The 269098-nt window shown below is 37.1% G+C and overlaps 8 protein-coding genes and 1 long non-coding RNA gene across 23 annotated transcripts in view; 3 read left to right on the forward strand and 6 right to left on the reverse strand.

The window, feature by feature from the left end:
• lrp1ab (low density lipoprotein receptor-related protein 1Ab) overlaps positions 1-24815 on the forward strand; it is a 129951-nt gene extending 105136 nt beyond the window's left edge. The window contains exons 57-89 of the mRNA XM_048177354.1: positions 609-694; positions 783-902; positions 1050-1237; positions 2337-2542; positions 3230-3418; positions 3511-3659; positions 3893-3986; positions 4080-4196; positions 4294-4413; positions 4530-4652; positions 10618-10743; positions 10891-11007; positions 11882-11988; positions 12290-12422; positions 12534-12656; positions 13080-13202; positions 13303-13434; positions 14388-14525; positions 14636-14755; positions 14878-15155; positions 15235-15413; positions 15515-15621; positions 15712-15831; positions 17094-17270; positions 17381-17521; positions 17829-17993; positions 18092-18253; positions 18399-18567; positions 18798-18899; positions 19997-20067; positions 20188-20281; positions 21670-21814; positions 23003-24815. Of these exons, the coding sequence (XP_048033311.1) occupies positions 609-694; positions 783-902; positions 1050-1237; positions 2337-2542; positions 3230-3418; positions 3511-3659; positions 3893-3986; positions 4080-4196; positions 4294-4413; positions 4530-4652; positions 10618-10743; positions 10891-11007; positions 11882-11988; positions 12290-12422; positions 12534-12656; positions 13080-13202; positions 13303-13434; positions 14388-14525; positions 14636-14755; positions 14878-15155; positions 15235-15413; positions 15515-15621; positions 15712-15831; positions 17094-17270; positions 17381-17521; positions 17829-17993; positions 18092-18253; positions 18399-18567; positions 18798-18899; positions 19997-20067; positions 20188-20281; positions 21670-21814; positions 23003-23140 (4559 nt within the window). The 3' untranslated portion in view covers positions 23141-24815. The remainder of the gene's footprint in view (positions 1-608; positions 695-782; positions 903-1049; positions 1238-2336; positions 2543-3229; positions 3419-3510; positions 3660-3892; positions 3987-4079; positions 4197-4293; positions 4414-4529; positions 4653-10617; positions 10744-10890; positions 11008-11881; positions 11989-12289; positions 12423-12533; positions 12657-13079; positions 13203-13302; positions 13435-14387; positions 14526-14635; positions 14756-14877; positions 15156-15234; positions 15414-15514; positions 15622-15711; positions 15832-17093; positions 17271-17380; positions 17522-17828; positions 17994-18091; positions 18254-18398; positions 18568-18797; positions 18900-19996; positions 20068-20187; positions 20282-21669; positions 21815-23002) is intronic.
• Positions 24816-26155: 1340 nt separating this feature from the next.
• Positions 26156-82127, reverse strand: fmnl3 (formin-like 3). Of its 5 annotated transcripts, none has more exons than XM_048177313.1 (27): positions 81548-82127; positions 58867-58950; positions 57113-57193; positions 54729-54805; positions 49999-50082; positions 49527-49661; positions 47905-48013; positions 47581-47657; positions 46512-46605; positions 45036-45110; positions 44837-44947; positions 44542-44691; positions 41428-41529; positions 39703-40039; positions 39159-39242; positions 38844-38968; positions 38557-38759; positions 38239-38473; positions 37810-37878; positions 37635-37715; positions 37419-37548; positions 35046-35206; positions 34866-34967; positions 34052-34144; positions 33811-33934; positions 31042-31087; positions 26156-27964 (listed from the first exon to the last, which is right to left on the reverse strand). In XM_048177313.1, exons 1-27 carry the CDS (start codon positions 81659-81661, stop codon positions 27934-27936), a joined length of 3114 nt encoding a protein of 1037 aa, XP_048033270.1. In that variant the 5' UTR covers positions 81662-82127; the 3' UTR covers positions 26156-27933. The 5 variants fall into 5 exon arrangements, with proteins under 5 accessions (XP_048033270.1, XP_048033269.1, XP_048033268.1 ...); XM_048177312.1 differs by having other exon boundaries at positions 31042-31090; XM_048177311.1 differs by lacking the exon at positions 31042-31087 and adding an exon at positions 31573-31703.
• A 3285-nt stretch (positions 82128-85412) lies between these two features.
• On the reverse strand, positions 85413-106210 carry esyt1a (extended synaptotagmin-like protein 1a). Its single transcript, XM_048177630.1, has 31 exons — positions 105561-106210; positions 102534-102575; positions 101373-101507; positions 101162-101235; positions 100182-100254; positions 100011-100100; positions 98985-99040; positions 98558-98678; positions 98148-98324; positions 97729-97811; positions 96186-96234; positions 95923-96012; positions 95728-95829; positions 95560-95631; positions 95367-95453; positions 94451-94600; positions 94208-94366; positions 93948-94124; positions 93311-93393; positions 91773-91821; positions 91557-91646; positions 91374-91469; positions 91159-91230; positions 90989-91075; positions 90751-90897; positions 88980-89101; positions 88766-88864; positions 86869-87000; positions 86684-86789; positions 86542-86591; positions 85413-86456 (listed from the first exon to the last, which is right to left on the reverse strand). Exons 1-31 carry the CDS (start codon positions 105900-105902, stop codon positions 86429-86431), a joined length of 3240 nt encoding a protein of 1079 aa, XP_048033587.1. The 5' UTR covers positions 105903-106210; the 3' UTR covers positions 85413-86428.
• A 6536-nt stretch (positions 106211-112746) lies between these two features.
• Positions 112747-124186, reverse strand: pa2g4b (proliferation-associated 2G4, b). The gene is made up of 13 exons (XM_048179369.1): positions 123933-124186; positions 122962-123090; positions 121528-121633; positions 121373-121442; positions 121196-121288; positions 120879-120942; positions 120718-120796; positions 120553-120631; positions 120328-120461; positions 118271-118365; positions 117877-118004; positions 114093-114146; positions 112747-113604 (listed from the first exon to the last, which is right to left on the reverse strand). The coding sequence occupies exons 1-13, from the start codon at positions 124018-124020 to the stop codon at positions 113539-113541; spliced, it is 1185 nt and encodes a 394-aa protein (XP_048035326.1). The 5' UTR covers positions 124021-124186; the 3' UTR covers positions 112747-113538.
• A 1316-nt stretch (positions 124187-125502) lies between these two features.
• On the reverse strand, positions 125503-154192 carry erbb3b (erb-b2 receptor tyrosine kinase 3b). 2 transcript variants are annotated; one of them, XM_048179366.1, is made up of 29 exons: positions 154054-154192; positions 144224-144375; positions 143963-144143; positions 141929-142054; positions 141345-141407; positions 140713-140831; positions 140430-140571; positions 138529-138642; positions 138293-138410; positions 137938-138011; positions 137721-137811; positions 136609-136617; positions 136054-136268; positions 135789-135921; positions 135604-135697; positions 133404-133561; positions 133234-133287; positions 132997-133138; positions 131726-131845; positions 131533-131631; positions 131266-131451; positions 130982-131137; positions 130465-130540; positions 130240-130386; positions 130048-130145; positions 129778-129954; positions 129011-129082; positions 127419-127665; positions 125503-126665 (listed from the first exon to the last, which is right to left on the reverse strand). In XM_048179366.1, exons 1-29 carry the CDS (start codon positions 154130-154132, stop codon positions 125857-125859), a joined length of 4251 nt encoding a protein of 1416 aa, XP_048035323.1. In that variant the 5' UTR covers positions 154133-154192; the 3' UTR covers positions 125503-125856. The 2 variants fall into 2 exon arrangements, with proteins under 2 accessions (XP_048035323.1, XP_048035324.1); XM_048179367.1 differs by lacking the exon at positions 136609-136617.
• Positions 151673-154303, forward strand: LOC125260821. Its single transcript, XR_007183135.1, has 3 exons — positions 151673-153526; positions 153635-153739; positions 154072-154303. It is a non-coding gene; the product is annotated as an uncharacterized LOC125260821 (long non-coding RNA).
• Positions 154304-160486: 6183 nt separating this feature from the next.
• On the reverse strand, positions 160487-217136 carry si:dkey-151g10.3 (serine/threonine-protein kinase WNK3). Of its 10 annotated transcripts, none has more exons than XM_048179357.1 (26): positions 216704-217136; positions 204501-205565; positions 185605-185777; positions 184252-184472; positions 182696-182853; positions 182411-182499; positions 182110-182329; positions 181392-181704; positions 181169-181272; positions 180779-180964; positions 176162-179491; positions 175627-175667; positions 175406-175535; positions 175201-175317; positions 175007-175108; positions 174289-174337; positions 173860-174012; positions 171994-173630; positions 170793-171045; positions 170350-170439; positions 168446-168528; positions 166617-166945; positions 166292-166527; positions 166082-166180; positions 164721-164902; positions 160487-163144 (listed from the first exon to the last, which is right to left on the reverse strand). In XM_048179357.1, the coding sequence occupies exons 2-26, from the start codon at positions 205197-205199 to the stop codon at positions 162644-162646; spliced, it is 9495 nt and encodes a 3164-aa protein (XP_048035314.1). In that variant the 5' UTR covers positions 205200-205565; positions 216704-217136; the 3' UTR covers positions 160487-162643. The 10 variants fall into 10 exon arrangements, with proteins under 10 accessions (XP_048035314.1, XP_048035318.1, XP_048035313.1 ...); XM_048179361.1 differs by having other exon boundaries at positions 170934-171045; positions 172003-173630; positions 180779-181000; XM_048179356.1 differs by having other exon boundaries at positions 172003-173630; positions 180779-181000.
• A 1476-nt stretch (positions 217137-218612) lies between these two features.
• On the reverse strand, positions 218613-223917 carry fam3a (FAM3 metabolism regulating signaling molecule A). The gene is made up of 10 exons (XM_048179370.1): positions 223640-223917; positions 223147-223207; positions 222950-223057; positions 222271-222294; positions 222052-222175; positions 221638-221696; positions 221492-221542; positions 221322-221406; positions 221027-221153; positions 218613-219100 (listed from the first exon to the last, which is right to left on the reverse strand). The coding sequence occupies exons 2-10, from the start codon at positions 223157-223159 to the stop codon at positions 219002-219004; spliced, it is 690 nt and encodes a 229-aa protein (XP_048035327.1). The 5' UTR covers positions 223160-223207; positions 223640-223917; the 3' UTR covers positions 218613-219001.
• Positions 223918-224199: 282 nt separating this feature from the next.
• idh3g (isocitrate dehydrogenase (NAD(+)) 3 non-catalytic subunit gamma) lies at positions 224200-237176 on the forward strand. The gene is made up of 14 exons (XM_048179368.1): positions 224200-224341; positions 224741-224785; positions 225086-225097; positions 225219-225316; positions 225401-225516; positions 225627-225687; positions 225898-226030; positions 227894-228027; positions 228125-228227; positions 228331-228477; positions 230568-230662; positions 230826-230886; positions 235665-235796; positions 236047-237176. The coding sequence occupies exons 1-13, from the start codon at positions 224258-224260 to the stop codon at positions 235764-235766; spliced, it is 1191 nt and encodes a 396-aa protein (XP_048035325.1). The 5' UTR covers positions 224200-224257; the 3' UTR covers positions 235767-235796; positions 236047-237176.
• The last annotated feature ends 31922 nt before the right edge of the window (positions 237177-269098 follow it).

Raw genomic sequence — 269098 nt, forward strand, 5'->3', positions numbered from 1 at the left:
CTTAACAAAAGTTTGTTTACATAATATGTGTATGTATATTATTATATTTATATATATTATATGTTTGTGTATAAATATACACACACAGTATATAGTTACATACACATACATTATGTAAACACAAAAATGTTAGATGCGATTAATCGTAATTAATCGATTTGACAGCTCTTCTGTCTGTACTTCTATCTGTACTTTATTGGAGTATTTTTATTTTGGGAAACTTTTACTTCACTACATTCCAAAGCATAATATTATACTTTTTACTCCACTACTTTTCATAAAAATGTCATTCCTCAAGTACTTTTACTCAAGTACTTGATCTGTGTAATTCATCCACCGCCTGCTATTTAGATCACATTTATGATATACAGTCAGTGTTGCATAATAAATTTACATTGCTAGATGTCACATTTTGGTCACATTTTCAGATATAAAGTTACAATAATGAGAAACCAATTACTTTATTTTATATATTATGAGATTCAAAGTTGCAGTTACAAGAAATTGTCACATTTTTTCCCCCCAAACCAGACAATGCTTCGAATGTTTTTTCAGTAATTTCTGTTTCAAAGTCTGCTTGTACTATAAGAGTGTTGCTTAAATTTCAGAGGAGGAACCATTCCTCATCTTTGCGAACCGTTATTACCTGCGAAAACTCAACTTGGATGGCTCTAACTACACATTGATTAAACAGGTGAGGTGGCTGTCAATCTAAAAGGCCAAAGAGATTACTTGTAGATGTATTGTAACTTTCTAACTGTTACTATTTCATGTGTTAACAGGGGCTCAATAACGCAGTGGCTCTGGACTATCATTACGCAGAGCAGATGATCTACTGGACGGACGTGACCACACAAGGCAGCATGATCCGTCGCATGAACATCAACGGCAGTAACGTGCAGGTCCGTGTAGTTCTAGAGCCTGCGTATTGATGATTCCTGCATGTGTTTTAACTGAATTTAGTCTCTGACAGATTTCTTCAACTATTTCATCTTGTTCTGATTGGCCGATGGGCTTGTTTGTGATTCTTTTGATTGGTTGTTGGATAGGTGCTGCACAGAACCTCTCTGAGCAACCCTGATGGTCTGGCAGTGGACTGGGTTGGGGGAAACCTGTACTGGTGTGATAAGGGCAGAGACACAATTGAGGTATCCAAGCTGAACGGAGCTTACAGAAGTGTGCTGGTCAACACCGGCCTGCGGGAGCCTAGAGCTGTGGCTGTGGATGTGAGGAATGGGTAAGTTCTTACATTATGTATAATATAAAGGCTCCGGTATACTTCAAACGAACTTCTTTTTCGTTCTTTGTTTAGGGGTAAAACGAAGTTCGAAATGCGTGACCAGCGATAGACTGTAAACGAACATCTGACGCTGCCCACGCTGCTGAGATCGACGTTTAGATGAATATTTAAATATGTGCCATGCACTTTCTTTTCAGTAACAAAATAAACACAACAAAAATGAGAAAACAGCAAGCATTTATTATTAAGCATAAGAAAAGAGTCTAATCATAACAGCATGGGTATGTTAGCACGAGCTCTGCAAATTAGCAATCCAGTCACGTCACGTCTTCATATAGCACTTTATTCAATAGATTGCTTAAAATCAAGCAGCTTTACAGTATCAAACATGAAAAACAGTGTTAGTACCTCATTTTTTTACAAGCACAACTTCATTTTGTATTATAACGCGGCTATCCAGTGTGTTCGTGTTTTCACCAGCGGAGCTCTTACCTCAACAAACTCTACAGACGAAATGAGTCAGAGACGTGGTCCACGCGAGTGAAGGTGGAGCCTCAGCGCACACCTCCTGTTACGTTATCGTCACTGACCAATGGTAGTACGAAGGTGTTTTGGTGCTGGAACGAACTTTTCCTGAAAGTTCGCTTTGGCAAGCCGTTTCGAACTTCCAAAAAGAACACAAAATGAACTTCGTTTTGGCCTGGTTTGTTCGAAATGACGTCACATCAGTTCTTTCTTCGATTTCGTTTGAAGTATACCGGGGCCTTAAGACTCTGACTATCCCAGTGATTGCTAGTTTATTTTCTAGGGCTGTAAGTCTATTAAAATTGTGATCAAATTACATGATTTCTTGATTAATTAGTCAAATGAATTTCAATTAATCACATTTCAATATTTGCAGAGAAAAGCCTCCAAATGATTTTTGTAAAAAAAAAAAAAAAAAAAATGAATGTGCAAAATCTAAATTAAGTATATATATTTATAAAAATAATAATATAAAATAGCCCTAGTATATATTTTTTTTATAAATATAATTTCATTTGCACTTGATGTATGTTATGAGCTTGTCTGACTTTGGTGGTTTAATCATTTCCAGGTATCTGTATTGGTCAGACTGGGGTGACGTGCCACATATTGGCCGCATCGGCATGGACGGCACAGATCGTCAAATCATCATTCAGGATAAGATCACATGGCCTAATGGCTTGACGCTAGATTTTATTAATGACCGCATCTACTGGGCAGACGCTCGTGAAGACTACATTGCTTTTGCCAGTCTGGACGGATCCAACAGACACATTGGTGAATACAAAGACACCCACACTTTGCTTATGATGTCATTTTTCTTTATGCAATTAGTTTAGACAAAGAACTGACCCAGCCTTCATGTTAGCCAATAAATGACATCATAGACGCTCCATATTATGTAATATTACAGTTGATCTATTGTTTTTGAGACTGCTTTGTGCAATAATGTGGCAGTGAGGAGGGATTTTGTTTCCATATGAAAAAAAAAAAAAAAAAAAAAATATATATATATATATATATATATATATATATATATATATATATATATATATATATATATATATATATATATATATATATATATATATATGCATGCATCAAAATAAGTTTGATTCCTTGCACAATATTTATTTACTAAAGATTTACATAAACTTTAACCACCAGATAATTCATTTTTAAACCTAAATATTATCTTATTCAATTTTTACAAATTTATTTAATTATTTTTTTTGTACTGTTCAGTACTGACATGGTTTTAAAATCAAAGATAAAAATATTTGGCCATAATTTTTGTCTGTCACTCAGTCTTCATCTCTGTAGTGACTTTACTTTTCTGCTAATGTAACCAAGACCATGAAAATTTAACCAATCATATTATAGACCGCTTTTCATGATCCAATCAAATCTGATTGTCTCACTCTCATCATTCTGTTTGTTGCCTCTACGTTCTCTTCCCCACAGTGCTGAATCATGACATCCCTCACATCTTTGCCATGACTCTGTTTGAGGAGTACATCTACTGGACCGACTGGGAGACCAAGTCCATCAACAGAGCTCACAAAACACTGGGCACCAACAAAACCATGTTGATCAGCACTCTGCACAGACCCATGGACATACACATCTATCATCCCTCCAGACAACCTGAGGGTGAGAAGATAAACACATGCTGTTAATGGGAATGTTCCTGCAGTATTTAATGTGGTTTCTAAGTGTTCTCTTCTCTGATGCTCTGATTGCAGTGTCAGGTCACCCGTGTCAGGAGGATAATGGTGGCTGCAGTAACCTGTGTTTGCTCTCTCCTGGAGGAGGCTACAAGTGTGCCTGTCCCACCAACTTCTATCTGGCTGCTGATGGAAAACAGTGCCTGTCCAACTGTACTGCCAGCCAGGTGTTTTACTTTACTAGTGATTTCCATTATTCTCAGTGGTGCTTCTTATTAGATTCTCTACTTTATGGCAGTGTTTATTGTACAACAGGCAAAACTCTTAAACAAAAAAATTAAGCACGTTTTTCTTTTGATTTTAGAGTGAAATATGAGCTGGAGATGTTCTTGTCAAGAATCACACTGTTCTAACTGTTTATACTTCTCCTTTCTTTCTCCCTCTCCTTCTCTGACCATAGTTTGTCTGCAAGAATGATAAGTGCATTCCTTTCTGGTGGAAGTGCGACACTGAAGATGACTGCGGAGACCGCTCGGATGAGCCTGCTGATTGTCGTAAGTATCAGCTCTTTAACTGACGAGAGATATTCGCCATGGCCACTTTCAGTCGTACATAACATCCTCATGCTCTGTGTTCTTGGGTTTTAGCCGAGTTTAAATGCAGACCAGGCCAGTTCCAGTGCGGCACGGGTCTCTGCACCAACCCAGCTTACATCTGTGATGGAGACAATGACTGCCAGGACAACTCTGATGAAGCCAACTGTGGTATGATGTCCAATCAATTGTGTAGAATTGAATTCAGTCATCTAATTCAAGTGTTTAGGACATTTGCTTAATGAAAACTCATTTTGTCCATGTTCAGACATCCATGTTTGCCTGCCTAGTCAGTTTAAGTGTTCGCATCCAAGTCGCTGTATCCCTGGAATCTTGCGCTGTAACGGTCAGAACAACTGCGGCCAGGGAGAAGATGAGAAGGATTGCCGTAAGTCTGCTCCTATGTCTCTCATTGATTGAATCTGAGTGTTTTGATTTTCACCAGTGTTTAATCTATACTATGTATGAGGCTGTTTTATAAAGAGCTGTCGTGTTCTCTTGTAGCTGAGGTGACCTGTGCTCCAAACCAGTTCCAGTGTGCCATCACCAAACGCTGTATACCACGAGTCTGGGTGTGCGATAGAGACTACGACTGCGTTGATGAATCCGATGAACCGGCCAACTGCAGTAAGGAAATAAAGCTAACAAAAATATAGACTTATAAAGACACTTTTTATCTTAAAGGTATAGCTCACACAAAAATGAAAATTCTGTCATCATTTTGTCACCATCATGTCATTCCAAATCTTATATTCCTCTTCGAAACACAAATGAAGATATTTTAATCAAATCTGAGAGATTTCTGTCTCTTGAAAGTCTGTTTATCCGAAACTGATGCTTTAAAAAGTAATTTTAAATTACATATAATTTTCAAGAATTTCACAAAGAATTTAAATTTTTGGGCGAACTAATCCTTTAATTTGGTGGCAAATTAATCAATATTACGAACATGTATTATTTTTACTATTTTGGTCAATTAATTGAACATCATGTAAATAATTTGACACCCTTTTTTATCAGCTGACAATGTATACTGCTTTTAATACCTTCAGACAGTTTTATTCAGAAAGGTCTCTGAAGGATGTATTTGTCAACAGAAAAAGATTAATTTTTATATCTTTATATATGTAAATTATTTATCCTGTTTGTCTATGCCTGATATCCTTTTAAATATATTTATTAATTAGTTTATTTGCCTATTTTAACTGATTTGATCTTGTTTTGGCATGAAAATAGCCTTATATGCTGATATGGCATAAACAACCAAATAAATAAATTAGGGCTGTGACGGTAGGCATGACAACCGCGCCATCGCGGTCGTTGAGTGTCACCGGCGGTAGTGTGACGTCATATATAATATATATTTATATCTCAGAGATCGCGTTAACTGAAAATTTTCCGTCTTTGATGGAATTTGTTTAGCAGTGACGGAAAAAATCTGCATCCCCTCCGTCATTTTGACAGATTATGTAGTTTGTATGTAAGCTTGTTGTAATTCCCACCCCTGTCCAGTAGGTGGTGAGCGCGCTCCAGTGTGGCAGCAGAGCGCGAGTTCAGTCTCCAGAATAAAATGAAAACGATGCGCTTGATTACACACAGAGGAGCATCCAGTTTAAGTCAATTTTATAATAATAAAGTTACTTATGCATGCTTGCTTACGTTTTTTTTTTTTTTTATTTTTCTTGCTGACTAAGTTTATCAAAATGACGGCGAAACGCAAGTCTAACGCAACCTATCCGGTTGTTAAGTCTGACGTCACGCGGCAGCCCTTCCGGGTCCATACGCTCTATCTCATACTTGAACGGGTGCACTCTTTTAGTTCACTCAGTCAATTACTTCGTTGTAATTGTTTTTTTTTTTTGTTTTTTTCCTTCTTTGCATTGTTCGTTGTTCATGTCATTGTCATTAATATCTTTTAACGCCAGGGGGCTCAGGGATAGTGTCAAACGGAAAGCTCTTTTTTTGTTCGCTAAAAAACACAAGTCAGATTTTTGTTTCCTTCAGGAGTGTCATTCTACTAAAGATGATTACAAATGGTGGAAATCTCAGTGGGGTAATGATATTTGGAGTTCACATGGCACTGAACACTCTGCTGGGGTTAGTATTTTGAGAAATACATTTAATGGGGATATATTAGGATCAGATTCAGATAGTTTGGGCCACTTTCATTTATTAGTGATTTCACTTAACCAACAAACAGTAATTCTGGGAAATATATATGGGTACAATACTTCTTTGGATAATAAAATTTTCTTTGACAAGTTAGATGAGAAATTAGCATATTGGTCGAATAAATTCCCTAATGCATTTTTTATATTAGGAGGAGACTTTAATGTATCAATTAATAATTCTTTGGATAGGTATCCACCAAAGGAGACAGCGTGTTTTAGCCCTGCATTGCTAGGGCTAATGGATAAATTTGAATTGGTGGACATTTGGAGAAAAAGATACCCTAACAATTTAGAATTTACCTGGGCCAACAAAAATGGGTCAAGACAATCTCGAATTGATTATTGGCTCATATCAAAATGTATGTCCAAATTTGATCTACATGTTGGCATTCATTGTACTCCTTTGACTGACCACAAAACTATCTTTATTAATACCCCTTTAACGGCATATTATGCACCAGGCCATAGCAAAGCATCTTTGTGGAAACTTAACAGTTCACTCTTAGAATTACCAGATGTAAAGGATAAAATTAAAGAATTAATTGCTCACTACTGGAAAGTAGCCACAATTCAAAATTCTTTTTGTATCAATTGGGAGCTTCTAAAATTTGAGATTGGAGTTTATTTAAGGAAAGTTGAAGCAGTCTTAGCAAAAAAGAGAAGGGTTCTTGAGGACAGCCTGATCATGAAATTATCTCAAACCTGTAGTTTTAGTTGTATGTCTTCGGAGGAAAAATATGAAGTTGCAGATTTACAAAGTAAATTAGATGATTTATACTTATCGAAGGCTAGGGGTGCTTATATAAGATCCAGGAAAAGATGGCTTGAAGAAGGAGAACTTAATTCTGCATATTTCTTTAAGCTTGAAAAACTTAATTTTACCCCATCAACAATTGAGCAGTTATGCATTGATGGCAAAATAGTAAAAGATCCAAAGGTTATAGCTAATTTTAGTGCTAATTTTTATACAAATCTTTATACTTCAAAATGTTCAGAGCAGAAAACAACTTTGTTTCTGGATTCAGTTAATGTTAAAGTTATCTCTGAAAATGATAGAATGTGTTGTGATGACATTGTTATTCAATAGGAAGTACTAAGCGCAATTAAGAGTTTGAAAAACAATAAATCCCCAGGATGTGATGGGCTTACAGCCGAGCTGTACAAATTATTTGCTGATGAACTTTCACCTTTTTTAACTAATGTTCTTAAAGAAAGTATTGATAAAGAAGCTTTACCTCCTACATTAACGCAGGGTATCATCACGCTAATTCCTAAACCAAAGAAAGATCATACAATTTGGACAATTGGCGACCCATCACACTCCTTAACAACGATTATAAAATTTTTGCCATAGTATTTGCTAAAAGACTAAAAGAATATTTGAATAACATTATAGATGAGACTCAGTCTGGATTTATGAAGGACCGGCATATAATGAATAACATAAGATTAGTTTTAGATTTATTTGATTATAGCAGTTTGGTGGAGCATAATAGTTTTATTCTTTTCCTGGATTTTTATAAAGCCTTTGATTCAGTAGAACATCATTTTATTTTTAAATCATTGCAAAAGTTTGGTTTTGGTGAATATTTTTGTAAGGCAGTAAGAACTCTTTATTACAACTGTAATAGTACAACCAAATTAAAATATGGTACTTCTCCTAGGTTTTACTTGTCACGTGGTATTAGACAAGGGTGTCCAATATCTCCTTATTTGTTTTTATTAGTTTCCCAGATATTTGCATCTTATATTTCTAATAGTAGTCTTCGTGGTATCTCTATTGCTAACAAACAGATACTCATCAGTCAGTTGGCTGATGATACCACACTTTTTTTGCATGATGCTAACCAAGTCCCATTAGCGCTAGAGAATATCCAGCAATTTTCCAAAGCTTCAGGCTTATCCTTGAACCTTTCTAAATGTGAATTGATGTCCATCAAAGAGTGTAGTTTGTCAGAAATTTGTAATATTCAAGTTAAAGATCAGGTATCATATTTAGGTATTATTATAACAAAGAATGAATTAGGAAGATGCTCCATAAATTTTAATCCACTGATTGAGAGTACACAGAAAAAACTTTGTATATGGCTCCAAAGAGATCTGTCGTTAAAGGGCAGAATTTTACTAGCCAAAGCTGAAGGCTTATCGAGATTAACATACGCTGCTCTTTCTTTGAGTGTCGATAGCGCCATTCTCAAAAAAATTGATACAATGCTCCTCAACTTTGTTTGGAAGAATAAAACTTATTTTGTCAGGAAATCTGTACTTATGAACACCATTGAGAAGGGGGATTAAATTTTCTTGATTTTACCACTTTAAACAACACCTTTAAAATAAATTGGATAAAAAACTTTATTAATAAGCCTGCATCTATCTGGAATTTGATCCCTAATGTTATTTTTTCAAAACTAGGTGGTCTAAAATTCCTATTAACCTGTAATTATAACATAATGAAAATCCCTATCAAATTATCCCTGTTTCATAGGCAAATGTTATTAGCTTGGTCCCTCATTTTTAAACACAATTTTACACCTCACTCATATATAATTTGCAATAATAAGGATCTACTGTATAAACATAAATCTCTTTTCTTTGATAATTGGTTTAAAAATGGAATTATTTTTGTATCTCAGCTTTTCAATGAGAATGGTTTAATTTGTAATTATTCTGAGTTCTTAGTAAAGCATGGAATTCCTGTTACTCCAAAAGAATTTGCGATTGTGGCAGATGCAGTGCCACAAGGAGTTCTTATGCTTTTTAAAGGGTTTTCTTTTTCATCCTTTTGTGACTCGGTGGATCTATGTAAAACATTTGTAGGTAAACAGTGCCTTTCTTTATCTAAATCAAAAAACAATAAGAAAATTAGAGTCTTGTTTCAGGAGGAATGTGTTTCTGTGCCATATGTAATTTCTTACTGGAATGGACTTGTGAGCAACATTCCCTGGAAAAAAGTTTGGACATTACCTCACAAGTATCTGATAACTAACAAAATAAGAGAAATAACCTTTAAGTTAATTCATAGGTTTTACCCAGATAAGTGTTCTCTCAGAAGACTTAAGAATGATATTAATACCCTCTGTTCTTTTTGTTTAGAGAAACCTGAAACTACTTTACATTTATTTTGGAATTGCTCTTACACACTAACATTCTGGTGTGACATTTGTGACTTTATTAAATGTTATGTGAATCCAAATTTCAAATTTACCTATAGAAATTTAATTTTTGGCTTTCATGAATGTGAAAAGAAAAATGATATTTATTTTATAAACCTTATTTTTCTGTTAGCCAAGTATCACATTCATAAATGTAAATTCTCAAAGTGCAAACCTCTTTTTTTAAGATTTAAACATGAGATGAAAATGTATTTTGACTCTATTGAATTCTCTAAAAACCTGAAGGCTTTGAGAACAATGTATGTGTTTAAGGACTTGGCACTTAATCTGGACTGAAAGACTGGACTCTGGCGTATTGTTTTATTGTTATATGATGATGACAATTGTTGTTATTGTTTTTTTGTTTGTTTGTTTGTTTGTTTGTTTTTCTTCTGTTAAACATTTAATTAAAAAAACGCTCTATCCCAAAAAAAAAAAAAAAAAACGCTCTATCTCATACCACAAGAAAACAACAAATGGTGCTAATATACACACACGATGTGGTGTAATAGTACAAAAAATATATAATTATAACCTTTATCTCCATACCAAAATCCCAGATGGCCATTCATCTTTTATAAATCGTTAAAATATTAATATCTGTGACGCTGTGAGCACGGAGACTGTTGTGTAGACTGTAAGTATTTAAAATGTTTAACTTTTTAAAATGATTGATGTTTAATATGAATAAATAGCGCTCATAAACGGCCGTCGATGGCATTCTCAAGTGAAATGAGCATAGACGGAAATGAGTCGAGGCTTGGACCTGGAAACGGCGTTCCTTACGTCATGACTTAACAAGCGGATTGACCTTATGTAGCCCATAGACAGTAGCCCCGTCCCTTTTCAGCGCTGCGCTCGTTGTCTTTTGACTTCCGGCTTGTATTTCCACAGCTATCTTATGTATTTATGAATGAACTGCTCATTTTAAAATCTTCCCGGGCTACTGACATTTGTTAAGACATCTGCTTTAAACATAACAATGCTCATGATAACTTTCATTAACTCTACAACACGTAAATCCACTTCACCAGCTAATTATTCTTCAACAGCGATGCCATAGAAATATACAGGGCTACCGCAAAAACGGAAGTTCAAAGACAATATTCTAAAGATGGCGGCGCGCATGTTTCTCTGGAAAATAAGGTATACCGCGGTGGTAAATCACCAAAAATTTGCAGTAAAAATTTGCCACCGTCACAGCCCTAAAATAAATATAATTAATAATGGACTGACAGTCCTAATTAAAGCCGTTTCTGTTTTCTACAGCTCAAATGAAGTGCGGTGTGGACGAGTTCCGCTGTAAGGACTCAGGCCGCTGTATCCCGTCTCGCTGGACGTGTGATGGAGAGGACGACTGTGGCGACGCCTCAGATGAGCCCAAAGAGGAGTGCGGTACGACTGGCCATCGCTTCATTTGCTCTATTTATACCTTTTATTAATTTAAAAATGTTGATTACTCAATGTGTAAAGTGATTCATTTTATTCGCACCTTTTTATTTACAAAAAAGTGATTTTTTTATTTTTTATTTCTTGAGTTAGATGAGAGAACATGTGAGCCGTACCAATTCCGCTGTAAGAACAACCGCTGTGTGCCGGGCCGCTGGCAGTGTGACTATGACAATGACTGTGGCGATAACTCAGACGAGGAAAAGTGCGGTATGTATTTCAACTGACATTGTGACCTTAGCGTTGACACACGCCTGACACTGCTTGTACATGCGCAGCAATTTATAGGACTGAATCTAGTGTTTTATTATTATTTGTGACCATCACACATGTCTGTGAGAGGCATTGTGGGTATTTTGTCATATGTCATGGCTCACTCACGTTGCTCACTGATGCATCTCACTTCATGTTGTCTCTATTCTTCATTTCACACTGACCCATTGGCTTGACTCAGAGGTAGGTCTCTCCTCCCTCCAAACCACCTATTCCAGCCTCTCCTTCCTTCTCCTCTCTCTTCTCATCTCCCCATGATTCCATGTGTGTTTGTGACAGAAGTTCCCAATTGCAGCATCTGCCCCCTAGTGGAGAAATGGTAGTTCTTTTTCCTCCTTCAAACTGAATAGTGAAGCTTTTAGCAGTGAACATTTGTGTTTATAAGCTCACATCTTTTTGAGGTTTGGGTTTGTTTTGTCTTTAATGTGGTTTTGTTGTGAGAGTGTTTATAGTGACTCTGAGCAAGTTAGCAGAGTTCTCATGGTCATAAAAATAACCCTGGAAATAACTTACAATTATACAAGACATGCAAATGAATAAAATCTTAAAGTCATAGAAAATTCTAGAAATTGTTCTTTTGTAGTTGAACAATTCCCCACCCCCCTAAATTGATCATCAAGTGTGGGAACCCTAAATGTGTTTGTGTATTTTCTCACTCTCTAAGCTGACCTGTTGCCCTTCTCTTGAAATGTGTCCCTTTCTTTCCTTCTATGTTTTCCTTATAGTCATTGTAGTGTTTGCACTCTCTGGCACATATGTATTTCTTCAATATATTAAGGTTTTTTTGTATCTTTTTCTCTCTCCCTATCAGTGCCGCGTCAGTGCTCTGAGAGCGAGTTTGCCTGCAGTAATGGCCGTTGTATTGCTGGGAGGTGGAAGTGTGATGGAGATCATGACTGTTCAGATGGATCTGATGAGGTTTGATTTTTAAAAACCTTTATATCTAGGTTTATGCTTAAATGCTTGAAATGTGTCTTATAGATAAATATACAGCATGCACACATAATAATTCCTTTGCAAAGGTATTTTAATTAAAATTTTTGAATGTGCAAGCATGAATTGGGGAATGAAGAAGTGTTTAGCATACTTGTGGCCAATTAGAAGATATATAGACCTATAAGAACTATAATATATTTACATTTGTTTGTGTGGTCACTACATGCGTCCATATGTCCACACAGCACATATATTATTTTATCTTGTATCTTGTGTCTCTCAGCACGGCTGTGATCTGAAGTGCGAGGAGGATCAGTTCCAGTGTAAGAACGGTCACTGTATCCCGCTCCGCTGGCGCTGTGACGCAGATGCTGACTGCATTGATGGCAGTGATGAAGAGAGTTGTGACATTTCTGGTGAGTATGCGCATGTCCGTTTCTTTCTAAAATGGGCTTATTTATGTGTCGTGTCCAGGGAGTTAAGGATTTATCTCACATTTCTCCTTCTTCTGCTATCTTCTCTCTCAGTGGCACGGCACTGCCCCCAGGATGAGTTCCAGTGTAATAACACTCTGTGCAAACCACTGTCCTGGAAGTGTGATGGGGAGGATGACTGTGGCGATAACTCAGATGAGAACCCTGAGGAGTGCAGTAAGAACAAACACATACTGTTGAATTGTAATAAAAAATTATCAGTGTCCCTGACAAATATTTAAAAGTACATTGTAACTTTTTTTGTTCAAAATTAACAAAAAAGTCAATACATCAGTCCTCCTTCCAAAATGTTTTTTTTTTTTTTTGTCTTACCCTATGGTAAGCCTATTATAAGTGTTTATATTCCAGAACCTGGAAGTGCTGAATGATAACCATATTCATCTGCATCTCTTAGAGCCAAAGCACAATCAAAACAATGTTCTTCCTCAAAATGCATGCAGTTTTGTTTAACCGCTAGAGGCCCAACATTTACATAGTGTACCTTTTAAGATTTGCAGTGTTTTTGTTGTCCATAAATGGAGAAAAAAAAACATTCTTGCACAGTAAGCTCAGACTGAAATCTTCCTTTCTGTAATTCAGGAAACTTCCAGTGCCCACCCACTAGAAATTTCCGTTGTCTGAATAATCGTGTCTGTCTCTGGAGTGGCAAGCGCTGTGATGGTGTGGACAACTGTGGGGACAATTCAGATGAGACTGACTGTGGTGAGTCTTCTGCTCCAACATCAGTACATCAATGATTTTATATCAGAGTCACTGAGCGTATGTTTTCATGACCTGTGTGACATGGTTCATGTTCATACAGGAGACCACGCATCCACATGCGATAAAGACCAGTTCAAGTGCAGCAATGGCAAATGCATCAGCGCAAATCTGCGGTGCAACTTCTTCAACGACTGTGAAGATTACGGCTCAGATGAGATCGGCTGCAAGACAGGTGAGGTGATGGTGCTCTACACACATGCATATTGGTGGTGGACTGGGGTCAGCATGGCACCCTGACTGGTCTGCAGCTATGCAGCCCCATACGCAACAAACTGCGATGCACTGTGTATTCTGACACCTTTCTATCAGAACCAGCATTAATTTCTTGAGCAATATGAGCTACAGTAGCTTGTCTGATGGATCGGACCACACGGGCCAGCCTTCACTCCCCACGTGCATCAGTGATCCTTGCCCGTCCATGACCCTGTTGCCGGTTCACTACTGCAGACCGGGAACACCCCACAAGAGCTGCAGTTTTGGAGATGCTCTGACCCAGTTGTCCAGCCATCATAATTTGGCCCTTGTCAAACTCGCTCAAATCCTTAGGCTTGTCATTTTTTCCTGCTTCTAACACATCAACTTTGAGGACAAAATGTTCACTTGCTGCCTAATATATCCCACCCACTAACAGGTGCCGTGATGAAGAGATAATCAGTGTTATTTACTTCACCTGTCAGTGGTCATAATGTTATGCCTGATCGGTGTATATAATATATAGTTACACAAATTAATATATTATTACACAAACACATGTATGTGTATATATATATATATATATATGTGTGTGTGTGTGTGTGTGTGTGTTTCAATTAATATATATAAAATATATTATCAAAAAATCATAAATCACTGATAAAGAGAGAAATGCATTCATCATACAGAATACATTTATATCAAATACACAGTCAGTGAAATTAACTATTTTGAAGTATTTTTTTTTTTTTTAATAACACATTCACCATCTAATAGTTTGTCATTTTGTGTCAATCTTAGTGGTTAAAATCAGCTTTAATTTCTAAGAATTTGACATTAAAAAGGGCTTTTAATTTCAGTGTATTAATTTAGTGCTTTATCTATCATTTTTGACGTCCTCCTTGAATTGACTTCATGTATCTGTTTTGGTAGACACCATGCTTAATGACTGCAAGAGTAACAAATCTTTATGTGGAGATGGTGATGAGGCTCACTGTGTTTCCAATGGCACGGACACGTTCTGCTCCTGCAAACATGGTTTCCAGAGCGTCGGACACAACACCTGTGAAGGTACAGCACACATTTTCTGCCACCTTAAAAAGATCTAAATAGATGAATTTATGTCAGATATTTTTATTACCAACTACAACGTGCATATCAACATTTCATTCTCTTTTCAGATAAGAATGAGTGCAAGCAGTTTGGTATATGTTCTCACATATGTAACAACACCAAGGGCTCCTACAAGTGCAGCTGCCACAAATACTTCACCAGGATTAACCACACATGCAAGGCTGATGGTACGTGCTGATTTTATTCTTTAAATCACCTTTAAGAGCTTGCCTTTTATGTAAAGTTGTTTAACAGTTTCACATATCACTTTACCCTCTATTCTACTAAACTGTTTTATGTCCATCTCCAGGTCTGACAAATAACCAACAGGTGCTCTACATTGCGGATGACAATGAGATCCGCAGTCTAAATCCTGGGATGGTTTACGAGCAGACATTCCAGGGCGACGCAAACGTGCGCATCGATGCCATGGACTTGCACGTCAAGACCAATCGCATTTACTGGACCAACTGGCACACCTCTGGCATTTCCTGCTTCCAGCTGCCTGCTCCATCCTCATCATCAGGTCCTACTTCCAACTCTCACCGCAACACGAGGCAAAGCGAGGGCAGTATCACCAACCTAGATGTGAGTCAAGAACCTTCAGTGTTCAATATTGAACTTCATGCTTTGCGATATCTTTTCTGAATCCTTCCTGTCTCTTTAGATTTCAGGTTTGAAAATGCCACGTGGAATCGCGGTGGACTGGGTGGCTGGTAACCTCTACTGGACCGATTCAGGACGTGATGTGATCGAGGTTGCTCAGCTTACAGGCCAGCACAGAAAAACACTGATTTCTGGCATGATTGACGAGCCTTACGCTATTGTAGTGGATCCTCAGAGAGGGTAAGAGACGTTGTGTTCTTATACTGTATGTTTCATTACTTCTAAGGTACAGTCGCTTCGAATACACTAATGCTGTATTTTATTTTTCTTTCATATCTCAGAACCATGTACTGGACAGACTGGGGTAATCATCCAAAGATTGAGATGGCAGCCATGGATGGCACTCTCAGACAAACCCTGGTCCATGAGAACATCCAGTGGCCCACAGGTCTTACCAGTGCAATGCTGCTGTAACCCTCTGTATTTGTTCACTATATTAAGATGAAATCCATGTGCTAATGTTTCTTCTTTAAAACAGGTCTTGCAGTAGACTACTTCAATGAGCGTCTGTACTGGGCAGATGTCAAGCTTTCCATGATTGGCAGTGTGCGTCTGGATGGCTCTGACCCTGTTGTGGCTGTATCCAACATCAAAAACAGTTCAGTATTGTTATTAGTATGATAGCATAATCCGGTATTAAAGGCTGTGCATGACTGTATCAGCTATAATATAAGATTTTATAATATAATACACATGCCCGGCCAAAAAAAGTCACTGTTTGGATTTTAATAGGCAAATACTTAAGATCTATGAATGGATCATTATTACAGTGATTATTATTTTTCTTGCATGTTATATGTTTGGCAACGGTTCTTTTAACCCTTGAAGATGGAGTGTGTAGCTTTTTTTTTTCTTAAACAACCATGTAGGAAGACACATCATGGCCATATTCCAGGATGACAATGTCAAGATTCAAATTGTGAAAGAATGGTTCAGAGAGCATGAAGAATCATTTTCACACATGAATTGGCACATCTGAGTCCAGACCTTAAAGGAACACTCCACTTTTTTTGAAAATAGGCTCATTTTCCAACTCCCCTAGAGTTAAACAGTTGAGTTTTACTGTTTTCGAATCCATTCAGCTGATCTCCGGGTCTGGCGGTACCACTTTTAGCATAGCTTAGCATAGTTCATTGAATCTGATTAGACCGTTAGCATCTTTTTTCAAAAAAATGACCAAAGAATTTTGATATTTTTCCCATCTAAAACTTGATTCTTCTGTAGTTACATTGTGTACTAAGACCGACTAAAAATGAAAAGTTGCGATTTTCTAGGGCGATATGGCTAGGAACTATACTCTCATTCCGGCGTAATAATCAAGGAACTTTGCTGCCGTACCACGGGTGCAGCAGGCGTAATGATATTACGCAGCGTCTCTCACAAACGTCTCCGTGGTTGCAAGGCACGCTCCCTGTGCAAACAGGAGGTCACAGTCGCTGTGTAATATCATAATATCATCAAAACTCTTTGGTCATTTTTTTGAAAAAAGATGCTAACGGTCTAATCAGATTCAATGAACTATGCTAAGCTATGCTAAAAGTGGTACCGCCAGAACCGGAGATCGGCTGAATGGATTCGGAAACGGTAAAACTCAACTGTTTAACTCTAGGGGAGTTGTGAAATGAGCCTATTTTCAAAAAAAGTGGAGTGTTCCTTTAACTTCATTGGGATGTGCTGGAGTAGACTTTACAGAGTGCTCACCTCTTGCATTATCAATACAAGACTTTGACAAAAAATTGATGCACCTCTTGATGGAAATAACATCACAACATTTATTTCCATAAGTTTTATTTAACACTATAATGACAGCATGCAGTGTCATCTTCAGGAAATTAATCAGCTTCTCTCTATTTCTTACAGATCTCCTCCACCCCTTCAGCATTGATATCTTTGAGGATTACATTTATGGGGTTACCTACACCAATAACGTTGTCTTCCGAGTTAACAAGTTTGGTAAAGGCCAGGCAGAGAATCTGACCACTGGCATCAACCACGCCACTGACATAGCCCTCCATCACCGCTACAAACAGCCTGAGAGTGAGTGTCTGTGTAAAAATGTGTTTTGGATACATTTTTAAAAGGTCTGATTGTGAATATGAAAATCTTTTCTCATGGTCTAATCTGCCTTTTTTTTTTTTTTTTTGCAGTGACTAACCCATGTGATAGGAAGAAGTGTGAATGGTTGTGCCTGCTTAGTCCCAGCGGGCCAGTGTGCACCTGCCCTAACGACCACATACCTGACAATGGCACCTGTATGGAGGTGCCCCCCGCCACCCAGTCCCCCATCAGTAAGACCCTCCAATCATCTACTGCTTTCACACTTTATATTACTCAGCCATTTTATACCACAATCAGAGCAATGCTGAAACCATGTTATGCACGGAAATATGGGATAACCATTAAAAAAAGAAAAAAATTAGTATCAAGACCAAATATTGAACAAAGTTCAATGTAAATATAGGGTTTGTGATATTTAATAAAATGTATATTTTTTTCTGATACTCCATGTGCAAAATGAATTTCTCAGGCATTTCTCAACATGATTAAATTATAAAGCTTCAGATGGTTATTAATAAAAATGTGTTTTTCATTTAGCCCCCACCTGTAACGTTCAGTGTCAGAATGGCGGCAGCTGTTTCCTCACCCCGTGGAACCAGCCCAAATGTCGCTGCCCCACCAGTTACAGTGGAGAACGCTGTGAAATCAACAAGTGCAGGGACTACTGTCAGAACGGAGGAACATGCTCCCCATCACGCACAGGTACACACTCGCAGACGTTGTGCCATTGTGGCCAGGGCTCTGCACATTTATCTCTATTGCTACATCAGCAACACTATCTGTCTGTTTCCTCTCTTCAGGTGCTCCTACCTGTCGCTGTCAGACTGGCTTCACTGGGTCCAGATGTGAACAGCAGACTTGTAATAACTACTGCCAGAATGAGGGCACCTGCACTGTCAGCCAGGGCAACCAGCCAACCTGTCGTTGTCCAAAAGGCTTCCTGGGTGACCAGTGCCAGTACCGTGAGTTTGATTCCTTGTCACTGAAGATTCAGTCTTTTTTTAAAATGTTCATTCTTTTATTAGCTGTTGGTGTCCCCAAAAGCCTTACTAATGAATGAAACATACATTATAAAGTGGAATAACTGCTGGAAATCAATCTGTGCAGGTCAATGTGATGACTTCTGTAAGAATGAAGGTCTTTGTATGGAGATGATGAACGGCACTAAACATTGCCGCTGTAACGAGTCATTCTTTGGTCCTCAATGTGAGATGAACAAGTGTGAATACTGCGACACGGGCAAGTGTGAAGTACTACGCGCTGGAATAACATGCAAGTATGTACCAGCATATTCAGCTTTCATAATCCACCTTCACTAAGCGTTGCTGTTTGAGATGAGCTGTATATATATATATATATATATATATATATATATATATATATATATATATATATATATATATATATATATATATATATATATATATATATATATATATATATATAATTTGAATCAGTTATGTGCTGTTTATGTTGGTGCTATGATAATTCATGTTTTGTGTGTAGATGTGGTGATAACATCCAGCGTCCCACCTGTTTCACCTGTGATAACTTCTGCATTGAGGGCCAGTGCTCTGTAGACCCTCATACTATGCTTCCACAGTGCAGGTAAAGTGGTCAAAGCTTTATAAAGGAAATTGATTTTATGTTCTTGGAAATGTTTTGTTGCTATTAGATAGATATCATCCAAAAAGAATGAAAACTTTAAGTGCAAATAGAAACTAAAAAAACAAAGTGGGCCTAGTACTGAGCCTTGTGGTACACCAGATAAAACATTGTCCTGGGTTCTGTACTTTAAGGGTTAGTTCACCCAAAAATGATAATTCTGTAATTTATTACTTACCCTCATGCCGTTCCACAACCGCAAGACCTTCGTTCAACTTTGGAACACAAATTAAGATATTTTAGTTGAAATCTGATGGCTCCGTGAGGCCTCCATAGGGAGCAATGACACTTCCTCTCTCAAGATCCATAAAGGTACTAAAAACATAGTTAAATCGGTTCATGTGATTACAGTGGTTCAATATTAATATTATAAAGCAATAAGAATATTTTTGGTGCACCAATAAAAACAAAATAACGACTTATTTAGTGATGGCCGATTTCAAAACACTGCTTCAGGAAGCTTCGGATCATAAATTAATCAGTGTATCGAAGCTGCTGTTCGGAGCGCCAAAGTCACGTGATTTCAGCCGTTGGCAGTTTGACACACGATCTGAAGTGATCCGATGCTTCATGAAGCAGTGTTTTGAAATCAGTCATCACTAAATAAGTCGTTATTTAGGTTTTTTTTGGTGCACCAAAAATATTCTCATCGTTTTATAATATTAATATTGAACCACTGTACTCATATGAACCGATTTAAATATGTTTTTAGTACCTTTATGGATCTTGAGAGAGGAAATGTCATTGCTCCCTCAAGGAGCCATCGGATTTCAACTAAAATATCTTAATTTGTGTTCCGAAGATTAATGAAGGTCTTGCGGTTGTGGAACGGCATGAGGGTGAGTAATAAATGACAAAATTTTCATTTTTGGGTGAACTAACCCTTTAAGATAGCTGACAAGCCAACCTACTGCAATATCATAAAAACCTATATTAACCAGATTCTGTATTAGAATTGCTGCAACAATAGATTAACAAAGTTTAAATAAAAAAACTGTAAGTATTGCCAGTGATTTAAAGTGTGTTTGTGTGTTATGTAGGTGTCACACAGGCTGGTCAGGATTTCGCTGTGAGCTCAATGTTGCCCCTGTTCAGAAGTCAGACTCTGGAAGTAAGTGCCAGCATCTCTTTCTGTCGCTTTTAGATTCAATATGTTTGACAAGGTAAAAAAAAAAAAAGCTTTTCATTGGCAAATCTGGGCAGTAATAATGCATATTTCTCCTTTGTGTAGATACTTCATCAGTGGTCATCCCAGTGATGTTACTGCTCTTACTCGCGCTATTAGTAGTTGGTGCCATCGTGTGGTACAAGAAGAGAATGCGTGGGTAAGTAATTACAGCAATTTAATTGTGTACAGAGGAACTTGGAGACACTCCAGGGCTCAATCTTTCTCTAGCCAAACTTATTTTATTGATCTTACTTTTTATTTCCTGTCATCACCCTCTTTTTTCGAATAAGCAGGAGTCTTTAACCTCTTTCAGTCCAAGGCTCTTGGTAAATAGAGACATGTTTTACAAACATGCATTAAAATGATATTTATTAATGTACATTTAAATGCCTGTACATTGTTTTAATTTTACTTACATTTTTATCTAGGAGGGTAAATTAAAGACTTAGCTGAACCTTACCTTAACCTTTTAAGTTGTCAGATTTTTATGTAATAAAAATATTTTACATAATAATTAAATTATTATATATTATACTTCAATTATTAGTATTTTTTACATAAACATTTCATATAATAAATATTATACCTTATTTAAATATTACTTTGAATGAAGACAATGTTTACATAATTGTTTTTGTATATAATTACTATTTCTAATAATTAATAATTGTAATTCTGTGTTGGTTTTTAATTGTTGAATATGCATTTTCATTTTTCACAAAACTTAGTTTGAGCTCAAATAATAATCACCCCCCTGTTGAAGACCCCTGCTTTAGAGCATGAATTTCTCCACATTCCTCTTTATTTTAACACTAAACTCAATTCCAGATCTCTCACTTTCTCTCTCTCTCTCTCTCGGTTGTTAAACTGCATCTTTCTGTGTCTCAGGTCTGTGAGGCGGGGCAAGCCCAGCTCCAGATGTTCGCGGTAACTGACTCTATACCAGCAGGGTCCCATCCTAGTCCATCCTTTCCTCTCTTCCTCCCCAGTCATCATACTCTATCTCTCCTTCTCCTGCTTCTCCTGTGCTGTTACTGTGCTATTCCTGTGGTTTTCACCAGTTTCAACACAGGGATCTATTGACCGAAAGCTAAAATAGATCAACTGGTTGGTGCAAGACGCAGTGCTGGGCTGCGTCCTGTCCCTCTCTCTCCTCCAAGCGCCATCCTGTAGACGTGTCAGTTTCTATCTGTCTGTGAGAGCGGTGTCGCTGTGCTTGAAGTGTTTGGCTCCTCATTGACCGTAGTGGACCATGTCTTGTGGGTATCCAGCTTTCTCTAAGACACTGCAGAGTTACTCACTCTGGCTAGCAGTCTCCACCTGAAAGCACATGGATGGTTCCACAAAGTGTCATTGCTTCTTGCACATGTGTTTATACGGCAGGAGAGACCCTGGTGGATGTAGCTGTGTCTTTGTGTTTGAGTGTTGCTTGATGATAGGCTACTTTGTGTATGCGTGAGTGTAAATTCCTGTGCCTCGGCTCGGCCTGTGTTACGAAGAGGCGTGGACAAAGATGTAACTGCTCACTGGTGTTTGTGCCTGCAGAGCTAAGGGATTCCAGCACCAGAGGATGACCAACGGAGCCATGAATGTTGAGATCGGGAACCCGGCATACAAGATTTATGAAGGGGAGCCCGATGATGATGCGGGGGAACTACTGGACTCCGACTTCACCTTGGATCCAGATAAGGTGACACAGCAATGTTATTTTCTTGTGTCAAGCGCTCGATTTTTGTCATTTTGCTTTTTTTTTCCATTTGCTCTTCATTTGCTTTTTTTTCATTTTTTTTTTTTCATTTTCATTTTTTTCATATATATATATATATATATATATATATATATATATATATATATACACACACACACACACACACACACACACGCGCACACACACACACACACACACAGTTTGTGTGTGTGTGTGTATATATATATATGTAATAGAGAAAATGACAATTTTATAATTATTGTTTAATATTGTCATTTTATCTATTATAATTGTATTTAATTATTAATGTGTCATATCGGTTATGTATTTTGTATGTGCATATATATATATATATATATAGATATATAGATATATATATATATATATATAATAATTATAGTTATAATTGAAAATTAAAACTGAAAATGTTTAGGATTTTATATATATATATATATATATATATATATATATATATAAATAAAACAAATAAATATAAATTTTATTTTATTAATTTATTATAAATATAATATTGTGTGTGTATATATATATATATATATATATATATATAAAATTAAATAAATAATTCTTTATGGGGAAAAAATCTAATCTTTTAATACACCAAAATAAATCTTTTTATACAATTATAATTGAAATATATAATATAATATAATATAAAAAATACAAAAAATTCAATTTTGATTAATTTTCAGTTATAATTGTGTAAAAATTTATTTTGGTGTATTAAAAGATTAGATTAATTTTGTTTTTGTTTGTTTTTTCATAAAGAATTATTTATTTTATTATATTTATATATACAACATTATATTTATAATAAATTTATAAAATTAAATTTATTTTAAATTTATATTTATTTTGTTTTATATATATATATATATATACACAATATTTTTTTACAAAAACTATATTTAATAACATTGTTAAATTTAATATTTAGTGACTCTCAAAATGAATATCCATTTCCTTACGTTATACATTATAATGCATACTACTTACATTATAATGTTGTGATCCCTAAATTCACTATTTTTAGTCTTTGATTTTTAATTTATTTAGTTAAAATTGTATAGAATTGTAATGTGGGCCATAACAAAAATAATCATCAGTTTATCTGCATCAGGCAGAATTTTAACATCAGCGTCTCTCTCGCAGCCCACAAACTTCACCAACCCCGTGTACGCCACCCTCTACATGGGCGCCCACAACAGCCGTAACTCTCTGGCCAGCACAGACGAGAAGAAGGAGCTGCTGTCTGCAGGAGACGACGACATGGGAGACCCACTGGCGTAGAGTCACGGCCGGACGCCCACCCTCATGCAGACCGTTATGCCTTTATATGTCAGAGGAAAAGCAACAAGAGCAGGAACACTGTACAAAATGTAAAGAAAAAAAAAGATACGAAAAAAATGAAGGACACTTTTGTATGTGATTGCAGTATTATATTTTATTCTTTGAGAAATCCTTCTGGTCAACAAAAGAAAGCATTTTCTATACAAATATTTTCTTTTCTTTTCCATTTTTCCTTTCCTTTTTCAGATGTTTGCTTACCCAATTTCTCACCCCTCCCCTCCATTTAGCCACTACCTCTGTGCTCAACAAGATGCCAACAACAATATGGGAAATCTTAGATTTTTTTTGTTTTGGTTTTGAGTTTATTTTTGTATGAATTGTACAGAGATCAATGTTTGTTTCAGGAAAAGCAAAATTGCCAAGTGTTGCTAATGAAATATAAGGGAGGGGGGCATGGCCGACTGAATGATACTGATGCTGACTTCGCCCGTGTGTGATTTCAGATGGCTGAGAATGAATATGCGTGCACGAGTGTTGCGACGAGTCAGCATCGCTTTTATTTCTATACTGATATCTCAGAGAACAACGCTTACGATGATTGTCATACTCCTTGCACAGATTGATTTTATATATATTTACATATATAATTAACAAAGTGTCTTGACAAATATACCCAGGAATACAAGCAGATACCCGTACGAATAGCAGTATATAACTGTCTTTGTTTTAGCTTCGGTTTTTTTTAAATGGATGAAAAGATGCAAATTGTGGCACTACATGGATGGATTGATTGAATGAATGAATGAGTGAGTGAATCCAAACAGTTGGTAAATGTAAGAACATTCCAGAACTGTTTCCAGGGTATCAGTGGCCTTGGTGTGTACATTAGCGGTACGTCCAAAGGATGGGTGAGACTGATTCACAGAGAGCAGGCCTCATCTGACGCCATGTCTTCCAGCACGCCGGAAACAGCCAGGAGATGATTGTCGTCTGCTCTCGGTCGGTGTGGTTTCGACAGAACTGTTCCATACCACTACAGTGGGAGCTCTATGTCACTTTTAGTTCACTAGTTTTGTGTCTTATGGACTTTTAATGCTCAGTGTAAGTGCATTCCTGTGAGGTTTGTGTGGATCCAGTAATAACTCACTGCCTTGCTGCTACTCTTCCATCATTCTCATCTGCCTGACATGTAGAGAGACTCGGCTAGCCCCGCTTGTGGCCGAGCCTCCACTGCTTCTAATGGAGGTAACCCGTGTGCCATAGGCTAATGCATGGATCCAACAGCGCAAAAAGACTAGCGTCGGCTCAACAGATACATGTTAACAGTATTCATCCGAGCATCTGGACTTAACGTAAAGTGTCCGCTCTGTTTACGATCAAATGTAATTTAGCGTGGCCCTTAGTGGCCTTTTACTGTCACAGATTACTAGTTTCACAACCCTGCAACCGTTTCTGTAGTTTTGTTGGTTCATTTGGGTTTTTTTTTTTTTTTTTTGATTGATTGTTTTTATATACAAAATAATTAAACTGCTTTTTATAGTAGAAATGCATGGTGGCTCAGCCCTTCTTTTGGAGAGACTGCGTGATGTTTGCTTCTTTTGTTTCCAGCTGGAGAACTTCATGAATCACAGACAATAACACATATTAAGAAATAAAAATGTGTACAGAACAAAAATAAGTGGTTTCTGGATTGGTGCTCTGCTTGGTAATGGGTACAAGTGGTCAGTTTAGAAACAAAAAGATTTTCTCAAGAGTTCATAGGTCAAAGGTCACAGTCTCAGTGCATGGTTTAGGTTTATTTTCCATTTAGGGAGTCAAGTCTTCACAATTGCATGTTGATTGATCTGTTTTGTAAGGGTCATGTCTCTGATTTAATAAAATCAAGCTAATGTTGGGCTGATAATACAAAATATATATCTTAAAAGCTAATATACATGTCACAAATCAAATTATGAATCTAAGATTGACTGTTGTTCTAGTACTAGATATGATTAGGGTTAATACAAGTAAAATGGGACACTTTCTGATCATTTGTCATTTGTTCCCACATGTTTGAACTCCTCTCAAAAACATTCTAAACTACAATATACAGTGGAAAAATAAATATTAAAAGTGCCCTCGAATGAAAAATTGAATTTATCTTGGCATAGTCAAATAACAAGAGTTCAGTACATGGAAAAGACATACACTGAGTTTCAAACTCCATTGTTTCCTCCTCCTTATATAAATCTAATTTGTTTAAAAGTCCTCCGAAGAACAGGCGAATCTCAACATAACACCGACTGTTACGTAATAGTCGGGGTGTACGCCCCAATATTTGCATATGCCAGCCCATGTTCCCAACATTATGGAAGGCATTAGACAAGGGCAGCCAGTAATGTCTGGATCTGCACAGGTGAATCAACAGACTAGGTAAGCAAGAACAACAGCGAAAAATGGCAGATGGAGCAATAATTTTCATTTTTAAACACTTGCAGTCTGTATAATGCATAAACACAACTTCATTCTTTATAAATCTCTCCAACAGTGTAGCATTAGCCGTTAGCCACGGAGCACAGCCTCAAATTCATTCAAAATCAAATGTAAACAATATAACAGTATACAATACTCACATAATCCGACGCATACATGCCGCATGCATGACGAACACTTTGTAAAGATCCATTTTGAGGGTTATATTAGCAGTGTAAACTTTGTTTAGGCACTGTTTAAGGCAAGCGCGAGCTCCGTGGGCGTGGAGCACGAGAATTAAAGGGCCAGTAGCCCTGAATCGGCTCATTTCTAATTATGCCCCAAAATAGGCAGTTAAAAAAATTAATTAAAAAAAAATCTATGGGGTATTTTGAGCTGAAACTTCACAGACACATTCAGGGGACACCTTAGACTTATATTACATCTTTTTTTTTTTAAAGTTCTAGGGCACCTTTAAATACAAAAACTTGTGCTCTTAACCTGTATTGCTCCTGCTGTAGGCAATATCATGCAAACATTTATTGACAAAATTGTTAGGCAAAGTCGAGTCTCAGATATTTTTATTTGCCACTTCAACAGAATATCCAGTTAATTGCTGCATTCATTGGTCCATATCAACCAAACAACATTAAAACTTTGGTACATTCATTTTGTGCTTCACTTTTCCTCCCAAATGGCTTGATTTAGTTTATGCTGTGGTGCAACAGTATAAAAAGTCCCCACCCTCAATAAAAAATAAAATTAGTGTTGAATTTATTTTTGTTCTCTTCTCTCGAACTTAAGTTAAAATGCAGTGTCACACGGTAATATGTCCCTTTTTTATGAAACGGATAGTTCTGGCCCTGGCTTCTGATTGGTCAGAACAGCGTTCGAAACACCTGTCAGTCAGTCGGGAACATCTTCTAGCACAAAGACGTCACTTGATGTATTTGCTTAATGTTGTAATGCAATTCTGTCCTTAATATCTTTAACTTTTAATGACAGTCTAATAAAAGCAATAGGCACTTGAGGCCATTTTGTCCTGTCTTTGGCGCTGCTCAACAAAGCGACTATTCGCAATAAACAGCGGCCTCGCGTACATTATTGCTTAAATAGAGCTCCCATTTTGGAGTCGCTTAATCAGCATTAGTGCAAAGAGAATAATTATTCTATTAGGGACAAGTGATATGACAAAAAGAAAAAATCCTCTTATAAAACATTATTTTTGCCTTAAACCTAATGAATTCATTCCTACAAATCATGACTGTCATTCATTTACAAACTCTGGCAGCTGGTTTAGAGAGAATAAGTTGCACACTCAAAAGATTATATTGTGTCATGTTTACAATCCTGGAGTGGTTCCCATTTGATATTCTTTAAAAAAAAACAAAGTATAATGCATTTCTGCTAAATCTGGGGGGTAAAAATGGACCAAGTCACTATTCTCTGAGAAGTTTGACGGCATGACAACGTTACGTACACTTTGTTCTGGTACATGAGCATTAAACGGATTTAAAGAGCTAAGTGAAGAGAGAGGCATCATCAATACAAGGCACAAAGTCAGTCAAACAGAGCACACGTCCAGGCTCTTTTGTTAACGCCGCACAGCATTTCTTGGATAAATGTATATTATATTTACATTAAGCATACGAAATGTTACAACATAATGATTAACAATAGTATAAACTTAGATACATCAATATTGGCTATAAGAAATAATACTGACTCAACATAAAGGCACTTGTTTGTAACCATGGTACTGGTCTGGGTTAAAATACTGAAGACAGGCTAGTCTGCTCCAGGTAGTTGAATAGGATTAACAAATAATTTGAGTTCGTGTTTAAAGAACTGTACAAACGGTCTCTGGCCAGGAAGTCGGTGACCTCAGCGCTATCCCACTTGACAGAAAGTCAGCTTACATTGCACAATAAGAGGAAATCCACGTTCATGGGCGTGAGATCCCGTTGGAAGGCTCTTCAAGGTCAGCAGGCTAGTGTTACTGCTGTCTGTGTGTCAACCACAACAACCTTTTTTCCTGTGCCAACACAAGCTTTTACCAACGCTCCTCAGGATTTGCGTGCACGAGCGTTCACGAGGCCAGGGTGGCAGCCCTTAATGTCTGTGCTTTAATGGCTTTATTGAAAGAGCCTCCAGTGCAGAATCCAAAAAGGATATCCATAAATAAATAATTTCCCCACCCCCTTAAAACCAAAGACATTGGTTTGGTCCTGCAATTCACGGTGACTGAAGATGCCATTTCAGAAGAAAGCGGGGGGAGAGTAGCAGAGGGTGAGTGAGTGAGGGGTCTTTAGGGTCGCTTCCACCCATTCCGGATCACCGCGTCAGCTCGCAGGAAGGGCTGGCTTCGGAGATCTGTGAGTGGGGAGGGAGAGAGTTAGAGTTAGATCAGGGAACACTCAGGGTAGCAGGGGTCATTCTTAGCATTTGAGCTGGCTGCAAATAATTATGCTTGCTTTGAAAAGGTTGACGGTATGATTGTTTTTTTGCTCTTACATTCCCAGATCTTAAAGAAACAGTTCACCCAAAAGGCAATGCTGTCATTTAACCATCCTCATGTCATTCAAGCTTTTAACTGTGAAAGGAGATATTCAGCATAATGTTGACACTGTTCTTGTCCTTACAATGAAAGCAGCAGTGAATGGTAGCTGTCAAGTTCCAAAAAGGACAAAACAAAAACATGTGTTCCTTGTACAAAGCTATCGAATATGATTGTTTTGGAGCCTGAAAGCCACTGGTCACCATTTGACTTTGTTGTACACTAGCGTTTGGTCAAAAATTTTGGTCCATAAGATTTTTATTTTTTTATTTTTTGGAAAGAAAATTGCTTTATTCACACATTAAATTGATCAAAAATGACAGTAAAGACATGTATGATGTTAAAAAAGGATTTCTATTTTAAATAAATGCTCTTTTGAACATTTTATTCATAAAAGAATCTTGAAAAAGTGCAGCACATGTTCCACAAAAATATTCACCTGCAATATTAAAGGGTTAGTTCACCCAAAAATTTAAATTCTGTCATTTATTACTCACCCTCATGCCGTTCCACACCTGTAAGACCTTCGTTAATCTTCAGAACACAAATTAAGATATTTTTGTTGAAATCCGATGGCTCCGTGAGGCCTACATAGGGAGCAATGACATTTCCTCTCTCAAGATCCATTAATGTACTAAAAACATATTTAAATCGGTTCATATGAGTACAGTGGTTCAATATTAATATTATAAAGCGACGAGAATATTTTTGGTGCGCCAAAAAAACCAAAATAACGACTTATATAGTGATGGCCGATTTCAAAACACTGCTTCATGAAGCATCGGAGCATAATGAATCAGTGTGTCGAATCATGATTCGGATCGCGTGTCAAACTGCCAACGGCTGAAATCACGTGACTTTGGCGCTCTGAACAGCAGATTCGATACACTGATTCATTTATGCTCCGAAGTTTCCTGAAGCAGTGTTTTGAAATCTGCCATCACTATATAAGTTGTTATTTTGGTTTTTTTTGGCGCTCCAAAAATATTCTCGTCGCTTTATAATATTAATATTGAACCACTGTACTCACATGAACTGATTTAAATATGTTTTTAGTACCTTTATGGATCTTGAGGGAGGAAGTGTCATTGCTCCCTATGGAGGCCTCACGGAGCCATCGGATTTCAACTAAAATATCTTAATTTGTGTTCCGAAGATGAACGAAGGTCTTACGGGTGTGGAACGACATGAGGGTGAGTAATAAATGACATTATTTTAATTTTTGGGTGAACTAACCCTTTAAGCAACTGTTTTTAATATTGATAACAATAAGAATTGTTTCTTGAGCAGAAAATCAGTGTATCAGAATGATTTCTGAAGGATCATGAGACACTGAAAATATGCATTTTAAAATATATTAATATAGAAATTCTATTTACAATATAAATGTATTTTTGATCAAATAGCATAAAAGACTAACCTTCTGAATGCCCAAACTTCTGAATGGTAGTGTATGTAAAACAGCACAAGACATTCTACAAAATTTCTCCTTTTATGTTCCATTAAAGAAAGAAAATCATTTGGGTTTCAAATGACAAAAGGGTGAACTGTTCCTTTAAGGGGTTAGTTCACCCAAAAATGAAAATTCTGTCATTAATTACTCACCCTCATGTCGTTCCAAAACCTATAAGTCTTCGAAACACAAATGAAGATGTTTTTAATGAAATCTGAGAGCTTTCTGTCCCTCCATAGACAGTCTACAGTCACTATTACTTAAAAAAAATAAAAAATTACCACTTTATTTACAAAATATTAATCTCTGACATGTTCACACAACAATGTCTGCTCTCGCGTCAACACGCATGCGTCGTGCTGCTCTTGTGAACATGCGTTGGAGATTAATATTTTGTAAATAAAGTAGTAAATTATGTTTTTTGTGCAAACAAAACACTCGAGTCGCTTCATAAAACGGGGGTTCAACCACTGGAATCCCATGTATTACTTTTATGATGTCTTTACTGGGGTTTGAAAGTGGTATAGGCTGTGAATGGAGGGATAGAAAGCTCTCAGATTTCATTAAAAAGATCTTCATTTGTGTTTCGAAGAAGAACGAAAGTCTTACGGGTTTGGAATGACATGACGGTGAGTAAGTAATGACATAATTTTCATTTTGGGGTGAACTAACCTTTTAAAGTATAAAAATATGCAGTTAATATCAATCTCAATAACTGCTTCTAGTATAAAGCATAGCATACACAGTAAAACACTAACAGAGACACACAACAAAATACAATCACTGCAGTATGACCATTTAACACATTACAGATATGTCTGAACTGATAGATCAGTGTTCAGCAAGGTTTTGAAAGAACATTTCTGTACACAATGAAATACTATACCACTATATGACCATTACATGTACTGTAAATCTTGCTGAACAGAACATAGATTTGCATGCATGTGACGATATACAGCAGAGGACGTACATAAACATGTTAGCAGCACGGTGCAAAGATACAGCGGACAAACAGCTTTACATGCAACAGAGATGACAAGAAAAAGATTTCATTCCTGAATCCTTTCCAAAAGACCTAAGACAATACTGTGGAAAAGCAACAATTCTACTAGCAAAACAATATAAAGTTTGTACCATCAAATGTTTAGTTTGTATTAATAATATTAGATATCTACAAACTATCACCACCATCTTGTGGTACTTTGTTCTGTGCTATAAAAATGGCTAAATAAGGCCACAGGTTTCTTTCACACAGTGACAAATTTTCATAAAATATATAATTAGCAATGCAAAAAAGCAATATTCAGTACAAGCTTAACCACATAAGCTTCAGCACTGTAGCATTGTGCAAATTGTAGCACAGCTAAAGCAATTGAGCTGACGGTAAAAAGGCAGACAGGAGCAAAGCGAGATGAGGCTCCATGATGCCTTTCTTACCCTCCAATTATTTTGTGCTCAAATTTACTCAGATTAATCCCCTGTTCTGCTGGAAAGGTAGAACAAAAAGTTATGGGAGAGAAGATGAGAGTTAGCAGATGACAAACCAAGTGAAACATAATAAGGACTGTTACACAGGCCAAATCTCTCTGGACAATATGACAAATAAAAAGAATAGCCTGAACATATAATAATATTACATCAAATCTGCATATTATTATATTATATTATATATATATTATATTATATTATATTATATTATATTATATATTATATTATATTATATTATATTATATTATATTATATTATATTATATTATATACAAATGCATTTTCAGTTCATTTGTCATAATTCCCTTAAGAAAGATTTGGCTGGTCCATGTTTCAAGTATGTGAACAGCTACAGCTTGTGTTTTCCACTATTCCGATTGTGCTTAGGTTAGTAGAGGATGCTGGGTAACCAAAGTGACAGAGTGGGTCATGCGAGTGGTGGTATGCATGCACTTTGCGACTGGTAAGAGAACGGGACAACCTGCGGCATTAGGGGCAGTTTTTTGGGGGGTTTGGGGGGCTAGCAGATGGACTCATCGAAGAGGTTGGTATCGCAGAAGAAGCGCGAGCCCCGTTTGGCCGTGCGGGCTGTGAAGGGCACACTCTTCAGCACTGAGGGAGGGAGGGAAGGAGGTCAGAGACAGAACGTTATATCTGAGATTAAGAAGGAGCATTTGTTCCTAAAAGAGAAACCATTCGTTTTGATCTTTGCAACTTCCTGTTTTTTTGTGCAAGATGTTCTCAATCCTATTTAAGGGGTTAGTTCACCAAAAAATTAAAGTTCTGTCATTAATTACTCACCCTCATGTCGTTCCAATCCCTTCATTCATCTTCAGAACACAAATTAAGATATTTTTGATGAACTTCGAGAGGTATATGACTCGTCCATAGACAGCAATATAATCAACACTTTCAAGGTCCAGAAAGGTACTAAAGACATCGTTAAAACCATCGACGTGACTGCAGTGGTTCAACCTTAATGTTATGAAGATGTAAAAAATATATGAGAACACAGAAGAGAAGATAATTTTGAATAGTCATTATTTTTGTTTTGTTTTTGCGCACAAAATATATTCTCGTCGCTTCATAACATTAAAGGGATAGTTCACCCAAAAATGAAAATTTGATGTTTATCTGCTTACCCCCAGCGCATCCAAGATGTAGGTGACTTTATTTCTTCAGTAGAACACAAATTATGATTTTTAACTCCAACCGTTGCCATCTGTCAGTCAAATAATGCTAGTGGATGGGAACTTCTACTATAAGAGTAAATAAAACTTGCATAGACAAATCCAAATTAAACCCTGCGGCTCGTGACGACACATTGATGTCCTAAGACACGAAACGATCGGTTTGTGCGAGAAACTGAACAGTATTTATATCATTTTTTACCTCTAATACACCACTATGTCCAACTGCGTTCAGCACTCGCTTAGTGAGGTCTGATCACGCTCTGACAGCGGAAGTGATGTCTCGCTCTCATTGAAGTATAAGCGCGAGACATCACTGCCGCTGTCAGAGCGCGATCAGACCTCACTAAGCGAGTGCTGAACACAGTTGGACATAGTGGTGTATTAGAGGTAAAAAATGATATAAATACTGTTCGGTTTAGGGCATCAATGTGTCGTCACGAGCCGCAGGGTTTAATTTGGACTTGTCTATGCAAGTTTTATTTACTCTTATAGTAGAAGTTCCCATCCACTAGCATTATTTGACTGACAGACGGCAACGGTTGGAGTTAAAAATCATCATTTGTGTTCTACTGAAGAAACAAAGACACCTACATCTTGGATGCGCTGGGGGTAAGCAGATAAACATCACATTTTCATTTTTGGGTGAACTATCCCTTTAAGGTTGAACCACTGCAGTCACGTCGACTGTTTTAACGATGTCTTCAGTACCTTTCTGGATCTTGAAAGTGGTGATTATATTGTTGTCTATGGACGAGTCATATACCTCTTGGATTTCATCAAAAATATCTTAATTTGTGTTCTGAAGATGAACGAAGGTCTTACGGGTGTGGAACGTCATGAGGGTGAGTAATTAATGACAGAATTTTCATTTTTGGCTGAACTAAACTTTTAACAGCCATAGAAAACTAATTTCAATTTACGACAGGCAAAAAATGATGTTTGTCAATTATTATATATTAAATCCAGATGTATTTGTGACTGGGGTGACAGAAGAGGAGAAGGTGACTATTCTTCATTCTGTCAGTAATATCTATGGCTTCATATGGCTGGACCATTGTTTATGAAATGTTAAAATAGCAATTTCAGAATTTTAACTTCATATGAAAAACCTCTGGAGCACATTTAAAAAAATGAATCAGTTTTTTTTTTTTTTTTTTTAGAATCGTAGCATCAAAAAGGAATGAATTGCCAAAAAAGAATTCTGTGGTAATAATTAAACAAATATAAATAGCCTTGTCTGAGAACATTATGTTAATAATAGATTATAATTTTGATTTATTTGACATACTTTAGAAAGAGAAGAGCTTAGTTAATACACCATCTTATTAACTCTGAAGATCCCTGAGAGTTGATTCAAATTCCAAACCATCGGTTTTAACTGATATGCACTTGTAAAGTGTTCTGATTGAGCTGTAAGGGCTGTTGTTTAACATAACAGAGAGTGCATTGCTGATGCGGAGAACTGTGGACCACCACAGTGATTCTGGACCCCTGGATGATGGGTTTTGTGGTCTTGCCTAGCCCACCTGTGATAATGTCTTCAATGGTGCCATCTTTGCCCTCATACACAGGCCGGTGGTCCTTGGCTTGTCTGCGCCGGAGCTCTGCGATCAAATCCTGCTGTTGCTGTCGCTTCTTTTGAGCCTGGACCTGCATTGAGGAAACAAGAAATATATTCAGCACTCATACCACTGTTAACTCATGCTTTGTAACATTTCTAGTATGATAAACACTTTAAACACTTTTTCGCTGGGTCTTAGGTTTCACCTTGGGGTCGTGCTGTTTGGCCTCCTGTGCTAGTAGTTTTTCTCTCATTGCTTCCTCTTGCTTCTTCCTCTGTTCGTTTTCCTCCACAGCCTCCTGCAGAAAACAACAGTTCCGTTAGAGGGGTGAGCGTGATCCGGGCCCTGACACTGCACAAAACACAGGCTACGACCTCACATCTAAACAATCACAGAAACCTCTGAGAAGGGATATGAATATGGACGCACACAAACACACAGAGATCTTGGAGCTTTTTGCGGTTCCTCATGTAGACTCATAAATCCACCATCAGAACAATGCGAGGAAGAGGTGTGTGTATGCGTGTGCGTCCGGGTTAGAGGCTGTGAAGGCAAAGCCCAGTCTAAACACAGCAGCTGCCCTTAAATCTCAGCCCAGCTGCCCCTTCCTGTTATTCACCTTCTGCTAACGTCTGCTCCTCCACCCCAGCGCTCTGACGCTGATGCTGCAACGGGGCAGACACTAAAACTAGGATGGCCAAAGGATATAAACACACATAGTAAGTGAGTGTCCATTCAAGGTTTGAACCTACAACCTTTCGGTTAGCAGGCCAGATCTTTCACCACATCATGTTTACTAAACATGCCAGATAACAGATCACGTGGACGACTCCTTCCTGTGCTCAATGACTTGAAAGCAGGTCGGGTTCACCTTCCCCCCTGAGGCTTAGAAAATAAAAGTCTCTTCCTGACCTGATGTCTATAGAGAGCCACAAATGTGTTTTCTCCTTGTCAAAATATGAAGATTCATGATGCCGTGCCTAGAACCATTGAGTGAACAACTGAATGGATTATAGTACCTTGTAAGCTCTGATGAACCGTACAAACACTGGGAAGAAGACAGAGGGCGGCGTAGTCTTAGGACTCTCACCAAAGTAATGCACCACATTGTTGAAGGCCTCCTGTAAGTGGATACAGATTTAAATAATCTGGTACTGTTTAATTGCCAGAAATGGTTTTGTAAAAGACAGAAAGGACACCTCAGCAGTCTTGGAGTCTTTCTGTAGTTTGTCCAGCTGCGTATCGTTGGTCTGGTGGAAGCTCTTGAGTACGGCGTGGTCGTGCAGACTGCACTCTCTTCTGACCAGATCCATGCCTTTACCGAGCTCCTTAACATCCAACAGCACGTTCTCCAGGGAGACTGTAACCGAAGATTTGAAATGAATGTAGTTTGAGCTAAAATGGAATTAAATCCAAAGAAAGTCATATAACTGCTGTATGGTAGATTTTCCAGTTATTTTTTCAGTATGAATCACTCATTAAGGTAATCATACACACAACTTAAAAGGTATTTCCATAAACATTATATATGTTTGAAATGGTACCAATAGAAATGTAGGTGTCACTTAATAAATGTTCATTTGTTAACATTAGTTAGTGCTTTAGGTGTCATGAACTGAGAATTAAATTTTACAGCATTTTTCGATCTAGGTTACTGGTAACGTCTGCATACGCATTTTTAACATGTCAGCTTGCATAAATTATTCATTAAAAGCAGTTACTGTATTATGAATGAACATGAATTAACAACAAACAATAATATATTTATAAATTAGCATTAATCTAGATTATTAAATTCTATAAAAAATGTTTTTATTACTTTAATGAATTAAACCTTATTGGAAAATGTAACCACAATTTGTATTTAATTTATTAATCCACAACAATTCAAAAGTTTAGGGTTAGTAATATTTTTTAAAAGAAATTAATACATTTATTCAGCAATAAATTGATCAAAATAGAGAGCAATTAAACATTTATAATGTACAAAAGATTGAAATTTTAAATAAATACTGTTCTTTTGAACTTTCTATTCATCAAGGAATCCTGAAAAAAGTTAGATCAACAAAAATATTTCAACAAAAATATTAAGAAGCGGATAAATGTTTCTTGAGCATCAAATCAGCATATTAGAAGGATTTCTGAAGGATCATGTGACACTGAAGACTGGAGTAATGGCTGCTGAAAATCCAGCTTTGCATCACAGGAATAAATTACATTTAAAAATATATTAAAATAGAAAACAGTTATTATAAATTGTAATATTATTTCACAATATTACTGTTTTTACTGTATTTTGATCAAATGAATGATATTATGCTTGGTGAGCATAAGAGACTTCCTTCAAAAACATTAAAGGTGCCCTAGAATTAAAAATTGAATTTATATTGGCATAGTTGAATAACAAGAGTTCAGTACATGGAAATTACATACAGTGAGTTTCAAACTCCATTGTTTCCTCCTTCTTATATAAATCTCATTTGTTTAAAAGACCTCCGAAGAACAGGCGAATCTCAACATAACACCGACTGTTACGCAACAGTCGGGGTGTACGCCCCCAATATTTGCATAATGCCAGCTCATGATTGAGGCATTACACAAGGGCAGTTAGTATTACACAAGGGCAGAACGTCTGGATGTGCACAGCTGAATAATCAGACTAGGTAAGCAAGCAAGGAAAACAGCGAAAAATGGCAGATGGAGCAATAATAACTGACATGATCCATGATAACATGATATTTTTAGTGATATTTGTAAACTGTCTTTCTAAATGTTTCGTTAGCATGTTGCTAATGTACTGTTAAATGTGGTTAAAGTTACCATCGTTTCTTACTGTATTCACAGAGACAAGAGCTGTCTTTATTTTCATTATTAAACACTTGCAGTCTGTATAATGCATAAACACAACTTCATTCTTTATAAATCTCTCCAACAGTGTGTAATGTTAGCCAGTTAGCCACAGAGCATAGCCTCAAACTCATTCAATATCAAATGTAAACACCCAAATAAATACAATACTCACACAATCCGACGCATGCATTCAGTATGCATGACGAACACTTTGTAAAGATCCATTTTGAGGGTTATATTAGCTGTGTAAACTTTGTTTATGCTGTGATAGAGTCGAGAGCTCGGGAGGGGGCGGAGCGCGCGCGATTTAAAGGGGCCGCAACCTGAAATCGGCTCGTTTGTAATGATGCCCCAAAATAGGCAGTTAAAAAAATTAATTTAAAAAATCTAGGGGGTATTTTGAGCTGAAACTTTACAGACACATTCAGGGGACACCTTAGACTTATATTACATATTTTAAAAAAAAGTTCTAGGGCACCTTTACCATTCAAAAGCTTGGGTCAGTTTTTTAATGTATTTAATAAATAATTGATTTGATTTTTTACCCCAAAGTCTTCTAGATGGAGCCAAACAACACAAAGCAATAATGAATTTCCTCTGTTGTGTAACTTTCTTTGAATTGCCAATCTATAAATTCCATTTTTTGTATTTCTAATTTAAATTCCAATTCAGCATCCTATGGGATGTTAATTCAATTCAAATTCCAACCCTGAAGGACATACCTGCTGCAGCTTTATCCACAAAGTGCAGTTCATTGTAGAAGGTAGCCAGATCAGGATATTTCTCTTTGACGACCAGAGCAATGTAGTGGAGAAGTGTCATCTTCCGGTCAGTAGACTTAGTATCTAGCAGCTGATAGTGAACAACAACAGCATGAATGAGAAGAGCACTGATATTTAACTACACCATTATGTAGCCACTTCTACAACCAAGCTCACCAGATCCAGACTCTGAAGTTTGAAACCATACACCGAGCCTCTCTTACTACTGTTCATGTAGTTGCCCAGAGCCAGAATGATCTGTGTGGAGACAAAAAAAACAGTTAAGCATAACGGTTGACAAATTTCAGATGATCTTGAGCCTTTATAATGAACAAGACAAGAAGGCATTTACTTCAAGAATCTTCTTTAACTTTGGAGAGGACTTCACTGAAGCTGATGCCGCGATGATGGCGTTGAGTTGCTGTGGATGTCAAAGAGTTAAAGAGATGGTGATCAAAGGTGATCAAGGACGTGTTTCTAGATAAACATCTTTTGTTGATCCAGGAATAAAATGGTCAAACAAACATACTTAACCCCAAGCCTAACAACTCTAAAATCAGAGGGTAATGATAGGTTGATAAGCCTACGCCTCAGTTTAACCCCAAAATGTGAATACTGAATACGAATGTTGTTCCAGGAACAAGGATGTTGGTCAAGAAAACACATCTTTGCAAAAATACAAAAAAAAAAAAAATCCCCGTAGTTGGTCATTCTTCACTGAAAATCTAAAAACCCACAAAATTTCCCAACTTTCCATTTGTTGACCATCATAGTTGCTCACCGGGGTCAGCATGTTGACATTATCGCTGAAGTTGCCCACAAACGTGATGATGCTCATTCTCTGAGTGAGCCGCTCAATCTTGCTGAAGAGGAGCATGAAGCGGTCTTCCTCAGCAAGCTGGTCCAGAGGTCTCCTCTCCCGCTCGTACTGACGCAGTAGTTTGCTCTCAGCCTCCGTGGGCAGGAACCGCATCAGGCATTCCACAAAGTCCACCGGCAAGGCTTTCAGATCAAACCTGCAACATGGAAATCGCATCTCAGATGAGATTATTGAGAAGATGAAGATGCGATATGAAGAACATCTTGAGTATGTGCATACGTTTGAATGGCTTTGCAGATCTCCTCTGTGGTCTTGTTGGCCTTGCGCAGAGTGATGGCCAAGTTCTTCGAACGATTGGCATCAAGCAGCTGAACTTTATTGATGGCCTTCTGGGAAACCTTGCTCTTTGAGCATGACAGATCTACCACAGGACCCTGGGCTTTTGTCTTGAACAGCTCCTCAAACTTCTCCAGATCCAACTCCTACACGACAGAACAAAAGCACTTGGGATGGGTGGAGAGTTTCATGGAGCACATACTCAAAATCTGATTCACGCTCAATATTACCTCAAGCACACGCTCATCATCGATCTCGTTGAAGACGGTGCCGTTGATCTGGTTGGGTTTCAGTGCAGTCCAGTTGAAGACAGGAAGGCGGAACTTGGTTTTTATGGGTTTCTTGATGCGTATGGCTATGAGAGATGAAGAAACATAAGGGTCAGTACCTTAATACCTTAACTAACTTAGAATATATATATATATATAATTGCATATGACAAGATCCTGAAAGTGATTTGTCACTCACTTTGATCTTTTGTTGTCAACAAATTGGAACCAAGATACTGTAATACACTTTTCTTATTACTATTTTTTAATTATTACCTGATAAGCCGACACTAAGGATGACTGATGGTGATGTTCCAGGTAGAGGTGGAGGAGGTGGAGGAGGAATAGGAACACACTCGACTATAAAACAAAAGAGAGATTTAAAAAATTAGAATGTGTTGATTTTCACTCTTTATTTTACTCTTAAAAACTGTTCCTAAACATTCAAAAGAGCTTAATGGATATTTAGTTAGTTCCAGTCCAGCTGCTTCCTCAGCAGAAACTGCTCCTTAGCAAGAGGAAACACCCTTAGCTTTTCCTTTTCCTGCTAAGCGTAAAACGACTTGTACATTTAAAGGTCTATAGCTTAGAATGAAAAAAATGTGCACAGCTTTGCCTTGTTTTTTCTGTTTATCTTACTCTACAATAACTCTAATAAAGTCTCCATAATCTGGAGTTTCAAGGAAATCCCTTTATATCCCTTTCCATTACCAGTGGGCTTGCGCTGGTGCGTAAATCTTTACCCTGTCATTTATAATATTACAAAAGATTTCCATTTCAATTAAAATTCCTATTGTTTTCCTGGCTATTCTTTGAGTACCTTCTGAAGGGAGTGGTGGGGCAGGTGGAGGTGGTGGTGGCGGTGGGGGAGGAGCAACAGCTTCAATAGGACAGGGTGATGTGGCACCTGGACCTCCACTCCCAATCATGCTTGCAGTAAGTGAGCCCAGGTCTCTCAGAGAAGCTCCAGCTGCTCCACCACCCAGAGCCTCAATGGCAATGTCCCCATCAGGCTGCTTGCGTAAACGGATGGTGCCCTGCTGCTCCAACTCCAGCAACCGCTTCTCGATGTTGTTGTGCCTCTGGAAGGCAGCATCCTTCTCCTGGATCATCCGCCGCAGCGTGTGCACCTGTGAGCTGGCGGACTCATACGTCTCCTGGATAACCATGGGAAGGAAGAAAGAGAGGTAAAGAGTCTGGTCAAGGATGTTGGGGTACATACAACATATGTAAATTCCCCCCAAAAAACTATGGTGGATAGATGGTTGTTTTTAAGTGCTAAAAATGTTCATGCACATTCTGTTTGGTTATGAGTGACAACTGCATTATACAACAAAGTGACTCACAGCCCAATTTTGAGAGCGCTTTTGGATGATACTTTATTTGATATATAAACATGGATCCTTTTAATATTTTCGGGATTCTCAGAGGCGAATGTCGTCTAATGTCGCTAAATCGCCATCACCTGCTTTCAAATGGAGCGGCATTTAATAGACAGAACCGTAGATCACTGACAAGCCACGCAATATCGTGTTCATATCGCAGATGAATCGCCTTCGATAATGAACGCGATATTGCGTAGCTTGTCAGTGAACTACGGCTCTGTCTATTAAATTCCGCTCCATTTGAAAGCAGGTGATGGCGATTTAGCGGTAATCAGGGAACCGGCTTTACTGACGAAATGCGCGTGACAATCGCATGCGATATATCGCCCAGCCCTAATGTCGTCATAGTTGGGTAAACTTCTATAGTGATGAACAAACTACAACAAATATAATTTTTACGTTTGACCCAATAGCAAAAGAAAAAATCCACTATCCATGAAACAGCATTTCTATGACATTCCAAAAGAGGAAAAAAATATCAAGAGATTAAGTTGGTCAGAGAAAAAGAAAAATGTCAAATTTGTCAATGCAATTCCCTTAATACAATACTCCCTCAACCTTTGTATTAGAAACACTCACACAGCAGTATTAACCAGTTTTCCGTAAATGAATGCCAAGATAATATAACACCGTACAGTGTTATAAATGTACATTAAATTAAAAAAAAAAGAATATATCTAAAAAAAACGTCTCGGGTTACTTGTGTAACCATGGTTCCCTGAATAAGGGACGTAGCGTCGGCAGTTCCCATGAAAGGGATTTACCATGTTAATAACTGAAAAGGGTACATTGTACTTATTTGCCATGGTATTTTCTTTGATAGTACTACAAGAAATATCATAGTATATTTCCAAAAAAAAAAAAAAAAACAACAACAAAAAAACATGGAAGTACCATGGTAAATGTCAAAAACAAAAATCATGGTATTTTATTAGACATTTAGACATCTAGTAAACAGACTATGCAAAAGCTACAAAGGATTAATAATCAGTCCTTACTAATGACATCATTAAATAATGACTTCATTAAATTCATCATCATCATCATCATTCACATTACTTATTCATATTACACTTTTATTTATAAATAAATCATTATATGAGCTATTTGCATGTCAAGCTCATGAGTGAAGTGATTGAGAGAGAGTGATCGTGGCCTACCTTTATGGATGACAGTTCCTTGTCTTTGTGTAACAGCTGTTTCTCCAGGTCTGCTACCTTCATCATGGTCTCATTTTCAACATCTAGAAGCTTCTCTGTCACCTAGAACAATAACAAAAGGAGCATGTGAGAAAACAAGAGAGCGTGAGAGGTGGTGAAAGAAAAATGAGAGAAGAGGGAGAGGCAGTTCAGAGCATTCGATCCTATAAACATCTATCCCATACCCTTTTAAGCTTGCTTCTGTGTCTCTCACTCTCTTACGGATCAATAAAGAGATTACTTCCAGCAGTATGACACAGCAGATGAGGCAGCATCACTTTCACTTTTGATGCAGTGGAGATTACACATATAGTGGAATATTTGGGGAATTCTATCCTCCACCCCCAACGAGAGCAAAAGGATTGTTGTGTGATTCTCTAGTCATCTCAAGACCTTTGCCATGAGCATAACTTAGCCCAGCAGAAAGGCCCACTACCGAGTCCAGATCAGAGGAACAATCTGAGGTTTGTTTTCACACTGCCTGCATACTCAGATTGACAAGCCAGTATGTGTAAACTAAGCATTTATAAGGCTAATCAGTCTGCAAGTCAGATTATAAATTGCATTTTAAGATTCCTCTGCACCGAAAGTGAATGATTAAGCTGTGTATGCTGCTTTATGTTGTGGGTGAATGTTAGGGAATAACTCTGCATTCCCTGAACTCTCACTGAACTCTGATAAGGGTGAAGTCATTAAGATATTGGAAGTGACAACATGACCGACTGAACACAAAATTTACTGCTACAGTTTTTTGAGAATCTCAATATATATATATATATATATATATATAATAACAGATTTTTTTACAGATATAACATTAAAAGTAACTATGAAAAAAATTAAGTGTAAGCGATATAACCAAATATTTATATTATGATGGTCATACATTTTTTTTGTCAAAATATATACACTACCATTCAAAATTCCATTTCAAATAAATGCTTTTCTTTTGAACTTTTTATTCATCAAAGAATCCTACAAAAATGTTTCCACAAACATCAACATTGATAATAATAAGAAATGTTTATTGAGCAGCAAATTGTCATATTAGAATGATTTCTGAAGGATCATGTGACACTGAAGACTGGAGTAATGATGTTGAAAATTTGGCTTTCCCATTACAGGAATAAAATACATTTTAAAATATATTAAAACAGAAAACAGCTATTTTAAATTGTAATCATATTGTAATTCTTTAAAAAACATTAAAAAATCTTACCAACCCCAAACCTTTCAATGGTATTGTACATGTTTATGGGAGAGGTTAAAAAAACTACTGAATAAATAGTGCTGATTATGAAAGCAACTGCAGACCTATCACATATCAAATTTGATCAATTTTGATTTTTTTTTAAGTATATCGCAACATTATCAATAAATAAATAATTATTTAAAATACTGTTTTATTTCTTATAATATAATCTGCTGCTTTTCTTATTTTAGTTTATATATTGAGCCTTTTTTCTGGTTCTAAGGATTCTCCATCACATCAAATTTCTACAGGTAAATTTAACCAATATATCGCCCACCCTTGTTGTACAGCAATTACAGTGCCCTCCACAATTATTGGCACCCCTAGAAATTCTTATGAGTAAAATATCTCTGAAGTATATTCCCATTCATATTTACATTTTTTAGCACACCAGGGTGATCATAAACATGAAATTGTCCAGCCATGACTGTTCCACAGGAATATAAACATGAGGAAACACAAAGGCCAAATTCCCTTAATCATTCATCACAATGAGTAAAACCAAAGAATATAGTTCTGATGTGCAGCAAAAGATTGTTGAGCTTCACAAAATAGAAAGTGGCTGTAAGAAAATAGCTAAAACATTGAAAATCCCCATTTCTACTATCAGGGCAATAATTAAGAAGTTCCAATCAACTAAAGATGTTACAAATCTGCCTGGAAGAGGATGTGTGTCTAAATCATCTTAATGCACACTGAGGAGGAAAGTTTGAGTGGACAAAGACTCTCCAAGGATCACAGCTGGAGAATTGCAGAGATTAGTTGAGTCTTGAGTCTCAGAAAGCCTAAAAAAAATAATCAAACAGCACCTACATCCCCCACAAGGTTTCAAGAAAAATCATCTGCTCTCATTCAGAAACAATCTCCAGCACATTCAGCTGTCAGACAAGACTGGAACTTCAAACGGGACCGGCTTCTATGATCAGATGAAACTAAAAAATGAGCTTTTTGGCAGCAAACCCACCAGATGGGTTTGGTGCACACATGGATAAAAAGTACCCCATGCCCACGGTTAAATATACTGCTGGATCTTTAATGTTGTGGGCCTATTTTTCTGCTGGAGGTCCTGGACATCTTGTTCAGATATATGGTATCATGGATTCTATCAAATACCAACAGATATAAAACAAAACCTGACTGCTTCTGCTAGAAATCCAATAATGGGCAGTGGTTGGATCTTCCATCAGGACAATGATCCAAAACAAACATCAAAACCAACACAAAAATATGTCACTGAGCCCAAAATGAAGCTTCTGCCATGGCCATCTCAGTCCCCTGACCTGAACCCTAAAGAAAATGAGTGAAGTGAACTGAAGGGAAGAAGCACTAACATGGAGCTGGGACTCTGAAGGATCTGTAGAGATTCTGCATGAAGGAATAGTCTCTAATCTCTTGTCAGGTGTTCTCCAAACTCATCAGGCATTATAGGTGAAGACCCAGAGCTGTTATCTTGGCAAAAGGAGGTTGCAAAACGTTTTTAATACAAGGGTGCCAATAATTGTGGCCAACCCCCCCCCCCCTTCAATTCTTTTCCTCCAATGAAAGGTTATAATTTCGTGAATTTTTTGAATGAAAGATCAAAAGGATAAACAATGCAGATTTATTTTCACAGCTGCTTTTGCTCATAATTACTAAGGGTGCCAATAATTGTGGAGGGCACTGTATATTTAGCTTCATTTGTGTTCACGGTGCACAAAATGGGGAGTCTTAAAAAAAGAAAAACATAAGACGGGTGCAGCTATTCTATTGCTATTCTACACATTTTTTTTAATAATAATAATAACATTTAGCAATAACGAAAGGGAGTAGTTAATGGTTCTTACATGTGACAAATGCTCTTCCAGCTCCTCCACTTTCTCCAGGGCCACATTCTTAGTTTCAGCGTCCTCCAACAGACCTCCAACATCAAACACATTATCCAGGTAAGCCTGGATCTGCACCGACAACTTATCACTCTCTGTGTGCTTGGATTTCTGCGAGGAAACACAGGGGATTTCATAATGTTTTATCATGTGGTTACTCTAATTTAATAGTATTTCAAATAAAAAAAGATATCTACACAATGAACATTTTACTTCCCTATTTAAACACTGAGTATTTTGAACATTGACTGAATACCTCCAGGAAGTCATCAAGCCCCAGTTTAGTGAACTCGTACTGCAGATGTACACGGAAGTTCATGTCCTCAACCGAATGGACCACAATGTTGATGAACTGCATACAAGCCACCTGAGACACAAACATACACAATCAAACACATTCATGTCCCACACAAACAAACAGGTACAAAAATACAGAAGTGCTTTCATGCACCTACCATGAAGTCAATGTTTCCATCTTCGCTACGGAAATACTCCATCAGCTTCTCAAAGCGGTGCTTCTCCTTACAAACCTGCAGATATTTTTATTTAGTCAATCCCAGAAGCACAGTAACCCCTAAGTCCAGTTAGATATGTCAAGAGATAAATATGATGTTAAAGGATTAGTTAACTTTAAAATGAAATTTACCCCAAGCTTTACTCACCCTCAAGCCATCCTAAGTATATATGACTTTCTTCTTTCTGATGAACACAATCAGAGTTATATTAATAAATATCCTAACGCGTCCAAGCTTTAGAATGGCAATGAATGGGACCAATGAGTATGAAGCTCAAGAAAGTGCATCCATCCACATTCATCCATCATAAACAGCTCTGGGGGGGTAAATAACTTGTTAACCATGGATATTTTTCTTACGCAAATGCATTGCTTCGCTTCAGAAGGCCTTTATTAACCCCCCTGGAGCCGTGTGGAGTACGTTTATGATGGATGGATGCACTTTCTTGAGCTTCATACTCGTTGGTCCCGTTCACTGCCATTATAAAGCTTGGACGCGTCAGGATAATATAACTCCGACTGTGCTCAAGAAGAAAGTCATATACACCTAGGATGGCTTGAGGGTGAGTAAAGCTTGAGGTAATTTTCATTTTAAAGTGAACTAATCCTTACTAAGTGTGATAGCTATAGCTCTTATATCCTCACAAATAAACATCCTACTTTGAATAATTTGAGAAGAACAAACATCTAGTTCTCAAAACAGCAGAGTATGAGGTTATGGGTTTCACAGAAGACGAGATGGAGAATTCAGACTTCATTATAGACTATGGAAAAAGAAGGGGATCAAAAAGGCAAAGGAGCTATGTTTAGGCCTCACATTTTACCATGGAAGAATGGAAAAAGGACAAAATATGCTGCTATTAACAATACTACTTACTATTTAAAGTACTTCAATCAGCTTCTTGTTTGAGTTAATAATGCTCTGCTGAATTAAATGTGGAACGTTTAATTAATTAGTCTAAATTCAAAGTCAGCTCAACCACAGACTCTTTGAAGACTAGTTGAGCCAGTCTGCTGGCAGTATTTTATTTCAGTCTCTCTCACAGCATTGTTGTAACTGCTGTGTTGATTAGCTCTCCTACTTTCTCAGGATAGAGTTGGGACAGTTACGGGGTAATTGGCCCATTTCCGGTATTTAAATGACTAGGCAAACAAAACTGAGAGGTTGAGTGAACGGTTGAGTCTGCAGGCAATTCACTCCCCCCAAAACACAGATCCTTATCAAAGATGTGGGTTTCATGAAACGACTGGCTTAAGATGTGGTGTTTTCCCACAAATGCATTTGGGAAGCAAAAAAATGGCCAGCTAATTGGCCTTATATGTGCACAAACTAAAACAAAACAACTTTGTTTAACATTTAATATAGCATATATGTTTTTTGTAACACACATGCAGGTGTATATATCCCAGGATCTACCTCTTTGAAGTTATCAAACGCAGAGAGGATGATTTCATGACCACCTCGCACCAAACACACAGCAGCCAGCAGCTCCAGGACCAGTGCCTTTGTTCTACGGGCAGAACAAAAGCTTCTGTGAGCATTCAACTGGACTAGAGTGGCAGAGCAGGACTCGCACAATAAGAAGGGTAACATTACCAACTTGACAGATCATTACCCACCCACACCTGCTTAGATCTATCCTTCAGGGAGAACAGCAGCTTTGTGTCCATTGTTATACAATTTTCAAAATCAGAAACATGATAGCGCACTTTCATCTTGAGCCTCTCATAGGGTTCATGTGTGATGCTGAGTATCAGTAATTGTAGGTGGGGTCATTTTTTTCAGAGATGTTTTGAAATGACACAATCCAAGAAACCCTTTACAGCTGTGATTGACTGGTAGATTAGTGCACTGATTCATTGAGCTCAAGGAATGATGCTCTTCAAGATGTAAGAAAGGCTGGGGGGTTTTCTATGTTTCAGTCTGAACTGATCTAAGCTTCGACTACAAATGCACTTAGTCAGACTGACACTAATCCGCTCCAAAGAGTTCATTCTTACCAAACAAATGCACAACTCTAATCCCCAACTTCACAGCGTAATTAAAACTAAAGGCCACTGAAAGTATTGCATTAAACAGGCTCATCAGTTAGTTACCTACACTAAAAAATGATCGCAATTTTAATGGTAATTGTCATTTTACAGTGAAATACTCTTAAATGTACAGATTTGGAAGTGAAAAAGAACAAGTCATCTTAAAAGTTATAGTAAAAGACCGTATACTGGCATATTAAATGGCTGTTTTTTTAAATTTCACTGCTTTTCCATTGTTTTTCTATCTAAACACGGACGTGACTGACTTCTGCGCTCGAATCTCATGTCTTTTGCAGCATCTCATTCATGACACTACTTTCTAAAAAAGTTAAAAGTATTAAAAATATGTGTCTCTAGACCTTCTATTTGTTCCATTTCATTGCCCTGCTTCTCGCTTCTTTAAACACAAAAATATGTCCCTTAAAACTGTTAAACAATGGCTTAATTCTTACCTTGGGTTCTTATTGTTCAAACTCAGGGCGATTTCGTTGACCGCATGTGCATGAGACATGACAAGGTTGAAGCCATACTAGGGTGAGAAAGGAAAAAGCAACGTGGTTTGAGTATAAAACATTTACCACAATGCAATGGTTATTCAATAAAGATGTTGTGCTGTCTTTGTAAACTGGACAGACACTGATATGAAAAACAGTCTGGAGGGTAACAGGTAATTTCTAGTGCTTGATAAGATTTCATACTACTTTAAATAGTACAGTTTCAGAACGAGCAGACATCCCTGAGGTTTTTGTGACCAATCAGGTCTGTGCATCCTGTACCTGATAGTTCATGATTGCTCTGAGGCACATGATGCACACATGCACATCATCCTTTTGACTGACTAATCTGGAGTTTTTGATGGTTTTGCTGTTGGCAGCTGTTCCATAGCTGTAATAAAAGGACAAAGTTAGTAGTTGACAAGAGTTGTGTTTGATTTGACAGAACACTCACCCACAAACAATCACTCATACGTGCCACATAAAGAAATACTTTCATTTACGTGTGTTGTCTACCCGTCAGGAAGTGTGGCTTTGGCTCAGTGGGCAAAATAATGCACGCATGTGACCAAGTTTCGGTGCAAAGCGCTAATGTTCAGAGCGTGAGCACACTTATTATAACCAGTGAAGTGAGACAGGAACGTAACTGTGACAAGTCAGGAACAATCGTTGACACTTTCCCCAAAAAGGGTTGAATTACTCATAACGCAAAAAGACACAAAAAGTTTTTGATGTGAAAACCATTATATTTATTATAGTTATAATAATTATATTTTTATTAAAGTTATTATCGAATATAAAATTAACCTAGGATGAGTAGGTAATTTAACACATGTTAAACTGTTGTATTAAAATGGTTGTATTAAAAAAATTGCATATGTGTATCATATCAGGCCTTTATTGCTCACAGTGATATAGGAGAATATGGAGAAGGAATTCCCAAGGAGGAAAAAACCCACCTCAGCTTTATTTAGAGGCCCAAACTAAACAAAAATATGCCAAATATTGGGGCAGTTGCTGAAATTAATATAACCAAAACATAGGTGAAATTCTGATAGCTTGTAATGTAAATGTAATGAGATCTTTAAAACAGTATAGCAGACTACTTACAAAAAATGCATAAAAATAACAGTTATCACCCGTGACAGCAACATAATGTCGGCCCAGATCCGGCCCACATCTGGTCCGCGTGTAATCCACATGTACCAGATATGGGCCGGATCTGGGCCACACTATGTTGCTGTCTGGGACTCTATATCTCCCAATAATATATCTTAGTAGGAAGATACTTAAATACTTAGTTTGATCAAAGCTATGTACAAAATCATTTTAATATTGGATTTAAAAAAATACCATTTTAAAACGATTTTTCTCAAAAATAATATGGATAGTCAAGTAAACCCAAGTTGCTTCAGCCCAGTAATTCATCTTAAAATATTACCAACAATATAAAAGATTAAAAGATATTCTTATGTTCACTTTATAAAAATCAGTAAGGATTTCACAGCAAAAACACAACTATACCACAACCTGAAAGTGGATGTTTTTTTGTTTTTTTTAAATGATACTAAAAGGCCTTTTACTTTCTAAAACAATATAAACTATCAATCAGATGACACAAGGCATGTAGTAGTTTTGATCATGTTGATAATTTAGGCCTTCGAAATTTGCATTTCCAATGTGATAAGTATGCTTTTTAACTATTAATTTTGCCCTGTTGTTGGAAAGTGACAATTTTTCAAATTTCTTAAAAAAACAAAAAAAATAGTGCATTAACTATTTCTATTTCTAGTTGTGATTGGTCAGCAGCCTAAACCAAACAAATGCAAGTTATCACATAAGCAAACATACAGTCATTTCAAAGCGAGGCAGCGCGTAGCAAGCACAAGCAGGCCAGTACATACCGGAGGACGGATTGCCGCGCAGAGCGCACCAGCGTATTGCAGCCGTTCTGGTGCAGATCCTCGATGGACCTGCTCCAGGACTTAGCCTTGTCCAGCGAAAAGTCCTCGCCATTCTCCAGCCCTTCAAAATCCAACCTGAGCCGCGTACACAGGGAACCGCACATACGGAGAGCAGGGGGTAAGGGTGGGGAGGGTTAGCAACAGAGCTCAGTAACCAGGATTCCAGGGTTTTGCAGAGCCACATAGGACCATCCAAGCACATTATAGCAAGGCATAACAAAGCACAAAACAAAATGCAGCGCACCTACAACGAGGCATCCGGCACCTTCATAATCATTAATCAACAGTGAATTCATCACAGTCCTTATCTACAGCGGAAGCCTGGCTTCTTGTTTGGATCTTTTAAATGGTGCATGGATTGGCGTGTTGTGAAGTTGACTGTGGTTGGTTGTTTTTACGGTGTGTCACTTACATGACGGCACACTGGGCGAAGGAGAGATACTCCACCAGGATGTCCAGGCCTCTGTTCTCATCGTTGAGGAACTCACGAACCCACCTGCCACATTAAACAGAGAGATGATGTTAAAGGATTAGTTCACTTTAAAATGAAAATTACCCCAAGATTTACTCACCTTCAAGCCATCCAAGGTGTATTTGACTTTCTTCTTTCTGATGAACACAATCTGAGTTATATTAATAAATATCCTGATGCGTCCAAGCTTTATAATGGGAGTGAATGGGACCAACGAGTATGAAGCTCAAGAAAGTGCATCCATCCATCATAAACGTATTCCACACGGCTCCAGGGTGTAAATAAAGGCCTTCTGAAGCGAAGCGATGTGTTTGTGTAAGAGAAATATCCATATTTAACAAGTTATAAAGTAAAACATCTAGCTTCTGCCAGACCACCTTCCATATTCAACTTACGAAAAATGTTCTACTTTTTTCATAAGTTGAATATGGAAGTTGTTTCCCGTTCACTGCCATTATAAAGCTTGAAGGTGTCAGGATATTTATTAATATAACTCCGATTGTGTTTATCAGAGAGAAGAAAGTCAAATACACCTAGGATGGCTTGAGGGTTGGAATAATTTTCATTTTAAAGTGAACTAATCCTTTAACATCCTACTGAAATCAAACACTCTATATATACCACCATTCAAAAGTTTGGGGTCTGTAAGTATAAAAAAAAGTATATTACTTTTACTCAGCAAGGATCCAATAAAATCGATCAAAAGGACAGTAAAGACATTTATAATATTACAAAAGATTTCTAATTTAAATAAATGTTGTTCTTTTGAACTTTCTATTTATTAAACAATCCTGAAAAAATGTCTCACTGTTTCCAAAAAAAATATTAAGCAGCATAATTGTTTTCAACTTTGAAAATAATAAAAAATGTTTCTTGTGTACCTTTTTTTTACCAACCCCAAACTTTTGAATGATTTTGTACATCTAACAACAATCAGATCAGATTAACAAAGACTAAAACAATGTGAAAAAGACTTCTGTGAAGAAATAAAACTTCTTTCTCAAGACTGTCAACGTGACATCAAACTTAAACCTCAGACTGACAAAAGAACATGGGCTTATTGTTAAGAATTCACCACTGGACGCTATTGCAACAGAAAACAAGTGTTTGTCTTTGTAAACTTCAAAATAGACACTTAAATTTTAACTATAATGGGTGCCGGCGGTGTTCGGGAGTGAAGTAGTCCTCCACAACTGACAGCAAAGTTTAGTATAGAACACTCATTTTAAATAATCCAATCAATTCCCGATGGATAACATCAAGCCCTTTTTTATTGTTGAATTTCTTATTGCATTAAATACATCATATTATAGAAGAAGCAAATGTTGTTTCATGTTTACTTTAAAATCCAAAGACATTTTCAGCCTCAAGGCTGCTCTGAGTTGTCTGGTTTGGCAAGACTAAGATGGAAAGTCCATCATAGAGGCTAGTTTTAGATTTCCTTCATTTAGCTCCAGATTTCTGGGGGGGAAAGTCAAAGCAAAAGGAATTCCCACCATGCAGAGCAAAGGAACGTGGAGATCATAGCTTGAGAGAGGAGGTTAAATCTCTGACAGTGGGAGTGTTTAGACTGCCTCCCCTGTGCAAACATTCACATATATATATATATATATATAAATGCATTCTTCTTTTTTTTCTGCCAGTCTCTCATTTTCATTCTTATTTTACCTCTCGAACACAAACTATAATGATTAGTTGAAATCTATCACTATTGTTAAATGGCCATGGAGGCATCAGAAAAAAGCTACAAGACTCCCAAAAAAGCACAAGAAAGACAGACAAAAAAAAAGTGGGACTGAGCAAGAAACAGACTTTTCAGATTGAAAGGTGGTGGGGGCTCACTCCATCATCAGCTTCCTGTCTACCACCTCCCCCTCCCCGCTCCCCTTTAGACTCTTTTCCTGTCCGGCCAGATGCTATTTCAGATTGTCTTGGCAAAGCAAGGAGTAGCACATCGGAAAAAGCCCAGGGATCGGACACATGCAATAAACAGTCCTCTGTTCCATTTCATCCAGCCCCAAAAAAGTCAGTGAAAATAGCCTGCCTATTCTTTTCCTTTTGTTCTTAATGAGAAACACATTACCCCTAGCTCTTATTAATGCAGGAGAGGAGTGGATTGGTTATTTATGGCTCACACAGAAAACAAAAGAACTAATTCAGAATCATATTTTACCAGTGTTTTCTGAGATTTTGCTCACATGCTAACTGTGCGTGTGTATGAGTGTTCAGGAAGATACTTTGAAACTGTAGTTTGCCAAGCTAATGTATACAGTAATTCACTAACTATCGATAGTTCACCCAAAAATGAAAATTCTGTCATCATTTACAAAAGAAGATATTCAAAAGAAGATATTCTGAAGAATGTTGGTAATCAAATTGACCTCCATAATATTTGTTTTCATACTATGGAAGTCAATGGGGTCCATCAACTGTTTGTTTGGCCAAATTCTTTAAAATATCTTATAATAAATAAATTCATATAGGTTTGGAACAACTTGAGGGGGAGTACATGACGACAGCATTTTCATTTTTTAGTGAACGATCCCTTTAACATTTAACATCCCTTTTAAATATTTAAAGGTGCCCTAGAATTAAAAATTGAATTTATCTTGGCATAGTTAAATAACAAGAGTTCAGTACATGGAAATGACATATAGTGAGTCTCAAACACCATTGTTTCCTCCTTCTTATATAAATCTCATTTGTTTAAAAGACCTCCGAAAAACAGGCGAATCTCAACATAACACCGACTGTTACGTAACAGTTGGGATCATTAATATGTACGCCCCCAATATTTGCATATGCCAGCAAATCAGACTAGGTAAGCAAGCAAGGACAACAGTGAAAAATGGCAGATGGAGCAATAATAAACTGACATGATCCATGATATCATGATATTTTTAGTGATATTTGTAAATTGTCTTTCTAAATGTTTCGTTAGCATGTTGCTAATGTACTGTTAAATGTGGTTAAAGTTACCATCGTTTCTTACTGTATTCACGGAGACAAGACTGTCGTTATTTTCATTTTTTAAACACTTGCAGTCTGTATAATTCATAAACACAACTTCATTCTTTATAAATCTCTCCAGCAGTGTGTAATGTTAGCTTTAGCCACAGAGCACTATCAAACTCATTCAGAATCAAATGTAAACATCCAAATAAACACTGTACTTACGCGATTAGACATGTTGCATGACGAACACTTTGTAAAGATCCATTTTGAGGGTTATATTAGCTGTGTGAACTTTGTTTATGCTGTTAAAGGCAAGCGCGAGCTCCGTGGGCGGGGAGCAGGAGATTTAAAGGGGCCGCAGCCTAAATCGGCTCATATTTAATGATGCCCCAAAATAGCCACACAGAAAAAATCTATGTGGTATATTGAGCTGAAACTTCACAGACACATTCAGGGGACACCTTAGACTTATATTACATCTTTTAAAAAGACGTTTTATGGCACCTTTAAATATAAGATTATATAATTTATCATTTAAATATAGGATTTAAAATATCAAAATTGATGCTATAAAATGTTAAAATATTATAAAAATAAAATGCTAATTCTTTAAAAATATTTTTATATTTTATACAAAATATTTAATAAATAATGTACATTTAAATAATATTATTTTAGTGTAAATTAGCACCAAACATCAGCATGTAACTGAATATTTTGCTACAAAAAAAAACCTAAAATGAATTGGTACTATGTGGAGACTTGGATCGATGAAGCATTATTTTTGTGTCCTTCATTTGCACGGTCCAAACAAATAAATGAATGTGAACTGTCATTTAGCATACACAATGTGACACTTAAATATAACACTGTAGCATTTTGTAACAGCTGGACTATTAAAAAATGCAGTTAAGTTGCTAATGGCTCTAGGCCACTACTGCTAGTTAGTTACTTCCCATCTCTTGTGTGTATGGGTTCATCCAGTTGGTACGGATGTAACAAAGCATGCGGTTGTGTGTGAAGGGTTTCACAGTTTCACAACACATCGTTTTTTGTATTCATAAGTGTGTGTGTCCTTGAAAACGGAATATAAACAGTGAAAAGATGTTCCCAGTTGTCAATGTTTCATTGTACCTCATTGTGCTGCAGATTTGTGTGTCACTGTTTTGTTTGTGTCCATCAATGTGAGTTATAAACCTTTGTATGTGTGTGTGTGTGTGTGTGTGTGTCCTTTCACACACGACATTGTTGGATGCTCCAGGCTTCCTGGCTCTCCGGCATACACTACTCAGCTTCCTGCTTGCTAAAGCTGCTAAGGGGGTGGCGGGTGAGGGACGAGATGAATAAAAACCATCTGGACGCTGCCGAGGTCTACAGACAGCGCTATAAGCACAGGGAATCTGACAGAACAGCCCAACAGCAGGGATTTGTGCAAGGGCAAACACTACATCTAGCTTTCTACAACAGGAAGAACAAAGAAAGAGTGATTCTTTAGAGGGGAAAGCCAAACAATACCACAGCTTCCCACCCATACAACTAGCAGTGCTATTGTTCCCCCCACTGTATACAGGAGCCTCATAACCTCACTGCATTGGTTGCTGGAGGATCATGGGATGTTACTCCTGGTGATTGCTGGGAGGGGTATTTGTAGAGATCAGCACAAGACGAAGAGATGTAAAAGAAGGATTAAATGAGAGGAGACAGGAATTAGTCACCCTATGTGATTGGTTCTCAGTGATATCTCCAGCTCTCGCAAGACTTTGGTGGATTCCTGGACCCTCCTGCGGAATTTCTGCACACAGAGAGAAACAACTGATGATTATCGGCATGTTTGGAGAAAAACCTCACCACAATAAAGTTTTTTTAAACATTTCAATAAACACTAGCTAGTGCCGGGTAAAACAACACTTCTGGTTAAACTTTTAGTACTCAAAAGATGTCAACACAAATGTCCTGCACAGGGAAACCAACCGCTCGGATTATAGCAACTTAAAGGTGCCCTAGATTCAAAAATTTAATTTACGTCGACATAGTTGAATAACAAGAGTTCAGTACATGGAAATCACATACAGTCTGTATAATTCATAAACACAACTTCATTCTTTATAAATCTCTCCAACAGTGTAGCATTAGCCCGTTAGCCACGGAGCACAGTCTCAAACTCATTCATAAACAAATGTAAACATCCAAATAAATACTATACTCACAGGAATCGATGTATGCATGATGAACACTTTGTAAAGATCCATTTTGAGGGTTATATTAGCTGTGTGAACTTTGTGTTTGCTGTTTAAGAGCTCGCGGGGGCGGGGGAACGGGAGATTTAAAGGGGCCGCACGCTTAATCGGTGCATATGTAATAATGGCTCAAAATAGGCAGTTAAAAAAATTTATTAAAAAAAATCTATGGGGTATTTTGAGCTGAAACTTCACAGGCACGTTCAGGGGACACCTTAGACTTATATTACATCTTTTGAAAAGGCACCTCTAGGGCACCTTTAACTGATACTGAATATTTGTATTTTTTGCAGATACACTGCCATTTAAAAGTCAGTAAGATTATTAAATATTTTTTAGGAGAAGGTTTTTATTCTCAGCCAGACTGCATTTATTTGGTCTAAAATACAGTAAAAAGAGTATTATTGTGAAATATTTTTACAGTTTAAAATAACTGATTTCTATTTTGATATATTTTTTAAAATGTCATTTATTCCTGTGATGGCAAAGCTGAATTTTCAGCATCATTACCCCATCTTCAGTGTCACATGATCCTTCAGAAATCATTCAAATTGCTTTGAATAAGAAACATTTCTTATTATCAATGCTAAAAACAGTTAAAACTGTTGAATCGGTTCAATATTTTTATAGAAACTGTGATACAGTTCAGGACTTTTTGATGAATAGAAAGTTACAAAATAACAGCATTAAAGGTCCCGTTCTTCATGATCCCATGTTTCAAACTTTAGTTAGTGTGTAATGTTGTTGTTAGAGTATAAATAAAATCTGTAAAATTTTAAAGCTCAAAGTTGAATGCCAAGCGAGATATTTTATTTAACAGAAGTCGCCTACATCGAACGGCCAGTTTGGACTACATCCCTCTACTTCCTTCTTTAATGACGTCACTAAAACAGTTTTTTGACTAACCTCCGTCCACAGGAATACACAAGAGTTGCGTTTGTAGACTGTGTTTGTCGCCATGTCGTTGAAACGCTGTTATTTTCATCCCGCAGTCCAATCACCGGGTCTGATTCCGGCTCAAATTGATAGGGTAAAATTAAAGACATGTTTACAATAACACTGAGCGCGTGCATCTCCACGTTATGGTAAAAGGCGTGACCTTTCCGGGCAAGATGCGCTAAACTGCTGTCGAATCACAACACAGGAACCGCTGGCACAATCAGAACTCGTTACGTATTTCTGAAGGAGGGACTTCATAGAACAAGGAAGTCATCAGCCCGTTTTTATGACAGTGGAAACAGCGGTATACAGATAAGTAAATTATGTGAAAAATACTGTGTTTTTTTTACACGCGAAACATGAACACATGTTATATTGCACACTATAAACACAATCAAAGCTTCAAAAAAAACACGAAAAACGGGACCTTTAATGTGCATTTAACATTACGAATGTCTTTACTTTTACTTGTGATCAATTTAATGCATCCTTTCTGAATAAAAAAAAAAAACAGTAGTGTATTTTCTAAACATTTTTAACTTTTTTATTTTATTTTTAACTTTTTTTTTTTTTTTGGTTTGTTTAACATTTCCCTCCCTGTCTCTGGCCTTTAGAATTAAAGGGGCTGTTTTTCTCTGCTGTTGATTTACTTCTATTTAAAGAATTTGTCTGTCTTTAGTAAGATGTGGAAGTTTAGAGCAAGTCATTTTGTCCAGTTCAGTTTCAATAGATAGTCTTTTTGGACAGGGAAGAAAATTTTAAGTTTTAAAACTACAATATATTTTAAAACCACATTCACTACAAACAAAAAAAAGGGCAGTTTGATTTCTCACAATACACCCCTTTTAACTGCTTTAATCATGTTCACATGCAAGCAGCTGAGAAACAGTCACTGGTTATATTTTCTAGAGGAGGATGCTGACCTTGCGTGTGACTCTTGGGTCTAAATATCCACGTAGTTTCTGGATGTATGTATGTGGAGGATTCTTTACTTGGAAACGCTCCTAACAGAAGAGGGGAGAAAGTTATACACAGGTTAAAAACATCAAACATCTCTAATAAAAGATAAGTGTTCTGTTTTATCTAACACATACACATGTTCTTAATCATGTTGTTTGTTTAAAAAACTTGAACATTATTCTTAAACTATGTTGTTGTTGTTGTAACTATGAACTCCCTTTCATAGTTTGTCAAGATGCATGACTAGACGTTTATAAATAGTAGTTTTACAAGACATGTACTTGAAGTCATCATTTACTTCTTCTTTTTTTCTGCGTAATCCTGTATTTAACAAGATGTGCCAGTTTACTTAATGGGACAGTTTCTCTAAAAATGAAACTTCTGCCATCATTTACTCACCATTACTCATTCCAAATCAGCATGACAGTATGAACTCAAAAGGAGAAATTCTAAAGACTGTACAGGCTGCTCTTTTCCATGCAATTACAATGAATGGGGACCTAAAGTACCATAAAATTATCATATATACAGTACAGTCCAAAAGTTTGGAACCACAAAGATTTTTAATGTTTTTAAAAGAAGTTTCGTCTGCTCACCAAGGCTACATTTATTTAATTAAAAATACAGTAAAAAACAGTAATATTGTGAAATATTATTACAATTTAAAATAACTGTGTACTATTTAAATATATTTCACAAAGTAATTTATTCCTGTGATCAAAGCTGAATTTTCAGCATCATTACTCCAGTCTTCAGTGTCACATGATCCTTCAGAAATCATTCTAATATGCTGATCTGCTGCTCAATAAACATTAATTGTGTACAATTGTACAAAATATTTGTGAACAATATTTTTTTTCAGGATTATTTGATGAATAGAAAGTTCAAAAGAACAGAGTTTATCTGAAATCTAATCTTTTGTAACATTATAAATGTCTTTACTGCCACTTTTGATTGATTTAATGCATCCTTGCTGAATAAAAGTATTCATTTCTTTAATTTCTTTTAAAAAAAATAAAAATACAAATTCTTACTGACCCCAAACTTTTAAACGGTAGTGTATAATGCTACAGAAGCTTTGTATTTCAGATAAATGCTGTTCTTTTGAACTTTCTATTCATCAAGGAATCCTGAAAAAAAAAAGTACACAACTGTTTTCAACATTGAAAATAATCATAAATGTTTATTGAGCAGCAGATCAGCATATTAGAATGATTTCCGAAGGATCATGTGACACTGAAGACTGGAGTAACGATGCTGAAAATTCAGCTTTGCATCACAGGAATAAATTACTTTGTCAAATATATTTAAATAGTACATAGTTATTTTAAATTGTAATAATATTTCACAATATTACTGTTTTTACTGTATTTTTAATTAAATAAATGTAGCCTTGGTGAGCAGACGAAACTTCTTTTAAAAACATAAAAAATCTTAGTGGTTCCAAACTTTTGGACTGTACTGTATATAGACTACTGGAAAACTTCAGTCCCCATTCATTCTAACTGCATAGAAAAGAACAACCAGTACGGTCCTCAAAATGTATAAATTTTTGGGTGTTAAATTTTCTAAGTGTCTATAAATGGTAAATAACTTGTGTGATAATAATAATTGTTAATAAGGTCATGTCAACGTTTATTCCTGGATGCATGTTGTTCCAGACTGCATTACAGAAGCAAGGGTGTAGCATTAAAGTGAGTCACTGTGGAAGCTGTACCTGGTCACAGATGAGGTCCCACTTCTTCTCATTATCGTACTGCCGGAGGAGACGTGCTTTATCTGGGGGCAGGTTCATAGAGTTCTGAAAAACAGAGAGCGCTTTTGCATCAGAACACACAGGAAGTCGTGTATTCCGCCATGTACCCATGGCAACGACCTTGCAGAGATGTCTCTGTGCTCGTTTTCTTTGGGTCACAGTGGTTTCTTGCCAGACACGAGAAACCCTGCAACCTATGAGCTCACGTCCTGTGGTGACTTCTTATATCCTGTATAAAATCATATTTATCTTCAGAGCCTGAGTCAGATATCATGAAAATCTTTTTACCAAATTCTCCATCTCAAACTAGATTTTTACACTTTCTGAAGAAAATTATGAACAGTGCTTGCCGTTGCCACAATTGTGAGTGATTGCCAGGGCATTGCTATGCAGTTGCTATAGGGTGTGTTGCTATGTGTTTACTAGGGTGTTGCTAGAAAGTTACACAAAATTACGTGAAGTATCATTAATGTCTATAGCACAAACAGTGCAGGATTAATTATGTGCCAAGGTTTAAGGAATTATGCAATTACGTAAATGCAGAAGCATTGTATCAGAGCACGCAATGTGCAGCAAGAGCTGGTATAATGTTGTCTGGCTATCACCAGACCAAGCTCAATTTAAAATTGAACATTGGTCTGGGGAGTTTGCTATGTATTTCCTACTGCACAAGAGGCGTGATCAACGAGCATTATTCACGCAATTGGATTGTCCTTCAACCAATCAGATCAACAATCCGGGTGACGTACTTTTGCAGAGCGATGCGAAAACTCCAGACAGGTTTAATTTGTATTGGTTTGTAGCATCGATCAGCGGTTTGCAGAAGCAGCAATGGCATCGAGCGTTTTTTGCAGGTTGTGCAAAAAAACATGAAAGTGATCGGTATTTACACACACTCGAGCGATTTGTTTGCTAAACTAAAGACGTCATTTAGCATCGTTGAGAGGTTAAAAGGAATTGGATTGACGGTCGTGCGAGAGACGTCATCGTGTTATACCTGCCCAGAGCCATAGAAAGAGCTCTGTACCCGCCAATAGCGAGCAAGGGGGATAAGCCAGTCTGTGATTGGTTCCCGCAAAAGTGTAACAGATGCAGCAGAAATGAATGTACGGGTTTCCAGACCGAGTTGCCGGGCAAAATCAAATCGCCGGCAGATCAGGCTGGGTTTACCCAGTGTAGGTATATTGAACACCAGTATAAACTGTCTTCTTTTACAGCGGAGCAACAGCTTAAAAAGAACCTTGCTTACAAGTTCGTTAAAGTCAATATGTATAAACTTGTGTGAATAGTAATACACTCGTTTCAATAGCACAGGCATCTGGAAAGTAACTCTGTTGCCCCCTAGACTACTAAAGTGCTTTAAAGGGTTAGTTCACCCAAAAATGAAAACAATGTCATTAATTACTCACCCTTATGTCGTTCTACACCCACAAGACCTTTGTTCATCTTCGGAACAAAAATTAAGATATTTTTGATGAAATCCGATGGCTCAGTGAGACCTCTATTGCCAGCAATGTCAACGAACCTCTCGAGATCCAGAAAGGTACTAAAAACATATTTAAAACAGTTCATATACAGTGATTCTACCTTAATATTATAAAGCGACGAGAATACTTTTTGTGCGCCAAAAAACAAAACGACTTTTCAACAATATCTAGTGATGGCCGATTTCAAAACACTGCTTCGAAGCTTTACGAATCTTTTGTTTCAAATCAGTGGTTTGGAGAGCCAAAGTCGTGTGATTTCAGTGAACGAGGCTTCAGGCTTGTTGGAGATGCATCGGCGTTGCGCAGACCGGTCGGTGTATGATATCAAAGTACCGCAAGAACGCTTGGAGAGCATGAGACTCCTTATGCTTTTGAATCGCTCTCGAGGTACTTTGATGTCATACGCCGAACGGTCTGCAAAGCGCCGATGCATCTCGAACAAGCCTTTCGTTTACGTGATCCGAACCACTGATTCGAAACAAAAGATTTGTAAAGCTTTGAAGCAGTGTTTTGAAATCGGCCATCATTAGATGTTGTTGAAAAGTCAGTATTTTTTTGTTTTTTTAGGCACACAAAAAGTATTCTCGTCACTTTATAATATTAAGGTAGAACCACTGTACTCGCATGAACTGTTTTAAATATAATTTTAGTACCTTTCTGGATCTTGAGAGGTTCAGTCACATTGCTGGCAATAGAGGTCTCACTGAGCCATCGGATTTCATCAAAAATATCTTAATTTGTGTTCCGAAGATGAACGAAGGTCTTACAGGTATGGAACGGCATGAGGGTGAGTAATTAATGACAGAATTTTCATTTTTGGGTGAACTAACCCTTTAACTTCAGATGAATGCAAGCATTCGCGCCTGTGTTAATGTAATCAAATTTTCTTGACAAGGACCAAAAAAAAATTTACTTTATCCTCGTATAGACAGCCGTTCAAATGTTTGGTGTCTGTATGATTTTTTAATGTTTTAGGGAAAAAAGATCACCAAGGCTGCATTTATTTGATCAAAAATACAGTGAAACATTATTAACAAATAATATTTTGAAATATTATTACAATTGAAAATAATGTTTTATATATTTATTTTTTCAGCAGCCATTACTCCAGTCTTCAGTGTCACATGATCCTTCAAAAATCATTCTGATTTGGTTCTCAAGAAACACTGAAAAGAGTTTACCGAGGGTAAAGTAACTGTATGATCTCATAATTCTCATATAAATCAGCATGAATATAATAATAATAATAATGCCATTGTTCTAATGATATATAAATCATTGTACTTCATTGCCCATACTACTCTCTTATTTCAGATCACATTTGCACTACAAACAGATCAGTATGTGATCTGTCTTCTAAATCTCTTTAATGGTAGAACACACACTGAGTCAGGTGTGGGGTGTGATCTGACAACTGTCTCCAACAAACACTGCATCTCCCTTTATTAACCTGAGACCATGTGCTGTGATTACAGATAGCCAACAGCAGATAGGCACTGAGCCAGATTATCACAGCATGTTACAGTCCTCTCAGTGGGTTTCCCTTTGAAGATGGAAAAGGTGTTTGTTCTGAAGATGCCATTCACACCCATATCAACACCCACTCGAGCATCTGTCTATCACCTACGTCCTTGCGCTCCACATTAGCGTGATTCATCCACTCCAAAAGCCAACAGCTTCACAGCCTACTGCCAAGGCAACATATCATCTCACTGAAATTACATGACCACATCATTATAAACAATTCATTCTGACTCCATGATTTGTGGAAAGTGAATATTGTGTGTGTTGAAAGAATTCGTTTTATTTTATTTCCACTGTAAAGTGAATGCACCTTTCCACAACCCCATATGAATCATATTCAGTGACAAGTCTGGGAAAGGCTGTTGGTGAACGCAGCATGTATTATAGTAGCGTTTTATTCAGTGAAAGATTAGTCAGACTAATTCAAACCTATGAGTTTTTTTGTGTGATTCATAAGGGATTCTCTTCTAATCAACTGAACCAATTCTTTCACAAAACGATTCTGTTCCGGATGTCAAGGACACCTGCTGCTTTACGCCGTGTTTGGCTGTTCAATTGCGATGGAGCTGTAGATCTAGAAGTTTCGTTATAAACCCGATGTGTTTCTCAGACAGTTTAGCTTCCAGCATTTAATACAACAGCAGACAGACTCAACCGACCATGTAGTAAATTTGTTTTGTTTGAAACCACATTCAACTGGAAGACATCCCAATTATGATGACTAGGGTTTGTAATGTCTGAAAAGCTAACAAAACTTAGCAGAAATGACAATGTGTAAAGAGAGGCCCTGGAGAATGTTATTTGGCTCTGTCTGTGAAGATCTCAAGCATTACCATTCCCTCCCACAATTCCCCTTCCAATGTTTTTTTTTTTTTCTTCAGTTGTGACCGACATTGTGCATTCCAGAGGTCCACAGTTCCAGACGGAATGTCGTGTTTATAACAGTTAATGAATTTGGCTATAAATTATCCCACTTCATCTTTTATATCACCCTAACATATTGATTGTACATACCGAGCACTCACGAGTTGGTCAACATTTGAAGTTCTACAGCTTAGGGGATAAAAGTTTTATCTCTTTCTCTAAATCGCTCTCTCTCTACTCTCTCCGACTCAAATGTCAGAGATGAAGTGGGCGACTCCTACACTTGTTAACATGCAGCACATAATAAATGACGTAAACGGCAGCTCTTTCTGATGAACTCACTGCTTCCGAACATTTCACACAACAAACCGAATCCATTGTTTTTGAGGAAGAGAGGAGAGAAAAGCCTACAAAAATACCATCATCCATGCTTAGTCAATATGAAAGCATCCAGTCTCTGAGGAAATATCAACAATGCTGCATTTTTATATCAACAGCAAAAGAGGCTGTAGATCAAAACCAGTTTGAAAGAAATATAATCCCACTATCCTCATATTTTTCTCCTACACAGAAATAAGAGAGAATTGGAAAATTTAAAGGGACAGTTCACCCAAAAATGAAAACTCTGTCATCATTTACTCACCCTCAAGTTGTTCCAAACCTGTATGAATTTCTTTGTTCTGCTGAACACAAAGGAAGATATTTGGAAGAATGTCAGTAACCAAACAGAGCTCGCCTCCCATTTACTACCATAATAGGAAAAATAAATACTATTACTACTTGAGGGTAAGTAAATTATGACAGAATTTTCATTTTTGGGTAAACTATCCCTTTAAATTTGTCTAATATATGTCTATTCTGAGAGATATATATGCAATGTATATAAAGGAGAGATCTCATATTTGCTAATATAGTAAAGTCTGGAATCAAGTCAACGATTTCTATATGAATTCAAACATTTCTTATCACCCCCCCCCCCACCCCCCCAAAAAAACAAATACTTTGCTATCCACATTAATTTCAGAGCTCTATCCTTTTACTTTACATCAACAATTGCCTTATTTGTGTACATTTATTTCTCATAAGCAATTTTATAAGAAACATCTGAAACAAAGTTGATACTTAAAGAGCTCCAGCCTCCTGAGCTATGAAAGTGCAACCTGTGAGCAATAAAACTGTCTTCTGGGAAGCTTCAAAATAGGAGTCAGAAGTTGGATCTGGCCATATGTCTGTTGCAAGGCTGTCAGGACTGCCTAGTGACCATTTGTAGGTCTGATGTGTAATTAGGGCACTTAGAACACAGAGATGTTCTAGTCCTCCATTCACGTGATGATCCAGGATCTGGTGCCACATCACTGATAACAGCGGCTGCAAAGAGCTCAGATTAATCTTTATCTGATCTACAGTGGCTCTCTGAGATTTAGGCTGCTTTGTTTTCTGGTCCAGAAACTAATCAAATAAGTTTAAGATTCACTTCTGCAGTATTTACCCTAGGGGTTTTTCTCAGGGCCGGCCCAAGAGCTTCCTGCACAGATATTATTAGCCAAACTTTTGGAGAGCTACACCACCACAAAGAAACTTGCATAAGTACAAAAAAAAAAAAACCCTCATAGAATACAAAAACTTCTTTGAATCAAAAGGGGAAACCATCAATGCTAAAACTCACTGAAGTAAGATCAAAGAAAACACTATGAAGATTTTGATATTTATGGAGCTGAATGAGAAAAAAGTAGCTTGTCCACCACAGGCCACACTGAAAACGACAGTCTGAAATAGCAAAATACTGAATTCGGTTCTAACCACTGAGAAGGCATACAGTCCAATAGAATGAAAGTGCTTTGTCAGTTCCTGGAAAGGAAGAACATGTTATTTTGGCATAAAATGTCACACATCCAGCATGAAACGTCTGCAAACATTATACAATATAAAAAGGTGGTCATGTACAAAAATATGAAGGATAAAACAAAACAAAAAAAAACACCAGATGTTCTACTTTCCCCAAAAGACCTTTCTTGCTACACTGCTAGAGCAAAAGGATCAGCTGGCAATCCCTAATCTAATTTTGCTAATTTCATTTGACTTTTCCTACAAAAGTCCAGTCTTGTTTTCCTGCCATAATGACTTTAAAAAGAGACCCACATCTTACATCTGAGATGAAAATACCTTCGATTTTCAAAGTAGGATCAATGTCTGAAAATAAAACATAAAATCAACTCCCTGAAGCTTTCTACTTCCAAAATAGAGTGACGCTACCCACCACAAGGACAAAAAGAGCTTCTGTTTGATCCCAGTATAGTTTGTGAAAGGGTGACTGTGCGGACACAACAAAGAGCCATTCCCTTTTTCTGGCATGTTGAGTTGTTTGGCAAATGATCATGTTGAACAATAGACTGTGGCCTATCGACTACACTCGCTTTTTAACACTAGAGTAAAAAAATGACTCATGTGCAGTGGATTTTATTTTCTGCGAACATGTGTGAAATGTTCATGTATGACAAACATAGAAAGCCCTTTCTAGTAAGACCAAACAAATTCATAAAAAGAGGAAGAGAAGTGTGGGAAATAAACATTATGAGATTGACCGTGTGAATAACTGAAAATTAAAGTGAGCAAAGACCATGCTACAAATTACAGGGGGAGCTGGGAAAATTACCTATTGAAATTGGGACAGTTGGCTGATGAGGGAGTGGGACAGGCAAACGAGAGAAAGATGTGTCTTAAGAGAACAGTAGCTTGATTTGTTGTGAGGTATCAGATTGCAGAGAATGAAGAGAAGTAAAGAACCCAAGAGACAGAGAAGAGAAGGGGAAACAAACCCCAGTCACGCACAGACCTCCTCACAAAACACCACACATGATGGAGAGCACAGGTCAGACAGGAAGACAACATACAGTCAAAGAAAAGGAACCCAATCTGTGCTTTCTCATCTGGAGGAGTGGCCTCCTGTTTATGACTTGTAACATAGCCAGAAATACCAATGTAAACTCTTTAAAGTCAACATGAAATGTATTCACAACTTTTTTCTTTTAATATGATGGAAATCTGTCCTATTTCTGCATGAAACAAGATTTTTTATAATATAATATAATATAATATAATATAATATAATATAATATAATATAATATAATATAATATAATATAATATAATATAATATAATAGCTCTTAACAATGTCTCATTTTTGCCAATATACCAAAGGAAGAGATTTCAATATTAATTCAAACATTTCTTAGCTTTTTTTTTTCCAAAAACCTAATAATCTACACTGTAAAAAATGACCGTGTTTTAACAGTAAAAGACTGTAAAAATGCTGCGGTGAAAAACTGTCAATTGGTTTACAGAAAGTTTCCGTAATATATACGGTGAATAACTGTAATAGATCTTACGGTACATTTAATGTAATTTTACGGTAAAATACCGTTAAATTCACAGTTTTTGGAAGTGAAAAATAACAATTCATTGTAAAATTTACAGTGAAAAAACGTAAATTGACATTCCCACAATTCCCTGCGTGACACTTCACATGTGATATATTTTCGTTGAAATAACTCTGTTTCTTCTTAGTTTTTCTAATTTTTTTCTAATCAGTTATATACATTAGGGTTTTATTTTACACCTAATGTTGTTAAATTAATGTTTATTGCATTTTTAAAATTTCATGCATGTTACCATGATGGTGTTTAGCGTGTGTGTGAATGACACTGTGCGCACCTTCTATATGTTAGTGTTGTCCTTCTCAGCTTGTGGAAAATCTGCTTGTGATGAACTTTGATTCATCATGTGACTCTTATCACCACTGTGTTTGGTGACTGTCAGTATATTATAAAGGTACAAAACAGATATTAGTACTTCATTAGGTTGGTAAATTAACATTATATCAGTTAATGAAATACGTTATTTTACCGTAAATTTAACAGATTTTTTTTACGTTGCTACTGTATTTTTTACGGTAAAGTTCTGGCAACCATAATAATGTCATTCTCTGTAGGGGATGCTGGAGCCCATCAGCATCTCAGACCAGAGATGGAGAAATTTGTATTATTATCAATTGATATTATTTACAATATTTAAGTTGCTATTTTTAAAAACATATTATTATTATTTTTTCTTTGAAATAATACGTATGCACTGAAAGATCATTCACAATAAGAACAGGAAATTGTATTAATAAAGTAACTGGTGTCAATTTTGATTTCATATTGGCTTTAAAAGACAAAAGACACTACTTATGGGCGAACATCACAAAGCTTCATCAAAATGGCCCTTCTTACCCACACTGATGTGTTCAAATATTAGTCTTCACCAGGGGGACAGCTATGGCATGTTTAAAAGAGGGCCACACACTTTTACAGCCTTATTTGGCCGGTCCTCCATCCGCTCTGAGAGGGTAATGGGAGTTCATGTGAGCAAAAATTCTTAGCTGCATTTATAAACACAAACAATGCAAATATGTTTTGCGCCCCTGCACAGCTCTGAGCGTCTGCTCCCATGCCTGAGCCTAGACTCTGGGAGACATCCAACATAAACTCCTCCAAAGCCCACTTAAACCTACAAGCTTAATGTAATTTAAACCGTAAAGCCAATAAGAGTGGTTTACAAACTCATCTAAACGGCTCTTTGACTACTAAGTCAACAGGTAGAGTCTCCTACCTCGCTCTATTTGATCAGTTTTAACGGTAGCCTACTGTAGTACAGGAAGAATGAGGGGGGAAGTCTGGGATCTCATATCCTTTCAATGGATCTAACATGTGTCAGCATAGTCGACTAGACCGGAGCAGACCGCCAGACACACACCGTCTCCCCATCTAAACCGTCTCCACCGTTCAGCTACTGAGCTCTACATAATAGGTCCCCAGGCACCGAGCTTCAACGCAGGACCTGAGGAATGTACACCAACCCTGCCAGACATAGTGGACTGTGAGTTTGAATGGGAAACAATAGCTCTTACTGAACGTCACACTGAGCTGAAGCTTTTTCCGCCCATTTTTCCAATTTTTTTTGCCGCTTTTGGGGAAAAGTGTGTTGAAGAAACCCTTCTGTACAGTCAATAATAATGCAGTAAAATATAAAAACTTTCCAACCATTCTTTCCTTACTAAAAAAAGCCCTGCTTCACTGCATTAAACACAAGAAATTTGAATCAAGCCTGGTGAAGGCAAAAATACTCATTTTTCATCCTTCTCAAAAGTTTGACGCCAGATATATTTTACACTTTTTCTCAACAATATCTTCTGTACATCCAATATGAAAAACCAAACCCAACTGAGTGTGAACTGTTTCTGCTCCATGTGCCAAAGTCATCTGGATAGGGCTCAAAATAAACCCCTGAAGAACTAGTCCAATAAGTCATGACACTCTTTCTAACCCCAAGGATATGACCTAAACACACTTCCCTCACTGCTGGTCAGTTTAAATGTTTATCTTATGAAATTTCAAGGTAAGGTCTTGTTTTTTTTGAGTATATTATGAGAAAAAAAAACACTAAAACTAAAACATGGATCAATATTTACAGACCCAGGGACACCCATTCAGGTCCTCAAACCACCCAGGGACCCTCAATAAATTTGAGACTTTTGCAGCAACACTTATAAACGTAATTCTGTAAAACTTCAAAGGTCATTATTATAACATAGTATTTAGCTATTATTTTTTAAATAAAAAAAATATATTCTAATATAAGATTACCAATAAAATATAATGTAATAAATAATATATTTGTAATAAAATGTTTCATTTATCTGTCTACAGATTTGTAGACCCCCTACATGAAAAAACTGGAATTTTATTTACATTAACAAAGATTCGTTCACCCAAAAATGAAAATAATGTAATTTATTACTCACCCTCATGCCGTTTCACACCCGTAAGACCTTCATTCATCTTCGGAACACAAATTAAGATATTTTTGTTGAAATCCGATGACTCAGTGAGGTCTGCATAGCCAGCAATGATATTTCCTCTCTCAAGATCCATTAATCTAGTGATGGCCAATTTCAAAACACTGCTTCATGAAGCTTCGGAGCGTTATGAATCCGCGTGTCGAATCATGATTTAGATCGCGTGTCAAACCGCCAAACTGCTGAAATCACGTGACTTTGGCGCTCCGAACCGCTGATTCATAACACTCCGAAGCTTCCTGAAGCAGTGTTTTGAAATCGGCCATCACTATATAATTTGTTATTTTGTTTTTTTGGTGCACCAAAAATATTCTCGTCGCTTTATAATATTAATATTGAACCACTGTACTCACATGAACTGATTTAAATATGTTTTTAGTACATTAATGGAACTTGAGAGAGAAAATGTCATTGCTGGCTATGCAGGCCTCATGGAGCCATCAAATTTCAACAAAAATATCTTAATTTGCGTTCCGAAGATTAACAAAGGTCTTACAGGTGAGGAACACAATGAGGGTGAGTAATAAATGACAGAATTTTCATTTTTGGGTGAACTTACCCTTTAACAAATCATTATTGTACCATAGTTAGATATTAATTTTAATTATAATATAATATTTGGAATAAATGTGTTTTATAATTTTTAAATAAAACCCTATGTTTTGTATATCTGTCTATGGACCCCCTTTCAGGACATTCCTGGAAAAATGACTAACATTCTCACTGAATCTCATTGAAGAAAATGACCTTAAGCAATGACATCACATATCACATGTAAATGACAGTATTGGGTTCTTGGGTGAATTTCCGTGTCTTACAAACCACATCAACACAAAGTCTTGAAGCTACTGTTCCTCTTATTGAAACAGTGTCTAATACAAGAAAGAAGGACAGGCACCTCAACCATGAAGGGTATCACAAGCCCAGGGGGATTTCCAAGTTAAATTTAGTTAAAAAGTAACAGTTTACTCTAATCAAAAGATTGCTGGGAATGAAGATGTACAGGAGGACTGGGAAGTTCTCAAGCAAGTCTCCTGGCACTGAGCAAGACAAAATGGAGTGTGAGAAAATGCTGTTCTCCATTCACTGCAATGACACCTAATCTCCCAATCCTAACCAGTAACCTGAACCAGGCAATCACAACAAAGCAAATCCACAAAACACAAATGTCCCATCCACCACCACACAGAAAGAGAGTGAGGTCAAGGTACTAGTGAACTGCCACACCATCCCCCACCAGTTGTTTACATAAGAAACACAAACAATCCCCATTCCACACCGTTCAAGTTTTAAGGCCAAAGAATACTTTGTTTTTTTACATGTACGCTAGCGTATGCATAAAGTATACTCCATTTGATAGCATGCGCAAACGCAGGCGGCATACTATTCTGTCAACGAAATTTGCGTCACATTCACTGAAATATGTCATGAAATATACTTTGTACTTCGGGCTTTAGGCTAAATATAAGGAATAAAATATAATAAATCAAAATAAAATAAACAAAATATAAATGTGAACAAACGTGAACGACGCTCTGCACAGTTGATGGGTCGGCGCTGCATCATCACGAAAGTTTCAGCCTTCCAATGTAAATATTCAAGCGAAAAGCCACGTCTCTCTTTCATGCCTTCCTGCGCTTCAATGGACAAATTCACTCAAAATTATATCAAAAAATGCCTGTCTCGGTGAGTATCCTAGTAAACGTAGTCGGTTATGTCTTAAGTGAAAGCAAACACAAAACACGATGCGTGTGTCCATTCGGTCTTAAAGTGACAGCATCCTAATAATCCTGCTATGGTCTGCGTTTTTAATGTTAACCAAACAAAAAAGGACAATCTAAAATTTTGGTGTCATAACTGCCTGTTTTTGTCATGGCTGGTAAAAAATATTTTTGGCCAGTAAAAGCTGCAGTCCACGATTTTTCCTCATTGTCGCCATCTCTTGTTTGAAACCTGCAATTGCAGTCATTCGCGGAACAGTTATATGTACGTGTGTTGTGCCTCGGCACAGCTCTTCAGCACGGATGAATCTAATGTTTGCTGTCAGTCACCGCACCAGTGTGGATACTGTACTTCAGAATCACAGATTCTATGTCTTGAAAGTATGACCAATATAAGAATTTTCACTGGAAAATATCATCTGAACAAGTAAGTAACATGTCTGCCAGTTTTGTTCTGACCAACTGAGGAAAAAAGCATCAGGCCTACAATAAATTGCGCTGCCAATGATGATTAAATCTAACGATCGCTTAGCTCGGATCATGCCAAACCATGCAAATTATTATTACTGTTATACTTTGTTCTCAAATCCTTAATGTTAACAACATCAGCATTACTATGACTATGTGTATATTAGCATTACCTGTAGATTTCAATTTCTGTAGCCACTCAACAGTCCAAAGTCTTTTGCTTTTTGACTACGGGTGAATCTCCAGTTGTCACTGATGATTGTCATTTGTACCTTTCTGGATTACAATCCTAGCCTGACTACGTCAGACTTCCTACTTCTGCTCAATTTCATTTAGCTTCTGTACTCAGTCTGATACAGCGTCAGAGCTTTCTGTTTGCCACCGGTCTGGAAACAGCCGGGCCAATCAACGAACAGAGGGCGGGCTGAGAGCCGTGACGTAGATGCTAAGCGCCGAGTTTTACATTGTAGGTTAGAGAAATCGAAAACCGAAACGACCGCGGAAATGGGAAACGAGACACGGGATGCAATTCGCTCTGTTATGGATACCATGTTCACTCCGGTATTTCGCTCGCATCATCATGTGTTTACAACAGGTTTACAGTGGAAGTTCAATCATAGATTTGAGTTCGATGCATGATGTCTGTGCTTCGATGCGGCTGTACAGGCGCATAACATACGTCATAACTAAACGTATCTGATTGGCTTACGGGTAACCAATGATTTTAAACTTCAGACAAGCGCCCCCTAGCGAGAGAGAAAACACTTCTCTATTATGCCATTCCAGACTCTGTCTACGAAGCAAAGTGAAGTAGCAGAGTCTGGTATTACCAGGCTATTACAATCCACCATCAAAATGATAAGTTTAATTATTTCAGCTGCTGTGAGAAAAGGCTATAAATGATCCGCTACCAGCAGCGTCCTCACGGGATAAAACCGATTAGCCTGGACTCCTTCCTTTCTGTTTACGGACGTGACGTAATGACGCACAGACGAACTGCTGCATGCTCAAATTTCCCGCGGAAATCCACCATGTCGCTCTTATTATAAAACATCATTACAAGCTTACCGTTGTGAATCGAGCTAAGATAATGAGATAGTTTTGAACACTGGCTGGTTATGTACTTGCTCAAAAATTGATTTTGGATAATTTTTAATCAAAAAAAGTTATGGACTGCAGCTTTATGTCACTGGCATTTGCCTGGTGTGGCAAAAAATTATTATTATTTTTTTTTTTATATTTGTTTTTTAAATAAAAATATATAATAAAATTAAATGTAGTAATATATTATTATTAATTAAAAAAAAAACATACCAAACAAATAATTCATTAAAATGAATTACACATGAAAACCTTATGTAATGACCATATCACCAGATTTCACTGCAGATTGTGTTGCTTTTGTTTATCTGCCCCAGGACACACCACTATTATCAGCTGTGAAAAGAGAATGAACTTGCTCGTTGAAAGTAAAACTAGCAGTGCAACTTCTGCACTTCAGATCTGTTAGAGAACACTGGAAATGTTTGGCATATGAAACTTCCCACTCAAATTTCTCGACAACACAGCGAGAGTTAACTGGTAAACACAGACGTTGTAATGTTGATGAGGCCATTAACGCCTCGATGGTCTACAGCTGTGGTGTGCCTCCTGCATACTAGTGCACTACGCTCTTCTCCACCATGACATTCCCCGGGGGGCTTAGAGCAACGCAGCATGTCCGCCACAAATCATAAGTGAGGTCAAAGACACAGAAACACATTTCCCTTTAAAATAGAAAAGTTCAGAAGCTTGTAAGGCCAACTGAAACACACTTATATAAACTATCTAAAAACACAAAAATGTTGAGAAAAATGTACAGTTTTCTTAGCCTTATTTAAGAACTGTTCTTTTCAGTGACGTGGTTACTTAAAAATATTTCCAGTGATGAGATGTGATTTCAGGAACTTCTGAAGATTATGATGAGGATTCCAGATATGAAGTTGCACTTCTCTTTCTACTCAACATCTGTGGCACTTTCATGACTCAGATGCTCTTTAATGGTGTCATGATCAAACACATCTCAGTTATTAAATATGAGCAGGATTAATTCTAACCATGTGAATCAGATCTGGAGTTATGAAGTCAAAACTGAGCTTACAGTGATATAAATATAAACATTCTCCAAATATAATTTATAGTGAATCAGAGCCTCTGGCTGACACTTTAAAAAAGGATGTCCTGTTTGCGTCTTCGGTCGGCCACACAGGAGATGGAGAGGAACAGGGTCATAACGGATATACAAAGAGTACAACAGGAATGGGAGCACCGGAGACAGCTTCACTCTGACATCCAAACATGCACAACTGCACACCCTCTTCACACTTTCAATATTTTTACGAGATACTGATTAAAAATATAGCTTCTGTTTTTGCAGTGCATTAATCATCTCAAAGAAAGCAGCAGCTATATACTGTGTCACATTAACTAACATGCAGCAGTACAGGAGATCTATCCATGAACATATCATAGTGGCTCTAAATGCTGCCAGCATGGAAAAGTGGAACTTTCTGTGCAGAATCCTGAAGAAAATGTCTAGCTGAGGAGGCCAACAGACCCATGTCATAATGATGTGTTGAGTAAATTCACCCTGAGATAATAATAACGGTGAGTTCTAGTACAGTGTCACCACCCACTCAGCCCTGCCAACCTTAAAATACATGGAACAACAGAAATACTCTTTTTCTGAATGTGAGTCTGAGACAATGAGCCAAAAAAGAGGATGTTCTGTTTTACATAGGTTTCCTTATCACGAGTGCTGTGATGCTGACAAGAATGAAATATTTATTTACAGACGTGTGCAGAAATCGTATTTATCTACAAGAAAGAACTCTTGCAGCAGTTCCTGCGAGCTCTAGAGTAAAAGAAACGAGCACAAAGGGCTCAGGGGGAGAGGCCCTTTCTCTAAAACAACACGCACTCACAGAGCCTCCATTGTGCTGGAGAGGAAACCACTGCTCTGAGTGGACCCTCAACACAGCTGCAAGAGAGCAGCCTGACCCACACACACATACGGCCAAATATAAACCATGCACAAGTAAAATTTAATATATTGTTCAAATATATTGTACATAATCTTTAAATTGTTTTTTTTGACTTGTTTTCAAACAATCTTTGTTTTTTTTCTTTCTTAAAGGTGCCATCGAACATTTTTTTACAAGATGTAATATAAGTCTAAGGTGTCCCCTGAATGTGTCTGTGAAGTTTCAGCTCAAAATACCCCATAGATTTTTTTTAATTAATTTTTTTAACTGCCTATTTTGGGCCATAATTAGAAATGCGCCGATTCATGTTGCGGCCCCTTTAAATCGCGCGCTCCCCACCCCCTCCCGAGCTCTCGACTCTATCATTGCATAAACAAAGTTCACACAGCTAATATAACCCTCAAAATGGATCTTTACAAAGTGTTCGTCATGCATACTGCATGCATGTGTCGGATTATGTGAGTATTGTATTTATTTGGATGTTTACATTTGATTCTGAATGAGTTTGAGGCTATGCTCCGTGGCTAACAGCTAATGCTACACTGTTGGAGAGATTTATAAAGAATGAAGTTGTGTTTATGCATTATACAGACTGCAAGTGTTTAATAATGAAAATAGTGACGGCTCTTGTCTCCGTGAATACAGTAAGAAACGATGGTAACTTTAACCACATTTAACAGTACATTAGCAACATGCTAATGAAACATTTGGAAAGACAGTTTACAAATATCACTGAAAATATCATCATAGCATGGATCATGTCAGTTATTATTGCTCCATCTGCCATTTTTTGCTGTTGTCCTTGCTTGCTTACCTAGTCTGATGATTCAGCTGTGCACATCCAGACGTTAATACTGGCTGCCCTTGTGTAATGCCTCGATCATGGGCTGGCATATGCAAATATTGGGGGCGTACATATTAATGAGCCAGACTGTTACGTAACAGTCGGTGTTGAGATTCGCCTGTTTTTCGGAGGTCTTTTAAACAAATGAGATTTATATAAGAAGGAGGAAACAATGGAGTTTGAGACTCACTGTATGTCATTTCCATGTACTGAACTCTTGTTATTTAACTATGCCAAGATAAATTAAATTTTTAATTCTAGGGCACCTTTAAAAATTGATCAGCGAACATAAACAGAAGCATACAAGAATGAAACTCGGTACTCGCACGTCAAACGAACATGATTGAATTTCAGTTTACCATAATGTATGAGTTGAGTTGATGAATGTTTATATGTGAATAAAAGTCTAAATTCAATCTGTTCATCGTAATATACAGTGATCGAATCTCTTCAGAAAATTTGGACTAAATCGCTCAATTCATATGAATTCATTTTATGATCTCTTTATGAACTTTTGGAAGCATCAAAGTGGTAGCTACGTAGTAGACCATCAATGAAGGGACAGAAATCTCTCAGAAAAAACATCTTAATTTGTGTTCCGAAGATGAAAGAAAGTCTTATGGGATTGGAACGACATGAGGGGGAGTAATTAATGACAGAAATTTCATTTTTCTGTAAACTTACACTTAAAAGGTGCAGTAGGTGATCTGGGAAATGCTAACGTTAGCCTGCTAGCAAAGAAAGCATAAGATCACACCCTCCCTGCAAATCGCCATCCAAAACCACGCCTCCTCCAAAACACTGTACACACACATGCAGACGGCTGCTCTCAAAGCATCACAAGAGGCGGTGTTAAACTACCTCATGTCTCAAAGCACATAACATTAAGATAATAATGACCGTAAACACCTTAGAGAGCCTGTACCTGACTGCTGCAGATTCATTTCGGTGTTGAAACTGTTGACATGGAAAAGCATAATTCTGAGTCTTCCTGAACAGCTCTGGTTAGAACATCACGGGTTGCCATCCCTTAATTATGGTATTTATGGCGTGAACACAGCATAAGCTCGCTGTTTTGATTTGGTAGGAACTGTAAAATGTGACTGCTGTTTGTTTGCGGTGCTCCGTGACCGCAAACAAACGCAAATGCGCCGATGACATATGATGTCTGCGAAAACAGGGTGCGTAAGGATATGTAAAAACATACATTGACAGGCAGGTATCGTATATATTCATTCGGACCGAATATAATAATTGGATGAACATTTTATTGTCCTACAACTTCCACAGATGATATGTCTTTATAAAAATACATTTAGACCATTTAACAGTGATTGCTATCAGGATATGAGGAGACTTTCAACCAGTATAACAAAAAATGTTTCTGTAGAGAATCACATATTGCACCTTTAACCTTTATAAAAATCCAATGAACAATACAAAAAAAAACTAAGTCTTCACATTAAAGTCCCCTTATCATGCTGTATCCTCATCATGTAGCTGTTTGTGGTCTGCAAAGGTTCGAAGATTAAAGTAAACAATAAATGTTATTGTCTCCCAAATTAAGGAACCGATTCTGAACTGCCTGAAACAAGTCGTCTACGTAGGTTTGTAACAAATTCACATAATGCCAGCCTATATGGTCTTTATTGTCCCACTTGAAGTGTTTAGTTTATGTTTTCAACATGTCAGAAATATGCTGTTTTCTGCGCTGCAAAAGCAAATCCACATTGCATGAACTTCCAAAGGACAAGGATGATCGTAACAGTGTATGCAAGTGCCAAGGAAGCCTCAGGAGGTGAAATTCAGATATAGTAATAGGCGTTGTGTTTTCGACACGTGCTGTAAGTGGTAGACCAATCACAAGCAACTGAGCCTTCTGACCAATCAAAGTTCTCAGAAAGGAGAGGTTTAGAGAGACTGAATCCTTGATTGATCCATTTTTGTCACTGAGAGAAAAGAGGTGATGCTGCAATGTATTGACCTTGGATGCGTGTAAACTTATTGCAGCAGACCTCTGAAACAAAATTAGGAACATTTAAAATAACATAATAGGGGCACTTTAAACTTAGCACAACACAAAAACCTGTCAGAGTCTCTGTTTTCATGTAGGACAAGGATGCCCACAGAGAGGAGCCTCAGACATCCCAGCGCTGACATTGCGACGGGCCATAGGAGAGACAGATGTACACTCCCACAGCATGAGTCTGCAGCATAACAAACAAACAATGGCCAATTCCTCCCCACCTGCAGGCTCTTTAGAAGTGCTCCACTCAGCCCGAAAGCAGGCTGACCAGACACACAGAGCGGATAAACGAAGCACAGGCCAAACTAATGAAAATGATTTAGGTTTAATGTCTCATAAACAGGAGCCACAGCTTGACTCCATTAGTTCCACTTGAGTGACATCTATCAAATACTGTGACATGACGGACAGCACAGTGTCAAGGGTCACACTGACAAGCAATGGGGCTGGAAGGGTCACTGTGTTGCTTCTTCCTGTGTGGCAAAGCTCGCACTTAAACACTCGCACACCTAAAGCTCTTTGCATCGCGAAAAGTAGGAGTTTACTACAATAACCCAAAAGGCAAATCTCTCTGAGTGTACTTCAAAGTAGACAAACAAGAAAATAAACCCAGTAGGGCTTTGAAATAGCCCTACAGTATGGCATTCTGCTAAAAGTGTTGGTAAAGTCATTACAATGGTGCATAGTGGCAGACAGCCAGTTCAAAGGGAATTTTCCCTCTGTAAAGTTCTCCCGTGGCTTTAACCGAGAGCAGACCGCAGGAATCCGCCGCAGTGCAGTCGAGCGGGAGCACTTTGAAAGAGGATATCACACACACATCTACTCCCGCTCCATCCCTGCACCTCAGAAAAAAATTACACCTCCTGTCTCTTTAACAAAACAGAGACCCATATGGAGAAGTTTAGCTAGGGAGCCAGACCCCAACTTCAGTTTCAGACAAAGAGTGAGGTGTAAGAGTGTTCCATTACCATAGAATATTCCACATGGATTTAGGGTTCCACCTACATTGTTAAAGCTGCACTACAGAGGTTAAAATGCACAAAAAGTCATTATTAGTCAGTTAGCCAATAATAATAAATTATATTTTTAGCTGTCAGTTCAGATTTGGTGGAAAATTTCAGGTTTACATTGTTCCCCTTGCATGTTTATGTCATGTAACTTGCAATTTTACTTTTCAGACATAGTTTAGTTAAAAAGGCTGAAGTTCCGTAGAGCATTTTTAATGTAAATATGAAATGCAACCAGTGTTGTTTTTCGTTAACTAAAAATATTTTTTTTAAAAAACATTTTTGGTAATTGAAATAAAATTAAATATAAATATTAGACGAAAAACGTAAAAAAAACTTTAAAATTTTGCCTTAGCAACTAACTGAAATTAATTAGTTTAAGCTGAAGTGCTAAAATTACAAAAACTAAAACTGAAAAATTTAATAAAATTATTAAAATATGGCAAAATTACTAAAACAAACAAACATTAAAATGGAAATTTTCTGAATATTTCTGAATGAAAAAGTATATTTAATAAGAAAAAAATATATTTAATGAGAAAAACATGTTGGTCAAGACTTTATTTCATAGATTGCAAATTGATTGGATTAGGTGGTTGGAGGAGAAGTGGGAATGGTGATATCAGCCAAAAAGGAGGTGGAGCCTACATTTTGATGAAGATTATAAAGACAAACATCTATTGGAATAATGTGTGTGCAGATGAATCATGCCCAATAAGACCAGGATTGGATTAAGAAAGAAAACAGTCTTTATGTTGACTTTAACACACCTACTTTGTAAGCTCGCAAAAAGAATAATTCTTAAAGGAATAATTCATCAAAAAAAGAAAATTCTGTCATCATTTATTCACTCTGGCCTGTAATGGGTAAATGATGACAGAATTTTCATTTTTGGGTGTACTATCCCTTTAAGTCTTACTGAAATCCGATATGTACATTTGTTACTGGTCCTAATCAACCCTCTCAGAGCGGTATTCGAACCTGTGTCTCCAGCATAGGAGGCGGGTGCGCTAAAGACACCAATCTCTGTCGTCAGTTGCCAGTTCGTCTCTTGAGGCCAGGGAAGTGAGGTTTACTCTCACAGCTCTTACTAGCTTGCCTCCATTACACTCACCCCTCTAAACCACCTCACTCCCATCCGGGTCACGGCACCAAATGTAACCGGTCCTACTTGATTAGAACTTGCGTCTCTGGCATTGGAGGTGGGGACGCTAGCAAGGATGGGGAGGGCAAGGGAGTAAGGTTTAATCGCACGGATCTTACTAGTTTGCCTCCGTTCCATATATTCAGTCAAGATGTTGCTAATTTGAATAAAGCCATAATTTGAAGAAAAAAAACATAATCTGAAGCTTGAAGGCTGTGGGAAAAGCAAAGCAAACCAGTCTAGATTGAGAACATCAAGAAAGCCAGTAGCTAACGTACTGAACTCTCCAGGCACCGCTGGAGAAACTGGCCGCAGCCAGCTCCACAATGCAATTTCCTTTCACAAACGAGGGAAAAATGTCAGGCAGCTGTTTCCAGCCGCAAAGAGCAGAGATGAAGCAGAGTCTGAATCGACAGACAAAGGAAAAAGAGCAAAATGTTGTACATGGCACATGCACTCGGTTAGGCCTGAACCAAAGCGTTTTATTAGCGGGGTGCATGAAGTCGTCTGATGTAACCCAGGGGTCTCATCCCCTGATTCATCTCCACACACAGCCCGCCCTCCTGTGCGCTAAGCTCCTGTTAAAGCCATCATTGCACGGATAATTACTGTGCTGGCACAGCCTACACCTATGACATCATTATGCGCTGTCTGTCTGAGAGCGTGCGTCTGAGGGAGGGGAGATGGTACGAGCAGATACAACTTCACACTGAGCTAAATCTGCACAACAAGCAGTTGCACACAGGAAATCAATGGCGGAAGTGAGGGAAGGAGGGTTACGTATGATTGGTGTCAGGAAAGTTATAAATGCACAATAAAAGAGAGGCTGTGGCTGTCAGAATCACATTGTTTTCTATTTGTTACTTTTAAATGCATAATAATGCATATAAACATGCACATGTGACTACATGAATGTGATTTTGTTCAGACTGAATCGATAATTCTTTGATGGAAGAAACACTCTCAACCTGTGTGAGTCTAATCAGTACCATGGCATGAAGCCAAAGGCCTGTTTTCCTGAGTGGACACACACTTTGATGTTCCTTTATCTGTCAAAACGGGACAGACGGTGCCCATGCTGCCATCCGATAACAGCACCGAAACAAATGTTATGCTTTCCCACAAAGTTAAAGCAGTGAGAGGAAATCTGGCCAAAGTTAAAGACTGCAGACAAGGCTCTAAAACTGACCTCAGACCCACCCTGGGATGGTCAGTCTTTCCATCATCAGTCCAGGATGGAGAGAATGAGGTCACTTTGTTGCTAAACTAGAACTCTTTGATCAATTCTAAACAAATGTTAGTCTGTCTATCTATCTGACAGTCTAGGACCTTAGAAATGCCCTTGCAACCATCCAGAATACCATAGCAACTGCCTAGCAACCACCCAAAACACAGTAGTAACGCCCTAGAAGTTGTAGTCACACTCCCAGACAGCAACATAGTGTGGCCCAGATCCGGCCCATATCTGGTACATGTGGATTACACGCGGATCAGATGTGGACCGGATCTGGGCCGACATTATGTTGCTGTCAGGGAGTGTGACTACAACTGCTAGGGCGTTACTACTGTGTTTTGGGTGGTTGCTAGGCAGTTGCTATGGTATTCTGGATGGTTGCAAGGGCATTTCTAAGGTCAGATAGATAGATGGACTAACATTCTCTTAACGAATCTTTGATTTGTTTAGAATTGATCAAAGAGTTGATCAATCAATCAATCTATCTATCTATCTATCTATGATGACTGACTGGGAAGTATCTATTAATCAGTTTTTTAAAACGCAAACAGAGATCAACAGTTGGTTAACAACAAAAACTACAAAGACTCTACATGACAGAGTATGGGAGGGCGATGTTTACAAATGTTATGATGTTGATTCAGTTACTGTACTACATAAACACGCCTGATTGCCTCATAATTTCAGATTCATAATGACAGATTAGTGTGTAAGTGTGTGTTCAACACAAATGTCTGCTCAAAACGAACACCAGGCTCTGGATAGAGAGAGAAGGAGGCGGATCTCTAACCATCTCTCGCTCGTAGGAGTTTTGGGGGAATTCAGAAAATGCTGCGCTCTGAGAAGATGAATTACAATACACCCCTCACAAAATGCTACTCTTTGACCGTATGTCATTTTACCAAACAAAACTTTTGGGATGTAAAGTGAATGTTGTGTCTGTGTCTTTCACCCCTCATGCGAAATATCACATCATTTGTCAGCGCTCGTGAAGCTTCAGAGACAAAAGGTCTGAGGAGAAGCGTGTGAGTAACAAAATGGGGGTGGCAGTGAAACATTTGAGAAAGTCATAAAGCAAACGCGCTTCTGACATAAGGAACATATCAGAGAAATGTCAACTTTAGCTCGTCGAAGCGTTGTGATTATCTGTTGATCATTGTAAAGTTTAAGAGGCCAAGCAATATCAAGAATAATAATATATTTAAATGAAGGAAACGTTATGAAGGAAATACATTACGATTTGATGTAAATACAAGCTGTGTAAATTCTGTTAAGATAAAGTGAAAATAACTTGATATAAAGTAAATATTTTAAATGCATAATAAAATGGTTTTTTTTTTTTTAAAAACATAAGTAAAAATACACCACACTGTATATTTATACACGTAACTGTTGTATACTCACCAAAACTATAGCAAATCTTTCTTCCAGCTCTGTTGGGTCGGGCATGGGAACTTTCAAGGGCATGATATGATGCTTCATCTCAGATTGCCCGTCCACGCTTTCAATATTCCCCATATTTTACTTTTATAAAGTGATGCAGGATTCAGATGCTCTGTGTCTAATTCAGTCTTTTATAAATCCAACATACATCCAATACGTGCGATCACATTCCACTTTTGTTTTGTTAAAAAAGTATAAAAGAAAAAAGAAAAGAAAAAGTGATCCTTTTCAGAACCGATTCTTAATTGACATGAATCTTAAATAATGATGAGATATCTAATATGTTGAAAGTGAATAAAAAGCCAAAAAGTATCACTCTCTTGTCCTCTTGAAAAGTAATGTATTGCAGATGTCTGGACAATCCATGTCAAGCAGTCAGTCCTCTTTAATTCTTCTTTATTCTGTTGTCTCTCTTCTCTTGTCTATGCTGTAGAGTTTTTGTTTATGTTGTATTTTGTGGGATCCCGATTAGTGCTCATCTGTGAACTCACTGCGTCCACAATGAAAGCTTTCGACATGCGAGATGCGAGTGATCCCACCCTCAAACTTCACATCTCGAGCGTAAAGATGAATGGCTGGGGTTTTCCGTTCTGTCGCCACCTGCCGGCGGTATGCTGGAACTACAGCACCACTAATTGGGAACCCCAGTAGCGCCCGCTGTGGCATTTTAATGACTTCTTCATGAGTCAGGACTGTTTGGCGGTAATTTTCTTTATTTCCAGACAGTGATGAAACATCGAATATCATTCACAACGGTATATAATTCTGACTGGTTAACTCATTTTGAATTAGAAATGAAATTATTTAAATGTACTAAATGTACAGTAGGCCTACAGTCCAAAAGTTTGGAACCACTAAGATTTTTAATGTTTTTAAAAGAAGTTTCGTCTGCTCACCAAGGCTACATTTATTTAATTAAAAAATACAGTAAAAAACAGTAATATTGTGAAATATTATTACAATTTAAAATAACTGTGTACTATTTAAATATATTTGACAAAGTAATTTATTCTCGTGTTGGCAAAGCTGAATTTTCAGCATCGTTACTCCAGTCTTCAGTGTCACATGATCCTTCAGAAATCATTCTAATATGCTGATCTGCTGCTCAATAAACATGTATGATTATTTTCAATGTTGAAAACAGTTGTGTACTTTTTTTTTTCAGGATTCTTTGATGAATAGAAAGTTCAAAAGAACAGCATTTATCTGAAATACAAAGCTTCTGTAACATTATACACTACCGTTCAAAAGTTTGGGGTCAGTAAGAATTTTTATTTTTATGAAAAGAAATTAAAGAAATGAATACTTTTATTCAGCAAGGATGCATTAAATCAAGGCAGTAAAGACATTTATAATGTTACAAAACATTAGATTTCAGGATAAACACTGTTCTTTTGAACTTTCTATTCATCAAATAATCCTGAAAAAAAATATTGTACACAAATATTTTGTACAATTGTACACATTAAATGTTTCTTGAGCAGCAGATCAGCATATTAGAATGATTTCTGAAGGATTCGGAAGAGGATTAGGGCCAAGCAATAATAAAAAATAAAACCATCTCGAGATTAAAGTTGTTAAATTACGAGAAAAAACTCATTAAATTTTGAGAAAAAAGTCGAAATAAAATGTTGAGAATAAACTAGTTAAATTTTGAGAAAAAACTCGTTAAATTTTGAGAAAAAAGTTGAGATAAAATGTTGAGAATAAACTCGTTAAATTACGAGAAAAAACTTGTTAAATTTCGAGAAAAAAGTCGAGATAAAATGTTGAGAATAAACTCGTTAAATTACGAGAAAAAAGTCGTTAAATTATGAGAACAAACTCGTTAAATTTCGAGAACAAACTCGTTAAATTTCGAGAAAAAAGTCAAGATAAAATGTTGAGAATAAACTCGTTAAATTACGAGAAAAAAGTCGTTAAATTATGAGAACAAACTCGTTAAATTTCGAGAACTCGTTAAATTTCGAGAAAAAAGTCAAGATAAAATGTTGAGAATAAACTCGTTAAATTACGAGAAAAAACTCGTTAAATTACGAGAAAAAAGTCGTTAAATTATGAGAACAAACTTGTTAAATTTCGAGAACAAACTCGTTAAATTTCGAGAAAAAAGTCAAGATAAAATGTTGAGAATAAACTCGTTAAGTTACGAGAAAAAAGTCGTTAAATTATGAGAACAAACTCGTAAAATTTCGAGAAAAAAGTCATTAAATTACGAGAACAAACTCGTTAAATTTCGAGAACAAACTCGTTAAATTTCGAGAAAGAAGTCATTAAATTACGAGAACAAACTCGTTAAATTACGAGAAAAAGTTGTTAAATTATGAGAACAAACTCGTTAAATTTCGAGAAAAAAGTCATTAAATTACGAGAACAAACTCGTTAAATTTCGAGAACAAACTCGTTAAATTTCGAGAATTCGTTAAATTTAGAGAAAAAAGTCGAAATAAAATGTTGAGAATAAACTAGTTAAATTTTGAGAAAAAACTCGTTAAATTTCGAGAAAAAAGTTGAGATAAAATGTTGAGAATAAACTCGTTAAATTACGAGAAAAAACTCGTTAAATTTCGAGAAAAAAGTCGAGATAAAATGTTGAGAATAAACTCGTTAAATTACGAGAAAAAAGTCGTTAAATTATGAGAACAAACTCGTTAAATTTCGAGAACAAACTCGTTAAATTTCGAGAAAAAAGTCAAGATAAAATGTTGAGAATAAACTCGTTAAATTACGAGAAAAAAGTCGTTAAATTATGAGAACAAACTCGTTAAATTTCGAGAACAAACTCGTTAAATTTCGAGAAAAAAGTCAAGATAAAATGTTGAGAATAAACTCGTTAAATTACGAGAAAAAACTCGTTAAATTACGAGAAAAAAGTCGTTAAATTATGAGAACAAACTCGTTAAATTTCGAGAACAAACTCGTTAAATTTCGAGAAAAAAGTCAAGATAAAATGTTGAGAATAAACTCGTTAAGTTACGAGAAAAAAGTCGTTAAATTATGAGAACAAACTCGTTAAATTTCGAGAAAAAAGTCATTAAATTACGAGAACAAACTCGTTAAATTTCGAGAACAAACTCGTTAAATTTCGAGAAAAAAGTCATTAAATTACGAGAACAAACTCGTTAAATTTCGAGAACAAACTCGTTAAATTTCGAGAACTCGTTAAATTTAGAGAAAAAAGTCATTAAATTACGAGAACAAACTCGTTAAATTTCGAGAACAAACTCGTTAAATTTCGAGAAAAAAGTCAAGATAAAATGTTGAGAATAAACTCGTTAAATTACGAGAAAAAATTCGTTAAATTATAAGAACAAACTCGTTAAATTTCGAGAAAAAAGTCATTAAATTACGAGAACAAACTCGTTAAATTTCGAGAACAAACTCGTTAAATTTCGAGAAAAAAGTCATTAAATTACGAGAACAAACTTGTTAAATTTCGAGAACAAACTCGCTAAATTTCGAGAAAAAAGTCAAGATAAAATGTTGAGAATAAACTCGTTGAATTACGAGAGAAAACTGCAGCAGATCAGCATATTAGAATGATTTCTGAAGGATCATGTGACAATGAAGACTGGAGTAATGATGCTGAAAATTCAGCTTTGCCATCACAGGAATAAATTACTTTGTCAAATATATTTAAATAGTACACAGTTATTTTAAATTGTAATAATATTTCACAATATTACTGTTTTTACTGTATTTTTAATTAAATAAATGTAGCCTTGGTGAGCAGACGAAACGTCTTTTAAAAACATTAAAAATCTTAGTGGTTCCAAACTTTTGGACTGTACTGTATGTTAAAACATAGAACAACAAAACACACGTGTTTAAAGTGCAAATGACATATTTATTAAAACTGCAATACAGGCTCTGAGTAATAGGGTGCAGAAGCACTACATTTCAATGTATAAAATATATATATTTTCTTCCATACGCCTGTTTATTCAAGTGTCTTTCTTATCAGAAACTAATTCTGTACTCCAAGACACAACTCAAGCATTTTTTGTAACATTTTTCGAGCAACTTCTCTCGGAGACTCATTGGCACTTAAAATTTAAATATTCATGCTGCCTTTGGTTCAAACATACATAAGTAAAATATATATTTTTTTAAATCTTTGGGAAAGTACAGACTTTGCACAGTGAGCAAAATGTTTCTGATATGTGTAAAATGAATTGTCTACTCACAAACACGAAACAAAAATATGTGAAACAAAGATATAAAGAAATGCTCAGATAATAACTAAACAAACCCTGATTTCAAAACAATTAAAAAGGTTCCTTTTATCTGCGCTTCTTAGACAAAAAAAAAAAAGAAGAAATACTGAATACTAATATTTTGCAATTTGGTTATTTTGAAATGCATGGTGTAAACTTATCTGAAACCAAGCAATTCCAAAAGTATTTTTTGTTGAAATGTTGGAATGAAATGTAATAAACACTGAAATGTAATAAACACAGCTGAACTGAAGCTCCAACATCCCATTGCTGCATTCTCACTGACCCATAAAGTGCAGGAACGCATAAAAAGTAAAAGCTACAAATTAAATACTTAAAAATGTAATGTAACATTTCTCCAGCATGCTGTCATGTTGACTCAAGGTGGTATCCGCATAGCCTTCTTGTGCGAACATTATTCATTTATGGTGGGAATCAAGCAGGCTATATTTTGGGTCAAAGCTAGTTGCACAGCAAGATACAATCTTAGTCCTGACACCATCAAACTCAGGACAACCTGTTTTAGGAACACTCCGACCCCCTGCTTGTATCGGGACAAGTAAACATCCGTGAAATCGACCTTCGCTTCAAACGACTGTGAATAAAGTCAACATGGGAAGGCCGTTCAGTTGGTCTCATGTGACAAGTCATACCTGAAATTATACAAATAAGCATAGATGTAAGCAAACACTCTGTGATCTCAAAGTAATCTACAGTGAACAACAGTACAGCACCTACCACTGTGAGACTCCTGTCTTGAGATCCAGCTGGCTCAAGTCTATCTGAACCTGAAACAGAATAGTGATTGAAATTTAGTATTTTGAAAAATGGTCTATAATGTCTGCGGTGTTGTTATCTGACTCGTCATGTGATGAATTACCTTTCCAAGAAGCTCTTTTTCACGACTCATGAAGGAAATGCTGTTCTTGACAGACACTTCGAGATGTTTCTGCTTAGCTTCTTCAAGTGACATGACAAAATCGAATCTGTAGGAGAGAGTGAAAGATGGTTACCATTCGGCTCTCCGTGTCATCAGATATTGATTTGATGAATGTTCTAACTAACCTCTCATTGAACTCAGGTTTAAGGCTTTTTTTCTTAACAGTGGTCTTCCTTTTGGTGTTCCGGTTCTTGTCCGGAAGCAGAATGAATGAGATGTAAGTGTCTGGAGGATCCTTAGAGTAGGACGGCAAGTTCCTGTGCATCAATACAAAATTATGAAAATAAACTGAAGACCATAACCAGTAATAAGGCTCTTTTTTCCTTAAATATACAGTAGTCATAAAACAGGCATTTCCTTAAGGAGGCAAGGGAGGCAGTGTCGCCTCAAAAAAAACTGGATGAGAAAATAGTCGATATTACAAAAATAAAAAAATATTACAAAATGTGACATTAAAAAGTACGGATGAGGATTAGGGCCAAGCAATAATAAAAAATAAAACCATCTCGAGATTAAAGTTGTTAAATTACGAGAAAAAACTTGTTACATTTCAAGAAAAAAGTCGAAATAAAATGTTGAGAATAAACTAGTTAAATTATGAGAAAAAACTCGTGAAATTACGAGAAAAAAGTCGAGATAAAATGTTGAGAATAAACTTGTTAAATTACGAGAAAAAAGTCGTTAAATTATGAGAACAAACTCGTTAAATTTTGAGAACAAACTCGTTAAATTTCGAGAAAAAAGTCAAGATAAAATGTTGAGAATAAACTCGTTAAATTACGAGAAAAAAGTTGTTAAATTATGAGAACAAACTCGTTAAATTTCGAGAAAAAAGTCATTAAATTACGAGAACTCGTTAAATTTCGAGAACAAACTCGTTAAATTTCGAGAAATAAGTCATTAAATTACGAGAACAAACTCGTTAAATTTCGAGAACAAACTCGTTAAATTTCGAGAAAAAAAGTCAAGATAAAATGTTGAGAATAAACTCGTTAAATTACGAGAAAAAACTCGTTAAATTTCGAGAAAAAAGTCGAGATAAAATATTGAGAATAAACTCGTTAAATTACGAGAAAAAAGTTGTTAAATTATGAGAACAAACTCGTTAAATTTCGAGAACAAACTCGTTAAATTACGAGAAAAAAGTCGAGATAAAATGTTGAGAATAAAGTCATTAAATTATGAGAAAAAAGTCGTTAAATTACGAGAAAAAAGTCGAGATAAAATGTTGAGAATAAAGTCATTAAATTATGAGAAAAAACTCGTTAAATTTCGAGAAAAAAGTCGAGATAAAATATTGAGAATAAACTCGTTAAATTACGAGAAAAAAGTTGTTAAATTATGAGAACAAACTCGTTAAATTTCGAGAACAAAGTCGTTAAATTTCGAGAAAAAAGTCAAGATAAAATGTTGAGAACAAACTCGTTAAATTACGAGAAAAAACTCGTTAAATTTTGAGAAAAAAGTCGAGATAAAATGTTGAGAATAAAGTCATTAAATTACGAGAATAAAGTCAGTAAATTACAAGAATAAACTCATTAACTTACGAGAATAAACTTATTAAATTACGAGAAAAAAGTCGTTAAATTACGAGAATAAATTCGTTAATTTAATGACTTTATTCTCAACATTTTATCTCGACTTTTTTCTCTAAATTTAACAAACATTTTTCTCATAATTTAACGACTTTTTTCTCGTATTTTAATGAGTTTATTCTCAACATTTTATCTCAACTTTTTTCTCGAAATTTAACGAGTTTTTTCTCGAAATTTAACAACTTTAATCTCGAGATGGTTTTATTTTTTTTATTATTGCTTGGCCCTAATCCTCTTCCGTAAAAAAGTGTATAAATAATTTGTTTTTCTAAAATAACACTTGCTCGCAGGTAAAGTTCCAGAGGGAGTCCGCGTCTCTCTTGCCTCCCCTGAGCCCATTGAGTTTTAACAGACCCCCTAAAGCGTGCACTGGGTTTAGTGGGGGGTAATTGAGAATGAATGGGGGAAAGTCTTGTATGATTCCTACCTGCAGGCATGTACAGTTATAACCAATCGGTTCTCCTCAGATGAATAGGCAACAGAGAGCTTCATCTGGGCTTTCCCGGATGAACTGGCATCCTCACCTCTGTATTTGCATCCATCCACAAACATAAACCAACACATATGTCAATGTCAGTTACTTTTTTGGCTTTGCCTATAAATACTAACCTACTGCTGCAAATGAAATATAGTTCACTCACCCTTGAGCGGGCACACTTCTCTGTCGGAGCTCATGACTGGCTGCAACAGATGCCTCTCCACTGGGGATGACATGACTAGCATCCTCTGCATCACTACATTGGGCCAACTTGCTGTCTAGGAGCTGATAAACAGGTGAGATGTTTTTGTTTTATTTACACATGTCAAGAAGTTTTGGGTAAGTAACATTGATAAAACAAGAAATGATTCTTGAGCACAAAATCAGTAATATTAGAATGATTCCTGAAGGATCATGTGACACTGAAAACTGGAGTAATGATGCTGAAAATTCAGCTTTGCCATCACAGGAATAAATTACATTTTAAAAAATAGCTGTGAGTGACAATTAAAGGGGTTCAAGCGCTCTAAGGTCTTTAAGCACATGTGTAAAAAAGGTATAATGTTTTATTAAGCAAGCCTGTAACCACCAAGATCATGGATGGAAAAGACCATTTACAGTCAAAACAGGCACTTTTCTAAGGAAATATATGTTTTATAGCTTTTTAACAGTTATTGAGGTTGAGCCAAATACCTAGGACTAGTTTGTGAAAGTACATTTTTAAAATAATCTCCAATATTTAACAAACGATTCGATGGATAGCGGCTGTTCTAGAGGCAAAGTTGCTGAGAATAAGGAGTTCTACCTTATGGTATGAATGTCATGGGCGTGTGCGAAAAAAATTCCGTGATATACAATACTCTATGCATGTGAAAAACGCAAAGGTGCCACCGGTGGCCAATTTCTTTGAAATTTCTCACAGGCCTCTAGGGTCATGAATCAAACAGGCCCAGTGTGTTTCATTCCAATTGGCCTCCATTAACTTCGTCTGACACCCGCTTGAACTTCATTGGCTGACGGCGATCGTGTCTTTTGAAATATGGGAATGTCCTTGTAGACAATCACGGCACCTTGGACAAAGACACCGCATGCCAGTTTTCAAGTCAATCGGACTGACTGTTGCATAGCTATAGCTGTTTTTGTGTTTTCTTCATTTTATAGCGCCACCAAGTGGCCAGTCACATGTCCTTTTTTTTTTTTGCACGAGCACAGACCAAGCCCATACATAGGTGTGCCGAGTTTGGTGAAATTATCTCATTTCGTTCAAGAGGGATAGCCATTTTGGCCCACTTTGAACGTTTTGGTGTCCCATCACAGACATGAATAGAAATTTTGACTTTTTTTGATAATTATTGACAATCAGACTCCAGAGCATCTTTCTGCAATGGTTTGGTTCCGACCAAGCAAAAAAAAACAAGTACTCGTTCGCAAAAGTAGGTTTTTCAAAAAATCCAAAATACCCGAAAATTCCGGGTGATGATAGAATCTGAGATTTTGTTCGTCTTGAGCCAATGATTCCAACGATATAAGACGACTTGATCCTGTGATTAACGGTTTAGGAGTTATGAGCATTACAAACTTTTGTAGCGCCACCATCAGGCTGATTGGAGTGAGCCGATGTAGATTGGTGAAGTCTCTATGACTTACGGTTTGATCTGCTTGATCGCTTTAAGGGGAGAATGCTGATCCTTGGAAATTCTAACAATTACAAAAGGGTTTCAGCGCTATGCACTTGAACCCCTAAAAATATAGGGAAAACAGTATTTATAATATAATGTAATGTTTTTGGTTAAATAAATGCAGCATTGGTGAGCATGTGTTTAATTCCATGTTGAACAGAACACACTATATGGCAGAAAGTATGTGGATGTTGGAACTGAATGTAAATGTGTCCTGCTGCTCAGCACATGTTAAAAATATGTGTGATTTCTAACCTTGAGTTCAGCTCTCAACAGAATCTGACTCTCAGGCATGGCTCCATCCAGATTGAACCAGCGGTCCAGCACCAGATCCTTATCATTCAGCAGCTCCCTCACTGGAAGCACAAGTGCACCCAGAGCCAGACCCCAGCTGTGAGAGAGCTACACACAGCAAACAGCAATGTAAACATTGTCCTTCTCACATAAATGCACACCTTAAAATCAATATTTATTGTAAAATGCAGCTTCTCACTTTGACTATAAGTGTGTCTTCTGTTGGATTATGAATCAGGAAATGAAAAGCTTCATCCCATTGTGGAGAAGTCGAGCGATTGAAAACCTAGTAGGGAGATATGATCCTTTGTGAGCCTTTGATACTTTGATAACATCAGTATAGATGTCCCTAAATTTAAGGGGCCTTACTTTGGTCCGGTAGGATACATTTTTGAGTGATACTTCTGCTCCTGCCGTTGGCTCTTTCCCGCTCTTTTTTAACTGTGAACAACATTACATTTTCATTGCTGGGTGCTGCTAACATACAGTTCATTGAAGCAAAGTTGTAGCTAACTACTAGCTATGGCAAATTAAGTAGTGATGAAATAAATGAAATACTCTGATGAAAATAAAATGAAACTTACAGGCAGACCATGTGCTCTCTCGATATACACAAAAAGCAGTGCGACAGAGGGAACCGTTTTATTCAGGTAAGACTGACGATAGTTGTAATGTAGAATCTGGATACAAAAATCACAAAACCAATCAACAAAATGTTAATATTTAATTAATTCAGATGAATAATAAAAGCATATATAAACCGTTACCTGTTCAAGTCTAGTGGGATCTGAAACTTTAGGCACCCATTCCAACACCAGATGAATTCGTCCAGACTTCACATCATTCAGAGTATACCACTGCATGAGGAAGCAGGCATTCATAAACAAAGCATAAATAAACAAGCAAAAATAGAAAGTATAAAAACTAAAAAACGTTATGAATATTACATTTAAAAACAAGCAAACATGCAAGGAGAGACTCACCTGATCAGTAAACTGAGCACTGATGAGATCTCTGAGACTTACTTTAACCCTGCAAGCAGATGTTAATCACTACAGGAACAATACTGATATTCATCAATAGAGGAACTGATACTCTAGCCAAAATATTATAACATACAACACAAACTTACCTATACGGAAGAGGATTAGGGCCAAGCAATAATAAAAAATAAAACCATCTCGAGATTAAAGTTGTTAAATTTCAAGAAAAAACTCGTTACATTTCAAGAAAAAAGTCGAGATAAAATGTTGAGAATAAACTCGTTAAATTACGAGAAAAAAACTCGTTAAATTGAGAAAAAAGTTGAGATAAAATGTTGAGAATAAACTCGTTAAATTACGAGAAAAAAATTCGTTAAATTTCAAGAAAAAGTCGAGATAAAATGTTGAGAATAAACTCGTTAAATTACGAGAAAAAGTCGAGATAAAATGTTGAGAATAAACTCGTTAAATTACGAGAACAAACTCGTTAAATTACGAGAAAAAAGTCGAGATAAAATGTTGAGAATAAAGTCATTAAATTATGAGAAAAAAGTCGTTAAATTACGAGAAAAAAGTCGAGATAAAATGTTGAGAATAAAGTCATTAAATTATGAGAAAAAAGTCGTTAAATTACGAGAAAAAAGTCGAGATAAAATGTTGAGAATAAACTCGTTAAATTACGAGAAAAAAGTCGAGATAAAATGTTGAGAATAAAGTCATTAAATTATGAGAAAAAAGTCGTTAAATTACGAGAACAAATTCGTTAAATTATGAGAAAAAAGTCGTTAAATTACGAGAAAAAAGACGAGATAAAATGTTGAGAATAAACTCGTTAAATTATGAGAAAAAAGTTGTTAAATTACGAGAAAAAAGTCGAGATAAAATGTTGAGAATAAACTCATTAAATTATGAGAAAAAAGTCGTTAAATTACGAGAACAAATTCATTCTCATAATTTAACGACTTTTTTCTCGTAATTTAACAAGTTTATTCTCAACATTTTATTTAGACTTTTTACGATTTTTTTCTCAAAATTTAACAACTTTAATCTTGAGATGGTTTTATTTTTTTATTATTGCTTGGCCCTAATCCTCTTCCGTATACCTGCCATTTTGAAATGAATCAGAGATACTCAATAGCATATTCTTAACACAAATGTACACTTTCATTGGATTTTATCTTTTTATCTCATTCACTACCCTTAAAACCATCTGTCCTCAGACCATAACATGATTTGTCAACTTTGTCATGCAAATTGTAAAAACAATTGTTTTGAATTTTTAAATAAACCACCCTCATTTCAAGTTGTTTCTATTTCTATTTTATAAAAAAAATTCACAACATCACTGTTTTTACTGGATTTTTTAGCAAATAAATACAGACTTGGTCAATAACATTTAAAAAATCTCAAACTTTTGAACAGAATTGAAAGTGATTTTGTAGTCTGTTTTTTTCCACTATTTCTCAAAAAAATCAGTACAATAAAACTAAACTAGAGCATAACATTCTGAAAGTAAAAGAGGAAGGTTGCGGCTTCACCTGCCAAGGAAGTCATCCTGGTCAATGTCTTTATCATAAAGTTCAAACTCCACCTCCTGACCTGGGAGCTGGGTCAAGATCACCTACAGTACAAGCAAGCAGGTATGCATTACTTTTGCATATACGCTTTGCAGTTGAGACATTTGTTTTCCAGAGACGAAAATGAATTGTTTGAACATGCCTGCGGCAGTGGAGGAGTGAAGCAATTCTTAAAGGTAAAGTTCCCCCAAAAATGAAAATTCTGTCTTCATTTACTCACGCTCAGGTTGTTCCAAACTCGTATAAATGAGTTTGTTCTGCTGAAAACAAAGGAAGATATTTGAAAGAATGTCAGAAACAAACCAAACAGATCTCGCACCCCATTGACTACCATAGTAGGGGAAAAAAAACCTATAGAAGTCAATGGGGGATGAGATCTGTTTGGTTACTGACATTCTTCCAAATATCTTTCTTTGTGTTCAGCAGAACAAACCCATTTATACAGGTTTGGAACAACCTGAGGGTGAGTAAATGATGACAGAATTGTCATTTTTGGGTGAACTATCCCTTTAAAACAGAAATCAAGATGGAATCCTTCTGTTTTGAGAAAGAAGCCATACCCCTCCAATATTCACACAAAATAAATCAGCATGCATACCTCATAAAGTTCATTCCAGATGGGGTTGAGGTTCTCTTTGATGACCTGACTCTTAAAGGCCATTCCTCCCACTCGGATCTTCACATATGGATCACTCTTTCCCTTCACCATGCCACCCATTAAATTGTCCTTAGCGATGAGACTCTGGGCTTCTACTAGGTGGATCCGCAGAACACCCTATATTGACAATTACAAATATTGATAACGTCAATCCTGTATTTTCAATCCTGTATAAGTCCTACACTTCTTTACAGGCTTACCTCAGAAGCAAAATTGCTATCTGGGCTAGTGTGCTCGGGACGTTTTAAAATGGGGGTCACCACTTTTGACCCTGGAGAGACTTCTGATTCAACATCTCCATCTCCAGGTAATGGAGACACAGGTGAGGTAAGGATGGCTTCTTCATTTAGCCACAACACCTGAAACAAATACCACAGAACTCCTGTATTATGTGTCCTCAAAGTTTTTGATAGTTTTTAATAATAAACAAAAATCAATCGTACCCTCAGCATAAATGTGATGTAGATACGGCTGGCCGGTCCAGACTTTTCTAGTTGAAACCACTGATCCATGGTGAGCTCAGTGCTGGAGAGCAGACGGGACATGGGGATAGACAGAGCTCCCAGAGTCAAAGCCCTGTCATCATCCTTCACCTGGAACAGGTGGAAGCAAAGATAAACACAATTACAGTGAAGAAATGGTTAACATGTATACATACATTTAAAGTGACCCTATTATGCTGTTTATAAAGGTTCCTGATTTGGGGTTTATATGCATCCAAGTTCAAAAAATACTTTAATTTTCTCATTACACATAGCAGCTTCACCGCTTTTTTCAATGTCTGAAATAGTTTAATAAATGATTCATTCTCCAGAAACACCAACTTTCTGAGAGCCTACTCTGCTCTGATTGGTCAGACAGCCTAGTCTGTCTGACCAATTACCATACGGCCATTACCATATCTGAACTTCAGCTCCAGAGGCTTCCTCAGCACATGTAGACAGTGATACAAACAGCACAACTAACAGCGTCTTCTCGACATGTCGACAACACGAACCAAACTCTTCCAGGCTTCATCTACAACTATAGTGTTTGAGGGCGGGTCAAAGTTGACGTTGTTCACGGGCAGCCAATGAAAACCTTGTGGTGGCATTATGCTAATTTGTTACAAACCCATGTAGGTTCTTTCCTTTGGGAGACAATAACTCCATTTATTGTTCACTTTGATCTTTGAAACTTTGCAGACTTTTTACATTCACAAACAGCTACATGAAAGGTAATAACAGAAAAAAAGCATGATGGGGCACTTTAAATAAGAATTTGAAAGGATATTATTGCAGTTAAATCATTATAAACATGACATCAGTTTTAAACTAATAACAATATATATTTAATATTTTGTTTTCTCAGTGACTATACCTGGATGTCGATGTCTTGTTTGCGTGGGTCCTGAATAAAAAACGTAAAGGCATCCTCCCATACTGGATTATTAGTCCCATACACCGTCTGGATTATTAATTATGAGAGAACATATGTAATAGAGTGACTCCAAAAGGTATAAATATGCCATATATTTTTCATATGACGTATAATAAGAGCGATGACTTCATACCCTGCTCTCTTTGGTGGTATCCTGCACAGAAACCTGCACCATGGGACTGGGGTCCTTATTACCTTTTTTAAACTGAATTGAAATACATCATACTGAATAACATCAATGTTTAAAGCACTTTTAACAAAACAATAGAAGAGCAATAGTGTTGCAGAATTACAAACTTACAGGTAGATCTTGTGCCCGGTCCAGATAAACAGTTAAAATGGCAGCAGAAGGAGGATCTGCTGTCTTGCCAGATACCGTAATGTTTTGATTCCTCTCCAGCACCTATATTTGATAAAACATTAAGTCTAGAGATTAAAAGAGCAGAGCGGCAAATACACTGTTTTTTTTTTTAAAGTCTATCAGGTAAGATCTTACTTCATTAAGGCGCTCTGCAGAGGGCAGCAGAGAGAGCCATTCTAGCTTGAGATGAACTTGACCTGATGTTGCGTCCTGTAAAGTGTACCACTAAAACCACAGTGAAAAAGCATTGCATTACTATTACTAACAATATAGACTGCACTGCTAAGACACAGAAAGGGTGGTGAAATAAATATGATCAAAAGACAGAACAATAATGGAAAGGTTTCTTGGTGTAAGAAAAAATAACATCAAAAAAAGAATCAGTATAAAAGATGTACCTCATCCAAAAGAACTGCTTTCTTTACAATACCTAAATCCAGCTTCATTCTAAAAAAAATAAATAAAAGAAATTCAGAGACAGAGAAAGTCCCTATTTATTTATAATAAATAAATAGGGAAGAATTTCTCATATTAAAAATATTAATAACATTTATATTATTTATATTATATATTAATATTATATATTATATATATTATAAATAATATTAATCATATTTTGATAATCTTTATATATATATTTATAAAAAGGAATCCTTGATTCTAGTGTTTAATATATTTATTGAATTTTAAATTTATACATACAAAAACAAAACAATACCCTCCCACAAAAAGCACAATCCCCTGCGCCCGCTGTCAATCACACACAGACAAAAATACAAATAAACAAAAAGAACAGACCCACAGTAATAAAGTCAGCCAGAATATACTATACAAAACTAAGAGGAATCCTTGATTCTGATTGGTCAATAGCTTTATTCACGATAAGCGAGTTTATTACCTGCATTCAGATTTAGAATTTTCCTTCAGGTCAGTTCTATGTTCTTAATAAATAAATCTATTTAAATGTCCGATGTATTATCTTGTCCTTTTAACAGTTAAGGGGTTTTCCCGTGACTGACAGCGCTAGTCAAAGCATTTGTCAGTTGCGTTTTGTTCCGTGTTCACAACAATTCACTCTTTTTAAAGGTGCCCTAGAACCCTTTTTCACAAGATGTAATGTAAGTCTAAAGTGTCCCCTGAATGTGTCTGTGAAGTTCGATAGTAGCCTATGCTGCGGCTAACAGGGCTAAAGCTAACATTACACACTGTTGGGGAGATTTATAAAGAATGTGTTGTGTTTATGAATTATACAGACTGCAAGTGTTAAAAAATGAAAATAACGACATGGCTTTGGTCTCCGTGAATACAGTAAGAAACGATGGTAACTTTAAACACATTTAACAGTACATTAGCAACATGCTAACGAAACATTTAGAAAGAAAATGTACAAATATCACTAAAAATATCATGGATCATGTCAGTTATTATTGCTCCATCTGCCATTTTTCGCTATTGTCCTTGCTTGCTTACCTGCATAAAGTCTGTGATTCGGCTGTGCTGCTCCAGACGTTAATACTGGCTTGTCTAATGCCTTGAACATGGGCTGGCATGTGCAAATATTGGGGGCGTACATATTAATGATCCCGACTGTTGCATCACAGTCAGTGTTATGTTGAGATTCGCCTGTTCTTCAGAGGTCTTTTGCAAAAATCATATTTACATAAGAAGGAGGAAACAATGGTGTTTGAGACTCACTGTATGTCATTTCCATGTACTGAACTCTAATTATTTAACTATACCGAGGTAAACTCAATTTTTAATTCTAGGGCACCTTTATTGTAAAAGTCTTCGCTACTGATTGACACACTCGTAAAGACAGTCTTTGCCGCCATCTAATGGCATAATAACGTAACTTCTGTTGCTGTTTACGGTCAGGAACTCTTTTTTCCGTCGGAAGGAAGGCTTTATATATATAATTTATAATCTGTAATAAAATAATACCTCCCAAGAAAGTCATCCTGGTCAGGATCTTTATCAAACACTTCCAGCTCCAGCTCTTGACCAGGTACTTCATGAACAATCACCTAACAAACATACAAATACATTCAGTACATATAAAATATGTGATAAACTGAATTGAGCAATAATGCTGCAAAACATCTTTAAGATCTGGAACACATAATCTTGTCGCTATTTCTCTGAGTTTGTGCTTTTGCTCAATGCTCATCTGATCTCAGCACATGATAGTCACATCCTGCACTGTCACATTTTGTTTTTATCTTGCAGTTGCCAGCAGTTACAAGAGCCACAACGCAGTTAACATCTACACAGTGTTAGTGGTTTGAAAAACCACAGCTTCCTTTTACACAGAAATGTGATACTTTTTCAGCAGTCACATGCTACCAATACATATCTCTGACCTCGTACATCTCCCTCCACTGAGGATTAAGGTTGTTGTCCACGTGGTGGGAGGTGAAGGTCTGCGTTCCCACCCGTAGCACTGCGTACGGGTCAGACTTCCCAGATATCACGCCTTTCATGTAGTTATCCTTGGCAGCAAGGTTTTCTGCCTCCAGCAAGTGGATACGCACAATACCCTGTGGGAAAACACAAAACAAATGTAAGCGGAGTGCATGAGGTATGTCTATATTAGCATATGTATTAATGGAAATGAGAAACACGCCCTTGCAATTCAACATTAAGAAGCAGCTACACTAGACAAACATGCATGATGAAACTATGGAGTATTAAGTACATTTGATGGATCTTGAATAGTTAAAATGGAGGTTAATATAGTTAAATACTCCATTAGAGCACAGTGAAGTGTTACCCGTGGCAGAGGGGAACGCAGCTGTGCTACGTGCAGGTTGGCCACCAAAGGCACAGTGAGACGATTGGGGAGAACCAGGAAAGAGGCGATTGCATCCATTATCATAGTGTCCGACATGGCACTGAAAATGAATGCAAGGGGTTCGTACAGAGAAAATGGAACACAAACAAAACACATTTGAACTATTTGACAGCATGGCTTCTGGGTGATTATAATGGGTTAAGCTATGATAAATATGAATGACTGCATGTTTCCCTACTTTATTTGAATAGAGGGAAGCAGACTGAATAATCAGAACAGTGCTCTACTGATTATCAATGAATGAAACATATGAGAAGAGTTACAGTATTAATAGGTCTAGTGGAGTTGTTGTATATCTGAATCATAAACCCAAAAGAGAACGATGATACAAAACAAATGCACTCACTTCAAACCAGGTATGTCTAATAAATTGGTGAGGCCAGTCCAGTTGATGTCAAGTTTCTATGGGGAATTGAAGTAGAAACAAAGAGTAATAAGTAGTAATTATTATGATATAATACAGTAATTAAAATTAGGGATGCACCAATACCATTTTTTAAGGACCGAGTACGACCTACTACTGATACTTTTTTCTAGTACTCGCCGATTTCTCTCTCTCCCCTTTTTTTTTTTTTTTTTTTGGTGATGTTGCAGTTTTCCAAGCACAACACAGTGAGACTAATGGATGTAGGACAGCTTCTTTATTATTACTCTAATGAAAAAAGTAATATTTTTTATGTGCTTGTCACAAACTTAAAGAACAAAAATTTCAGTGTCCAATAACCTTCAAAGGGCATAATTACCAATATATATAATTGTATATAATACAATTAAATAAACTTGTTTTTCAGATACAGTAGGTTTATTTACCATGTATACATTTATTTAACATATTTTGTTGTTTTATTAACATTAATGACAAATATAGGCTACGGTCCCTTTAAGACCGAATCCATGGATACTGACACATATCCTGTTTTCACCCAAATGTTTACATCCACTTGAGCCATAACCTACTGTATTTACGTGAGATACTCCACACAATGGACATTTTGACAACAATGTGTGCATTTGACCATTCAGGCGTGAGGAGAACCGATCGTGCACGCGAGAAACAGAGCGCTTCTGGTCTGTCATTCATCGTGATTCCGCCTATCCCGCCTTCACTAATCGATAACGAATTGTGATTGAAAGCATGCAGTTCCAATGTGTGGGCTGTCATCGTTAATTTTTAAGTATTTCCACACCTCTGAGGCTGACATTGTTTCTGCTGCTGCCGCCTGTGTCTCTGTGCACAGAAAATTATGTCAGTTATGTCACGTGAGGTGTCGGTCTTTGGTATCGGGGGTATTTTTAAGAGTAGCCTACGAGTACAAGTACATGAGCTTAGTATCGGTGCATCCCTAATTAAAATGTAAAACATTTGACTAACCGGTCTGCGAATAAAGAACATGGTGATGGCTCCAACAAGAGGAACATCTCCAATTAGAGGTTCCAAGATCACCCTCAATTTTCCATGGAGCTATAGAAAGAAGGATGCTGGTTTCAGTCAATGAGTCTTTTATCTGTTAACTTTAATGAGTCCCATTGTCCTCTTTCTCACCTGAATGCCTTTCACCCCAGCTTTACAGAAGTACTTCTTCACCTCAACGTTAATCTCCACATCTCCAGCATAACTGCAACAGAGCACAAAAGTTTTAAATATAAAGCCAGAGGTTCACAACATTCCAAGATCCATTTTTTGGCCCAAAAGGTCTTGTGACTTTCCAAGTGACAGAATTAAGACATACACTTTAATATTACATAGCCAGGAAATTATAAAAATATTATAATATAGTTCATGGGAAGCACATGCAGCACAGTTGCGCTTTGAGTGACCCAAGCTCCAATCCCTAGGGTTCGTGCGGATACTGTAAAATGAAATTCCAGGACTTTCAAAGACTTTTCAAGCACTACTTTTTTTAAGGACTACAATCATAGATCTCACTTATCAAACAAGATCTTTATTATCTTTCAAATTCAGTTCTCAAAATGGTACAAATAAAGTGCAGCACATGCCATTGAAAGGATACTATGACAAATATATCGCTTTCGTAATTCAAACTGATTTTTTTTTTTCATATTTTCCCATGAATATATGATTGACCTGAAGAATGAAAGCTGTATCATATACTTGGATATTTATATGAGCAATATCATGCTCATAGCCATGCAAAATGGCTCTATATCAGACAGGGTGCAGCATTAACTTGGTGTGAAATGATTGTTTTATCGATAAAATTAAACACTAATATCATATATATTGTCTTTCAATAATTCAAGCACTTTTCAAGTACCTTTTCATAAATATGGCTGTTTTCAAGGGTTTTCCAGGACTAAAATTTCAAAAAGTCAAATTCAAGTACTTCAAGCACTTTAAGCACCTTGTATGAACCCTGAATCCTGTCCCACTACCATTTTGTTTCCTGTCCACTCGCCATTATACTATCTAATAAAAGCAAAAAAACACCCAATATTTACATTAAAAAAGAAAAAATAGACTGTTGAGAACCTGTTTGCCAAGAAAGAGACCAAGGACACTACCTGATGTAAAGATCCAGTATCACCTGACGCTTATCATACTCAGTGTAGGCCTTCACCCCAACTACCTTCATAGCCTGTGAGAAAAAAAAAGAAGATATATATATATATTTAGACATTTTAAAAAAATATCTCTGGCAAGCAGAAATTGAGAATCAAATGTAAATATGAGAAACATATGCAAATAACTTTTATCAGAAACAGATTTGTATACCCTGTCGCCCAAGTCAACTTTGGTGAAGGTGAGAGTTTGCAGATGAGCGCTGGCGGATCGGATCGAAGGGGCAATAGTCTCCACCAGCAGCTTTTCCAGATATTGTCCAATAAACGGCCAGGCCTGCTGCAATATCTGAGCCAGGATAGTTACAAACAATAAGAACTGGTAGAGACTCACGAAGATGACAGTATCAAGTCAGTGAAGACATTTTTGCGTCCTAGAAAATATATAATATAAGGTTTGGAACAACTTGAGGATGGGTAAATGATGAGAAAATTTAAATTTTTTGGGTGAACTATTCTTCTGAAGTTTGTCAGTCAAACCACAGGCAGAAACCACAAGAACTTGTGGTTGCCATTTGAGGAAGAACACAAGAACCCTATAGAGCAGTTCTTTCTTTATCAGACTGCTGCACTCAATAAACTCTAATGAAATCCTTTTTAGATTGAGTATCATTAAAATATAGATTGATTTTCTACACATTGGAGCAACATCTTAAATGTGTGCTGTTCAGCTTCACAGAAAAGATATGATTAAATAAAATGTCAAAGCCTGCATCTTAACAGATGATGGGTGGAACTTGTTGGGTGTGTTTGCAAAAGTCATCAAATCAAGTAACGTTTAAGAGCAGTGTGTGTTTGTAGTGAACTTTGAAAGCACAACCCACAATCAACCCTCCCCATTCTCACTCTCCAAACTTAAAAGGTTACTTGAGGCAAACCTTTGAAGCTTGAATCCTGACAACAAGCCTGGTGTGCAAGAACAATCTGTGAAATGTCTGTCCTGGTACTCTGAGAAGCTCTTCTATGTGAATAGACTAATGAAATCTCAAAGCCAGTATTAAATCTTTGTGCTATAAAAGGAGAAAGAATGAAGGAATCAGGAAGATCATGTGGTAGTGAGTTTTGCAATAAGGTTTTGCAATGTAGTCTGTGGGTCCTTTATTCTAAAATAAGGCCTATTACGCTGATGACAACAGAGACATCACTAACTTAATAGACATTATGCAAAAACTGGAACGCTGTCAAACTGTTTAACTATTTATCTGCAGGGACTGAATTTGAAAACATACACACAGTGCCCTCAGGAACATGGAGAAATGAGAACAACAGCTGTGGTCACGTGCACATTTGTGTATTTGAGAAGAGAGTTTAATACCTTGTTCATCCATTCAACCTTTTCCACATCAGGGAAGTTCACCTGTGGAAAAACAAGGAGTACATTTTGACTTCCGATGTCAACACATATAACAGATCGCTTTTACATGCTGTATGCAAGGAGACCTCTTATTTTGTACACTGTAAGTAAATACCGTGAAGGTCGAGAGCTGTTGTTAACAAAACAGCAGCCTTTTCCAGGGAAGAGATCAGCTGTGCATACACAGGAATATTACGTTCTGCCAGTTCTTGAAAATACTGTCATTCTTGCACAAAAATACTTGTAAATGTTTAACAAAATGCACATGGCAATGGTTGATCATAATAGTAAGCAGAAAGAATCTAAAGAGAGGGTGAATAAAGTATGGGCAGTGCTAAACAAATATTTAGTAGCAAAGGAAACCTTGATTAAAGGTCATCTCTGATTTCAGATTAAATGTTTAACAGTAAATAAATAAATAATACATTTCAAATAATACAATTAAATTAAAATAATAAAGGTAAAAAGGTAATAATATAAAAATCCTTGATCCCCAACCAGGAACTTTGAGATATACCTTTTTTAATATCTAAATATATATATATATATATATATATATATATATATATACAGTACAGTCCAAAAGTTTGGAACCACTGTTCTTTTGAACTTTCTATTCATCAAATAATCCTGAAAAAAAATATTGTACACAAATATTTTGTACAATTGTACACATTAAATGTTTCTTGAGCAGCAGATCAGCATATTAGAATGATTTCTGAAGGATCATGTGACACTGAAGACTGGAGTAATGATGCTGAAAATTCAGCTTTGCCATCACAGGAATAAATTACTTTGTGAAATATATTCAAATAGAAAACAGTTATTTTAAATTGTAATAATATTTCACAATATTACTGTTTTTTACTGTATTTTTAATTAAATAAATGTAGCCTTGGTGAGCAGACGAAACTTCTTTTAAAAACATTAAAAATCTTAGTGGTTCCAAACTTTTGGACTGTACTGTATATGCATATATAAATACACTGGACAAAGGTAGATTAAAATATATGTAATACATATATAGGCTATGTAAAGACACCGGACAAAGGTAGATTTCTGCAGCAGTGCTCTTTAAATTTAAACACAGAATTTGTAACAGGATGTGGGTAGGTTTATAAAAAAATACAAAATCAGTTAAAGCCACTATGTTCAAGCTACTGAACTATGTGAGGAAAGTGGCACCACTGTTTCTCTGAGCACAAGTCAAACACTTTTCAACTTCTTCATGTTTCCTATCACCCCCTCACCAAATTCTTTCTGCAAATGGCTCATTTTGCCATTTCGCAGCTGGTGACTCAGCCCCATGAGATTGGATACTTCAATGTCCAAATATAGCAAGGGCTGGACAGACTTTGGAATGTTATGAAGTTAACGAGGAACGGAGGATGAAAGGAGGGAGGAGAGAAGAATATAAACATTGACTGCGTCAGAGATTGTGTAGAATGCTTATGAAAGGGACACAACTGTAAAAATGTAATGGGCAAAAGCGGTTCTCACAATGATGACCTTGAAATGCAGGGGCATGATCATGCATTTTGACTGAAGATAATGTTGCAATATTGTTATAAATACAGCACCAAAACTATGAGTTTCTTGTTAACAGAATGAAACAAACATTTTGGACCCAAAAATCAGATGAGTGAACCACACTTATTTCACTATAATGACTAGGCAGAATAGCTACTTTGATGTTCAATTAATAATCTTTATCTAGTATAGAAAAGCGGTTCTCACCATGATGATGTTGAAAAGCGGTTCTCACCATGATGATGTTGAAATGCAGGGGCATGATCATGCATTTTGACTGAAGATAATGTTGCAATATTGTTATAAATACAGCACCAAAACTATGAGTTTCTTGTTAACAGAATGAAACAAACATTTTGGACCCAAAAATCAGATGAGTGAAGCACACTTATCTCACTATAATAACTAGGCAGAATAGCTACTTTGATGTTCAATTAATAATCTTTATCTAGTAAGAATAAAAATGTTACTACTACAAACTGGAATACACATAAATGGTGCCTAATAAACAGGACGCCGTCTCTATTCAATTACTACTGGGAAGCCTTGAATAGATACCAGCAACTATTTTAATACACTTAACTAACTAAAGAATAAGTACTAGCATCCTGTTACTAGTAAAACTGTAATAGGTAGGGCTACTAGCAACTGGAATGCATACCAGGCAGAAGTGGATAGTTAATATCTGAGCTACAGGTCATCATTAAATTTAAGAGGTAAATGTAATTGGTTACCAGTCAGGCCTATGCTTACTAGTTAATGGGATAGTGACTAGTAGCAACCTTGCAGGAATATACACTAGCATGTAATGATAAATATGTTTTAGTGATCTTAATACGTAGTAGAATGCATATGTCAGAAGTGAATAGTTGATATCTGAACTACAGATCTAAAATTCAATGGTAAATGCATTTGGTTAGTAGTTACAAATGGGATATTTATATGGGATAGTGACCAGTAACAGGTATATGTACTAGCATGTAACTAATACGTTTTAGTGACTAATTTAATAGATGCTAGTCACTATTGGAATAAGTAGTATAATGAATTGTTACTAGTCACTACTGAATTAGCTACGTACCAGTAACACCGAAAATAGATGTTAAAGAAATACCTATAATTTGCTTCACAAGTGTGTAATTATGACTAAAAATATTCATAGGTTGAAGAAGAATGAATGGGATTGTTCTAATAGCTAACAATTTGGACTGTAAAAGTAGGTGAACAGTTATTAAAATCATAACAGTAACACGAAATCAGTCTGTCAGTGTCACAAGAGCACCCAAATATACACTTTTTACGCTTATTGTAGACAAAAATAGGCCTAATAGCAAGAAGCGGCATGATAAACCCTGCATGTTTTTCTATCTGCGCAAAGATTTAATACATTTGCTGCAGACTGCGGTGGTGAACTTTTGACAACCAGAATGATACCAATTATGGTATAAAAACGCTTACCCATGCCGGTAAGTCCCGTTTAGTTTTAAACACCCGTGTTGGTATTACATCCTGCTCATTCTCCAAAACATACATCGCGCTTTGCAGTCGCGCTTGTTTTCCATCGCGACTGTGTTTCCATCCCGTATACACCAGAAGACCGAGCAAAACTAAACTGATACTGAATCCGAAATATCCAGCCAGGTAGACAGGCAGTAAGGCACCGACGCACTTTCCAAAGGACCAGAGAACTGACACGGCGTGCTTTCCAGCGGAATCCTGGGGTAGGGCCGAGTCCGCAGCCTCCGGAGAGGCACCCGCTCTCGGCTCTGCATCATCAGATGACATCGGCTCTTTCTGCATCAAATCCTTCTCACTGTGAGCGATTCCGCGCTAGACACTATGAACAAATCAACACAGCTCAAAACGAACGAGTGCTATACACGTATGATTAAATATAAGCAGAAAATGTCTCATAATTTGTCACTCTACAAAAAAAACAGCACCGACGTCAGCTCCTTTGCAGCGGAAAGTTGTGGATTTGTAGTTTGCTTTTGAGAGAGAAGGGCGTGTAGGGGCGTGTTTGAGGCTTCAGCCCTCCTCGATTCTTGTTAAATCCACACCGAGAACCTCAAGTGCCTGGGTGTGAGATAATGCACATTTCGTGGTCTTCCTGAAGACGGCAGCTGTAAACTCGCCCATCGTTTACCAGTCACTGAAGCCCCGGTATATGTATGGTGCGCGCTACAGAAAACGCTAAAAGCGAAATTAGTTAAAAGTTCCAAAGAAAAATATTGTACATTAACGTGGGTGTTTACAAAGTACTGTCATGTGACACCCACTGCGGTGTCCTATCGTGCATGATAAGTGGAAAATGGATTTTACTTAATGAAGTGTAGGCTAACAGAAACCAACATTTGTCAAACAACTGGCAAATCTGCCTGCAATAAAAACCGAGTGCAAACTGTAGTCATCACCGAGGTTATGTTGCTACGCAAAACCGCAAGTGAGATTAAATCTGTAATATTTCTACAGATTAATACACTACTATTAATACAAACGTTTGATTAAGCTTAAATCAATGTGTGGCATTTACTATCATACATACGCTTTATACAATTACCTCTGCCAAGGTAAAGTCAAGACCTAATACCACCCTGCTGTCAGATTGATGAAAGCACTGCTATATAAAATATAACATGCACTAAATATCCGCATTATGTTAAAAGCTGCTGCAGTTCTCAACCTGGCAGCAGGGGGCCTCAAAATGACTTAATTTAAAACAAGCATTAAAATAATATTTGGTTGTTTTTATAACATGTACATTGTGAACTGATATTTTAATGTATTTTTAGGACTATGTGCCTTTTAAATGTTTTTATTGGAATTGTGTGTCCATGAGCTACTGGATCCTTTAATTTCCCTAAAGGGATGAAGTATTATTCAACATTGATTTGACTGCACTGACACTATTGGATAACTGAATGACAGAACTGCTTTATAGATTAAATTTCTTTACAACTGAACCAAATCAACACTGGACTGACTTTATCAGACACCATTGCTATACAACTGAAATGAGCAGTTCACATTGAATTTATGTAATCACTGTAAAGCCGCTTTAAAAGTCTTGTATAAAGCAGTAAATTGCAGCTCGACTATGAGGGTTGTCATGTCAAAAAGGTTGAGCACCACTGCTATACACATTAAACTACATTGCAAACCGATAGCCAGACATTAAACTGCCTGGAAAGGCAGCACTGCCTGATGGGCACCACATGTCATACTATGAAATTCTGTGTAGAAATTACAATTTAAAGGGTCAAATTACAGAAATTAGCCTTAGCAATTTCTTCAAAATGAACTGAGTGTCAAAGGGAAATAAAAGCACAATTAAACCCAATGACAGCAAACAATTTACAATCTTAACCAGTGTTTTACACTATTAGCCCTGCAACATTAGACTTATTGTAAATTAACAAATATAAGTTCACTTCATACAAGACAGTAGGGCAATTTTTTTTAAACCAAAAGGATTTATTGAAGACATTAACAAAAAACACGCTGAGCTGACAGGTCTGAGGAATGTCCAAAAACAGTTCACATGGTCATCAAGACCAGGATGCTTCCGCAGAACCAGGTGATGGAAAACCAGATCCTCATTCAGAAGAAAGCAGGCCTCATTGATGGTGAATGAGTAGAGCTTCAGTTGGGCTTCCAGCAGACTCTTGCTGAGGAGATTGAAGTGGAGGAGCACTCTCAGCTTCAGCGTACGGGGTCCGCTTTACTTGGACCTCTGCCTCATCTTTCTCCTTTTACGCTTCAGCCTAAAACCAAACAAACATGTTCTGTCACTTCATGTTTGTTCCAACGCAGTAGGGACAAAGTGATATATAGCTAATTTGGTAACTCACCTGCGCATACGCTTCTTTCGCCACTAAAAGAAAACACAATCATTAATAAACGGGAATTCATTAGGACTTTCACACGAACATCGCAAGCAATTAAGCGAAAAACTGCACATGCGCATTAGCAACTGGCGGCCTGGATGCATTTTCCCCAAATCGCCATGCCGCATGGCCATTCGGGCAAAATGCAAGAAAACAAAAGAAACGACGACTAGGAATATAACTTAAGGTAAAATAAAATGCCATTTAACTGAAAGTGCAACCAATTAAATCAAGCGGCAGCTGCAAACTCAACGTGGTCACAATACGCCTTGATAAACAGCCGTTTTAGCAGGCTAGTCTAGCAGGCCAGAGTACATAACTGCTAGAGACTATTCCACATGCAAGAAATAAAAGAGGAACTTAAAAAGCAAAACACTTAGACACTAACAAACGGTAACAGCGTAAATACTACGAGTAGTAAATGTTATATTTGCTAATGAATATTAGCATCCCAGTTGCTATCAAGGGTAGCCAAATGACGAGAAACTCCGTTTAACATTATACATGAAAGTTAGACTTACCTTCGCTCTCATGATGAGAAGATGGTTCTGTAAATAAACATATAACGTTAAATATATAGCTGGATGGTACGTAAAAGTCTTGGATTACTATGGATTGTATGAAACGTTAACACAAGATCAGCGGAAAGCACTTCCTCACCTCGTCAAGCGATAGCAACGACTCAAGAGAACGTCATGAGGAGGACGGGCTCTTTTATACGTCTCGATTGCGTCATTTTTCAGCGACTGTGAAAGAAACGCGCGCTACACCTGTCAATAATCTTCATCGCATTTACACATCGGTTAACATTCAGTGCATTTACATTGTACTTTTGATTAATTTTTTTTTATTAAATTAATAATATTATTAATGATATCATATATTTAAGGACCTCAACAGGAAATAAGATAAATTAGGTGCATAATTACAGCAAATACAGTAACATGTAAGAACGTTGTTTTTGTTTGTTTGTTTTTTTATTTTATTTTTTTTCCAAAACAACGCAAATTTTTCGTTTTATATTCAAATTAATTAAAATAGGTGTAGCTAGTGACCACTATAATAGTCATACAGTTGTGGAATACAGAATTATTGGCGGCTGGGCGATATAAATCGCCATCACCTGCTTTCAAATGGAGCGGCATTTAATAGACAGAGCCGTAGATCACTGACAAGCTACGCAATATCGCGTTCATTATCGAAGGCGATTCATCTGCGATAATTAAAATTCATAAAATTAGCAAAAATCTAACCTTTTATTCAAGGAAAAGAATTGAAAGTGGGGGGGAAATCACATTATGAAATAAATGTTTTTCTCCAAAACACGTTGGCCACAATTATTGGCACCCTTTTATTCAATACTTTTTGCAACCTCCTTTTGCCAAAATAACAACTCTGAGTTTTCTCCTATAATGCCTGATGAGTTTGAAGAACATCTGACAAGATACAGATCCTTCAGATTCCCAGCTCCATGTTGGTGCTTCTTCTCTTCAGTTCACTTCACTCATTTTCTATAGGGTTCAGGTCAGGGGACTGGGATGGCCATGGCAGAAGCTTCATTTTGTGCTCAGTGACACATTTTTGTGTTGGTTTTGATGTTTGTTTTGGATCATCGTCCTAATGGAAGATCCAACCACTGCCCATTATTGGATTTCTAGCAGAAGCGGTCAGGTTTTTATTTTTTATCTGTTGGTATTTGATAGAATCCATGATACCATGTATCTGAACAAGATGTCCAGGACCTCTAGCAGAAAAATAGGCCCACAACCGTGGACATAGGGTACTTTTTATCCATGTGTGCACCAAACTCATCTGGTGGGTTTGCTGCCAAAAAGCTCTTTTTTTTAGTTTCATCTGACCATAGAAGATCCTGTTTGAAGTTCCAGTCTCGTCTGACAACTGAATATACTGGAGATTGTTTCTGAATGAGAGCAGATGATTTTTCTTGAAACCCTCCCGAACAACTTGTGGGGATGTAGGTGCTGTTTGACTATTTTTTTAGGCTTTCTGAGACTCAAGACTCAACTAATCTCTGCAATTCTCCAACTGTGATCCTTTCACACTTTCCTCCTCACCGCGCATTAGGAAGACTTAGACACACGTCCTCTTCCAGGCAGATTTGTAACATCTTTAGTTGATTGGATCTTCTTAATTATTGACCTGATAGTAGAAATGGGTATTTCCGATGCTTTAGCTATTTTCTTACAGCAACTTTCTATTTTATGAAGCTCAACAATCTTTTGCTTCACATCAGAACTATATTCTTTGGTTTTACTCATTGTGATGAATGATTAAGGGAATTTGGCCTTTGTGTTTCCTCATGTTTATACTCCTGTGGAACAGGAAGTCATGGCTGGACAATTTCATGTTCATGATCACCCTAGTGTGCTAAAAAAAAAAAAAAGTAAATAATGGGAATATACTTCAGAGATATTTTACTCATAAAAAATTCTAGGGGTGCCAATAATTGTGGCCAATGTGTTTTGGAGAAAAACATTTATTTCATAATGTGATTTCCCCCCCACTTTCAATTATTTTCCTTCAATGAAAGGTTAAAATTTTGCTAATTTTATGAATTAAAGATGAAAAAAAAAAAAGCATTTTATTTTTATAGTCATCTTTGATCATATTTACCAAGGGTGCCAATAATTCTGACCACAACTGTATAGATCAGTGGTAGTGGCTTACCTTAAAACTATATATACTACTGTTCAAAAGTTTGGGATCGGTAAGATTTTTAATGTCTTTAAAAGAAGTTTCGTCTGCTCACCAAGGCTGCATTTATTTAATTAAAAATACAGTAAAATCAGTAATATTGTGAAATATTATTACAATTTAAAATAACTGTTTTCTATTTGAAAATATTTGAAAATGTAATTTATTCTTGTGATGCAAAGCTGAATTTTCAGCATCATTACGCCAGTATTCAGTCACATGATCCTTCAGAAATCATTCTAATATGCTGATCTGCTGCTCAAGAAACATTTGTGTACAGATGTACAAAATATTTGTGTACAATATTTTTTTTTCAGGATTCTTTGATGAATAGAAAGTTCAAAAGAACAGCATTTATTTGAAATATAATCTTTTGTTACATTTTAAATGTCTTTACTGCCACTTTTGATTGATTTAATGAATCCTTGCTGAATAAAAGTATTAATTTCTTTTCAAAAAAATAAAAATAAAAATTCTTACTGACCCCAAACTTTTGAACGGTAGTGTATAATGTTACAAAAGCTTTGTAATTCAGATAAATGCTGTTCTTTTGAACTTTCTATTCATCAAGGAATCCTGAAAAAAAGTATACAACTATTTTTAACATTGATAATAATAATAAATGTTTCTTGAGCAACTAATCATCATATTAGAATGATTTCTGAAGGATCATTTGACACTGAAGACTGGAGAAATGATGCTGAAAATTCAGCTTTTCCAACACAGAAATAAATTACATTTTATATTATATTCCAATAGAAAACAGTTATTTTAAATTGTAATAATATTTCACAATATTACTGTTTTTACTGTATTTTTAATTAAATAAATGCAATCTTGGTGAGCAGACAAAAATTCTTTAAAAAAAATTAAAAATCTTACCGATCCCAAACTTTTGAACGGTAGTGTATGTAGGTTAAATAATTTTCTAATATTTCATAACTTATCATGGGTTTTGACACTGCACTAACAATCTCATTTATTTTATTCAGTTTGACAGGGACAACACTGTATTTTAGAACAGAACCAAATGCCTTCAAAACAAACAATTATGCTATGAAAATAAATTCAACAAATATGGTTCCTAAAATGAAGAGTAACCATGATATTATTAAGAAACGATATGTATATATGTATATATATATATATATATATATATATATATGCATAAACTTTTTCTTCTGTTTTTAAAAAAAAAACTATTTTGTCTATGACCAGCTTTATGATTTTGCTACAGTATTTGACCATCCAACTTAAAATGCTAGACAGATACCAGAGGAGTTTTAGGAGGTGTAGTTGGAGCAAAAACAAATACAGTAAATTAGTAGAAAAATAAAATGTGTTGGCTGGAGAACAATGCATTTTTGACTAATATAATAATAGTAATTTATATAAAACTGTGGACCAACAACCAATTACCTCCAACACATTTAATAAAGGATTTTCCCTGTTAATGTACAATAGGCCTTAGATGTATTTGAGCACTTGAGCCACTCTCAACGTATGAATGTTGCCTTACATTAAAATAATACAACAAATGGCATTCATTTTAAAGAAAAAAATTGCAGAACTATTTAAGCAAATCATTTTACAAAAAGTTATTTAAAATGAAAAATGTGGACACTTATAGTCAAATTTAGTAGTTCATAGTTAGTATGAATTACACTTATGGATACTCTACTGGGACCTGTGTGAACTGGAGAGGAAATGACTTCATACATCCAGTTGAAATACCCTGGGACCATTTGGTTAAGAGATTGCAGGAATGGCTCAGATAAATTATCTATAACTTAAGAAAAGGTACAATGTCATTGGTTTTGCAGATGCCAGCCACTTGGTTTGATATTTTGGATCTACTGACATTCAAACAATTTTTACTTTTGGGGCCACTGTTTATCACATGACTGCATTCTAATGGATTCTTGCATCACAGTCGTCTATAAGTATGTAAGGATATTTTTTACATATATATATATATATATATATATATATATATATATTTGAGTGCTTAAATTGAAACAAATAAGGCTCTGATCCATAAATTGGCTAATTAAATTTATTAGATGTACGCTTATAAAATGGCAGGATAATTTGGTCAGTCAGTTTAGTCAATAAACAATGGTTTCATGAGTCGGACCAATAAGCTAAAGGGAAGATCTACATTGAAACAGACTCTGGAAAAGCATTTTTGTAATTTGTACTAGAAAATGAATGCTTAATGTCATCTAACAGAATTCAAAGCTTACCAAATTGTTTAACAGTGCTTCCATTGTAGTTGTTTTGCTATATTTAAGTTGTAGTGAGGCAGTTACCATTCCAAAGACTCGTTACAGGTCACCAACACAAGCTATGATCATTTCCCAAATGACAAAAAAATAAAAGAAAAGAAAAAAAGAACTTCAACCGTTAACAGATTTCAAACAGGGATCTCATCTGCATGGACATGAATGGCACTTCACAGCAATGCTGCATAAACAGTGCCACCATTACACTTTTATTGTTCATGATGGCTTGTACAATGACAGAGAGGGTCAAAAGAACCCCAGCACTCGCCTCCTGTAAACACGGTTGGACAGTATCTACCTGCTCATCCGTACACTCCTCTATCTAAGAGTTGCAGCTGCTCCGGAGAGCAGCCTCGTTCAAAGACAACCAAATGCATGTAAACTGCACAAACCCTGTAGCAGTCTTATATAACTAATGAGGAGGTATTCAAAAATACAGAAGGCTTGGCTGGTAGGCCTCTCAGTGGGGCAGGTCATAATTAGCTTTAACTGTTCTGTTCTTTGGGCTGTGCAGAGGCTCTGTCAGTCAGCTTGGTTGGCAGTGGGAGTCTATGCAGCAGCTTCGCTCTCAGCCTCCACCGGTTGTCCTGTAGCACTCTCCACATTTTTGGATGCCTGGGGACAAGGAAAATCATGCAAATTTAGTCTCAGTCCCTTTAAGGCAAGTCATTTCACTCAGCGGCCATCTTTGAAACACCTCTTGGGCAGATATTTAAGTCATGCAAGTACAGCTCCAAGCTCTCTGAAAGCTGTTCACCAAGCTTATGATTAAATTTCATATTTGAAATCACCAATGAAATCTGGCAACTGTATCATACATTTTGTTTCTAAACGCACAAAACATGACAAAAAATACATCTCAGAACACTGACCATTTGTATAGCAACCGGAGCTTCTAACGGAAGCTGCAGTGACGCAATGACTTTACCAATTGGTGATAGACTTTTATTTAGAAGGCAGGACTTATTCCGCCACAGTGCCCTTTCTCCCATTCATAGAAACATGAGTGCACAGTTTTTGTATATCTAAAGTCTTTGATATGGTTTCTTATTCACAACAAAGTGCCATTACAAATTGTGTAAGCAGCTGTTGACACAACCAACCTTCTTTTTCTTCTTCTTCTGTGCCTTGCGGCTGGCTGAGCTTTGCAACAATGCCTGTGGGGGAAAAAAAAAACAAAAAAAAAAACACGTGGCTCATTGTGTAGACCAGGTTTTCAAACTTTTTGTTGCCAAGAACACCCAAACATGTGTCCAATGTTCCTTTCAAGGGACCCCTTTACTAAAATACTAAATAGAAAGAGTAAATTAAAAATTGTCCAAACTATTATTTAGCAAAAATTCTGGTTTGTTTTTATATACAGTACAGTTCAAAAGTTTGGAACCACTAAGATTTTTAATGTTTTTAAAAGAAGTTTCGTCTGCTCACCAAGGCTACATTTATTTAAATAAAAATACAGTAAAAACAGTAATATTGTGAAAAATTATTACAATTTAAAATAACTGTTTTCTATTTGAATATATTTCACAAAGTAATTTATTCCTGTGATGGCAAAGCTGAATTTTCAGCATCGTTACTCCAGTCTTCAGTGTCACATGATCCTTCAGAAATCATTCTAATATGCTGATCTGCTGCTCAAGAAACATTTAATGTGTACAATTGTACAAAATATTTGTGTATATATATTTTTTTTCAGGATTATTTGATGAATAGAAAGTTCAAAAGAACAGTGTTTATCTGAAATCTAATCTTTTGTAACATTATAAATGTCTTTACTGCCACTTTTGATTGATTTAATGCATCCTTGAATAAAAGTATTCATTTCTTTAATTTCTTTACATAAAAATAAAAATTCTTACTGACCCCAAACTTTTGAACGGTAGTGTATAATGCTACAGAAGCTTTGTATTTCAGATAAATGCTGTTCTTTTGAACTTTCTATTCATCAAGGAATCCTGAAAAAAAAAGTACACAACTGTTTTCAACATTGAAAATAATCATAAATGTTTATTGAGCAGCAAATCAGCATATTAGAATGATTTCTGAAGGATCATGTGACACTGAAGACTGGAGTAATGATGCTGAAAATTCAGCTTTGCATCACAGGAATAAATTACTTTGTCAAATATATTTAAATAGTACACAGTTATTTTAAATTGTAATAATATTTCACAATATTACTGTTTTTTACTGTATTTTTAATTAAATAAATGTAGCCTTGGTGAGCAGACGAAACTTCTTTTAAAAACATTACAAATCTTAGTGGTTCCAAACTTTTGAACTGTACTGTACATAAATAAATACAATGTAAAAAAGTTACAAACAAAGTAAGGTAACAGTAGTATTCCGGTACAGAAATGTAATAATTAAATGTAACAAGACTATAGTGTACACCAGGGTTCCTCAAATCCAGCCCTGGAGGGCCACTGTCCTGCAGAGTTCAGCTCAAATCATGATCGAACTCATTTACCTGAAATTTTCTATTAACTCTGAAGAGTCAGTCTAGCTCGTTTAGGTGTGTTTTGATTAGGGTTGGAACTGAACTGCAACAAAATAATACGTATATTTTATTTTATACGCATTATCTTTTTAGTCTTTTAATTCCTTTTCCTGTTTTTATTTAATTTTTAATGTATTTTATATCTTTCATGTATCATCTTGTTATTTCTGACTTTTAATGCATTTTAAATATTGCTGTCTGGTTGAAAGTGCTGGGAGAATTAGGAAGAAAGCATTTGTGATTAGGTTAAAATTTGGTAAATTTGGATAAGGGGACAAACCATGGGGAAATTTGAGCTGTGGTGCATGGTTAAGATATCTCTGGATTACAGCCAGGACACTTTCCAAAGGGGGAAATTTCCAAAGGAGGAAATTTGAACTGTGTTGCATAGATAAGATATCTCCGGAAGAGGGATTAGGGCTGTGTGGCGCAGTTTGAGGTGTCTTGGCAAAAGGGGAGATTGAAACTTTGTTTATCAGTTTGAAGTGCTTTAACAGGTAGCAGTCCTGTCATGCGAGGAAGATCCATTTAGATCTGCTCTGATGGATAGATCCGTTTAGATCCACTCTGACGGACAACAACAACAACAAAAAACTCCCTAATGCTGCGTTCACACCAGACGCGACTTGCGCGAATAAATCGCGCTATTCACGCGTAGTTGGACGCTTGAACATTTTGAGTTTACTCCCTTCATTCGCGCGTGAAAATCCCTTCACAACAGACGCGAATTCGCGTCATGAGAGGGGCTCTCCCGCTCCTTTGTGTTCCAGACTCTCCCACTTCTTACTGCACACTTTTTCTGAATAAACACAACTTGTCAGTGGGGAAATAATTGTAAATTACAGCAAATAAGCTCAATTGGTCATCTTTAGTTGGCTTGTAGTATAAATATGTATATGTATATAGCTCAAATTTAGTAAACACTGTTTTTTACAACTTATCAGATTGTCCGACCTCCTCACTCACTTTCTTTCAAACACGATGCTTTTTATTTCTGTTTCTATAAATGTACGAAGATGTACAGCGACGATGATTTTGTCCTCCATTGTTGTTTCGAATTTCTGCCTCAGCTCGCTACGTCACGTCACTACTAGAGCAAGCTCCTGATTGGTTAATGCGGCACGGAAATTCGCCAAAGTTCAGATTTTTCGATTTGTGCGAATCACGCGTTAAGCGCGCCAAACGCCCGAATCGCTCAATTCTCGACGCGTCATTCGCGCCGCTTCATTCGCGCCGCTTCATTCGCGCGTATCGCGCTGCAGGATGTCAATTTGCGTCTTTGCATTGACTTAACATGTAAATCACTCGCGCTTATCGCTTCATTCGCATCCGGTGTGAACGCACAATTAGACTTCCTAGCTCATCCATCCAGATAGCAAAATTCTCTGTTTTTACTGTTATTTCTATTCCTTATGTTCTATTTTTATTATTCCTCTTTATGTAAAGCACTTTGAATTACCACTGTGTATGAAATGTGCTATACAAATAAAATTGCCTTGCCTTGCCTAAACTCTGCAGGGTAGTGGCCCTCCAGGACCGGATTTGAGGAACGCTGTTGTATGCAGTGTAAATTAAATACAGATTAATCTTTGTTAAAGCTGTGTTTTGTTGTTTGATCAACATCAATGACTTAGACAGCAGCAGGTATTTATAGGCTGCTGTCACTTTAAGACCTGATGCACGGATCCAATATAATAATAAACATCCTAATTTCTTTCTCAATCGTTTAAGTTTACGTAAGACATAACCGACTGTGTTTACGAGAATACTTGCCGAAATGGGTATTTTGACAATTTTGTGTATATACGTGCATTAAAGTACAAGGAAACGTGAAAGAGGAATCAATAAGGTTATCTGTGAGCACAGATAACAGCGCATGAGTACCAAATTGAGTTCTCTTTCGCTTCTTCTTGCGCTGGAATGGTTTAAAATCACTTGAATATTGAATATGAGCAAATGATATGATGGTTAAACTTTGAAATTAATAAAGCTAAAGTAAACATATAATAATTCTTTCTTTGGCTATTCTTTTAATAATGTTATTGTTATTTTATTATATATTTATTTATTTTCATGCTACTATAGACAATTATTTTAATAATTAGACAATTATTCATACTTGGCTTTTTTCTATCCTCTATTAGAATAATTTGCATGTATAAAGAAAACTTTTTTTTAAATATTGAAAACTTGTTCTGTCAACAGATTCATCATGATTGTCAACCAGTCCGTAGAAAGCAGAATGAAAGTAATATCAAATTCTCTAAATGATAAGTTTTTACATATTTTGAATAATTTTTTAACCAAAATTTTTCAAGGACTTCTTAGCAGCCCCTTGCAGCCACCTGGGGTTAAAAACACTAGTTATCTGCGTTTAAGTCTCTTACCTTGAGCTCTGGGTCTTGTACTTCAAATTCAGACTTGTAAAGCTCTGGTTCAAAAGGCCCATTGGTGATACGCAGAGGGCCGTTTGCCATTAGCATCACTGTGAATTTAAACTGCGCTACATATTCACCTTGAAAGAGAAGAGGAGACGACAGAAGTTTTGACAAAGTGACTCTTGAGACTTTGCTGATGGCACCGAGCTTCTAAAATAGCAACCGTCTTTGACCTGGTCATGCGGCAAATGTGCTGGATGCGCTTCTCTGAGCACAGGCGTGACAGGAAATTATTTTTCATTTTCATTTAGTGATTCGTTGTAAAAGTTAACCTTTTTCATGCTTGGTTGAACATTTTACATAGAAAAGTGAAATTTTATGGACTGAGGTACTTGTGCCTCACCTTCCTTCTCATGCAGGACGCTGAAGGGCTGAAGCAGCTCGTGCTTGGCACACTCAACCACGCCCAGCCGAGCTTTACTCTCATCCTCAAACGCCCTGATAGCACACACAGACAGAAAGACGAGGAGAGAGACGAAAAGAAATGTGATGAACAACAGAGGTGAAGAGTTTGTCTTGTGCCATCTGCTTTCAGTTGAGCTGCTATTATTGCAGTCATACGTTTGTTTGGGAGGGAAATGGAAATAAACCTATAGCTTGAGTACACCAAGTCAAATGCATATATGTAAACATGACCTGGTCTAATATTTTATATAAATGTTTTTACATTCATTTAATGCATTTATATTATTTATACACACCCGCTTAGTCATTTTTAAATGATTAATACTTAAGAAAAGTGATATTTATAATTGTTACAAAAGATTTAAATATCAAATAAAAGCTGTTCTTTTGAACTTTGTATTCATCAATGAATCCTGGAAAACAAGAATATTTAGCAGCACAACTGTTTAACACTGTTAATGAGAAATGTTTCTTGAGCAGCAAATCAGCATATTAGATAGGGGTGTAACAATACATCGATATAGATTGATACATCGATCTAATGTCTAACGATCCGATGCAATGCGTAAAAAATCGATACCTGTGGGCTAAATTATAGAGGCACCTTTGTTTCAACACTCTCCACATTTTCACACATTATCAGTCTATGCATTATCGCCAACGCGTGCATTCTCATTTAAACTACCTTTCAGAACTTGTGAAAGACACTCGGGACAGTTGATGGAACTGTCACTGAAAGAATATGGTCAATAAACTGCCGCATAGGAGCGTCACACGCTGTGACTGCTTCAAGCGCATCATTCTGCACACGGGTTGCGCGCAAGTGCTTTGTGCCGCTCTGTATTAGAGCCTTTATAATAAACTTGCACAATGAAAGAATATTAATAGCCCGTCTTGTTTTGTCCTACCTATAATATGTTGTTGCTTCATTAAAAACCATGTGAGTTGATAAAAATTTAACTGGTTGTGTAAAATAGGCTCAAAATATCGAAATATTGATCGAATCGAATCGTATCATAATCGTATCACAGAACTTTTTGAGGTATCGGAAAATATCGAATCGTTGGCCATGAGAATCGATATTGTATCGAATCGTGATGAACTGTCTGATTTACACCCCTAATATTAGAATGATTTCTGAAGGGTCATGTGACACTGAAGAAGACTGGAATAATGATGCTGAAAATTCAGCTGTCATCACAAGAATAAATGACATTTTTGAACAGTTTAAATGAACAGTTTTTTATTGTAATATTTCCCCCCCCACACAATATTACTATTTTTACTGTATTTTTGATAAAATATATTCAGCTTGGTTCAGCATAATAGACTTTAAAAAAAAATGTTATCAACCCTAAAGTTTTGAATGCTAGTGTTTATAAGAAAAAAAAAAAAAAAAAAAAAAAAAAAAAAATCAGCCATGTCTACTTCCAATTTATTATTATTTTAATTCATTGTTATCAAATTATTATTTAATTAATTAATTAATTATTTTAATTTGCTTTATATAAATTCTATTCATATTAATATTTATCCTTCAACTAAATAAAAAATAAAACTGATTAAGAAAATGATTTGGCAAAAGGTTAAAAAAAAAAAAAAAACATCATTTTTTCATTCAATTAACATTTAAACATGAAAAATAGAAACCCTTACATTCAATTTGAAAGTGCTAAACCTTTTCACACTTCTACATTTGAATTATTGAATTAAAGGGAAACAATCATGCAATTTGTTGGATTTTTGACAGCTCCAGGGCTCTTGTAAAAATTACAGATCACACTTCCCTATTTCTGTTTTTTTTTTCTAGTTAAGCAGCAATGATTTCAAAAACAACTTTGCTTTTCTAGCCAAGTTTATCTCTTTGATTTACCCCTTTAAGAAAGCATTTATTCATTTTCTTTTTATTTTTAAGTGGTTGTCCTTCAAATAACTAAAAGATACTCAACTAGTGATAAAGATATTCAACCCTGACTTGAACCGAAAATAAATTACCTCAGAGTAAATGGCATGGCATCAAACCTCCGCTCCACCTCACTGAAGAACACCCTGGAGGTCTTCATCTTTAGGCCATACTGCTTACTGGGGTCTCGCTTGTAAACGGTGGTCCTCTGTCCGGAGTCTCTAGCCTGCAGGGAGAAAGAGAGCAAGGTGGTCAGCTATCTATGGCATTTTAATGGAAGACATCGAGGCAACAGTGATGCTGAGACGAGTCTTCACCTTTCCCTCTCCAGTGCTGATGAGCACGTCCACAGCGTACACCTCATGCACTTCAAATTCTGCCTTCTCATGGTCCTTCCTTAGAGCAGACAAGGACAGAGAGCATTTAGCATAGAGGAACACTCAATCATTCTCAAAGACAATCTAGCACTTCATCATCCTAACTTTTGCTGGTCGGTGGGGTTCTGAATGATGGTCTTCTCTCCATCAATGACATGCTGCTTTAACTGATGAGACAGCATGCCTGTGTAGAGAGACAGAATGAGTTTTAAAAACCACGCCATGATGCTTCAACAGTGAGCGAGTTCATGTTATGTTTAGCTCACCCTCTATGGCCATGCACTTGAATGATTGGGCAATCTTGTTCCAGGCCTCTGTGACCTGAGTGTTCTGAGAGACACAGAAAGACAGACGATGACAAAACTATTAAAAACATTTTATGTAATTTTAGTTTATATACAGTTGAAATAAAAATAATCTATAGCTAAATACAAATATTTAAAAAAATAAACTAAATCTAATAAAAATGAAAAAAGCACATACGATTGCTAAAACTTAAAGGGTTAATTCATCCAAAAATTCAATTTTTTGGATGAGAACATTATTAGCAGTTAATTACAGGACCAGACTGATTCTATCTAACCTGATTCCCAGGCTTAACCAGCCGAAGAGCAGCTTCTGCACACAAGTGGGCAGCTTTAATCACATCCGCTTTCCGCCCTGTTACAGGAGCATCCTAGAAGAACAGCAAAGTAAATGTTGGTGCACTTTTAAACAGAAGGAAACAGAATGTGGCATTCACAAAAAAAGAGAGGCATACCTTGGATGCGCCAACTACAAAGCTGTGAGCAATGTTGGAGATGAAGCCATCCACATGCACTCCAAGGTCACTGCGAAAAAAAATGAGGAAATGTGTTGATAAACAGATAAAAACATTATATATACAAAGAGAGAGAGAAACCAGAAATAACTCACATTTTAACCAAGTCACCGTCTTTAATGGTGTAGTCTGGATCGCTCTTTAGTGGTGAGAAGTGGCACACACAGTTGTTCACAGACACACATGTGGGAAAGGCAATCCCTGTCACACAAGAATACCACATTTATATATGTGTATATATACACGTGTGTGAATAACACACAAGCATATAATATATATATATATATATATATATATATATACACACACACACAAACACATACATGTACAGTACAGTCCAAAAGTTTGGAACCACTAAGATTTTTAATGTTTTTAAAAGAAGTTTCGTCTTCTCACCAAGGCTACATTTATTTAATTAAAAATACAGGAAAAAACAGTAATATTGTGAAATATTATTACAATTTAAAATAACTGTGTACTATTTAAATATATTTGACAAAGTAATTTATTCCTGTGATGCAAAGCTGAATTTTCAGCATCGTTACTCCAGTCTTCAGTGTCACATGATCCTTCAGAAATCATTCTAATATGCTGATCTGCTGCTCAATAAACATTTATGATTATTTTCAATGTTGAAAACAGTTGTGTACTTTTTTTTTCAGGATTCCTTGATGAATAGAAAGTTCAAAAGAACAGCGTTTATCTGAAATACAAAGCTTCTGTAGCATTATACACTACTGTTCAAAAGTTTGGGGTCAGTAAGAATTTTTATTTTTATTTTTTTTGAAAAGAAATTAAAGAAATGAATACTTTTATTCAGCAAGGATGCATTAAATCAATCAAAAGTGGCAGTAAAGACATTTATAATGTTACAAAAGATTAGATTTCCGATAAACACTGTTCTTTTGAACTTTCTATTCATCAAATAATCCTGAAAAAAAATATTGTACACAAATATTTTGTACAATTGTACACATTAAATGTTTCTTGAGCAGCAGATCAGCATATTAGAATGATTTCTGAAGGATCATGTGACACTGAAGACTGGAGTAATGATGCTGAAAATTCAGCTTTGCCATCACAGGAATAAATTACTTTGTGAAATATATTCAAATAGAAAACAGTTATTTTAAATTGTAATAATATTTCACAATATTACTGTTTTTTTACTGTATTTTTAATTAAATAAATGTAGCCTTGGTGAGCAGACGAAACTTCTTTTAAAAACATTAAAAATCTTAGTGGTTCCAAACTTTTGGACTGTACTGTATATTAGATACTATTTTATATTTACAAAAATGCATCCATCTATCTATCTATCTATCTATCTATCTAAATATATATAATAGAAATAAAAATAATAAAATTAAATCAATAAGAAATTACATTTTATACATTTCTTTAAATGAAAATACAATAATTAAAACATTTTACAATACAAATAATTTTAAAATAATTTAAAAGTCAACAATTCAAGATTTTAATGAATAAAATAATGAAAAACATTGAGTTTTCAGAAACATTTTTACCTTTCTTAATTTCTTTCTCCTTCTTGAAGACCTTGCCTGTTTCAGCAGTGACGAAAGCATCTCCTTTCTCACACAGGCTGAGGACAGACACACCAGGCTTGGCTGCATCGATGAGGGTCTTCAAAGCCTCTGATAAGAAAGATTTCAAACAAAACAACAAAGTTTCAGACCCAAAGGATTTTGAAGCCCTCTCTAAAGCACTGCAATCAGGTCTGAAGGAGATCAATACACATTAAATAAGTAAGCACTTCTAAAAGGAATCATAAAAAAGAAATTAAACATTGACATTAGCTGAAGCTTTGGGCACTGAGACACTTTTTTTTTACCACACACACACATGCATACATACATATACATATATATATACACATATACACACATATATATATATATATATATATATATATATATATATATACACACACACACACATACATATCTATGTATATATGTGTGTATGTGGATTGGTGTGTGTGGGTGTACAGACGACTGTGAAACTCAACAGGAGAAAAGCAAAATGACAGGGTCAGTCGCCACTCACTCTCATGGTAAGGAACAAGATGCAATGAAAGTGAATGGTGACTCAGGCTGTCAGTTACTTACATTCTGTCAAACATTTCCTTTTGTAGTTCATAGTTATACAGGTTTAGAGCAACATGAGGGCGAGTAAAATGACAGAATTTAACTTTCTGGGTACACACTTTATGTCGCTACGTTACAACTACAGCTAACTGGCTAACCTGCTAGCCGAATATTTACTAACACAAAAGACGCAGTTAGGACTACAAAACATCAGGTGCCGATGCTTGTCGATACGACAGCAAGTTACGCCAAGTCAAAAAAACAAGAAATGACTAGCATCGATGCCAGTCACACTACAGCTCGCAGACACATGGCCGAGCGCTGAGCTGAACCTCCGCTCGGTCAAATTCAACCCTTAATCGCGCATAAACCTCCAGAATCATCCTTACGGTTTGCTATGTCGGCCCCCATCTTGTACTTGGTGACCACCAAGTCATCAGCAATGGTCTGCTCTTGCTGGTCGTCGTCTCCTGACATGCTTGTCAGTTGTGGGATTCAAGAGGAGCTCGTAACTTTTTCCCTCGCTTCGCTTGCAGGATGATGGGGCACAGCACGCTTCAGATCTCACAGCCTGCGCCACCAGCAGCCGTGGAAACGTGCAAGATGGCCGATTACTGCACTGCTCTTCAAAATAAAAGTCACAGACCTGCGGACACACTGATAGAGTGACCTCTGCGGGAGCTCGAGGAACTATTAATAGACCTAATACCTCATATATACATAAAAAGTCTAAGTTACATGACAAGTAAAAATGATGAAACAGTCATAATTATGACATAAAAAGTTGAAATTTTGACTTTATTTGTCAGTTATAAATTTCAAATAATATTTTCTACATTTATGTCATAATTTCAACTTAAGTTATAATTATGCTTTACAAAAGCATGATTTTTTTTCTTATGTGATGGAAAAAATGTGTGAAGAAAAGAAAAGAAAAACCAAGCTAAATTAAACATCGCTTGTAAACAGAATATTTTTATTGTGTGACTTTTCAATCAACCTGTACTGTTATCAACAACTGAAATACAAATTAAATAAATAATTATTTTATTGTTTATATCAGACTTTATGTAGTCTCAGTCCTCAGACATAACATGCACAAGTTTCTTTGTGGTTATGACAATAGCTAGGAGGACTCTAGATGTGCCTTTTTTCATTTTCTACCAGCTTGTTGAGTCCACCGTGGTTCATGAAACGCTTCTAAATCTGCTGTTTATTAGACTGTGAGTACATTAATTTCATTATTTATTAGAAGAATTTCTAAATCTGAAAACATGTTATTGAGCATGACTGGTGTGATATTCCCAAATGAATGACTCAAATATTGAATCCTAAATTGTCATGTCTGACTTAAAATTGACCAATTTCATAAAACTTAAGCAGACAACATGTAAAGATTATTTTGTTGTAATGAGTGGTAGGCTATTTTATACAGGCCTCCTTATCAATAAATGAAACGCAATAAACACATAACACATGAACAACAAAAGAATATTTATTATAGATTCAGTTTAATCATTATTATCATTTAATCATTATTTTCAAATTTTGTCTTTTACCTAAAGATTAATAAAATATGCAGCAATCTGGCTTGCACAGAACTGGAGTTTTAGTTCAGTCTTTATCTCTCTGATTAGAAAATACTGTTTCAGTCTTTCAACTACAAAATTGTATGATCAATTCAATGTGTTACTTGCCATTTCATTGTAATTATATGTTAAATTTAATAGCAATTTCTGAGTGAAAATTGTTGCAGAGAAAATCCTACATCAATTTTTTAATAGTTGAAATGCTTGTGTTGTTGTGAAACTGATTTTTTGGAAATAAAGTGATATTTTTATTTTTTTCTAAAAATATTTTCAAATATAATAACCTACGCTTGTTTGACATTGGTGACAGCAAAATCTTTACCTATAATAATGTGAACAATTAACTATGGGAGCCAATAAACACAAGTAATAAAATGAATTACTTTATTCATAGAAAAAAATCAATATACAATAAATGTTTTTTTCCAAAAAGAATTGTTCCTCATTGCATAACCAAAAATCATCATCTTAAAAAACAAACATAATTCTATATACAAAACCACAGGAGTAGGACTTCAGAGACAAACAAGTGGAGGTAGGCCAATCTTCAACAAGACCAGACATTTTATACTATTATATAGCATATTTTCTTGGCACATTAGCATAAATTCATGTGTTCAAATGCTGAACACATGGTCGATATACATCCTTAGAAACATGCTGGTTATGCCAGTCCATTCTGTTTCCATCGTTCATCCATCACATTGTTTCTGTTAGTCAATAATTATGTACATACAGCATCCTGCTTGTGGAATAATCTGCTGTGCCAGTAATCTGGGTTGTCAAATGAAGTGTTTTGCGCCTCCACTCCAGTACACACTTTTATGTAGGGTCTGAGACCAGGCTTTTGTGACTCCTCTCCCACCATGGGCCTTCCCTTTACTGGAATGTTCTGATAATCAGCCTGATCTCCATCCTCAGAGCCAGTTCTCCCAGATGCCTCCATGTCTACATATTCACTGCGCTGTGAAGTGCAATCAGAATCCTCATTTTCCTTATGTCTTGCTGTCATCCTTGGCAGCTCACTTACATTTTGGTAAATTGCTTCTTTGACGCCACACTCCACCTCATCTGGACTGCTTGATGTGCTCCCCCCTGCTACGTTTTGCTGGTGTATGTCTGTACGTATGTCCATGTATTCATACTCAACCACCAATTTTTGTGGCTGCTGCTCTTCCTCTACAGCGCTAATCTCAGACTGACTCCTGTCAGTACATGTTACTGTTCCAACCAGACCGTATTCACAAGCAGCAGCAGACTCCAGGCCGTCTCCTTCAGGGGGACTAGTGGCCTTATCCGACTGTTCGGTTTGTGTTGAGTCAGTGTCTCTCTTCTGTGGTAAAATGTTGCATGTGTAAGGAGAAGCAGGAGAAGATGCAGATGAAGCACCAGTGCTGTCTGTAGGTGAAGTAGAAAGCCGAGGGGGCTCTTTTTTCATTAGTTCATACTCTTGTGTGGTGTCTGTTTTTGGTGATGAAAGAGCACTCTTGGAGTTACTGGATATCCTACTATGAGAAACAGTGCTTCTGGAACCTAAATGAGAAAATATGTGTCATAAAAATGCATTCGCAGTTGAGTCCCAAAGACCACACACACACAGCCATTTCACCTTTTAGTGCTTAATCCTGCTCTGTACACACACAGTTCAGTAATTTATGGGAGTGACCGCATTCTACAACTGAAGTAACTCCAGAAAAATGCAGGTAGTGATAAACGCATTTACAAAAAAATCAATGCATTGTGTACAGAACTGTACAGTGGGATTAGGGATTTGTCTCTCTTCTGTATGTGTAATAGGGGTTGAATGACTAAGTCGTCATTTATGAGATTAAAGTCGAGTTGACGTCGACTAGTCGCTGATTACATTATTAATGAACAAATAAGCCTGAACTTTGAGATGAGACTTGAACTTGGGTTGCCTTGTGATCCAAATGATAAGACCAAAATATTGAGATCTGCATATGTCCACAAAGCAGAGCAGCCTTCCAGACACAAACAAAACACGGCGCTGCTGTTGGCAGTGGTTTTGTTAAAATTGCAGAACATAATGAGTCTTTGGTCGCTATAATATTACTTTGATTAAAAATCGATACCAAACACATGAGACGCCAGAATGTTGCTATGGTTACCACATGTAGTAACTCAGTTTCGGGAATGAGTCGTGTTCCGTACACACACAGAATGATAATTTAGGGAATTCACTGCTGTATTTAATGCGGTTATCACTCCTGAAACTTTACAGTGTGTACATGGCAAGTAATAAATGTTAGGTCAATATTGTTTTACCTCTCTCTGTGGGCAGCACGTATCCATAATGGTCCTCGTCTACGCCCTCCAGACCTGGCGAGAACGGATCTGAAGCCACAGACACGCCGGTGGACATGTAGGCGCTGTCCATACGGCTACGACCTCTGCGAAGACTACCTGTTTGAGAAGTAAGTTCAGCCATTTCAATGTCCCCTAGGGTCCCCCTGCCCTCCGAGCACTCTGACTCTGTCCTCACTGAGCTAGTCTTCCTCCTCTGGGTTCTCATCTGTGTGGAAACAACACAAGTATATTATTTCACATTCTGTATTTATTTGTGATATAATACAATGTTTTTTACAATGTTAAAAGGGGACCATAGAAAGAAAATGTTTGTTGTTTTTTTGTTTGTTTGTTTTTTTAGGAATCTTAACTTTAACTGTAAAATTGATTTGGAATTATTTTTACTGTAAAAAGTTATATCCAAATAAATATGAATTGAAATCATTCTCTGTAGATTCATATTATTCTTTTAATATTACTCTAATATTGGTTAGAAAAAACACTTTAATACTAATGGATCTTTTTTATTGATATATTAAAATAATCTAAATTAAAATATAAAATTCAGATGTAAACTGAAATAATATTTCTTTTTATTATCTCTCAAAGACTATTGTTTCTTTTATTAAGAACATACAATTCAGGAGTCACAAAATGAATTGTGGTTACTTAGTTTAATATATCAATAAAAGCTAGCTGTTTTGTCATTATTGCAGTAGAAATACTGGAAATATTTGGGGCCAAAGCTAAAGGCTATTGTTTTCCTTAGGAAAATTATTTTTTTTCGACTATTCAGGCATTTTTGGGGCCCTTAACGTGCTCGAAAACTCTGGAGACTTTGCAACACATCGGAATAAGTTGTTTGGAAAACACGTGTTCTGGAATTTGATATACTCCTCCAAGGTAATTAATCTGATTTTGGAAGCTTTTGAAATGCTTAGCATGCTTCAAATTGCATAAAACTCAATACAAACATCAGAGATGTCAACCAGTAGACATGGGCAAAACCGTAGAAACAGGTGGGGAGGAGGGCCTCTATAGTGCCATCTTTTGACAAAAGTGAGGGGTTAGTTTAAACTACAGTCACCAAACTCGGTACACATATTTTTCTCATTAAGAGAAGTCTTAGGATTATACAACATCAGCAATCACAGACATTTGTATTAAGGCTGGATTAGATTTCTCAGAGCACTGTGGAGTTTGCACAAATAATAGTATATATTTTACTCTAGAATTTTTATAGGGGTTGTCTGAGAAAAAACACAGACATGGCAGATTAGGATGATATTCTGCACTCATTTGAAATTGACTTATAACATTCTATGACATGAAAGTCATCTCAATTTAAACAATCTCATGGATGTGGCTGTTGTGGTTTGTGATCATAGGAGCATCAGCTGCTGCAGTAAGTGTGGTGTGAATGTGACATAGTTCTTTTATGTTTAACCGTTTTAAATGCCCATTGCCTGCCGTGCACAGTTACTCTGAAGCCACCGGGGTGGCGGTGCCACCGGGCTTTGGCCCGTCATCGCTGCTTGCAGCTATATTGAATATTTTGTTGGACAACTGACCTGTCTAGTGTCCTCCCCTAGGCCAGGGGTCATAGGGAGATAACCTATAGTTGTTATGTGCTCTGAGGTGCCCTAAAGAGAGAGAGAAGAGAATCATTGTGCATGCTCAGTTTCTATTTATACCCAAGTATACCCAAGTTACTTCATTACTATTAGTGCGCTTCAGAGAGGAATAACAAACATAAACTACCATTCAAAGGTTTGGTGTCATACAATAGTTTTGTTTTTTTTTGTTTTTTTTTAAAGAAATTAATACTTTTATTCAGCAAGAATGCATTAAAAAGATAAAAAGTGACAGTAAAGACATTTATAATGTTACAAATAATTTCTATTTCAAAAAAATGTTGTTCTTTTGAACTTTATATTCATCAAAGAATCATGGAAAAATGTATCACGGTTTTCACAAAATGATTAAGCAGCTAAACATTTCAACATTGATAATAATTATAAATGTTTCTTGAGCACCAAATAAGCATTTTAGAATAATTATTGAAGGATCATGTGACATTGAAGACCAGAGTAATGGCTTAATATCCTGCTTTACCATCACAGGAATAAATCACATTTTTAAATATATTATTATAGAAAACATTATTAGTAAAATTTCACTTCACGGTTTTACTGTATTTTGATCAAATATATGCAGATATGCAAATAAATGCATTCTTCTTTCAAAAACATTTTAAAAATCTTACCCACCCAAAACGTTTGAACGACAGTGTAAACATAATAAAAATGTTTGTTGAAGTGTATTGCAGACATCTCACCTTGTAGGAGGCCATACGGAGGCGAGAATGACTTCTAGTTGGTGACAGCTGGAGGGGAGGAGTAGCAAAGCCATCCTGCAATACCTCAACATCATCATCTTCCTCCAAGTCAGCCACTAAATGAGAGCCTTTAACACGTTGGTGGCTTTCCTCTGTCCCAGTACAATTCTCAGCAGGCTACATTATGGCACAGAAATCAATGAAATCAGTTACAAACCTGCTTTCTAGTGTCCAGTATTGACCACTTGCAAAAAAATCTTGATTTCTTACTTTCACCACAAGGTATCGTGGTGGATCCCTGGCCATTCTTGTAAATTCACTGGCCAGTTCTTTAAATGTAGGCCTTACATTCTCATCAATCATCCAGCCTAGGGAAAGGTGGGGTATAAAAAAGTGTTTATAAAGACTTTCAATGTTTTAACAGTTAAAACGTTGCCCAAATGTGTCTAGCATCCGCCTTACACTTGACCATGACCATGTAGACATCTATGGTGCAGATCTGTGGTTGAGCCAGCCGCTCTCCTTTCTCCAATAAACCTGGCACATCATGAGGATGCATGGCTGCGTATGGCTCTGCTCCATATGACATCATCTCCCATACAGTCACACCTGAAATAAATAAGAAGAACGTTCACTCAGATAAACTTCAAGCAACTAAGACTGATATTCAACATTTCTGAGACTCACCATAGCTCCACACATCACTCTGATGAGTGTATCTTCTGAAGAGGATACTCTCTAATGCCATCCATTTTATTGGCGTCTGGAAAAAGAGACCATTTCATCAGCAACTCAACCTCAGATTATGTGTTTTTTAGTAAACTTATTTCTCATATATATATTTTCCTTATATATAAGGAAATTCATATTTTTATTCAGCAAGGATGCATTAAATTGATCATAACTGACAGTAAAGACTTAAATTGCTACAAAAAAATATAATTCAAATAAATGCTGCTATTTCAAAATTTCTATATTAATCAAAGAATCCTGAAAAAAGGTATCACGGTTTCCACAAAAATAGAATAGGAAACAGTTATTTTAAACTGTAATAATATTTCACAATATTACTGTTTTTAATGTAATTTTATCAAATAAATGTAGCCATGGTGAGCATAAGAGGCTTCTTTAAAAACATAAAAAAAAATCTTACTGACCCTAAATTCTACAGTAGTGTATATATCTTATTTCAGGAGAAATTTACCTTGTGTTCACTGTACACATATTTCTTATCATCTGGGTAGAGCAGGTCTGCAACCCCAAAGTCTGAGATCTGTACTATGTAGTCACTCTTGAGCAGCACGTTGCGTGCAGCAAGGTTCCTATGTGCTATGCAGTGTTCCTCAAGATAATACATGCCCTAAAGATACATACAGATGTTGTGTATAAACATTTAAACATATACATACAAACAAACACAAAGACAGATTAAAAGCCATTTGTAAAGACAGAATTTATCAGGACACTTCAGTACAGTTCTCATCTCACCTTTGCAATCTGCACACACCAGTTGAGCAGACGCTGAGGGTCCAGGCTGTCTTTGTTTTGGCGAAGGTGTTGCAGTAAGGATCCCTGAGAACTGAGCTGGGTGACCAGCTGCAAACTTGTCCCTGGACAGATCCCAAGGAGACGCACTATATACGGGTGATCCAGGCTTCCCATTGCAAGCATATGCTGCGGACAGGTGAAAAATAAGTATGAAGGCATGAAGCAATGCATGTATGAGTGTACCTTTAGTGCAAGCTAATGTCTCACATCAGTAATTTCTGTGAAGGTCTGCCGGCCACTGCGGTCTTGGATGGTCTTTATTGCCACAGGGATTTTTAGAGAGTCTCCTTCAGGGATCCAGAAACCCTGAGGATAAAGTCACTTAAGCTTAATCACAGTCCAGTGAACAGGTAACTCTGAATTGTCCAAAGGCAAACTTAAATGTGTGAGGCATTCCAACCTTATTCACAGTGCCAAAGACTCCATAGCCCAGAAGTTTGCCCTTTCGCAGCTCTTGTGGTTTTAGGATGCGAGCATGCACTTTTGTCCCCTTCTCTCCGGGATCCAGTGGCTCCATGCTCTGTGTGGAGACAGGAGGAAATGTGCATCATATAATATTGATAACCAAGGAGAAGTACAGTGGCCAATAACACACTTATGACAGGTAAAAATGTCTGAATGCCACAAATACTTTCTGAGGCCACTGTTTATTAAGTTATTCTCTGCACGCAATGTTCAAATACAATATTAATCGGTAACACTTTACAGTAAGGTTCATTAGTTAAACATTAGTTAATGTATTAACTAACATGAACTAACCATGAGCAATAAATTTGTTTCTGTATTTACTAATCTTCGTTAACGTTAGTTAATGAAAATACAGTTGTTCATTGTTTGTTCATGTTAGTTCACACTGCATTATCTAATGTTAACAAGATTTTAATAACGTGTTAGTAAATGTTGAAATTAACATGAACAAAAATGAATTATTAATGGTGTAGAAGTGCAGCTCATTATTAGTTCATGTTAACTAAAGTTAACTAATGAACCTTACTGTAAAGTGTTACCTATTAATCCGTATCACTAGAATCTACTTTTGTGACATTAGTACATTACATGCTTTTAAAAAGGCCTCAGCTTTGCTATAACACTACCGTTCAAAAGTTTGGGGTCATTAAGATTTTTTAATGTTTTTAAAAGAAGTCTCTTATGCTCACTATTTATTTGCATTTATTTGATCAAAAGTACAGTAAAAACAGTAATGCTGTTAAATATTATTACATTTTTACAATTTAAAATGACTATTTTCTATTTTAATTTATTTAAAAATGTAATTTATTCCTGTGGTGGCAAAGCTGATTTTTCAGGAGTCATTAATCTAGTCAGTGTCACAAAAATCATTCTAATATGCTGATTTGGTGCTCAAGAATTATTATTATTAATGCCGAAAACAGTTGTGCTGCTTCATATTTTTGTGGAAAAAGCTATATATTTTCAGGATTCATTAAAAAACAGAAAATTACACACAAAAAAGTACTTATTTGAACTAAAATCTTTTTTTGATCAATTTAATGGGTTCTTGCTAAATAAAAGTATTAATTTCTTTTAAAAAATCTTAATCACCCCAAACCTTTGAACAGTTCTGTGTATCCATTGCGAATAGATCACTGTATTAAAAACACAAAAACCTAAAGTAAAGAGCATCATATTCAAAGAGACCAAATGACTCACCTCACCGCTCTCAAGATACCTCCTCAGAGCTCTTTTGCGACGGATCGCCAGGCCTCTGTGATACAGTATACCAAGCACAAACAGTGCCAAGAGCACGAGGATACCAGCAAATACAGCAACTGCTATACCTGCGATCTGAGAGCTGAGAGGAAAGTGTTTGATGAAGGAAAATATTTGATGTGTGTATCTGAAAACATTTATACTTTCTAATTGTAACCAGAAGAGGGCACTACTAACCTGTTTACAAGTCTATCATGATCTACACAGTTTCTGAGTCCAGGGCCTGTGCATCTGGTGAGGGGACAAATACCACAAATTCACATTCCAGTACACAATGTTTTCACCAAACCATTACCTCTCAATTGGAATTAACATCTCTAGAGCAGATTTGTTTTAGCTTGACTTACCCTCTTGTGCAGTTGAGGTGACAGAGCTCACAATGACCTGATGCATTAGGGTATTTAAATATCGTCTGACCCCTTTCCCCATTCACTCCATTAGGGCAAGCAGAAACGCAGTGAGGGCCATCCATCAGGTTTAAACATGCTACACACTGATCAGCACCCTGATACACGAAGACAAACTTAAATAAGTTATATATTAATAGAACAAATATTCCTGTCACTAAGCACCTGCACTAGCACAAACAGTTCGAATGAATTTCTTTATTAAGTCACTGGTAATAGTGATGTATTGCGCAATGAACAGATCTGAAGCAAAGAGCCAGCAAATCCTGTCTGGCAGGTTACTGTAATCAACCGAACATGCAGACATTACACAGAGAGTGTGTGGGTTGGATTTTTTTTTTTTTTTTTTTTTTTTTACCGTAAAACGTTTTGTTCACATCATTATCATAACACCCTCTAGTACTATCATACACAATAAGAAAGATGTGAGAGGTTGGTTTTAAAATGTGTCAAATAGGCACTGGTAAAAACAGACTTGAATACCATAAAGTTTAAGAAAAACAAATCACATGAACAGCAGATCTAAGCGTGGAAAAATCTGAACTATTTCAAATGACACGCAGACTGCATTATTTTACAGGATACAAAGGCGAGGATGTGACTTGTGCATGGGAACAGAAACTTGTAGCATTTAAAAGAGTTGCTGCATGCCTAAAATGGTTTCAAAGACTGATCGATGAAATGTATGAGAGTGAGAGAGGGAGAAAACTATGGGGCTTCAAATGTGACACACAAAAAAAGAGATTTTCTAAAAATTTGACTAAAAATTTGATTTTCAATTAAAAAAATCAGTTAATAATTGAATTTAAATTAATGATGGAAATGTAATTATTTCTGAAATTTTGGCAAGTGTTATTTTAGTTTTATTTATATATTATTATATCATTTATCAATGTTTTTATTTTAATATTTTATTTTAATATTTATTTATTTTAATATTTATAATATTTATTTATTTTTAAGCTTTTATTTGAATATTTTTCAGTTTTAATTTTAATTTTAGTTTGTCATTTTTATTTATTTAGTTCTTTTGATAAAGCTTTAATTTATTTTTATTTCAGTTTTAGCTTTAGTCATTTTAGTACTTCAACTTAAATGAAAAATAAGAAATGTTGCAATGGCAACTAAATTAAAGGGATAGTTCACCCAAAAACTCACCCTCAAGCCATCCTAGGTGTATATGTCTTTCTTCTTTCAGCCAAACACAATCGAAGTTATATTGAAAAATATCTTTGCTCTTCCAAGCTTTATAATGGGAGTGAATGGTACCAAAAAAGCACATCCATCCATCATAAAAGTAATCCATACGGCTCCAGGGGGTTAATAAAGGCATTCTAAAGTGAAGCGATGCGTTTGTGTAAGAAAAATCTAACTTTATCAAATATAATAACTGGCTTCCAGTAACAGCCGTACGCGAGTCTAGTTCTGGTTGAAGGGTGACCTCTAACTTGACACAAAACGTAAAGATTAACGCAGATGCGCAGAGGATAGAGCAAAACAAAACACCGGTCATGGATTAGAAGTCAAAAATGACAATTTTTAAATAGAAATGTCAAAGGAGCTTGAGTTTGTTGGCCAGTCCTATTTGTTTGAACCGTGAGAGGCATCTATTCTCACCTAAACTTAAGCTTCACCTGTGTCCATCATCATACGCTGGAACTCGACTCTCTCGTGAACACGCGGACGGACGTTACCGGAAGCTAGTGATTACAGTTTATGAAGTTATAATTACTGACATTTTTCTTATAAAAACGCATCGCTTCACATTTAATCACTATTCACTATTAACCCCCTGCAGCCATATGGATTACTTTTATGATGGATGGATGAGCTTTTTTGGGCTTCAAAAAAAATGGCACCATTCACTCCCATTATAAAGCTTGGAAGAGCAAAGATAAATTTAATATAACTTCGACTGTGTTCGTCTGAAAGAAGAAAGTCATATAGACCTAGGATGGCTTAAGGGTGAGTAAATTATGGGATAATTCTCATTTTTGGGTGAACTATCCCTTTAAGTTGTTTAAGTTTAAGTTTTTCATTTGATTTTTAATAGTTTTAGTTTGAATTAATACCAACACTGATTTGAACCCGTATGGGAAGCAAAATCATAATATAAAAAGAAAAAGTTGAAGTTGCATACTTCTTCTTTGCATGTTTGTTTCCCATTTTGGGGTAGACACTCAGGGTGACAAGCAATGCACTCTCCATTAGATGCTGCAAACTCTCGTGGCTCTCTGTGGACACACGCAGTCCTTCAGCACCAACTTTCAATAAACTTATACAGTAAATATATAAAAACAAAACAATTCTACCAAGCACACTGACCCAGAGTAGAGGTTGCAGTGAGATACACAGGTGCCATGCCGACTGTGATTCCTGCACGACAAACACTGCTCAGGCCCCGGGCCCCAGCATCCTGCGTCTGAGCACAGCGGGTCACACACATGGCCCTCTTCCTCTGTTTACACGTGAATGGACATGCAAAGTAAAAGGTTGTTTGTGTACAAGTTAACAATGGACGACAACATAATAACATACATATGTGAAACAAACAGTACACATTCTCCGATTATGGGGGAGCTTAACTGACCACACTTAATCTGGGGTTTGTTTTCCTTGATGTCATTGTTTCTACGTCTGAGCTGCCGGCGGTTACCGGTGAAGATCTGGATCCAGTCGACGGTGTAGTAAAAACACAGGTTTACATTTTGAGTGATGTATACACTGCCATCGCTGATCTCACGCAACGAATGCAGTCCCAGAGATGTGAGGGAGGGAATCTTCATCACCAACAATGAGAACGGCCTAATGGAGAGGATGAAATGAATGAGAAATTGGAGCATGAAGGGAGAATGACAGAAGGAAGGGACAGATCCACAGTGATTTCCCCTTAGCACCCCACAGGCTCCCAGTGCCAGATCAAAAATGAAAGCTCATGAACCATTCATGACCCTCATCTGATGTCAGTTTGGATATATGCTCATACATGCCCCTGTTATCCGTACAGAAACATTTCACAACTCATCAGGAATATTGTCGTCATTACTTGGCACCCACAGCAGGAAAAAGACAATGTTTGTGCATGTGATTGAGAGAGGGTTAGCGAAACAAAAATACCGGTTTTCGGGTTGCAGGGAGTACATACCTCTTATGGCTGCGGGACAGACATAAGCACATGTGGAGAATGAGGGGAGTAACATATAAAACACAGGGAACACAAAAAACAATGGTGAGACGCATGCATAATGTTAAACACTGCAGGAGCACAAAGCAATAAAACACTTAGTGGAGAGACAAACATTTAAAGGATTAAAAAATCTGGAATAAGACACAAAATAATGACTGAGTTGCTACACACACAGAGTACAAAAAAATATTAATGATGGCAAAGGTAATCTAAATGTAAAATAGGAGAGATGAACATTAACAATTAAATCCAATATCAGCTGGTACATTCATTACTGTTCAAAAGTTTGGGGTCAGTAAAATTTTTTAAAAAATTAATAATACTTAAAGAAATGTATACTTTGATTTATTTAAATACATACATTGATCAAAAGTTAAGCTGATCAGTAAAGACATTTTTAGTTAAAAGGATTTCTATTTTAAATATATGCTATTCTTTTAAACTTTCTAATTATCAAATCCTGAAAAATGTAGGCCGTTTCCACAGAAATATTAAGCAGCACAACTGTTTTCGACATTGATAATAATAAGAAATATTTCTTGAGCAACAAATCAGTTAATCAGAATGATTTCTAAAGGATCATGTGACACTGAAGACTGCTATTTTTGCCTTTATTGTGTATAGAGAACTAACAGAAAGCAAAGAGGGGGTGGCGAATCAGGAAAGGTACCCGAGCCGGGACTTGAACTCAGGTCACCCGAAGCACAATTGCATTACATGTCGCTGCCCACGAGGCTATTGGCTCTAACTACATTTTAAAATATATTAAAATAGAATCGAGTTCTAATGAGTTTAAATTGTATTAATAGTATTTCATAATATTACTCATCTTACTTTATTTTTGATCAAATACATTAAACAATTTTATTAACCCCAAAATTTTGTGCATCAAATATCGAACAATAGTACATTTTTTGGAAAAAACAATAATGCAGTTTGCGTTTCCTTGGCCGGTAAGAAATATTTACGACAATTCACCCTCCATTTGCGTATGCTGCAAAAAGTTAACATTAGACCATGCAAACACACATAAAACACTCTCACACACACCTACACACACTCAGTCTTACTTGTTCAGAGATCTTCCCTGAATGGTAGTGAGACTGGAGAAAACAGACAGATCGCTGAGTTCATCGGGCCAAGACTGAATGTCCAAAGTGCCTGCAAATCACACACACACACACACACTCTGAGTAACAACATGACATGGACTGTTGTAACAAAAACTACAGCAACAAGAACACAAACAGAGAGCAATCAGTGTATGACTAAAGTAAAATACCATACCAGTAATTTCTCTGACAGTGTTAAATACTTTGAGTTTTTCAGGCTCCAGAGGTGGTATGTTATGATAGAGGTCTCTGCAGAATAGAACAGTCCAGATATTAGCATAAACAATCTCAGTAATGGACTCCCTGTGGGAACTCATCAATCTGCTCTCTGTTTATTCATCAATTAATAACATGCAAGGCAGTGAAAGAATCTGAGTCTTCATGAAAAATAGCCCATGAATCATTTGTAAAGGCCTAATTAAGACCTTAGATGACATTACACGGCAAAGGTCTGGAATATGGAACAGACTGTTTATGGTACAGTGTTGTTCAGGTCTGAGAGAACTTATCAAAGTTTGTATGTGTCTTACCCTTTGATACCCAAGATCATAAAATGTAGACTCCCTTGGATCTTGGTACAGTTGATAAAGCTGTCTATGTTACTGGAGTCCACTGTTTGTCTATGATTGGCTCCCGTTCCGTCACATACTATACAGAGAAAGAGAAAAAATATGAGGGGTCACATGACAACAGATTCATTTTCTTTATTTAAGACTTTTAAGCACATAGAGTTCGAAGCATTCAAATGTTTGGATGGACACTTTACCTTTGGGACACAGGCCAATGCAAGTTTCACACTGTTTAATGCCATTTTTCTCTTTTTCTGTTTTACCAGGAGGGCAACTGCTCACACATGCGCTGCCATCCACAACAAAGTGTACTGAAGAAAAATAAGAGGAAAGGTCATCTATTCTACATGCTGCACTCTTTATTATGTGTCTTAAAGGGATAGTTCACCCAAAAATGAAAATGTGATGTTTATCTGCTTACCCCCAGCGCATCCAAGATGTAGGTGTCTTTGTTTCTTCAGTAGAACACAAATGATGATTTTTAACTCCAACCGTTGCTGTCTGTCAGTCAAATAATGCGAGTGGATGGGACTTCTACTATAAGAGTAAATAAAACTTGCATAGACAAATCCAAATTTAACACTGCGGCTCGTGACGACACATTGATGTCTTAAGACACGAAACGATCGGTTTGTGCGAGAAACCAAACGGTATTTATATCATTTTTTACCTCTAATACACCACTATGTCCAATTGCGTTCAGCATTCGCTTAGTGAGGTCTGATCGCGCTCTGAAAGCGGAAGTGATGTCTAGCACTCATTGAAGTATAAGTGCGAGACATCACTGCTGTTGTCAGAGCGCGATCAGACCTCACTAAGCGAGTGCTGAACACAATTGGATAGCAAATTGGATGGTGTATTAGAGGTAAAAAATGATATAAATACCGTTTGGTTTCTCGCACAAACCGATCGTTTCGTGTCTTAGGACATCAATGTGTCGTCACGAGCCGCAGGGTTTAATTTGGATTTGTCTATGCTAGTTTTTTTTACTCTTATAGTAGAAGTTCCCACTGACCTGCATTATTTGACTGACAGACAGCAATGGTTGGAGTTAAAAATCATCATTTGTGTTCTACTGAAGAAACAAAGTTACCTACATCTTGGATGCCCTGGGGGTAAGCAGAAAAACATCAAATTTTCATTTTTGGGTGAACTATCCCTTTAAGAGAAATACGAGATTCTCTTTATTTATTTATTTTTTTGTGTGTGACTAATCATTAATATGCTTTACTAACATTTTTACAGATACATATATAGACATAGCTCCTAAAGAAGAGCCACCTGCCATGAAAGTGTATTTTGTATTATTTCTACAAAAAAAAAAAACAATTTATAATAATAATAATAATAATAAAATTATTAAACTAACATTTTTAAAATTATAAAAATATGTGTATTTTTTAAGACATTTTTAAAAGAAATTATTTTTATTATTTTTTATTATAAGTAATTATTTGGTAGTTATTTATGTTTCTGTGGATCTGTTTCTGTGGCCATCTGGTAGACTTCTGGTATCTGATTGGTTTTCTTTAGTAAGTAGTCTTCTTGTATCTTTGATTTGATTTGTTCATTTTGCTTAAGTCAGATTTTGCAATCATACATTGTGTTTTTTTATAACCATGTATTACGTTGAAATTCCTAAAATGTCAACAGCCAACTATCCTGTGTTTTATTTACTCTCCAACGCCAACGCAAGTGGTGTTTGGCAAGTGTTAATTGTGGACTCAAATTTAATCTAAAAGTAAAACACTGTGAGGGGAGTGGTGTAGCACCATTCAAATCTGGCATTTGTTTAAACTTGTGTCATGTTTATTGTGTTGTTCATGGTCTTCCATGGATACGTCAATGCCGTTCTGATGCACTGTCAATGAGGCATATCACCCAAAGCTGTCGCTGAGTTCATTCACAGTTCATTTACAATAATTTATTACTAGCCCATACATCAGTTCCACCAGGTTACAAACCATTTATCACTGAACTACAATCCTAGATCTTTATCCACCAAGCCACCATTACCCCAGAAACTATTCATTTTCTGGCTCATGCTATAGTGAAGGCCTTCTCTGTGGTAAACCGGGTGTTGTAGCTTGTAACTCACCAGGACAACTGGATACACAGATCGAACCGAACTGATACATGGCCTCAGAGTTGGGCTCCACCTGAAAGGTCTGTCGGTTATACACCAGAGGCCAAGGGCAGTGAGGGACGCAGGAGCCTGAGTGATTGACATGCCGACAGGCCTGTTTGAGAAAGTATTAAGAGCCAGAGAAAAGTTTGTTACAATGCTTTGTATTGTTTTCATTGTATTTGTTTCTTACAATAGATGTGACAGATCTTGAGCAATGCAATGAGAGCATAATGCTAATAGTGCTAGTACTCACAAAGCAGTCTGTGTCCTTTGGTCCAATGCAGCCTCCAGCACACTCTGTGTGGCAGCACTCATTAGGGTTGGTCCCAAAACAGTGGCCATGACACTGAGGTGCACACACTGTTTTTGTCACTGAAACACGCACATAGACAAAATATATCAGTATCATTGTGTATGACTATAAGAAAGTTATTAAATAATAGTAAATTACAGTAAAGTAATTTAAAATGTTACAAAAAATTCAGTTCCAAATAATTGTATTCATCAAAGAAACCTGAAAAAGTTATCACGGTTTTTAACATTGATAATAATAAGAAATGGTTCTTATTGTTAAATTCTTGTTCTTAAATGTTTCACCAAATCACCATATCAGAATGATTTCAGAAGGATCATGTGACACAATGATGCTGAAAATTCAGCTTTGCCATCGCAGGAATAAAATTACATTTTACAATATATTAAAATACAAAAAACAGTCATTTTAGATTGAAATACCTTTTCTCAATATTACTGTTTTACTGTATTTTTGTTCAAACGAATGCAGCAAGTGTGACCATAAGAGACTTCTTTCAAAAACATTAAACAATCTTACCAATTCCAAACTTTTGAACAGTGGTGTATGAGAAATGAATCTCAGTTACTTACATTTCTGGCACTGATCTTTACGTGGACCCCAGCAGAATTCTCCGCATGCAGGATCACATGACCCTATGAACACAAAGTGAGGTCAAATATCTTAAAGAGTGCAGGGATAGTTTGCCAAAAAATAATCATTTTGTCATCATTTACAGATTCTCATTTGATTCTAACACGGTATTATCTAATTTAAACTCATTTCACTCTTTTGTTTTAAAACAGCATTTTTAAACAATGACATCATTAGGGGCAAGTATTCGCTTTTCGGCGTATTTGCACCCCAGGAACTGGGAATGATTTTGGTTCTAGGAACGCCTTTTGGGGGAACTAAATTAGCTCCTACTTCAGAGTAGGGTCTAAACCAGCACAATAGGAACTACCAGTGACGTAAGTGTACGCTGATTGGCCGAACACACACAAATATATTCTGCGTAATATCTCCTATTGTGTTTCACAGAAGGAATATAACATCATGGGGGTGAGTAAATAATGAAAACATTTTATGGACATGGATATAAAACATAATTCAATGACACATATCTATCTCACACACTCAATCTATAACCACCCAATCAGGGTGGGAATGCACAAACCTCTTTCTCCATTGTTCTGGATCTGGATGCGAGCATCACTGTCTCTGATAATGTCCCGCCAGTTGATCCATGGAGCATGACTGAGGTCCCTGTTATTGACAATCTGTACCCCACCTTCCAAGATCTCTGTAGACACAATGAAGAAATTCTGATTCATTTAAGGCAGAACAGGAGACGTATAGAGCGGGAACAAACACCTGTTTGCACATGTCCTTGTCTAATATATATAAAAAAGCTGACAGCTCTGTATTGAGCATGAAGTTTATTTTTAAGTTTCAGTTTCCCATAAAGAGGTGCTGTTATAGTTCTTGGAAATGTCTCAGAAGATCGGTAAGCACATTGCCTAAAAATAGTATGTTACTGATCAGCTTACACAGAAGATATGCAGGGGTTGGACAGTGAAACTGGAACACTAGCCAATACAGTGTTGGAGGTTGGCGGCCTGGTGGCCAATCTTCACTGATTTTACATTCCATCAGTAAGAGCAGAGCAATAGCACAGCTGTACATAAAATATTGCAATTCACACAACATAATGGGACATATCAGAGTTCAAAAGAGGACAAATTGTTGTTGGTGCGTGTCTCGCTGGCTTATCTGTGACCAGGATAGCAAGTCTTTGTTGCGTATCGAGAGCTATGGTATCCAAGGTAATATCAGCCTAACACCATGTAGGATGAACCACATCTAACAGGAGTAACTGTCAATGCAAGATGAAGCTGTCTGAAAGGGATGTCCAGGTACTAACCTGGATTGTATCCAAAAAACATAAAACCACAGCTGCCAAACTCACTGCAGAATTAAATGTGCACCTCAACTCTCCTGTTTCCACCAAAACTGTTCGTTGGGAGCTTCACAGAGTCAATATTCATGGTCTGGCTGCTTTAGCGAACCTTTGGTCAGTCATGCCACTCATGTTTCATTGGTGCCAATAGGGCAAATCTTGGGCTGTGGACAATGTAAAACATGCATTGTTCTCTGATAAGTCCACCTTCACTCTCTTTCCCACATCTGTGGGAGTTACGGAGTGGAGAAGCACCAAAAGAGTGACACCAGAGTGAATGGACCAAACCATTCTGGAGGACCATGTACACTTAATGATTCAAACATTGTATCCTGAAGGAGTGCCGGGTATCACCATGATAATGCACCAATACACACAGCAAGACTTGTGGCAGAATGGTTTGATGAACCTGAAAGTGAAGTTGAACATCTCCCATGGCCAGCACAGTCAATGGATCTAAATATATTTGAGTCATATTAGGAGAATTTTGGAGGAGAAAATCAGAAATTCTTTTCCTCCACCAGCATAACATAGTGACCTGGCCACTGATCAGGAAAAGGAATGGACTCAAAGGAATGACTCAAAATCCCTGGCCACAGTGAAGGACATGTACCTGTCAATCCCAAAATGATTGATGCTGTATTGTCAGCAAAAGGAGGCCCTACACATACTAATAAATGATTGTGGTCTAAAACCAGTTTCATTGTCCAACCCCTGTATGTGTCCCTTCAATGCACCTTTTCTGAGATCTCAGATGAGTCTGGACAAGCCACAAAATATAAAATATGCAGTTTGAATGATGTGATCCACAAAACACACAGACACACTTCTACCAGGCTCAAGCTTTTTGAGGGCCTGTTTGTATATAATGCTGCTCTACTGAGTGAAATGGGTGTGCCAGAGCTACACTATGCAAATGTGCCAGATTCCTAAACACTCCTACACACTTCCGCAAATCAATGATGTCAAATTTACTTTCTGTCAAGCAACTATCACATCCATTTGTTTTGAGAAGGTAGCTTTACAAGATCATAAATGCTCCACAGAAAGGAATGATCTAAGGAAGCATGTGTGATTCAAGTGATCTCTATGTAAATCATTCACAACCAATGGCTGGCAGGAAATTGTTTTGATAACTTGGTTTCTCTTTCTGCAGTGGCATGCTGCATAACATTTCATGTTCAGTGTTCAGGACAAATTTTTCATTGTCATGTGTTGTTTACCCACAGTTTTTTTACAATCTCGTCTCACCTGTGAGGTTGGTGAGGCCCAGATCTTCCAGGCCACTGTGACTCTCAAAGTTATGGAAGACAGAAAGGGCCCATTCCTTCTCATACAGGTTGCTACCACGAATCACTCTGAGCTGGTCCAGAGGCAACCTGCGGAACTGGTTCATAGCAATGAGGATGTATCCTGTGACTTCTCGGATACTCTGAAAGAGAAGAACATGGTAAGCATGTTACAGCATTGGCCATATCAACCATTTCATATATGTAAAAAAAATTCTCCTACTCCAAGAAATGAGAAATCGACGTCATTCTCCATGTGTGTGATCTCAAGGTTGCCCATGACGATCTCACATCCGGTGTAGTGCTCCTTCAGGTTGTTGTAGTGTTGTGCAGGGGTGCCAGTAGAGCTCAGAGAATTCTTGGTGCCTGTGCAAACTGGTGGGGAAAGAGATTGATTACATCGAATCTAATTATGTTGTAATGTATATGAGTTTTTTCATCATTTGAACAGAAATTTAGGCCCCGCTTAGGCCTGGTTTGCTATGGTTACGCCTGTCATTTACACTACGCCGCAGACCCGGTTTGAAAGAGTTTGAAAACACCGGGGTTGCTTTTTAGTGTAAACGTACCAAAACGGAGACTTGAAAATGATGACGTGGCTGCCCACATTCGCTCTGCGTATCCTTGACGACCATGTAAACTATAACATGGAAAGTGAACTGCACTCTTTGCTGGCTTTGTTGTCATTTTTAGCAGCCATTGTGCAGTTAAACTCTGCATTTTTTAATACTGCAGCTGCCTACATGCACAAGAGGCAACTGTTTACACTTGTACGCGCATGCCCAGTGTGCTTGAACAGTCATGTGACATGCGTTTTCAGCCATGTAGTGTAGACGGAGATTGTTTCTGAAACGCTGTGGAAATGCCAGTGTAGACAAGGATCATTTTAATTTTAAAACACCATTTTAAAACAAAAATGCACTAGTGTAAACGAGACCTTAATGTCACAACACTTATTGTCTTTTTTTTTTTTTTTTTTTTTTTTAAATTACTTTTATTCAGCCGACAAGTGTTTTAAAGGTGTTTTTGATGATGAAAATGTTTCTTGAGCACCAAATCAGCATATTAGAATGATTTCTGAAGGATCATGTGACAATGAAGACTGGAGTAATGCCTTACCGACCCCCAATTTTTCAATTGTATATTATTACAATAAATTATTTCAGCCCAGCCCTTAGTTTTAGCTTATGAACCAGTATTGTGTGTTTTAAACATTTGCTTGTGGTACTGCTCACTTGCCTGCATGACTTCCAAGTGCAAGTTTATTACTGTTCATGCATTTTCCATTTAATTCCATTTACAAACTTTCTGAAGTAATTAACGGCATGCTACATATGCTGCCCATAGACATGATAAGTAGTAAATAACCCAGAATGCTTCTTTATGATATGCCATTCAAATATATAGGCTAATAATCTGTCTGTTTGATCATTTATTTGCAAATAGCAATAATGTGTGAGACTGCAGAAGAACAGTCACAGAGGCCTCTGTACACAAATATAGCCCTTTTGAAGTGACCACTTCCACACAAGGCTTCCACTCACAGCGCACACAAAGACATCATGCAGTGGCCACACCACAAGGTCATTAACATAATGAGGGCAAGGTCAGAGGTCGCCAAGATGCTGCAGGTCAGCATGTAGTACAAGACAACTGAGTGTCCCCAAACAGACTTAAAAAGAGACGAGCATAATAGTGGGAAACAGCTTCAGACAGCGATGGAATCCAGGGTTATTGGCCTGAGGTGACAGAGACATGATAACTGACTGAAAAGTCACTCTCTTGCTCTCTCACTCAGCCCACCTATAAAATATACAATGGTCTCACTTGAGTGTAATGCAGTGCATCTGTAGAGGACTGTTCACCATTAACACGTGTGCATGCACTTACTTAACTAACATTCTATGTGTCACTCTATAATACTGTGGCATTCAAAATTACCCAGGATGCATTGCAGCATAAACAGATTTGAGATCCTGGTCTCGTGAGACATGAAAATAAACCTGATCTTCTATCTAGAATATTTAAGGTTAAACTCAGTACAATTTGAATTTTAGTAAAACTCATCTTCAGTTTGTAAAAAATGAACAGAAAATGTGAAAATGAACAGAAAATGTGTCTAAAGAAAAACACTGAGAATGAAAGCCATCCAGCTGCAGGCCTGTTTGCACCAAGAAAGATAACTATATTGCCGTCCACGTCAACACACAATACCACTCTGTTTATTATAAGCGTGAGCTGTGGTCATGTCGTCTGACACGAAATATTCAAGCTCTTTAAGGTCCGGTGGATTCTGATTGGCTGTCAATGTTTTTATTGTTCATCAGCTGGAAAATATCATTTTGAAAGTGATTCCAATGATAACTGTTTTTCATTATCACTACAGCTATAGTGTGGACTTCACTATTCTTATAGACTTTTGGACAATTATTTAAACTTTAAAGTACTTTGTAATTACAACGAATTTACAGCGTAACTTTCGATAATTCTAGTATACCTATAAAGTAAGTATGTGTAAGTATAGGGGAACAATATGTAAAGTCTTGGGAATAAAGGGGTAACAACCAGGAAAATAACAAATTAATTATACTGTAAGTATTTTAGAACTAAGGGGTACTTATACTATTATGATAGACAACAATCTTATGTTTGGGAGCAATTTAGCGAGAAAGTGCACTGATTAAGTTGTTTCAAGGCAAGTAGAAAGAACTATTGCAATCTTTTTTAATACATGGGGAAATATGCTTTTGTTTCATGTAGTTACAGGGTAAATATGACATTGCGGGCCGTAAATTAAAGTGGTGCTTGTTACACTCTTGTTTCATGTAGTTACAGGGTAAGTAATTAAACAAAAAAAAACAAAACAAAAAAACGCAAACAATCTGATATGACTTATTTAAAAACAGATTTAAAGTTACAACACTTCTTATTCGTTTCTCTTGCTTGGCTACCTCCTCCTCTTGTTCCTCTTTTTCTTTCTTTCCACTGATTAGCAGCAATAACTACAGTAATCCATATGACCCCAATGGATCAATCAATGTCTTCTGAAGTGAAACGATGCGTTTTTGTAAGAAAAATACAACTGTCTCCTGCGCGTGCATGCGAGGGTTGAGAGTTCATACTTGGCAAAACATAAAGTGTGACGTAAGCGTGCCGAGAAACTCACGCGAAAAGTCACTCGGATGTTTTTTTTTTTTTATTATAATTTTTTTAGTAATGCTCACAACAAAATACACAGAATAACATAATGATAATGAGAAACAAACAAGACAGAATAACAGAGACAGCAGTTCTCGCGCGAATTTCACATGAATCTCCAGCGAGAACGTCATGAAAGCTTCATGTTGCTCATTTGTGCTTCGTTGAACGCAAAGTCGACTCTCATGCAGGCGCTGGTGACAGTTGGTTGGAAGCAAAAAGATGAATAGCCTAAACCATGAGAACATTTCTGGGTGTACTGTATTTTCTTATAATACAGAATAGCAATGGGATTCCTTCTTAAGATTCATCAGTTGAGAAACAAGAGCAGGAGGAAGCCAAGTGAGAAACAACAACAACCAAAAACAGACAAAGCGTGTTACTTTCTGTCAGGACTTTAAAATTTGAAATGAAAAGTTGATTTTAAAAAAATTAATAAATGAAAAATAAGTGTTGTAGACCTGTTTTTAAAAAAGTTGTTTCGGAGTCAGCAATATCAGATTTGCGTTTTTTTCATGTTTGCGTTTTTTTAATTACTTACCCTGTAACTACATGAAACAAGAGTGTAACAAGCACCACTTTAATTTATGGCCTGCAATGTCATATTTACCCTGTAACTACATGAAACAAAAGCATATTTCCCCATGTATTAAAAAAGATTGCAATAGTTCTTTCTACTTGCCTTGAAACAACTTAATCAGTGCACTTTTTCGTTAAATTGCTCCCAAACGTAAGATTGTTGTCTATCATAATAGTATAAGTACCCCTTATTTCTAAAATACTTACAGTATAATTAATTTGTTATTTTCCTGGTTGTTACCCCTTTATTCGCAAGACTTTACATATTGTTCCCCTATACTTACACGTACTTACTGTATAGGTACACTATAATTATCGAAAGTTACACTGTAAATTCGTTGTAATTATGCAGTACTTTCCAGGCTGTAATCTAAAGCGTTACTCACGCTAGTAATGTTTTTTCTAGGGTATGTTTATAAAAGCTACTTAAATGCCCTAAATAAAATAAGGCCTAATCCTGGCTTAGGCTAAGTCCTGTCTGTGAAACTGGCCTTTATGTTATAAGAACATTTTCCTAACTTTTTTTGTTGCATTAAATGATGACAAAAACATCAATTCCTTATGTTTTAAGAACATTTTTCTTGGTTATACGAACGTTCTGGAAAACATTTACTTAAGCTGTATTTACTGCTGGATAAATTTTGCTCAAAGGCAAAGCAAACTATCACAGAAACTTCAAAATGGCTTCAAAACTGTTTTGACTGAATTTAGATTGATTTGATATCAATTTCATAGTCTGTTTTCTCGGAATCTGAGCATGGTTGAGCCAAACCGTCCGTCACACGACAGATCACAGTCTAAGACAGTACTTCTCAACCCTGTCCACCACTGCACATTTTGGATGTCTCTCTAATTGGACACACCCATTTTTGCTGTCTTTATTAATGAGCTGATGAGCTGCTGTGTTAGATGAGGGAGACATCCAAAATGTGAAGTGGTGCAGGGTCCTCAAGGTTTTCAAACTGGCCTAAAACCATCTTAGACAAATTTTGTCAATCCTAAAAGATTCCTCTAATACTAGGCCAAAATCTGAAGTCTTTGATCGCTAGTTTGACATTTGCCAACAACCGATTAATGACCATTGCAATAAAATTTGACCTCAAACGAAATTATGGCAATGTCAGAAGATTTGAGGCACAGTCCTGCAGTGTGGCTTCTCCTATGACAACTGTCAAATCAAAAACTAATAGGAGCACAGAACCCGATGACGCAATTAGTGAGAAAACAAGAAACCACATGCCTTTGTTTTTTTTTGTTTTTTTGTTTTTCTTTTCAAGAAATTCCATTATCAAAATTAACGCTAGAGATTGTTTTTGCTTGCCAGCCACCATTTCTATCCCGCATGTAAAAGCAACTCAAAGTCACAGAACGTGTCACTGATTGATGATGTAAAACTCCGTACTAGTCTTTGTGTGTGCATCCGTTTTAACTTGTCTTGACTGTCATACGGTCTATCTATAATGAATACTGAGATCTTACAGTGTGACAAGTGGGGATTATGTTCGTACAGTCTGACAAGCAACAAGGTAAAGGACTATTATAAATCGTACAGTGTGCGCTTGGTTTTAGAAACCCAATTTCATTAAATTTTGACAAAATCTGTAGTTACTACATTTCGCCTTTGTAGAGCAGAGTTGTGTAAATCATCCCTTAGAGGTGGGACAAGGCGGCCACAAATATGTCGATGGGGTGTGAGTTAACTTGGAATATTCCTTTAAGAACATAGGAGGACTTGAAAATGGCATTGTAAAACAAACACAACAAGTTCTGGCTGGTGAACCTGCTTGCATTTGCATTCAATAAACCCATCAATCATAGTGTTGCTATAAAATATTAGTTGTGTGCAAAAAACACTCAGGAAGAACAAAAAAATCTTTAAACATTGGGAGCTGGCAACTGCCTGAGAGCCAAGAGAACCTAGTGCGCATTGTGGGTGTATTTTGTGAGGGGTTAAACGGTATATTCCCGAGACTGGCAGAGTGTAATGCTCAGCTGCATGTCTGGGGCCTAAGGCTCTATCAGGCTATGAGATCTAGAGGGGCATTATTAATGAACAAAGCACAGTATTGTCACTTAGCTATAAATGTGTGGCTCTGTTAATGTGTAGCTCTGATTGACAGTGACTGTGTGTATGTGTGTGCAGGGCTGAGATCATACAACCAGACAATAGGATGAGTGTGAGCAGAGTACTCTATCAAGAGGAGGGGGAGTCCGGATGGGGGGGGACATAGGGACATAATCTAAGTGTGACTGCTGTCCTTTACACTGCTCCATTCTATATGCTACTGCATCCTGAAACGTGTACAACCATACCACTGAGCGACTTTACAACTACAGCAGTCAAACTCACTGGACTGTGCTTCTGATACTCATAGGAATGAGGCTGGAGGGGACGAGTTATAGCAGCTGTTCTGGGAATGCATAAAAATGTGCTGCTCACAGGAAGTGCTGTTAAAAATCTGCATTATTCTCTATGCAAATTCTGCAAGTTTATCTTTGATAAAAGAACACATGAAAAATGAATACACTTTGTAAACATCTTTACATGTTATATCTATAAACGTGGCCCTTTTATTTCTAGTTTCTGCAATATAAGTTATCTACTAACGTTAACAATCAAGTATGAATGTTATCTACTAGGGTTACACACTTTATTGGTTTTCAGCCAATTTTAGTGACCTTTATTGGTATCAGTGGATATTTATATTTATTATGTATATGTTTATTTATTGACCAATACTGGATATTAAAATGTAAATGCTTTTTTAAGATTTTAAATGACTTTTGCTACTTTTAGCGCAATCTTAACCCACATAATCTGCATGCTAATTTGCATTCCCGGGTCTGAAGCATTTTGTTTTTCTAACAAAAAGACTTCAAAACAAGATTATTATTACTCTGGAAAGTTTTAAAACAAAATATATTCATTTTACTTGCAAAGACTTTCACTTTCAGATGAAAATGCTGCAATGGCTCATTAATTGCATGCATATTCATGTTTATCAACAAAATTCAGTCCTAAAAGTGCTTGTGAAATATGGAAAAAGAGTAAATCATTTAAAAATTTATTTTTGAGACAGTGTTGGGGAAAGTTACTTTTAAAAGTATTGCATTACAATATTGCATTACTCCCTAAAAAAATAACTATTTGCATTAGTTACTTCTTTAAAGTAATGTGTTATGTTATTTTTTCTCACCTGTGCTTGCCTTGCTTGCTTGCTTTTTACTTATTGGTATGGTTGAATTGGATCACTGAAGGTCAGCAGCAAAGACACCGGTTAATAAAGTGAGATTAAATACATAAAGTATATTTGTGTAACTTAATATAGTTAATTATTATAGGTTTGTGTAAAATTCTGAGATTGCATTTCACTGTTTTTATTCATTGTGATGAATACTAAATGTTTTTGTGCAAGTGTGATGAGTAAATGCATGTTCACATTTAGCTTTAATAATGTAATAGCTTTAATAATAATTTAATATTTTAAATACATCATTTACACAGCACGAACAACACCTCTGCACTTTATTTCTCTCTACATGGGGACAGGAGAGGTGTCAGTCAATAAATGTGAAAAAGTAACTTGCGTTACTTATTTGAAAAAGTAACTTAGAGATTTATTGTAAATTGAAAAAGTAATGCATTACTTTACTAGTTACTTGAAAAAGTAATCTGATTACGTAACCCAAGTTACTTGTAATGCGTTACTTCCAACACTGATCTCATAGATGCAGAAAGAAAGAAAGAAAGAAAGAAAGAAACCTCATTTTATACCTGGGTCATAATAGACAAGAACGCAAAAGGTGTAACTTTTTTTTTAAATAAGTGATGCATATTTTGATAGTCTTGGCCCAAAGTTTGGTTCCTATACTAAAGAATATGTATTTGTTTAGAATTTTGTATTTCTCTCTTCCAGGTCAAAACAGACCTCAATGTCTTACGAGGTTAAATTGACAGTGCAAAATGGACAGTGCAAGTTTACAGCAAAATGTAATTCTGTAAGAGCACTTTCTTATACTATAAGACTTTCACCCCTTTTTTGCCATTCTATTCTTTAGCAGATCTCAAAATCAATAGTTAACCATATTTAATATTGTACATTATAAAATTGTGCTGCATAGGTTCACTTAAGCATTACAACATGATTTTTTTTACACATAATACTAGAGATTTTTTAATATTTACCTGCCATAACACTGAAGAATTATTGTACTGGCCAGAATTTTAATCAGTGTATCCCTATTATCTACCCAGCAGTCAATGATAATGAATGCTGAATGAAATATGAGAAACACCCTTATACAAAAGGCTATGCAGACATGCGCATGTAAAGGTGAACACACCCACGTGACTTGTACATATTTGCTGTTGCATCAGGTAGCCTATTGTCAATATAACATGTGCATATTCATACACACATGCATGATGTCTGGATGCTAATAATGTATGATTTAGGGAGTCCTGTTCATTCACAGAAGTAATCTTAAGTCAACAGTACCACAGATAGTGAGCAGAAGCCTCTATGGAACATACAATAGAATCCACCAGTGCACAATCATTATAGTTCAAAGAGTGTCAGGGCGGGGACTGAGCACTCATGACAGACAGAACAAGAGACAAAAAAAAAAAGGAGAAAAAAAAAAGAGGGTGAGTGGTAGAACCCATGAGGGAAAGTTAACATAGATTAATAGACATACTGAGAAAGATATGACACTAGTACTAGTGTCAAACTGAAATAAGACCCAAAGTGAGACAAAAAAGACAACTTCCAAAACACACATCCACGCCTATTCACCTGAACTCCTGCAAGTACAGACTGCTCCGAATCTGAGGGCAATACGTTCAGCTGTTAGTGGGAAGTATGCATGGTTTCTGTCTTTTCTTTTTGGAAATCTGTTCAATACAGTGTTCCATTTCTCTTTTAAAACAAACAGACTTTGCCTATCTACAATATCTTATTATTGGATATTTCACCATCTGAGCTTTTATAAGGTCAGAGCAGATGTCATCCATTCAAAATCTTCTCAGTTTTTTTTCCCTCCGGAAGGAAAGGGTGATTACATTATTAACTTAGTCTAGTCCTTCCTATCAAACCTCTTATATGCTTAAAAGAGAATGAACTTTGGAGCGATGACTGTAAAGGAGTTATAAAACAGCAATTTATGATATGGCACTATAGCCCCACACCTTATTCTGTTCAGCTCAGTAATGTAGTTTGATTGGCGGCAAATATAAGTGATTGGGATTGGCTATAAATGGAATCATAGTGCTTGAAACTAATGTTCTGTGTAAAAGAGCTACTGAGGAAAAAGTGAGTTGTGCCCTGAAGCTGTTTAAGTTAAAGCTGGTTTAAACATTTCAAGAGTGTTAGAATATTGAGTCAACATGTCTCACCACTGTAATTTACACAGGGTAATTTAATTTAATTTAATTTAATTTAAGTGTGCATAATTATAATTATTTTGCCTCATTTGTTGTCTGGCTAATGGCATATTCAGACACTCAAAATCCTATACTGTAAAGGCACAGTAGCCATTATGTTGGACATGTTCCCCTAATTTTATAAATGTTTAAGCTCTTCCCACTCACACACACACTTCTCAAATCAATCACTCTTGTCCATTCTCATAAGTACAATTAAGTTCTGATCTAGGGTCAGTTGTGGTCAACAGCTATATCTAGTGAGTCCAGTTGGGTAGTTGACATGAAAAGTCAAGCAGTGTCAGCAGTGTTCTGCAATGTGACATGGTAAGCTTCATATAAAACATTATATATGTCACTGTTATGATTTCCACATAAGTTTTAATGACTATACGGTACGTTTGTGCTTTTAAATATCCATTTGTCACACCACAGGGATATTTAAGAGCAAAAGGCCGATTTAAACTGTTGAAAACCTTGTGTGGCCAGTCACAGCACCTGCTTTGCTCTATAACGATAATAAATTGGCTAGTGCATACAGTAAGTATAAAAAATTGTTCAACTAACCAGGTAAAGATTACAATTTTATTAGCTACCCTACTTAGTTTATAGGTGTAACAACCCATTAAATATAAACAGGAGGAAATGACATAAACCCAGGGGGGTTTAAGGGGTATAAACCATGACAAGAAAATCAAACAATCCGTCAATTTTTACTCACACGGTGAATTGTTGAGGGTACGATCATTTTCTACAGAAATTCACATTATTTGGACCTATATGTGTATCTTATAACGCCATTTTAACAAATATATATTAGCCTATATAAATTAGAGAATTAAAACAGTTTATACCTTCTTGTGTTTGTGAAGTTACTGGCTGAGGTACACAGAGAAACATCACCGCGCTGAGCGCGAGCACCTGCTGTCTCATCTCGTCTCGTGAGTGAAGATTCGTCTCGAGCTGACACGAGCGCCCTCAGACATGCCGCGCGCTGCGGAAAACCCAGACACCGCGCGCTCCAATCTCAAGGAAGATGGAGAGTTTATGGGTGATATTCCGGTGGACAAAAAAAATGCTAAAATAAAACATCCATGAAATTCATCTACTTGTTTACTTCGGCTGCTCTCTCTGTTGAATAATCTCTGTTCCCTGTCAAATAATCCGCGTTGTGTGTATCATCAAAAAAAATCCGCTTTGCAGTAGCACCATTGCCATTGGATTTTCCCACTTAGTCAACGGATAGTAAACTATTTACTAGGCTAAAACGAGATTAGGAGAGTGAGAAGGGAAGTTGAAAGTATGACGCAGGCTCACCACTCCCTGAGTGTACACTTAAGATGTTCAGATTTGGATTGGCCCGATAGAGCGCTGCTATTTACCAATCACTGCATGATCGCGGCGCTTCTCCACCCTTCAGAAACTAGCACAACAGCCCGTGACTCACAAAGTGATGATGGGCGATTCTTCTTGAAGTTAAGAACTGCAATTAGTGCCACTTTTGACGACTGACAATCTGGGAACTTCTTAAGACTTTGTTGAATCCATGTCCTGGAATAAACACTCATCTTGGTAATCAAGTCAATGTTAATCAACAAGTCCGTGCTTTATTACCATCACACATAGGCTATCAAAAACCATTATTTTGCTAAATGATTTAGCATAATGGTTTTTGATATTGTATGTGTGATGGTAATAAAGCACGGACTTGAATTGTTTATGAATTGAAATGAATACTAACACTTTTTTTTTTTTTTTTTTTTTTTTTTTTTGGATAATGACTAATAAGTTAAATACGGAGAGGCTGATACAGTATCAATATGCCATGTCGATATGATATAGATCGAACCAATAAAAATGTCATCAAGTCTGGTTTTTCTTTAAAAAATAAGGCTACCTTAGGCTATATCTTAAAATAGTCTTCATAATTAACGACGCGTTATAATCTCTCTGATCAACAATACTTGTCAGTTGTAAATAAACGGAACAAATCGTTCAGTCTTACTTTTTTTGTGATTCTTCGTTAATTTGTAATCTAATCTAAAAAAGTAAATAAAAAACTAATAAAAAAAAAATGTATCCTCACCTGTTGAAAGTTTGATGACGCACTAACCTATTTCTTAAAGCTGATTGGCTTGAATGTTTACCTCTGTCAATGATTGGATATATATGCGGAAGGAGGCAATTTTCTTTCTTTCTTTCTTTCTTTCTTTCTTTCTTTCTTTCTTTCTTTCTTTCATTTATTAGTAGGCAGAGCCTATATATTCCCTCTATTATTCGTGGCTATACAGAGTATGAAAGAAAAAACTAGGCTGTATTGTAACTGTAGGTTCTGTAACAATTTGTATATATTAATAAAGAGGAAAAGTGAAATTCACTTTGTTAGAATTCTACAAATTTCGCTTTTTTCTTTCTTTTTTACATTTTGCAAAGTTTCAACATAGTAGACTAATCTAGATAACAAAAACGTTCCCCTAATCGAAGAATGACTCATTTACAAGCCCACTAAATAGCTTATTTCAGGACATTTAGTTATGCTAGTTATAAAGGGTTTAGTCAGTGCAGTTTAGTCAGTGCAGTGCAGTGGCAATAATTCTACAGGTATCCGCATTCGTAAAAAAATATAGTGCTTGTCTGCTTAAGCCCTTGGTAAATTTGATAAACTTATCTATTAGAGAAAGTAAATTCCCCTCAAATTGGAAAACTTCTATTATAACCCTAATTTTTAAGGCAGGGTCAGTTGATGAGGTTCAGAATTATAGACCAATTTCCAATTTTTGCAATTTCAAAAATTTTGGAAAAGTTGGTAGCTGAACAACTTATAAACTATCTAGAAAAACATAATCTACTTCACTCTAAACAGTTTGGTTTTAGGCCTAAGCACTCGACAGAAATGGCAAACTGCTTTCTCACAGAATTTAAGGGAGCTTTAGATAATGGTAATGTGGTAGGTGCAGTGTTTTTAGACCTTAAAAAGGCATTTGATACTGTGAATCATGAAATTCTCTTAAATAAATTAAATTTGTTTAGCTTCTCTCAACAGGCAATACATTTTAGATCAGTGTGTTAAAATAAATAATTCAAGCTCAGCTTTACAAAACGAGATGGGTCTCCCTCAAGGGTCAATTTTGGGTCCACTGTTGTTTTCCTTATATGTCAATGATTTACCAAATTGTAAGGAATCTAAATGTCAGCTATATGCAGATGACACAGTCATTTATGTATCAGCACAGAATCCACGCTTAGCGGCCGATATATTATCAAATGAAATGACTGTCGTGTCACAGTGGCTGCAAAACAACTGTTTGACCTTGAATTGTTCAAAAACTGTCTCAATGTGTTTTTCAATTAGCAGGAAGGAAATGAATGATTTTATAATTAAGATCAATCAAAAGGGAATAGAGGTAGTTAACAATTTGAAATATTTAGGTGTTATTTTAGATTCTCATTTAAAATTTGATGTGCATGTGAAGAGACTGTGTAGAACTATCAGAACAAACCTGAATTGTTTTTATATGATTAGACCACATATGTCTCTAAAAGCCGCTACATTATACATGCATGTAATGGTCTTCTCACATTTATCTTATTGTATGACTGTCTGGAGTCAGGTTTCTCAACTGACTATCAAAACTGTTAGATCTCTATATAAACAAACACTAAAAATTTTCGACAAGAAACCAAATAGATGGTATCATTGTAATATTTTACAAAAATATAGTTTGCTTAGTTTTGAAAATTTTATAAATTTGTCTCTTATTAAAATGTTTTTTAAATGTGTACATAATCTTGCTCCAGAAATTATATGCCAATCTCAATATCAATACAGAGTAGTAAGGGGATCACTACAAGAGGTGCAACTGATCAAAATTGCACAATACCAGAGAAAAACTAAATTTGCACAATCTACATTTTCAGTTCAAGGTACACTGCTTTGAAACAGCCTGCCAGCTGAACTGAAAATGCAAACAGAGTTAAAGGATTAGTCCACTTTTAAATAAACTTTTCCTGATAATTTACTCACCCCCCCCATGTCATCCAAGATGTCCATGTCTTTCTTTCTTCAGTTGAAAAGAATTTTTTTTGATGAAAAAAAAAATTTTTTTTGATGAAAACATTCCAGGAGTTTTCTCCATATAGTGGACTTCAATGGGCACCAAACAGTTGAAGGTCAAAATTAGTTTCACTGCAGCTTCAAATTGTTCTACACGATCCCAGACGAGAAATAAGGGTCTTATCTAGAGAAACCATCACTCATTTTCTAAAAAAAAAAAAAAAAAAAAAAAAAAATTAAATTTTATACATTTTAACCAGAAATGCTCATGTTGAACTAGCTCTCTTCTTCTTCTTCTCTATTAGAATTCCAACAGTGTAGACACTGCTAAGTGTATTACTGCCCTCCACAGGTCAAAGTTTGAACTAATTTTTATATGCAATATGCTAGTTCAATAGTATATAACAATTAGTTCAAACTTTGACCTGTGGAGGGCAGTAATACACTTAACAGTGTCTACACTGCTGGAATTCTAATAGAGAAGAAGAAGAAGAAGAAGAAGAGAGCTAGTTCAAGATGAGCATTTCTGGTTAAAATGTATAAAATTAAATTTTTTTTTTAGAAAATGAGTGATGGTTTCTCTAGATAAGACCCTCATTTCTTGTCTGGGATCGTGTAGAACAATTTGAAGCTGCAGTGAAACTAATTTTGACCTTCAACTGTTTGGTGCCCATTGAAGTCCACTATATGGAGAAAAATCCTGGAATGTTTTCATCAAAAACTTTAATTTCTTTTCGACTGAAGAAAGAGAGACATGGACATCTTGGATGACATGGGGGTGAGTAAATTATCAGGAAAAGTTTATTTAAAAGTGGACTAATCCTTTAAGCATTTTTCAAAGAAATTTTAAAAAGTGGTTCAAACAACAGCAGGTTTGTGAACACTGATGGCCATGCACAGTCTCAGCTTTTGTTTTATTTTTTATTATTGTAATTTTAAAAAAAAAAATTGTTTATTTTTTTTGGATTATTGCTAACCAGGGACTGGGGTTGCAAATTAGCCTTTGGCTAGAAGCCTGTATGTTGGAGCATCGGCTGCTTGAAATTGTAGCAAATGTTAACCTGCATGCATAACCTGATATTGTTGAGTTCAACATGTTTCTGGGTCAACATTTTTGTTGATCCTGGAACAACATTCAAATCAACCAATCAGATTTGAGGGACAAGTTTACAGATTATGTCAAGTTTAGGCATAAAATCATGAATTGGTGCTTCTACATCAGTGTTATTCATCTATCATTTCCATCTGATTTTTTTGGAATAGCCTAACTTATGGGTAGGGTTAGGTTTAGGGTTAAGACTAAATTTTCAGACTAGAATGTTGTTCCAGGATCAACAAAATATGTTGACCCAGGAACGCATCTAACTCAGCAATTTCAGAACGTGCTATACTGCATTGTCCCTGTTAAATAAACAACAACAACAACAACAACAACAACAACAACACAAACTGCTGTCTGACTCCTGTGAGAGTCTCGCAGAGATTTATGAGCGGGTCGTCATCCGCAGGGGGTCTTGCATGGGTTTCTTGTTTTTCATAGTGAAGAGCATTATTGTACTCGTGCCATGTCAACTGCTTAATCCCTCCATTGATGCATATAGACCGAGCTATCACAATAGGCACATTGTCAAGGGGTTTGGTGACTTTTGAACCGCAGCAGAACATGCCTGATCTCAACAGACTGTCCACTGTACAGTGGTAAACACTCACATCGGAGAGAAGAGCAAACGCTTAAGATCAGGCTTCATGTGAATTTATAGTTATGATGGCTGATTCTTCATTTTCTTATCTGACAGCAAAATCTGGCTTTGTGTTTTTTATTCTCAACTTAACGTGTCAAGCTAACGTGTTTCTTTTTGAACAGTAGCCGATTCTTGTTTTTGCACTGATACAAATTTATATATTATCACTGTTTAGAGATGTGCAGAACAAACACAGAGGTCTCGTCATAATGCAATTGTATACAGTAAAGAATGCTTACTCTCTTTTCAGAATTTTAGGACACTGCGACCTCTACCGGTAACACTGAATATTACAAGCAGTGTAATCAGTAAGAAACAAGTGTTATTTGCATATACAGTACAGTCCAAAAGTTTGGAACCACTAAGCTCACCAAGGCTACATTTATTTAATTAAAAGTACAGTAAAAAACACTAATATTGTGAAATATTATTAAAATGTAAAATAACTGTTTTCTATTTGAATATATTTCACAAAGTAATTTATTCCTGTGATGGCAAAGCTGAATTTTCAGCATCATTACTCCAGTCTTCAGTGTCACATGATCCTTCAGAAATCATTCTAATATGCTGATCTGCTGCTCAATAAACATTTAATGTGTACAATTGTACAAAATATTTGTGTACAATATTTTTTTTCAGGATTATTTGATGAATAGAAAGTTCAAAAGAACAGTGTTTATCTGAAATCTAATCTTTTGTAACATTATAAATGTCTTTACTGCCACTTTTGATTGATTTAATGCATCCTTGCTGAATAAAAGTATTCATTTCTTTAATTTCTTTTCAAAAAAATAAAAATAAAAATTCTTACTGACCCCAAACTTTTGAACGGTAGTGTATAATGCTACAGAAGCTTTGTATTTCAGATAAATGCTGTTCTTTTGAACTTTCTATTCATCAAGGAATCCTGAAAAAAAAAGTACACAACTGTTTTCAACATTGAAAATAATCATAAATGTTTCTTGAGCAGCAGATCAGCATATTAGAATGATTTCTGAAGGATCATGTGACACTGAAGACTGGAGTAACGATGCTGAAAATTCAGCTTTGCATCACAGGAATAAATTACTTTGTCAAATATATTTAAATAGTACATATTTTTAAATTGTAATAATATTTCACAATATTACTGTTTTTTACTGTATTTTTAATTAAATAAATGTAGCCTTGGTGAGCAGACGAAACTTATTTTAAAACATTAAAAATCTTTGTGGTTCCAAACTTTTGGACTGTACTGTAGCTACACTACAGTTCAAGAGTTTGGGGTCAGTAGAACTTAAAAAATAAATAAATAATTTTATTAAGCAAGGACGCATTAAATGTATCAAAAGTGACAGTAAAGACATTTGTACAAAAAACCCCAAAACAAAACATTCAAATAATTTCTGTTCTTTTGAACTTTCTATTCATCAAATAGTCCTGGAAAAAAGTTTTCATAAAAATATTAAGCAGAACAATTGTTGGGTCACAAAACAAAAGAATCCCTAACACTTTGAAGTTTAACATTTGATATTTATTTTTGATTAGTTACAAAACATAAATAGAATCAACAGTTGAATTAGTTACAATTTACAGTAGCTAAATCACCAGCAATAAGTTTAGTCCTCTATAGATTATTTTCACTTAAATAACCTTTAATTATTGGTGGTCAGTCAAGTAATTCTAGGGTCCCCCTGGTTTTACTGTACAACTTCACCCAAAAGTCACACCACTGTAGAAACGATTTGGCTTAAAATATTCCCAGTCACTTGCACTGAATTAAAATCCCTCGAAATGCTGTATCGTGTCGAAATCTTGGAACAAACGTTTGGGGTAAATTTGTAAGCCAGGGGAACTCGAGAAACCGTTTTAGGACCTGTGTCTTATCAGATAACCACAGCTTTCTCAACACTGTTCAGTACACAATTTTACATTTTTACAACCCCTTTCAAAATACAAAAATAATGCTTTCTTTTTAGATTACATTTTTGTAACACTTCAGCAGAGGGTTATCTTTACATTTCCCATTTGTACAGATCAAATGGCTAATGTTGGGAGTTTTCTTAGACACAACAGCTTTATGCTCACCACTATCCTGTTGGTTTACTATGAGGAGGTGGGTCTTGTCTTTAGAAAAAAAGGACATAAAATACTGGAAACTGTGTGATCCCAAATCTTTGTAGGCAACGGCCATGTTGACTTCTTTTTGAAACATCCACGAGTTCTAGCATTAGCACAATTTAAAAAGCTTCACAAAATGAATCCGTTCCTTAACACAATACATTCCATCCTGTCTATCTCTCACCTACTTGTTGAAAAACGCAGGTTGCCTCTTTCATACCAACCATCAGTTCCTTTTTTCAACAAAACATTACGAAAACAGCCAGTTTTCTATATATGGGCATTGCAGGTTTATGAATGCTGACTGACAACCTCTTCAGAAATCTTCAGTAGTCTTGTTACGTAGCTGGGAATTGATATCTTGGTCTAGACGAATCACACATAAGCTTTATGATCAGTGGCGTAAAATACACTGTAAAAAGGCAACCTATGTTTTCCCAGTCATAAATTTGCTTGGCAGTTATGTATACGTCTATATCTGATGAAATGCCAGATTCAACGAGGATTACATCTTTTTGCCAGTGTTTTGCTGATGCGCTGCGTTCACGAAAAGCAAACTCACAGTTCACAGATCACAGTTCGGTGTTCACGGAAGCACGTTCATACGGGACTGTGCAAAAATAGACAAGAACAAGAACAAGCTGCGTTCACTTCACTTGAGCTTTCCAAACAGCCGTCTAGTCTTGCACTCTTCACCATGGGATTAATGTTAATAGTGTAAACCTTAAAAGTATGAACGTCTGCTAGAGAAAAATACAGAGAGAAAAATACTGCAATCATATTAGCTAGTTTCATTTGAAACCAAATGAACTGAAGAACTGTTTTCTTCTCAGAATCAATTGCAGGATCGTAAAAGGAATTAGTCAATGGCTATTTGTTATTCTAGAAAAAATCTTGGCTAAATCTAAAACGTTACCGCTATTTATCGTTGTAAAATATAATACATGAGGAGCATGCCTTATTCCGTGCACAACAAGTGTTTTTGATTGTTTTCGTAGCTAAGATGACGGTTGCAGGGTTACCATGCTCTGCGCTGGAACATGCGGTTGATCTCGCCACCGGCTGAATCCGTTGTGCTCTTTTAAGATGGCGCATCACTGCTGACGTCCGGTTGTTGTCTTTTCCGTGCGTATATATAAAAAAATATTTCTTTTAAGCTATACAGACCCACGTCACAACAACACAGAAAAGAATTTAAATATCATTACTAATTGCACTTTTTAAAATTCAAATAGTCCTTTCATTTGAAGCACTGATAAATAAAAACAAAGAGGATCATATCTCATGTCAAAAATGTCTCTATATAGGGCAAGTTCAGGTCCAGCTAAGTCAGATATAAAACTTGACGGTGCGGAAACACACAGAGGATATGTTTTGAAAAATGCAACACAAACACACGCTCACACAAATACACACACTACAGTATTTATACACCCCCATACCCACACACACACACACACACACACACAACCACTTGCTACTAGCGTCCTTCCTGTACAGGATGTACATCAGTGGCGTTCCTCTCCGTCTTCTCAAACAGACCTCATCTCACTGCTGTCCTAAAGGAAGGGTGGACGTGGAGGGTTTGGAGTGAAGTTTGGCACTTGAAGGCAGAGTGGAGGTGGAGCAGGAGGAAGAGGAGCATGAGGAGGAGGAGGACGAGCAGAAGATGGTGTCTTGATTGGCGGTGGCGGCGGGGACAGAGGCAGCTGTGATGCTGGTGGCGGGGGGCAGCGGAGGCCCCGCTGCAGTCATGAGCGAGGGGGAGGCGCTGGGGGGAGGCGCGCCAGACACCGGGGGCTGGGATCCTGACAGGAGCTGGACCTGCTGCGGGTGCAGGGGAGACGGGCTGTACTGCAGGGGCTGACGGTGCAGGGGAGGCTGCAGATGTGCATTCTGCTGGGGTAGAGGAGCGATGGGAAATTGCGTTGGAGGCGGCTGCGTTTGTCCACTTATGGTGCTATAGGGGGTGGACGTCATTGTAGACATGCTGACTGATACGGGAGTACTCAGTGGAGCCCCGGAAAACCAACCCGATGAAGCTGTTGGCTGCAAGATAGAAACATGATTTACTTGATTATTTACTATTTTATTTTTATTCTATTTTAGCATCACAAATCAATGTAAAGAAATCCAAACATCTGAAACTATATTGAAAATCAGGGATTTCAAATTTCATTTAAATCTGGAAATAAACAAGTTTTAATTTACCTTTATACCATTATGAATTTTTAAAAGCAGAGCGAATCTCGCCCTGTGAGTCTAAGCGCACAGGTATGGTAATGGTATTAAATTAGAAAAAAGCAAAATAGGAGCATTTTCCAGTAGTGTTCTCAAGGTGAAGTCACGATTACCATTGTTCAGTGAGTTTTCATGGGCGAAATACAGTCATTTCCAATAGAAATGACTGGGGTGTAAAAAAAAAAAAAAAATCAAACCGTTCCGTTCTCCGCCCATGGTTCAGCACACACTTGCACTGCGGTTCAACTTAAATCTGACGACGCATCTATAATATGGTTTGTTAAAAACAACTATGCGTAAAACAGTCACAGAGTTTGGCTAATGTATGTTTCTGACAATGGCTACGCATACTGGATTCCCAATACATTACAACAACAGCAATGATCAAAAAACATGGACAAAACAGTCACTCTTTGTCAATTTTGTTCAATGCAAGTGCCATATGCTTGAATATGAGCAGTCATTTACGCCATCATCACCCGGGTGTTGATAGCGTGCGAACGCAGGTGAGACCTGAACAGCACATGTTGCTATCTGTGTTTAAACTAAACTCATTTAAACTTTGCCAATTTAAACATTCAAGAGCCAGAAGACACGAAAGAGAACTTGCACGTGCTGTGAAGCGAAGATTCAAGATTCAACATACAGTATCAGTGTACTGATCCATGCATTGTCTTAAAGTGACAGCAGCCTAAAATTCTTGCTGTGTTTTTAATGTTAATCAAACAACAAAAGACAAGGAAATCACTCACTTCTCTTGATTGAATAGCTTCTGTAACTTTAATAAGGATTCATCTTTCATTTATAAAGTCAAATATGCAATGTTATTTTACATTTGATTACTTTCTTCAATTTCTGCAGATAAAAAACTAATGTTAAACCTACCTGAAAAACCTAAAAATCACTGTTTATTTGTGTCTTTGCTCTACTGTATGTATTTATGCTGTTGCTTGTAGTTATATTATTTATTCTTATTTGACAGTATTCCTTTTTTTCCCCTGAACATAGCACATACTGAACCGTACTGAAACAGTGACTCTAAAACCGTGATACAAACCGAGCCATGAGTCATTTGAAACGTTACACCCCTAATAGGAATCCATACGAAAGATTTTCCCTGCCAGATTTCACAAAGGGGTTCAATTTGGTCACTCGAATTTGCTGCAGTGGGAATCAGAAAGCTGCTTGGTTTGAAAGTGACTTGTGTGAGCAGTGCTTCATATATTGCTACACTATTGAATATAGACAAAGAACATTTTTTGCTTGCAAAATTTTATGTGATCATACCTTTAGACTTTTGAATCCCACTGTATATCACAGCAAAATATTTCTCATACAGTATAGTTCAAATGGACACACTGTATTTGTTGCATAAATGCATTACCTCAGTAGTCTGGCCCCATCCGCCCAACTCCTGCACTTGTTGGATCTGTTTGATTTGATTCAGTGAAGGCTTAGGCTGAACAGGGCAAACAGCTTCTTTTGACCACTCATCAACAAGCTTATGCAGTTCATCTGTAAATGTGCTCTTTCTATTGGCAGAACCCTGGGCTGAAGGACTCTGGTCTGAAAACAAAATGATGGAATTGTTAAAGGCGCCATTAAATAAAGATGACTTATTTCTCATTCATTACAATACCATTCAAAATTTAGGATCTGTAAATTTTTTATCTCTTATGCTCAGCAAGGTTACATTTATTTGATCAAAGTAAAAATAGTAATATGGAATCTCTCTATTTTAAAGGTCCCGTTCTTCGTGATCCCATGTTTCAAACTTTAGTTAGTGTGTAATGTTGTTGTTAGAGTATAAATAAAATCTGTAAAATTTTAAAGCTCAAAGTTGAATGCCAAGCGAGATATTTTATTTAACAGAAGTCGCCTATCGAACGGCCAGTTTGGACTACATCCCTCTACTTCCTTCTTTAATGACGTCACTAAAACAGTTTTTTGACTAACCTCCGCCCACAGGAATACACAAGAGTTGCGTTTGTAGAGTGTGTTTGTCGCCATGTCGTCGAAACGCTGTTATTTTCATCCCGCAGTCCAATCACCGGGTCTGATTCCGGCTCAAATTGATAGGGTAAAATTAAAGACATGTTTACAATAACACTGAGCGCATGCATCTCCACGTTATGGTAAGAGGCGTGACCTTTCCGGGCAAGGTTCGCTAAGCTGCTGTCGAATCACAACACAGGAACCGCTGGCACAATCAGAACTCGTTACGTATTTCTGAAGGAGGGACTTCATAGAACAAGGAAGTCATCAGCCCGTTTTTATGACAGTGGACACAGCGGTATACAGATAAGTAAATTATGTGAAAAAAACCACGAAAAACGGGACCTTTAATATATTTAAAAATGTAAAAAAAAAAAAAAAAAAGTTTTTTCCTGTGATGCCAAAGTGGAATTTTCAGCATCATTACTCCAGTCTACAGTGTCATGACAAATCATTCTAATATACTGATTTGGTTCTCAAGAAACAATTCTTATTATTATCAATGTTGAAAACAGTTTTGCTGCTTTGTGGAAACATGATAAAAAGAAATTCAGGATCCTTTGATGAATAGAAAGTTCAAAAGAACAGCATTTTTTTGTAATATAAAACTAACACAAATATTTACTGTAACTTTTGATCAATTTAATGCATCCTTGCTGAATAAAAGTATTATTTTCCTTAAAAAAAAAGAAAAGTTTTTTGATTTTGAACGGTAGTGTATTACTTTCGAGCATGTACTATAGCTTGTACCTCTATTAGCGGTCAGTGATGGGATTTTCTCAGGCTTGCAGTATGAGTGAAGCCTGCTTTGCTCCCCACCAGAATAACTACTAGACTGCTGAAGACTCCCTGAGTGTGTGTGTTTTAAAAGCAACAGGATAACAGTAAAAGGATTATAGTCTCAAAAAAAAAAAAAAAAAAAAAAAAGAAGCTACTTCTAACTCTTCTTTCTGGCAGTACCTTGGTGTGTGACTCCGTTGTTATCCATGTGAGAATGGGGTCGGGGCCGGAGCTTGGCTTTGGCGGGTCGGGGTCTGCGTGGGGAGATGGCGAGGGGTGCGGCGGGCAAAGGAGAGGTACGGGGCAGGGTCATGGACAGAGGCTGTCTGTGGTCTTTAAGAGAGCGGAGCTGCCTGTACAAATCCTGCAGCTCTCTGTTCTGCTGTGCCTGCAGGGACACCACCTCTTTGATGTGTCTACAGAGATAAAAGAGAGGAGGAAGTATTAGTTGAATTATAAGTATCAGTATAAGAAAAACAGCAGTGCAGAATTCAACTACTCTTACTTCTCTCTCAGCTTGTGGAGTTCTCTCCTCAAATCTTCATCCTCTACCTCGCTCTCATCGTCGCTGCTGCCCATGGGCGAGCGTGTGTGACTCCTCGGTGGGTGGGTGGGTACTGTAGTTCTCCTCTCCTCTTTCTCACCATCTTTCCCTTTCGTTTTCCTCCTCTCTCGCTCCAGGTCAGGGGACACAGGGGAGCTGTCCGTCAAATTTTCCTCTCTTTGTTCGGCCTGTGTAACTGAGAAACGGCCAACTTTTCTTTGCATGACTCCTTGGCTTGGTGCAGCTTCCTGCGGTGGAAGGGGCTCTGCGGACTGGGAAACTGGAATCACCTACAAGAAAAGAGAATAGGAAGTAGCAGTTACTTCACTGAATTTAAATTATTTGTGTTAACTGTGGTCACTATACATACAAAAACAGACAATAAGCATAAACTGACCAACAGCTAAAAAATTGGGATGGACTACTTGAAGTGTCATACATCAGGGAAAAAAGTTCAAATATTTGGGGTCAGCAATTAAACAAGAAGAAGAAATTAAAGGGATAGTTCACCCAAAAATGAAAATTTGATGTTTATCTGCTTACCCCCAGCGCATCCAAGATGTAGGTGACATTTTTTCTTCAGTAGAACACAAATGATGATTTTTAACTCCAACCGCTGCCGTCTGTCAGTCGTATAATGGCAGTAGATGGGAACTTCATCTCACACAAACCGATCGTTTCATGTCTTAGGACATTAATGTGTCGTCACGAGCCGCAGGGTTTAATTTGGATTTGTCTAAGCAAGCTTTATTTACTCTTATAGATGAAGTTCCCATCTACTGCAATTATTTGACTGACAGACGGCAGCGGTTGGAGTTAAAAATCATCATTTGTGTTCTACTGAAGAAAAAATGTCACCTACATCTTGGATGCGCTGGGGGTAAGCAGATAAACATCAAATTTTCATTTTTGGGTGAACTATCCCTTTAATACTTTTATTCAGCAAGGATGAATTAATTTGACAAAAATTGAGAGTAAATACACTTATAATGTTAAAATATTGCAAAGCAAAATTATTTAACTTTTTGTTTATCAAATAATCCTAAAATTGTATCACGGTTTCGACAAAAATATTAAGCATTGATGTTTTTGACATTGATGATAATAAGAAATGTTTCTTGTGCAGCAAATCAGTATATTAAAATGATTTCTAAAGGGACACTGAAGAAGATGCTGAAAATTCAGCGTTGCCATCAAAGGAATAAATTACATTTTAAAAGATAAAACAGAAAATTGATATTTTAAATTGTAATATAAACATAAGTCACTTCTTTCAAAAACATAATTTTTTTTTTCATAATTTTTTTTCAAAAACTTTTGAAGGGTAGTGTAAATACGTTGTAATAATAAATGTTGATGATACAATTTAGTTATTTGTGCACTGTTGATGAAGTAGAGTGTTAAAATTTTCCAGGAAAAAAAAAAAAACCTACTCATTTAGCTGGTTTATGAAGAGACTTGTGTGACCACACTATTTGCCGTTATTCTCTGTGGCAGCATAATAGCATAAAGCATAAAGCTTTTGTTTTTCATTGTCACATTAGATCTGCCTGCCTTTGTCATTTGGAGTAATATGACATTATATTTTTTCCCTGAGCAAAATCACATAATTAATAATTCCAATTTCCAAACTCATAAGTAGAAGTTTTCCCAGCAGCATTTCTATTTTAACTTGGTGTATGGTGTATGTGGTTTTGTCTCATTGTTTACACTTCCTGTCTGACAAGAAAACTGAAAAGGTTGAGCTTCTGCAAAATGTGAATATTTGAATAAGAGAATAATGGCAGTACCTGGAAACGCCCTCTGCGCGAGCAGGGTTGGTCATTTGTAGATGCCTCCCTCTCCTCCTCCATCCCCTGGCTGAAGTTGCCATCTTATCAGAAGGAATAAAGAAAGACGCAAAGACGAGGGAACACAATGACAATAGTAAAATGAAATGGGAACATACAGAAAACACAAAGACAGTGTATTTGGAATTAAAAAAAACAGACAAACAAGCACACAAACAAACAGAAGACACCACAGACACAGGGAGATGGCATTAATAACCACAGAGATCTTTGACTAACAAGCATCCATGCATGTTCACATGGTGAGATTATAGTCAGCATGGCAAATTACACCATCACTGGCAGTCGGTGGACATGAATACAGATATGATTATCATCTCAAATGGCATGCTGAGTGGACGCAGAGTGTGATGGGGAATGGGTGTGGGGAGGGGTGGCAGGGAGCAGCTTTAACAAACAGTAAAACCAGTTCATGGAAGAACAATCTCTGCAACAACTTCTAAAACATTAGAGAGTAATAAACAAGTATGCCCCCATCCATCCACACTCACACGATTGCATTCATCTGTCAGGCTCTAATATCACTGCCTAGTGAGCGGCAGTGATACCAGTCAGTATGTGTGAATAATCTACTTCTACTGTGTGTTCATGTAGTGTATACAGAAACACTGTTTCATTCCAGTGACTATTTCTAGTTGATGGTCCTAAGGTGCTTGTTTTTAACGTTTACAGTTGAAAACCATTGCTCTATTGCATTAGACTGATGCTATTTTACATTTAGGCTATGTTAGGAATGGCATACTACCATATTACTTATACTAAGCACGTATTGTGCACAGTATAAAAATTTTCAGAATATATGGAACATCCAGATGACTTAGATATGACATTCATAAAAATGTGCAGAATACAAGCAGAGAACTCTACGTGGAATACTGTATCCAATCATACTTCTTATACTAAGTATTTATACTGTGCATAGAAGGCAAATGTTCAGTTTTCATGTAATAAAAAAATTTAAGCAATAACACTTTTTTGACTGATTCCTTGATTAGACTGCCATTTGAATTACAAAATTAGATAATTTAACTTTTTATTTCCAATATGCCACTGAATATACACTACTGTTCAAAAGTTTGGGGTATGCTCACTGAGAAATACAGTAAAAACAGCAATGTGAAATATTATTAAAATTTAAAATAACAATTTTAATAATATTTCAAATATTTTACTGTCACTTTTGGTCAATTTAACAAATCCTTTCTGAATAAAAGTACTAATTTATATAAACTAACTCTTACTGACCCCAAACCTATGGTAATGAAATGTTGAAATGTTAATCAGTGCACACTGTGTACTTTTTCCACATACCACTTTTTAAACAAAAACTGTAAGGACAGTAGTATGCTAGTGTTCCATTCCAAACATAGCCATGGACGTGCAAAACATACGAAAAATAAAACCTTCCAAAAGCCTACCCAGGTAGGAAAGAACAGGATCTAAAGATCTATGAGAAGACTAGCGTCTGAAAAACAGCTGTTTCTTTACTAGACATTAGAACGACTTACTTGCTAAAGCTTCAGTGAGTTAATTCATAAATATACACAGTGTCAATGGTGCATAAAATGTAAATTCAAAAATGTAATGTGATTAATTTAACTGTATTAAAAAAGACTGCAGCTGTTATTTTTAAATGAATTAGAGTGGGCATGATGAACAATATGTAGTATCTAGTATCTTGCCTCTTCAATTACTAAACAAATACAAAAATGAACAGGTGCAAACTTCATGAGTCTGGGCCCATGTAACTTGTGTGCTATTTTTGCAATTGCAGGTGCTCTGGGTGAGTGAGGTTGGGTGCAGGAAGGTGAGGGGCACGGGTGCCGCAATACTGCACTGCATACGCTGGGACTGGAGACTCAGATCCAGGTGCGACGCACAAGGGTCATCCCTCTTAGATTCTCTTCCCTTTCTACACTCCTCTGTTCTTACCCCTGGGTAACCCATGCAGACAAAACAAAAAGGAGGCTACAACATAAACGTTAATGTACAGCAGAGCAATTCCTTTCAAACAAAAACTCAAGCAAGAAAAATGTATTGCTAAATGATGTAATGATTTCAGTACAGACTAAGCACAGCAACAACCACGTCACCATGGAAAGACTATTAGGATTAATAACTAATTAATTCTAACAGTATTCTTAGAAATGAAGAAATCCCTATCTAGCAAGGTAAGAGTCAGCTACATTAATTGGCTACATTACTTTTAATCTAAACATTTGTTTTAGGTCAGTGCCCACCCACACCCCTCACTCGCTCTCTCTTGCGCGCTTCCTGCGGACGCTACCTTGCTGGACTCTGGGCTTCTTGAACAAGCTGGCGGAGTGGCGCAGTTTGCACGCCCAGCTTTTGAATTTTCGAGTCCAGGATTTCTTGCTAACAGGATTTCTGATACTAGGACATGTCAGGTTTAGGCCAAAATATCCACCTCCTTCATTGTGCTGCTGCTGCTGTCCAGGCCACAGTGGGATGGGCGGTTGAGAAGAGGAAGGCAACAGAACATCTCCAGGGGTGCAGCTTTCAGAGAGGGAAGGCGGAGCCTGGAAACAACACGTGAACAAGAGGAGGTAAACAAATGTAAGATGTGCAGTAAAAAGGCTGAAAGGTAAAAGCATGTATACCAAGACTCTGGAAATGTACTTTGTATTGTGTTAAACTTTTACAGCATTCTCAAGAAAAAAAATAAAAATAATGTAACTACTCTAAAAAGATGACATGTAAACATTTTGAGAAATGTCAAACTATTAATAAAGTTCTTTTCACAAACTACTCTCTTTTAAAAAGATTTTTTTTTCCAGTTATGATATGTGGACTAGTGTTGTCAAAAGTACAACTGAAGTCTGTACTGAAATTTTTAAAAATGTGATACCACCAGCATTCCCCCCTAGCATTTTGAGCACTGTTGAGCAGGTTCTTAAACACCTCTGATTGGCCACTGTGTTCATGCACTCAACAGATATGTCTGTGATTGGCTACAAGCAGACCGTCTATATCAGCGGATATATTAGTGATCCGCTGACAGACGCCTGCTTTCAAACTTTCTGGTGTATATCTGTGTAAGTGCTCGGTGAAGAGTGTCACAGATGTCTATTTACAACAAGTTTTTGAAGCGTTGATCATTGTAGCCAATCACAGACATATCTGTTGAGCGCATGAACAATTGCCAATCAGAGGTGTTTACACATTCACTCAACAGCGCTCAAAATGCTAGGGGGAAAATCTGGTATCGTCACATTTTTAAAATTTCAGTACCGACTTGGTACTGAAGTCTGTACTTTTGAAAACACTAATGTGGACAGCTGTATTACCTGACATTTTATGTCCCCCTAAAAAACAAAATTAATTTTAATACAGAAATAACAAAAACATGCTCACCATTGAGGAGATTCATTTGTTTGTATATATGAACTGCATTTTAATAGATTTATGAATGGAATAGATTGGGAAAAAATAATTAGCCTTCTGCCACTGATCTGTTATATACACACCCCACTTACGCTTACTGATGTTTCACTGGGCACTTTTGGAGATCCGGGCTCCTGTGGAGGGGAAAGGAGGGAGCATGGAGGGGATGTAGAGGAGAAGGATGAGGCAGGCTGTTGTTGCACAGCAGATGAGATCGTCTCCTCCTCGCCTGCTCTCTCCCCCTCTCCATCCGGAGAGATGGAGGAAGAACGAGGGGTGGTGGAGGAGGTGGTGGAAGAGGTGGAGTGAGGGGAGGTGTCTGAGGAGGTCACAGGAGGTGGGGAGAATGCGTAGGGGGGCTCTGAAGACTCATCAACTGCAGTGGAGGCTGCAGCAGATCCCGAGGTGGAGTTGGGGGCAGGACCAGGGCCGCCCGTGGAGCCACTTGCCAGTGCTGCCCCGCTGCCGCTGTGCTCCTGATACAGCAGAGTCCTCAGTTTCTCATCCAAAGTCTTGATTCGGTTGTCCACAAACTCGATTTTGGGTGGGCCTTCGCTGTCTGACTCGGCAACTGAGGAGGGCTGGGCTGGAGAGGGTGTAAATGTATGGGAGAGGGTGGGCAGAGCAGTTTCAGAGAGTTGGAGGGGTGGGAGAGAGGTGTCCGAAGAGGGATGGGGTGGGGCGGAGTGGCTGACGGTGTCCTCACCAGTGGACAGTTCAGACTCTGACTGCTGGACAGACGCCTGCTTCTGCACAGCCGGAGGCACCGTGGTTTGTGCCATAGGCACCATATCATGCGGTACCTGCTGAAGTAAGGTCTGCGTTTGCTCGGCGGGAAGCTGCTGCGGGATTACAGGTTGAAATGGAGCTCGAAGCTGTAGGGGATCCTGGGTCTGGAAACAATGCTGTGGATGCATGGTCAGCATCGCTGGGGCCGGTGTGGTTTCTTGAGACACATACTGTTCTACAGTATGGTGCTGGATCTGCTCAGCACTGGCTGTTTGCTGAAGGCTGTGTTGCTGCAAGAATGCAGTCTGTTGCATTGCCGGCTGTTGAGATTCAACTGGTACTTGTTGGTGAGGGACCTGCTGAACTTGGGCAGCTGGAAGGCCTCCCTGCAAAGGGACTGTCTCCTTTGGTATCGGCTGTGATAGTGCTTTTGACTCGCTAGGCTGGAGTTTAGGTGGCTGTGGAGCGACCTGGAGCACTGGATGAGGCATAATCTGTGGTTGCTGAGCCTGTTCGGTGGTGGCCATTGCTATCTGTAGTGTCTGGGTCTGTTGAAGTATATCTGGTGTCTGTGAGGGTGCCATTTGGGTTTGAGCTAGCAACTGTTGTGATGGATCAGCGTGGGTCACCAGTGATGCTGGAGGGGTTCCATAAGCAGACAAGTTAGAGAGGGGCTGTTCACCATCAACTTTAACTGCAGCATCTCCTTGGTCCACACTGGAGCCTGTGAGGGATGCGACTGCATGGAAAGGAGCGGCAGAGGTGCTGGAAGCCATGACAGCGATTGAGCCTCCAGTCAAGGTAGCGGAGAAGACTTGCTCTACTGTTGGCAAGGCAGAAGGTGTTAAATCTTTTTGGGCAGCAATGGCCGAGGCTGACATGGACGCAGGTGCTGATACAGTAGACACCGGAGGAGAGGATGCAGATATTGAAGAACTCGGTGAAGATGCTATCCCAGCAAAAGACTCTGAGCGCTGAGGGCTTTCATGATCTGATAATACATTAGACAGAGAGTAGAATATACTTCAGAAGTCATGCTAATTAATATCTGTCTTATTAATTATTGCTATCTTAGCTAAAATAACAGAAACTTTTTTAGCAGAAATGCTCTGAATTTTCACTCAATACATTCTAGTTTGGATTATGTAGGTCATTTCAAATTTCAAATTTCAAATTTCACACCAGACCAAAAGTACTGTGCATCAAAGTGAATTCTCTACCTTTCTCCATTTCTATGGACTTGGGAACTCGGCTCTCTCCCATTGGTGGGGAAGTGGAAGCTCCCTGGTTGGAGTGTGAGTCACGATGCCGAATGGTTTGGTTAATGAAGAATCTCCAGCGACCCACGGGGGAAGACTGAGGGGCTGAATCCACTTCGGCAAATGGGAGAATAGCACATAACATTTATTTCCCTACTAACTGTAACAACAGTGTAAAATTAAAAAGTCTTGTTTAATATATATATATATATATATATATATATATATATATATATATATATATATATATATATATATATATATATATTTTTTTTTTTTTTTTTTTTTAATTTTAATCAAGATAAAAAGACACAAAAGTTACAAAGACAAGATAACTTTAAACTTTATTCTTTAGTTTTATATATGACAAGATCAGACAGTTACACTTACTTGTTGCACTGGATGGGGTGCTCACATGAAGTTGCTCCAAGGACCCAGACTGAGACAGGAAAAAAAAAACATACAATTACAAATAACAATCAAAACATACTCAAACATTCAAAAAAATTGGGGTCAGTAAAAAAAAAAAAGGTTTTCTTTTAAAATATATTTTGATCAAATTTTGATCACATTATTTTGATCAAAAGTGACAGCAAAGACTTTTACATTGAATACAATTTTATACAATAAATGCTGTTCTTTTGATTTTTCTATTTGTCAAAATATCCTAAACAAGTATCAAAGTTTCCACAAAAATATTAAGCAGCACAACTGTTTTCAATATTGATTAGCAAATCAGCATATTAGAATGATTTCTGAAGATTAATGTAACACTGAAGACTTGCTACTGAAAATTCTGCTTTGCCATCACAGGAATAAATTATATTTAAAAATATATTCAAATAAAAAATAAAACTTATTTTAAATTGTAATGATATTTTACAATAACACTGTTTTTACTGTATTTTTGATCAAATAAATGCAACCTTGGTGAGCATAAGAGACTAAAAATCTTACCAACAACTTCTGAATGGTAGCGTACATTCAGTAGCTATACGTTTTACTTACATTCAGTAAAAAAAGACCACTGAACCACAAAGGAATAGTTTATCCAAAAATTAAAAATGTACAAGAGCAATAGCCAGTAATATAGCTGGGAATGACAGACCTGTGACTGAGTGCTTAGTATTCCTTGAGCTTTCTTCACTATAGCTCTCAGCTCCTCAACAAATTTCTCTTTCTCAGGCTCAAGGACAAAATCCTCCTCCACCTACACAAAACACATTGTGAGGAAATTTACCGGAGAAGTTATACTTCAAATTCAAAAGCAACAGAATCATATAGCTGCTGAACATATTTCACCATATAATCCGCAATGTCTTCAGGTGCATCTCCCTCAATGTCAAACTTGAATGTGACCATCTTGTTGCTGTGAGTCTCCAACTGACACTCTACCATGTTGTCCCCTGTGCCTGAGACCTACAATATAGAGAGTGTTCATAATATATGATTCAATTCAATTAAAAGTGAAGTTCAGAAAATATTGTAAATATTGTGATTTACATACCTGCAACATGCTGAGTTGAAAATGAGTTTTTTCAGTCTTTTGACATGATGATCTCCTCTGAGATTTTACCTTATCTAGTTTTCCACTGGCCCACAGCGATTGGGCCTCATCTCCATTGGCAGGAACAGAGCTGGATTTATAAAATATTTTTAAAAATCTGTTTGTGCACATAGTTAAATGTATACCAAAAATGTCACAAAAAAGGACACAAAACTACTTACCCTGATGAAGAGCCCCTGTTGGCAGACTGATGTGGGCTCTCCTGTTTAGTCAGAGAAAAAACAAACAAACAAACAAACAAACAAACACACACACAGGAACCACCACGAACCAACAGAAAAACAAAAAGAAAAACAAAACATCAGTTATGTAATGAGTTATGCAAATAATAAATTAAATAATAAAAAATTCCATAAGTAAAATGAGAAGCAAAGTATTACACAATACTTTGTAAACAAAAAACAAAATGACTGTCCTGAATTCAAGAGATAAAAATTGTTAAGTTTGATTTTTGTAAGTTTAACTTTGGTTTTGAAGGTGTTAACACGTGTTAAGAAGTAGTGGGTCTTGCATCTCAAATTAACTGAGTTAGAAGAGATAGATGTTTGTTTGCCTTCTACCTTCATTAATCTGTTCTGCAGAACCATCACATAGACATATATGGGCCACTTTTATATATTGCCATAAACTCGCTGGTCAAAAATGCTCACTGCTAATGTGTTACATATTTGAAACTAATATAAAGTGCTTTTGTACCTGAGCAATGCCCAGCAATGCAGCATCACTTTCTGCCAGCGAGGTGGTGGGCAACACAGAGCCATTAGTGTCATGGGACTGTGAAGCATTGACAGTAGGATGGGAATCAGGGATCATGTCAGCAGGCCTTGGCTGGTTTAGCTGTGCCTCTGATGGAACAGGAATTTCTGAAACTGGGACAGCTGGTTGTAGGGCTGGAAGAGCGGAAGAGGGCTGTAGGGAAGTATGAGATGGACTTGGGGGGATCTGTGATGGCATAAAGGCAGATTGGGAGTAATGAGGCTGCTCGAAACTCCCAGTAGCCTCTATGTGGGTCTGTGCCTGTGCGTTTGAGTGTGCTTGTGACTGCATTTTAGTCTGTGTGTGCATTTGAGCAGGAAGTTTCTGCTGGTTCTGGGGCGAGGGTGGTGGACCCGAGACCACCTGACTGTACAGAGGTACCGTTCTTGCTTGGGTCTGAGGTACCTGACTGGGAGCAATGTGTATCGGGAGCATATGTTGGAGCACTGGTTGAGGATGACAAGGCTGTTGGTGGAGATCTTGTGTTAAAACAGCATTAGGTGGGAGAAGCTGCTGCACAGGTTGGGCCTGATGCTGATGGTGGAGCGGTTGCTGTTGCTGCACATGGTGGGCTTGAGGCAGTTGCTGCTCATGCTGTTGGGTAGCCTGAGGTTGCACTGGAGGCATGGGTTGCAAGACCGCCTGCATCGAGGCTACACTGACTGGATGTTGCTGAGCTTGGATGACTGGAGAAGCCTGCATTTGTGATTGATTTGTCTGTTGTAAATAGCACTGCATTGATGAAGTGGCCATTGGGTTGATGGTAGGCGCATGTGACACTGGAGACAGTACTGCTTGCTGATATTGCTGCAGAGGCGGCTGTTGTTGTTGTTGTTTTACTGATTGTGTGAGGTCTAGCTGAACAGACTGAATGGTTTGCGGACCGACAGGTGCTTGAGCGTATTGTGTGGGCATAAGTGTAGAAGCAGCCGGCACTGTAGGATGCACAAGAGGCGCAGGTGTCCCTACCACGACTTGACACTGGAGAGAAGCTGCAGCTTGAGGTGGTACCAACTGAGTTTGGGATGGAAGGGTTTGCCCTTGAGAGACCATTTGTGTTGAAGTTGGGACAAAAGAATGAATAGGTTGTGGTGTAGGAACTTGTGTTGGAGATGTGATTTGTTGGGTTGGTTGTGGAACTTGCAGCTGGCCTGCTTGAATATGGCCTCCCATTGTCTGCGGTGTAGGATGACTTTGAGTCTGCAGGGGAATCTGACCATAAATTCCAGGGTCCCCTTGACTCTGGATTTGTACTTGCGCTGAAGGTTGAGCTGACATCTGAGGTGGTATCTGTTGCTGGATGAGTACTGGGGCTGGAACTTGACAAGGTATTTGAGCACTAACCATTTTTGGTACAGCCTGAACCAGGGTTGGAACTTGTAAGTCTGCCAGAGAAGGTCTATGTGATGCCTGGGGAAGGATGGCTTGTTGTTGCTGAATCAAGACCTGTTGCTGCTCAGTCTGTTGTTGAGAAAGATGAGGTTGAGATGACATTATTTGTTGAGAGTGCTGCATTTGATTAATCTGCTGGACCATCTCTGGAGGCTGTGTTTTCCCTAGGTTTGCCTGATCTACCAGAGCTGCATGTTGCTCTATATGCTGCTGCTGCAATAAAACTTGATGCAGTTGTTTCTCAGCTTGTAGAGCTTGTTGTCGCTGCAATTCAATCTGGTGTTGTTGCATCAGAAGATGTTGCTGCATCTGTGTCTCTCTCTGTTGTAGCAATGTCTGTTGTTGCTGCTCGGTCTGTTGTTGGAATATCTGCTGCTGCAATTGTTGATCTGTCGGCTTCTGTAGTTGTGGCTGTTGCTGTAAAACATGTTGCTCTATCTGCTGAGGCTGCTGTTGCTGTTGCCGTAATAAAGTTTGTTGCTGTTCGATGTGTTTCTGCTGTTGCAGCTGTAGCAGTACCTTTTGCTCTAACTTTTGCTGCTGCTGAATGAGTGCTTGCTGCTGCTGCTGTTGTTGCTGCTGTTTAAACAAAGCCTGCTGTTGCTGCTCCAACTGTTGCTGATGTAAAAGCGCTTGTTGCTGCTTTAACTGGAGTTGCTGTTGTTGTTGTAGCAAAGCTTGCTGTTCCAACTGTTGTTGCTGCAGAAGAGCCTGTTGTTGTTCACGTTGCTGCTGCTGCAGTAATGCTTGTTGTTGCTCCAGTTGCTGTTGCTGAAACAAAGCCTGTTGCTGTTGTCTTTGTTGTTCCACCTGTTGCTGTAAAATGGCCTTTTGCTGTTGTTCTATTTGCTTTTGTTGCTGTAATGCTTGCTGCTGTTGCTCGATTTGTTGTTGCACTGCCAAGTTTTGTTGTTGCTGCAGAAGAATTTGTTGTTGCTCAACTTGTTGTTGTTGTGGCTGAATATAAACTTGCTGTTGATGTTGTTGCTCCATTTGATTTTGCAAAACAGCCTTCTGTTGCTGCTCAATCTGTTGCCTAATCAGAAGCTGCTGTTGTTGTTGCTCCATCAATTGCAATGGCTGCTGGACTGTTTGAAGTACCGGTGGCTGTTGTACTATGGTTTTTATCATGTTCTGCTCTTGTGATTCGGCCATTTGTTGCACATAAACTTGCTGTGCCTGCTGTTGCTGAGTCTGGTGTTGATATTGTTCTACTGAGGATTGTTGTACTGACAGCTGATGTTGCTGAACTTGCTGCTGTATCACAACTTGTTGCTGGGGTTTGCTTGGAGGTTGTTGTATGTACACCTGCTGTTGTAGCTCACTTTGCTGTGGATTGGTTATTGTTGGCTGTTTCTGCTGTGGCAATGGGATATATGGCTGCTGAGATGCACTGGAATGTGGTGGCTGTTCCTGCAGAACCACCTGGGGTTGTTCTATATTCTGTGGCTGTTGTAACAAAACAGCCATTTGTTGAACCTGGTCCGTCTGCTGTGGCAACAACACAGTCTGGTGCTGCTGCATTATATTTGCCTGCTTTTGTGGTGTTGCTTGCTGGATGTTCAGTTGCAACGTTCCGGGCAATTCTGATATCACCTGCTGTTGCGTCTGAACAATAGCTTGCTTGGGCAAAACATCAGTGGGTTGAACAGGAGCAATACTAGTTTGGGTCTGCATGGGTGGCATGTTGTTGCCTGCTGATGCTATGGGTTCGCCAGCTGGGATGGAGGAAGTGAGGACAGTCATGGGTGCCTGGGGTGATATTGGGGGGATGTATGACTGCGACTGTACAAGAGAACTGTGGGGAGTGGAAGCATCAGCGGGTCGGGAGTGTAACATTTGCGAGGATGTAACATCTGTTGAGTATGGTGGAAGGGGCTGGTGGGAAAAACACATTTGGAAATTATGTGGGAAGGATGGATAGGCCAGAGCATGGAGTTGGGTAGCAAGTAGTGGCGGGAGGGAGAAAAGGAGAGAGAGAAGCATTAGTGCACTTCATTAATCATCCAAAGGGAACAAGACATTTTGGAAAGCAAAAGATATGAAACAAGATTCTGCATGTGCAGTTATTAGGTTATTTTTAGATTGTGTTCAGACTATGATCAATGTTGTTGTTTTTTGATTATACGCCACACCAGATCAGAGGCAGCTGTATTCCAAGAATGAAAGACATTACAGTTGGTGTTCAGGTCAGACCAATCCACCACTAAAGCTGTACTACACTGAATGCAATTTTGCACAAAAAGAAGAAAAAAAAGGGGGGATTTAAAATCACAACAATGCATTCCTACTGGAAAATATTGGGTTTTTGAATGACTGCAGCACTTTTCGTACAGGTATGCCAACTTTTCACAGAGTTTGAAGAAAACCCTAATTGTACTTGATATGAACAGCTGTCGGGCTATTTTTGCAGTCAGTTTGCTTTGTTTTGTTGTTTTGCTCTTAGTGTGAATAGGTCTTAATTCAGATATGTTTCCAATTCACCGCCTTAGGAAATGAATTACCATTTGTTAATTTGTCAACTTTGTAGCTTTTTCCCTTCAAATACTGTTGCTAGCACAACATCTATATTCTCAATCTGCATTCTTGACTTGACAAATGTCTTACTATCTAGCAACAAACAATTTTATATGACAATAAATTGAACTATAAATAATATTCTAGAAACTATTCATATTTACAATTGAAGGACAGAATACAGCAAATACAACTATTATTTCTTTCAAATTATCAGCTCGTACGGTACAGCTTACAGTGAATTTCAACAACAAATATGTTCTCTGGACCAAACATTAAAAATGTAGGTCAGTGAACATCATGTAACTCAGCACATGACCTAAATCAAAGTCACAGACTGCACAGAGAGATTTCTGAGGAAATTCAATCCAGTATTTCAGTAAGAGAGTGCCAAGTCTACATATTGTCAATGACAAAATATTGACATGGCACAGAAAGTTATTGAAACTTATTTTTTGACAAAAGGCATAGAACTTGAGTCGTGAAATACCCTATCAGTCCCTCAACATATTCCACTAAAATAACAACATTTGACTAAGTCTCCCTGGATTGATTTGCTTTAGATATGAATTATTGTGTCCAGTGCAACAGTGAGCCGAGAAAAGGGAAAAAACACACAGCGAAGCTGGACACAAGGGAGACAATCACCTGAGAATATTGTTGAGGCACATTTAATGGGACCTGTGATGCCATAGTGACTGGTTGAATGAAAGTCTGTGCCACAGGAATGTTAGGAGCCCCACCACCACTTTGGCCAATGGAAATGCCAGACATCCCACCATTCTGGCCAACAGGCACATTTGGAACCCCTCCGCTCTGACCAATAGGGAGCAGCTGGGGGTGAGATATAACCCCTGCTCCTTTCACTCCCTAAATAAAGGAAACAATTCTTATCCAACCAAAGAGTACATTCACACAACAATTACTTTTTTTGTACTGTACATCAAAGGTTTCAAATGTGCAAGAATGGTGGTGTCTCAGCAGCTGGGGATGTATGGCACTAGATAAGAAAATTGTTTCTGAAGTAATGGTACTTACAGGTGTGCCAGTGGGGTAGCTGGTTTGAGCATGAGCACGGTTCCCTGACTCGGGTACAGAAAAGGCTTGGCTTTGTCCACTAACAGCAGGAAGATTCTCACCCTCTGAATATGGGAAAGTAGAATGCAAAATCAACGTTTATACACCAATTTGGGACAAACAATAGTTACAAGTGCCTGTTAGATCCTGTTAATAAGACTGTGATTCTAAATTAATTGTGCACCTGTGAAGCCTAATGCAGTCCCTTGCTGTTGGACATGTTGGTCCACTTCTGGCAGCTCCTCTGCCTCTCCCTGAACCCCAGCAGCTGCAGCAGCTCCTGTGCCCTGTGAGGAGGTGGTGCAGGAAGGATGGACATAGGAAAAGGAGGAGGTAAGGACCGAGGAGTCACGGCGCTCATCAAGACTTTGTTGTTGTTGCTGCTGAAGGAGCTGCTGTTGTCGCCGTTCACGGGACTTCTTAATAAGAGTCACCCTGTCTCTGATGGACTTCCCCACCACCTTAGCATCACTTTCATGGAAAAAGCCAGACTTCACCTATAAAAAGGCAACAGAAATGGAGAATGAATAAATAATAATAAAAAAGTATAGGTGGGAGAATGTAAGATGTCTCAAAGAGAAACATGTCATTCCAAACTTGATTCACAAGCACTTTAGAAAGAATAAAAAAAAAATAAAAATGGTCAGATGTTTTTGTCATTCACTCCAGTCCTCTTTGACTGATTTTATTGAAAAGAGTAAAAATGATATTCATTTTAAAAAAAGAAAAAAAACCTTTTTGTGTTCTAAACGAAAGTCAAACAGATTTGGAATGACATGAGGACAATTTTAATTTTTGGGTGAACTGTTCATTAAAACACAGTGTTTTTGGATCACAATAAATAGCACAAATTGTAGTTTCCATTATTTCTGTTTTTATATATTTATATATATGTTTCTCACCATCTCCAATGCAACTTCTTCAGCACTGTCATTCTCCAGATCATAGCTGAACTCGATGGCCTCGTTGTCCTTGTGCTTGCCTTTGAGTTTCTTTGGCTCTTCAACCCAGATGCGCAGGGCCAAGCAGTCTTTGCAGCCAGTATCTTCCTCTGCAAGCTCCACACGCACGCCGGTGTCCTCCGCAAAGAAGGCATGATTTAGAAGGTCCTTCACCGAGAGCCTAAAGGTAAAAAGAGAGAATTTAGATCACTTCACGTTCTTGCTTCACTTCCAGAGGAACTTCCACCATTGAAGTGCTTACCGCTCTAATCGGTTTTGGCGAATACAGCCCTCAATGATTTCTTTTACCTCAGGGTCATTTACTTTGTCAAAACTGGCAGGCTTGATACCCTGCACAGAGAGAAAATTTAGTGTGTTAATACCCCACATGATTCTCAAAACACCTGGATGCTATGTGCATCTAGTGATCTGGCTCTTTAAAACACTGGACTACACCACGTTAGAAGAAATGCTCAGCGTAATTTAGTGAATTCAACCAATATTAATCTACAAATCTACAATCTACAAGAGGCATATAAACACTTACACTGGTGACTTTGCGGTAGATCTGTGCAGCATTTTGGCATTCTGAATATGGGTACTCTGATGTAGCCATTTCTAGCATGCACATGCCAAAGGCATAGACATCTACTGACTCGTCATAGTGCTCCTCGTACATCTCTGGGGCCATGAACTCCGGAGTACCTAAGAAACCAATACAATATTCATTTAACATTTCTTTTGGCATCTGTTTGCCATTTTTGCTATCTTTGTCCTCTGTTGCTATGATAAAAACACAAATCTGTTAAACTTTTTTTCTTTTCTCCTTGACGACAACCAATCAATGCACAAGTAGTCATGAAAACTTCTGAAACCTATAAATGTGCATCCTCCATATGTGAGGCTTTTTTTAACCTTGAACAAGGCAAAATGAGTTCAAATCATTTCCCTCAGATTCAACTGCAAAACACAAGTATGTAATCTTTTAAACAATCAAGAAGGCCTTGAATCAGTTGTGCATCTTTTCCTAGCTTGATCTCACAATTATTGAAATTCAAATGAAGGATTTTAGCCACTGCAACATGAAAATCATCATCTATGCAGCACCCTGGTGCTTTCACGGATCTTGCTAATCATGATACCCTTTGCAGCAATCTCTATCTTAGTAAGACTTAAAATAATTGATTACTTATTCCAAATATGCTGTTGCTGGGAGCGTTCAGGTTTACCTTGTTAAAAAGAACAATGCTATAAATGGGAATGCTGCTTCCTTTTTATGTTTGTACTAATGTGAATATCAGGTGTGCTAACTTTCCTCTCAGCAAATATTAAAAAAAAAAAAAAAATCAATAGGTATTGATGTTTTTATGTGTGCGCATATTGCGGACAATAATGTGGAACAGCGAGCATTGCCCTTTAGTGAGCTCCGATATGTCAATAGGAGTTAAGATAGCTAAAGAGACAAAGGAAGCAAGAAGAGACCTTTCTGTGCATACATGTTGCCATTACCAATTTGCCTAACTGATAAGTGCTGCCATCCAGTAAGATGCATTCGAGTTCGGTGCAGAGTTCTCCCATACAATCCCTTGTGATTTAAACTAGTTTAAAGCCAGATGAAACAGCGCTGACATTCTCACCAACACTGACGTGGAAAACAGGAGAAACATTGAGCCGCAACAATACAGTTAGAAGGCTTTTCAATCCACAAGTCGCCAACATTTACCATGATTTACTGTAATAACACTAACTAAACCATCGGATTGTGGCATAAATGTGGCATGTGTTACATTATATTAAAAATGTAGACATTGAATGTAGGCTATTAAAGGAGTAATGGAATACAACTACAGTATTTGTTGTTATTAAGCTTTAGTCTAGCAGTTTTTGTGCGCTTGTATACCAAATGTCTAAGGGTACTGTTTTTCATAGAAACAATATAGTTACTATTTAGCATGATATTGAGGTGCAATGCATGGTTTGAACTGTGGTTAAGACCTGCACCCCATTCAGGAAAAGTGTCTTACCAAAAGGCTATAAAAAGGTCCGTCACATATCAAAGAACAACATCTACTATACACAGGAAACTAAATAAAAGACACAGACCTATGACACTCTTGGCAAATGATGTCCGCATGAGGGTGGCAAGGCCCAGGTCACCAATCTTTACTGATCCGGTCGGGCCTGTGATGAAGATATTGTCACACTTGAGGTCACGGTGCACAATGGGTGGCGTACGTGTGTGTAGGAACTGAAGACCCTTTAGGATTTGCCTGCACCAGCTGCGTAGAACCTTGGGCTTCATCACCTTAAAGCGCTTAAGGTACCTGAAGCACAGGAAAAACAGTCATGAGTTCATAATGAAGTAAGAAGTTTGAACCCTTGATGGATGTTGATAAATTGCCTAAATGGTAAAACAAGAAATAAATGAGTAACATTTTGCATGCATACCACAAAAAATGTTAAAGGTCCCGTTTTTCGTGGTTTTTTGAAGCTTTGATTGTGTTTATAGTGTGCAATATAACATGTGTTCATTTTTCGCGTGTAAAAAAACACAGTATTTTCCACATAATTTACTTATCTGTATACCGCTGTGTCCACTGTCATAAAAACGGGCTGATGACTTCCTTGTTCTATGAAGTCCCTCCTTCAGAAATACGTAACGAGTTCTGATTGTGCCAGCGGTTCCTGTGTTGTGATTCGACAGCAGCTTAGCGAACCTTGCCCGGAAAGGTCACGCCTCTTACCATAACGTGGAGATGCACGCGCTCAGTGTTATTGTAAACATGTCTTTAATTTTACCCTATCAATTTGAGCCGGAATCAGACCCGGTGATTGGACTGCGGGATGAAAATAATAGCGTTTCGACGACATGGCGACAAACACACACTACAAATGCAACTCTTGTGTATTCCTGTGGGCGGAGGTTAGTCAAAAAACTGTTTTAGTGACGTCATTAAAGAAGGAAGTAGAGGGATGTAGTCCAAACTGGCCGTTCGATAGGCGACTTCTGTTAAATAAAATATCTCGCTTGGCATTGAACTTTGAGCTTTAAAATTTTACAGATTTTATTTATTCTCTAACAACAACATTACACACTAACTAAAGTTTGAAACATGGGATCACGAAGAACGGGACCTTTAAGGATGATGACAGAATATGGGGCAAAACATTAATCGTTTACAGCCAGGGCTATAGCTGGTTATCCGGGGTCCCGGTGCAGGTTGTTTTCCCCCTTGAAATCATGTTTCTGATGGAGTGCCCGAAGGAGGGGGGTGGGGGTTTCTATCTATCTATGTACCTATCTATGTATCTATCTATCTAAATATACACACACACACACACACACACACACACACACACACACACACACACACACAATTCATAGTATAATATTATCATACTCATAATATTAATATTAATATATTCAATTACAAAGAATAATGTAATGATACACACGTTTTGAGTGTTCCCGAGGTCATGAGCTCAGTCACTAGGACGATGCACTTTTTGCCTCTAAGAACAGACTCCCAGGAGTCATAGAAACGCACAATGTTGGGGTGCTGTAGACCCTTCAGCATTTCAGCCTCCTCTTTAAACCGCTGCTGCTCCGCCTTGGTCAGCTTTCGATCCTGAAACATGAACACAAAACATTAAATACTGTATTAAATGTAAGTAAAACGCAGTCTGTAATGATTTAAAATTCCATTAAATTGTTTAACTCTTGCCAGTCTGCATCTCAACTTCACATTAAAAAACTTAATCCCACTGACTTATACAGAAAGAGGAAAAAAGCAGATTAACTAAACCACTGACATTTCTGAACCAATTATGACTGTACTTTTAAGCAAAAATGACATAAGAAATGGAACAGCTCTTGATTCAAGATCCTCTTCATGAAAGTTATAATTATGCCCACACCCAAAAGTGCTCTCGAAAGTCCTATTAATCATGTTAATGACCAAGTCATAAATATTACTAACTATTCTGTGATTTCATATAAATGTGATTTAAATGATCACAGCAAAGTACTCATAAATTATATTGTATTGCCTCATTAATGATGAATGTCAGCATACCATGATAGCACAGCACACTTCCAGTCACTTGCTGCTGAGAGAAAATGAGTTCCCCTTTAAAAAATGTGCTGCGAGAGAGGAATGTTCAAAGCTTTGTATCCATTCAGTTTTACTGCAAGAATGTAACCCTCCCAAATATGCAGCGTTATGTCGGTCATCAGCGAATCTGCCATCTTTGGTGGTTTCAATACAGCACTATGGCAGGTGGGGTGAAGGGAGAGATATTTGGAGGTGTATTCCGACGGCTGATCACAGCAAAATGCTTGGTTCAGCATGGGCACATGAGCTCAGCGAAGCTTCATAGACAGTACACTACTGATTAATGGTCACCAGGTGGCGCTGGCAAAAAGGATATGTGTGACAGGGAGGCAACACCCAGCATTAGCCTAAAAATCACATTTCAGCCACAGCGGCCACCATGACCAGATTGCCCCAGTGTGGCGGATGTTGATTAAATCCCTTCTCTGGCACACAGTGGGGAAAATGCCACACTGCCAACACCAAGCACACACTCACTCCACTGGCAAACAGCAAACACACTTATGCAGACGTGCAACACACTGATGATTAACTATGCTCACCCTGAGCAACCCCACGATACTAATAAAATAATATTAATGCATGAAGACAATAAGACCCTCTCCACAAAAAGTCTAAACCTGTGTGACTTTCTTTTGTGGAACAAAAAAAGAAGATATTTTATTTAAAGCATGTTTCAACTGTTTGTGTCCATACAAAGAAAGTCAATGGGGTCTAAAACTACTTTGGGCCCCTTTTGACTTCCATTGCATGGACAAAAAAACTAATTTGTTTTTAAAATATGATCTTTTGTGTTTATCAGAAAAATTAACATTACGTTTTGAAAAAATATGAGGGTGAAAAAATTATGACAGTATTTTCATTTTTGGATGAACTATACCTTTAAGACAAGCTGTTCTTTGTTTCTTTTCTCCACTGAATCTGAACAGATGTTTAAAAAGCCACCCAAAAAGGCTTGTAATCTTTAATCTGCAAGATGACAAAACATCTCTCTGGTTTCTGATTTCATAGATGAAAAAAAAAAAAAGTGTCGTCTAACTGTGATAATCTCAATAGGTTCTAGTGGGTCATTTGGTACATGTAGCTGAATACAAATGAAGTATTGAGATTCCTTGACCCTTTGAGGCTTTGAGTGTTTGTGTGACCTACATGGATAAAATAAATCAAAGATGTCTGGGTCAGAGGCCACGACAATAGTTATGTAAGCAACAGTAAAATCAACAACCAAATGAATGCAAAAAATGCCAGCTTTCACAGCTCGGCAAACTCACTGCATGAGATTTATAGACAATCTTACTTTAATTTCTGTAAACAACTTTGCAATGGCCTGCTGTCTATGCATCAACAAAGAGGGCTAATTTCTGGAGGCTGCTTTGTAGCGTACAATCTGATTTGCCATGTAATGAGGTTTCTCTTGTTAACCCTCCATCTGTAAATCATGTCATCCTCTCCCTCCTTCTCTCTTAAGCTATAAACTATCTAGATGTTACTTTGAGGAAGTATTCTGTGAAAGCTGAGGCCTCTTGTTTTCTTTTCCTCCTTTCTATGCCAGTAAGTTATGCGTAGGCCCACAACCAAATGGCCCGCAGAACTTTGACGAAAGCGCTGCATAATCCAAACACTTGTCATTCACAAAATTCTTTGCATACATTTGTGTTCAAAAGTTCGGGGTCAGAAAGTTTATTTGTAAAGACATTAAAGGATTAGTTCACTTTCAAATAAAATTTTCCTGATAATTTACTCACCCCCATGTCATCCAAGATGTTCATGTCTTTCTTTTGTCAGTCGAAAAGAAATAAAGGTTTTTGATGAAAACATTCCAGGATTATTCTCCTTATAGTGGACTTCAATGGCCTCCAGACGGTCGAAGGTCAAAATTACAGTTTCAGTGCAGCTTCAAACGGCTTTAAACGATACCAGACGAGGAATAAGGGTCTTGTCTAGCGAAACGATCGGTCATTTTCGAAAAAAATACCACTATATGCTTTATGAGCATATTGATAATTTGTGTTTATAAAGCATATACAGTTGTATTTTTTTCAAAAATGACAAATCGTCTCGCTAGATAAGATATTATTCCTCGTCTGGTATCGTTTAAAGCCCTTTGAAGCTGCACTGAAACTGTAATTTTGACCTTCGACCGTCTGGAGGCCATTGAAAGTCCACTATAAGGAGAATAATCCTGGAATGTTTTCCTAAAAAACCTTAATTTCTTTTCGACTGAAGAAAGAAAGACATGAACATCTTGGATATGACATGGGGGTGAGTAAATTATCAGGAAATTTTTATTTAAAAGTGGACTAATCCTTTAATACTTTTATTTAGCAAAGATGTATTAAATTGGTCAAACGTGACAGTGAATACATTTATAATGTTACAAAGATATTCATATTTAAAATAAATGTTGTTCTTTTGAACTTTCTATTCATTCAATAATCCTGAAAAAAGGATCATAGTTTCCAAAAAAAAAAAAAAAGTTACGCAGCACAACTGTTTTCAACATTGATAATAATAATAAATATTTCTTGAGCACCAAATCAGCATATTAGAATGATTTCTGAAGGATTATGTGACATTGAAGACTAAACTGGAGTTTTATATTGTATTAATATTTCACAACATTACCATTTTTATTGATAAAATAAACGTAGCCTTGTTGAGCATAATGGACTTCTTTCAAAAACATTAAAAAAACAAACAAAAAAACAACCACAAGCTTTTGAATGACAATGTACATCACCTTCTGCATTTTTGATTTTACTTGAAAGAGTTTTGAAGAAGCTAATCTGAAAATGCTTTCAGCTGCCAATAAAAATGCAGTACTGTTCAATTTCAATTGATTTGATTCCAAAATGATCCTAATTCAATTCCGCTCTTCAGCCAAAGTGTAAAGGCACAAATATTTGTCATGGTGTCTCATCTGTAATTCTGTGTGAAGGTTCTACATAAATATGTCTGCTTTGATCAGCCAATAAAAACAGAACAGATGGAAATCTGCAGAAGTATTTTCTGTGCAGGTTCTATGTGGTGTTAAATGCTTCTGTGTATGCTTGTTTGTACAGTGCAAGCATACTTTTTCATAGTTTAAATTCCACTGCAGATGTGCGTTCCGTGCTATTTTTGCAGCGTTGCACATGGCATGGCACTTATCTGTAATGTTTTTACCCTGTGTAAGCATTTTCAAAGACCAGAATTATTAATAATTTAAATTCCGATGAATATGAGGATCGATCCGGAATCGTTTAGGCAAGCATTACGACGCATCAGTAAATCGATTTTTCCTCCACCTCTTGCATGTACACAGAATTAGTGCTGGCATAGTCAAGCTTATAACTAAATATATTAGATTGGTGTGACCAAATGTTAAAGCTGAAGAATGTAATTGAAAAACCCATACTGATCAACCACTAATCTGAAGGGTTTCTCTTTCCCATTTTCCCTAGAACTATCAACATTAAGCTTATAATAGTTACAAACAAACCCACATCAGTAACAGAATCACCCCCTTCCTTGAACTTTGACTGATTATTTCCAGTGCTACAAAAAGGTTTCTTTGTGTTGACAGATGCTTCCTGTTTTGTGGTGCACTGAAAATTCGTGCTGAGCTCTGTATCTTGTGGCTGAAAGCTAACATGAGTGCATCTGTGCATGCGTGTGCGGGTGTTTGTCTGAGCATCCACGTGCAGCCCTGAATGCTGAGTTAGTGTCTAAGACTGTCTCGTAAGGGCGCCTCTGACTGTCTGAGTTTCACCGGTCCTTTGCCCTCTTCTTAGCACTGTCTTGTCCTGGTTTTAAAACATTATGTTCAGCAATGTCTAGGAGAAAGTCATTAGTCACATCATGCAATACCAAATGGACAATGTTTTTGTGCTATTGTTCGGTTATCCGGCTTACATTTCCCTTTTAAAAGGATAGTTCACCCAAAAATGAAAATTATCCCATGATTTACTCACCCTTCAAGCCATCCTAAGTGTATATCTTCTTTCAGACTAACAATCAGAGATATATTTAAAAATATCCTGGTTCTTCCAAGCTTTATAATGGTACTAAACGGGGGGTGTGTTAGGAAGCACAAAAAAACAAAACAAAAAAACATCCATCTATCCTAAAAAAAAAAATTAATACGGCTCCAGGGGGTTAATAAAAGCCTCCTGAAACGAAGCAATGGGTTTTTATACGAAAAATATCCAATATCCATATTTAAAACTTCATAAAGTAAAGCAACTAGCTTCCGGCAGATGGCCGTACATATCATTTTGTGGCGGAAGAGCCAGAAGAGCATGACACAAGGACAAGCGCTGAGAATAGAGCAAAACAAACATCGGTCACAAATTAGAAGTCTAAAACGAGAAATGTTAAAGAGAAATGTCAGAGGATTTTGATATAAGAGAAGATGAGCTTCAGTTTGTTGCCCAGCCATATTTGTTTAACCGCGAGAGTCGTCTAAGCTTACACTACTCCTACATCCTGCGTCATACATCGCGTCAGGGGGTTACTCATTTGGCGCAAGTCGACTTGCACAGTATGCGTACGGTTGTCTGGCAGAAGCTAGTTATTTTACTTTATAGAGTTTTAAATAAGAATATTTTCTAACAAAAACCCATCGCTTCGCTTCAGGCGGTCTTTATTAAGCCCCTGGAGCTGTATAGATTATATTTATATAATGGATGGATGGATTTATTTTGGGCTTCAAAACACGCCCCCTGTTCACTACCATTATAATGCTTGGAAGAGCCAGGATATTTTTAAATATATCTCAGATTGTGTTCGTCTGAAAGAAGATAGTCATATACACCTAGGATGGCTTGAGGGTGAGTAAATCATGGGATAATCTTCATTTTTTGGGTGAACTATCCCTTTAAGAAATAACAGTTAGAGAATTAGAACCTGCACCTTGACCACATAATAAACTCTATTATGAGATGCTGAAAGTCACCAGAATTTAAATTACATGGTAACACTTTACAATAAGGTTCATTAGTTAACATGTGTTAACTACATTTGTTAACATGAACTAATAATGAACTGCACTTATGCAGCATTTATTAATCTTTGTTAATGTTAATTTACCAATACATTATTAAAATCTTGTTAACATTAGTTAATGCAGTGTGAACTAACATGAATAAAAAATGAACAACTGTATTTTCATTAACTAACGTTAACGAAGATTAGTAAATACAGTAACAAGTGTATTGCTCATGGTTAGTTCATGTTAGTTAATACATTAACTAATGAACCTTATTGGAAAGTGTTACCAATTACACTTGAAACAAAACAAAAAGTTTAGTTTGCAATTTGCACTGAAGCTTGGTAATGATAAAAGCTGTTCAATATATATGGCTTAGTAGTCACACAAACGACAGCAAACAATGAAACAAGAAACAAACCGGTCAGGCAACCTGTCAACCACACTTTAAACATTATGCAAGTTGAGTTCCCATGTTGAAGATGTGTCTGCTCAGTTTGGCAGCATGTTTGTTCAGTTGTCAGGTGAGGCTGCAGTAGCTCAGGCTACCGTAAACAGCGTAAAGCCTAAGCCAGCCTGACCCTTTCCACAAAAAGAAACACTTCAGGACCTGTCACCTGTTCAGCCCAAAAAACACTAAGCATGAATGCTTGCTGAGCTCCCGCTTGTGCTGATGAAACATAGAGAGAGAAAGTATGCATTAGACAATACTGCATACATCATGGCTTTTAAATTGAATTTAGCTCTGCCATCCATGTTCACTTATCTAACTGAATTCTCTGATCCCTATGGATGTGTAAAGCAATCATGACTATCATCTTTTTATTACTGTGCTAGTCGATACGCCTTTTGGGTTTAACTGCAATGAAGAGGAAAGGGAGGGTAGATGATCAGCTCATATTACTAACACATTCACTGTAATTCAGCAGCATGGCTAAAGCAACATAATACCCACTAGTTCAGTGCGCCGCAATGAAGACACATGCCTGTCAGTGTATGTGTGTGCGTTAGTGAAAAATAAGATGCAACCAGAAACATTTAGATAGTTTAACTGAGCAGTCCTCCAATAACTATTCAATTCATTAATACAAGCAACTGGTTGCATGTCAGAATTACTCAAATATATTAACTCCTCAAAAGTCTAATAGCTAGAACAAAAATGAATACATTTTTCAGAAATAACTGAACAGACTGATTCTTGAGTCACTAATAACAAATTTAGTCATTTAGTCATTTATATCTTTGATATTATTCATTAAGCATTTCAATTAAAAAAACAGAGATCAAGATTGTATTGTTTGTATGACGAGTTTTGAGTGGTTTATGGCCTATCTTGCATGCTTTATTTTTTATCTTATGAATTAGTTTTGTTTTCTTTTATCTTCTGTGTAAAACTGTATAGCACTTTGTTCCAACACACATTGTTTTTAAATATGCTTTATAAATAAACGTGAACTTGAATACGATTTAGGGCTGCCCCTAATAGTCGACTAAATGTTAGTAGATGAGAAGAGGCTTAGTCGACCAAATTTTAATTAGAAATCACAGAAAAAATAAAATAATCACAGAAAAAATAAAATAAAAAATAAAAATCACCCCAGGAATTGGCAAAGTCACAATCCAACAGACAGGCACTGTCCCAAATGGCTCCCTAAACACTCATGGTCTTCCTATGAGTCTGCACTTTCGTGACGTAATGCCCCTTTGACAGTCAGGAAGATGTCTGCTGTGGAGCTCGCACCAGTGCGGGCTTGGCAAAAGTGTGCATCGAGGACGCATATCGATCACTTCTGAAACCTAAAATTGACAAATGGGACACCCTACGGTCTTGTGGACTTAACGGACACACGTTCGCGGCAGCCATTGTAAGTCCACAAGACCGAAAGTGCTATGAAGCTTGCCATTTCGGACAGGGCCACAGATTGTTAACATGACTGGGCCATGTGGTAATAATGTCGGGCAGGAAATCCAAACATTCACCTTTTTTCATTCACTGACCTCAGTCATGGCTTATCATTTGAAACATGTTAGTAGTAGCTTAATGTTATCCACTGCTGCTCGCTCTAACAATGTTAACCTAGATAAATGTTCGCTATTATTAGGCGCAATTTCTAAGTGTTCGTGCGGTGTGTGGAAGATATATTAGTACAGCGACATGTTTAACTTAACGTGCATTTCTCTCTATAGATAGATGCATCCACTGTACTGCAGAGATGAGAGGCAGTATCATCAACTTCATCTTTGTTGCCGACATTGACTAGTTAACATAAACTAGTAGAAATTACTAGTTTATTAACTACTGTGTTTCACACACATTCATAATCATTACTTTTGCCAATGCACTGCGACAAGCCTTAAAACTTAAGCATTTTCCGATGCCTTTATTTCAAAAATTACTTATTTATACAAGCAATTTAATAAATCCTTTGATGCAGTCAGTAACCTCAATAACTAAAATGAAAAGAAAAAAAAAGTAGATCAAGAATCGTTTTAGAAAATTGGATCGGATCATGAGGTGCCTAAAGTTTCCCACCCCCACTGAACAGACACTATGTCTGAATGTGATCCTATTGAACATTGAGGACACTGACCTTTTGCACAGACCGGGCAGAACGTCAGTGAGCTGTTCTCTGTTTAATAGAAGGTTCAGAGCTCTGCCATCAGAAGGAACATGTTCACACAGTGTTATTACCTCAGTTTCTCTTTTACTCAGAGCCACATTATGTCACTGCATGTCTGACACTAAATTTGACCACAACTGATGGGGTGAAAAGTTCTGCTGCATTCACGGTACATTACTCTGAATTAAATGAGTTTAGTCTGGGACAGAGAAAGAGAGTACAATTTTTTTTAATCTTCATTATGGACCTTTTGGCCAACTGTCTGGCTAAAATAAAATGATTCACATGATGCTTCAAAAAATATAATTAAAATCACACAAGTCTTGTCAATGGATTTTGTGACCACCGCTTCCACAGCATGTAATTCTCCAATAAGATCCACATCCAGACTGTAGTTAAAACTACAGAAGATCCTAATCCCATCCAAATCTTTAGCAGTACATATATGAATAATACGATTATTTATATTGTTTCATAGACAGTTTCAGCTGATTAGTGTGCTGCTTGTCTATTTAGAAAAAGACAAGCATCCAAAGAAAAACAGCTTTATTTTTACTCTTTGTAAAATGTCTAAATCAAACCATTTTTCTGTGGTCTGGAGTGCGTTTTGTTGTGGCAGAAGCTGAGCTGGGGCAGACTGGTCTGGTTTGGGCTGCTTACATTCAGCCAGTTGTGTTTCTGCGTGAGTTGTGCTGTCTGTGCAGGCTTTTTGTTCAAGCCTGACAGGCACCCACTGTAATTAACTCCCTGGATCACCCTGTATACTCAATCACACGGTCAGATAGAACACCCCTCCAACACTGTACGCCCCACACACACATACACATGGCATAACAAAGGCACACAACACTGTAGTTCACGTGCCAGTACAGAGCTGCTAGGAGTAGAGAGCATAATAATAAAGGTCTAGTAATAAATGCATGTGTAAATGAAAATGTAATAAATGAACAAAAAACACCCAAAGACATAAATAAACAAAGAACATGTTTAGTAAATATTTATTAAGAGCTTTATATGGGACAGAACAGAGGGAGAAACTGAAATATGAACATCTATTTCCCACTCTTTCAAGTGCTTTAACACAGCTAATCCTTATCTCAACAGTCCGTTCCCTTTCAGTGTGTGTGTGTGTGTGTGTGTGTGTGTGTGTGTGTGTGTGTGTGTGTGTGTGTGTGTGTGTGTGTGTGTGTGTGTGTGGGGTCAGGGTCAGGTTATGCCCACATTGTGGGGACCAAATGTACCCACTAGTATACACTGAAAACACACTGAATGGTGCCGATGAGGATAACTAAAATGTCATAACTCAGACAGGCTTTTCTCTTCGATCATTTAGACCACTTAAACCCTGCACCTTTTGTTTATATGAGTGTGTGGGATGAGGTTCTAATGGGGCTTTTCAATGCAAGAAATGAGGTCTTTATTAGCTAATACAATTAATAAACATCAGATAAGTTGCATATACAAGCGATAATGATGCAAACAAAAACAACATAAGTTCACATTTGCTCTTGCACTGATGATATAACAATCTTTTAGCTTTTAAAGCTTTTAAAGGTAAGGTGTCATTAAAGGACATGCTGGCCAGACGGAACCATCTTCAACAAACAACCTGGAGGCTGTGGAAGAATATCTGTCTAGCCAGATCTGCTCGCCTTATTTAGCTGCAAAAATAGCCAAATTCACATTACGGGGTTATACACTTGTCCGGTTTTATCTGGATCCAGGCCATTTATAGAGAACAAAATCGTCAACGAAATGACAGAACAACATGCCTTCTAACCATCACTACTGCTCTTACTGGCACCCAGTACAAATCTGTCTGGACTCGGTGAGGTCGTAGAGAGTTGCACTGTTCTGAAATAACCTAAGCTGTCCTTCACCATGTCCTTATATCGTACTATAGTAAAATGAATCTCATCCCAAATCAGAATTAAAAGTGAAAGCAAAAAAGCAAACTAGGCCTCACCTCAGCTGAAATGAACAGGTAATTCAAAGTAAGGCCAAACCCCAGACTCAAGTTATGAATGATAGATCATTATTAAGTATTGTTTCATGAGAATTCATAATATGAATGAATACCCAAGGAAGCAATTTTGCTTATCATCAGTTTTGTGCTTGTGTTAATTGTAATTAAAGCGGATTTGCGCAGTTTTGCCTGTGGCGAGGAACTGGTTTTATGAAAGAGAGAGCACACATGTTTTCTTTCGCTACAGGATTGCTCAGAGCGGGGTTTCTCTCACCGGGGAGTGAGAAATGGAAAATCCAGAGCGATCACAGAAAGCTTTGAGTGGTGAGAGGAAATCCTGCTGTTGTACTGAATATCTGCAAGGCTACTTGTGCCATGAGGCCACAGTACAACATAACTCTTTCTCATGAAAGACTGCTCAATTTTATTTTTACTTCCATCTTAGGTGTCATCTGTAATTATAACTGAAGCTTTAAAAAAATGAGTGCAACTGCACTCACATGAAAGGCCAAAGGCAGAGCCTTGCGTTCTTATGATTTATTGTAAGTGCATTAGATCAGCTTGTTTGTGCCCCTCTGCATATATAACCACTCAGGTTTCTCTCTGGGACTGATGCCATGTTAATCTTCTATTTGGCTCATCATTCAGCTGGTCCTTCTCTCACACTCCTTCAGCACTTTTGATTTTATTATACACACTGTATAGACTTCATACCAGAATGTTCTTGACAATACAGCGGTTACTATGCAGGTTTGGCTGATGATTAATTGTCACGCCAATTCAGTAGACTTTTCTGCTTATGTCACTTAGAAGCATGACATAATGAATAATATGAGCAAATATTTGTAAAGAAATATTACAAAGGTTAGAATGACAAATTTAAGGGCTCAACAGTAAAGACTTTTTTAGCTGGTTTGGTCAGACCAGTGGATCAGATTTTGACTTAATTTACTTAGTTATTTTAGCAACTTATTTTTGTATGGACCAGAAATAATATAGTTTTCTCCATTAAAAGAAAAAATGAAGTTTTTCATCCAAACATAACAAAAACTAGGTTTTAAACTGGCGATAAATAGCTGAAAGTTAGCTATAAATTCATAAACACTTCTGCTAGCTACAAGTCTATCTTGGATAAGTTTAAACAACATAGAACACATCATGGAGTGAAATCTATTTCTCTCTGTAACTGGCAGTCAACAAAACTGTTTGGAATTATGTTAAAGGATTAGTTCACTTTTAAATAAACTTTTCCTGATAATTTACTCACCCCCATGTCATCCAAGATGTCCATGTCTTTCTTTCTTCAGTCGAAAAGAAATTAAAGTTTTTGATGAAAACATTCCAGGATTATTCTCCTTATAGTAGACTTCAATGGGCACCAAACAGTTGAAGGTCAAAAATAGTTTCACTGCAGCTTCAAATTGTTCAACGTGATCCCAGATGAGAAATAAGGGTCTTATCTAGTGAAACCATTGCTCATTTTCTGAAAAAAATTGAAAATTATATAAGTTTTAACCAGAAATGCTCATCTTGAACAGCTCTCTTCTTCTCCTCTATTAGAATTCCGGCAGTGTAGACACTGCTAAGTGTATTACTGCCCTCCACAGGCCAAAGTTTGAACTAATTTTTATATGCAATATGCTAGTTCAATAGTATATAACAATTAGTTCAAACTTTGACCTGTGGAGGGCAGTAATACACTTAACAGTGTCTACACTGACAGAATTCTAATAGAGGAGAAGAAGAAGAGAGCTAGTTCAAGATGAGCATTTATGGATAAAATTTATATGATTTTCAATTTTTTTCAAAAAATGAGCGATGGTTTCACTAGATAAGACCCTTATTTCTCATCTGGGATCACGTTGAACAATTTGAAGCTGCAGTGAAACTATTTTTGACCTTCAACTGTTTGGTGCCCATTGAAGTCTACTATAAGGAGAATAATCCTGGAATGTTTTCATCAAAAACTTTAATTTCTTTTCGACTGAAGAAAGAAAGACATGGACATCTTGGATGACATGGGGGTGAGTAAATTATCAGGAAAAGTTTATTTAAAAGTGAACTAATCCTTTAATGAGGAAATAAAGTGAACACAAAGCACTTTATGTTTTAACAATGTACGCCTACATTATAAATGAACTGCACAATGGACTCAAAGCAAAATACTGTGATATACTGTGATATAGTACAGTAGTGTATTGTAAACCTGAACTCACATAATGCACTGCTGTACTGTAAAGGCATGATTTTTATCTTCAAATTCCCTTATTTGGATGAAAAAATTGCAAAGGACCAACTGGATAAACACGGTACTCATTACAACAGAACATACACTAGCACAATCATCACATACAGTTTCTTAAAGGGGTTAGTTCACCCAAAAATGAAAATTCTGTCATTAATGGACTAGTTGCACGTGGCCACCATGTTGGATTTTCGATCAGCGAGTGTACACATATACACTTCCGGTTTCACTTTATGCCGGTATAGAGTGCCGGAGAAAGCCATAAACGATCTCTTATAGTTGTTTATAGAATCAGTTATATCACTTAAAATACAACAAAGATATATAGTACAATCGCATAAGCCAATGGCATGTAAATGCATACATGCATGGGTTAGAACAGATTAAACTCATGGTGCATACGCATATACAGTGACACTAATGCCTGTAAATATACAACTACGATTAGAGTTGTCTGCATAAAATGCCTTGTGAACATTTACATGTTTGCCCTGTGATATCATTTTCACTTACCTAGATCAATTGCTTCATCAATATGATCACTACATATTTTACGATTTCTGGCATCAATTATCTTTATAGATAAATAGTATAAATAGTACTTTATAGTAAAAACAAGGGCTGTGAAAAGGCTGCGATTAATTTACATTTTTAACTGTAGCACAAACAGTTTAATATAGGTACTTTTTTTTTACCCATAGAAAAATATGTTTTTTGCTGCTTAGACAAGACAGATAATGATTTATGCAACAGATGCTCTTTACTCGTCTCACTTGAACTAAATAAATGCAGTAATTAATAGAAACGCACAGGGGAAATACAAACACTTAAAATTATGCATATCAATTGCATTGGCTACTAAATAATACAGTTAGCGATAATAATGTTACCAAATAAAGTTACTTAAGCATACTTAAGCAAGTTACATGAGTCCATATCATATACCCATGTTTATTTATATCTCTGATGAGGATTGATGCTTCGGTTGACAATAGGCCTTTATCACAGTAAGCGTGTCGTCACATCCGGCTTTGATTAGTAGCTCCCCTTTAAATAACAAAATATGCGTCTGAATATTATGATGCCTTTTTTCTTTGTTTCACATTACTCAATGATTGTAAAAACAGGTTGGTGTCTTTAGAATATGTATCTGTGCTGAATTTTACAAAAATAAATCACAACATCAAAGACTATAGAATAACACAAGACACGTCACTCGTGTTGTTTTGAATGGGAGAAAGTGCAACGCGCAATATGGCGGAATAAGTCCCGCCTTCTAAATGAGAGCCAATCTAGTAAAGTCATCGCGTCACTGCAGCAGACGTTAGAAGCGCGCCTCCGAAATGAGCGGAAGTAACCATGCGCACAGGCGAATCACCGCAGGTCACCGGTGCCATCTTGTGCACCTAGTCCTCATGGCATTCCAAACTTGTAAGACCTTCGTATTTTTGATGAAATCCATGAGCTTTCTCGCCTCCAATAGACTGCAAAGTTATTACTTTCAAGGCCTAAAAAGGTAGTAAAGACATTGTTAAAATAGTCCATGTGACTACAGTGGTTCAACCTTAATGTAATAAAGCGATGAGAATACTTTTTGTGCGCAAAAAACAAACAAAAATAATGACTTTCACAATTAAGTGAATAACAATTTCTTCTCTTCCCTGTAAGTCTCCTATGTTGTTCACATAGTTCAGTGCTTCCAGGTTCTACATCAGAACGCTGACTATGTATTGGTTGACACAGTTCATGTGACGCAGAGTCGGCCAATAATGAGTCGCCATTCTGACGTAGAACCTGGAAGCACTGAACTACATGAACAGCGTATGAGGCTGAAATGGAAGAGAAGAAACTATTGAATAAAGTCATAATTTGTGTTTATTTTTTGTGTGCAAAAAACATTCTCGTGGCTTCATAACATTAAGGTTGAACCACTGTAGTCACATGGACTATTTTAACAATGACTTTACTACCTTTCTGGGCTTTGAAAGTGGTAATAACGTTGCATTCTATTGGAGGCCAGAGAGTTCACGGATTTCATCAAAAATATCTTAATTTGTGTTCCGAAGATGAACGAAGGTCTTATGGGTTTGGAACGACATGAGGGTGAGTAATTAATGACATCATTTTTATTTTTGGGTGAACTAACCTTTTATCAGACCACATTGTCTCATTCTTTGTTCTTCACTGTTCCTTGTCCAAGCTTTTCGGGAAACGCCAATAACCACATTGTGTCAAACAGTTCACATCAGGAATCTACCTAAGAGATGGATAGTTTAGTTCTGTATCACATTACTCTCCAAGCAGCAGCATGGACTGTTGGGGTCACGGAGGCTTGAGAATGCCTCCTGAACCCTGAATCATCTGCTCAATCTCAGTCAACAGATTACACCACAATCCATACCGTAATGACTAAAAAAATGACTAAAATAATATCACTGTATCTGTACACATGCCGCATTCTTTTATGCTTATGTCATGTCAAGTACCAGGCTGACATAAGCATAAAGAGGGAGGTAGAGGAAGGATGGACTGTTCACAAATAATGAATTGAGTTTATTTGCGCATGCTGTCCGCATTGTTTTAACACTAATTCAGATAAGCAAACACATGCCGATATATCACAAACTAAAATGGTGCAACTGTTTAGTGAATTGGCCCTTTAGTGTGTGTGGGATTAGCTCCAAGCCAAACACATGACTCCCAACCTTTCAACACAAAGCAACCAAACAAACCACACATGATAAAGAGAGAACTGAGAACAAATATCAGATTGCTCATTCAGTCCCTGCTTTGCCATTTTTCATTGTTCCTCCTTTACTCTGTCAAAGTATTCCACCACGGTACCCTTTGCTTGTTTTTCTGTTGTTTGTTTAGAACTGAGTATTAATAACATCCTAGAAATCTAACAGCTTACAGCAACCACTTTATCTTTTTAACATCTTTCTACCATTTAAAAAAAAAAAAAATCAACAGGTGAATTAAAACTAAATGACCCTTATTATCCCACTGTTTGTACACATTAGTCGAATCATAAAAGTACATCGGAGAGTTGTTATTCTCCGCTTTTGTTTTGCTACTGACAACAAATTGCCATTCTGAAGAACTTAAAAATCTCATTAATAGTATTGGAATTTATTAATATTTTTCATATTTTTCCATAATTTTACATACATTTTAAATATTTATATTCACAGTAAATTACTTATTCATGATGTTAAATCACAATTTTTTTATTCTATTGACAACCCTAGTTTTAAACAGCAATAAAGACAAATCTGTGGTTTATAAAAGTTTTCACATCAAACATTAAAGGGTTAGTTCACCCAAAAATGACAATTCTGTCATTTATTACTTACCCTCATGCCGTTCCACACCCATAAGACCTTCGTTAATCTTCAGAACACAAATTAAGATATTTTAGTTGAAATCCGATAGCTCTGTGAGTCCTCCATAGGGAGCAATGGACACTCTCTCAAGATCCATAAAGGTACTAAAAACATATTTAAATCGGTTCATGTGAGTACAGTGGTTCAATATTAATATTATAAAGCGACGAGAATATTTTTGGAGCGCCAAAAAAAACGAAATAATGACTTATTTAGTGATGGCCGATTTCAAAACAATGCTTCAGGAAGCTTCGGAGCACAGATGAATCAGTGTTCGAATCTGCTGTTCGGAGTGCCAAAGTCACGTGATTTCAGCCGTTGGCGGCATGGTTGGCGGTTTGATACGCGATCTGAATCATGATTCGACACACCGATTTATTTATGCTCCGATGCTTCATGAAGCAGTGTTTTGAAATTGGCCATCACTAAATAAGTCGTTATTTTGTTTTTTTGGCGCTCCAAAAATATTCTCGTCGCTTTATAATATTAATACTAAACCACTGTACTCATATGAACCGATTTAAATATGTTTTAGTACCTTTATGGATCTTGTACCTTATGGACCTTTATGGATCTTGAGATCTTGAGAAGAAGTGTCCATTGCTCCCTATGGAGGCCTCACGGAACTATCGGATTTCAACTAAAATATCTTAATTTGTGTTCTGAAGATTAACGAAGGTCTTATGGGTGTGGAACGGCATAATAAATGACAGAATTTTCATTTTTGGGTGAACTAATCCTTTAATAGTGGGATGAAAGAAAATATATTTGAAAGCCCTTAAAAGAATGAATGATGATAAATTCAAGGCTAAAATGTCATGAAAATATGTAGAAAAGTCCTTCTTTTGGCACACTGAGAAGTTGAGGATGAATATTAATTCATTGCTTTTGTTCACTGACAAATTTGAATAAGGTCCCTTGATTGGACCCATGATTTACATGCAACTTTAACCTTTTAATCAATAATGTGATTCACTAAGCTTCTTACATAGCTGGTATTAACCTCCTCAAATGAACCTTATTGGCTAATTATTGTAGTGACAACAGAGTGGCATTTTAGAGCTGAAATGCAACAGGCTCTCCTCTCAGCTGGCTGTTTTGCATGCACTGAAAGACTTCACTTCATGAGAGGATTATAAAGGACACGTGACATGAAAATATTTCTAATGGCATGCTGGCCAAGCTACTGCATGTTAAACAGTCTGTTGTGATTAGGGCTGAAACGATTAGTCGACATTATCGACAACGTCGACAATAAAAAATTGTCGACAAATATTTTTGTTGTCGAATAGTCTCTTGATCTCATACGACCTATTTGAAGGGCCTGCAATAACGCGGTGTAACCAGTGGGGCGCTGTAGCGCAATACTGTAATGCAGCCCTCCGGGATCCAATCCAATAAAAGAAGTCAGCGCTTTGGAGAGCATAGTGCAAACGAAGTCGAACCCGTGAAATGTGGGAGATTAACATAGCATAAACATAACAAACATAACGTTTAGCATAACTACAGAATACTGTCATGCAGGGCCACCAACTCTCATTCAAACTCACTGTTCTCACGCCACACGTTCATTTTCTCACACAGTGAAAGATGCATCGCAGAGCAAAGAGGACACAGACAACGGCAACGCACCGACAGATCAGGTTACTTTTGATATAAAACTAAGTCTAAGCTTTTAAATTCAGTCAATATTACTACGGGATTCAAACAATACTTGTGGTGGTGACTCTGTTTAACGTTGTGTGGCAGATCGCTGTAACACCTCGGTTCAAGCGGCATGTGAACCTATTCCTCTCTATTACAGCGCGAAATAAACATGAATGAACATCAAAAAGTACTTACTTAACTTACTGAAATGAATCCATCTCTATTGTAATCACTTAATCGGAGTTTTAACCGCAGAAAGAAGTCAATAAAACTTGCAAACAAATATATCACACAAAATGTAACATTTACCTCAGGAAAGCCATTCAATGACCATAAACTCGATAGTTTGTGTGTGTGTGTGTGTATATATTATATATATATATATATACACACACACACACACACACACACATATATATATATATATATATATATATATATATATATATATATATATGATATGTAATATGTGTATGTATGTATGTTGTTTCATTTTTCACAAAAACCCCCACATAATTACATTATATTTATATATTTATAGTATATTGGTCTATTCAGTTGGCTTAAAAATGATTAAAAATACACTTTTAAAAGCTGAAGTGATTTCCTTGTTTTATTTACTAGTTAAAGTACAGTATAACTCAATATTTTAACTAATTGCTAAAGTAGAATAATCGAACAAAGCCTACTGATTAATCAGTGCAATAATAGATGATTAGTCGATTAATCGTTCTAATAATCGACAGATTAATCGATTATCAAAATAATCGTTTGTTGCAGCCCTAGTTGTGATAAGCAATCAATGCGTTCCGCAGCCGGCATATACTTATGCGTGCCCCTCTGTTGACAACGCCTTCATGAAACAGTTGGGTCCCTGTCACAAAACCAATTATTCAATGACGACTTTTCCTGGAAAATACAATATGTAGTGGGCAACAATAGGTTCAGCATCATGGCAAAGTCAAAAAGATTCCACTTCACAACAAGAGAGCCTCGTTGTTTGTCCAGTTCATTGCGCCGTGAGTAGGCTTGACCCTTCTCTCCCACGGATAGTCTCTGTGTAATCTATAAAGCTATTGAGCTCTGACTTTGAAACTCTTTTTTTCTACTGTTCTCACTGCACTCAACTGTAACAGCCTGAAGAGAAACACAAGAGGCTAAGATTTCACCAACAAGCTCGGAAAACTCCTGAGTAACAGCATCCTAATTCAAACCAGCAGGGCTAAAGCACTTAGACTGAAAAACATGATACAACTCAAATTCCTGTCCAAGAAAAGCCACCAATACTAATCGCTGTTATCGGCCCACCATATAGCAATGAAATGTCAAAACCTTTGCTACTAAAGTGCATTAGTTGTATTAATACGGTAACCGTAACTCATTTGTGGGTAAACAAGACTCACCTGCAGTTCACACCAGGCAACTTCCACCCAGGTTTCCGTGTCCAAGCCTTTGTAAACAGTTTTGAACGCTCCCCTGCCAAGCTCGATGTCAAATTTTAGAAAGCGGCCACCGGGCGAAGTGGCGACGGCCTTCATCTCAGCCTCTTCTTCCTGTTCTCTATCTCTTTCCTTCCCCTTTAGAGCGGGCGCCGAAAGGCCGGTCTTATCAGGATCCTGTGTGCCTTGAGTGCCATCCTCACCCAAGGCAGCCGAGGCACTGGCGGGTAACTGCTGGGCTCCGCTGGTGAAAACAGAGTCGGAGGCACAAAACTCGAGGTGAGGGGCGCTGTGAGGGGCGTCGTGGGTTTCCTCCACCTCGTCGTCCTCTTCGCATATCTCCACGCTCTTTCGGAAAAAACGCTTGTTCTCCCGTTTCCTACACGGTTCTTGTGCTGCTGGGGAGGAGGGCATGAAGAAGGTCAGAGGTCTGACCGGTTCATCCATTTCTTTACTGTCCTCCACTCCGCCGCCTCCTCCTCCTGCGCTCCACGCTCTCTTTTCCTGTGTCTGGGAGGAGGGGAAGTCAGACGGCGTGCTGTGCATCCTCTCTCTCTCACGGGCAGCCCTGTTCCCCTGGTCATTCTCCTCCTCCCTCTCTCCATCAGGTTTCTCTCCAGAGGACTCCTCCGTGGCAGTGGGCTCTCCTGGGTCCGTCGCCATGGCGATTGACCTTTCCCACTCCTCCTCCGCCGCCCCCTCCTGCACTCTGGCTCTCTGTCAGTCCCCGTCTCTCTCACTCAGTGATCACCCTCTCACCCTCTTATGAAGTTCCTCAGCCGTCCTTCCAGTGTTGCCAGCTGTCAGCGACAAGAATTACTCTCTCCTTTCTACAGCTCTTATCTTCCGCGTTCCCTTGAGTTCACAGGAGTATCAGAGGGTGCTTGTTTTTTTTTAGTATATCCGTGCAAGTTAATTCAGTTTTTGCTGTGTACTTTCCTTATCTCCATTTCCTACATAAGAGTTTCTTATGGCTGGCTCAGAGGTGACTGATTCACAGGAGAGTGAGGGGGGATTTTCAGGTGTATCCTATAGAAGAAAAACACAGGGAATCATTATTGAGTATTTGGCTCAAGTATGAGCATTTAACAAAGATCACACAATATCACAGAAAGGGACACATTTTTCATTATATCATACACTACAGATTTTTTATTTGATGTTTTTGAAAAGTCTCTATATTTGATAAATTCAGCAATATTGTGAAATATTATTACAATTTAAAATAACTGTTTTCTGTTAAACATTTTAAAATGGCACAGCTGAATTTTCAGCAGCCATTATTCTAGTCTTCAATGTCACATGATCCCTCAGAAATAATTCTAATATGCGGATTTGGTGCTCAAGAAACTTTTCAGCTTACGTTTCATTTCAGAAACATTGAGCTTAAAAAAAAACAGCATTCAATTAAAATTGAAATCTTCTGTAACACTATAAGTCCCTGTTACCACCTTGTATTAATGAGGGACGTTGGTATTGGTTTCCACCTAGTATTTTAAATCCGTCTCTTTTGTTCACTTTCAACCAATTATGTATTTATTTCTGTGAGGGAAGGGTCTATTTTTTCAGATCTTTCGATCTAATGGACAAAATGAACTTGCGCAATTTACATATGAATGCGCACGGAGATGACGGAAAAACATACAGAGAGCATCAGCTTTCGTTTCTGCTCTGACAGCGGCAAGACAATGGTGAACGCATTGAGTGTGTTAGAAATCTGGAAAGGTGAGAGAACATTGTGCTTGGTATGTTTTTCATCCTCAAACCAAACTTGGGTCTTCAGCTGATAAAGTTTAAACGGCTAGCACACTTCCCATAATGTTTATGCATTAGGTCAGCAGGTGGAGAGTAGGCGGTCTTCGGAAGTGTCAAAAGTGGACAAGCTCAAAATGTTTTATGACTCCGTTTAGACCTGTATTTAGCATCCTCCACTTCTGATCCGATCGACCAAAACGCATCTTAATACTAGGTGTAAAAAGGGCCTAAATGCCTTTACTGTCACTTTTGATCAATTTTAAGCATCCTTGATGAATGAAAGTATTAATTTATTTAAAACATACAAAAAAATCTTACTGCCCTCAAACTTTTAAACAGTACTATAATATTTATTTTATATTATATTTTCAATATGAAGAATGTTTTTAAAATCACTTCTTAAGCAAAGTTCTTTCATCAACAACCTTGATTAAAAAAACTGGTGGAAATGTTTTTATTTAACAAGCTTATTACTTCTTAAAGGTGCTAAAGAGGATGTTTTGCTTTATACATTTTTGCAATATTACTTGAAACTGTCTTTACTAACTGATAAAAGACTATTTATTAGGTGCACTGAAAGGAATAATATTAATATACATCATCTGTGCACGAGGTAGGGCCTTAAAAACATCAGCCAATCATTTACGCAATCATTGCGTAAACGATTGGCCCTCTGGCTTGTCAATCACTGCCGTGACGTTCCTTGTGAGAGACGTGCACGGATTGGCCCTCTGGCTTGTCAATCACTGCCGTGACGTTCCTTGTGAGAGACGTGCACGGATTGGCCCTCTGGCTTGTCAATCACTGCCATGACGTTCCTTGTGAGAGACGTGCTCCAGTAACTTTCCACACTCCACAGGCGCCGCATGCAATGTTTTTGTCAGGAGACAGGAGTAACAACTTCAGATTATGAGTTACATGCGGTGAGTGCGACATAATGAATCCACTAACAGACACAGCGAATGCCGGTGGTAAACAAACACTCGTGTTCCAATACTCGTGCACGAGTTTTGGGAGGCGTTCCCTCGAAATTCTTACGCATGCGCTCATTTCAAAAACTCAGTAACAGTCTTTGGTTTCTCAGTCGTCGAAAAGATCCTCTTTAGCACCTTTAAATTATACATAAACTTACTAAAGCATTAAATTAAAATAAAAATATCTATATACTTGGTACAATTAAGAACCAGGGACAGACATCGTTACAAGAGGGTAGGACTAGCAGTTTACAGTCTAACACTGGGCCTGCATTTCACAGCAACTCCTGTGGCTGTTATGCCTGTTTGTTCAAAAACTGTCTCTAAAAACTATTCAAATGCCAAGGGCACTTAGAACAACTTGTGTGAATGAATAAATCCATTAAAGTGATTAGTAGTCCATCTATATTCTAAACAAGAGCCCTCAAACAACAAGGAAAGTAAATGACTAATCCAGTAATTAATTAAGCTGTCCAGAAGCATGACGGGAACCTAGTGCATAACAAATCTAAAAAGTGCCAATAAATATTAGCCATTAGAAAAACCTAAAGGAACACAGAGGATTGTGATGGATTAATAATGAATGATGGCATAAAGGACCTTTAGGGTTAAATAATTCAGAGGCAGAGCAGATACAGAATGAACATGAGTGACCATCACAGATCATCGCTAAGGGACCATATGAAGTAAAACCATATTAATTGTAGTCAGCAGTATTGCCCCACATGGGGAGCATTACAGCTTCTCATGTTTGTAGTGAGTGGATTTTAATTGTTCCTCTAGTAGTGTTCTCCATGTAGGCCTACATTCAGATACTGCAACACCTGACACGGCCTCTCACAAGATTCAATGCTCCCTTAGACCCATAAAACCTACTTCTGCCTCCTATCACAAACTCAATCTCCATATTTTTCTCTCTGGTGACATCATTATCTTCAGCTCTTCTCTTGTCATGCACATCCATCAGGTTACCTTGCTACAAACAACATGCTAATAATAACAACATGACTGATTCAGAGGTGGAAAAAGATGCACCTCACTTTCTCTCAGGAAGTAAAACTGGGAAAACAAAGGTGAACTATTTATTCCAGTTGTTATGGAAGTAAAGGTGAAATAGCAGGAAATGTCTGTTGTGCTTTGAGCATGTGAGAGCAAATTACACAATGTTGAACAAAACTACGCCTGCATGCGAAAGCTTAGGTAGCTGAAGGTACCTCACAAAACTGATTTCAGACAGACTTCTGAGGCAGCATAGCGGTTTAATAACAAGGAGAGCTTTGGTGATAAAGTGAATATTTACATTTCTGCAATACTAATTTCTTGCAAGAAATGCCATCAAAAGTGGAAGAAAAAACATACTTTTACACACAATCTTTTTTAGTTTAAGTCTCACAGAATGTTTAAGGCAGCAAAGAAAGAAAGAAAAAGAAAGAAAAATTGAAAAAGACATCTCAGGAGACAGGAAGTTGCACGATCATTGTATTCGGAAGTGTCTTGTTGCCTTCCTACCTCCGTATGCTTGCTGCCTGCAGATGCAGCATTTGTTGGCTTTCAGACACAGCCTGCAACAGGCCTTTAAATTAAGTTTAATTCTGTTTTTGGAAGAAACATCACTAAAAGTTCTCTTTACATTTTGTTTCTGTACTAATAGATTTCCTGAGGAAAATACCTTGAAATGCAGGTTTAGCTGGCAACTCTGGTTTATCTAAAAACCATCTGCATGTAAGTTAAAAGTAAAATGCAAATTGAAAGAATAGGCTCTGTCTGTCCCTCTCCCACACACACACACAAATGTAAACTTAAAAATACAAAGGGATAGCACATGAGGTGTAAGCAAGCAGGTAGTTCACATTAGACTAGTTGTACTAGTTGACAGCAGCAACTCCTAAACTTTCCTGCATTCTTACAATGATCATGACATGAATGGCGGGAAATAACTGAAAAGGATTTCAGATCTTATTTTTTATGTGTGATTCATTTGACTAACAAAAAGAAGGAGTTGCAACAGTCTCGAATTGCATCGCAAAAAATTATATATAATATATATATATATATAACTGACTTTTGGGATAGAAAAGGTCATGAATCAACATCGACAACCCATGAAAGGAGGAAGTACAGCTTTAAACAAGCTTATTTGCCTTTGTCCTCAGGGCAAGGAGTTAACGTGAAAACTACATTCCGGACAGAGTGATTACAGAGAGCGTCACAAACGTATATATCAAACACATCACTCACACTCTCACTCCCTTCCTCATTTCTGACAGAATTCAGATCATGTCAAGATCAGATATTCCTTCATTGCATCTATGGCTGTATTCCCACAGCAGAAGAATATGGTTGTCAGTCCTGTTTAAGAGAGTTAAATACAGTTATGTTAAGTACATTTTCACGATTTATTATGAGGTTTGACTTTAAAATTGTACTGTACACACAACAGCGGACAGTAGCAGATTTAATAATGATGACCAATCTGAAAAGTGAATTGACAACATTATTTCAAAAGAAAAAAAAATGGGACCAACCGAGCAGAAATGCACCAAAATTTTGGTTACTGAAAATTTGGAACAAAGATGTGAATACTGGCAAGGATTCTCAAGCATTTCATAGGGTAAAATGTTATAGTATATGTAAAACAAAAGTTAGTTTTTATATGTATGGAGGTGTTTTAAAAATACTATATCTAATATTTTAAAAGTTGAGCATAGATGTTGGTAGTAACACCACTTGAAGGAAGAACAATACTTTTTAATGTTTTGAAAGATGTCTCTTATACTCTCTTATTTAATTTGAAAAATACAGTAATACATTACAGTTATTATAATTTAAAATAACTTTTAATATACATTGTTTAATTTATTCCTGTGATGGCAAAGCAGAATTTTCTGAAGCCATTAGTGTCACATGATCCTTCAAAAATCATTCAGGGACCATATCCACCACAGGAACTTTCCCCACGAATAGGGACTTTGGGGTGGTACTCTGTGTTTCAACCGCAGGAACCAGGGTCTAAATGAAGTTCCGGGTAAACATTTCCCCTCAGAACGTCCCTGCTCACAAGGTAGAACTTTTTCAAAGTTCAGGAACTTTCGGGGGTGGGACAGGAGTGCTGAACATGCTGATTGGTTGTCATTTGTCTAATCTTCACGGTACTTTAGACCAGGATGGAAATGCTGACAGCAACAGGTGTGGGGGGAAAAAAAGTTCCTGGGACAAATTGTTCTGGCTAATTTTGGTGGAAATATGGTTTAATATGCTGATTTGCTGCTCAAGAAACATTATTATCATCAATGCTGGAAACAGTTGTGTTTCTTAATATTTTTGTGGAAACAAGGATGTGTTTTGTCAGGATTCTTTGATGAATAGAAAGTTCAAAAGAACAGAATTTATTTGAAATGGAAATCTTTTGTAACATTAAAATGTCTTTACTGTCACTTTTAAACAATTTAATGTATCCTTGCTAAATAAAAGTAATAATTTAAAAAAAAAAAAAAAAAAACATATATATATATATATATATATATATATATATATATATATATATATATATATATATATATATATATATTTTTTTTTTTTTTTTTTTTTTTTTTTTAAATATATATATATATCTTACTGATCCCAAACTTTTGAATGGTAATGCGTAATCACTAAACAATTTTTTTTTAGTTTTCGGTATCCAGTGTGTCTAGAATTTCAGTGCATCATTAGTTATAAATAAAATTTCCATAACAATGGAAACATTTTAAAGGTGCAGTAAACGATTTCTGAGAATCATTGTTGAACACTGTTGATATATGAAATCAACCCAAACAAACACACCCCTCCCTTCATTAATCCGCCCCTAAAATGCACAAACATGCAATGCAAGAGTGAATGTGTTTTTATCATAGCAGAAGCAAAGCAAAATAAAGCAAAGATGATGAACGAACAATAAGGAAGTACAAAAATGAACATACAGTACAAGATTATATACAAGAAAGAGTTTGTTGATAGTCGCCAGCAGCACACACTCAAAACCAATGTTATTCGCGTATGGAGCAGAAACAACACAACCTCGCCGTCCATTTTTAGGCCGTCTCATTTAGGTCTCACCAGCACTGGAAAGCTCTTAAACCTCTTGCCTGAACATAACCCTTCTTTTTCCTGTGATATTCCTCTGACATTTTCTTTTTTGTAATGTCTCTCAGCCATCTCTCTTTTAACAGTCTTTCTTCAAATTTCCCTCTTGCTCACTCTCTCTCCTCCCCTACCATGAGTGTATGTACGCCCCCTACTGCTGATTGGCTACAAGTTGTGTGTTGTGGTGCTCAGTCCATTTTTCACAAAAAATTTTCAAAAATTGCTTACTGCACCTTTAAAGGTGATGATGTTCAATGTTGCTTGGGCACTTTCCCATTGAGAATGAGCAACAAATTTGGATACTTTAGATCGGTCGTGGGCAATTTTCTGATATCCTCCAATCAGAATGCTAGCAGCTGATCACGTGATCGGCTTGGAGTCATTACTATTCAATTTCAGGTGAGAATGAGCCATTATTCATGGAAAAAACCGTGTTTCTTCAAAATGTCTTACAAAAACTAAATCATTTAATGCTTTAAATACCAACAAGTGTCCAATTTAATGTGTGACTTAAGGCTAACCACGTAATCTCAAAAACACAAACAGTACACCATCATATTATGGAAGTTTGTGCTGAATACAGTTTCACTTGTGTCATTATATGTTTATGAACAACTGAAAAAAGCACAAATGTCAGGGCATGTCAAAACTTCTCCAGGCCCCATATCAGCCTCAGACTCCAGAGGGTTAATGTCTGTATTGGCGTAGACTGTAGGGCATATAGCACGTGAAAGTAGCTTTTGACACAATCGACTCTGGTTCAAATCCGCCTTTTGTTAAACTCGCTCTTCTCCCTTTTCCTATCACAAATCAGATCGGAAAGGCATTTATATTTAATAAAAATGAAGAAGATATTTGAAAAATTGAAATAAAGTGCCTAACAAGTGTTTATAATAAAGTATTAATTGGGTTGGCAATAGATTTGCTCCTCTATGTTTGGTTGCTGCCAACTGTCCGTTGCCCTAATTAGTTGCCCTGTGTCTCACCAGATTGCCCGTTGATGGCAACATTGCTCAAAAAGTTGCCCTGTGTATCATCACCTTAAGGCTGCACTGATTCTGCACTTAATTTACACAGAACCAAAGCACAACAAGAACCGCTTGTCACTACGGGCAGAGCGGATCACAGCTGCATATTTTACCTTTTAGTGAACATTAAATGAATTATTATATATACACACACACACACACACACACACACACACACACCACATGTGAAGGCAGAACCTCCTCAGTGTAGCCTTAACTTGCCTGTGTAATTTAGCATACAATGCTTTGGGAAAACCTGAATATGACAAGCCCAGTCATCTCTGAGGATGTTTAGTTTGGTATATCAGCTCTGTTATTCTACATTCTCATCTGTCAGTGGAGCATGTGGGACTAATCATGACATACGGCATTCAACCTCACCCAGATGTATCGCTAATTTGAATATCCGTGCCTATGATTTAATCCACTTTGAAATGTGCAAATGCTTTCGCTAGGTGGGTTTAAAAAGTCTGACAGGCTTTTAAAGTGCATCAACTGCAGCTCACATTGGACAGGATCTTCGTAAATGTCTCTGATATCACTTTATCATGCCATACCCGAGCTCTTCTTCAACAACGATACAGCTAATCAGTGCACTGTGTTGTTAAAGCACTCACTCTCTCTCTCACACACACACACACACACACACACACACACACACACACACACACACACACACACACACACTTGGTATGTTGCCTGCTCCCACACTGCACTGAAACTCCAAACACAACAGGCGCTACACAAAAATCGAGCTCTCTCTGCCTCTCCCAGTTTTTTCATTGCTCTCTTCACCGGCATACACACATTAATCCCCTGGAACTGAGCAGGCTCTGCTGATTTACTGAGGCAGACAAAGAGGGAGCCAGGGAACGCAGCGTGTGTGTATCTGTGTGTGTGTGTGTGTGTGTGTGTTTAGGGAGGGGGCAGACAGAAGAGTTTGGGGGTTGAGCTATGATGAAGCTAGATGAAAAAGTGTGGATAAAATGGAGGAGGGGGACAGGAAAGGATTGTGGGTAGGAAGAGAGGACATCAAGGCTTTAGACAGCCAGTCGAGGGGGAGACAGATAAAGGGGGAGGGGGGTTGTGTTGAAATGGGTGGGAAAAATGTGTGTGAATGAGAACAAGGGAGGGAGATAAAGGAGGAGGGGGGAAATCGCACACACACACACACAAAAAGAGTTGGGGAGATTTTCCCTGAGATAAAATATGTGCTAGTTTGAGTGTGAGTGACAGCAGTGACAATAGACAAAATTCCACCACAACAAAACCAACTGAAGTTTGGGCAAGTGGGAGTGGAAGAGGTGTGGAGCAGAATATGAGTATGATGAAATCACTAAAGCAATAAATAAAATGGAATTGAATAAGTGACAGACAGTGTTTCAATTGTAAATAAATTGGGCAAACAAGTAGAGCATTTTTGTTGACAATGCCCAGACATAATCCAACTCCGCTTAAGTTCTTCTGCCTCCTAAAGCAGTGGTTATCAACTAGGGAGCTGGGTCCCACTAGGGGCCTCAGCAAACTTCCAGGGGGCTCAATAAGTCTTAAATATTAACACAATCTTAATTAAAATACTAAACACACAGACACACACACAAATATGTACAACATTAAACTGACATCATATTTAGAGTTTATTACAAAAAAAAGTTACCAGATATCAGCTTAGATAGGAGGGCTTTCTAATATTGTCTCGGGGGATCCTTGGAGTCAAAAATGTTGAAAACCATGTCTTAAAGAGATAGGTAGCCTTAAAATCATCTTCACTTCATTCCAAACCTGTATGCCTTTTTTTCTTCTGTGAAACACAATAAAAAGAACATAATTTGAAAATGTCTTGCTGGTTTTTTGCAAAGAAAGAAAGTCATGCAGGGTTGTAACCACACGAGTGAGCAAATGATCAGAATTTTCAAAAAGTCATTTTAAACTGGACCCTCAGACATGCTGTCTGTCTTGGATTACTGAGGTATCTACATAATTTACAGCTTAGTTTGCAACCGAGTTAAGTGCCCATTCGTGCTGAGATGAAAAGGACGGTTTGCAGTACAAGAAAGGTCTCGCTATGGTCATATGTTCTTTGTCATTTCATTCTGATTGACACTTAAAGGCAAAAATCATCAAATGTATTTGAGATTGTGGATCTGCATTTGCTTCAGGCACTGATGCAAGCAGGCTGGATAATTTGCTGTCACAATTGATTTCTTTTTAACCAGTCACATCAATACTCTTTCCTCAACCACAGTCTATTTGTAGGAAAGAGAGATTATGTTATGACTCACAATGACAATGGTTATAAATTCAAAATCTTGCTAAACCTGACTTAAAATTTAAAACAAGCTATGAGCAAAAGGACCCAGCACAGCATAAAGAAAGTAAATGTTACTAAATAAAATCTGATGCTTGTAATATTTAAAGGTGTAGATAACAGCAAAGTGACAGCTGGAGTTGAAGGCATAAAGTTTGTCCCATTAAGTAACACCAAGAACAACACAAAACAAACACTTTTGTTCAATCTAGGTCAAGCATGTGAAAGTGAGTGTCACTATGGTCACAGAAGGTAGGGTACAGAGCGAACCAGAAAAGAGAGACTAGATACCGCCTAATGCTACCTTCTCTTCGCTCGGTCTATTATATAATCCAGGTGAGACCATTTAATCGAAGCTTGCCATGATGTGGATTACAAATAATAAGTGGCTTACTATTGTGCTTTTGAGGTTTATGACTAAAATAAGCTCTCTCTTGTTTTATCCTTTCATACAATATGAGGCAGATTACCAATGAAGTTGAGGGATTTTTAACATCACTTTTATACTAATCACTGCTTTGTCTTCATCAGCATAGATTGCTGCGCAAAGCTACATACAAGTTAGGGTTGGGTCAGTAAGGTTTTTTTTTTTTGTAAAGCAATACATTTAATCAGCAAGGGCACATAAAATTGATCAAAAAGGTACAGTAAAGACATTTATAATGTTACAAAAGATTTCCATTTCAAATAAATGCTGTTCCAGACATCCCACCTCTCTTACCGACCCCAAACTTTTACGGTTACGGTGTACATTACTTTTATGCTTAGTTCTATATATAGCAATACATAGCAATTAAGTGATGCTCATATTATTTTTTTTTTTTTTGTCTGGATCTATAGTCACTCAAAAAATAAATTCAAAAAATTTCCTAAACTCCTTTCTGGTGAACAGTCCAAAATGTCTAGATGGTGCAACTGTGTGGGGAAAAATCAATTCAAAAATAATAATAATAAAACAATAATAACATTATTATATCTTACAGCATTAAAGCAGTTATGTTTTAAAATATTACTATTTGAAAACCAAAGTTAGCATGCAGGAACCAACCAACATGCAGGAAGCCATTGTGATGTTATGTGAGAAGAAAACCATAAAACAGTATCTCTTTGATACGAAATGACTTTGATATGAAAAGGCAGGTCACAAGAGGTCAGGTCAAATGTAGTAACGCAAGTAAGTAAACCCACTTGAAATTTATACATTTTTTTTTTACACCACAAAACATTTGTAGAAACTCATATCAACCATTTTCAAAGAACTTAACACTTATAAGTAGATTTATATTTTTCATAATCTCAGACATACTTATCTGTCATTGTCTCAAAATCTTACTTCTACAACATCAAGCAAATATTTAAAAGAATGATAAGGTAGACAACCAATACACAGGCACCATCTATTAGCCACTACACTGAGCAACAGTGGCCAATGCCTTGAGTTGAAAACACATAGCAACAGAGGACATGGCAGCCATAAAAAATTTTTAAAAAATACACAAACGTGTGCTATTAGGTTGTATCTAGCAAAATTAACCACCATAAAATTGACAATAAGCATAAAAAAATCTGTTAAGAGCAGGATATGACAATACAGAGAGAGCAAACGCCTGTCTTAGCTGCACATTCAGTCTTCATTTAATGTCACTCAGTTAGCAAGTCAAATACGGATAAAGAAAATAACAGACAATATCAGGAGCAGAAACCTATGCGGAACCAGAAGTGAAAAGCAGACCAATAAAAGATGGAAACGTCTTTATTTTTTATTTTTGCCGTTCGGTAATATTGCTCGGCCAATATCTATTTCAGCACCACCGCGTTTTGTTAGCATCTAAGCTATGTTTGCCTGGGATTTCTGTATGTCTGAAAGACACATACAGCACCTAAAGATGCATTTTTATTTTACAATCTATATCTGTAAATAGTAGTCCTTTAAATATCAGAAGCTAATTATTATTTAACATAACAGTCAACGGTACTCACCGGTGTGCTGCATCCTCTGTCGTTATTAAAACTGAAGCAGCTCGTCGAAAGGTCTCGCTTTCTCTAATTTATCTGTCAAAGATTCAACAGCTCGTCAGCATCTCGTTGGATATAAGCGTAATTTGTCGTGTAACGTTGCCGGTGTTTACTCCTTTTCTTATACGAGCGTTTGGTTCTCTTGTTTGAGCGGCGTCGTTAAATCCTTCAAATCTTCCTGGACACATCATCTGTTAAAAAACATATTGTTGTTCTTTTCCGCGAGATTATTGGCACACCTTTCCTCCAGTGAATATAGCATCAACGTATTCACAGGTGTATAGCGTGATACATCTCTTTATTTTACATAATTTACAAAGCAACGTCCGTCGCTGCGACGTTCGTGGTAGTTCAATCGAGCACAATCGTCTCTCCTTTTTCGGTTAACGACAGAGACGCGCGCGCGCTCGCTCGCTCGTACCGCGTGCTCCAACTATGCGCGCCACCGCCTGTCTGACCACGCGTGGTCGCGCATTGTCCCAGTAAGCGTCTCATAAAGCAACAAGATTTGGGCATTCTTATATAATTAATTTACATTTTTATAGGGTTGTTACTTATTGGAAGAAAGGGCATGTCTGTCTTTACTTTTGTTTTAGCTTTTCTATTAATAGCCCGAATATCACTTGACAATTCATGTGGCCTTAATTATGAAAATACGGCAGTTAATATCATATGAGTGATGTATAAATCAAAATATATTATATAACCGAAGCAGCAAAATGTTTGTTTTTTATTTACGTCTTTATGTTAACTGGAAATACTATATTATTGACCGAAATATATACATTAATAATGTTTATTTTTCACCATACAGACTAGTAGCCTATTTAAGGAAGATTTACTAACTACTTTGGTACAGATAGATTAAAAGGTCGGCTACTAGTACTAATCTCAACAAGGCAAAGTAGTCTACTAATAAAAGTACTAATAAGACTGGAATAGGTACATCTTTGTCTTAAGTGAATTAGTTAATATTACTCTATTGCATAATTCGCAGCTTACCAACAACAACAAGTGAATAAACTATTAGGAAAGTGACTAGTAGCAAAGTAATAATTCTAATGACTAATTGAATGGATAGGACTACCATAATCTCTGGAACAAGTGCTAGTATCTAACCTAATGCTTCATATGTTTAAAACTGGATTACTTACTAGTAATTAAAAACAGTACAAAAGTAGGCTACTAACAAAAATGTATACTAGATAGTTTCTAAGGAATAAATATTACAATATATTTCAGACTAATTAATAAACGTATGAAAGATTAATTCATTAATTAATAAAAAGACAAAAGTATAAAAATACCTATATAATCGTAGAGCAAATTTATGCAAAATGCCATTTTAAGTTTTATTACAAATTCACCCTTCTCTGCTGCCCTCTAGTGTATAAGAGCAGTAATGCCGCTGTCCATGGTGCTTGTTTGCGTGCTTCCATTCGCTGTGAACTCACGCGATCCTGAGTTTACTGTGTGCACATGAAACAAAACCAGAAAACACACACACGAAAATTAAGCGACACGTCACTACATCACGCACGAAAACCACACTGCATTTCAAACAGGCTACTATTACTCTGGTCAAGCAAGAGGGGATAAACATCTGTGTGCGTTTATTATGAGATAAGATAAACGTAATCCTCAAAAAAAAAAGAAAAAAAAAAAGGGAAAAAAAAAGCAATAAACAAGGAAAAACCTGCATGATGTTTGGGTTGATTCATATCAAAGATTGTATACACAGTGCATTTCATCAGTGCATAATTTCACTTCAACAAAAACTACATCTGGAAGAAGATGGGTGCAACTCACGTCTTATGAAACCTATCACAAATATGGATTAGATTAGAAATAGGTAACAATGTCAATCCCCAAATTAACTCTCTGTACATACTTTATTGTGTATAGAATTATCTGTCTTTGAATGTAAATGCAAATGCTATCCTTCAGAGCAATGGCTAGACACAGCTTTTATACCGTATCAACTTCACACATTTTAAACTGTGTATATAACCTTCCTAAACATACCGTTTAAATATTTTTAAAAATACAATAAAGAACAAAAAATAAATTCTTCTTTGGTCAGTTACAACCATTCTAATTCCACTGGACCAGACAACTTCCATTAACTTCCACTTCTATGTTCATTTCAGTTTTTCATTTCAGATGGCTGAGTCACTTTCTGAATCAAAGCCAATTTTGCACATGGTGCTCCTTGATTTTTGGGTTTGATGTGTTCCTACAGTTCAAAGACCCTGTGAGTCCTTAAGTTTCTAATGGAGCACGCAGAGGAATGCAGCCGTCCATCTCCAGAGACTCAGGCCAGCCTTCATATTTATTACTGCTTTTACTGTTCTTCATTCGCTGAAAGACAGAGAAAAGGTATAGGTAAAAATCCATGCTTTAAGAATTCTAAACTGTAAAATCACTAACCCTTCAAAATGGACTCTAAGCTAAGCTGTTGTTCACTCAGACAAGCTGTTGAAAACATCCAAAAACGGCTCAGTTTGCAGTAAAATGTTCTCAAAGTTGCACAAATTGGCCAGATAGTATATATTGTGTGTGGGCTAGAATGAAATTGCAAGGCATTTTATCTCTAATTTTTGCTTTAAAGAAACACAGCAATTAAAGTGGTTACAACATTTAGCAAGCTATTTTAATCCAAAGAGACTTGCAAATGAGGAAGATTAGAAGCAATTTATTATAGAAATGTTAAACACGTAGTGCCAAGTTGAGACTAAGCTTGAGTGGAATTAAAAAAAAAATCAGAAAATTACAGTAGAGAGACAAGAAAATCTTTTTTTATATACAATTTATTTCTGGCAAGTGTCTTTGATTGTGGTTTAAGTTAAGTACTTGCAGAAGAAGGAGCATTTTGGTGTTTTTCATGAAGGTCGCAATGGTCTCATATATATAGTCTCTTCTGATGTTATGAAATTCAAACTAGATCTGTTGTATTGGGTGGTCTTTTAAATTTGGGTAGTGATCATCAAACACTACCCACAGGTTTCTGTAGGGAAAATAGGGATGTGTATCACCAAGAACCTGGCGATACGATAAGCATCATCTATATGTATTGTATACATTTAGTCGGCGTTCTGACGTAGAACCAACTAGGAGACTGACATGGAAGAGAAGAAATTGTTGAAATTGTTATTTTTGTTGCGTTTTTTTGCACACAAAAGGTACTCTCGTCACTTCATAACATTAAGGTTGAACCACTACAGTCACATGGACTAATGATGTCTTTGCTAACTTTCTGGGCCTTAAAAGTGGTAATTGTGTTGCAGTCTATCAGAGGCCAGAAGGCTCACAGATTTCAACAAAAATATCTTAATTGTGTTCCGAAGATTACATGTGTGGAACGACATGAGGGTGAGTAATTAATGACAGAATTTTCATTTTTTGGTGAACTAACCCTTTAATGAGCTCTCAAATTTAATGTTTCCCATGTATTAGATTTTAGCATGGCTTATTTTGCGAACAACGTGACTCTTGTTGATCTCCTTAGTGGTTTTATTATAGTTGAAGCCAAAATGAGTCCACACTTCAGCTCTGTACACTGCGACGGGAGCCGGTGTGGTGACAAATCAGGTCCTCCTTGAAAACGGGTCTCTGTTAGGACCCCAACCGATTACTTTGGCTCTTAACACCTGATTACAATTCCTACAAAATCATGTTGTGATAAACTCTGTTTGAACTACATAATAATGACTATATGTCTGTATTAGTTAGTTTATGTACTGGCATAGCATACAAATACACAAATTAGCTTGATACCTACACGCATTTGCAATTGGCCTACATGTATTCACAATAATTTTTAATGTAATTATATGTTAATTTAAGTGTTAAATGTCCAAATATTTCACCATTGGGCGGCCGAATTCTCCACTGAATTTGTACTTCTGGGGGGTGTTTTAGAAATCAACCCACAGAAATATTTTTACCCCCACAGCAACAACTTAAAAACCACAGACTTGGCAACACTGCCCCTTGTGCTTCTCCTCATCAGTTTACATTTTGAGATAGCACTGCCACCTAGCGGTTGGTTTAAACCAAACATAAAGCCATCTTGGATGTAAACATAAATATTGATAGTGTTTGAGAATCTGCAAACATAATACTGCGATATTCATGTGTATCGATATTTTCTTACACCCCTAACATAAATGCATTCATCATTTTGTCATCAGGTACTGTGACAAAAAACATAAAATTTTATCCTTCAACCTGAGTTTAAATCAAAATACCATAACAATAATGCATATTTCTTTCCATAAGTGCTACCTGTTCAAATGGACTCTTATTCTCTATTCCTTTGGCTCCAACAAACACCCAGCTGTCCCTGAAGCTCAGTTCCTTCGCTGCTGTGCTCCCCAGCTCCTCGAACAGCCGCCGGGCCTCATCATTTAACCTGTGAATGGGTTTAGCGCTCTGATTTAAGTCTTGCAGCAATTAATATCCATCTGAGAAACACTCAAGGAAAAGAACCCCGATATGCTCTCGATTCATGAGAGATTAGGTCACAGAACAACAGTAATCTGGCTTTAAAAGAGGAGTGCAGAAATAAACAGACTCTTACTTGGTGGCTGGGTCATCAAAAGAAGCAACAAATACTAGCGTTCCTTCATGGAGAGGCCGAAGAAACTTCAGAAGCTCTGAAACCTCTGTGGCAAAAAGAAAGAAAAGACTTATGTTAGGAGCTGATGAGAAAACAGCAACCTAACCAAATAATATATCAGGTCAACTTACCTCCTACCCACATATCAAATGCTTTTATTTCCAAAACTTCTCCACTGACCCCTGAAAAATGGAAATATTCTTATTAATTAATACTTGATTAAATTAATATATAGTACATGCAAGCATATCAGTATGAAAGAATTTGAGCTATTTACCATTTACTAAAGCAATATTGAGACCTCTGCCAACATTGTTTTTAGCACTGCTGACAAGACTGTAAGACCAAACAAGTAGAAGACAAACAACATTTTTAAAGAGTGCCATTATAATTACTATTTTAAATAGACAGTTAATTCTATGGTAGAAGTTAGGGGAGGATCAGAAAATGGAATATGAATACGAACAAAACACAGGTATGGAAAGAGCAACCAATGCCTACTTGCATCACGTTCCCCAATAAGATTATGAGTCTGGTAGTGATGGCCATGAGAAAAACAAAGACGATATAATGAAAACCAGTGGAGACAGAACAAGAAATAGGGAGGGAGGTTGCATGCAGAGCATAGTGTGCAGCGGTGCCCATGCAAGCTCATTAAAGAGACCGACAGTGAAAAGGTCAGGCAACTTGCATTTTATCCTCCAGACAGATTTTGGGACCGATGACATTGGCAGCACCAGAAGTCAGCCGGAATGCCAGATGTTTGGGGGGGCACGGTGCTGAAAGGCCACATTTGTACTTGCGTGGTCGTGGTTCTGCAGGAGAGAAGGTTATTGATTTGAAAGATCAGATTGCTTAAATGTTTCTTCTGAAAATGTCAAAGTATGTTTTTAATGCAAAGTCATTTTACCTAGAGTTGGTTCTTCTTGTCCACCTATGAATGATAAAACTTTGTGAATGATCATTAAGTCACTGAGATTGACACACACACACACACACACACATATATATATGCAACTTCCATTTCATGACTGCTTTAAAGAAGAGTGGCAACTGTGGCATGATCAAGTGGCAGATATATATATATATATATACACAACTTCTGCTTCATTTGTGTAGTAACAAAACTCTGACACATCTAAGTTGAGTGTTTGGGTTTTAGATGACAATAAAACAGTTCCTGAAATTATTTAATAGATCTAAATTTTACATGATTCAAGTTGCTTTCATATTATTATAAAACTATATTATATCAAAGAATTTAACTGTTCTGCATGCAAATAAAATTAGAAATTACAACTTAAAAGTTACAACTGCATGATGCAAGCACTTTTTGTGTGTACGCTGTACAGATCTGGAACGGAATGTTTTTGCTCAGGTGCCTGAAATGTCCGTCCAATAGAGCAAGGCTTTGCTCAGCAAGGGGGAAAAATAGAGGGAATGTTGTATAACAAGGTTCAGAGGTGAGTTGCTTGTAGCAAATTTGTCAGTTTACTTTTAAAGCTACTAATGGAACTACATATTTTATATGCTCTTTAAAATAACAGCACTGGCCATGGAAAAACCTATATCATATATAACATCCTCACCACTAAAGAGCATCCGTATCAAGGAGTTCCCATCCCCTCCTAGCATAGAATTTGCTAGAAGCCAGGTGAAGCCCAAAAGAAGTAACAAAGCACCAGCACGCAGGGTCACTGGGGAATACAAAAGAAGGCAATTGCATTTGAATGCCAATGTGAGAAGAAACTTATCTAGCCCATGATATGCACGAGAATGCACAGACCTGCAAACCTCATGGTAGACAGATGTCAAAATCTGGTCAGCAAATGGCCACTTTTAATATTCTGTTTGAAGTAAGCGAGACAACATTTATGACAAAGATGAGAGAAAAGGGACAAAGAGAAAAGCCTAAATATTCAGATTGAACCCCTGAGGAAAATTCCAAAGAACAAGTTTCAGAAGCCTGTCATTGAGGAAATGTAGCAGTTACTAATTAACTTACATTAGTTACACAAAAGTTTGACTCCTATATTTCTGCTTACAGTTTTGATTTTAATACATTAAACTGGACATTTAATGGCTAACATATGTTTCTATGACACTTCTATGACATGAGACCTGTTAGTCATTTGGGAAGTAAGCCTTCATGGAATTGAAACCTAGACAACAGCTTCAGACTCAAATCTGTTCGTTTAAACAAACAAACAATTGATTTGTAAACCGGAGCACAATCACTGAATTAAAACGCACATTGCACACAAATAAAAATAAAATACCTTTCAAAATGTGGAGTGACCCAGTGCAGAAGATTTGCAAAACAGCTTGTCTCTTGGGGTTGAAAGTGTGACGACTAAGTTAATTTATTCGCGTCCGAAGCACGTCATCTTAAAACCAGAGTCGACTGGATTATTCGGCAACAAATATAACGAACATTTAACAAACACAAAATTCCGTAGTAACGAAATATCCTTGCTCGCTAACCTCTAGAAGCGTACATTGCCAGTACACCAATCCCGACGACTATCTTCCGGTTCGCTGTCCAAAATGATGAGCACGTGGTTCTTGTGCGCACCCAGTATGCAAATATCATCTCCTATGCTCCATTGCCTAGAGATAATTTTGATTCTATGTAAATTACATTTGACCCATGCAAAATAATGTTATTTGTGTGTAGTGAGAGTATGTAAGTAAAATACACGTCTATACATTCTTTAATAATGTGGGTTTGAGATATTATAGCAGAACGACGTAAATATACAATAACAAATCTGTATGAGTGTAAATTTGTCAGTGGCAAAGTAATTAATATCCGTTTAAAGATTTATTAATAAAAAAACCCAGCCCGGAACCATTCTCCACCAGCCGGTGTTTAATCCGGAAAATAACACACACACATGTATACTACTGTCATGACCATGGCCACTCTTACTAAAGCTTTAAAACCTATCTTGGGGAGGCAATTGGGAAATACAGCAAAGGCAAGGCATTTTATTTACACAATATGACCTTATAAATACAAATAATAATGCGAAAATGTTTATCAACGCGTCATATTAACGTGACATTTTACCAAGACAAGGTCAGAGTTAGCTTGCTAAATATTAGTCCGCATTATACATGTATTTTAATTTACTTCCATAGTTGTTCATTTATATTTCAATTTAAATCGGGACGTTTAGTCAGTGCGATTGGCGACATGATTTCAGGATGACTTCAGTTGTTTCAAAACGTAGTGAACTGCCAACGTAGATACAATTTTATTGCATGCATTGTAGTTATCATATGTTGCCGTTTAGGTCGGCAGCTCACTTAGGCTTTGAAACACAGGCATGATATGAGGGGTGCTCTAACAATGCTTAATGGTTTTGTTTTTGTAGGTCTTTGGCGCAGCAGTCAATCAAAGAGGAAAACCTACATACACAGTGGGTTGCTGTCTTCACATGGCAGCGATTAATGCCTCTCTACATTAGTTTAGACCTGTATTAATCACGTGCTTTTGACTTTAGTACTATCTATCTGTTGGATATGATTATTTATTTATTGTTTGAATGAAAAGTATACTCTATGGTACTATTGAGTGGAACAAAAACATGTCTTGAGCTTAATGATGTTCTCAACATGTGTTAATAAATAATGAATTACGGTTCCTAATTCTCTCTCACTAACTGTGCATTTTTTAATTTTTTTATATTCTTCACCTCTGGTGGTCCTCTGTCTTGAAGGGACAAATCATAGTAAGTATGGAGTAACATAAGTAAACATAGAAAGCATGGCATCAAATACCTCAGTTATTTCCATGATCAACATGCACATGTAATATAGCCACTGAATGTTAATCATTATGTTTGTTTGCAGCCTCCTCCTGCCAAGTATGGAGGCCGACATACTGTAGCATTGATTCCTGGAGATGGGATCGGACCAGAGCTGCTCAGCCATGTGCGGGAACTCTTCAGGTTTGCATATCAATACTTTCAATGATATAATTAATGTTTGGTAATAATGTGTTGCCACTCTAAGATGTTCTTATTGAATCACAGGTTTAGCTGTGTTCCTGTGGACTTTGAGGTGGTGAATGTAAATTCTTCTTCAACCAGTGAGGATGACATCAAAAATGCCATTATGGCCATTCGCCGCAATGGAGTTGCTCTAAAGGGTCTGTGCATTCAGCTACTAATTGACAATGTTATAATTGTTCCTCTATTATTAGTGAGTTTTTATTCAACAAACTGTTTATATTTAATCATTTTCATCTTTTTTTCTCAGGGAACATCGAGACCAACCACACAATGCCCCCTAACCACAAGTCAAGGAACAATCTTCTACGGTAAGGCTTAAAGACAAATTATTACACAAATAGTCTATTTATAACAGCTTCATCAGATGATGCTGTATAAAAAGTTGTTGGGCCCCTCAGTTTGAGTTTGATGACTGATGGCAGAGTGCCTTAGATTTGGCCTCCTGCCCATCACTGTGTGTCTAGACTGGTTCACCTCAGTTCACTCTCAGCACAGCTGTCTCTCTTGCTCTCTCTCAGTACGAGTCTGGATCTGTATGCCAATGTGATGCATTGCCAGTCGCTTCCTGGAGTCCAGACGCGCCACAAAAATATTGACATCATCATCATCAGAGAGAACACAGAGGGCGAGTACAGCAGTCTGGAGCATGAGGTCAGGAGTTTACTGCACCCACTCAACAGACTTTCACACAGCTCCACCTGTTTCTAGCACATCTTTCCTCACATACAGGGTGTTGACATGGATGCGTGAATTTATCAACGAAGACATTAAAATGTATTATTCTATTGCACATACTTATTGCTATGAAGATAATTTAAGGCTGCACGATTTATCACAGATAAACCGCATGCGATTTGGCAAAGGCTGCGATTATTTTATGCGCAGCTTGTCAGAGCTGTACGGCTCTGTCATCAGTACTAAATGCTTCTCCATCTGAAAGCCAGAGGGTGCTCTTTTGCAGAAACTCCAAATATGCCCTGCCTCAGAAGTAGATAACACATGTCATTCCAGGAAATTCCTATGGGAATCATACTATGGCAGTAGCTGAATAAAGAGAAGATTCAAGCATTGAAATGCTTTGATTGATTAAACATGACTAGTAAACACGACTTATTCAGAGCCACAGTATCTCACAGAAGGATGCTCAACTGTCGTTATGAAGTGAGTTTGGAGTAAAAACATGATATTAAATGTTGTCTTTTGTTGGACAAGATGTTAATAAATGCTTCTTATGTCTGGAAAGATGTTTGACGCGTGTTGCTTTTTCAAATGTACATTATAAGTGACTCAAATTCGCAGTGCTTTCAGATGGATTAGCATTTGGAGCCATGCTTCATTGACAAGCTGCGCATAAATAATCGCAGTCTTTGTGATTTCATAATCGCACTAAGAATCACGTTTAAGCGCAATTTCAATCTTATTTTTCTAATCATGCGATTAATTGTGCAACCCTAAGACAAATACATTGTTCATATTGTTCAAAAGTTTGGGGTCGATATAGGATTTTTAATGTTTTTGAAAGAAATCTCTTATTTATTTGATCAGAAATTCAGTAAATACAATACAGTACATTTCTGTTTTCTTCTTTATATATATATATATTCAAAAATGTAATTTAATTTCAAAATTAATTATATAACTAAAATGTAATTTGTTTTTAAAATCATTCTATATGCTGATTTGATTCTCAAGAAACATATCTTCTTATCAATGTTTAAAATGGTTGCTTAATATTTTCAGAGAAACCGTCATATATTTTTTTAGGATTATTTGATTAATAAAAAAGTTTAAAAACAGCAATTTTTATTTTATTTGAAATAGAAATCTTTTGTAACTTATAAATGTTTTTACTGTTACTTTTGATCAACTTAATGCATCCTTGTTGAATAAAAGTATTAATTTATTTCAAAGAAAAAAACATACTGACCCCAAATTTTGAATGGTACAGTATAGTAAAACATTCATCATTTTGAATATTTGTTTATCATGGAATAATAATAAAATAAAATAAATTTAAAAAATAACAAAAAATAGAATACATAATTAATAGAATAAATAGAAAACATAATTAGCTGAGTATCTATATATCTATTGGATATGATTGGATATTCACAGTTTGACAAAAAAAGTATACTTTATTATACTATTGAAGTGAGCTTAAGAATGTTCTCAACATAAGTTATAAGATAATGAATTGGTATTATATAGTAAAAACATTCATAATTTTTTGTTTATCATGGAATAATAAAATAAATAAAAAATACAAATAATGGCCAAAAATTATTTAATAACTTAGAGTATGAGCATGTAACATATGAAATACTCTCATTTGGAGCAATCAAAATACTATAGAATGTGTATATTTGTATACTGTATGTGTGCATATGTGCATAATGCCTTGAACACAAAAAACTGGGAAAAAATGGGTGTGCAAAATCTTTTTTTCCTACCCATTTTTCCTACCCATTTTTTTTTTTACTAGAGTAAATAATCATCATTTTCTGTGTTTTTCAGAGTGTATCAGGAGTTGTAGAGTGTCTGAAAATAATCACAAGGAACAACTCCCTCCGCATCGCTGACTATGCCTTTAAACTGGCCCGAGAGAAAGGTCGCCGCAGAGTCACGGCTGTTCACAAGGCTAACATCATGTTAGTTAGTTCACTACTTGTTGTCTGTGCAATTAATTAACAGTTGTCACAGCAAAGAATGTGTTAATAATGTGTTCTCACGTTCTTCTCTTAACAGGAAGCTGGGGGATGGGCTGTTTTTGCAGTGCTGTAAGGAGGTGGCCTCTGGATACCCTGACATTCAGTTTGATAGTATGATTGTAGACAACACCACCATGCAGGTGAACAAATAATCAAAGAAATCATGCTGACAAATTTGATGTGTTATGAGAAAGCAAAATAAGCCCATTACTATATTTACTGTGGTTATGTTGTTTGTTTCAGCTTGTTTCCAAGCCCCAACAGTTTGATGTCATGGTAATGCCTAATCTCTATGGCAATGTAGTCAGCAATGTGTGTGCCGGGCTGGTGGGTGGACCCGGTCTGGTGCCTGGTGCCAACTACGGACGAGACTATGCCGTGTTTGAAACGGTTGGTATGAAGAAAAACCTGAGCGATTAGCACAATCCTAAACTGCAGAAATTTTGAAGGTCGTTCAACGACAATAATCCTTTTATTATTACAGTTTTAGTTGTTTTGGCCACAGTGTGAATAATAATTGTAGTCAGCCTTTTAAACAGCTTTACAGTCTAAACAAAACCTAATACGGCTAGCACCCACCTACCTACACTGCTGTTCAAAAGTTTGGAGTCAGTAAGATAAATGCTATTCTTTAAAAATTCTTATTCATTGGAGAATCCCCCCAAAAAAATGATCACATTTCCACAAAAATAATAAACAACTGTTTTTAACATTGATAAAAATAAGAAATGTTTCTTGAGCAGCAAATCAGCATATTAGAATGATTTCTAAAGGAGACACTGAGTAATGATGCTGAAAATTCAGCTTTGCCATCACAGGAATAAATTACATTTTTAAATATATTAACTAGGGCTGTAACGATATGCGATATGAAATCGCGATACGCAGGTCCACGAACCTGTATCGCGATGTGAGAAGGCAGAATCGCGACACACCCCTTCCAACTCCCAGAGTTATCCTTCCTGTCCAGATCCAATGCTACCACATTTTTAAATTACTATAAGTATTAGGGGTGTACCGATTTATCGTAGATGGTGTGTCTCAATCAGCTCTCTAGTTCAGTAAGTGTTTCGGGCACACATTGAATCTTGCAAGCAGGTTTAAACGTTTCTCATGTCAGTCTCATACATGGTCGCGTGAGAAAAGTCGTGGCTTTCTTTCACCGCAGTGCACAGGAACAGCTGTGCTCACAGAAAAGCAAAAGACGCTTGCGATGCTTTGCTTTAAGAAGTTCTGTGGGGCCGTTCACATATTGCGTCTTTTCCGCGTGCAAGTCAGTTATTATTATAAAAAATGTAGCCGCGCGGCAGGCGCGCTCATAATGGGATCAACGCGGTCGCGACGCGCATGCAATTCTCAACTTCTCAGAATGCCGCAAGCGCACCGCAGGTCGTGTGACAAGAATCAACCGATCAGCTATGGCCTTTCCGTAACAAAACATCAAAAGCTCAGCCGAACAGCTGATCATAGCTGTACATGGTGGTTTTTATATCTTATCTCCATCAATATATCTCGTAGTAAAACTAATGCAAGGGCTAGAAATCATTTATCCTTTGCAGAAACATCCTGATCCTCTTGGAGAGCTCAGTTCATGGTTGCATAGCAACGACCGACGCCACGGGAGCGCAAGCGCTTTGGAAAGAAGGAGAAGCGGTGCGGCCGCGCCTTCCACGCGTTTTTAGACGCGATATGTGAACGGCCCCTATTCATAATTCTAAGTTCATGTTAAATTTAACATTTTTTTTCAGTGACAGACAGCCCTATTCAACTGTTAATTTGAATACAGAAGGTTTTTATTAAAATTTTATATTTATTTATTTTATTGAAATGTTGTATGTACAACATGTATGTACAACAAGGGAAATTATTGAAATTTGTTCATGTTTTTTTAATAAATCTTGTTTGAATTTCAGTTTCATTTTGTTCAAAATATCGTGATACGTATCGTATCGTGAACTCTGTATCGAGATACGTACCGTATCGTGACCTGAGCGTATCGTTACACCCCTAATATTAACATAGAAAACAGTTATTTTAAATTTGTAATAATAGTTCACAATATTTCAGTTTTTACTGTAGTTTTGATCAAATAAATGCCACATTGGTGAGCATAAGAGACTTCTTCCAAAAACATTTAAAAAATCCTATAAGTAGAAAAAAACGAGAACTTTTGAACGGTAGTGTACTTTTCAGCAAATCAGTCACAACTGCTGGGTGAATGTTACTTTACCTAGGCTGATTAATATTCATAAGCCAGAGTTTATTACATGCTGATGTTAACTTGAGTGTATTTAAATAGAAAGATACTACGTTTTCACTTCCTCCATGCAATGTATTGGATTGGCATTATTCATAGATTTTGAAGGAATGATGCTTGTATAGTATTTCTCTATTGAAATTGAGTTACGCCACTGAAATTGAAATGCAAATATCGAGTGACGTTTGAATGTCTGGCATTAAATAGGCTTATGTTATAACAGGCCACCAGGAATACAGGAAAGAGCATTGCCAACAGGAACATCGCCAACCCCACTGCCATGCTGCTTGCCAGCTGCCTCATGTTAGATCATCTAAAGTAAGTGAGGAGCTCATGTGTTATTTTATAAGTGTCAGCGCTTATGATGGTAATTTTGCAGATTTTTTGGTTCTTTGTTAGCTCTTGTATATTTAACTTGATTTCTAGCAGTATAACTACAGTGCTATGCTTAGGATATGTGGCTTCTTCTCTTCTTCTTCAGGATTCATGACTATGCCAGCATGATCCGAGGTGCAATTCTCACAACTATGAACGAGACCAGGGTCAGTCATAGATTCTTTCTAACGTATTAACTCTACCTGTACACATTTTACATTTGGTCTAGCATGACTTTTATGACCGATTTTAGATTACAACTTACTTTAGTGAATGAGTATACTGTCAGTTGTGAAAACCTGCATATATTGGTACCAGTTAGACCAGTGCTTCCCCATACATAGACTTTACTTGGGCAGGCCACCCAGGTATATTAACAGCCACCGCCACCCAAGTATATTTGGAGACATTTTTGCTGTTATTATTTTTATTCACTTATACTTTTTTATCCGCCCGAGATAATGAAACCATCCGCAATCGATTGCTCCGTTCGATTGCAATCGAAACTAGTTGAACCTGCTCGTTCTTTGTGCTCGAGAACTGTTTACTCCCTCTGACACTGCCATGTGCGCTGCAGAGACGCGGTGGATATTTCACAAAGACAGGGCTTGACAGTGTGGGCGCTTCTGTTTGCAACTGAAAAATGCATTTAGGAGCATGTGTGTGAATAAAGCAAAATCCCTCCAGGTAAATTTTCTTAAAGGGGCTCTATGTAGGAATGACACCCAGTGTTCAAAATAGGTACTGCAGTCCAAATTCAAAATATTGTTTAGCCCACCCCCTCTTTCAAAGACGCGGGTTGCCAGCTTTTACAGCATATGGTGTTTTCCGCCAACTGGCAACCTGTGATGTTGAAATACTATTGGATAAACTGCAGCACATGGTTTCACAGAGACCAAAACAAAAACAGACATTCCGACACGGAACGCACATTTTCAAAGTAGAATATCTGGCTGTAGCATTGTTTTTCTGAGAAACAAGTAGGTGAACTTGGCATGTTTCCTAAATATCTGCAAACATATTGGGGTATTTTTATGCTTTATTAAAGTAAAAATCTTACATAGAGCCCCTTTAAATTTAATGTCATAAAACGTCTTCAATACATTAAATGGTAAAACAAACGTCTTAATGATGATTTTAAGACGTCTTATTTTTTGGAGATGGAAAAACATAAATCACGATATAGCCTATTGATTATTAAACTTCAAAAGGCTTATTTCATTTAAAGGGATAGTTCACCCAAAAATGAAAATTTGATGTTTATCTGCTTACCCCCAGCGCATCCAAGATGTAGGTGTCTTTGTTTCTTCAGTAGAAAACAAATGATGATTTTTAACTCCAACCGTTGCCGTCTGTCAGTGGTATAATGCAAGTCAGCGGGAACTTGGACTATAAGAGTAAATAAAACATGACAGACAATCCAAATTAAACCCTGCGGCTCGTGACGACACATTGATGTCTTAAGACACGAAACGATCGGTTTGTGCGAGAAACCGAAAAGTATTTATATCATTTTTTACCTCTAATACACCACTATGTCCAATGGCATTCATCACTCGATTTGTGAGGTCTGATCGCGCTCTGACAACGGCGAAGAAGAAACAAAGACACCTACATCTTGGATGCTCTGGGGGTAAGCAGATAAACATCAAATTTTCATTTTTGGGTGAACTATCCCTTTAAAAAAGAGCTCTGCACATTATAAAGTCACAAGGTGGCGTTGTTGCGCGTTCTACAGGCTCACGCAACAGCTCTTAAGACTCCTTCAAAGTGATTCTCAATCAATGAATGCCGCACATGTATGCCAAGCGATTACTAATGAACTCAAGTTGATGAATTATGCCAATGTCTACTTTATGGCCTTTATATAATATGTTTTAGATGGTTGTAAGAATACATATTTTATATCTCTCATCTGAAGGATCAGCCCGACATTTCAAAATAAGTGTCACGGTGTATTTTGGGCTAGTATCAGTAAAATCTGTGTCCCATTCACTGAGAGAGACACTATCTGACATAGCAAGGAGAACTCTACCATTTAAAGGGTTAGTTCACCCTAAAATGAAAATTCTGTCATTTATTACTCACCCTCATGTCGTTCCACACCCGTAAGACCTTCGTTCATCTTCGGAACACAAATGAAGATTATTGATAAAATCCGATGGCTCATTGAGGCCTGCATTGAAAGCAAGTGAATTTACAATTTTAAAATGCCCAGAAAGGTATTAAAGTTACATTTAAACAGTGTTGGGGAAGCTACTCTGAAACTGTAGTTTGACAAGCTACAAGCTACTCATGAATTAAAGTAGTTAAACTACAGTCAAGCTACCCTTTTGAAAAAGTAGTTAGCTACACTACAAGTTACTATCAAAAAGTAGCTAGCTACATTGAAACTACTTTGATTTTTTTTTTTTTTTTTTTTTTTTAATGACATTACAAATAACTGGATAACTGTAAATGAAGAATGTTTAAGTAAGATGTTTGGGGTTTAAAACAAAGCAATGCACTACAATTATGATTTCAAAGCGTACTGTTTTATTTTGTAAACTATATCAAAAGATACAATACTCAAATGTAGCCTATATCTCACACTGACACTGTTTGCACACTTTATAAATAATACATTCAGAATTTCAGAAAGTTTTGTTTATCATGCTATGAGAGGACTGACAACCAATTGCACTCTGCAGTTTCTGAAGTGATTTCTACATATAAATGCAGGATTTACACTAAAAATTGCTACCATAACATGGGACAAAAATATGCAATAATAATAATAAGCAATGTAAATGCAGACTAGAAAAATATTAGAATATTTGTAGCAATATTTTTGAAATTCTATTCCAATTATTTGTAAAATGACTTAAAATTTTAAATGTCTCACTATACATTGCTATTCTTATTATGTTAGCACCCTCACTGATTTCATAAGCACCCTCAGTGATTTGGTTCTGGAACCAGACCTGCACTTGAACCGAACCGGAACTTAAATAGGATGCACAGATGCTTGTAGCTTTTGGTCACGCTACACCACTACTTGCTGTAAAATGTAGTTAACTACTGGAAAAGCTACACTGTTTTAAAAGTAGCTGAACTACATACAAGCTACTGAAAAATGTAGTTAAACTAGTAGCGCCGCTTCATGTAGTTAACTACTCCCCAACACTGCATTTAAAACAGTTCATGTGACCACAGTGGTTCAACCTTAATTTTATGAAGCTACAAGTATACTTTTTGTGTGCCAAAAAAACAAAATAACGACTTTATTCAACAATATCTAGTGATGGGCGATTTCAAAACACTGCTTCATGAAACTTCGAAGCTTTACAAATCTTTTGTTTCGAATCAGCGTGTATCAAACTGAAAAGTCACATGAACTATTGAAATTTCAAAACACTTATAACATAACGAAGCCTCGTTTACTGAAAGCATGATGCGCTCCGAACCACTGATTCGAAACAAAAGATTCATAAAGCTTCGAAGATTTATGAAGTAGTGTTTTAAAATCAGCCATCACTAGATATTGTTGAATAAAGTTGTTTTTTTTGCCGCAAAAAAGTATTCTCATCGCTTCATAACATTAAGGTTGAACAACTGTAGTCACATGAACTGTTTTAAATATGTCTTTAGTAGCTTCCTGGGTATTGAAAGTATAAATTAACTTGCTTTCAATGCAGGCCTCACTGAGCCATCAGATTTGATCAAAAATATCTTAATTTGTGTTCCAAAGATGAACAAAGGTCTTACGGGTGAAGAACGACATGAGGGTGAGTAATTAATGACAGAATTTTCATTTTTTGGGTGAACTAACCCTTTAAATGCTGTAATTCTGCATAATTTACAATGCATAATAATAGTATGTAATTAAATGTAATAGTAGCCTATGTAACTAAAATGAATTTCAATAAATAAAAAACTGTTAAAAATCACACATAATTTGTTGTTTGTCACATATAGTAGACCATTTTTGTGCCGTGGGTAATAGGAGAATTTTTCAAATATATTTCAAACCTGTGGGAAGCACTGTAGACTAAGACATTCTTAGCATTCTTTGGATTTGTGCATGAAAGAAGTGTTTGTGAATATTTTTATTTGACTGTATGTATCGTATTGTTACATTACTACTTCAAAATTTTGGGGTCAGTAAGATTTTTTTTTTTTTCATTAAGTCACTTATACTCACCAAGGCAGCATTTATTTGATAGAAAAATACAATAAAAACAGTAATATTGTAAAATATTATTAATATTAATATTAATATTAAAATAACTGTTCTATTTGAATATATTTTGAAGTGTAATTTATTCCTGTGATGAATTTTCAGCTCTTCAGTGTCACATGATTTTTCAGAAATCATTCTAAAATGTCGACTTGTTTCTTAAGAAACATTTATTATTATTATTATTATTAATGTTGAAAACAGTTGTGCTGCTTAATATTTTTGTGGAATCAATGATACATTTTTTTAGGATTTTTTTGATGAATAGAAAGGAAAAAAAAAAAAATAATTAAAAATGTAATTAAAAAAAAAAAAATCTTACTGACCCCAAACTTTTGAATGGTAGAGTATATTTGCCTGAAATTGAAATCCAAAAATACAGTATCTTATAGTAATGTCTATTTAGGTAAAATTAATATTTTTTATTATTATTATTATTATTATTATTATTATTTTTTATTTTTTTATTTTTTTACAGTTTGTAGACTGTTTGTAGACTTTTCTGCTTGGTGCTATATCTTTTTTTTATTGTACAGACACTAGTCCTTTTAGGAGCATTGCTCATATTTCTACATTAGGTTCTTAATTCCAGGCAGTATTTTTACAGTTTTAACAAACAGAATCAAATAATTTCCAGAGGATGAGTTCACATTCTTGTTGCACAATTGATGTTCTGTCGTATGTCTAAGCATGTTGTAATTTGTTCTGTAATGTTTCTTGTTGCAGTTGCACACAGTTGACATTGGGGGGCAGGGCACTACCTCAGAAGTGGTTCAGTCTATCATGAGGCTCATCGAGAGCGGCGGTCCCCTCACCACTGAGATCTAAGCTGCGTCAGCATCACTCCACAACTCTTTGGTACAGAGCACTTCTTATACAATATATATTTTTTTGTCAATCATTCTATAATCCATGGCCAGGAGTAACAAACCTAAGTTATTGTAAATGCCATTTCCTCTTTGGCAGAGCTGTTAATGTTTCATCTCAGCTTTCTCAGAAGTTCTCTTGCTATATGTCACATCCACCTATGTGTTCTTTGTTCTGTCTGTGGTTTTTGATACAGTTCTGGCTTGCACCAATTTCTTTTCCCTTTCCAATTTGCTTTCAGATTCATCGGCTTCATAAGGACATCTGCACTTCATTTTATGACTCAACAACATGTTTTCACTTGAGACAAGAGATTTATTCTTGAATCCAGCAGCCTTTATGGGGATCAGGGGTGGAGATGGTGTCACATGAACTTCAGTCCCAAGAAAACAATTTTGGATTCATTTGAAATGCAGCATACTTCAGCATTGTGCTTGTGGTGTTTCTTGGGCATAGTGGTCTTTCCTCTGGAACTGCAGAGCTTTTAGATTTATCGTATTGTATTTAAAAGGTTATATTGTTTTAAATGCAATGCTAATGCAGTATTTATGATGAGGTTCTTCTTGCATTGGTTTTCTGTTTCTGCTGCTCAATTGCATTCCAATTTGTGTCCGTTCTTAGCATGTTACCCACAAACACAATGTATTCATTTTGGGTTCATAACTTTTATGTTTACTTTTATTAACCCTGAATAAGATGAACAAACCTCTAACTGTCCATTTACAAAATTATGCTTGCATAAACTACTGCATTTTACTTTTCTGACTGCCTTACAGTGTTGGGTGTTTAAATGGACTTCATATTCTGGATGTCCATCAGATGATATTTTTTTCGTTAGACTTTATACTATAGTATTATTTAAGCTTAACTCTTAATGTTGGTCTACTGTTGCATCATTTAGTTTGGACCTTTATGTTAATTTACTGTGTTTTTATATGCAGTGCTTAATTGTATTACTGATAAGTTCTCATCTAGCATACTGTCGTCTTTTGAGTTAAACATGCACATTTTACATCAAACATGCAAGTTCATGTAGTTGTCATGCAGTTTCCTTAATTAGCATAATTGTAATACCATAAAGCAGTGGATGGCAGTCTTTTTGACTCCAAGGTTGCCTGCTGTCAACAACATTATTTGATTAAAATAATAATAATAATAATAATTTATTTGCATGACTTTTCCAGATCTAGAAATCACACTTTTCAAATTGAAATCATTTTAACTCATCTTGAGGCCCCCTAGTGGGTCTCGGTCCCCCCGGTTAAGAAACACTGCTGTAAAGGGTTCAAAAAACTGGACTGTCTCACAAATCATTAATGGCTTAAACGTAATCCAATGACATAATGAATAAAATGATTGTCCTCTTTAAAATGTCTTGTTTATTATAGTGGCAACTTGAGACGACTTAAAATAGGACATCGATTGAGAAATTGGATGTCCCTTAGCAATCAAGTCATATGCATATTTGCACATTTTAGTTTCTCACATCTGACATGCCATATTCATATCTTGGTGTCCTATCTGAGCTAAAGAGTTGAATCAGGTGTGTTAGATAAGGGATGTATTCAAGATGTGTTCTGTTGGGGCTTTCAGGGGCCAGAGAGTTTGGCAGTACACTTACAGTCCCATTAAAGTAACACTGTCCAAGTGAACAATATAGACAAGAAAACATTAACTCTCCAGTTGAGGGATTATACCTTTTGGGGGTCATCACCGAATGTTCTGTATGATTTTGAACCAAGAAAAAGATATTAGAAAATATTGTTTTCCTGGAGACCGTTACTTGCAGGCCAACATACTGACTAAGGGATTGATGTATCAAGTATGAGTCTGGGCACTAGAGGGCAACAAATCATAGATAAATGTATCTTTTTGGAAACAGCTTTGTGAGTAACCAATAAAGTCAGTTCAAATTTATTCTTAGCCACAAAACCACATGTGTTCTTTTCCAAATAATCTGACAAGATGACAGGTAGTCACTGACATGAAAATCTTTTGATTGTTTACAGCTGGATCTTTCTGTGTGGAAAAATAACATGCTTTTCTGAGTGGGAAGCCCAAGGGGAACCTTATAGAAAATATTAAAAATCTTAAACGGAAATATAATTTTCAATGACATGCATCTGGAACAAAAAAAAAAAAAGTCCTTTCCCACTGCTGTTCAACAGCCTGTGCAATCGCTAACAATACAGCAGCTGGGGAAAATATGTGGAATGTTATTTGTAGTAGATTATACAAGTTTATGAACTAATAGACATGTCAAGGACTGTGGTTAAATATCCTGTAGCCCTGTGCATCAAGGGTATTCAATGAGAGCCAAAAGGAGTAGATGGCTTGTAAAAAGCTGTGAATATCAGAACCAGCATAATATCTCCAAGGTGATGCCTTGGAGAAAGTTTTGAGAGAAAGTCTTGACAATTATCTATTGGTGTACTGCATTGCATATTCCCCAGATAGCAACTTTGTGCCGGCCGAGATCCGGCCCACATCTGCCACATGTGGTAGGATGATCTGGGCCACATGTGGTGTTGAATGATGGCACTTGGGCGGACTACAACTGACTTCAGCCACAGCCTTAGATGAAATCAACTGAAGATAAAAGAAGACATTAAATCTCTTCAGATTTCAGCAGAGGAGGATTAAACAACTCCACAAACAGCGTTACAGCTTCACATATTACTAACATGATTGACTTTATTTCCGTCATTCATCTACATAAATTCTTATTGAGAATTAACAGCACAGACGGGCACGTCAATCGATTGCTTGTTGCAACTGAACACTGTTGCGGAGGTTGTGTTTTTCCAGTAAAATCACAAAACAAATGCACACAAACGTGACCCTGCTCTTGATATACAACCATTGATGGACATCTTTGATTTTAATGAGGAAAAAAAAATAAAATTCAGAGGGCGGATTAGAACATGCAACCTTTGGTACTGTTAACAAAAGCTCTACCACTTGACCACTTAGGAACTCGTTTTTTATGGATCTATGTATTTATTCACTAAATTGAAGAATCTAATCTATTGAAGAACTAACAATATATTGTATTATGAAACTATCACATTAAACATGAGTTGAAATTGTTTTCTGGACATGTAATGTTATTTTTTTTCTACGATTGTTATTGTACGGTATTAGCAGCAATTTTTACTTTCCATCTCTGAATATATCACATAGTATTTTGCAGTATATTCCAATATCCAATATCAAGGTCTATGGTTGGACAGATGCTTGAGCCCTGCAGCGGTCAACCTGAAGCTTCACCTGCACACCCACTGAAGCTAAGTAGGGTTGAGCCCGGTCTATATCTAGATGGGAGACCTCCTGGTAGTCTGGGTAGCTGCGGGAAGAGGTGTTAGATGGGCCAGTGGGTCTGATCAACCTGTGGCCCGAGTGGGTCCTAATGCCCCAGTACAGTCGCAATAAACTGTACTGTATAAAGGGTTAACATGTACCCCAGAATATAAGGGGTGTGTAAAATAGTCCATACAGCACATTCACATACCGCCCAACGCCCCAGTACAGTCGCAATAAGCTGTACTGAATAAAGGGTAAAAAATTATTAAATAATTTATCAGAATTTGTGTATCCTCAACAGTGCTTGTAAAAATAAGAAAAACATGGGACAGGATGGGTGTACACTAGTGGAAATCCTCTCTCTCATGTAACTTGAGCTGCTAAAAAACAACTTGGAAAAATATTCTCCTAACAAACAGCATGAACAACTTTTTTTTTTTTTTTTAGCAGGAATCAAATTATTATTTTGTGTGAACTGCCAGCACTGCAGCTTAAAATAAGTATGTGGTTACTATTTTTTTAAATAATGTTTTTTGTTTTACTGGTTTAATATAATGGCACTTTTCCACTGAATGGTACAGCTCGGTATGCAGTAGTGGCTCCTGGCTGTAAATTTAGGTAGGGCAGAGTCTGAGTCTTAGCGCTAGTTTATTATAAACATTTTGTAAGCTTTATATTGTAATCACTGAACACATCAGACATACTTTTGGCAGAATTCTAATGTCCTTGCATTATTCAGCCTGAGGGTGGTGCTCTAATGATGATTGACAGACATTAGTAAAGACAAACGCATAGAATGTCATCTTAGAATTGCCTTAATGTGGTATTTATTGCTTCTGAATGTTGTTTTAGGATATTGTAAGTTGTGTAGGAAATCCAGTGAGGAAAAAAAACATGTCTATTCTCAGAACAAACATACATCCAAACGTGGCTTTTAACGCGATCGACGCGGGTTCGAATCCGCCTTTTGCTGAGCTTGCTCTTCTATATAAACTGCATAACGAGTGTTTAATAATAGTAAAAGTATTTACTGTGTAGAGTTAGGGGAAGGTGTAGGGAAGGTTTTTTATTCTCCCAATAAGGCAGCATTCATTTAATAATAAATATAATCATTTATTATTGCATCCTGTAAGTGTACAAAAATATTGAGGTGCAAATAGTATATAAAGCATAGATATAATCTAATCTTATTGCAAAGAACTGATAGCCTATACTTTTACATGGTGTAAATTGAATCTATCGCTATTTTCACCTAGTGTAAATAGCATATCGCTAAGAAAATGCTGCTATTGTCACTTAGTGTAAATATAATATATTGCTATTTGCACTGTGTAAATAGAATCTATTACTATTGCAAATAGCCGCTGCCTTTAAAATATTATTTATTTCTGTGATGCAAAGCTGAATTTTAATCAGCCATTACTCCAGTCTTCAGTGTCACATGATCCTTCAGAAATCATTCTAATATGCTAATTTATTATCAGTGTTGGAAACAGTTGTCCTGCTTAATATTTTTTGGAACCTGTGATCATTTTTTGATTCATTGATGAATAAAAGGTTAAAAAGAACAGAATTTGTTCAAAATAGAATAGAATTATATTGTTTATAACTATCACTTGTTATCAGTTTAACTGAACACCAAAATTTGAACAGTAGTGTAAATTGTTATAAAATGTTTCTATTTTTGGAAAGATTATATATTGTTACAAAATATTTATAAGCGCAGAAAAATTTCAATACACACCCTGTCTGTAACCTGTGCAGTCTGAACCATTCCAAGCAGGTTTCAAACCCAGGTCGCTGGCATGAGAGGCGGGCCCACTAACAAGAACACCAAAGACCACAGTCTCTAGTGCAAGTTTACCTGCACAGTTCTCACTAGCTGGTCTCAGTTACAAGTCCACCAACATCAATCTACTACCTCTACAGTTTGATTAATTTGTTAGACAAAATCGCAGATTGAGCATTATGATTGATCAGATCGCCTGTCAATCCAACTCCTAGAAAAGGGTAAATTGTTGATAACACTTCCACATGTTGGAAAAAAGTTTTTTTAATACATTACACTTGTGATGGGAGAAACAAAGCTTTTCAAAGCTTCCAAACAGTTGAACCAATTGCTTTGCAAAATGATTCACTGTTTCGAAGCATTTGAAACACCACACGCGGCGGTGACCTCTGCTCGTCAGAGTAGTGTAAATGCAACAAAAACTCCATTTCAGAATGGGAGGTATGTAAAACCTGAGAAAGCAGGGTAAGTCAAGCCTGTTTCTGAAAAAGAGGTAACTATGGTAACTTACTCTGTGAACCTAACCTGCTCGCGTGCAGGTTTTCTTCTGTAAACCCAGAGTATCTTTGGGTCTCCTCCCCCTTTTTAAAGCACAAGAGATGTTTAAATACTTCATTCACACTGCAAAAATGCTTTTCTTACTTTTCTTCTTGAGATTGTTTAAAATCTTATTTCAAGTACAAATATCTAAAAAGTCTTAAATCAAGATGCATTTTCTATATAAGATATTTAGTATTGTTTCCTAGGGGGAATCTAAATTAAGTGCATTTTACTTAAGTAAATTATCTGCCAGTGTGGTAATAACAAAACCGACCTTCACTGAAGTGTTGTAAAGGAACAATAACGACCCTCATTGAGATCTCACAAAGGAACAAAACCGACCTTCATTGAGATCTCGCAAAGGAACAAAATCAACCTTCACTGAGATATCGTAAAGATACAAAACCTACCGTCACTTAGAGCCTTCATTGAAATCTTGTAAAGGAACAAAACCGAAAGTCATTGAGATCTTGAAATGAAGCAAAACCGACCTTCGCTGAGATCTCGCAAAGTAACAAAACCACCCTTCATTGAGATCTTGTAAAGGTAGGAACACACCAAGCCGATGCCGACAAACTAGTGGCGATGAAAGCAGACTCTGGGGTTGGCTCACGTCGGCAGCGTCTGTGTCCAAAGTTGACCTGACACACCAAACCGACGCCCGACGGCCAAGTAGAACGTCCGTTCTGCGCCTGTGCAAGATATAATGCCTTTCCGTACCAGCAGGTGGTAGTAGCTGAACAGCCAATCAGAATGATCAGATGGCCCGACGGGCCGACGATCTCCGATGCTGATTCAATATGTCGAATTGGCTGAAAAAAAGCCGACGAGGACCAACTTCAGCCGACGGTGCGGAACACACTGAGAAAACTTAGTCAGCCGACGAACAAAAACTGCCTGACGGCCGACCGTCAGCTTGGTGTGTTCCTGACATAAGGAACAAAACCGACTGTCATTGAAATCTCGTAATGAAGCAAAACTGACTGTCACTGAGCTCTCGCAAAGGAACAAAACCGACCTTCATTGAAATCTCGTAAACAAACAAAACTGACCTTCACTGAAATCTTGTAAAGGAACAAAACCAATCTTCATTGAAATGTTGTTAAGGAACAAAACCGACCTTCATTGAGATCTTGGAAAGGAACAAAACCGAAAGTCATTGAGATCTCATAATGAAGCAAAACTGACCTTCACTGAGCTCTCGCAAAGGAACAAAACCGACCTTCATTGAAATCTCGTAAACAAACAAAACTGACCTTCACTGAAATCTTGTAAAGGAACAAAACCAACCTTCATTGAAATGTTGTTAAGGAACAAAACCGACCTTCATTGAGATCTTGTAAAGCAACAAAACCAACCATCATTGAGATCTCATAATGAAGCAAAACTGACTGTCATTGAGATCTTGGAAAAGAACAAAACCTACCGTCACTGAGATCTCACGAAGGAACAAATCTAACCTTTATTTAGATCTCGTAAACGAACAAAACCAACTGTCACTGAGATCTCGCAAAGGAAAAAAAACTGACCTTCATTGAGATCTCGCAAAGGAACAAAACCGACCCTCGTTGAAATCTCGTAATTAAGCAAATCTGACAGTCATCGAGTTCTCGTAAAGCAACAAAACTGGCCATCATTGAGATCTCGCAATGAAGCAAAACTGACTGTCATTGAGATCTTGGAAAAGAAAAAAACCTACTGTCACTGAGATCTCGCAAAGGAAAAAATGCAACCTTCATTTAGATCTCGTAAATGAACAAAACCAACCGTCATTGATTTTGCAAAGGAAAAAAAAAGAACTTCGCTGAAATCTTGTAAAAGACCTTCATTGAGATCTTAAAGAGAATCTCGTAAAGAAAAAAAACAAATTTTTTTGAAATCTCATAAACAAACAAAACTGATCTTCAATGAGGTCTCGCAAAGGAACAAAACCAACCTTCATTGAGATCTTGTAAAAGAACAAAACCTACCGTCACTGAGAACCACTGAAATCTTGTAAAGGAAATAAAACCGAAAGTCATTGTGTCACGGTAAACAAAAGACAAAAAGTGGATCCAAATGCAGTTGAGATATTTATTAAAGGGATAGTCCGAAACACATAGTCCAAAAAGCAGGCAAGGGTCAAAGTCCATGAAGTGAGTCCAAAACAAACAGGAACAAAAATAACACAAGGAAAACCAGAACAGACAACCAGGAAATAAGAAAACGCGTGACATTAGACAACGAACCACAACCAAAGACAGAAACAACTCAGTATAAATAGACAGACACTAATAACATAATACAATCCAGCTGGGTGCAATGACATGGTGATAATGAGTCCGGGGAGTGCGTTATGGGTAATGTAGTGAATGCAATGGGTGGAAATGAGAGTCTGGGATGGAGTGCCCTCTAGTGGCTGATAGGGCACTCTCACTGGTGATCGTGACATTACCCCCCCTCAAAGGAGCGGCTACCAGACGCTCCACCAGTCCAAAAAAAACAAAAACACAAAAACTCAGGAGGGAGGTGGACAGGAGGAGGATCAGGGGAGGGATGGCGGGCCAGATCCAGGGTCCCCAACTGATAGCCAGGGCGGTGCTGGAGGAACTGACCAGGCTGGTTCCAGCGGTTCTAGAGTCCTGGCTGGGTGCCAGGGTGGTGCTGGAGGAACTGACCAGGCTGGTGCCAGCGCCTCTGGAATTCTGGCTGAGTGCCAGGGCGGTGCTGGCGGAACTGACCAGGCGGTTCTCAGCGGTTCAGGTAGCCTGGGCAGAAGCGGCAAGGCAGAAGGCTTGGACGGCGGCGGCGAGGCAGACGGCTTGGGTGGCGGCAGCAGGGCAGACGGCCTGGATGGCGCCGGCAGGCCAGTCCAAAGGTGCTCCGTGGCCGTATCAGAGAGAGCGGACAGCTCGGTGACGGCCTCCGTGGCCGTATCAGGGAGAGCGGGCAGCTCGGTGACGGCCTCCGTGGCCGTATCAGGGAGAGCGGGCAGCTCGGTGACGGCCTCCGTGGCCGTATCAGAGGGAGCGGGCAGCTCGATGACGGCCTCCGTGGCCGTATCAGGGAGAACGGACAGCTCGATGAAGGCAGCGGGCTCGGGCTGCTCCGGGACGGCAGCGGGCTCGGGCTGCTCCGGGACGGCAGCGGGCTCGGGCTGCTCTGGCGACGGCGGCAGGGCAAGGCGCTTCGGTGGCGCCGGCAGGGCAAGGCGATTGGAGAACCCACGAACAACCTCTAGAGTGGTGTCCAGGTCTTGTAGGATGGAGGAAGCCCTTTTCCTCCTTCTCCTCCACTTATGAGGGTGAGGCGGTGGCTTACCCAAAATGGCCTCACTGGCTGGAGCGGACTTACTGACTGGAGCGGACTCTGGAGTGGACTCACTGACTGGAGCAGGCTCTGGATTGGACTCACTGACTGGAGCAGGCTCTGGAGTGGACTCACTGACTGGAGCGGGCTCACTGACTGAAGCGGGCTCTGGAGTGGACTCACTGACTGGAGCGGACTCTGGAGTGGACTCACTGACTGGAGCGGACTCTGGAGTGGACTCACTGACTGGAGCGGACTCACTGACTGAAGCGGGCTCTGGAGTGGACTCACTGACTGAAGCGGGCTCTGGAGTGGACTCACTGACTGAAGCGGGCTCTGGAGTGGACTCACTGACTGGAGTGGACTCACTGACTGGAACGGGCTCTGGAGTGGACTCACTGACTGGAGCGGGCTCACTGACTGGAACGGGCTCTGGAGTGGACTCACTAACTGGAGCGGACTCTGGAGTGGACTCACTGACTGGAGCGGGCTCTGGAGTGGACTCACTGACTGGAGTGGGCTCACTGACTGGAGCGGACTCTGGAGTGGACTCACTGACTGGAGTGGACTCACTGACTGGAACGGGCTCTGGAGTGGACTCACTAACTGGAGCGGGCTCTGGAGTGGACTCACTGACTGGAGTGGACTCACTGACTGGAGTGGACTCACTGACTGGAGTGGACTCACTGACTGGAACGGGCTCTGGAGTGGACTCACTGACTGGAGCGGGCTCTGGAGTGGACTCACTGACTGGAGCGGGCTCTGGAGTGGACTCACTGACTGGAGCGGGCTCTGGAGTGGACTCACTGACTGGAGCGGGCTCACTGGCTGGAGACTTCTTCCTTCTCCTCCTCCTCCTCCCTTTACCGGGGTGCAGCTGAGGCTCAGTGCCCACCTCCTCAATGCCTTCTGAAACGGAATTATGGGCTGGAGCATGCAAACTGCCTGGCTGATACGGGCTGCCCTCAACGCCCGTAGTTGATCCAAGCGCTCCCTGGTAGTGGCTGGAGGAAGGATTCGGAACCCCACACTGCTGGATCCTTGCATGGTGGTTCGTTCTGTCACGGTAAACAAAAGACAAAAAGTGGATCCAAATGCAGTTGAGATATTTATTAAAGGGGTAGTCCGAAACACATAGTCCAAAAAGCAGGCAAGGGTCAAAGTCCATGAAGTGAGTCCAAAACAAACAGGAACAAAAATAACACAAGGAAAACCAGAACAGACAACCGGGAAATAAGAAAACGCGTGACATTAGACAACGAACCACAACCAAAGACAGAAACAACTCAGTATAAATAGACAGACACTAATAACATAATACAATCCAGCTGGGTGCAATGACATGGTGATAATGAGTCCGGGGAGTGCGTTACGGGTAATGTAGTGAATGCAATGGGTGGAAATGAGAGTCCGGGATGGAGTGCCCTCTAGTGGCTGATAGGGCACTCTCACTGGTGATCGTGACACATTGAGATTTTGTAATGAAGCAAAACCAAACTTCACTGAGATCTCGCAAAGGAACAAAACCAACCTTCATCGAGATCTCATAAAGAAACAAAACTGACTGTCTTTGAAATCTCGTAATGAAGCAAATCTGACTGTCACTGAGATCTTGTAAAGGAACAAAACTTACCATCACTGAGAACCTTTGTTGAAATCTTTTAAAGGAATGAAGCAAATCTGGCAGTCATCGAGATCTTGTAAAGGATCAAAACTGATCTTCAATTAAATGTTGTGAAAGAACAAAACCGACCTTCACTGATATCTTGCAAAGGAACAAAACCAACCTTCATTGAAATCTTGTAAAAGACCAAAACCGACCTTCACTGAGATCTTAAAGAGAATCTCGTAAAGAAAAAAAAATATATATTTTTTGAAATCTCATAAACAAACAAAACTGATCTTCAATGAGATCTCGCAAAGGAACAAAACTGACCTTCATTGAAGTCTCGTAAAGAAACAAAACCAACCTTCATTGAGATCTCGTAAAGGAACAAAACCTTCATTGAAGCAAAACTAAGAGTCACAAAGGAACAAAACTGACCATAATTGAAATTTCGTAATGAAGCAAATCGGACAGTCATCAAGATCTCGTTAAGGAACAAAACAGACCTTCACTGAGATCACGCAAAGGAACAGAACCGACCTTCCTTGAAATCTCGTAAAGGAACAAAACCAACCGAGAGTTTTTGAAATCTCGTAATGAAGCGAAACTGACAGTCATTGAGATCTCGTAAAGGAACAAAACCAACCGTCATTGAGATCTCGTAATGAAGCAAAACTGACTCTCATTGAGATCTTGGAAAAGAACAAAACCTACCGTCACTGAGAACTCACAAAGGAACAAAACCTACCGTCACTGAGATCTCGCAAAGGAACAAATCCAACCTTCATTTAGATCTCGTAAACGAACAAAACTGACCGTCATTGAGATCTTGCAAATTAACAAAACCTACATTCATTGAAATCTGGCAAAGGAGCGACACTAACATTCATCGAGATTTCGGAAAGGAAAACGACCGTCATTGAGAGTTTGCAAAGGAACAAAACCAACCTTCATTGAAATCTCGTTAAAGTACAAAACCGACCTTCCTTGAAATTTTGTAAAGGAACAAATCTGACCTTCACTGAGATCTCGCAAAGCAACAAAACCGAAAGTCATTGAGATCTTGCAAAGTAACAAAACCAAGAGTAACTGAAATCTCGTAATGAAGCAAAACTGACATCTCGTAAAGGAACAAAACTGACCATCATTGAGATCTCGTAATGAAGCAAAACTGACTCTCATTGAGATCTTGGAAAGGAACAAAACCTACCGTCACTGAGATCTCACAAAGGAACAAAACCTACCGTCACTGAGAACTTTCATTAAAATCTTGTAAAGGAACAAAACCAAAAATCAAAACCTTCATTGAGATCTTAAAGAGAATCTCGTAAAGAAAAAATTTTTTTTTTTTTTTTAAATCTCGTAAACAAACAAAACTGATCTTCAATGAGATCTCGCAAAGGAACAAAACCGACCTTCATTGAGGTCTCGCAAAGGAACATAACCAATCTTCATTGAGATCTTGTAAAGGAACAAAACCGAAAGTCATTGAGATCTCGTAATGAAGCAAAAGCGACCTTTGCTGATATCTCACAAAGGAACAAAACCGACCTTCATTGAAATTTTGTAAAAGACCAAAACCGACCTTCATTGAGATCTTAAAGAGAATTTTGTAAAGAAAAAAAACCCCAACCATTTTTAAAATCTCGTAGACAAACAAAACTGATCTTCATTGAGATCTTGCAAAGGAACAAAACCGACCTTCATTGAGGTCTTGCAAAGGAACAAAACCAACCTTCATTGAAATCTTGTAAAGGAATAAAACCAAAAGTCATTGACATCTCGTAATGAAGCAAAACTGATCTTCACTGAGATCTTATAAAGGAACAAACCGAAAATCGTAATAAAGCCAAACTGACCTTCACTGATATCTCGCAAATGAACAAAACCGACCTTCATTGAAATCTTGTAAAAGACCAAAACCGACCTTCATTGAGATCTTAAAGAGAATCTCGTAAAGAAAAAAAAAACAAGACCTTTTTTGAAGTCTTGTAAACGAACAAATCCAACCTTCATTGAAATCTCGTAATGAAGCAAAACTGACTGTCACTGAGATCTTGTAAAGGAACAAAATCTACCGTCACTGAGAACCTTCGTTGAAATCTTGGAAAGGAACAAAACCGACTGTCATTGAAATCTCATAATGAAGGAAATCTGACAGTCATCAAGATCTTGTAAAGGAATAAAACTGACCTTCAATGAAATGTTGTGAAGGAACAAAACCGAACCTTCACTGTTATCTTGTAAATGAACAAAACTGACCTTCACTGAGATCTTGCAAAGGAACAAAATTGACCTTCATTGATATCTTGTAAAGGAACAAAACCTACCATCACTGAGAAACTTCACTGAAATCTTGTAAGGCAACAAAACTGTCAGTGACAGTCATCGAGATCTTATAAAGGAACAAAACCGACTGTCATTGAGATCTCGTAAAGGAACAATACCTACCGTCACTGAGAACCTTCATTGAAATCTTAAAAAGGAACAAAACCGAAAGTCATTGAGATCTCGTAAAAAAGCAAAACGGACTCTCATTGAGATCTTGGAAAGGAACAAAACCGACCTTCACTGAGATCTCGTAAAGGAACAAAACCTACCATCACTGAGAACCTTCATTGAAATTTTGTAAAGGAACATAACCGAAAGTCATTGAGATTTTGTAATGAACAAAACTGACCTTCATTGAGATCTCACAAAGGAACAAAAATAACCTTCATTGAGATCTCGTAAAGGAACACAACCGACCGTCATTGAAATCTCGTAATGAAGCAAAATTTACAGTCATCGAGATCTTGTAAAGGAACAAAACCGACCTTCATTGAAATGTTGTAAAGGAACAATACCGACCTTCATTGAGATCTCGTAAAGCAAAAAAACCGACCATCATTGAGATCTCATAATGAAGCAAAACTGACTGTCATTGAGATCTTGGAAAAGAATAAAACCGACTGTCATTGAGATCTTGAAAAAAGGAAAAATACTGACCTTCATCGAGATCTCGCAAAAGAACAAAACCAACCTTCATTGAAATCTAGCAAAGGAGCAAAACTAAAAGTCATCGAGATCTCGGAAAGGAGAAAAACCAACCATCATTGAGATTTCACAAAGAAACAACACCAACCTTCATTGATATCTCATAAAGGAACAAAACCGACCGTCATTGAAATCTTGTAATGAAGCAAATCTGACAGTCATCGAGATGTTATAAGGAACAAAACAGACCATCACTGAGATCATGCAAAGGAACAGAACCAACCTTCCTTGAAATCTCATAAACGAACAAAACTGACGTTCCATGAAATTTCGTAAAGGAACAAAACCGACCTTCATTGAGATCTTGCAAAGCAACAAAACCGAAATTCATTGAGATCTCGCAAAGCAACAAAACCAAAAGTCATTGAAATCTCATAATGAAGCAAAACTGACGGTCATCGAGATCTCGTAAAGGAACAAAACTGACCGTCATTGAGATCTCGTAATAAAGCAAAACTGACTCTCATTGAGATCTTGGAAAGGAACAAAACTGACCTTCATTGAGATCTCGTAAAGGGACAAAACTGACCGTCATTGAGATCTCGTAATAAAGCAAAACTGACTCTCATTGAGATCTTGGAAAGGAACAAAACTGACCTTCATTGAGATTTCGTAAAGTAACAAAACCTACCATCACTGAGAACCTTTATTGAAATCTTGTAAAGGAACAAAACCAAAAGTCATAGAGATCTCGTAATAAATAAAACTGACCTTCATTGAGCTCTCGCAAAGGAACAAAAATAATTGTAATTGAGATCTCGTAAAGGAACAAAACTGACTATCATTGAAATCTCATAATGAAGCAAAACTGACTGTCACTGAAATCTTGTAAAGAAAAAAAAAACTACTGTCACTGAGAACCTTTGTTGAAATCTTGTAAAGGAACAAAACCGAAAGTCATTGAGATCTCGTAATGAAGCAAAACCGACCTTCACTGACATCTCGCAAAGTAACAAAACCAACATTAATTGAGATCTAGTAAACGAACAAAACTAACCTTCACTGAAATCTTGTAAAGGAACAAAACTGACTTTCATTGAAATGTTGTAAAGGAACAATACTGACCAACATTGAGATCTCGTAAAGCAACAAAACCTACCATCATTGAGATCTTGTAATGAAGCAAAACTAACTGTCATTGAGATCTTGGAAAAGAACAAAACCTACCGTCACTGAGATCTCACAAAGGAAGAAATCCAACCTTCATTTAGATCTCGTAAACAAACAAAACCGATTGTCACTGAGATCTCGCAAAGGAACAAATGCAACCTTCGTTTAGATCTCGTAAACAAACAAAACCGACTGTCATTGAGATCTCGCAAAGGAAAAAAACTGACCTTCACTGAGATCTCGCAAAGGAACAAAACTGACCTTTGTTGAAATCTGACAAAGGAGCAAAACTAACAGTCATCGAGATCTTGGAAAGGAAAAAAACAGGACGTCATTGAGATTTCACAAAGGAGCAAAGCCAGCCTTTATTGATATCTCGTAAAGGAACAACATCGACTGTCATTGAAATCTCGTAATGAAGCAAATCTGACAGTCATCGAGATCTCGTAAAGGAACAGAACCGACCTTCCTTGAAATCTCGCAAAGCAACAAAACTGAAAGTCATTGACATCTCGCAATGAATCAAAACTGACAGTCATCGAGATATCGTAAAGGAACAAAACCAACCGTCATTGAGATCTCGTAATGAAGCAAAACTGACTCTCATTGAGATCTTGGAAAATAACAAAAACCTACCGTCACTGAGATCTCGCAAAGGAACAAATGCAACCTTCATTTAGATCTTGTAAGCAAACAAAACTGACTGTCATTGAGATCTCGTAAAGGAACAAAACCAGCCGTCATTGAAATCTTGTAATGAAGCAAATCTGACAGTCATTGAGATCTCATAAGGAACAAAACAGACCATCACTGAGATCATGCAAAGGAACAGAACTGACCTTCCTTGAAATCTCGTAAAGGAACAAAACTGACCTTCCTTGAAATTTCGTAAAGAAACAAAACTGACCTTCACTGAGATCTCGCAAAGCAACAAAACTGTAGGTTCTTGAGATATCGCAAAGCTACAAAACCGAAAGTCATTGAAATCACTCGCTGTTCCTGCACTCGAGTTCAGCAAGTTTATCCTCCTTTTCAATGGTCCAAATTCACCATGGCGCTGTCATCTTCATCATTCTTCTTGTGTGGTTTTCCTTAGCTCCTGACTGGTCAACTTCAGATAGATTGACAAATCGGCTCATTCAACCGCACACGTCACAAATTCAAACCGATAGCTCCCGAACTTTTTCGACATGTTTAAAAATGATCGTGAGGTCGGGAAGTGCTCATAAGGTACTCTGCTCAGCTCCTAATTTATCGCACATGATACGAGTGGCAACCATACAAGCATCATCGATTTCCATGCAATTGAAAAAAAATCGCCTGCGAGCTCGTACAAACAGCAAAAATTGCAACGTGTATACCCGCCTTTACTTAAACAATTAATAAAGAGATAATGTCATCTGATCACGTTCTCTTTGTGTTCTTTGTTATAACACATACCTTAAACACACAGTTACAGCCAACAAAGAAAAACTGATCTTGAAATGGCAAGAGTCCCACAATGGTAACATCAAATAAAACAATAAAACATCAACATCTAAACCTCTGTTAATTCTCAATGAGAACTTTTGTAGATGTTTGACAAAAATAAAGTCAGTCTCGTTAGTAATAAGTGAATGCTGTTTGTGGAGTTGTTAAATCAGATCTAGAAACTTTTCATTTATTCTCTCATCTTCAGTTGATTACATCCAAGGCTGTGGCTGAAGTCAGCTGTAGTTTTTGTGTTTTTCTTCCCTTCACCGATTCTGCTTGTTAACAGCAGGTGTTCATCAGTGTAATTCAATGTCTCAAGTGGACTTTATTAGTAAACTAATGTAGGGAATTGTGAATGAGGGTATAGGATGTGATTTGGGACACAACCTCAGAGTGTTGACTTTGAGCGCTGCTAATTCATTATGTTGTATGGTATATTCTTGATTATTTTAATAAGAGCAAATATCTGTAAAACAAGTATTTCATTGTATAATGACAGACCATTATCTGTAAAATTACATTTATTTTTAACAGTGTGGCTGACGTGGCATTGCTATGGCCTGCTTGTGACTCAGATTTGACAAACAGGAACGGTCTGCCCAAGTGCCATGATTCCACACCACACGGCCCAGATCATCATACCACGTGTGGCAGATGTAGGCCGGCACAAAGTTGCTAACTCAATCAGTCGATGTTGAATATTTCTTGTCTGCATATTTACTTGTTGAATAGTCATGTAATAAGCAGGATGATGCACAGTTAGCCAGTCAATATAGCAAAATAAACTTAGTTTGACCCATTCCTACATCTAACTTCAGATAGATTTTTGCATTGTCTTACTTGAACAGTGTGTTTGAATTCTGATGAGTCTGATGTCTATATTCTGTATATCCATTCTAATATGTGGAAGTTTTTTTGATCTTGGTCAGGTTGCATGACCTCACTACTTAGGAATTTTGGATCACACACAGTCCGCCAAATATTTTGCTTTAGAATTTCCTGATACAACTTTGAATTCATTGATCCCTTCATAATTGTAAGCTGTCCAGGTCTTGAGGCAGTAAAGCATAGCCCTATTGGATATTGATGTGTAATTGTTTATCTATGCAGATTCACAGCTGCAGATCTATGGAAATTCATGAACAAAGATGTTATGCAGGAAAGAAATGTCTGCTGATCTATATCTGCCCCTCTGGGGTTCAGGATTCTTTGTCCTACTCTTGCAGAGATAATTGCAGAATGCCAACTGATTCTGATTAGTGGAAGTTTAAGCAAATCTTCTTCTGTGATCCTTCAGAATTATGAGGAACAGAATTTATACATGACAAGACTGATCAATCAAACACAGCTTGTCAGGTTCTCATAGTTTAAACTGATGTATGCTGTTTTTTTTGTTTTGTTTTTTTTGTTAAAATGAGAATGATCTATTTATTATTATAATGCAGATGAAAACACATATCATCTATCAGTTGACATCCAATTTCAAAGGGTTAATGAACTTTTCACTTATGTTTTTTTACTCAAAGGTTATATTTTGGTCAAGCTAGTAACTCATAATATTGGCAGGCAGTGACTGTCAAGGGAACTGTATGGAAATATGTTCGAGGTCTGAGCTTTAGTACATTTAAACAACTCCTGTTCAGGGCACCAAAATGTAGCCCCAGTGTAATTAGGAAATAGGAGTTACTTATAAAACACTTATTCTATTATGTCCTGCTGATTTACAATGCCTTTATTTTTTCTGTGTCCTTTGAGCATTCTCTCAACTCTATCAATTCTCCATGCTTTTCCATTTGATATAACAACAAAACATGAAAACGATTACTTATTTATATGGCACCATCATTTCACTACATTCTTGCTTTCCAACTCATTTCCAGCAGCTTTTCATTTCCTCAATGGATTTCAAGCCCCTGAGTTCAGGAGTGTTTTTCATTGCCCTCATTTGAGCTTCTCACACATTATCATGATTGATGGATGGTCTATTTATGATGCCTTTTTTGGTATTTAGCCAATTTAAACTGAGCCAATAAGTAGTGAGTCAATCCAACCTCAATTATGGGTGTAAAAATACCAAATTATATTTAAGTTAAATTATGATGTTAAACTTTCACATTCAATTCCAAAGCATTTATCCCAAAACACATTAAAAGTTTTTAAAAAGTAGAAAACAGCTTGTGAGCAAGAGACAATGGAGGTTTTCTCATTTAACTTTGATGGAAATTGAACAATGAAGTGATGTGTTAGTGAGTGAAAAGTTCAGTATAATAGAGGTTGGTAACAGAAATAGTGAATAGTAAGAAATAGTGGCTAATTTCACTTCACTATACTATCATTATCAGTTGTCAAGGTTATATGAGTTAAAATGTTTTCAAATATGCTTTTGTTAAAATGATGTATGTATTTAAGTATTTTTAGCGGAAAATGGGAAACACTGTAAATTTGCAGAAGAAGCTTCTGCTCTTGCTTGGAACATAGTGTCAGAATGACTCATTCTCTTTTCCCTCTTGAGGGGTATTTGTAATTCTCTGAGTGTAATTTAACATCAACCTCAGCTCTTGTCACATCATTCATAGTTTACTTTAACTGTCACATTACAACTCTCCCAATTTCCTCTGAGCGCTGAAATCGTACCATCAATTATGTGAATGTGACCTCCCTCACTCCCTTAAGTTTATATACAGCAGGTTTTTAGGGTGCACAACACATTAAAAAGGAGAATACATCACATGAGCCATCAAAGAGCAGCTGTATTCTCTGCCATACTTTTAGCTATACAGCCTCCCCTGGTCATGACTGCCAAAGACTTGTCTAGACTGTGACTAAGGACATTTATAGAATTCTTATGAACGGATTTTAAGGCACGGGACAAGTGCATGTAGAGAGACTGAGAACATGCATAAACTCCTCTCTCTGTCTCTCTGATGTTAGTATTCCCCCTAACCATATATTGGAGGACCGTTTCTAAAGAGCTTTTGATGAAACAGATTTTTCAGTAAATCCACCAGAAAACACAAGTCTGATTACTTTCGCTTTCATTATTCCTATCAAAAGTACTTCAGATAAGCATGACTGTGATGGCTTTATTGTGGGTTTGAAGTTGGTATCTAACCATGTAACAATCAGTCTGAAATTTCTGGGGCTTTCAACTAATATGCAGACTGCAGAGATAATGTAATTATTAAATGTAGCAGCGAGCTCCTCTCTATGTGAAAACATGGTAAAGTTCAGTTCACGACACTCTATACACTTCTATAGATAGATGCCAGGCTTTATATAAAAGGACCTTTTAGGGGTTCCCATCAAAGGATCATTTTATGGATTTAGTTTTAATTCATTTTGTTTTAAAAATTTTGTTTATTTTAATTAAATTTCGGGGATTAAACAGTTTGTAAACATACTTTATCATTGGAAAAAACTGAAATAACCTGTTAAAAGTGTTGAAAGTTGAACAGATCAAGTGCCACAACACACTTAGCCAATCAGCAGTAGGGGGCGTGTCCATTCATATTGGGGGAGGAGAGAGAGTGAGCAAGAGGGAGATTTGAAGAAAGACTGTTGAAAGAGAGATGGCTGCGAGACATTACAAAAGAGACTAGGTCAGAGGAATATCCCTGGAAAAAGAAGGGTTGATCAGGCAAGAGCTTTAAGACCTGTGTTAATATTAGAAAAGCTTTCCAGCGCTAGAGAGACCCAAGGGGGGAAGCCTGAAAATGGATGCCAAGGTTGCATTGTTTCTGCTCAATACGTGAGTAACACTGGTTTTGCTATAATTCAGTGTATAGCTATAGTGACAGAACAGTTTTGAGTGTCATTGTTTGTCTGGAGCTGGTGTGCTACTAGTGACTAACAACAAACTTCTTGTGTATGTATGTTAATTTTTTGTTCTTCCTTGTTGTTCGTTCATCATCTTCACTTTATTTTTTCGAGAAGCATTATTTTGCTTCACTTCAGCTATGATAAAAAAAAAACATCCACTCTTGCATCTTGCATCCACTTGTGCATTTTGGGGGTGGAGTAATGAAGGGAGTGGTGTGTTTGGGTTGAATACAAATAGTCAATCAACAGTGTTTCTCAAATCACTTACTGCACCTTTAAACATGAAAGTATTGTGAAATCATATAAGACATTTTTCATTATACAGGTGCTGGTCATATAATTAGAATATCATCAAAAAGTTCATTTTTTTATTGTAAATTATTTTTAAAAATGAAACTTTCATATATTCTAGATTTCCTACATGTAAAGTGAAACATTTCAAAAGTTTTTTTTTTTTTTATTTTGATGATTAGAGCATACAGTTCATGAAAGTCCAAAATCCAGTATCTCAAAATATTAGAATATTTCCTAAGATCAATCAAAAAAAGGATTTGCAAAACAGAAAAGTTCAAGTTCTTTAAAGTATGTTCATTTGTACACTCAATACTTGGTCGGCAGCACATATTACAGCAAATTACTTGCTCTAGCACAAATTACAACATCAGTGAAGTGTGGCATGGAAGTGATCAGCCTGTGGCACTGCTGAGGCACTATTGAGCCTTCAGATCATCTGTATATTGTTGGATCGACTGTTTCTCATCTTTCTCATGAAAATATCCCATAGATTCAGGCATGTTGGCTGGCCAATAAAGCACAGTAATATCATGGTCAGCAAACCACTTGGAAGTGGTTTTTGCACTGTGGGCAGGTGCTAAAGTCCTGCTGGAAAAGGAAATCAGCATCTCCATAAAGCTTGTCAGCAGATGGAAGCATAAAGTGCTCCAAAATCTCCTGGAAGATGGCTGCATTGACTTTGCACTTGATAAAACACAAATGGACCAACACCAGCAGACGTCACGGCCCCCCCAAATCATTACTGACTTCAGAAACTTCACACTAGACTTCAAGCAGCTTGGATTCTGTGCCTCTCCAGTCTTCCTTCAGACTCTGGGACCATGATTTCAACATGAAATGCAAAATTTACTTTTATCTGAAAAGAGGACTTTCGACCACTGATCACTGTCCAGTTCTTTTTCTCCTTAGCCCAGGTAAGATGCTTCTGACGTTGTTTCTGTTTCAGAAGTGGTTTGGTAGTCCTTTTCCTGAAGATGTCTGAGTGTGGTGACTCTTGATGCGCTGACTCCGGCTTCATTTGACTCATTGTGAAGCTCTCCAAAGTGTTTGAATCGGCCTTACTTGACAGTATTCTCAAGCTTGCAGTTATCCGTGTTGCTTGTACACCTTTGCCTACCCAATTTCTTACTTCCAGTCAACTTTGCATTTAATATGCTTTGATACATCACTCTGTAAACAGCCACCCCATTCAGTAATGACCTTCTGTGACTTACTCTCTTTGTGGAGGGTGTCAATGATTGTCTCATGGACCATTGCCAAGTCAGCAGTCTTCCCCATTAGTGTGGTTTCAAAGAACAAGAGATACCCGGAATTTATACTGTAGGGATGGTCATTTAATGAAACTCAAATGTAAATATTCTAATATTTTGAGATACTGGATTTTGGACTTTCATGAGCTGTACGCTCTAATCAACAAATTAAAAAAAAAAAAAAAAAACTTTTGAAATGTTTTACTTTACATGTAGGGAATCTAGAATATATGAAAGTTTAATTTTTAAAAATAATTTACAATAAAAAATGAACTTTTTCACGATATTCTAATGATATGACCAGCACCTGTATATAACCTTTTTTGCATAAAGGGTCAAGAGTAAAAGACCCTATAGGTTTCTATAAGGAACTCCATTTTAGCGCCTTCACCATGGGTCTTCCTCTTTATCTGGTTGATAAATCTATTTCATGTTGACTGAAATGCCTCTCTGGCAAAGAGTGAGCAACAATTTCTCATGTAACACTGATGAGATTTGAATATATGCAACAAATGCACAAAGATTTCAGAAGACCTGTTTCTACTTATAGTTAAATGGTTGGACCAGGGTAGGAGTTTTGAATTCTGAAAGTTAGAGTTTTCCATGAAATGACCGATTTAACGTGTCAGCCTGAAAGCAATGCATTCTGCTAGTGTGCATGTAATATGCTTTCAGGATAAAAGGCAATTGTTCTCAGCTCCAAATGAATATGGGCCTATTTAACATTCCTCAAAATCAGTAGAGAAGTGCTCCAGACAACATGCAATTAATTCCTACTGGGAAATCTAAACAGACAAGACAGCCTGTGTAAGCATTTGGATATAAAATTAATTTGATTTATTTTTACTTAAACATTACGAACGTTCTGAAATGCAGATATTGAAGTTATTTACCATTAGATTTGTTTATATGATAGAACTGTTGATACTTGTATAATATTTAGCAGATAGGCTTCAGAAGTCATTACCTTATGGACTAAATAGCCAAAACCATTTGTATTGTAATAATTTGTTTTATTTTCTACAAATATCCAAAAATCCTTTTTGCACAAAAGATACATACATAAAATGTACACAAAAAAAAAGTATACTTTTTTTTTGAAAGAAGTCTCTTATGCTCACCAAGGCTGCATTTATTTAATCAAAAAACATAGTAAAAACAGTAATGTTGTAAAATATTACTACAATTTAAAAGAACTCTTTTCTGTTTTATTACATTTTAAAATGTAATTTATTGCTGTGATGGCAAAGGTAGCAGCCATTCCTCTAGTCTTCAGTGTCACATGATCCTTCAGAAATCATTCTAATATGATGATTTGGTGCTCAAGAAACAGATACCAGTACCATTCAAATGTTTGGGGTAATTTTTTTTTTTTTTATTAAAAAGAAATGAGTATTATTCAGCAATGATGCATTAAACTGACCAAAAGTGATAGTAAATACATTTACAATGTTACAAAAGTTCAAATGTTGTTCTTTTTAACTTTCTATTCATCAGAGAATCCTGAAAATAATGTATCACAGTTTTTCTGTTGGCTTTATTGTGTTATTTTGTTGTGTTGTACACCCTTGCACAACTCTAGCAGAGCACATATCCTAACATAGATTCTCGCACCTCATCACTATCACCCGCCACTCAACTAGTTGCTATGGCTATAATCAGCTGTATATGCCATGCACTTTTGCTTTCTATAAAGGTATCTTTACTTTGACTCCAGTATGACTGGGTTCTTTATACATCATAAGCCAATACTGTTAAGGCATGCTTTCTCAAATGAATAATGGCACTAGACCAATGCATGAGTATTGCTTTTCCACATTCCTGATGGTACTCAAATTGGTGCTGTTTTAAGTCAGCTTATTTTCTCCTGTCAGCCTAAAAATTTTTGTTTGTACATGTACATCCTCAGCAACTCTTTTCCAACACGGAGTGACAATTTGTTTTGCTTTTGTCCAATGTTTATTGGATACGTCTACATGTCTTCAGGGGTGGAATGGCACATGCCATGAGGGACAAGGGTTTGCTGTTTGGTAAGGATTACATGTATTCCAAAATTAAATAAATAAAAATGTATTTCCAATTATCCACAGTGTGAGATCTTGAAGACTTTATGTTCTCTATCCTTAAGTATTATATCTGTTGGATTCCTCTTGTTTTAATGAAAAAGCACCTAACCAATGACAATAGCAGGATCTACAGAGCACAGACCAATCACATAAAATCTCATTTCTTTAAAGTCTAGGATAATCTCAAAATGATTATTTATTTGTTGCCCCCCAAAAAATAAAATTAAACTGCCTTAAAGTGTAAGAACAGATCTTTGTTTCACCATGATAGAGTTGGTGGGACTTTGATACTTTGGCGAGAAAGTCCTATGATGATATAAGGAAGGATATTCTAGGATAATCGGATCTCCATCCAGTTTCAATTTAAAGAGAATATGATAGGAAAAGCTCCTTAATCCTTGTAGCATAATGAAGCCCAGACACAAAAGCAGTGGGGGTTTGTGAGGTCTCTTCTGCCTTCCTCTCCATTATTGAAGTACATTTAATACACTCTAAAGTCAGTATCATTAAATAGTAATGGCCTGTTGCCAATCTCCTCACTGGTTTATAGGCTAATCCAAAAATAGTATGACCAAAATATGGAACAAAGACAGACATTTGATATTGTTTTTACTTCTTGAAAAGACCAAATTAACTATGTATAGGGCAACACTTTTTTAAGTCATGTAATTTGCTATGAATAAACGATGTAAAATGATCCTCTGTGTCACTGATCTCTGATCTTTTGTATTGGGACTCTGCTGTAAGGAAGCGGAAGTAGCGTGTGGTGGACTTCTGAAATGAGGAAGAAAAGTCTTTTGGGTTTGTTTATTGGGGTCAATGTAAATTTGTGTTTTATTATATATTTTTGTATGCTTATATTAGCATGCTATGTATTGAAGTCGGCATAAAATGTAAGCTGTGATAGTCTTTTCTTCCCTATTTTGAAGTATATATTGGTATAACGGCTTCTCGAACAAGAGAAAATGTAGGGCAGGACATGATTTTGTCCATCGGAATTGATTGGTTGTAGTTTGCTATTGGTGTGATGTCATGTGAGTGACAGTTTGTCCCGCCCTTATGCTTCGTTCACACCAGACGCGACTTGCGCGAATAAATCGCGCTATTCGCGCGTAGTTGGACGCTTGAACATTTTGAGTTTACTCGCTTCATTCGCGCGTGACATTCGCTTCATTCGCGCGTGAAAATCCCTTCACAACAGACGCAAATTCGCGTCATGAGAGGGGCTCTCCCGCTCCTTTATGTGTCCCAGACTCTCCCACTGCTTTCTGCACACTTCCTCTGAATAAACACAACTTGTCAGTGGGGAAATAATTGTAAATTACAGCGAATAAGCTCAATTGGTCATCTTTAGTTGGCTTGTAGTCTTAATATGTATATATATATATAGCTCAAATTGAGTAAAGACCGTTTTTTTACAACTAATCAGATTGTCCGACCTCCTCACTCACTTTCTTTCAAACACGATCCTTTTTATTTCTGCTTCTATAAATGTATGAAGATGTATAGCGACGATGATTTTGTCCTCTATTGTTGTTTCGAATTTCTGCCTCAGCTCGCTACGTCACATCACTACTAGAGCAAGCTCCTGATTGGGTAACGCAGCGCGGAAATTCGCCAAAGTTCAGATTTTTCAAATTGCGCGATTCGCGCGAATCGCGTCATTCGCGCCGCTTCATTCACGCGAATCGCGCCGCAGGATGTCAATTCGAGTCTTTGCATTGACTTAACATGTAAATCACTCGCGCTTACCGCTTCATTCGCGTCCGGTGTGAACCCACCATTAGGCCGTGTGTCCACCAAAGCATTTTTTTCCAGCTGCTAGCTACTTTTTCAATTGTTTTCAATGGGAACGCTGCGTTTTTTAAACGCCAGGAGCGTAACTGTGTGTTCACACCGCCGGCGGCGAGAGTGGCAAAGTGACAGGAAGTCATTCATTTTCAATGAGAGCCGGTGCCGAGCTCTGGTGAGAGCGGCGCGGCGCGTCTTGGACCGTGAGAGCGTTGAGGAGAGATGAAATCAAGTCAACTTTATGGTAATTAGCTATGATGCGGTTCGGCGGCAACCGCAATCGGAATGTAGAGGTCCTCGCTTGAGAGGACTCCGATTGGTTGCCACAACTTGTCATTTACTTTGACCCTCCCGCCGGCGGCGGTTTGAACCAAGCGGCAACCTCCCGCTTTCTCTCGTGAAGCCAATACGGAAGTAACTTAAACTGCGATTCATCGACTGGCCGCTAGGGACAGGCTCCAAAAGAGAGCAGAATCTCATAGAGTCCCATGTTAAATTGGCCAAGTTTATAGCAGAAAAAAACATGTTTACGAGTTGGTTCAAATTGTGGTTTTGGTCTATACTGCTATTTTTGCCCTTCATGACAACTCTGAGGGGGATGAATTTTTTTATAACGTATCCGTTTAAATTATATTAAGCCTTAAAGTTCTGCATAATTAAGGGCGTGGTCACTTGAGTGACAGGTATATTGCGCTGCTGTCTGAGCTGTTACCTCATCTGCCGCTGAATTTGGCATCTCAGCCGTTTTTGTGCTTTTTTCTCGATTATTTTATACAATTATAAAATATGGCTTGCTGCATAATATTCGAGACTGATGTGTGTCTGTGTAGATGTGCATGCATGGGGAAGAGACACAGAACACACGTTGTCGGATCGTGGCATTGGCTGAAAGTTTTGATTGTGAGATTTACTACAATGACAATGGCGGGAGGATATCAAAATCCGACAGCACTGCTTGGATATTATAACTAAAACTGCTGCACTATTTTGAAAAAAATATACTTTGGACACGGTCTCATTTGTTTGTTAGATACGATCGTATACAGTTTTACAACATAAAGGCTGCTCAGATTGCATCCTTTCTTGAAGAACGATGACAGAGAGCAGATCATTCAGAAGAAATGTGAAATGTTTTTTTGTTTTGCAATGGACACTCATATTTTACCCAAGTGCCACAGATTGGATTCATCTCGCGTTCTCTATTTCATTATAAAGATATGACACACCCAACACTACTGGTGTTGGAGGATCTATATCTTAAAAAACACCGTAGATTGACAGTAAACCTTTAGAACGTTCTGATGATAAAACTTATCTTCATTAATATTTTAGATAGTATCTAAGATAGATAGATAGCTCCTTTGCTGCTAACATGGTCACGTCGAGCTAGGCGGGCGTGGTTTCAGCAACCAGTCATATCAGCTCAAACCACCTCCCCGCCTCTTTGCCCATTTTCAGTTATCCGGGAGTGACGTGCGGTGACGCGCCTCCTAAGAGTGGAGGAGGGACGGGACAAATACTACACCGGCCAACCGTCACAACATTCTTGCTGTACAACAACATCAACAAACAGAGAACGGAACAAAATGGATGAGAAATTAATATTGCTGCTCTCCGAAAATACATAGCAAAGTAATTTCACATTGTGTCAACATTTTAAGTCTGAAACAAATTACCTGCAAAATCAGTTATAAGTAACAGCATGCATAAGCGCTCACAGATGGGCGTTTTAAGCAGAGCGCCTAGCGTTTTCAGCTGGCTAAAAATGCTTTGGTGGATACACGGCCTTACACCAGTAAACACATCATCAGAGAAGAGATTTCACTGCAAGAGGGAGGGGACATTATTTTGATTTAAAGGGTTAGTTCACCCAAAAATCAGTGATTCGGAGCGTGGTCAGTGGTTCGAACCGTTGAAATTTCAAAACACTTATGACATAACGAAGCCTCGTTTACTGAAATCACATGATTTTGGCAGTTTGATACATGCTCCAAACCACTGATTCGAAAAGCTTCAAAGCTTCATGAAGCGGTGATTTGAAGTCGCCCATCACTAGATATTGTTGAATAAAATCGTTATTTTGGTTTTTGGCACAAAAAAAGGATTCTCGTCAGATCATTAAGGTTAAACCAATGTACCAATGTAGTCACATGAACTGTTTTAAATACGTCTTTAGCTTTCTGGGCATTGAAAGTGTTAATTGTCTTGCTTGCAATGCAGGCCTCACTGAGCCATCGGATTTTATCAAAAATATCTTAATTTGTGTTCCGAAGATGAACAAAGGTCTTACAGGTGTGAAACAACATGAGGGTGAGTAATAAATGACAGAATTTACATTTTTGGGTGAACTAACCCTTTAAGATTACAAAAGGCACATGAATTATCAAATAAATAATTTATAATAGATCCTGCAAAAATAAGAATGGTCAATTTTGTTTTCATGGTGACTTTTTTTTTTTTTTTTTTTACATGCTTCAGTACAAAAACAAAAATATTTGGTCATCTTTTATTTGTCACCACCAGCTGTTGTTCGGCTATTATTATAAATAGTCACCTTCTTTTCAGTCCATTAGTCATCACATCCTCTGTAAACACAGCAGGTGTAATTAAGGCCGCAGGCACGGAGGTGCAGCTTTAATCTACCCGAGCTGAGTGCTTGCTAAAAACTGGCTCACTTACAGATCATTTCATGTTTCAAGTCATTTCAAGTTCATTTACTTTCCCAAAGTGCTGTCACTTTCGGAAAAGTGATTTACACATTATTTAATGTCATGTTTATTTATTAGTTTGATTTCCTTTTCATACTGTTATTATTTTCTCATCTAAATTGTTTTGTGGAGGCAAGCTTTTCTTGCCTCCTTGGACAAAACAGCCCTGGAAAACAGGTGTCGGTTTTATCATTCAATTATGTGAGCCATCTATAAAGTAAAGCACAAGAACATTTTATAAAATGGTTAATTCTTCGTTTTACAAGAAGGTGAAGTAAGACCAACATTTCCTTATAAAAGTTGAAATCATTAGGTATGCAATACTTTATAAACATTAAACACAATTTGCTTTGAGAGAATAAGATGAGCAAACATGGTCTCACTGAACCTGAGAGAATACTTCCGTTTACCCAAGCATGACTCAGTGTCTTTGAAATGTAAATAGATGACAACAATAGGCCTAATTAGTCAGTGTCTGCGGCTCCTTAGTTTTTTCTGACCTCACCCAGACTGACAACAAAACCTCTGAAGCTTTACACACATATGCTCAGCTTTGCAATCAGCTCCATCATCATTCAGACCTTTCAACCTAACGCCTCTTGTGTGCTGCATGAGCTGAACGACAAACTTGTGTTTTATATAATGCCAAGCATCTCTCACATTTATTGAGCACTTTGCGTACTTGTTTCCATTATATTTTTCGGCTCATGTTTACCATTTTCTAATGTTTACACTTTTATTCTCTGAAGGCTATGAGAGTGTTTCCAGGAGCTGCACACAGAGTTTTTCCATTATTGGACTGGAATACACAAGTTATGTAGCACTCCATGCCTTAATCAAATACTTTTAACCAACATTTCATGTCCATTTATTTATTTGATTTTTAAAAAGCTGTGTTATAACGTACATTCAGCCATCATTATCACAAAATAGACCCCAACAGGGTTTTGTATAAACCCTGAAGAAGTTTATTTTCAGATAATGGCCAGATGACCATACATTATCCCGCTTAGCTAGTTAGAATACAAATAAATCCCTTGCTTATTTGTCTCTAAAGCATGGTCAACTGCAGGGTTAGGCAAAATTCAGAATTGAAGCATTAAAGGTGCGATGTGTAAATTTTAGGAGGATCTATTGACAGAAATGCAATATAATATACATAACTATGTTTTCAGTGGTGTATAAAGACCATACATTATGAACCGTTATGTTTTTATTACCTTGAAATGAGCCATTTCTATCTACATACATCGTGGTTCCCCTTATATGTTAAGTCACCATTTTGCACTGGCATGATTCTACAGTAGCCCTAAAAGGACAAACTGCTCTACAAAATGCATTTGCTTGACTGGCTACTCTCTCATCTTTGTCCTGTGTTGGCCACCGTAGCTTCTCTATTTTGCAATTCGCAAACTCACCGCTAGATGCCGCTAAAATTTACACACTGCACCTTTAAGAATTAGAAAAACTCTAATAAATTACCAATAATTATTTCATGAAATTTTACAAACTATGTCTACTTGTTCCCTTGTATGGGGAATACATTTTTGCCTGTTTAATTTTGCACCTGTAGCCCAGTGTCTGCTTTCTCTCAATCACTCCCTCGTCTCCCATTGGTCAGTTTGAAAGACAGTTCCACCCCAAACTCATTGGTTGAGTCACTGGCTGTCGGGATGCTCAAACCAGAATTATAATGTTTTGATAGCGCCACAGAAGTGTTTAAATTTTGTTTCGCTGCTTTTCAGTGGTTGAATTCGGAACAGCATACTAGAATCCTAATTTTGTAATATTTGCAAGATTTTTATATTGTAGAAATAATAACAGCATGCTGTTCCAAAATTAGCAGATTTTTAAACGTCATGTCAAGACCCTTAACTGTCACCCCCCTTTTTGAGCGTACATATGAAATTGCACTATCCAAACTTAAATGGTTGTAATTCATGAATGCTTTGGAATACAGACCAAAAGTTGGTCTCTTTTTAAATCACGGCACTCATCAGATTATTGCTGAACTTCAAAAAATGAAAGTGTAAAAAAGTGTACTGAAAAGCGGATACTAGTACTGTCCTAAACATTTTATACCAAATATATATTTAACAAAATAATTTTGACTCTAAAATGCTTTAAAATCAAAGCCATATGTCTAATCAAGTTGTGTTCCAAATTTGAAGTTGATATCTCAAAAATTGAAGTTCCCATTTTGTTTAGCCGCTGTATCAAAAATAGCCACCGGGTGTCACCCACATTCAATTGATTTTTTTTTTTTAATGTGTTCTCCTGTCAACAATATGCATTTTGTCAAGATTAGAAAAAGTTTTGATTGTGTAAATTTTGTAATATGAAACATGGCACCACCTACTAGGGGGGAGGAGCCCGCTAAAAGTAATTTAAATACCATTTCCAACGTCCTATTTGAGTATGGTTAACTGAGGGTCTAAGCTAGCGGGATGCTGACAGTTAAAGGGTTAAAAGATATGTAACTTTTAAAAATGCGACCCTGCATTCTTTCCATTCTGTTGACGGACCTTACAGAACTTTAAAGGGGAATTCGGCAAGTGTTTTTCATTCTGTGATGTGCCGTAAAGCTTTTTGTATTTTATAATGTCTCTTTTTTTCTGTAGGCTTCAACTTTGTTTTTTATATATTTATGTTAACTATAATGTAATGAAAAGAAACCACTATTGTTTTCACCTTGTATTCTTTCTCCAACTCTTTCATCTTCTCTCACACCATCCATTGTCCTTGTGTCACACTTGACAATCAATTTGTGTTTGCTTTAGTCAAAATTAAACATTATTATCAAGATGAATCGGAAATGTCCTCTTTCCTGCATTTGTCCATCAGGAGTTTATTCGGCCACATCCCTCATTATACAACCAGAAACAATTGTACAGCCAGACTTTGATCTGTAATTTGAATGCTTATAATGGGATTGTTGACATTAAATACTATTAGCATGTTGACATATGTGACAGTATAACATGCTAGAATCCTTCTAAAACTATTTCAAGTTTAAAAAAATGACTGCATTTATGAGCTCATATTATTAACATAAAAATATATACTTTTAAAAAATAATGTTACGCATGAAGACAAAAAGGGATTTAAAATTGTGAATTACAATATAGGTGTTAATCTGATTACTGTTTGTTTTGGGGAATTTTAAATAAAAAAAAATCCTATAAAAAGCAAATAATATAATAAACTGTTTTCATTATTGTTCAGGATTGCCGTAAGATTTGAATATGTCTGTTTAATTTGGTTAAAATACTTTTCACAGATTTCTTTATATATACGATCAAGAAATTAAATAACACATTTAAGGTTTCACTGACATTATCATTCATCCTCATGATTAACAGTAAAACTGACCACAAGTGCACCATTCACCACCGCTTTTCTGTAGCTCCTTTCAGCATCTACTTTCCTCTGCAACAGAGCTGCCTTTCAGTCTTTTTTCCACCTTCTCTCACAAATAAATACAATCATCATCATGATTACTGTGTGACGTATGTACTCTCTTGGACAACCAAATGAGTAAATAAAAACACACAAATGAAACGGGCTTGTTAAAATCATTAGCGTGAGAAGCCCAGCAGTCTATATAAAATTAACAAGACAGTTACACAGCGCTGCGCAGCGATTTCATTTCCTCAGCTGCCAGTCTGTTTGCCTCGGCTAGTAACATAACATTACACTCTGTTTAAGAGGCATCCTTTGATTCGAGAGCCTTTGTTTGTGCTTTTCTCTGTTTCTTTGTGTTTGCATGAGTGCTGCAGTACAGGATCTGCAGTTATCTGTCAATTTATGTTTTCCTAGATATTCATCTGTCATCCTTTTCTACTCCTCCCAGGCTTTTGTTGCTTTTCTCTGTCTGTATATCAAGGCAGGCTGGACAGAAATGAGAAAGCTTTAGTTCAAAGCGAGGTTTAAAGCGGATAAAGAGGCATTGCCGTCCTTGATCTGTGTTCTTTTTGCCTTCTGACCCCCACTGAGTTAATGACTGCAATCAGGACGGCCCTCCGCTGAGCAGCAGAGCGTTTGCACACATTATGTATGCCTGCACACGTGAATTCACACACACCTACTAACACATATACCTAGCCATATCAATGGTAAACCCGGGACATGATCTACGTTATTAGGCTGAGACGTATGATAAGGACCTTTTAATAGTTCCCTGCAGGACATACAGAAATTATTCGTGACTCCAGTATCTTTTCTGATATTCATTGCTTAAAGTGAAATTTCACCCAAAATTACAATTCTGTCATCATTTACTCACTCTGTCATTCCAAATGACATTTGTTCTTTTTTGAAATATTATATGTGTGCTTTTTTTTCACCATACAATGAAAGTCAAAGGGGTCTACGGAAGAGGATTAGGGCCAAGCAATAATAAAAAAATAAAACCATCTCGAGATTAAAGTTGTTAAATTTCAAGAATAAACTCGTTCAATTTTGAGAAAAAAGTCGAAATAAAATGTTGAGAATAAACTCATTAAATTACGAGAAAAAACTCGTTAAATTTCGAGAAAAAAGTCGAGATAAAATGTTGAAAATAAACTCATTAAATTATGAGAATAAAGTCATTAAATTACGAGAAAAAAGTCGAGATAAAATGTTGAGAATAAAGTAATTAAATTATGAGAATAAACTCATTAAATTATGAGAATAAAGTCATAAAATCACGAGAAAAAAGTTGTTAAATTATGAGAACAAATTCGTAATTTAACGAATTTGTTCTCGTAATTTAACGACTTTTTTCTCATAATTTAATGAGTTTATTCTCAACATTTTATCTCGACTTTTTTCTCAAAATTTAACAACATTTTTCTCATAATTTAACTAATTTGTTCTCGTAATTTAACAACTTTTTTCTAGTAATTTAATGAGTTTATTCTCAACATTTTATTTCGACTTTTTTCTCGTAATTTAACGACTTTTTTCTCGTAATTTAATGAGCTTATTCTCAACATTTTATCTCAACTTTTTTCTCAAAATTTAACAACATTTTTCTCATAATTTAACGAATTTGTTCTCGTAATTTAACGATTTTTTTCTCGTAATTTAATGACTTTATTCTCAACATTTTATTTCGACTTTTTTCTCGAAATTTAACGAGTTTTTTCTCGAAATTTAACAACTTTAATCTCGAGATGGTTTTATTTTTTTATTATTGCTTGGCCCTAATCCTCTTCCGTAGGGGTCTGATGTTGT

Source organism: Megalobrama amblycephala, linkage group LG24, assembly GCF_018812025.1.
Source record: "Megalobrama amblycephala isolate DHTTF-2021 linkage group LG24, ASM1881202v1, whole genome shotgun sequence".
Lineage (NCBI taxonomy): Eukaryota > Metazoa > Chordata > Actinopteri > Cypriniformes > Xenocyprididae > Megalobrama > Megalobrama amblycephala.

What these genes read in the sequence shown, in the direction of transcription:
- si:dkey-151g10.3 (XM_048179355.1), bottom strand. Translation starts at nt 205,199, where the DNA reads ATGGCGACGGACCCAGGAGAGCCCACTGCCACGGAGGAGTCCTCTGGA. An exon ending in CATTGCTGGGCATTGCTCAG is followed by an intron (nt 175,668 to 176,161) that starts GTACAAAAGCAC and finishes CTGACTAAACAG; the next exon opens with GAGAGCCCACATCAGTCTGC. An exon ending in GATGGGGCCAGACTACTGAG is followed by an intron (nt 163,145 to 164,720) that starts GTAATGCATTTA and finishes TCTATCTTGCAG; the next exon opens with CCAACAGCTTCATCGGGTTG.
- esyt1a (XM_048177630.1), bottom strand. Translation starts at nt 105,902, where the DNA reads ATGCAGAAAGAGCCGATGTCATCTGATGATGCAGAGCCGAGAGCGGGT. An exon ending in AGAGAGCACATGGTCTGCCT is followed by an intron (nt 91,231 to 91,373) that starts GTAAGTTTCATT and finishes TGTTGTTCACAG; the next exon opens with TTAAAAAAGAGCGGGAAAGA. An exon ending in AAAAAGAGCTTCTTGGAAAG is followed by an intron (nt 86,592 to 86,683) that starts GTAATTCATCAC and finishes ATTCTGTTTCAG; the next exon opens with GTTCAGATAGACTTGAGCCA.
- pa2g4b (XM_048179369.1), bottom strand. Translation starts at nt 124,020, where the DNA reads ATGTCAGGAGACGACGACCAGCAAGAGCAGACCATTGCTGATGACTTG. An exon ending in TTGTAGTTGGCGCATCCAAG is followed by an intron (nt 121,289 to 121,372) that starts GTATGCCTCTCT and finishes CTGTTCTTCTAG; the next exon opens with GATGCTCCTGTAACAGGGCG. An exon ending in CGTCCTGCATGAGAAGGAAG is followed by an intron (nt 118,005 to 118,270) that starts GTGAGGCACAAG and finishes TTCTCTTTCAAG; the next exon opens with GTGAATATGTAGCGCAGTTT.
- idh3g (XM_048179368.1), top strand. Translation starts at nt 224,258, where the DNA reads ATGTATACTACTGTCATGACCATGGCCACTCTTACTAAAGCTTTAAAA. An exon ending in AATTGGGAAATACAGCAAAG is followed by an intron (nt 224,342 to 224,740) that starts GCAAGGCATTTT and finishes TTGTTTTTGTAG; the next exon opens with GTCTTTGGCGCAGCAGTCAA. An exon ending in CTCATGTTAGATCATCTAAA is followed by an intron (nt 230,663 to 230,825) that starts GTAAGTGAGGAG and finishes CTTCTTCTTCAG; the next exon opens with GATTCATGACTATGCCAGCA.
- fam3a (XM_048179370.1), bottom strand. An exon ending in GATACGGATGCTCTTTAGTG is followed by an intron (nt 222,295 to 222,949) that starts GTGAGGATGTTA and finishes TATCATTCATAG; the next exon opens with GTGGACAAGAAGAACCAACT. An exon ending in CAATATTGCTTTAGTAAATG is followed by an intron (nt 221,543 to 221,637) that starts GTAAATAGCTCA and finishes TCCATTTTTCAG; the next exon opens with GGGTCAGTGGAGAAGTTTTG.
- fmnl3 (XM_048177311.1), bottom strand. Translation starts at nt 81,661, where the DNA reads ATGGGGAATATTGAAAGCGTGGACGGGCAATCTGAGATGAAGCATCAT. An exon ending in CTGAGAACCAATCACATAGG is followed by an intron (nt 50,083 to 54,728) that starts GTGACTAATTCC and finishes TTAATGTGGCAG; the next exon opens with GTGGGTTCGTGAGTTCCTCA. An exon ending in CCTTAGTGTCGGCTTATCAG is followed by an intron (nt 38,969 to 39,158) that starts GTAATAATTAAA and finishes CATCTCTCATAG; the next exon opens with CCATACGCATCAAGAAACCC.
- erbb3b (XM_048179366.1), bottom strand. Translation starts at nt 154,132, where the DNA reads ATGAGACAGCAGGTGCTCGCGCTCAGCGCGGTGATGTTTCTCTGTGTA. An exon ending in CCAGAACAATGGAGAAAGAG is followed by an intron (nt 141,408 to 141,928) that starts GTTTGTGCATTC and finishes TTGTGTTCATAG; the next exon opens with GGTCATGTGATCCTGCATGC. An exon ending in CAAAGGACACAGACTGCTTT is followed by an intron (nt 140,572 to 140,712) that starts GTGAGTACTAGC and finishes TTTCTCAAACAG; the next exon opens with GCCTGTCGGCATGTCAATCA.